This window comes from Gambusia affinis, linkage group LG14 (assembly GCF_019740435.1).
Source record: "Gambusia affinis linkage group LG14, SWU_Gaff_1.0, whole genome shotgun sequence".
In the NCBI taxonomy this organism is placed as follows: domain Eukaryota; kingdom Metazoa; phylum Chordata; class Actinopteri; order Cyprinodontiformes; family Poeciliidae; genus Gambusia; species Gambusia affinis.
Window position 1 is genome coordinate 4,024,340 of NC_057881.1, and position 243,246 is coordinate 4,267,585.

Consider the following 243,246-nt stretch of genomic DNA (forward strand, 5'->3'; position numbering starts at 1 on the left):
TGAGCTTACCACAATGAACATTGGAGTACAGAGCTCAAGTTCTAATGTTTTTCAAAATCAATGTGTGTTATGGTTAAATATTCAGCCTCCGGCTATTTTGAAGAGTTGATTTTATTAAGACTTTATATTTCAGTTGGCCGGTGGGGCGATTGGACCCATTACCTTGGCATTATAATCAACACACTCTGACCAGCAAAGCTAACCATCCACACAGAATGTTGAGTTTTCATCATTGTAAGAAAAACTTACATGATCTTGACAAAAGCAAGGAAATTCTAAAGTTTTTCAAAATAAACATGAATAATAGTTTAATTTAAAGGCTCCTGCTTTTTTGAAGAATTGACTTCATGTTCCCACTGGACAACGTGGGCTTTGAACCCATGACCTTGGCGTTATGAGCACCACGCTCTGACCAACTGAGCTAACCAGCCACACATGATCTAATGTCTTTGTCAATATATGAAAAACGTACTTGATCTTACAACAAAGATTTGAAGAAATGCTGTTATGTTTTTTCAAAATCAACATGCTTAAAGGTGGATTTTCCAGCAATATTTTATTTTGAACAGTTGATTTTAGTTTCCAGCCCTTTTTGTTTTGAAGTATTGATTTTATTTTCCACCCTTTTTTATTTTCAAGTATTGATTTTATTTTGCACCTTTTTATTTTGAAGTATTAGTTTTATTTTTCAACCTTTTTATGTTGAAGTGTTGATTTTGTTTTTCACCCTTTTTAGTTTTGAAGTATTGTTTGTCTGAGAGACTTTAGATTTCCATTGACCATTATGGGGATTGAACCGCTTACCTCAGGGTTATTAGCACCACACCTTGTCCAGCTGAGCTAACGTCAGCTGGACAGAGTTTGCCTAAATACATGGCAACTCATAATGTTGAGTTTCCATGGATTTAAGAAAACATACATGATCCCACCACAATGAAGTTTTGAGTAAAGAGCTCATATTCTATTGTTTTTCTAAATCAATGTGCATAATGGTTTAATATACAGCCTCCTACTATCATGAAGAGTTGTTTTCCTGAAGATTTCATATATCAGTTGGCCAGTGGGGGAGATTAAACCCATGACCTTGGCATTATAAGTACCCTACTCTGACCAGTTGTGATAAACACCCACACAGAATGTTGAGTGTTCATCAGTGTAAGAAAAACTTACATGGTCTTGACAAAAGCTGTGAAATTCAAAAGTTTTTTCAAAACAAACATTAATAACAGTGTAATTTAAAGTAACCTGCTATTTTGAAGAGTTAACCTTATGAAAAATTTTGTATTGCAACTGGCCAGAGTGGGAATTGAACCCACCACCTTCGCATTCACAGGAAAGGAACTGACCAGTTGAGCTAACCTGCCACATGTGGTGGTGACTTGTCTTTGATAGATGAGCTTACCACAATGAACATTTGAGTACAGAGCTCATGTTCTAAAGTTTTTCAAAATCAATGTGCATTATGGTTAAATATACAGCCTCCGGCTATTTTGAAGAGTTGATTTTTTTAAGACTTTATATTTCAGTTGGCCGGTTGATTTTGCAAAACAATAGAATATGAGCTCTCTACTCATATCTTGTTTGTGGTAAGATCATGTAAGTTTTCTTATATCCATGTTAGCATGCTGAGGTCATGAGACATCCTGGGGGTAGGGGGCATCATGTGACCGGATTGAGGGAGTGGGTTATTCATGTGACAGGAAATTCAAAGCAATTAATTAGGGTCATTAATCATTCATCAATCATAAATTTTGACAGAAGGTTGCCTATGTAGTTTTTTCTTCTATATTATTCAGTGTAGTTATTATTTCCAAGTAATGAAATGAACTGGTGTCTTGGTAATTTTCCAAATCCAACAGAAAAAAAAAAAAAAACGTTTTGCAAAGCCAGCAGTGTTAAACATTTGCAGTCAGAAGACCTTCAAAGATACATGAACACGAAAGTTACTCTTCACCCACCTGCAGGTTCAGTAAATAGAAAAATAACCCAATGCTCTCAGAATATCCTGCTTCAGTTTATTCTCACTTTTTTCTACATTCACACATGTATTCCTACTACCACTGCCACTCTCCACCTACATGCTCAAGTGTGCAAGCCAGCAAGGCATGAGAGATCCCAGTGGTGGAACAACATGATCTAACTAACTCTAACCTTTGTTCCCCTGTTAACACGTTCTGTTTGTGTCTAAAACCTGCTGCATATGATTTACACTAAGGCAGGGGTGCCCAAAGTTGCTCATCGAGGGCCGGCCTCCTGCATGTTTTAATTCTCTCCCTGGTAGTACTAACAACCTTTTCAGCCTGTCAGTGTTCTTCTTAGGCCTTCTAATGAGCCATAATTTGATCCTGGTCTGTTAAACCAGGGAGAGAACTAAAACATGCAGAATGCCGGCCCTCGAGGACCGACTTTGGACACCCCTGCACAAAGGCATCGGGTAAACAAAGGTGCCATTGTGTCGGTTGTTGTTCTGTGCTTTCAGTTTCTATCTTCTGTCTTTGCAGTCCTCTGATTCTTTTAATAATCTTGTACAATATTGTATTACTGCTACTCTTTCTGTTATGTAATTTTCATTCCATTGATTTTACTCCTGGCTCAAAGTGTTTTTGTCCTAAACCTAAATGAAGCCTCAAAAAAAGCTGCTGCTATTGTTAGCTCTTTAATGTCTTTAACATAGAAAGTATCACTGGAATATTTCTTCTTTTAAAGCGGAGTTCTCCTTTTCACTGTTATCACATACATCACATATGTCAGAGTCAAGGCCCGCGGGCCACATCCGGCCCGCGAGAAGATTTTTTACGGCCCCTGGGATGATCTTGATTTATTATTAGAACCGGCCCGCAGACCGCAGCAAGCCGGCACCCCGTCTGAAAAAAAATATCTTCCTTATTTGAACTGTAAGTAGTTCTTTAAATGTTCTGTGAGATGATGTACTTACCCATGTATCCATAACAACCGGAACTTTCAATATCCACCAAGTTATTGCCGAAATATACCGTCTATTAAACGAGTGCCCCCCGGATTAATTACACTCTCTGCAGCTCAGCTGCGAAGTTACCGTATTAACCCGATACTTGCTGGAAAGTGCAACGTCTCCCCTTTCAGAAACCGTTGGAACTTTTCCACTTAGCGCTACGTGTGGCGGAATTACGGTACTGCAAATTTAGATGTGTCGCCGGCGACACGTCCGGTCTAGAAGGGTTATTAGCACAGCAGTCATCAGCATAACTGTAAAATTTACTTTCAGATACCCATCAAAAATGGCAAAAAGGAAGGTGGACACTGAGAACCGGGGGTTTCAAACAAGGTTTAGAGTTTATATTTAGAGGTTTTACTCAGTTCAAGTTTAAAAGTTAAAGTTTAATATTTGTTTTCACTGCATATTACTTCTCCTTGATGAAAGTGTTGTTTTTGATTAATAGAGTTTTGCACTTTATTTTATTGTATTTCAATCCAATTATATTTTAAAAATATTTCAGTTGTGTCTGTTGAAAATTAAAGATTACTGACAGAGCCATAAGAAAATATTGCTTTATTTATCTGATCATATTGGAATATATTTGTTAGGTTTTCAGTAGGTTCAATTAGGTTCACTAGACTATATGCGTCATTTAAAAAAATTTCAATGAACATTCGATCAGTCCGGCCCTCGGCTTGTAGCTAAATTTTTTATTTGGCCCTCCGTCTATTTGACTTTGACACCCCTGACATACATGCTCAGTATCAGAGTGAGCGGCAAGGTACACCCAGTACCAGGAAGCACAGACACACACTCACTTAAAGTGATACTTGTTGCTGTGAAAGGAATCAGAAGTACCCAGAAACAACTCAGGCATGTACAGGCAGGAACTTAATTCATGAACAAAAATAATTTCAGCTGTAAAACCTGACTTTAATATGTGAATTATGATTTCAGATGTCATTAGATGCCAAAACTGGAAAACCTTCTGTATTTTAATAAATACACTGCAAATTTCAAAATCACCATAGAAAAAAAAAGATTATCTCAACGAACAAGATATTTAAAATTTTTTAACAAATTATTTATCCCATGCTTTTTCTAGCCTCTCTGCTCCATGCATAGCACATTGTTTCTTCAACAGTTCTTTGTTGTTGTGTGCACTAATTAGTCCTAACAGTGTTCCAGACATGAGCAAATCACTTAAGTGGGACTTTCCACTGCAAATCTTGTACCCGGGCACAATGCTGGAAGTAAGTGAGCTTACTTAATACAGCAACAGACTGAACATAGTTAATAGGTCATGCTATTTGTCATCAATTAGACTTTAGATAGCTGAGAGATTGGAATGATCTCTACAAGGGCGTGGTACGTGGATTTAAGGATATGATTATGTTTTATTAAAGGTAGAGATGGTGTATTATAAATAGCTAACAAAAAATTACCTGAATTCATTCCATGCCTTGCCTTTGTAGGTGCAAGGTTTCTCAGCCTTTGCAGCTTTGATGATATACATAGTTTTATCTCAACTGTAATTCAAAATGCCAATGTACCCAGCTCTGCCCAGACTCCCTCACTCCCATCAACTACACTGTAAAAAGTAATAAGTTCACTTTACTTAAAAAAAGTTAGGAAACCGATTGCCTCAAAATCTTCAAGTAAAGTAGCTAAAAATAACTATGTTTAGACCACTCAGATAAAGGCAGTAAACCTGAGTACCGTTAACTCAAAATCATTAATTGGGTTAACTGTAAAATATTCATTCAGACAACTCATGCAATGGCAGTAAACTTGAGTGCCGTTAACTCAAAATCATTAGTAAAGTTGACTATAAAATGTCAATTATGACTACTTCAAATTGTGAGTTATGTCAATTAAGCAGTACTCATAAAAATAAGTTATGCTTACATTTTTAAGAGTTCACATTACTTGCAAAATATCAGGAAACCGATTGCCTTGATATGTTCAAGTAAGATGAACCAAAAGTGTTAAGTTATTGGAACGAAGAGCCAACAGACAACAGTTTGAATGGAAAAAAATGTTTAATAATTAAACAAGTTTACCTTAAATACAAGGTTCTCAAGTGTGGTTACATACACACTAACCTGGAAACAAAGTTTTCCATAGACTTTTTTAGGGAAAAAAATGACAACTTTTTTTCTAGGGTAGCCTTCAATCTAATATTGAATCCTTCAAATGGCCCTCAGTCTTTAAAACTTTGAGAATCCCTGCTTAAATGTCTTTGTTGACTGGTGTGAAACAAAAACTCAATTCTCAATACTAGAGCCCAACATTTATCATAACATTGATAAAGTAAATAGTGAAGTAGTGAAGTGAAGTAATGTTTCTCCTCATTAACATAAAACCATTTAGTAGTCTGCAAGTGCAATGATGCTCTCTCCAACAAAAAATAATCAAACAAGAAATAAAAATCACTTTTCCAATATGGGTAAAGGTATCAACGTTGATCCATAATGTCACATCACATTCACTCATTGCATCAGAAGATTTTTGAGTGACTGTATTTTTGGTTTTAGGGATTTATGTCCAAGTGAGAAGCACCCTTTGGATGAAGTCAAAGGTGTACTTCAGTTGTTGAGGGTACTCCAAATTCAGAGAATAAATAAGTCCAAAGAGCAAGCACATGGCATGTGGAAGATTCCCAAGATCATTCATGACAAGACTTCCTTCCAAAATGATGGCAGTACTTGAAGACTGGAGGTGCAGTGAGTCAGTGGAGGCCTGCCTGTCCTCAGGAATGATGGTCAGGATCCCAATGGGGGTGTGAGACACCTCTGGGTCTTCGCAGTCCTAACAACAATAGAAGCAACACCACAATTACATATCAACATAACACTTCTTTAGGGTGACCAGACGTCCTCTTTTTCCCGGACATGTCCTACTTTTCAGACTTAAAAAAATGTCCGGGGGGAATTTAAAAATCGTCCGGGATTTTGGTCAACTGCCTCAAAACACATTACATAGCTTACAGTGCATTGTGATTACATTGCCACTCCGTTCCACTACTCCATTACAGGTTTCTTTGTATGGCAAAGAAATCGGCAGCACATGTACACACATGTGCTACCGATTTCTTGTGCTACCGCTGGTTCTACCCCCCCACCCCCCCCCGTTGGCGCATGTGTGTCCGCCGATTCTACCCCCCCGCCAACAAAAAAAGAAGTGTCCTCCTTTTCAGAAACCCAAATCTGGTGACCCTACACTTCTTCATCACGGCTGCTTCTCCTACAGTTTACAGCTGTCCCACCTATAGCAGTCTACTCATCATAAGCCTTCTATAACAGTACAGCGGCTTTTTAACCCGCCAACATCTTTATCCTTATCCCTTTTCCTTTTTTGTTTTGCGCCCGGAGAGCTTTTTGCTCTGCCGCTCCATCTTGTTGCCACTAAATAAACATGATATTTTTACTAACGTTAGTCCCAGGCATCGCTAAATCATTACACATAAAGTTAACCTCAAAACCTGGACTTACGGATGAATTATATGGCCGAGATAACGAATATAAGTTTGCTAAAAAACAGTGGGACTTACCGTGACCAAACGTAGCTGCAGCAACCGCCGTATTGTTGACAGTTTGGCGTTTCTTTCAAACACGTCGTCACTCGTCAGTGTCCAATGCGCATGTGCGTTCAACGAGAGCTGCCGAATGATGCCGAGTTTTTTGCTGGTTATGCAGATGCGTTTTGCTCACTCATAACTCCAAGTTCGGGTTACTTGCTGCTGATGAGTTTGATTACTTGCCTCAGTAGAAAGTTGTCTTTGCTAAGTTTAAGTTAGTATAGTCAACAGAGTAAGCTGGAATGAGTTCAGGTCACTTTTCTTTTTGAGTACACTTTACTTTTACATTTTACAGTGTAGTTTGACTCTGTGAGATATTCTTTTTTATTATGTGCTGTGCTAATTTTAGATCAGACTGATTGAAAATATGACTGAAACAATTATTTCTGGGTTTATCCAGTGAAATATTTGGTTCAAAAAACAATTACTGCATTATTGGGTGTTGGTCATAATCTCTGGATAATTTGATTTAGCCAAACTTACTATTTCAAATCAGAACATCTGTCTTGAAAAAGTTTTTCTAGACAGATTGTTTGTTTGATAGGACTCCTATCATATCAAACATAATTTGCATAAAGTAAGTGAAACTACACAAACTGACAGCAAAGAAAGCAATGAAAAGGAGCAGACAAAATAAAACAGAAATCAAACACATCACAGTTGTCCAAAACTAACTGAAACAATGGCATAAGTCACCTGCAAATAAACCCAAGTGTGCTTTGATGCATCTTTGCCCAATTACCCAATTTATATAGTCTATTCTATTGTTTTCTATTTTGTTATTTTAACATGGCAATCCAAAATAAATAAATAAAATGCACTGACACACAGATTGTGCAATTTCAAAAAAGAAAAGAGATTTGATGCATCCAGAGATCTTCCGTTGAACACTATTGCTACCCTTCACATAACTGAGAGCTATATCCTCAGGTTACTCTGCATCAATCAAGGAGAGAGAGAGGGAGACCGAGTTAAAATTATCCACCTAAAGCCAATCCTCTTCAAGCTGATCACTGAGCTGAATGGACTAACAGGCTCAGGGGACTTCAAAATTACAGGCAGGTAAGAAAACTTTGTTTCTTTCTTGAAGAACAGTTGCTGTTTTATGCACAAAAAAATGCTTGATTGAATCAAAATATTACCCAGCGCGAAAGGTTGTCATCCCAAAGAAAAAATTTGGAAATAATGCTGCCACACTCTGAGATCATTTCCATTTGTTTAGATTATCTGAAGTTTAAAGGAAAAAAATATAGTTTTAAGAGTTTTCTTGTGATTTAATGGTTTACAAAGAATCCTAGGTCAGGATAACTAGACTTGATCCTCAAGTTCATAGTTTGCAAGTGTTGAACTTTGTAGGACTGCCAATCCCAGTTTTTTGAAGGAAAAAGGGAATCCAGGAAGGAACAAATGGCATATTTTTTTTCTGTTAGAGTCTTGCAATCTAAACACTATATGTATTATTTTGAGCATGTTAGAAAACTAGGAGATCTAAGCTATAAATGTGTATATATATAAAGTGATGATTAGTAAAAGTAACTGTCTAGTTTTCACTTTAAATGAGTTAAAAAAAGAATTTACAACAACGACAATATACAACAATATTTAGTAGTTTGGTCATTGTGAATTTTTTAAAAATCATTTCTTATAAATTTTTTGACCAACAACTGCTGATATGCTAATAAATTATAGGAAATTGATAATAAACAACATTTTGGTATGTTATTAAATTCCATGATTTTCTTGAAAGAATACCTCCATCCTTCGCTTTGTAATAGTTTGTTTAGTTTGAGGTCATGTGCTGCAAATTGCACATGACCTCAAATAACTGGATAAATATAGAATTATACAAACTTGCGATTTTTTGTTTATTGCCTTAAATCTCCCAATATACATTTAATAAACTGGCAATTGTAAATTTTATTTGGTACTGGATTTTTTTCATACAAATTAAAAAAACCTTTGTACCTGCAATCATTTGTTTGCTAGCTTATTTTTCTTATGTTAAATGGATTTGCTTATTTAAAAAATAAAAAAAATATGCACATAAAAGTTAAGATAATCAAGATTTTAATGTATTTGTTATTCTTAGAGAATATGACTGTGATTTTAATTGATGTATTTGATTTGTGATGTTAAACTTGAGTGTTTGATATTCCTATTGTTGTGTTGGGTTACTCAAAAAAAGTGTTGTTTTTGCTAGTTTTAAATAAGCAATGACAAGATATACTTCAAACATACTTCACAAGTCTTGTATAGAAAGCACAATGCCAAAAAGGACACTTGGTGTAACATTGCAGTAAAAAGACATCAAAATAATTTTATTTTTATCATTTATTTATTTGAAATATCTATACATAAAGCAAAGCCAAAGAGAATTTTTTTAAAAGTTTGAACTATTTTGAGTCCTTGAGTTCTTGGGTCAGTGCATCGATGATGAGGATGAAGCCACGTGCAGCACTGGGACTTTAGCTGGACTCTTCTTCACGGGCTGGAGACAGATTAAAAAAGCCAAGCAAATTGTAAGGATGATCCAGTACCTTTTCAGGTGTGAAGTGCACATGTTGACTCGCGTGAGAGGCCATTTCTCGTAAAATCAACTAGACAAATAGCAGAGAAAACATCATCAATTGAATTGACTTATTTTTCCTCAACACTTAATCACTGTTAACCATTTTTCATGTCATTTGCCTTAAATGCAAGATTGTTCACAAACTAACAAAATCAAAAATCAGAGCACAGTTCACAGTGATGTCAAATGTGACAACAATTAATATATAAATATAGTTTTGCAAAAAATGGAAATTTCTGATTTGTTGGAACTGATGTTGAAACACAAAATACCTTTATTACAAACTTAATTATTAATGGCTCTTTAGATTCTTTAGCCTGCTTTTTTCAGACTTCTGAAAAAAGCCTGAAAGAGAAATGTTTTTACTCTGTTGCTAGAAAACTTGAATACCATTTTCTATTGAGTGGGCCCAAGCCCTGTCATGGTTTAGTATTTGAAGATTTGTGGATTATTTCATGGAGTACATTGAAAATTCTCAAAACAAATGGAAGCGTGGGAAGCTAAAATACTTAGACACAATCCTACTTCACACACAATTGGCTGGCATTTTTGTGTCACATCCAATACAGCTTCCTTGTCGCTGATTGGTGGTAGCCCCAACCACAGATGTAAAAGCGTCTCAGAGGGAGTTTCAAGTATTTGAGCATTTTAGCAATTCACATGCTCATGAATACTGGGAGTCCACTGTTTTGGTGATCTGATACATTTTTCACAAAGTATTTCAATCCACTCAAAGATTATTCAAAAAAGTGTTGTTTTTACCAGCTTTCACTTCTCCCACCAAGTCAGACCTAGTTTTTGAAGGTCAACCCTGCCTAAATGTTAACTCTACTAATCTCATAACCTCTGATTCCTTCAGTATAGTACAAAGATTGTCTTGTCTATAGATAAAACTGTCAGCCTTTGTGAAAGCTTACCTAAATGCCCTGTTCTACTTTCATAACTTTACTGGGCAAATAGTCACAGAAAAACGACTCAAAAATGCTGATCATGCAGTCACGACTCAAGTTACAGTTTATTGGATTTACGGAAATATATGGAACTTGGTTCTCTTTGGGCACATGGAAACACACATTGTGCAAAGATTACCATACTATGTTGTTGAGGCTTCAAAAATTTGGATGTTGTAAAATTTGCATTGCTAGAATATTATATGAAACAACATTTCATTGCCATATTAATTAGCTTTCAAGTTATTCTAAATTGAAATAGAATCTTTTACTAATGTAATGGCAAAAAAATGTCAGTAGTTATTTTTATTTAGGTAGAAAATTTGAAAAATGTTTAAAGTGAAATAGCTAATTTCAGAAAAAGGAAATTTACAAATAAAGTTGAAAGAACATAAAAAAATATTGAGCACCAGCAGTAGTGGTTATATTTGTTGTTGCCTGTCAAGATGAAGTATAACTTATGTTCTTGTTAAAATTAACCATGCAGCCAGAGAATCTAATGGGGAGGGTTGTATCGTGCAACGCACGAGGTCGAAGCCTGCACAGGAAGAGGCAGGGCATCTTCAAGCCTCAGACACGTACACTTATAAAGCAGCTGGGTAGTCTAGCGCTGTCTTAAAAAGCTAAACTGGCACACAGAATGACACAGTATGTCCACAACTTCTAAGAAATCTGTCCTAAAGCTGTGTAAATAACTTTCTTTAATTTAACAATAAAATGCACATTTCAATCTATTCATAAGTTCTAAACATGTTTCATGCATACAAGTGTGATAATGAAATAACTCTTTCAAATTTGACCATCATTTGAAAATCTCAAAAGAAACAAAAGAAAAATAAACGTTAGGCGCTTTGTGATCATTTATGAAGAGCATGCAGAAAAGATATTCCTAGTGTTCACAAACAGGACACTAGTCTGTTTGTTTTTTTATGTGTCTTTTTGGGTATTATCACAAAAACGGACAGTTGGGCCTGGGAGGCAATCTATTGTTTTCTTCAAGTTGTTATTGAATGAAATGTGGGTTACATTCAAATCACCAGATATTCAAAACATGACTTTTGTGAAACCAAACAGTGTTCTAGCTTTTCATATTATTATTGATAATTTTACATATTTTACATATTTGCCACTGAAAGGGTATTTGTCTTGAAATTTGATGAGTTTGTTTTTTTTATTTGCTTTTGTAAATAAAAACAATACTGAAAAAGTATTGGGAAGAAAAAGAAACCGATCTTTGCTTGCAGGGCATCCATGTGCTGCCACGTGTCGTTGAGAAGTATCATGTCTTTAAAGCTCCGCTAATGTTGTCTTTAAGTATGGCTTGTTGTCAGGTTAAGTCTCTCATGTTGTTGCAAAATCTTCTTATCACTCACTCAAAGGTAGCCAATCTACTGTCTGAAGAGAGGGAAAAAAAAAAAAAAAAAACAGATGTCATACTTTTCTGGGTCAAACAAGAATTTGCTTTTTGTGATTTCATATGCAGCAAAAAACATGAAAGCAGCAGGAGTTCCCTGAGAAATCCATGTGACTCTTTGGACTGCAATTTCCCTCACCAGTTTGCGTATCCATGGTAACCTACTGCAATATTGTCTGGTGTTGCTATTGCTGTCTCAGACTTTGGTTGTTATATTTCAGAGTTGCACCTCAAATTCAGGACAGACAGCCCAGGCACCAGGTCTACCATTTTGTTGCTTCTTTGAAAGGATGTTGGCTGCTAGTTCCACTGTAACATCTTTCCAGATATTGCTATGGAGCCAGTCGAAATGGAAGATCTCTTACTTAGGGATGCACATGACGCATGTATACTTTCAGAGACAAATGATCTACCCTGTTATCCAAAGGATGATCAATAAAAAGCCATGTTGTAATAATTTTCTGCAGGTCAGTTCTAAGCACTGCATGACTAACAGCTTTGTTTAAAACTTGAGCTTTAGCTGAAGCAATAGTGGCCCCAGCTTTTCTTGAGTGTTATTTTATTGAAAGTTTATCCATTTATTTTTGAGCATTTTGATGACTATTTAATGTGACAGAAAGATATTTTTTTACTGCTTAAATGCTACTACCAAAACTTTAAGCCAACATCTGTTCAAACATAAATTAACACAGTAGCGTGGTAAAAACCTGGAATTAGTTAGTTTGTTTTTATTTCAAAGCCTTTTTTTTCAAAGTCACAGAAAGGGCACTACATCAGACTCAAATGTCCATGGTCTCAGTGGGTGTTTAAACTGGTGATTGGCTATAAAGATAAGGAGCTTAAACGGAACAACAGCTTATGTGTTCTGAAACCTTTTTTCTTGGCTTTGCATCACACTCTTTGGCAAGCATTCACAAACATCCTTAAGTTGTTTTAGGAATGAAAACATTCACTTTTGTTCCACTTCTGTAAATTTAGCAGAACTCACTCAAATTGTGCTTTTAATCCCTTAAAGTTGTTTTCTTCTTAAATTAGGCATACGATAGTCCCATTTGCAAAAATGCTTAAGAAATTGAAATATTTTAATTTTGGTGTTTGTCACTTAAGGTATTCTTTCCCCTCTAAGTTAAGTAAAATATATATTTCAAAAACACTATTAGTGGAAGATAGGTAAGTCTCAAGGTCTAAAAGAAATCTATTAGTCAAAAATTTATATTTGTATGGAGCTCAATCTAGATGTTAACAGAAATTGAATAAAGTACTATAATGTTTTTAAATTTGTACATGACATTTAGAAGAGACAGTAATTCTCAGTGGATATAAATTTGGTTAATACTGTTTCTTTAAGACTCGACAGATGTTAGGATTGTTTAGTGGGATCTCCGTTGGTAATAAGGTAAAGTCATCATTTATGAAATGAAGAACATATTTCAACAAAGGATCTAACAAATTTAAGCAGTTTGCATCAATTAATGATTTTGTTTCAATATGCTTCTATTTGCCCAGACAGTTTTTTTTCTTACCGCATTCTCTGTCTGTGCAACAGGAAATGTTACTCCAGGATCTGATGGCCGTTTAGAAGCTGAAGTTAAATGGATTACACTGAGCTGTCAAGCACAGGAAGTCATTGGAGCCAAGACTGATCACTTGCCTGGCACTGGTTCAACACCACGTCCTCGAGTGGGTGGAAGAACCTTTCACGATACATCAGCCAAGTTCTCGTAGTCTGTTGATTTGCCATGGAGCCAAGAAACTTTGTCTGATTCGAATAGGTTAGCTTAAGGGTGAAAAGATAAACAGTTTGGCAGCGACCTTTGTTCATTTCTGGATTACTCCCTTTCTCTCTTGGCATTTGTGTTATTTATCTTTATTTTTTGTCATCCAAGAGGAAATTATGTCTCAAGTTAATTTGTTGAAGTGATATGCTACAAAACACCTACATCCAACACAAATGACATTCATTCATGGTGTTCTTCAAAGTAAAGTTAATTCTTGGGAAAACGGTCATTTATCAAGGGACTACATTCATTCTAACAAAACATGGCCAGAGACAACAGCCTTCTGAGCCTCATGCCTTCACCTGTGAGGTATAAGCAAAGGTGTGGACCACCTCTGGGTTTAATCCTGCATCTTTCTCCCCTACATTCTCTGATTTTTTATTACTTTTTGTCATGTGCTGCTGCTGCGGGCACCATAGAATATGACTATGGAATTAGCCCCAAATTTGTCTGTACTCCCGTTCCCCCAGAAGCAGATCCCAGCTGTTATTCACCACCTTCTGTGCCCCATGGACCAAGTAGTAGCAGTCATGGGACTGACCACAGCACCGGCAACCATCGGGGCATAATGTCAGATGAGGCAAAAGCCACCATTTTGCACCTTCGTGAGAGCCTTGTAAGGCAGAAGGAAACAATCCTGGACCAGAGGGAGACCATCAGAGAACTGACTGCCAAACTCACATTGTGTGAAGGGTTTGGTGGTCACCACAACATTGGTCATCACGAAAGCCACCATGGTTACCATGACAATCATCATGACACTCATCATAGCAGCCATCAGGACAATCATAACAGCCACCATGGTGAGCACCATGGACATCATGGCAGCCATCATGGGCCGTCCTCACTGCACCATGGGCCCTCAGCACATCATGGCAGTGATCATCACTCCTCCCATGGCAGCCACAGGTCAGACCTCCACCACCAAAAGGGTTCGTCATATGGCAAACACAGCTCTTTTTCGCCAGAACAGACTGGAAAGACGCTACAGATATTGAAAGAGAGGCTGGAGAACTTGCAGGTGAGTGAAGCAAAATGAATTTCCGACATTTTCAATGTTCACATTGACCTTAATTCTAAAGGTCAATATGACCTTTAGAATTAAAGGTCAACTTATTAGCAACCGAAATGTTGCTAATACAAACAACAGAAACATGCACGTTGTTTCTCATCTTGGAGTTCAACACCTGTGTTTTGTTTACATTGGTCCAAATCAATTTATTTGAACTTTCACCTTTTTCTGGTGGTTTGGTTTCTTGAAATCTTGAAAGTTGCAAAGGGATTTGGTATTAGCAGAAAAGACTTGCAGCCTTTGTTTGTTTAACCTACAACATCCAACAAAGCAATGCGTACCTGGATACAGGAAGGCATTTTAATTGAGTTTATAACATGCCTCTGGTACCTGAATTATATTGAGGTTGGATAGCACACTATAAACAAATCTCTCTGGATTTAATTTGCAATCGTACTGAGACTACACCCTCCCAACAGTCTTGGTACATTACGCACCCTAGTGCAATTGCTGTGTTCATATCCAAGTTAGCAAACAAAAGCAAAGGGGGAATGAACCAGAGTTTGTTTTAATGGGGCTCCAACTCCAGTCCTCAGGCTCTAGTGGCCTCCCATTCTTAGATGTCTCTATCCCAACACAACTGATTGAAATGGCTCAGCTGTACCTAAGCATGTCCCAAAGTTGTGCAGAGGCCTGCTAATGAACCATTATTTGATTCATGTGTGTTGAATCAGACAAAAGAACTAAAACATGCAGCATACCCACTCTTGAGGACAAACATTGGACACCACCGTTTTAAATGGACCAAACACTTAAGGTATAAAAACATCAGATGTGTCTATGGAGTGTTTCTTGCTACCTGCATTCCAATCAGAGTAAAGGAAAAAAGACATTTAAAATTTCAACAACCTGTGAAGGACTGGCAGCCTTTCTGGGGTGTCTTGTGACTTTGTGAAAGCTGGGATAGCCTACAGGCAATGATGAAGCAGAACAACATAAATCAGGGACAACAATTGTGGAGATGGAACAATATAACAACTGCACAGATTTTCAGAACAATTTTACAATTTTGCAGTTTTTTAGATGTTATTATCTTCCCAAACCAGAAAATAGGCACAAAAACATTTGCTCCAAGTCAAAGCAGACCTGTCTTTTAGAGACGTGCCACTTGACACAGAAATAGGTCCCAGTTGCAACGATCTACTGGAGTTGTTGGGCAGGACGGCTTATGAAAGTAGAGCATGATGATTTGGGGAACTTTTACCTTTAACTTCATCTTAGTCATTCACACAACTCATCCACATAATTGTGCCTGTATATATGCATGTGAAAAGCCTCATTTAGTGTGCAGGTAGCCCCAGACTATGCTCAGAGAAATCTCACTTCTCATTCAATCTCCTTTAAAAGTGCTAGTCAAAACATAATCACTGCCAGGATTTATCCTGTGTCACTCCCCCCTCTAACAAGATGTCTACACCACTGGCCCTTGGTCATGAACCTAAGGGCGCTTGCCAGCCTCACCTTCAATTACCTTCATCCCTCTTGATAAGGCTACTAACTGTAGCATGTGTTGGCAGGAAACAAAGCCGGATTTGCCGGTGAGGAAGATGAGAACAAGCAAGGGGGAGAGGGAATGAAAGCTAATAAAGGCAGGGGTTGAAAGTGCTTTGAAATTTAAGAAATATCTTGCTAAACGTTATTTTGATTACTCCTCCATTAAGATATTATTACAGTAGAAATAAAAATTCTATTTAAAACTGGACTTTGTTGTTTAGATTAAGATTATTAATATTTGAGGTTATTACATAATATTTAAGCTGCTGAAGCAGTTTATAATAATATTTATATTTTTATCTCCAGGCAAGAAACTCCTCCAGTTCCTACTCAAGCTCCCTGAGAGAACTCCTCCAGCGAAAGATCAATGCTCTAGAAGAACAGTTACACAGTTACTACAGAGATCAACATAATGACCACCATGCTGATCACCATGATGACTTGCATAATGATAACCACAGCAGCAGCCACCATGATGACCACCATTCTACTCACCATGGTGGCCATCTTGACGATAGTCACCATGATAGCCACCATAGCAGTGGTCACCATGAAGACCATCACAGAAGCCACCATGGTAGCCATAGATACAACCATCACAGCAACCAACATAGTCGCCATTATGACCCCCACTATGGCTGGCATCGTGGTCATCACTATGGTCACCATGAAGACCATCACAGCAGCCACCACAATGACCATCATAATGACCACCATGGTGACCATCATGGTGGTCATGATAGCCATCTTGGCCACCATAATTCTCTCCATGGATCTGGACATCATGATGACGATCATGATGATCACCATGGCACTGAAGACCATGAGCACAATCATGAAAGGGAGCACCCACCCAGGCGCCTTCCTTACACTAGCAAGGAAACAAGTCTGCGGGGCTCTGGCCACAGCAAGCTGGAAACAGTTCTCAGCCAACTACATCACAATGACCATGGTAAGCACACACACCCACACATGTTCTGAAATAATCATTTATATAAATCAGTTGCTATTGGTAGTTAGATCTATTAGGTTAGTCATCAAGATTACATCTTCACATAAATACTCAAATATTGTGCTGGTTACCTTTAACTCTTTATTTAACAAATATTGTATAAGACATACTGTTTCCATTTGTTACTGTTCTGCTTCCTGTTTGAGCCACTTATCTGTGTTGAAATGTGGCAGATTAGAACTCCTAATAAAACAAAAAATAACTTTACGAGACCTTTTGGTAATAGGTATTATTCAATGGAGTCTTTGGAATAGTGGAAAAGTATGAAACAGTTGAAATGACCGCCTTCATCTCTAACTTCTGACATGTCTCCCATCCTAAACTGCCCTCTTTCAGAGATAGGCATTCATCAATCCCTGTATATTTACTCCTATGTTTCCTCAGTCATTTGTGGAGTTGTCAGCAAATTATATTAGCTTGTAGGAGTTACACAAGTAAGCACTACGTACTATTAGCCAGTGTTGACAGGTTTCCTAACCATTGTCCCCACAGCACACAATGTCGTATGTTTTAGATGTTTTGCTGCTTCATGACACCTGCTTTTAATTTATGGCTGATTAACAGGCTTTGCTGAACTACAATCATCTGAATCATGTGTGTTAAAGAAAGGAAACACATAAAACATGCTGGAAAAGTGCCTTAAGCACCAGAGTTGAGAAACACTAGTAAAACACCTTAAATTCCGGTTTATGTCTTAAACCTTACACTTTAAGCTAGTAGACCTACTTTGGTCAGTTAGCTCCTGCTACTTTTGTCATTTTATATTGTTGTTTTATTCCTAATTTTATTTGTTTATATTTTATAAACTGTCATCAGTCATGACTTGGATTAAATTATACATAAGTAGAGATAGACATCATCTATTTCTACTTATGACTCTGATTAATGTGCCTCCTAAGTCATCTCAGTTCATTTATAGTGTATAATGTACTAAAACAATTATATATAACCATATATAATTGTGTACTAAATACGTAATTTAGTACACAAACAACAAAAAACAATGTTGTTGTTTTTTGTTAACAGAAATAGTTCTGCAGAAAAGTGCAGAGCTATGTTTGATCTGTAGTTTTATTGGAATTAATCCAGTCTTTTCTCCCAATCTTACCAGGAAACCAAAAGAAGCTTAAGAGTCCAAGTGCTTTCCTGCTTGAGTTTCCCATGAGGACCAACTACATGTATGCCAGAATGAAGCGATCAGTGGTCAATGAGATCTTTGCCCTGACCATCTGTCTGTGGCTGAAGCCAGGGGAAGGTTCTAACCTTGGAACACCCATTTCCTACGCCGTGCCTGGGCAAGCTAATGAGCTGGTGCTAATGGAATGGGGCAGCAACCCAATGGAGCTGCTCATTAATGACAAGGTGTTGTAACATAGTCACATGTACAAAAACATCTACCGTCAGACATGGCAGAAACTGAATGTGGTTTAACTGAAAACTTATATGATGTCATGCTTTTCTAAAGCCTTGTCCATGCATAATTTTTTAAAAAATATAGTAAATGTACAAAAATATATATTTTTACAATATATCTGATTATAAAATAAATTACCAGCTGAAGAAAGTGGGTAACAAGGTCAACTTCTCAAAGAAACATTCCTGTACTACTTTTCCCGACAGTCAAACATGTTTAGTCGATTTACTCAAATGTTTCCCATTCCTCATAGAATGCTTCAATATTGATCTAAACAATAACATCAACTTATTTACTTCAGGTATTCTTTATGTTGCATTTTTAAAAATGCATAGGCTCTTTAGGATTTACCTAGGGAGAGATATTTGTAAATCTAGTTGTGTATATTTTATATCTCCAGGAAATCGGTTGTGGATATTTAGGTTTGCTCGACACTAACCTACATACACATGAAGGACCTACTAAGATTTCATTATACTACTAATCCCCTAATCTTTTTTTCTCTGAAAAGTCTTTACGTTTTTTTTCCCTTTTGAATGGAAAGTATTGGTAGACTATGTCCCTTCCTTGCCCCAGTACTGGGTGATCACAACACACAAATAATTAATCCTGTTATAGTCTTGTACTGACTGACCTAATTGTCTGCAGGAGAGACCGGGAAGATAAAACTATCATGTTTGTTGTCTCAGAGTCACATGTACAGTCTTGACCAAAAATATTAATGACCCACTTAAGTCCATGAATTCAGTTAACAAAGTTTAAAATAATTTCTCGAGTTGAGGTGATCTTTTTCAATGTTCACATGAAAGGCTTACTGTTCAGAATATTAACCATTTTTCCCAGTCTGCTCTTTATAGCTTCTTGTTGAGAGTACAGTAAGCTGACATTGACAGGTTAATTAACCAGGGTATCTGTTTAAATACCCAGTCTATTCTTGACTTCATTACAAATGCTGCTCATAGCTTTCTAAAGGGTGCAATAAAACAAAATTAAAATTATAAGAATAATGAGCAGCGCACCTTTAATTTTGACAATTTTACTTTCAGATATATATTTTCAAACACTTGAAACCTATTTTTTTATGCACATACTGTGTGTGTGATACCCTTTTTCAATTTGTTTATCTTCAGTGCACAATAACTCATGTTGAGGGCCATCGCTTGCTGATCTGTTTCATCTTCATGTTATAGTATTAGTATTATAACCTATTGCTATTTCTGAACAGAAAAGTTTATTTTTACCCTATTGTTTCTAAAAGAGATAGGTGGTGCTCTGGTGAGCCATGGTTTTCTTAAGAGAAAAAGAAAATCCAAATAACCAAATTTCTGTTTTTATTGGCTTGGAAAAATCAGTGAACAAGAGTTATTGGGTAGTTAGAGGTGTGGGGGCTCAGGGGCATGACCTGCTGCTACATACAGCTGGGGAAAACTCTAGTCAGTCCTGCACTCCCTCTGCCCTTTTAATAAAATGGCTTTAAATCACAGGAATTGGCTTAAAATTTTAATCTGCTTTGAAACTACAGTTTTATAAATGTGGCATAACTTGACATCTGTAACCAGCTTGTGCCTAGTGGAAAATCAACATAATAAAATAATTTCTCAAAAACATACATATTGAAACAGTTCACCATGCCCAACAGCTGTATTGTTATTGGGCATGGTGTCATAGTATCCACAAATTGACCTATTTTATTCATTTATTTTATCATGTTGCATTTCAAGATGTCCACCACACTAGGAAGCATGAATGAAACTGGTCAACTGTTTGGGTCAGAGTTATTGATAGGATGTAGCAGGCATTTGTGTAGACAGTAGTTTAAGTAAGATGAAACAAAATCTTCAGTTTTAGTTTAAATAACAGGTTTTTTTTGGGGGGGGGGGGTTACCCCTTCCTTCTTTTCTGGTTTATAGGCGGTGACAGTACCAATAACTTTGACAGATGGAAAGTGGCATCATGTGTGCGTGACATGGTCAACACATGACGGCGTTTGGGAGGCTTACCAGGATGGAGTGAAGAAAGGTTCCGGACAGAACCTGTCAGCCTGGAATCCCATAAAACCAGGAGGGATCTTTATGTTGGGTCAGGAACAGGTGAGCCATTTGTTTTAAGTATTATTGAACTGTTAGTCTGTACCTCCTCTTTGGAGTTTTATTTATTTATGTGCCTTCTCTTCCACACCATAGGACACAATGGGAGGTCGCTTTGACATCACTCAATCTTTCTTGGGAGAGTTGTCAGATCTCCAGTTCTGGTCCAGAGTCTTGACAGCCAATGAGATTCACACCCAGGCAACATGTGGAAGCCACCTCGTTGGTGACGTCATGTCGTGGTCTGAAGAGCAAGTGGAACTTCATGGAGGGCTGACTGAGCTTCCTTTTGAGCCTTGTCACTAAAGAGAAACATTGAATTCTCACAGGCAAAGCAGTAGGATTATGATTAAATGCATGTGTCAAAAATGGAGGGGGTGTGGGGAAATATAATCTTTCTGCCTTCTCCACCTACGCGCTCACTTCATGTTCTCAGCAGGACTGCTTTGAAAGCTCCCAAGAGCGCAGCGCTTTGGATTTACTGCCTGTATGGTCACGACTGCGGCTGCTCTGATGGATTCAACACAGATAATTGGATTTCCTTTCAGCAGAACAGCGATAGAAGTTGCTGGATGCTATTGACGAGCTTGCTGCAATCATCACAAACATAAAAAAGGGTAAAAAAGAGAGTAAAAGGGTCATGAAAAAAGCCTCATCAGCTCCTCAGCAGGATTGATGTTGTCACAGGATGTTTCTTTTACAGGTCAAACCTGGCATTTTTATAGCATTACTCGATAATGTTAACTTGTATGCATTACATTAGTATTTCATATTGAAAATAATGCAGGTTTTTTGAAAAAAAAAAAAAATTAAAAAGAATTAAATGGCTGGGTTGTACCAAATTACGCATGTTGTCAACGTAGAACTGAAAATGCTTTTCAATTGACCGCTGTCAAAGAGTTGTTGCGTAACAGTGAGATGGTTCAATGTCAGGTGTGACATGCTATGGCTTCAAGCCACCTAACAGCATCAAAATAGGTAAACCGGCCTACAACGTGTCAGCGCTGTGAAGCCAACGTCTCCTGATCAACTGGTGGCTTATGTTAGGATTTACCTGTGAGCATCTGACCTGATCCTGCCTATTTCCAACCAGCTCAAACCTTAAGGCAAAGGCAGACATGCCAACACATATGCAGTTGCACATGCTCAGAAAAGCTAAAGAAGTGAAAGAGTATTGCTGATCCCATGGTAGCAGCTTGTACCTTCATTTTTTTTTTCCTTTTTGTACATGTACATAGTATTATATGGTCTCTTTCCATTGATCAAAATACTTTATGACTGTATTTGTTACATTGTAAACAAGTAAAAAAACAAAATCATAGTACTTTCCTAATATTTTCTTATCTTTTTGCTTTTGGAGCATTTCCTCAATAACAAATTGTTGAAATCAGCTTTAAGTCAGGCTTTCTTGCTTTGACTGGTCTTTGTGTTAAAAAGGGATACTAATTACAGGATTTAAAAAAAAAATAGCTTTAAACATCTGCTAAATCTTTTTTGTATGCCAAAGTATGAAGCACTTTGAAATGTTTTTTCTGTGTTTTCTGTGATAAATAGTGGGCCAAATGTGTGTTACACCTCTTTCAAACCTTTCCTTTGTTTTTGTCATTTAGACGACATATATGTACTGCAGAGAAATGTTTGCAAGCTCTTAACTCAATATCTATAACAATGGTAGCATTATCATCATTAAGACAAGATCTGCTTATTTTCACCTTTGCTGTATATTCCACCATTTTGATAGCATTTGTTTTGTTTAGCAGTACGATATATGGCAGTATATAACATGTTATAGTTGAAAACAGTCCCTCCCTTAAGTGTAAGCCAAAAATACATACAGATTTGTAAAACTTGAAGGAGGGAGATTATGAATAATAAATGCTGGAAAATGTTTGTAAATATATACCAATTTTGAATAAAACAATTTAAAATAACATTTCTATAACGTGTACCCAGGCAGTTATGTTATGTTAGCCTCTTTTACAAAAGTACAAAAAGTTTTTTGGTGTTTGAAGAGTTAGTTTAGACTGAAGTGAGCTTCTGCGATGTTACTATCTATGATAATTTGCTTGCTAAATAAAATTGTGGGATAATGGAAGTTGGCTACTAGTCAGACATGCTGTCTGTTTTAGCTGGCTTCAGCAGATTAAACTATTAAAACCAACAATAATGGTCATATGCATTGGCCACAACACTTTGCAGACATTGACAGTGTACAATTTCACAATAGATCAGTATTATGTCTGGTGTAGCTGAAGTTAGATTAATTGCCCAGAAATTTTTGTAAGTAGTTATGTTGGCAGAAATTTTATGCATTTAGGCATCAAGATACAGCAAACACAACTGGCTGAATTAAAGCTGAACCCTGAAAAGGGTAAGGCTTCGAACATAGTCCCTTTTATGTTGGTTTGATTATTTTAAAGAGTGCTGACAGCTTTTTAGTTATTACACACAACAATTCCTGTGATTTATTGAGAATTGCTTAATATAGATCAAATACCCAGTGAGTTGCAATTGTGTGAAGAATGTTAAGGGAGAATGGACAGATTGGTTTGAGATGATAGAAAGACAGCAACCTTTCAGATTTTGAAGTAGATGGCCTGCAGTAGTTGAAGACTAGATTCCATTCCTACCTCCTAAGAACAGGTCAGTGAAGCTATAATTTGCAAAGGCTCACCAAAATTGGACAGTAAAAGATAGGAGGGAATTAATGCCTAGTCTGATGAGCTTTGATTTCAGCTGTGGCACTCAGGTGGTATGGTCAAAAATTGATACAAACCACATGAACATTTTGGTTATATCATGGGTAGCACTAATAGGTTAAAGTTTAAGATGAAAATGAGTAATTTTCCTATCACATAGACAGTGTGTGCTCACCATATTGAAGGCTAAATTCAAAAACAGAAAACAGAAAAAGGTGTACATGTTTTAAAGTCATAGTATGTGGTGAAATGAGCTGTTATTTAAACTATTTCTCAGCCACCAAAAGAACAAAAAAATATACTTTGCATCAATTCTGAATGAAAATGACAAGTTTAGTCTTGAAAAGAAATAAAACACTTTCCACAAAGCATTTCTACATCTCACCCTAATGGATTGGAGTTTAAATCCATTACTTGGATGCATCTATCCTATTAATTTTCTGTGCTTGGTTTAAGGGGGACTGGCGCAAATCTTCAACAATCAATGATAAATTGACATTTTTCACCCTGTAGAGGTCACAAGCCAACCACAGGGCAACACATAGACATATAGGTAAAACACCAGTGCATACACACTATTAAAAAATGCAATTTAGAGAAACCAACTTCACTTAACATCAATGTTTGGGATGGTGGGAGGAAGCTGGAGTACCCAGGAAAACATGCATGCAGAGGGAGAACGTTCAAGGTCCGCGTGTTCTTGCTATGAAGCAACAGTATAAACAACTGTGCACTGTTCTTTAATGCAGCAACTCCAACACGAGCACCAGTAAGAGCATATCAGCCCACAATAACACAAGTACAGGAACAATCAAGCAACAAAACACGAGTTAGTTAATGCATGCAGATTATTGAAACATTTAGGCAATAAAATGACAGAAAATCAAAGGCAACACTAACATGTTGATCAGTGTTAGATCTATGTTTCTATTAAGGCCATGTTTGTTGCCAATTTAAGGGGTGTTCTGGAGACACATGAAGAAAATGTTAATAAATTAAACAAAGTATTTTTAACAAAAAATTTCTTAGTATCGTTAAATATCCATTTTCAATTCCTATCACAGCCACTAGAGGCTGCACATTCCTTGATATTCTCTGAAGGAAGGGGAAAATGGTGGCTTCAGTCCTGCCAGACTTATTTGACTATCACACTCACGTCTACTTTACATACAGTTGGAGAGACATTAATTTGGTATTCATACATAACACTGCGTCAAACTCTTGATCATCTCTTTTGTGCTTGTTGGTAGTATGAGCTTTTGAGCTTTAACAAGCTTTGAAAACCTAGCTAAAATAGAAAAGTTATGTTTTAATGGAGCAAAAGAGTGAAATCTAATGTGCATATGCTGAGATCATGATGGGAGTAAGCAATGGATTAACTTTGCTGGAAGGAGAAACGGCTAAAGCCGCCCAAGGAAAAAGTAATTCAGTCTTTTTTCTTTGTCTAACTGGTGTGATTGCATGATAGCCGTTTTATAGTTTGTTTGTTTTTTCCCAAAACACTAACGACTTTTCACATTCAAAACAGATCAAGTGCTGTGCTTCAAGTGGATTGTTCATGTACTTGAAAAATCAGTTATTTTGCATCAGAATGTATTAACTGTGTCAAGTGGTTTTTAAAACCTCACTGTGAACTCATTGTTCATTTAGTTATTTTTTCTAATAATTTAATTTATGAGCTTTTTCTGCTTTGAAGTTAAGGGTTGTTTTAAGCTGTATTTTTTTAGGAAATTATATGGAAGAAAAACATTAGTGTGCAGCCATGCTACTAGTTTCAGTTTAAGTACACATTTTTAAATTATTTTCTTTTCAAAGTTAAAGTGAGCAGGTCTATGTTGATATTTCTTAGAGATACAATGACATGTTCTTATTGTAGTCTGTATCTTGTTCTATGTGTATCTTGATCTCCATTTCACGTCAATATTTCTCAAAATTCAAGTTAAAACTATGGGTATAGCTTGATTATAGGCTAAAAATATATGTTTCTGCACTGCTGAGCTAACGCTGGGGATTTTGCTCATACATTTTTCGGGCTTTTGTCTTTTAGCTTCATTCAGTGACCACAGACAGTTGGCCTATTACTTATCTCTGCTCTGCTTCCTGCTCACCGTTGTGGTTCTGTTGCAGACTCTCTGCTGTGAGTATGACATCTTACTGCAACAGTGACTATAATATAGAAATACAAACAGAAGACCATATGAGATCTTGAAAGCTAATCATGTAAGTCTCTAAAACCCCTCTTGAGTACAATATTAATGAAAGCATTACTCTGGAAGACAAGTTTCGTTTTCGTGTTCAACTGATGTGGTTGAAAAGCATGTTGAGAGACTGTTCTGATGTTCAGCTAAGTGTGACAGCTATGCCATTTTATTTACATCAGCTTTCTAATAGTCAAAGACTACTGTGACCCCATGACCCCTTATTCAGTATATTAATTTGTTAGGATTTTACATATTAGAAAAATGGAAGGTAATGTAAAGTAGAAATAGGGATCCACTGTTCTCAAAATGTTTTATAAATAAAAGTTTCAAATGGCTTTCAAGATGCTTAAATTTTAAGTTAAACAGATGTTAATAAAATGTGCAAGAAACCATTAACAGTGCACTGGAGTATAAAATTGAGAACTGAAGGACATGTTGTGACGAAACATTAAAAGAAATGTAATCTTTTTGTCACATAAATGTATTCCTTCTAACAATCTACTAACAACAATGTAAATTCAGAAAAATCGCTGTATAAAAAAAAAATGAAAAAAATTGTGTGTGATCCCACAGTGGTTCAGATTATATTGACTTCTCAGTCTCAGTCATCTCTACAAGAAAACAAACTGCAAGAACTGACAAAGAGGCTGGAGACGCTGAACCAGTCCCATCGCCTCCTGTTTGCCCAGTATCCTGCTCTGAACCAGTACTGTCCCATCAACAACTCTTCCACTGGTGGTGAGTTTGTGTTCAAGCTTCAAAATTCTTGAATATACACTTTGTTGAAAAAAGAAAACTGCTGATAATGAATGAGAGGTGATTTTAAGCTGAAGTTCAGAATTAAGAATTAACTTAATTTGGATAGAAGGCAACACATACCAATGAGGGCCTAACAGACTGTGTTAGGCTAAATTAATAAAACTGCCAAACGGTAAAGTTGGACAGTGTGTTTTTTTAGATGTCCTTGCAAATTCTTCAAGCTCTTTTATGATTTCCATTTTTAAAAAAAATCAGGTATTGGGAGTTAAAACAAATGGTAACAATGGCTGATGTTGACATCACAAACCTCAAGTGTAATTTTCATATTTTGGTAAAGCATATTACTCCTTATTCCGCTGCAGATTAACCAACCCAGATTATGCTTTTGAACAAACTGTTTTATCAAGTCATGTATAATTATATTTGAAAGAGTATTACTTTCAGTCAAAAGATACATGTTAGTAAATTTTAAAGATTACTTTACTCATTATTCACATTCATTTATTAGAAATATAAATAATTCCAGATTTACTTGTGCGCAATATAGATTGCATTTGAACAGACTACAGATGTAACACTGTAAATTACTTATTCGTCCATTAATAATAAAAATTTTATTGATTTTCTTTCAAGAGTTTTTCACATTTTGAAGAATTAATCATTTAAAAAATATATTTCAGCGAGAAACTGAAAGGCGTGTCTATCTAACTTTGATGTGAACTTTAACTCTTTATAAAATACCAAATATAAGCCTAAATAGTCAATACTGTAATTATGTCAAAGATAAAATAGTGCAATGCTTTGTTTTGAAAAGGGGAATTTAAAGGACATTCTAGATGGAGCAGGGGTCAAAATGAGATGATTTCACAACGGCAATATTAGAAATCCATGGAAATCTTCTGACAAAAATGTTTATAACTACTTCTAAAGCTTTTTTTCTCTATGGGATTTTATCCTTTCAAACAGAGAGAAAGTGCAGACCATGTTTGATTGACTGGACACTTCAAGGAGAGAAATGTTTCTACTTCAGTGAGGATAGAGCTGACTGGATCAGTAGTCAGTACCTCTGCATGTCACTGGGAGGCGCTGTGGCTACAATCAAGACAGAGGAGGAGCAGGTGATCATAAACATCTCTGTTTCCATCCATCCATCCATTGTCTGTACACCCTTCTTCCCTAATGGGGTCGGGAGGGTTGCTGGTGCCAATCTCCAGCTGCGTTCCGGGCGAGAGGCGGGGTACACCCTGGACAGCACGCCAGTCTGTCGCAGCATCTCTGTTTCTCTCTCTCAAAAAAAGATTTAGTTGCATTCAGTCACAAATTCAGTGAAAACCACATTGGGTCTCACAGCTTAAACATCTTTTCTTTAAAAGTGGATTATTGGAGCTCTGTTGGCATTTTATGCATCTTCTGCACATATTTGGGGTTACTGTGCAATAAAATGTTCCAGAGTTTATATATGCACAGGTTCCGCATGTGTATATATAGCCGTGCACATATACATGCATAGCAGCAGCAGTGAGTTTGGTTAAGAATAGCTTTACAACATCTAAAAGGAGCGGCGGAAGCTTAAGGTCATTGGAGGTTTAGTCTTTCATTGAATTTACAGCTCATGTAACACAGATTACATCCGGAATTTATTATCATAAGCCAAGTTAAAGCAGAACTACTGAAGAAAATTAAGTGGACCCTGATGTTATCAACTTTTGTCTCAGGAGTTTCTATTTAAAATGGCCCAGAGCAGGAGCCAGGGAGACTCATACTGGCTCGGTCTGAGGAGCAGCGCTGTGGACGGGAGCTGGCAGTGGAGTGATGGCAGCCCGCTGGAGAACGGACCACAGTGAGTGTAAAGACAGGGCTTAAGCGGCGGAGGAATGGAAGAAGGGCATAAGAGGTTAGAAGGCAGCAGTTCATTTTAAGCTTATAACAGTTAGATCACATGTTTAAGGACAACCTGTCAGATTACACAACTATAGAGAGAAAGGAAGGTAGTTTAGTTTATTATTTAATTTAAAAAGACATTGTTTCTTCCAAGCAAACAGTTGAAAGTTCTAGGTTTCATCAGATTCTAGATATTTTGCTATCATTCAGAATATTCACTACAGGCACATAATCTGAACAAAATTCCATTAAAGCACAACACTTAAAATGTATGAAAACTAAACTGAACAGAGGATAGCAGAGAGAAAAGAAATGGTGTACAAACAAAGACAATTCAGCAGGCATTGCAGATTGCAACTGGATTGTTGCATTGAATTATTAAACAGAAATTTTTACCCTTGCTTGTCGACATCCTGACAACAAGACTATAAACCTTTACAGTAAAGAAGTCTTATGGTTTGGATATGTTGCATATGCTGGCTATTCTACATTTCATGCTGCAACACTAAGAACTGATTCTGAAGTAGATGTGAACAATCTCTGACTCTTTTAACCACATGCAACAAGTAGTTCGAGCCCCTGAAGTCCTTAATAGAAGGAGGAGGAGTCTCTGTCTCTTCTGTCCTCACCACTTTCTCGGGAGCCGTCCAGTCTACAGCTGTGCCGCTGACAGACCATACAGAAATCCACCTGTCAATATGCTCTTTATGGGGTATCGATAGAATGCGCTGAGGATGTTGGTTGGCAGGTGAATCATCTTGATTCATTGCAGGAAGTGAAGACTCTGTTGAGCTCCTTTTATCAGAGATGTAATGTTCTGCAGTCCAGGATAGATTATTTATTTGACCTCCCAGGAAAATCAGAAGAATTGAGGGGGCACTTTTTTTTGTACATCATTGAAGTAAATATTATATGACTACCTGCAGCATATTCTTTTTAATTGATTGTTACAGCCCATAGACTTAAAAATATTAAGTATTCATAACCATAATCTGCATATTTAACATGAAAGAAATTCAAAGATCTGTTTCATCCAGGAAATGTCTAATTATACTTTCATCTCAGTAAACATAACTAACATCTTGGGTGATAGAAGATACTAGCAAACTACCTTAGCAACAATATGAGTCAGACATGTTGTAGTAGAGGTGGATAATGGTATATAAGGACTTATTTTATTTTTATCTTGTCTCTGCAGGTTTTGGGAACATGAGCCAGACGTCACAGGAGAGAGGAAGGAGCTCTGCGGTCGACTCACACCAGGAGACAACTACAGGAAGAGCTGGTTCACCTCCAGCTGTTCTGGTCAACTGAGGAGAATCTGTGAGCGCAGACAAGCTTCTCTGCAATGACCAGAGTCAACGGCTTTCTTTTATTATTATTATTATTGTTATTATTATTATTATTATTATTATTATTATTATTATTATTATTATTATTATTATTATTATTATTATTATTATTATTATTATTATTATTATTATTATTATTATTATTATTATTATTATTATTATTATTTATTTTTATTTTTTAACTTACCTCATAAATCTTCTCTCTTGTATATTAAGGTGGTTTAACATAGAAAAGAATATGTTCGGGATCAGTCGTATTGTCCCACATTTTCTGCCACTATAAAGATGTAGAAAATCCCTAGAAGCTAGATGCAAATATTAGGATCATGTTAACAGGACTAGTTAGAGAACTGTGACTTTTTTTCAAATATGTTTTTTGTTACTCACTCATTTTGAGCACTTGTTTAAACCTAACTATGCTTTCTACTTGTTTCTTTTTTTAATGGTGGATTTTATTTGTAATTTGTCCTCAAAGTTTTATCTTTTTTTTCTTTATGATTTTCATAGTTTAGTTATTTCATTCTTCATTTTGTATCTCTGAATTGTATCTTTTGCCTGGGAAAAAAAATTACAAATAAAATATTCCAAATATTACTGCCATAAAATATCAAAGGCTCTTTTTAATTTAAATTGACATTAACTACATTGTAATCTAAACAAATAAAATGGATTCTTTTTAATTTGTTGTTTGAAATTATGTCATGTTTGTGGAACTATTAGTTTCTATCTGATTAAAATAACTGTTAATAAATTGGTACATTAAATTTTTCAAACTTAAACTGGCTGTCTTCAATAGCACTCAGTCAAACATTTTATTTTATTTGTATAGTCTATGTGTGCATTTTCTGTTTGTCCAGTAGATGGCAGTGCTGCACAGAAGTACTTCTTACAGACTCCGTTTCCCAGCATGCTTTATGAGTGATTTCGGTTGCTGAGCAGAAAGAACAAGCGCGGATTAGAGCTGAGATTATTTGAGAAGGTATTGTAAATATATTTTTTCTAAAGAAAAACAATTTAGAATTAACTTTGTTATTTAGAAATACCGCCGTCGAATGAATTTAACTATATAAGAATGTGTTATTCGTGTAAATGCTATTAAGAACGTGAAATAGCAGAATGTACTTGTTTGAAGAGATTAGAGACCGCTGGTGACCAGGTTTAACAATAATTTGCTAAATTTATCGCGTAGACCAAAAGTAATGGACAGGTTTAGAATCCGGTGGACTGTCTTTAGCAATTTTGGTCCACTGTTTTTTTTTTTGTTTGTTTGTTTGTTTTGTTTTGTTTTTGTTTTTTGGGTTGTTTTTTTTTTAATGTCTCTTAAATAGTAGCACAACTTTTTATGAAATACAAAATATATAATTTTCTCTGCAGAGAACGGTGATAAATACAATAACTGTATTCTTTGCAGGGGGCAATATAAATCTCATTTTCTTGTACGTAAAGCATTTTAAAATCAGATTATGCAATTTATAACACTATCAAATGCATACAATACAATTTTAAACATATCTAAATCTGTATTTTTTTATTATTATTTCTACGTCAGTTATTATTATTTCTAAACATTGAAAAACTGAGAACTGTGGAAAACCCATTTTTTAAAATGTTGACACATTTTAAAATGAATTCACAATAAAAGTATTTTATACACTCCGTTACTCAGAACTTTAACCTCGAATGTTGATTTTATTCTTCCATTCGAGCTATGGAAGATTATTTCTGAAAATCATTGTCTTCTGTGCTATCCTGTATCCTCCAAAGTAGAGTGCACGTTGACCAATAGTGTGATGCCATTCGGTCAAATACTGTAAACTAGTTTATAGTGGAATTAAGATGCATTAATAATCTGGTAAATAAATTCATAGGTAGAAAACTGTATGAATAAATTCATGATACGAATGGTTAAAAAAATGTGGCATTTGAAATTTGAACAGAGTGGAACATCAGTATTACAAACTATCTTTGTCATTTTTGCAGATACATGACCGAGTGAGCGCTCTTAGCAACCAACTGAATTTCTCCTGTAACCTTGCCAACAAGAATTTAGGCGGTTAAGAGAAAGTAAACGGCCGTGAACACCCAGAGTGCGCTTTACACGCTTTGAACATTAGAAAACTTTCGGTTTTGTAAGTATTTATGTGTTTGAAAGACAGGTGGGCTTGTAATGTTTTTTGTTTGGTTGATAAAATATAGAACAGTGTACATAATTTTTGAGTTTAGTGATGCGATATGTATACTTGCTAGTATGCATAGCAAGAATACATATCGTAATGTAGTTTTTCTGTTGTATTTTAGTTAAAAAACAGTCTGAGTGTATCATTAAAATGACTGTATTAGCTAATAATGTATTTTTTATTTATGTTATTTTACAGTTACAAAAACGTTTTGAATGTAGCATTACGATCTGTGTTAGCTTCTAATGTAGCTAAATCCATTTATCCATAAAAATCTTAACTGACAGATTTTCAGTTAAGAAAAGCGTGGTAGTTGTTCCCTGACGAAGTCATGTGTTGCGAAGACAGCACAAATACACCCAAGTGAATTTCATTCATTAATTTATTCATTTTAGGTCAAAATTGATTTGATTTGATTTCAATCTGAAAAATAAAGATAGGTTTATGCAATTATTGTTTGACATTAAGAGCTTACCCCATATGCCAGAAATTCTCTTCCTAATTTGCATTGATTGCATTTTGACTGTCATGTAATCCAAATAAATTATTGTTCATATTATCATGCTGTTTAACTTGTGTTGGTATCCAGAGGCTGAAAATGTCTGTCAATTTTGAAGAGAAGATTAAGAAGTACAAGACAGCTCCTTTTGATGCTAGGTTCCCCAACACCAACCAGACCCGGAACTGCTACCAGAACTACTTAGGTAAACAAGACACTGTGCTTTGTTTTATTAGATCCGTTTAGGATCACTAGCATGTTTTCTCAGGTAATTTCTGTTTTTATTTTGTTATAGGATTACATTTTTAAAAAAAGAATGAAAAAATTTGATATTTTTATGTCCCTTCCTGGTTACACTTGGAATTTACACTGTTGGGTAACAGTATATTAAACTTGATATCCCAGCTGTAAGCAGCCACTATTTGTATTGTAATTTAGTAATTTTAGCGCATACAAAGTATTTGATAAAAAAAAAAAAAAAAAACAAGATAAAAATTTTACTCTTTGATGTTAAAAAAAAATGTGTCACTTTTTCTTTCGTCTTATAATTTTGGAGGGAAATCCTGCCTCAAGTCAAGATACAGCTCACAGAAATGAAGGTTACATAATCTGTTATATTTCTGGGGCAGAGATGCTCTACAAAGGAGAAGAGAGATGGAGCTGTTGGCGCGTGAATAAAATGCTGGCTCCATTTGAGACTGATAGTAAAGCTTCTTCAATGAAACCTTTGAAAGCAGCTAAATGTTTCCTGATAAGGCCTGGTGCTGTTTTACTGTCACTTTCAACACATGTATGACCTGTAGTTTGCATTCTGGACTTTCAGTCACAGAAAATTTTACCAGTGATACTTTTTTTTTTTTTTTTTTACAAATAAAGCACTAATACAACTTTGGCATTTCTGTTTAATAACTACCCATAACAGAACTGATAAGAAATAAATAATCTTCTCTCTGCAGAACAAAAGGCATACTACAATTTCATACATTTTTTCTGAAATTTTTAAAAGTTTTTTTGGGTTTTGTGACATCTTTTGTGCAAAATTGTAAATATATTCCTACAACATCATTTGTGCATCCATGCTAAAGTAGTTTTTTTCGGATCAAAAATGTTTCCGATTGTTCAAAATTTATTGAGTCATATTCATATATTTTAGTTTTAGCATAGGATAAATATGCACTGTAATTAAAACTAGGGTAAGATTAAAGTTTCAGAGGTACTCAATCACGCAAATTATTACTTACTATTACTGTTTACCTTCTGCTTCTTAACTAAAAGTTAGTTGTTTTTTTTTTACTGCTTTCATATTCCCTCAACAGATTACCACAGATGTAACAAAGTTCTGTCTGCTAAAAATCAGAAGACGACTCCTTGCGAGTGGTACCGCAGGGTATACAAGAGTCTCTGCCCTATTGCATGGGTATGTGTGCCATAATATGGATTAACAAAAGAAAATACAAATAGTTGTCAGTGTTAAACATTTGCAGCAACCAACTTAGAGTTATGTTACTAATCCAACAGGAATCACAGGATTTCATTTCATCTTCATAAAATTAACTTCCTGAATGTTTTTTATTACAAGAGACATCTTTTACAGAGTTGTGTATCCCAGGCACTTTGTTCCCTTTTACCATTTGAACCTACCAAGTCAAAACAATCTGGTATATGATGTAGATGTACTTTAAATAAAATTAATTAATCCAAATTTATCATTTCAAAAGTAAATATTTTTGGATTTCTTTTCTCCTTTCAGTGTGCTATTTTTATGTTTGTATTTTGATTGCCTCATCAGGTTTCCTTTACTTGTTTTACAGGTTCAGAAATGGGATGAGCAGAGACAATCAGGGACTTTTGCTGGAAGAATCTGAAGGCAAATCATTCATTGTTTCTTTTCTCATCCTATAAGCTTAATATGAAGCATTCCAGTATTTTTGAATGCAAAGCAGCTAAATAAAATACTGTTACTGAGAATATGTGTTTTCTTTCTTTGTGTATTTATTTTTTTACCAGCAGGTGCTGAGATCTGCTTTATATTCAGGTTGGAAAACTATTAGGACAATTGATTTTTTTACCCATTTTTTATTCCTTTTTATTTCAAGTTTGTGCTTTTATTTGCAGCAAAATAAGTGGAGAAGGAAAACTAATCATTTGTAGTCAACATATGTGAGGGTGCAGAAAAGTAAGTTATTTAAAAAAATCAGTTAACAGGTACTGGAGTGAACTCAAAAAAGTTCAATTTGTGACATGAAAAGGCTCTGAAAGCTTTAGAGTTAAGCAAGTTTCCGAAATGTTTTACGTTTCCAAAATGAGAAAAAGTTTAACTCAAACTGGAAATAAAATTCTGGTTATGGTACTACAACATACATAATCTTTGTTTGCAAGGCAGTGTAGATCCACTGCCTTGCAAAGGAATTTGTACCTCTTGATTCATATATATTTTTTCACATTAAAACCACAACCTTAAATTTATTGGGATTTTATGTGGTACAATACTAAGGAGCACATAAATCTGAAATGAAAACATGCTTTAAAGAAAGGAAATTGGAGGGAGTTATTTAACAGTAACGGGAAGCGTGGGCACAGTTGATCTGAAGAAAAACTGACTTAAAAGCAGCCTAGTCCTATAAGATAGTTTCTGCAACAGACTGGAAAGTAGGAAGGAAATTTATCTTCCAGCAGAATAACAACCCTAAATATGCAGTCAGACCTACAATGGAGTGGTTCTAGTTAATAAGCATTACCATGCCTCGTAAAAGCAAACTTGAAAGCAAAATATTTTGTCCAACTGAAAATCTATGGACAGACCTAAAAATACATAAATGTTTCAACCCAACTGACTGAGCTTATGTAATATTACTAATGGATCAAAACTGGTCTCAAGTGTGAAAAGTTGGGCTTTTATTTCAGAAGACTGGAAGCTGCAAATCAATATTTTGTGCAAAATATTGATTTAGGGGGACTGAATGCAAATGTTTTCCTTTGTTTATTTTAATTATTAAAATATATATATATTTTGGTTTAATTTTCCTTTGAAACAAGCAGTAGAAGAATAAAAATATGAGGCAGGAAATAAGTAGCCCACATTTTTAACTGATTATAGCATATTTTGTTAGAAATGCTAAGATGATGACTTACTTTTTCTAAAGGGAGAATGTTTATAAATTTTGACTAAAAATGCCAAATCAATGGGTCAGGATATGTTTTACAACCCTAATTTGTTACTTTAGTAACAAAATTTCTATATCAATTTTAAAAAAAAATTATAGCTATAAACCAAAATAGAATCATTTTATAGCTGGAGTATCCTCTAAGCTGCGTCACATGACAAGATGTCCCATAAACAGGCGAGTTGCATCAGCAGCAGCGCCAAGGTCAACTTCTGGAAGCGTCATGGAGGACGCCGGAGAGAGAGTGTGTGTGAGAGAGAGAGAGACAGAGAAACGCAGAGAGAGTGGGGGTAAATAAATACATCCTCACGACCCACTGTGACACACCCCATCCCCCCACTGGATGCGCATGCGCCTGTTGTGACCAACTAACCGAGTAAGGGCTTCAGCCATGATTGGACGCGGAGGACTCAGGATGCAGTGATGCTGCGCTGGAGTCATGATTTTTTTCTCGCAAAAAAGAGGGGCGGGACTACATCACGACACGCTGGCGTCGTCGACTCTCATAGGCCGAGCTGAAACGGGAGAAATCATAGCGTGTGGTTACGTGCCTTGTTCCTCGCAGCCCCCTGCAAGGGAAGAATTGTGTGAGGCAGTGCTACCTAAGAGCCCTGCTGCAGGCCGTAGAGGGTTTCCAGCAGTCACGACAGGTGAGTCTGCTCTGAATGAGCAGTCTGGGATAATATTTGGGATCTTGGAAAGCCTCAGCTGGGGAAATCTCTGTTGCTTTGCCTCTATTTGATTGCAGTAGTAAACGTTAACATCAACCATATGTTTCTTAACCTAAAACCTACCGTTCTTTGAAGATTTTACCAGGATTTATTACGGGTTTTTTTTTTTAAGGGAGAAGAAGGCGGAGATGTTTTTGATGCCAAGATTGGTACCACGGACAGCGACTAACGAGGGTTTTTTTATGTTTTGCAGCTGGCGGTAAGGCAGAAGCACCACCTGACTCTCCCTCCCTCTCTTCCTCCTCCTCCTCTCTGCATCCTGCAGATTCTGAATCTTAGAAATCACCCTTGACAACGTGAGAGCATCTATAACATCTTTGGGAAGATGGAAGGCCAGGCAAGTGATTTTTTAAAAACTTATTATGTGATCCTTATTTAAATGAAGAATATCAGGCCTTTGATTAGTATAATGTAAAATAAAACTGAGTTAAACTCAAGGAGCTTGTTGATGTCATATCTTAGTAATAAGCGTCTTTCTAAATAAGTTCAGTCTCTAAGCAGATTTGTGTGGGTGGTAATGTATGGCATAATGCTTCCATGAGTCACTCATTACTGCACATGTTGTGGATGTTGTGCGAGTGGTATATCGGGTATGTTTCCATGAAATAATAGTTTCTGAGTGAATATCCAATAATGTGTAAGCCTGATTTTGCTGATGAATTTAGTGATGATTTCTGTTAAATATTCTTGATTCTATAAGTTGTCATACAATGAATAAAACAGATAGAGGTTTGAGATATAATTCACTGCTAAAATACCACATCCACTTTATCTTTGAAATATTTAACTTCTTCTTTAATCACATAACTACAGGATCTTTTTTTCTCTCACTTTTGACTTTGTGCGTGTGTTTCTGCATGCACATGTGAATTCAGCATCAGCATGACTTAATCAGATCTATCCTTTGGGATTTTTGGAAAGGACACATGGGAAATAGAGAAAGCCAGATTCAGTAGTTCAAATATGCAATACAAGCTAGAAAAACAGATTACAGTGTTCTCTATGAATAAAGGTCCAAAATTACTTGAAATAAATGACAGAAACAAACAAACTACATGCAAACTATGGTTGATATAAATAGTATACTGTAACACATACATAATAAAAGTGAAGTGTGGCATGCAGTGACCCAGAAGGAATATTTTGTAGAAGTACCTTTTTTACTACTTTACAGCTGGATGCCCATTCTGCACCTTTCTTCTTTACCATCTAAATCACAGAGGAATTTGTCTATACCTAAACACAATTTTTAAAATTTTGCAACAGATCAATTCACAGTATCCTATCATAGGTCTGGACTTTGACTTGACCGTTCCTCAGACATAGAATCCAACCTCTAGCAGGTTATTTTCCAGGACTGTAATATGTTTCTGTATTTCAATCCATCCATCTTCTCTATAATTCTTATGAGCTTCCCTTGCCCTGCTGAGGCCCACAGCATGATGCAGCCATGTTTCACAGAGGGGAAGGGTGTGTTTCAGATTATGTGTAGTTTTACATGTAGGTCAAGATATTCAGCTTTGGATTCATCTGATATCTCAATGTTCCACATGTTTTCTAACCAGCATTCCACCATATAGTTGCATTGAATTTTATTGTAGGGGTATCAAAAACATTTTTTATAAGTTATTTTTGAAACAAATGCTGTTTTTTTCTTTTTTTGCTTTATGGTTTTGCACTGTTTTTGATCAACTAATTGTAATGTTAGAAAATATGAAGAAGCTTAGTTTATTTAGCTGCTAAGGAGTTGAAATAAAAGGATAATTTTTTCATCTTGCTTTTTTGCAGCATCCATGTTGTCCTTGATCTGCTTCTGATTACAAAATTCTATATTTCATGTCCTATTTATTTAGTTGTCTAATGCTAGTTTCATAACCCTCATATACACTCATATACACTAGCATTGTGGTCCAATTGGTGATTTCATGTTGATGCATTATCTCATGTAAAGCTGTTTGCTTTTGTGATTTTAACAGTATTGCATGCAGCTTGCCTGTCCTTGAGAAAATGTGTCAATGCATTGACATGTTGGTCAATATCTGGCATTACAAAGCAAATGTTACCAGAAGGTGTGTGTCAGAGAATAGGGTTGGGAGGGGCATGGGGCTGCCTTCGGGGAGATATGACTAATGGACATTATAAATAAGCTGGAACAAACATTTAAGCTTGTTAATGTTTAAGGCACACACAGATTATCAAAACTTTAGAAACTGAATATAGGAAATCACTGTTTTATTACCAAAAGTAATAAAGAAAACATTGCTGATGTAAATTGATATCTGGCTGATTAATAGTATGTGTGTTCTTATTTGAAACACATTTTGTAGTTTTGTGCCTTTTTTCTTTCTTGAATAAACAAGACTTAAAGGGAGGCACTGCCTGCAGCACTTTCATTAAGTGAAACAGACAGCTGTAAATTTTTAGATGTGCTTGTGTTTTATTGGTGTGGCAATAAGATCCTCAGCTTCAGCCTATTTTTTTACTTCTTTATGACTTTCTTAATGTGAGTAAGGTCCCTGATTTCTGGATTTAATGCATCTCACTTTATTCATTTTGTGTGTGTACATGTTCTGCACCAAAGCCGTCACATAACGTCCTGCTCTGTTGTTTCAGGAGTCTTACATGGTTTTATTTTATGAGACCTGTGTGCATATTGCCCAGTTGCAGCTAGCCATCAATTATCCTGCGTCAATAAAGCGTTAGTTTCCAGCTTTGGGCAAGAATGTGTTAGGGGGAAGGTTGGGAAACTAATGACAAATAAACACAAATTTAATTTATTAAAGGGCACTTAGCTGGTTTAAATAGTTTTTAATGTATGGGTTTCAGGGCAACCAGTGTCATTTTAATCTATTGTAGTTAAATCTGGATAAATTTAGATGACTCATTGATCTGTATGTTAGGACTGCAAGACAAGATGTGTGATAACATGGTTTCCTTAGTAACGCAATGTCTGTTCAGCTAATCTCCCTGCTGCAACAGGGTGCTGCAGCTGAAAGTTACTGAATATAAAAGAAGCACTAAAGATTCTCAAATTTGTATTTATTTTTTCTTTTGGCAATTTGAACCTAGTGGGAATATATTCTCATATCCAGTGAGTACAAAATGATTGAATTTCAACTGAGTTTTACAGATAGAAAAGAAACTATCCAAACCCTGAAATTTGTGTGAAACATTTTAGATTAAAATTAGCAAAGGAGCAGTAATTTGGACATTTGACCTACAGATTTCCTATTGATTTTTGGTAGATATTTGAGTGTGGTCATGTGACTTGTAAATATTACTGAGTCACTGTTACATGACAAAAAAAAAAAAAAAAACTGAGATAAATGCAGTGAATCAAGAAGGAATAGAGAGAATAAAGGCCGAGATCCTCCTCATTCTGAGTGGGTTGAGTCTTCACTGGATTAAGTTTTATGTGTGTTTTACTGTGCTAACGGCTGTCTCCTCATGCAGCTGTTCATTAAATATACAGTGATGTTGAGGGGTTTAGACAGATGATGAATGATTGGTTCCTTTGCCAAAGGGTGGCTTAATAATGTGAAAAATGCATTTATGGCCAAAAACAAAGTCCATGCAGTTGTATTTATTGACAGCTTATATGAAGATATGCAGCAACAATTATTAGACTGTTTTTATTTATGGTGCAGAACTTATTTATTTTTATCCAGTCTTTCATTTATGTGCTTATTGAGTGAATTAAAATCTCCCCTGTTAGGAAATAATTATTTTCAACAAAAATAGAAGTTTTGCAAACTCTTTCAAACAGCCACTAACTAACCACTAATGGTGGTTTTGATACCAAAAAAGTAATTATTTCCAGAATTGTGGCTAACTGTATATTTTTAGGTAACTCTGCATATGCACTTTGTGTTTCAGATGCCACTAATTAGAAACAATTGGAATCAACAAATGTGTCATTTTTATATTATGGTCAACTTTTCACAACACACAAGCATGAGTTGCATAGGATGTATTTGTCATACTAAGCTTACTTATTTTTAGTGAAAAATGGTTAAAGTGACCTTTAAGGTCAAATTAATTGAAACAGTAATAGCCATTCAGATGTTAGAATTTTCTCACTGCAAATGTGCAAATTCTTACTGATTGAAATATATAATTCAATCAAACAAGAGAATAACTGAATAAAAGTCTTCTTACTTAGACTCTGCAGATAGATGGCAATGAGCCCTGCAGTGGTTGCAACACATTCTCACACCCGACTCGTCATATATTGACGAGTTGGGACGCCGTCTGACCACACTGTAAAATGTAAAAGTAAAGTGTACTCAAAAAGAAAAGTGACCTGAACTCATTCCAGCTTACTCTGTTGACTATACTAACTTAAACTTAGCAAAGACAACTTTCTACTGAGGCAAGTAATCAAACTCATCAGCAGCAAGTAACCCGAACTTGGAGTTATGAGTGAGCAAAACGCATCTGCATAACCAGCAAAAAACTCGGCATCATTCGGCAGCTCTCGTTGAACGCACATGCGCATTGGACACTGACGAGTGACGACGTGTTTGAAAGAAACGCCAAACTGTCAACAATACGGCGGTTGCTGCAGCTACGTTTGGTCACGGTAAGTCCCACTGTTTTTTAGCAAACTTATATTCGTTATCTCGGCCATATAATTCATCCGTAAGTCCAGGTTTTGAGGTTAACTTTATGTGTAATGATTTAGCGATGCCTGGGACTAACGTTAGTCGAAAATATCATGTTTATTTAGTAGCAACAAGATGGAGCGGCAGAGCAAAAAAGCTCTCCGGGGCGCAAAACAAAAAAAGGAAAAGGGATAAGGATAAAGATGTTGACGGGTTAAAAAAGCCGCTGTACTGTTATAGAAGGCTTATGATGAGTAGACTGCTATAGGTGGGACAGCTGTAAACTGTAGGAGAAGCAGCCGTGATGAAGAAGTGTAGGGCCACCCGATTGGGGTTTCTTAAAAGGCGGCAACTTCTTTTTTTTGTTGGCGGGGGGGGGGGGTAGAATCGGCGGACACACATGCGCCAACGGGGGGTTGGGGGGGTAGAACCAGCGGTAGCACAAGAAATCGGTAGCACATGTGTGTACATGTGCTGCCGATTTCTTTGCCATACAAAGAAACCTGTAATGGAGTAGTGGAACGGAGTGGCAATGTAATCACAATGCACTGTAAGCTATGTAATGTGTTTTGAGGCAGTTGACCAAAATCCCGGACGATTTTTAAATTCCCCCCGGACATTTTTTTAAGTCTGAAAAGTAGGACATGTCCGGGAAAAAGAGGACGTCTGGTCACCCTAAAGAAGTGTTATGTTGATATGTAATTGTGGTGTTGCTTCTATTGTTGTTAGGACTGCGAAGACCCAGAGGTGTCTCACACCCCCATTGGGATCCTGACCATCATTCCTGAGGACAGGCAGGCCTCCACTGACTCACTGCACCTCCAGTCTTCAAGTACTGCCATCATTTTGGAAGGAAGTCTTGTCATGAATGATCTTGGGAATCTTCCACATGCCATGTGCTTGCTCTTTGGACTTATTTATTCTCTGAATTTGGAGTACCCTCAACAACTGAAGTACACCTTTGACTTCATCCAAAGGGTGCTTCTCTCACTTGGACATAAATCCCTAAAACCAAAAATACAGTCACTCAAAAATCTTCTGATGCAATGAGTGAATGTGATGTGACATTATGGATCAACGTTGATACCTTTACCCATATTGGAAAAGTGATTTTTATTTCTTGTTTGATTATTTTTTGTTGGAGAGAGCATCATTGCACTTGCAGACTACTAAATGGTTTTATGTTAATGAGGAGAAACATTACTTCACTTCACTACTTCACTATTTACTTTATCAATGTTATGATAAATGTTGGGCTCTAGTATTGAGAATTGAGTTTTTGTTTCACACCAGTCAACAAAGACATTTAAGCAGGGATTCTCAAAGTTTTAAAGACTGAGGGCCATTTGAAGGATTCAATATTAGATTGAAGGCTACCCTAGAAAAAAAGTTGTCATTTTTTTCCCTAAAAAAGTCTATGGAAAACTTTGTTTCCAGGTTAGTGTGTATGTAACCACACTTGAGAACCTTGTATTTAAGGTAAACTTGTTTAATTATTAAACATTTTTTTTCCATTCAAACTGTTGTCTGTTGGCTCTTCGTTCCAATAACTTAACACTTTTGGTTCATCTTACTTGAACATATCAAGGCAATCGGTTTCCTGATATTTTGCAAGTAATGTGAACTCTTAAAAATGTAAGCATAACTTATTTTTATGAGTACTGCTTAATTGACATAACTCACAATTTGAAGTAGTCATAATTGACATTTTATAGTCAACTTTACTAATGATTTTGAGTTAACGGCACTCAAGTTTACTGCCATTGCATGAGTTGTCTAAATGAATATTTTACAGTTAACCCAATTAATGATTTTGAGTTAACGGTACTCAGGTTTACTGCCTTTATCTGAGTGGTCTAAACATAGTTATTTTTAGCTACTTTACTTGAAGATTTTGAGGCAATCGGTTTCCTAACTTTTTTTAAGTAAAGTGAACTTATTACTTTTTACAGTGCATGCGTCACATATTGACGCGAAGGGTATACCCTTCGCGTCAATATGTGACGACTTGGGCAGGTTCCTTCACCGTAAAATTTTGACGATTTTGACGATTTTGGAAGGTCGCATGTTTTACATGGATTATTTACGCGAATGGTCCTCGCAAACACTGCCGACACTTCAAAACCCAAAAATTGGTTAGGTTTAGGGCAAAAATTACGGTAAGGCATCAGGTAAAACCCTTCGCGTCACATATTGACGCGAAAGGGGTACCCCTCGCGTCAATATGTGACGAGGACGGAAGTCCCATGCGTCAATATATGACGAGTTGGGAGTGAGAGTGGGTTGGCAGTGGACACACCCAAAGCTTTCGGGGTGAGGACAGAAGTACTGATCACTTTCAAATGTGTCCTAATTCCCCGGGGAACTTTCTAGCAAACAAATAAACAAACAAGAAGAGGAAAGAGTTGAAAAATATTAAATGTTAAAAGACAAAAAAATATTTTATTTAACTTGGGATCAAAAAAGAATCTGGAAAATATTCTTCCTGAAAAGGACAAATGCTGGGAAACTTGATTTCCAGGAGAAAACATAAAAAGATATTTATGAGGAGATCAGAATTATTGATGATCCTTACCTAAAAAGAAAACTGGAGTCTGTCTTTTTTATCACATGACCCATGTGCCTTGAATCAATAAATGCTGAGGGACTGTAATCAAAATATCATCAATCTTTTTTTCTACAGAAGAGAAAAATTCACTTCATTTTTAGACTATCTTGCAGTAGGATTTCTATTTCCCACGACATCCAAAACTCTAGTGTTGTGGGCTTATTCCAGATAACAAATCATAGTTGCTTCAATCCTGTTAAATAAACATGCTAAGTAAGAAAAATCTATTTGTCAACAGAACAAATTTAACAACACAGACAGAAAAACCTATTATCATAAAAAATTAGGAAATCACTGTTATTGGCAAAAAGTTTGTATGTCACTTTCAATGCAGACAAACCAACCAAGACAATAATTGCATACACTATTCTTTTGAATTCATGGATATGTGATTATACCTGAGCAAAATGGAGTGTATTGAAACAAAAAATTCTGCTGCATAGCTCACAAGTTTGACTGCCAGACAACCTCCTGTGAGCCGTGCTAAGCAACTGGCTTTTAAAGATGGATAGTTGAGATTTGTTCTTGTCAGATAACTTTAAATAAAGGCAGCTAAATCTACAAAACGTTTTTAATTACTGTATTTTTTCATTGCTTTGTGGGGTTTTTTTCCATTTTCCACTGTTTGAGAAGTATCTTAGGGGTGATAGAGACCCTTGCTACAGGGGTACAGCATTTTGCATGTATAATTACTGTATGAAAGTCTCCCACTACATCCATGTTTCTATTCACACAAACATTCAATCACTGTCAATAATTAATCAATGGCTTACTGCAACTGTATGAATAAATAAAATGACATTATACTGCTCATAAAGTTAATTAATGTCTCTTTTCTAAAAATTAGACCCACAATGTTGAGAAATCTGCTCAAATGTTTTTGGAGGAAAAAAATTATCTAAAGGACCAGTAATAATGATCTTACATTTTATGTTAGTAATTGAAATGAATTAAATTGTCTTTTTTAAAACGTTTTGAACAACTAATATTGAATATCAAGTCAGCAGGTTGTTTTAAAATTATGGTACATATTGTGATGTGTATGGTAGATATGAAAATGAAAGCAATGTTTTCAGCAAAAGGGAAATAAAATACAGTAAAACAAAAATGTATTTAAACACATAAATAAATAAAAGCTTCACCCATCATTAAAAGTAATTTAGGGAAAACAATTTTGTTTTTCAGTAAATAAAGGAATTCTTTCAGCCTATAAGTTTGCACAGAATTTCCACTGCGTATGTTTTATGAAAGTATTGACTATTATACTTTCATCTCAGGGTATTGTTCATTCACATCAAACTGCAATCTCAGCCTCACTATTAAGGTCAGAGGTCAGACTCTCTGATCTTAAGAGAGTCTGATATTAAAGATGCTAAGTGCATTTTTAATATCCACATGCCTTCAAGTCTGGGGTTCGCAGCTCTCAGCCAGACAATCTTCCTTGTCTTCAGCAGTCTTTTTCTTCTGCTGCAGCTTCAGTTTGAAATGTATTGTTTTTTCTGCCTTCAAGCAACCTCAAAGGAGGAAGAGAGCTTTTATGTTCCAATTGAACTGATACAACCCCCCTACCCCCTGAAGTTATGAAAATTCAGGGGCCTCCAAGAGCCCCAAGTTCAATATCTCACATGGCTGTCACGCATTTATTGCTTCAAATTATGAAATTGCTAACGGTTCTACTAGCTAGAACCACATCATCATATCCGATGTCCAACCAATCTACTAGTGTTTTTTGTTTAGCTGCTACCTGATTAGTTTAGATCGGACCTAAAAATTCCAACCTGACTGATTTTATATTGAGGTTTTCATTAACTTCTCTGTTCTTTCCTCCCCAAACTGATTCAGTTTGGCCAATACCTTTTATCTAAAACAACTGCAATGTATTCACTCTGCTAATATTGTTTGACCTTATTCTGATATTGCTAAAGCAGAGGCAGAGGATCACCTGAGGTCGACGAACATCTCTGTCGTCTCATATTGCAGCAGCCAGTTCTGCCCTGTCATCATTCTCTGTCTCTCAGCTACAGACTTTTTGCTGAAATGTTGTTCAGTCTGGCCCAGCCACTAAATCACATGAGGTCCATTATTTATTAATGCTATAGATTAAGAGTTGTTTAACAAACCTTTCATGATCTGGGCTGGATAATAGAATGGCTTTTGCTTTTGTCAGAAATGTGTACTTGACCCCAAGAAGGGTGTTTTTCCATGTACGTTTTCAGCCTCATGATGTAATGTGATTCCTTTTAAAGTTAATTAAAATAACAAAATTTAAGTCTTACCAACTGTCCAGCAATTTGATTTTAAATAAAATGTTCCCTGTGGATTTAACTGAATATTAGTTTTAATGTTTGTTTTTTTCTTTTGCGTTGTTTATTGAGGTCTAATCATGAATTAATTGTTCAAAATTGTAGATGTGGAAATAATAAATTTTCTATTTTGTTATGCAGAGAATAAATTACCTGTAAGATTAGCTACATCCTAAATGTCACAAAACTTACAAGCTTTTCAGTTTTAACTAAAAATTTAATAACTTAATCAAACTTCAGTTGCACAGGAATGCATTCCATCTTTTTATTATTTCTAGCTTTTGAAAATGTTCATGATTTTATTATGAACATTAGGCACCACTGTATTTATCTTGAATACAGTGGTGCCTATTTATTTATTGATATGAAAGTATTATTTGTGTTAATGTATTATTGTATTTTCTTCATATATTAAATGTTCTAACAGGCAGAGGTAAAAATGAAAAGAAGAAGCATAATAGAATGGAATAAATTCTTTAGAACTCTCCCAAAGCCCAATAAGCATTCAAACATCTTGTTGTTGTGAAGGTTGATGTGATTTTCTTTAATTACGCAGATAAATCAATAATATTAAAGGGGCCAGACTGTGCCACAATTGCAGGCAAATGGCCGTGGAAACAAATTTTACCTGAATTTATCCAATTATGTTCAGGAAAAAGACAAATTGAGTCATGAATGCTGTGGATCACAGAGACACTGAATTAGCTTGATCATCTTCATCATTTTTTGCAAGGCTGTAGAAGAAAAATTAAACATTTGTTTTTGTGATTTACCTTATTTCAGATATTACTTGTATTTTGTGAAAGATCTTGTATGTATTAGCAAGTAGATGTGGGGATGCCAAGCTGTAGAGTGTGAGTTCAATGCTATACTGCTGAATCACTGACCTGTTTGCCGCCAGCATCCCAGTTTATTGCATCCAAATTTCCTCTGTATTTGACAATGCCATTAATATCTCATATTTCATATTTATTTATTTATTTTGTATCAACCCTATCAAGCTCAATTATCCTTCTTGTTCCCGTTCTTTCCATCACTCTGCCCCTCAGGGAAAGCAAGTAACGGGTTATCTCTTGTTCTCGCTGGGCACGGCTGTCATCGGCTCTCTGCAGTTTGGTTACAACACAGGAGTCATCAATGCTCCGGAAGAGGTTGGGGAAGTTTACTACCAATATACTAATAGAAATCTTGTTGTTTTGCATATTCAGATAAAAAAGAAAGCAAATCAGGCAAAACATTTTCTCACTGCCAAAAGAAAAAAAAAAAAAACATTATGTAAATATTCTCAGTATAATGATTATTTTAAAAATCTTTATAGAAAGATAGGAACACTTTGCCCTTTAATTTACTGTAATTATCTTTCTACTACTTCACAAATGCTAAAAGCATTTGGTACTGCCTCATGAATCTAAACATTTAGATCTTCAGGCCAGTTAGATGCTAACTAACAGTGTTGCTACTGCCTGTTCTGCTCTGCAGTAATAAAAGACGTAAGTATGTAGGTCTCATTCTGAGATCATGTTTACCAGAACATAAAACAAGAAAAGGTCTCAACCTAAAGGCTGTTTATCAAAACGTATTAACTGACTGATCTAGTCGGTGTTTTTGTAGAGGAAGCAAACACCAGTGATTAATAGTCCATGTAATAGATGGAGAAAGGCAGAATAGAACAAGAGTCATAATTCTCAGGTCTTGTGCTTTTATTTTGCAGGAAATAAATCAGTATGAAGTGCATTTAAACTGCATTTATAATATTAACACTTTCTGGCTTAGTCTTTACAAATTCTTCTTATATGACGTGCAAGACAAAATAGATTCCGTAAAGTTTATATATTTAAGTCCTAAAGTTTCTCTCTTAAAATGTCCAGCTGAAAATGTTGTAATTTCGAAATATTCATGCTGTAAACACATCTAATCTGGCAATGGAGGCTGAAACAGTTTTTCTCTTTTATAATTAGCCCAAACATAATCATATTTTAAGAGTACTATTAAACTTAAATTAGCCAATAGTTCTTTTTAAGAAACAAAATTAAAAATATGTTTTTTATGTTTAATTGAAACTGATATGTTCAAAACCAATTAGTTTTGGTTGTGGAACCACTAAATCAAGAAGGAGAGAAATATTCATCTTAAACCATAAATCTACTTTTTATTCAGAAACTACGGTCGTTCTTCAATCAAACCTGGTTTCAGCGTTACAACGAGCCCATCAGTTCAGGGGTTTGTACCATCGTCTGGAGCGTTGCTGTTGCCATCTTCAGTGTGGGCGGCATGGTGGGCTCCTTTAGTGTGGGCGTCATGGCCAATAGATTTGGCAGGTAGGGGGTAAAATTTTATGTTGGCATTTAAAGATTTGAGAGTCCTCTGCCAGAAATTATTTTCTGTAACACTAGTTCATCTTTTTGTCCATTTAATGTTTTGTTACTCTTCCTCTCCTCAGACGGCGCTCCATGTTCCTGGTGAACATCCTGGCTGTGATCGGAGGCCTCCTCATGGGGTTCTCCACCATCTGCTACTCCTACGAGATGGTGATTGCGGGTCGTCTGGTCATTGGCCTGTTCTGCGGTCTGTTCACCGGGCTGACTCCCATGTACGTGGGGGAGGTGTCACCAACACCTCTTCGTGGAGCATTTGGTACTCTGCATCAGCTCGGAGTGGTAGTGGGCATCCTGATTGCTCAGGTTCGAAACTTTACTCACTTCCAAATACTCAAGTTCTTATAATTAATGACCTTCCTCTATTTATTTTTTAAAATAATTAGATTAGAGTCCAATAAATACCATCAATTATACAAGGCAGCAACAAATATCAAAAGCAATAATAAAATGAACCAGAGCAGATACAAAATGAAATGTATTTTAAATTTACTTCAAAAACAGATCAATAATGGCTTTTGTTAGGTTATTTAACAATTTAGTGACATTAATAAATAATCTTTCAAGAAAATACACAGCAATGAATCATATGAATTGAGTTGCATTCAGCTTAACCACATAGAATCAAATTAGTTCTGCCGGTGTGTCTTTTCCTTTTAGATCTTTGGTCTGGAGGTTCTGTTGGGTTCTGACAAGCTGTGGCCCCTGTTGCTGGCCCTCACTGTGGCCCCTGCTGTGCTGCAGTGCATCTTGCTGCCCTTTTGTCCTGAGAGTCCCCGCTTCCTTCTGATCAACCTTAAGCAAGAGGAACAAGCACGCAAAGGTAGATGCTAGTAGATTACTGCTTTTTACTGTTTCTTCCTGCAGTACTAATGGAGGATGGGCCATTATTAAACAAGAGGAAAGTCATTAAGAAAGGCAGAGGGGCAAACTCACAAAGCTGTAAGTTTGCCCCTCACAGATGTTTGCGTGCAGATCTGAAATTGCAGTTTCATCTTACTCTAAATCTGCAAATAATGGAAAATCTTCTACAATTATGTATTTAACAAAATAAATAGCATCACATGTATTTAACTAAATAGCATCACTTTACATTGTTGGAGAGCCACTGTTCACATTTACAGTTGTTCTGCAACTTCTTGTTAAATATAGGTAGATTTTATCTGCAGTGCCATCTACTGTTTGAAATAAGAACTGTGGATCATCAAATTGCCTTTTTTTTCTTTAAATACATCTGCTGGATGAAGGTTTAACCACAGCTTCAAATACAGTGATTTTCTGCCACTGGTGTGCTTGTGGCTGAAGAGAGAATAACTGGGACTTGATGAATGAAGAGTCATTTGAGAGCTGTGAGAGCTCTTCTGAGGGAACCAAACCAAAAGTAGTAAATCTTAGAAAAAACTGGATCTCTCACTATTATTGCAGATTGCTTGCACAAACTGGACTTGATGTTTAGGTCTACTTGTATTTGGAGCAACCTATTTCAAGAATCTGGAGCAGAATTTAAATGGATAGCGTACAAAAAGTGATCCATAAATGGAGTAAGTAGTGGAGCTTTGTGAATCTGTTCAAAACAGAAACAATTGGAGGTTGGAAGGAGACTTAGCGAATGCTGCTAGAAAGACAGGAGGTTAGATAAGTCAGGAAGCTGTTTCCCCCCCAATCAAATCAAATCAAATTTTATTTGCGTAGCACATTTCAGCAGCAAGGCATTTCAAAGTGCTTTACATCATATCAAACACAAAAACACAATGCAACATAGAATCAACAATCAAAACATGACATTAAGTCAAGTTCCATCGTTAAATTTGTAATTGATTACATTTCAAATACAATCTTAAACAGGTGGGTTTTTAGTCGAGCTTTAAAGGAAGTCAGTGTTTCAGCTGTTTTACAATTTTCTGGACGTTTGTTCCAAATTTGTGGTGCATAGATGCTGAATGCTGCTTCTCCTCGTTTGGTTCTGATTCTGGGGATGCAGAGCAGACCAGAACCAGAAGACCTAAGAGGTCTGGAAGGTTGATACAAAAGCAGCAGATCTTTAATGTATTGTTGTGCTAAACTGTTCAGTGATTTATAAACTAACAGCAGTATTTTAAAGTCTATTCTTTGAGCTACAGGGAGCCAGTGCAGGAACTTTAAAACTGGTGTTATGTGCTCTGTCTTCCTGGTTTTAGTGAGAACTCCAGCAGCAGCATTCTGGATCAGCTGCAGCTGTTTGATTGATTTGTTGGACAGACCTGTGAAGACGCTGTTACAATAATCAATACGACTGAAGATAAACGCATGGATGAGTTTCTCTAGATCTGGCTGAGACATTAGTCCTTTAAACCTGGAAATGTTCTCCAGGTGATAGAAGGCCGACTTTGTAACTGTCTTTATGTAGCTCTGGAGGTTCAGGTCAGAGCCCATCACTACTCCCAGGTTTCGGGCCTGATCGTGGTTTTTAGTTGTAATAACTAAAGCTGTGCTTTGACTCCAGTTAAGCACTGGACCGGAGAGTCCGACCCAACTCTCCAGTCGATTCAGTAATATGTCATGGTCAACAGTGTCAAAAGCTGCACTGAGGTCCAACAGAACCAGCACTGTGGTTCTTTCACAGTCCGTATTTATATGGATGTCATTGAACACTTTTACGAGGGCAGTTTCTGTGCTGTGGTGAGACCGGAAACCAGACTGGAAGGAGTCAAAGCAGTTGGTTATCGTTAGGAAGCTATTTAACTGTTTACACACAACTTTTTCAATAACTTTGCTGATGAATGGGAGGTTGGAGATCGGCCTGTAATTCTGCAGTAGTGATTTGTCTAGATTGTTCTTTTTTATCAGTGGTTTGATTACTGCCGTTTTCAAAGCCTGAGGGAAAATGCCTGATGAGAGCGATGAGTTTACTATTTGGATCAGATCAGTAGCAACAACAGGCTTGACTTCCTTAAAGAAATGTGTGGGTAGGACATCCAGACAGCAAGAACTGGAGCTGAGTTGACTTATAATTTCCTGTAGGGTTTTATAATTAAGTTGTTGAAATTGAGTCATTTTTCCTGTATTTGTTTTGTTTTGGCACAGCATCGGTACTGACTTTATAGTGGATGTGCAGATTAATCCTCTGATTTTTTTTTTTTTTTTTTTTTTTCTGAAAAGAAGCTGGAAAACTGGTTACATTAGATTGAAATTCAAGTGGTAACATCATCGGAGGGTTGAGGAAGAAGAGTAGATTTGATTAAATATTTCTGCTGTGTTTTCTGTGAGAGAACGTTTTGTGATGGTTGCTGTTGCTGTTTGTCCAAGTGGGTTAAAGGATAAAGAACTTTCAAAGATAATAGTGAAGTGATCCGACAGGGCGACATCAGTTACAGAGACATTGGAAATATTCACACCCTTACTGACAACCAGGTCCAGGGTGTGTCCTTAAGTGTGTGTTGCTTGTTTGATATGTTGTCTTAGACCAAATTCTCTAAAAGTGTCCCCATCATTTTAAAACACACTTTGCTACTCAGAAGTTCACTTCTCCTTCTATTTCTGTCAAAACTTGTTTTATATAACTCTGTCTTTCAAAATCAGTCCATTGCCATCAGAAGTGACTCATCCTGCTATATAATTCTGTTGACAGCTCTGGTTCGTCTACGTGGCACGGAGGATGTAATCAAAGAACTCCAGGAAATGAAGGAGGAGAGCGCTAAGATGGCAATCGAGAAGAAGGTGACCATCGCTGAGCTGTTTCGCTCCGCGGCCTACAGGCAGCCCCTCCTCATCGCCGTCATGCTGCAGCTCTCCCAGCAGCTATCAGGAATCAATGCTGTGAGTGCAGAGAAACATTCTCGCATGCTCAAACGTTGTAAACACACAGCTCTGTACTTGATATTCAACTATTGACATTATAACCAAATAATATTACAGTTACCGTTTTTTTAAGCGTAAATACAGGAAGTACAGACGTGACATTACATCATAGGACAACATGAGAAAATCAAGACTAAATCAGAATAGGAAAACAGGAATATCTGATCAATATCAATATTTATATGAAGATTATTTTTTATTTTATTATTTATATTAATTATTTTTATTTTAGTTTTCTGGCAGAGATTATGGTTTATGAATAAAAAACAACTACATTAAAAGCCTGTTTCTAAAATTTATAAGTTCCATTTTAACCACAATTTTCTTTTCTTTTTTCTTTCCTGTACGTATCTCTCAGGTGTTTTACTACTCCACAGGGATCTTTAGATCAGCTGGAGTGAAACAACCCATCTACGCCACAATAGGAGCCGGAATTGTCAATACTATCTTCACCGTTGTTTCTGTAAGTGACTCAGCAAACACTTTATTTCCTGCCTCCATTTAGATCCATTCTACAAAGCATCACAGTCTCCTTCTCTGTCCTTCAGCTCTTTCTGGTGGAAAAGGCTGGACGAAGGACTCTACATCTCCTAGGATTGGGAGGAATGGCCGTCAGTGCCTTGGTCATGACAGTTTCCCTCCTGTTGGTGGGTGGATGCACAGATATTATCAAACATTTATATACATAATATACAGACTGCCTATATACAGTAAAAATACAAAATTTTACTAAGAAGCTTGTTTTAAGTAAGTAATTCCTTACTGCTGATAAAAAAGCATTTGTTCCACTGGCAAATTATTTTACTTATAATAAGACATTTTTTCCGTGTGAAATAATATGCCAGTGGAACTAGTACTCTTTATTGATATTCAAGAATTAGTGACTTAAAACAAGCTAGTGTGTCTTGCTGAAAAGTTACTTGTGAATTAGTTTTGTCTTGCTTCAAGTGTAATAAGATATTTGCACTAGAAACTAAAAATTACTTTTGTGATTTTGTGTTTTTACAGTGTAGATAATTCGAATGGACAGTTTCAGCTCATAAAATAATGAACGTCTGCCATAGTTTAATGTCTTTTTGTCATAATGTTTGGTTTAGATTGACAGAACACTAAACATGATCTTGACATGAGAAATAACAGTTACAAAGAGTCATGAGAGACAATTAGAGTTGTGTATTCTGCAGCAGATGCTCTCATTATCATTAGCTTTTAATCAACTTTTCTGCCAGTGAATCTCTCATGTGTGTTTTTGTCTGATCATTTCCTCTTTCTTTCCACTTTCTGAGCAGACGCACATTGCAGCTATGAGCTACGTGGCAATCCTGGCTGTCATGCTTTTTGTGGCTATGTTCGAGCTGGGTCCCGGTCCCATTCCATGGTTCATTGTGGCTGAGCTTTTCTCCCAGGGGCCCCGTCCTGCGGCCATGGCTGTAGCAGGATGCTGCAACTGGACAGCCAATTTCCTTGTAGGAGTGAGCTTTCCGAAACTAGTGGTAAGTAAAGTGAATGCTGCCCTGATTGGTTACATTTAGTCTACACTTCTAGTGTTTCCATTTTTCTGTTTCAGATTTGATTTTGAACACTAAAATCTTTATTTCTTTATATGCAAGAATATATGAGTTTTGTTTTGTTTACACTGGGGGTGGAGGAATAATCGCAATGCAAAGCCACAAAATCTTAGTATTTTTTGTCTAGTTTCTAATGCAAATTTCTTAGTTCACTTGAATTTAAAACTAAGCTAACTTACAAGTTAGGTTGGATGTTTGAAGAAGATATAGGAGCTTGTTAAATAATTCCTTAATATCGATTTTAAAAAAATGATTTTTTTCACTTATAACAAGACATTTTTCCCAGTGAAAGTAACACTTTTCATCCATATTTAGGAATTATTTATTGAAAACAAGCTACTATATCTTGCTGAAAAGTTATTTGTAGGTTAGTTTTGTATAATTTCATGTGTACAAAGACATTTGCACTAGAAGCTAGTGAAAATTACTTGGTAAGATTTTGCTGTTGTTCTGATTTCCCTCCTGTTTCTCCACAGGAGTGGTGTGGACCCTGGGTGTTCCTCATCTTCGCTGCCTTCCTCATCATGTTTTTCATCTTCACATTTATCAAAGTCCCAGAGACAAAGGGAAAGACATTTGATGAGATCGCCCGTGAATTTGGCGGCACTCTGCCTCCTGCCACCTCTTCCACTGAGGATCCTGGTGCCACTTCCAGCACTGCCATAACTCTTCAAGCCTCTTCTCCTGAGAAAGAGAAGGTCCCGCTGGTGGAGGCGCCGGCAGCTGCTGCTGCAGCCACTCCTGCAGCCGCTACTCCGGCAACCGAAACCACACCCCTTAAAGATAAATCCGGCGCACAAGGGGAGCAGGTGTAGACAGGTTTTAAATTGGGGAGAGAAATTACAAGTAATGGAAGAATCACAGAATACAAACATACTGAAACAGAGGAATCAGTTTCAATGTTTCTCTCCAACTTCATGGTACATTCCTGAAATCAGCTGCATCCATTTAAAGGGTGAGTCAAGATCAGTGTGTCTCAAGTCACGATGACACTCAGATCTGGTAACTTGAAACTAAAATATGGGTCAAAAATGTGAAGCTAATTTGTTCATTAATGCAGTTTATAAGCAGGGTGACATAAGATGAGTTGAGTAGATTTAAACATAAAAAGCAGAGGTCGGTTCCATGTCATATGAATTAGTTGACATGATAAACAAAGATCCACATTTAAACAAAATTATTTGTGTATTTTTTTAAGTGTCAGATGACTTAATGCGTATTTTCCCCTGGTTTAACTCCTTACAGTAGGTTGTTTGGCCAGTTACTTGTTCCCCACTCAGACTGCAGGTCTAATAGATCTAACTTGTGTGCTTCACCTTTCACTTGTTTGCATTACCAAAGTGAATAACCACTTGATGAACACATCTAACCTCATAATGTAGTCTGCAGCAGCTAAAGGTACTAAAATGCATCATTGTTGTTCAAATTTTAACATATGCAATCATTCATTATTTAGTAGGGGTTTAATTACTGACTCACATGGTTGTGCGTTGATATGTTGTCAGCCTATTTAAGTTCTGAATGCTGCCAAAATGTAACCATAACCAAGAAATTGAGAAAATAGACATAACAGTTTCCTCAAAGAACTTTCACATAGTCATATACATGTGTACAAACACAAATACAGCTTTATTAAGATTCATATATGTGGCCTAGAAAAATAAAAATATACAACACCCTTCACAGTTATGGGCACACATTTGCTTTAATTAAGATTATATAAATTAGTCATTAAAACTTCCTACAGGCAGTCTGATTTTGTTACATAGGGATTGTTTTGTGTGTCAGTTATTGTGGGACTAGAGATTTTACTGATGTTAAACCCTGTTATTTTTCTAATGTTGGATATTTTTCTCCATTTATTTAAGGAGCTTTGATTAAAGGATAGATTTTTATCATTTCAGTGTGAGATTACCATGTTACAAGAAAAACCTTATTTATTTTTAGGCATTTCATACATTTTTACAATAGGTGACAGTAAAGGTGGTGGGTGCTGTATGTGCAACCATAAATAATCAGTTAGTCATTTGTCAGCTGTTCTTCTAGAATCTAATTATTGCAACAGAGAAATTTTATGACAAATAGTTGTAATGTAACAATAGGGCAACAGACAAAAATATATTTATTTGCTGAAAGAAAGATTATTTATAGGACTGTGTAAGATCTAATTTTTTTATTAATTATTTTAGATCATATAAAGAAATGTAAGTGCTTTTCTGGCTTCAAGAGATGAAAAGCGAGTTTTGGACTTTTGCTTTCAGTTGAGAAGTAATTGAATTACTTAAGGGGAAATTTTAGATTAGTGCAGGAGTGAGCACTCTTGGTCCTCGAGGGCCGGTGACTTGCAACTCTTAGATGTCTCCCTGGTCCAACACACCTGAATCCAACAGCTGAATCACCTCCCAAGTGCAGTCAGGTTCTCCAGAGTCCTGCTAATGACCTCTTTATTTGACTCAGGTGTGTGGAAGTAGAGATGCGTCTAAAAGTTGTAGTCAGACAAGCTTTAGAGTTACTATTCATACTATAAGCAGTAGAAGTAATAAGCACCACCATTCTTTCCATCAAACTAACACAGTGCTAATGATCTGCATTTACATTAATAATAATAACCATATATCTAAGTAAGCTGTTAGTAGAACAGATAAAGACTGTATGAAGTGTGCAATCACTATTGAAAAATAACTTACAGCAGAGAGAGGCAACTTATTGGGAAGTGCTAATACTCTATTAATCCTGACATTAAAGCTTTCAGTGAAATATCCAACTAATGTTAGTGTTTTAATAGATAATTATGTCTGATATTACCTTATTGTTTTGCAAAGCAGGAGACTAATTCTTAAAATGAAAGGAAACAGATCTATGAGGATTATTTTGTGTATTAACCAAAGTAAAAGAATGTTAATTTAAAATTACACATACCGCATTTTTAATCATTAGAGCACTTTTTAGAATTAAAATAGTATATTTTTTTAAAGGTGGAGTTTTAGTCAGATTATATAAATTTGAATTTAACAATCAGAAAAGGTCTTACAGGAGAGTTTTCAAGCAATTAGTTTATTTTTGTTTGAAAAGCTTTATTACAGTCTAAAGGTTGTGGGGTCGGTTGTAGGAATTATGATTAGCTATTTTATTTTTCTAGACTGCGTCTGTTAACACATTTAAAAAATATAGCAGATTTCTAACATGACCTACTAATAGGATCCAAAAATACAAAATCTTCAAAAGTCTACAAGCTGAGAATGTAAGGCTCTGAAGTCATTTTTTCTCAGATCAGTAATAATTTTGTTGTTTCACAAGAATTTTAGCTTATGTCTTCTCATCATAACCTGCATATTTCAGGCAAACAATGCTTGTTTTTTATACATTTCACACAATTTAATTATCTCAACCAAAAATCTGCACTGTTGTATGAAACCTAATCTAACTTTTTGTCAAGTAATTGTTAATATAAATGTAGTGACAACAACAACCATACCCTACTATTACAGCCAAAAAACGAGACTTTATATCTCTACACAAAAAAACAACATAGAGTAATCTTAAACTTTGGCCTAATTACATCTGTGCCCGTTAGTTTTATTTTTGAAAGCACAAATGCACTTAACACAGTTTTAAACATGTGTTACAAAGTTTCTGGATAGCCAGCAAATACTTAAGTCATTATCTTGGACCAGCTGCTTCTCACCAATGAAATCCAAATCTCTGCTAAGAAATTAACAGCAGCTTTCAGAGACTATTATATTTCAAATATATTTAAATTACTATGAAGAGTAGAAGGATTTATTGTAAGTCAAAATGTATTTTAAGCTTTGTGTGTGGTCCTAATCCTGTCTGCGCTGTGACACTTTGCGTTGTTTAGTCTCAACAGATTTATGAAATGTATATCTAATACCGTATGATATGTGACATGTGTATGTGAGTAACACAAAGTATATTTTATTTACTCTGTTATTGTGTGGATTGCTGTTGCTACTTGAACTCTATTCTCACCCTTGCAGACCATTTATTTATTTATTTCTGTATATTATGATGGAATTTACACTTAAAGAGGTGTACCTTGATAAAGTATCAATAAAGAGATAAAGTATTTATAGAGATATTTAAGGTTTAAGCCACTTGTATAATTTTAGGACATAACTTTGTAACATTGCTGATATTTAATTTCGATTGGATGTCAGGAGGCTTATTAAGTGGATTATTTTTTTCACTGGAAATAGAGAATATAAATCCATGATAATGGTGTATTTTCCTGTAATTGTGGATGGTGATATTGTGTTTGCACTGAGGGAGGATTGTTGTGCACTCGTGTCTAGTCAAGATTAATGTTATAGTCAGTGTTTCCTGTTGAGGTGCTGCTTCTGTCTTTGGATATTCGCACACTATTCCTTTTTTACCCTAACAAGGATTTCACTTCTAAATTCAAAATGCTTGTTGTTCCACGTGTTGCTATTGCCTTTTGTGATGTCACAAACTCAGAAAATTCTAAGCAAGCAAGTGGAGGAATATGTTTATAATAAGGGAATATGGACACATTATTAAAATATTTCATTTATATTATTATTTTTATTTTTATTTTTTACCAAATTTTCAAAAGCAAAGTTGTGTTACTGTTTCAAACTTGGCAGCATATGACTCATGGATGGAGCTGTTTTTATTATGGTGGCTATTGATTGAATTGGCAATACTAAAACATAAACTTCTGCAATAACGAATTGGCTACTAATACAGTAACTACAAGTTTTATCTGCCTAGAGACAACACACCAAACTATTCACATTAAACTCATAACTTTTTAAGCTGCTCTTGTTTTTCTACTACCTTTGCCTATTATTCCGTGAAGCTGCTGTTTTATTTAGTCACTATAATGGTACCCGTGGAACCAGCAGCCTCTGTTTTCCCACTTGTGTCTCCCACATTGTTGCTTCTCATGTCTTAAGGCTGAAATTTAAGTATCAGACTTTCAAGTAAAGAAAAAAGTGGGGGAAATTATTTATCCCAACCCAGCTTCTGATTTTGAAAGATTCATCATAATCCAATACTAAGCCATACTGTTTGGTACAGTTGCACTTATAACAATTATTTTTTTAAGATATTAAAGTTATTAAAAATAATTTTCAATCATTTCCTAAAGTAAAACAATCTGTAATAGAAACTGATAAAAAAAAATGCATATATATTGTTGCCAACAATCCGATTTTATTGTGGAAATTCATGAATTTAAGGATTACATGAAAAATACAGAGATACAGCTACTGTGATTCCTGTATGTTTTCTGTAGACTGGGACAGTTGTCTTAAAGTTCGATCTATTTTATCCATTACTCACTATTGTCTTTATCTTGTGTATAATTTATGGTGAAGATATGCTACTGCTAAAGAAATTTGCAAACCACTGCCATGGTGTGTGACTGCGGTGTTGCAATAAAGTATTTGAATGGATTTAATAAAGAAATAAAAGAAAGGATCAAAGTGCAGACTATTGATAATTATACCAAGCAACTGGATGTACAAACTCAAACCCTTTCACACTGTACAGAGAAAAAATATAAGCTTTCATTATTTTGTAAATCTGTATATTTTAAAGAACATTGATGCATCTGTTGCATTGTTCCTTTTTGTTTTAGAGTGCACATTGTCTAGATTTCATACACTGCTCTTCACTTTGGTTAAATACGTTTCTATGTGCAGATTTAAAACTCTATTTTTAAAGGTCTGATAGACAACTGCTGCTGGTCATCATCTTATTTTCGTCTTGTCTTTGTTTCATTACTTGGTTGCAGCCATGCCTCATCAGATAACATTCTTAGTTTGGGCTGCTGTGTGTTTGCACCACGACTCTTTACCATGTTGGCAAAAAGAGCAGCATAGTGGCAAACACATTAACTCTCCAATAACTGTGGCTGCTGCATATTATTTATGCATTTGTTCTTCACTGTGATGTTGCGCTGTAAGTGATTGAGTTTTTTCATCTACATTTTGTGATTTCTTACCTCACCTTTGCATTGTGTTTTTCTGAGAAAACTCACATTTGCTTATGTTTTGAATCATTCTTTCATTCTTGATGATGCAGAATTTTTGTCCCCACATTAAAGGGGTTTGAGAACAGCCAACTACATTCATTTTGGGCTTTAGTGCTGTGATTGGAGAAATATTTGATGTGGGACAGCCCATGTGTGTTACTTTTGTGTTTTAGTGGCTACTGGATGATTACATGATGTGAAGCTTTCTATCTTTTCTGTGTGCAACAGCAGTAATGCACCCTTGACTGTTTCATTTGCCCTGCACATACCACAAATGTTGTTGTTAAATAAAGTTGCCATCTTGTATTGAGGAATATTGTTAAATTATTATTATTTTTTTTATTCATACGGCTTTGGGGTTAATTTGTTGGCATATGTGGAAAAAAATATAAACAGCTAAATTTTCATATTTTCATTTTTATCTTGCAAAAATGTGGAATCACAGAGTTTCACAGTCAGCGTTCACACTCTTTAACATTGTGTGTGTGTTTGTGTGTATCTGTGACTCATACTACAGTCTTTGTTAAAGCTTCTTCTTCATTCAGTGCTCTTACTCATCGTTGGTGGAGTGTTCTGAAATTTTACTCAAGTAAGAAGAGTAGTAATATTTAATAATATTACTAAAGTAAAAGTAAAAAGTGCAGTTGTGTAACTGCACTTCTTCTTCAGTTTCTCGCTATATACAAAATAAAGTAATACAAATTCTGACAACCATTAAATAAACCTATGCTGTTAACCCCAAGTAGGTTAAGAAATACAGAAAAAAATATTGCAATAATGACTGAAAAATACACCATTTTGCATATCTGCGACACCAAACTAAAATTTTTAACTTGCACTTTAATTTATGTTTGTTGTCTTTACCCCAAATAACAAGCAAATGTTATAGTAAGTAATACAATGAAAATGTCCAATTGTTTTTTCCTCCTTTATTTATTTAAATACAATTATTAAAAAGATCAAAGTTGATGCCAAGTAGACCTGTGTCTAAGGTGTTCCCTCATTAATCTCCGTCATCCTGTCGCGCCGGAAAAGGCAGAGCATCGGGAAAAAAGGAGGCGTTTCCATCTAAACAACACTGCACAATCAGCTGCAAATTTATGCAGAGCAGTGAAATCTGTGCTGCTGCTCCTGCTACTGCTGTTGTCCTGCAAAAGAAGAGCAAGGGGAAAAAAGAGGCAGCACCACCGGGCACAGCGCATACCAACCGTCCGGGAGTCCGCTGAGTCCGCTGCGGGGAGCCGGAGCAGGAGCGAGGAACCCGGAGCAGTGACGGTAAGGACGGACCGAGCTGCCCCGTTAACGAGCCAGACAGCAGCGGCGGCTAGCGGGATACTAGCAGGAGTAGCCTCCAGCGGATCTGGTATCAACTGGTCTGAAGCATGGAGGGCAGCTAGCAAGCGTTAGCTCTGTGTTTGCTTCCCAGCTGATTGCTGCAGCTAAAGGAGGCTTTATGGGGTTGTGGAGGCTGCAGACAGAGCTGGCTGCTGGGACTGAATGGTGTGCGGAAGGAATATTTAGAGGATGTGGAAGAGTGATTACGATCATGCAATAAGAAAATAGGTTGGGGACACCTGATTTAAATGGGTCCTACAGAACACCCAGCTCACCTGCAAGGTGATGCATGGTTAAAAGAAAAAGAAAAAAAAAAAAGAGATAAAATGCATGTTTTTAAATCAGGTTTAGTCAAAATTTGAAAGCTTTGTGTTTGTAGGTCAGTGCATCAGTGTAGCTTATGTTTTGAAACTGCAAAATTCAACACAGCAACAGCATTGCAACTGTAAGTTGGTATAATTTTTTACATCTGCTACTGAGATGCTGAGAGGCACCAAACAGATTTTCACCTGCTGATATTATTTGTTCATCTTTTAGGTCTGAACTCCCAGATTTTTTAAGATTCAGCTTTTCACTCCAAGAACTACAGTACATATAAACTCATTAGTGTAAACTTTGTATTCTTTACCATTTAAATGTTGTTAAACATTGGCCATATCAAAAAGAAGAGCAGTGAAGACTCCTTTGGGAGGTAATCCAACAAAAAATTAAGAGATTACAAAACTCATTATATCTGGTTTGCTTTATAAATCAACAAGTTGTGTTAGTTTACAGCTTTGATGCATTTAATGCACAGAAAAAACAACAGATTTTCAGAATTTGAACTTTTGGTCACTGATAAGGGCTGATCAATGAAAAATTGGCTGATTTTGTTAATTGATTAGTGGATTTCTCAGAAATTGAACCTATAAAAATCATCCTTGCAAGAACGGATTGAAATAAGATATTTGTTTCCGGTCAGAAATTCCTGTTTTGCATTCCAATAATATGTTTAATCTGCTGGATGGAGTCTCATTGCAGTAGTTTCGCCCACCGGACACAGATGACAGTACCCAGAGGTCAAAGGTCACTGAGAGAGTTGAAGCATCATGATGACAAATGAACAGAAAATCAGTGAGAAAATATTAACCAATCACAACTGACAAAATCATTGCAGTATTTTACATTATTTTGCCATTGTTTGATTTTTTTAATATCCCCTAAAAATTAACAGCACATTAAAAGACTTATCAATCAATTATTTCTGCAAAACCAGAATGATATGTTTTTGTTAACAGAGCACAGTCAGTAATATTTAATAGCCGACAGTATGATGACACAGAGGGATGATATTTGTTCTGAGGTGAGACAGGGTTTTAGTCTTATAGTGAGGAAATTCAGTTTTATTTTGTTTTTCTTCTTCTGTATTTTACTAAAGGTTGTCCAGTAGTATCCTGTGCTCATCTGCAGCCATGGAGGCGGATGGAGAGCAGAAGCAGCAGGGAGCCTCGACCAATGGGAGTGCAGCGTCTGGGGCAAGCTCCCGCCCCTCGCCAATGAATTCCATGTCTGCGTATGAAAGGCAGGCGGTTCAGGTAGGTCTCAGTTTGTGTGAGTAATACGCCATCGGCTTGTAGCAATTTAAGGCCACAAAGTCGACTTCAAAGAGGTAATGTTGCCACAATCATTTAGAAACAGTCTGATGTGGAAGGTTAGTCACGAAGCCAAACTAAAGAACTGAATTCAAATTAAGGTTCTGTTTGTTTATAGAGTTTAGCACCTTCCTGTATTATGGCTTTAGGTTTTATATTTAATGGTGAAAGATTTTTGCCTTTTGATTGTCAGAATTGTGAATGAGGCAGTTGGATCCGTTTTACAAAGGCAGGGAACAACCACTTCTGTTGCCATGAAAAAGAGCAGACATTTTTCCTCTTGGAGTGTTTCATGTCCCACGATTTTTTATGCATGTAAAGTTTCACCTATGTGACCAAGGTAGGATGATCAGGCTCACTTTGGACAAAAACAACTCTGCATGCCTGAATTTTAAAATACATTATCTTGACTCCAGAAACCTGTTAGATAATGTAATAAACCTAAAATAACTCAAAGTAACAGGTTTTTTGTTGTTGTTTTGTTGGTGGCAAAAGATACTTTTTTTTCATTGTTAATATGCAGATTAAATAAGTACAGAATCTGATTTTTTGGTGTTTTTCCAAATCCACATATGTAGGGGGAAAAAAGAAAGACAAGTATGAACTTTTTATGTATTTCCAGACTTTATCCTGTTTTAATTTTTTATTGTCTTACTTATTTTTTTTAACCATTTTTATTTCTTTAAAAATTTCCCATTCTTGCTTTTTTCTGTTTTTCCGTCTGCCATTCCTTCCTTTCTTCTTTACATCTTTTTTCTTTCTCCTTTCTTGACATATTTCTTGTCTTACTTTCCTGTTTCTTCCTCCTGTCTTTCTTTTCTTCCTTTTATCTTCCTTTCTGACCTGATTTCATAATGTGTTTTGCTGCCTTTTTGTTAAGAGCCTTTTAAAGAACTTTTATATTCATGATTATAAAATTAGCCATAATTTTACAGAAAAGTGAGTCTGGAAAAGTATGAAATGTGAAATTGAAACTGTGGAGGAACTCTGGTTATTTAACTATTAAAAGAGGACTATGAATGTTCTTTGAAAAAGAAAAAAAGGTAATTGTATGCATTTGTTTTCCCAAATAGCGAATTTGGGTAGTAATCTTTCTAATTTATGTCTTACACTGATAATTAGTGAGAGACTGGGGTAGGAAAGGAAAGAGGGTGAGACTTGGAGGAGGCTGGATGTTATTTTCTCAGGCCTTTGTCACCCTCCACCGCCATCTGTCTTTGTCACCCTGCACATACTAATCCAAGCCACTGCGCTCGCATTCATCCTCTCAACTTATTACTGTATGAGGCTCAGCTCATACATCAGGCAGCTGGCAGGAAGCTGCAGCAGCATCTCTCCCACCTGTTCTTGTTGATTTCACTTTGTAGTTTTCTTCTCTCATCTAACCTCTTTCTTCCTTTCCTTGTATAGCCTCATTTTAGATTAGTTTCCTTTTAACAGACCTCCACCTAAATCACTTCAGTTACTTCTTGTCTTTTCTCCGTTATATCTGCTGCTCTCTGTTCTCTCCCTGAAAGGGCTTGTCATAATTCTCAATTTTAATATTTTTGTCATTACCTCTAGGCCCTGCAGGCATTGCAGAGACAGCCTAATGCAGCTCAGTACTTTCAGCAATTGATGCTGCAGCAACAAATCAACAGTGCCCAGTTGCAGAATTTGGCTGCTGTGCAACAAGTCAAGGTAAATATGATGAAGCTCATTACAAAATCCACTCTGTTTATGGCAAAGACTTGTTTTAAATTGATCAAATAATGCATGTCTAAAGAATGGATTGCAAAATAAGCCAGACCACAGTAATAAAATCCAGTGACAGAAGTTTAAAATGCAGGCAGTGTCCTGGACAGCTGTTGTGTTATATTGGCAGACATATGACCAGAAACGCTGAGCCACGTCCGCCGTCAACCACACGACAGCCTCTGTAACCACGTTTGTTTGGATTCAGGTGAAGCCTCAAACATTTCCTCTTCTTCTGTATTTTTTCTCTTTGTCTCGTCTCTTACAGGCAACTCTGGCTGCCAGTCGTCAGTCAAGTCCGTCCAGCAGCTCTTCTCAGACCACCAGCACTACAGTAGTATGCTTTGTTTTTGTTGCTAGCTTAAAGCAAAAAAAAAAAAAGGAATAATATCAAGAAACCTTTTAATGACAAAGCCTTAGTTTTATGGACATTAATTAGCTAAAGATATACTGATCTCAGCTTTTTTGGGCCGATTCCAAGTCCATTTTTTTTTTTTTTTTTTTTGACTGTTTGTAAAAGTCTTTGATATTTCTCTGAAAACTGAACTAGGTTAGAATTTTCTCTTCAAAAAGAGCTGTGAACTTATTTGATAAAACTATTTTATGAAAAAACATAAAAACCTCACAGTAGGTTATGAGTAGATGATAAAACTTCCAGTCATCCGTTGTCAAAGCAGGTGTAACTGGACGCAAGCTTGATTAAAAATGTCTCCACTTTCTTCTTAGTTGAAAAAAAGTCACATGCAAAACAACCAAAGCTGCATTCAAATAAATTGAAGCAAGGGCGAAATAAATGAGGTAAATAAAAAACATTAATCCGGAAAACTCCTATGAATGTCACCATGACTCTCACAGGCTCCCATAAGAATAAAGCAGGTGTTCATGAGGTCTACCAAAAACTGAGCGGAATAGTGGTTTACAGATATCCAGATTTCTGATATTTATTTATGTCCGTCTTGTTTCTTAAATAAGTTTAAGCAAGGCGTGGAATAATTTAAAAACCTAGATTTCTAGTCTGATTCAACAGCTTAATCTATTGAATTTAAGTGGAAAATCCAGAGTACAATTTCTGATTAGATAATAACCCCCAGCACAGATAAATTAAGTGTAATTTATCCCACTTTGATTATTAATTCCTCTAGCTAGATTACATTTAAAATAAACTGTCCTAAATCAGATCCAGTTCAGTTCTTAATTCAGTCAAGCTCATGCGGCTTGATTCTAGCCAGAGCCATTAAGCACTCTCTAAACAGAGAATGCACTTTAAGAAAATTCATTAGGAAAAGAAAGAGTTCTACACATTAAGGTCTCACACTGTTGCTCTTCAGGCCAGTGTAACATCTGGAGCAGGTTCCACAACCAGCAGCCGTCCTTTAGGTGCCTCAGCGACGTCCACCATCAGTCAGTCCGTGCTGCTCAGCGGCGCAACAGGCGGTCAGGGACAAATGTACCTGAGGGTGAGTCTCCCTCACACAGCCGTATTCTCTGATCATATCAGTGTCAGCCATGACTTGCCATTTGTCCTGCAGGTCAACCGCTCCCTGAGACCGCCCATGTCCCCCCAGCTCATATTCATGCCTGGCAGCACAACGACCGCTGCTGTGGCGACCGTCGCCCAGCAGTCTCAGAGTCAACAGCAACAGGAAGTCACTCTAGCCTCCTCCTCCTCCAGCAGCCAGTCGGATAATGACCAGGTTTGCAGACTATCTGAGCCGATTATTTTAAGTTGCGTTTTTGTCAGGCTGTGTGGCAGAAGTGCTAATGTCAGTGAAACATTTCTTGTGTCTCTTTAGGCGCAGAACCTTGCCATCAGAGGTGTGTCGAGTCCCAAAGGTGTGGGTGTTAAAACCGAAGCCCCAGACAGGACTGATTCAGGTGGGGAGAAGAAAATGGTTTTGACTCACCTCATTTACTAGTTTTCCCTTGTGATTATTTTACAGCAGATCCTTTTACAGTAATTAAAAAATGTAGGACTTCTGTCTAGAGTTGACAGGTTTGATTTAGAAAGGTTTTCATTTTGATGTCCATTATAATTGTTTCATATTTTGTCTTATTTGTCTCTGCAAAGTGATTTATTTAGTTATTTAGTTCCATGTTAACAATGAAAATAACCTTCGTTTAACTATTTGAACTAACTTGTATTTTCTAGCTGTGGAAAAAGTTAAAACACCCTATCCATCACAGCTAGTCTTCTCACCTGGTGGAAATAAGTTCAGTAAGAGGCGTTTTTACCAGCCTCTAACATCGGTCTGAGGAAAAACTGCCTCATTCCTCCCTTTCAGCTGTGATATATTAGAGATATTTCTTGCATGTACAGCCCATCTACATTATCTGAAAAGGCTAAAGTTCTGGGCTTTATTGTGTCCAGGGCCTTTTATTTCAACCAGTCCTTAGTGGAATTACTGCTGTATTTATGATCTTAGTCATGTGGCAGGGTCTAATTTGGTTTCAGCTTTTATTTTGACTGATGGTTTTATTTTTTCCTTCCAGCCTCCTCTAATAGACTGTAGCTGTTCTGTTTGATTGTGACCCGTATTTATATATTTTTTCTTTGTTCAGCTTCCTACTCGCTGGTCCAGCCGTCCCACCCATCAACCCCCCAGTCCCCAACTAAACCCAACCCACAGCCACCTCACATCAAGATCCCTACCTACCCCCAGCCTACGAACCTTAAAGCACACCCCGTCTCTTCGTCCGGTGCCTCCTCCTCTTCCTCATCCTCCACCTCCTCCATCCCTCTCTCCCAGCTCCTGCTTCATGGAACTCGAACACTAACAACAGGGACCACAGGGACCACAGCGGCACACGCACTGGTCCTGACATCCAATGCCACATCACAGGCCCATGGCTACCCAGTTGGCACGGCGACCATCAAACCTGCAGTCAACGCTCAGACTCTGGTAGTGCAACCTTTGCAGAAAACGTCACTCGGCACGGAGAAATCGGGGCACTCTAACGGGCCCATTCCCATCCAACCGAAGACTTTTCAGGGTCTCCGCGTTCCCCTTCAGCTTCCCTCCAGAAACCCCCCTCCCATCTTGCCTGCCCCCCCACCTGCTAGCAGTTCCAACCATTCGTCCCAGCCTCCTCACATCCCGGTCCAAATCGTGGGGGCGAGGCAGAGCACGCTGGGGGGAACCCAGGCTCTCGCTCTGGCCCGTGGCAGCTGCAGCCAGGAAGGAGCGGCTGTGCTCAGCAGCTCGTCCAGCCTGCTCACCATGGTGGCCTCCATCGCCTCTAGGGAAGGTGGGGTTATGGGCAGAGGGGTGGGGCTAAAGACTCTCCTGACTCCCCAGGAGTCAGCTCCACCAGCCCAGGCTCCTCAAGTTCATCCCCAGACCAATCAAAGCTCTGCACAGAATCAGAATGGACCTGCATCTCAGAGCTCCGCCTCCTCTCAGTCACCAAGCATTACAGCTCCTCCATCGCAGTCTCGCTCCACGCACTCCCTCCCACAGGTGACTGAAGAGCAGAGAAGAGCTGGGGTAACAACCAATGGAGACTCATCAGGCGGCCAGACTCCACAGGTCAGATGATTACTGTCTGTTGCCAGTTATATCAGAATTAAGATACCTGACAGATGATGGTGCTCAACACCATGCTATGACCTATACAATGTTTACAGCTGTTATAGTTCATCCCCCATCTCTTCAAAATGACATATTGTACATTATGTTTCTTAGACATTACTCTTTGCCTCTTTTGTTTGTAGTATGTTGCTACTTAGTAGTTTGCATCTTGCATCGTTCCGGTTCATGAAGTCTTTTTCAGATTGTGGTGCCTTTTTTGTTTCCAGTTGAATTGATTCCTCACAGTTTAAAAAATCTGAAATCTGTTCCCAGCTTCATCTTTTCACTCTGCTTGTTTTGTTTTAAGGGAAAGCAGGTGAATGCCTCCCTAAAAAGAAAATCAGACTCTGGTTCAGCAAATGATGAAGGCGGTCCGTCTCCTCCACGACTCCAGCCAGTCAGAGAACACACCTCTGCAGCCCCAGGCAACCCTATCAGTGCAGGTAACTTCACAGTAAACAAGGAGAGCATGACATTTTTTATTGCTAAGACAATAAAACTTATTATCAACTAGGCTGTTGTAGCACACTGGTTGCATGACGTTGTGTGATGCTACTGGGTCAAATATTCTGACCTATTTAAGCCCAAAATTATTAATGCTCCTGTCAGATTTATGTCTCACTGTAGTTTTTTCATTCTGTTGACAAGTTTCCTCAATTTGCATCTTATAGAGGATCTCAAAACCTCACAAACTTAGACCAAATCACCAACAGTAAATTATCCATAAAATAACAAAATACCAGTGGAAATATGCAATAAACTGGTTAGCAATTACAAGAAGGGTTTTAAGGCTTTTTTAGTACCAGTAAAGATTTTTCCACTGATTTAGAAGACTAATTACTAAATATCTTTAGACTTGCCATTTCTTTAATTAAAATAAAAACAGCTAAATATTTCTTTTAATTTATACACTTTTTACTTTCCTTACTGTCTTGAGAAATTTCCTATCTCTAACAGACTTCTTGATTAAGTGAAATAAATTTTTTTAATCAAAATTTTATTTTAAATCTACAAGAAGGATGTAGTTATCGTTGCTCTCAAATGGCAAATAAGTATTTCAAACAGCAAAAGTTACAATTCCAACCATATTCGGATTTCCGGGTTGCAAACAGTAACAAAGTAAATCACAATTTGTTCGGTGACTGTTTTTCTTTTTTTTGCTATAATGATAAATATTAGTCCACACCTCATTCACAAAGACATGCTTCTTTACATCATCTTGAACAGGTAATAGAAAAATCTTTATTCTTTTTCTACCTCTGCAGGTTCTGCTTCTCCTCCTCCTGTCTCCTCCTCTCCCACCCCGATCCTGTCTGTGTCTCGGGGGGCTTGCAGTCAGGTGGAGCGGGTGTCCCCACCTCAGGCTGTAGTTAAGCCACAAGTTCTCACTCACCTAATCGAAGGCTTCGTTATCCAGGAGGGAGCAGAACCGTTCCCAGTGTGTACAATACATTTTTTGATTCATTAATTCCTTCCCATGAACGCAGCCCTGTGTTATTATCGATTTTTAATTTTCTTCTTCACCAATAGATTTGTGGTCCAGCAAAGGACTCGGCTGGAGAGGATCTAACAGATGATAGTCCAGACACTAACCAATCAGAAACGGTCACTACGGCAACAGGTATCACCTGAGCTGACTTGAAATCACTACTTCCTTATAACAGCATTCAATTTGTGTATTCCTCAAGAAAGTAGATCCTTAACTTGGCTGAGAGGCGTCTGAATTTAGCCTGTTGAAAGACTGAATTTGAAACCTCAGAAAGGTAAAGCAGAGCAACTTTACTCAGCTCAGCAGATGTTTCAACATGTAGTTGAAAATAATTTCCCTTTGCAACTTAGAGCTTCCCCTTAATTTTTTCTTTTTCAAATATCACTGATGATTGCATAGTTACTTTGAAAAAGTAACTTTAATCGGATTACTGATTAATCCTTGAAAAAGTAACTTGGATTACTGATTATTTGATTTGGAAAGTAAGTAAGTTACATTAAAGGTAACTGTTTTAGTTACTTCCAGCAGCTGCTAACAACAACGCTCTGCCACCTGTGAAAATTACATTGATCTTTGCCGATACTTAATTGCAAGTTATTTTATAATGGTAACATCAACAAAGTGTCTCTACTCATATGGTTGAACTGAATGGGAAATTGTTTAATGGTACAAAAAACTTTAGTAATTTGTTTGTTCCAGTATTGTCTGGAAAACTATAAATATTAACAGTAACATCACTGCCCATGACCTCAGCGTTATTAGCATCACACTCTGAGCAGCTGAGCTAACCTACCGTACATAATGAGTTTTCATCGATTTTAAGAAAAATTTACATGATCTTGACAAAAGTGGACATATTCTAATGTTTTTCAAAATCAATATCCTTAACGGTTTAATTTAAAACCTTCTACTATTTGGAAGTGTTGATTTTTTGAAAGTCTTTGTTTCAATTGGCCAGTATGGGGATTGAACCTATACTGAAGATATCCAACTCAGTCGTTTTTACTCAGCATCATTGCCCAGACTGATTGTTGTTGTTATCATGACTTTGGGGTGCTTACCTTATTTTTCGGACTATAAGCCGCTACTTTTCCCCGCACGCTTTGAATCATGTGGCTTATAACCCTTGCATATTCTATGTAGTTTCTTTTGCTGGTGGGACATTTTTGTCCCAATGCTAACCAGCTGTCAACAAACCCTTACTAGCTTGCTGCTTTTGTGTTTACAACCAGAGTCACCAGAAATGAAGCTGATAATTGGCCTGTTCTGCTCTCAGACTTTTAGTCTGTCTTACATTGTTCAACAGTTTGGACCCTGTTTGACTTTGTGACTTTGTTATAACAGCACAGCTTTAATTACAGCTTCCAAACTGGGAATTTCCACTTCTGAGTTTAATTGTAAGAAAGCTGAGAATGAAAATAAATAAAAAATCTCAGCAAAGTATAACCCTTCTCTCAACCCTGTGATTATGTACATTAGGAACAAAACCTTGAAAGAATTAGTCTCTTTAATCCATATTGTGACATATTTATGAAAGTTTGGTAGCTATATTAAGTAACTTCTGTCTTCTCTTTTGAAACCTCAGTGCTGAAGTGTGAGTACTGCAAAAACTTTGCTCCTGCCAGCCAGTTCAGAGGCACCAAAAGGTTCTGCTCCATGTCTTGCGCCAAGAGGTACTTTACATGCATGGAACATATGACACAATATATACAGTAGATATAAGATGATACACATCATCTTATAAAATCACTTCATTCCAAGCTGCTGTAGCCACTCATAGTTCATGGTTCTCTGAATCCTTTCAGCTGTTTTTCCCATTGATATATCAATGTCTGTAGAATTTAAGCAAATCTAATTTAAATTGCTGCAAATAAATCAATTTTTATTTTATTCACACATTCCATTTTAAAAGTCTTTATCCCCTTGAACTTTTGCACTCAAGTTACAACCACAAACATTAATGTGTTCTGTTGAGGTTTTATCCTATTGACCAGGGCAACTCAATTGCATGTTAAGATGGGTCAGATTTTCTAATATAGGAATTGGCCAGACTTTGCCTTTGGCCTGTCAATAGCAGATAAAGCACATTCAAAACACAGCACCACACACTCATTGCAAATTATACAATGCAGCTGGGCATTTGGATGTGAAGGCAAAATAATATTTGTCACTTTAACACTTTTGGGTCCCAGTCTTCATAAAGAGATGTTGTTTGAATCAAACTAATTACTCTTAAAGACACAAGCAATGGACTGCGTTGAGGGTTTATGATGGCACTGAATTTTGTGGCATCATAAACCCATTACGTTCATGCTCCTTACTATTGTAGGAATTTTACTTACTATTGTACGAACTTTCATTTTTATAACATATTTTAAAATTAGCAAAATTTATGGATTTTTCTTTTGTTTTTCTAGCAAAACCACAATCTGGGCCATTTTGAAACTTGTTCTGAGCCTCATGTGGGCCGCAAGCAATCAAAAATCTTGGCAAACTCAAGAATCTATTTTCAGATCTAAATATAGTCCTCTGAGGTTTGTCAGTGAACATTATTACAGAACAAACATCATAAAGACCAAGGGACACAGAGAAACAAAAGTGACAAGGAGGAACCTCTTGTTCATTAAAGACAAGGGGAATCTGGTTTGCAGTCTGGCAGCAGGCCATGCAGGTAACACGATAAATACATTCTGGTCTGGTGATGCCAAAATGAAACATTTTGGCCTACTATCAAAATACTCTGCTGAAACTGGCACCTCAACACGCTATACCTACCCAGAAACGTGGTGGCAGCATCAAGAATGATGAACTTGATAGCAGAGGATATAATGATTGGTTGAGCTAAATACATGTTCATTCTGATAAAAAAAAGAAAGCCTGTTGGAGGCTGCAATGGAGTTGAGGCCAAGATGTAGATTTAATTTTTTAGCAGGATAAAAAACCTGCACATGCAACCAGAGCTACAATAGGCTGGTTTAGAGTGAGAATATTCATGTTTTAGATTGGCCTAGTCAATCTCCAGCCCTAGATCCTTTCAATAATCTGAGGCAAGACTTCAAGCCTCATTTTGATGCGTGCTGTCCATTAGATCTAACTCATTACTCCATAGAAAATGACCAAAAAAGTTCTACAAGTTACTGACTAAGACAAACACATACTACATTTTTCAGAATTTTATTTAAAAACATTGTTGAAAACCATGTATGTAACTTCCCTTTCAACGGACATATTAGGCACTTGTTTGTGTTGCTGTATCACATAAAAGCCTGGTAAAAAATCTGCAAAAATGTAAGTTAAAAAATGTGGAAAAATTCAAGGGGTGTACATTTTTTAGCAACACGCCTTACATAACATCATAATCAGCATGAATCCATGGAGGACTTTGATTGTCCTGTGAATTATCATGTGGCTTCAGCTGTATGTTCAGAGCATGTGTGTTTTCTGTGCTTCTTAAATTTGTTTTTTATGTTTAAATATTGCTACAGCCAAACTTCACTCATGTTGCAATTCCTATCTTGCTTGGAAATGTTTGTCTTCTGGATTTTCTATTAAACTGGCATCATTTTGTGATTTTTATATTGTATTTATTACATTATGTTTCACAATATAAACAATGCACATTTTGCATTGTTTGGAACAGTATTTTGTCTGCATATGAGTTTGAAATTATTTTGCTTCTGCTTTGCATTTGTCTCCTTGCCCGATGCGTGTTTATAACTTCTATACCACGCATGGTCCAAAGAGACAAAAACTGTGTGTTGCTCGTCCCGGCTTCAGTACCGTATATGTCACTCTTTGTCTACGATACAGTATGTATTGGTTCCCCAGGTACAACGTCAGCTTCAGGCAGAACTTTGGGATGCGACACAGTCACAGCCAGCGTCAGGATCATGACTCTTTGGACCAGGACCAGGACCAGGGCCAGGGTCACTTCTCTAACTCGGATGAGGAAGGAGGGATTGCAAGGCGGAGGGTTCCTCGTAGGACTAGCTCAGAAATAGCCAGTGCAAAGATTGCAGGAAGACCAGTACCTGCAAAGGTGAGACAAAAGTTCTGTCTAAAACCTTATTAAATAATTAAAAATAGGTATTGTTAGTTCTTTCTGTGCAAAATGCAATAACAAATGGTTTTAAGGGTAAATTTAATCAAAGTGGTTTCTGTGGTTTCATTTAGAGAAATGAACCATCAAACTCAATTTGGCACCATCTGACTCATAACACTGGAAGAACTTAGGGTTTGAGTTGGTTGAGGTTTGGTGCCATCTAGTGGCCACAACAAAACCACCAAATTGCAATTCTTGTAATCCTTTACTTTTATTGACATTAGATCTTCTTTAAAGTGTATTATAGATATCTCTTTTCTTAAATTGTGCCACCTTAATCTCTATTTGTGCAACATTTTCTGGTAGATAGGCTGCTTAGAACTGGTTAGAATGGTTTTATAGCTTTACTGCTATTTGCTCCAGATTGTGATTGGTGATCTGCTGTTGTGGACTTGTTACATACAGTTACAGGACAAAGAAAGTTTAAATAATAAAGCAGTCAAAAAGTGAGGTGAATGTATGCAAATTCTGATTAGATCTGTGAGCAAGATGCTGTTATTCAAATGTTTTAGGATAATCATTACAGGTGTGACAACCTCTATAAAAGCAGCAGCTTTGTTAGTTTGCTGCTGTAGAATGTGCAGGTTTGTGTTGAGGCTATGCCAGGATGGGAAGGCATCAGCAGTGATAATTAATTGTTGCTGTGTTTTCCTCTGCAGCAGGGATCAGCGACCTTTTCCATTCAACAAAATAAGACTGCTTTCTAAAGTTGTACCATACAAAATGTTTTAGTACGAAAGCTAACAAAGTTAAACCAAAATGTATTTCTATTTTCAGATTTTACAACAAAATTATCCCTCTGTTACAGGAGGGATTATTTTAGAATGAAGGGAACTTTTTGTATAAATATGAAAAATGAAGAAAGATAAGCAGCACAGTCTGAAGTTAGATACTTTTATAAGCCTTCGCTAGGTATTAAAAGTGAATTTTGCATAAGAATAAATGGAAAAACAAACACAAAACATTTCTTTCTTTATTCATAGTAAAAGAAATGCCACAGTGAAGTTGCAGTTTTCAGTTATTCACTGATTGGTGCCAGAAAGGATTAATTTGTGAAAATTACTACTTAAGATTTTGCTACCAGCTGTGTTTAAAGTTGATAAATGATTGCAGCATACTTGATATTACATGCAGAACTTTTCCAGCTTCAGCTTCATTTAAAAAAAAAAAATAACTACAGTTTTTGAATCTGTATGTTTTTGTATTCTTTAGATCACATTAAAAAATTTTGAGTATAAGATTCTGATATGTTAAACACTGACATTGAAATAGTTTGCTGTTTTTAAATTCATTAGAATAAAAAAGAATCAGGGTTATTTTAGGTCAAATTTGGCTCTGTAATAAAGCATGAGGCTTTCAAACATGTTTACACCAAACATTTTTAGCTGAATGTGGCACCGATTGTTGTCGGATCTCATTTAAGATTTTGTTCTGTAATTCTACAGTTTCTACATTATGAACTGTCCAGTAACCCTCACCGCCCGCCTCTTCCACCCACAGTGCCGCTCAGAGTCCAGCCATTCAGACGAGGAGTCCAGTGGACAGGAGGATGAAGAAGACGCCATGTCTCTGTCACCTGCTTCTTCGGCTTCCTGCCATCAGCCGCCTCCGCCAGCTGCAAACGAGACCTCAGCACCCAACTGCCTGCCTACTAGCCCCGCCCAGTGGACAGTGGAGGAAGTGTCGCAGTTCATTTCTTCGCTACAAGGTTGGAAGATCCAACTTCGGTCCTCCACCTTTTTGCTTTCTCTTTACTCATCCACTTCACTTAAATTGAATCAACTTTGTTATTTGAGTTAATAGATACATACTTTTAAAATTTATATCAGTTGCTTCTAAATTTGGAGTTAGCTCATTAACTAACTCACCAGGATGGTAATTGTCATGATGTGAGGGAATAAACGAGAGGTAGTTGTCAGTGGAAAACTGTACTTTTTAAATTAGGTACAGCATAAGCTGGTTCTTATTCAAACTCATTTTTATGTATAGTTTTCCAGTGCTCCCCCAGAGGTCATGAAACCAAAGTACTGTGACTCCAGATACACAATAGAAACTAACCTCACAACAGTAATTAAGCTGTTTGCGTTTTTGTGTTTGTGTTTCTACAGTTTGAATGAGTTCTGTTAAATCACTGTTTTCCATCTTTTCTTCCTACTTTGCTTGTGTTGCTGTTGCTCTCAGGCTGCGAGGAGCTCGCTTCCCAGTTCTTGTCACAGGAAATTGACGGACAGGCTTTGCTCCTGCTGAAGGAGGAGCATCTCATGTCCACCATGAACATCAAATTGGGCCCAGCCCTGAAGATCTGTGCTCACATCAACAATCTGAGGGATTAACGGTCGAGATCCTGGACCAGGATCAGACATGGAGCTGTTGAAAGGGGGAATGGAGGACCTCCAGGTGAATGTAAACGAGGTTCATTAAGATTTCAAAACAGACTCTCCACTTGAACTGAGTGCTTCAGAATTGAAGCTTGTTGTCGGATTTCTCTCATATTTGCAAAGATTGAAAGGAATTTCTGCTTGGTAATTTATCTAAAAACTGTGTTGGATGAAGATTTTTGGTGAAGGTAATGATTGCTGCCCAAAATCGCTCCATGCAACACATAAATGAAGATATTATTTTCTTATTGTTTTGCACTTCAAAAACAAATGGCTGAAACATTTTTTTTCCAACATGTAGGAAAATAACTCCTCTTTTTGAAAGGTGGGGCTGTCATATTTCATGTATTTGTGAAATTGAGTTTTTCTAGATCATGTTGATTTATTTGTCAAATTAAAAATGGTTGCAGAGACAGCTATTGTTAATTTGGAAGGAAGCTCTGAACTCTAAAATAGCTCCTTGTGGGTTTTTGTGTGGAAAAATGTTTATTTGGAACAATGTCTTTTGAGGAAAAATTATCAAGCTGAAAAGTGTTTATATACTGAGCTGTTACTCAGTAGGAATAACCATCATCATGTATAAATGCTGGCCTTTTTTTAATTGGTTCCCTCTAGATAACAGGGTACAGAGAGAGAACAGGGTACGAAATGCTGACATGCCAGACAAGACTCCAAATGAAACCCAAAATGCTCACAGTCCTGGGAGTATATGACATGTAGAGAAGACTTGAACATCCCAGTGGTTTATTTTACATTTCTATTTAAATAAAAATATTTTTAATCTTAGAATTTCAACACCTTAAAGTGATTTTTTTTTTTTCCTTTTTGACAAACTTAGGTTTTGGTTTAGAGTTACTAGCTGACATAACACACTAATTCAAAAGGGTCATTTCTATTATTATTTGTTGCATCTGGACCCTGTGGACCTGTGCGTTGTTAACACAGAGTCTTGTTAAACAGAACAATGAAACTTCTCATAGAACAGACGTTTCAACTTTACAAACTCTACTTTTGCAGAAGGATGAACCAGTACAGATTTACCAAAACAAAGTGTTAAAAATGTCAGAGTTGATTTAACTTGCCAAAAATTAAAAAATATATATATATGAATGATTGTTCTTTGCCACAACTCTAGATCAGAAACCAACCTTAGCATAATCTTGATACATGATTTTTTTTTTTTTTTTAAATACAGAAAATAAAACCCAACTTGTTATTTTTTTAAAACTCAAAAGTCCAGGAAAATTCCTAAGATTTGAGTTTGGAAAAGCATTGAAGTCTGAAATGAAAAACGTGCAAAAAAAGCTGAATTTTTCACTTCGTCTCATTAAGCTTTATTTAGAGAGACCTACTGTTTTTTGATCATTATTATTTAAACTGTGTAAACAGAAGCTCGTAGGAAATTCTGTCTGAAATGTGAAATAAAAGTGAGCAGCAAACAATGCTAAATGCCAGCTAGTAAGTTATCTTTAAGCTGAGTTGTTGTGAACCATCTTGAGGAAATGGGAAATGTGGACCTACATTTGTCACGGACTAGCAAACCATTACATCAGACTGAATGACTGTGTGAATAAGAAAACCTTAAGCTATACTGTAGTAAGTGTAAAAAATTGCCTTTATATTTAATTGCACATTTGTTTGCTCGACTTTTTAGTTTGAGCCTTTTTTTATGTCTAAGTTTTCTCATGTTCTATTGTGGCCTTTCTTACTAGTCTCTACACTAGATTTAGACGGGATTTTTCATATCATTCCTTCTTTTCTACAAACACCCTTAATTTTTAAAAGCTTCTTTTTTCAAGCAATGACATCCATTGCTTTTTCCCAAAGCGTGACTGAAATAGTAGCTACCTTCATCAAGGAAACTTCTTTGTCTTCCTCATACCTTTGTCATATATTGTGTACTTACCACCAATATTTACCTTTGTAGCTAGCTATTTTTGGCTTCATTGTGACTGGTTGTGGCTGCTTTCTTTCAAGAAGGGATAATCCTTGATGTGTGTTTTTTCAGTTTTCCCAGGATTCTGAAGTATTTAAATTTGCAGGTCCTTCCACGTGTAAAGTTGGATTAAAAGGACTCATTGAATGTGTTGTGAGCCTGTTAGTTCCTGTGTAATGTTTTTATTAGGTAGATCCATGCAGATTTGTTCATTTGATCTACATTTGCCCAAACAAGCAGCACCTTTCATCCCTAAATTACTAAAGATTCTGCAAATCTTTCATTTGCAATAATCAGAAAAACTGCAAAATCTTGAAGGAGTGTGTTTGACGAGGAATGGTTGATACTATAATGCAAATAAATAATCAACAAACTGTTGTAGAACTTTGTTTCTGGAGTCTTAATTTCTATCCAGACAGTTGTTTTATAATATAGCTCCACCTCTCCATCCACTGGCTTAGAGTTCATAATTCCATATTGGACTGCACTCTGATCTTCCAGCAACCTGACCAGATCTAAACCCTACATCACTCTTTGCTCAATCACTAGCACTTTTTTAAAAAATTTAATTACTCAAAAATGTCACTTTTTGAAATGCAGCTGCAAATATCCATGCAGCAAGTATACCAGTAACCAAGAAAGATGGCTGTGCTTTTGTTTTTGACTCTTTTTATAGAAACTTCTGTAGTTCTAGCTAGATTTTTTATTTTTTTTTGCAAGCTTGCAGCTAATAGTTGAACTGATGATGAATTTGCTGTGAGATATTCTAATGTTGTGGTAAATCTCTGATTCATAACCAGATGCTTTAAAACAAAGACAGACTGTAAAATGATCATAAGTTAAATATGTTTTAAGTGTTTTGTTAAGTCCAAGACAACCAAGGTATAATTTACCAAAATATACACACATTTACAAAAGAATAAGTTACCTAAGACATACTATAGGGTAATGCTTCATATTTTGTATTCCAAAACTACTAATAAATATAAAAAAAGTTTTCTAAACAAGCAATATAATTGGCATATTTAATTCCCCTCGCTTTTTGTGCTCCTGCAGCAGTACTTGGTACTTTAAGGAATTTGTTTCGCTGGACTGTGAATAATGGCTCCAACAGAGTCCTTTGTCACAGCAGTTCCAGCCAATCAGAACACGGCGTAGTTGAACGCCTCTCCATATCCTGCCTCCCTCATGTATCTTTCCACGTTCAGTGGCTCAGGCACCCTTAGAGCTGTGCTCCCATTTGCTGATTGCTCTCCTTCATGAAGCATCCTAATCAGTCTGGCGACCGAGGGACGCCCTTGGGGGCTCCAGCTGCAGCATGATTTCATCATGGAGTACCTAAAAACACAGTTAGAGAGTGAAAAATACAAACGTATGTTTGCAATTTACTTAAGCAGCTGCAGAAAAACATGAGTGTGTCCTCAGAGTTTTGAATGAAACAGAAGGGACAACCTACATGTTGTATGGGAGCAGGATACTGTAAATATGTTACTAATAAAATGTTTGGTAATTAATATGAATTACGTTAAATTAATTTCTGTATGCTTATTTGTATGGACAAATATTTTCCACATATGATCTGTTTTTCAGTTTGGTATCTGGCAATGTAATGAAGTCTTTGGCTATTTTGACATAAAACTGATATGATCAAGATTCTGTAATTTTATTTTTTTTCCTGTAAATCAGGCAATAAAGTACCCTTTTCATAGGCTAAAATTTACTAATATACTCCAAATGTTTTCAGAAGCTGAATAACCACAGCTTGCAAAAAATGTCAGACAATTAAGAAATACAGTTTTAAATTTAAACTGAAATAGTTCACTCATTTTTCTCTATCAACATAAGTTTATTAAAAGATTTTCTGACCAGTTTCTGCCCTTTTTACCCTTCATGTGTAGATATGGGATCATGGTAATGTGTTTCTGCATAAAGACTGTTTTCTGCAGCCGTTCTTACAGTGTGTTGGAGCAGTTGGTTGGCCGTTTCACAGTTTTTCTTCTTTGGAGATACTGCAGAAGTTCAGTCGACATGATGTGAGCAAAAGGCGGGTCACCTAAAAGCAGAGAAGTTTTCATTACTTTATTATTTTATAACTTCCTGGCTATCTTATCTGTAATAGTTTACTGAAAGCATTTGCATGACTGATGTTAAAATATTACTACCGTAAATTTGTGAACTTGCTAAGGAGATTAATATTTTTTATCTATGTTAGATATTTTTACTGCTCTTTCTTTAAAGAAAGAATCATGTAGTAGGTGCAATTTTCTTATAATTTGTATATGGAAGATATGTGCTGGAATGTGTATCATTCACAATAAGATTGAAAAATTTATATAGTTTTTATAAGGAAATTGTGTACAATCCAGAAGTGAAATCTAATACTTCTACCATTCTAAAATATTTGAAAGCAGGATATATATACTCCAAGTTTACAATACTTTCTTCAAGATACTGTATTGAGTGATTTTTATTTTTCTTATTTTTTTCAAAAGCATGGAAAAAAAGGGAGACTTATAGAAATGCAAATGATGTCAAACAATCTCATTACACTCCTCTTCATACTCCCATTATTTTTGGAAGACTCCTAACAGTACAGGCTGATGCACAGCTGAATCAGGGACAGAACATTTACAGTCTACATCCCCAGAGTTTTTCTTTCCGGTTAGTGTAAATTAGTAAATTAGTGTAAATTAGTCATTTTGAACACAGTCTTTCACAACAATTTTAATCAGGTTTTAGCTAAAAGTAATGGACATCTGAGGCATATCTTTGAGTTTTACTTTTTTTAGATTTGCCCCTTCTCTTTTCCCTGTGCAGTTTCCTCTGTTTTGTTGTTCAAATCTAAACTTTATATAGATATGTTACTTAAGAAAGTGGAAGAGATGACAAGTTGACACAAAATCCATAATATAAAAAAAATGAATCTAAAACCAGTAAGACTTGAGGATATTTGGACAATTTTTCTCAATAGAGCTTGTAGAATACTCACCTAATGTGACCATTTCATAAAGGAGGATACCAAAGGACCATCTGTGTAAATATTTGAAAGATAACTTTAGGTCACTTAAGCTTTTACCAGGTTAAACTGCAGCATTTGCAAAGTCCAGATGTGCAACAAAAATGTCTTAATGCATCAGATTAACAGTGAAGTGAATCATTCTAGCATATTTCATAATGCCAAATCCTGACATACAACATCCAGATCCAGTCTCTCCAGTCACTAACATGTTACTATTGTTATGTTTCTTATAGGGAACTTAAACACTTACACGTCGCTGCTGTTACTGGCCGTTCTCCTGGCCAGAACTTCAGGTGCCTGCCATTTCTTCAGCTCCATTTCCTGCACCAGCCCAGCAGTGTCGACCTGTGTCCTGTGATAAGCTGAGCCCAATCCCCACAGTTTGGCCGTCATGTCACCACCAACCAGAACACTACGGGCTCCGATGTTCCCGTGGATAGATCCCTTACTGTGCAGGTAATCCTAGGATGAGAAAGACAACGTAGGTTGGAATATAAGTAAAAAAAATGTGGGTATAATTAGAATGACAGCAGTTCAACTAACCAGGGCAGAGGCCACTTGTCCTGCCATGGTGAAGATCCTCTTTTCTGTCATTTCATGACTTGTGTTATCCTTTAGTGAGAGAAAAGTGAGGGAAGTTGGGGGCTTACATGTCCTCAATCTAAGAAAACTGAAAGTTTCCAGAGGACCCTGAATACATTTAGTATGGTGCAACATTAGGGCCAAAATTAAGATTATTGGGCACTCTGTGGTGGTTACGTAAGGGCATGTTGACCAACTCAAGAATTACAAAATACTAAGAAAAGCTTTCATAGTTCAAAAGTTATGTTAACACAGTCATAATTTAAATATAATTTCAATTAACCTCTGCTATATCCCTTTTAAAGAAATAGTTCAGACACGAACACAGATAAACAAATAAACTCAGAGCTTAACACAGTGAAAAGACTAAAACTGGAAAAATGTCTGTTTTGTTTTAATAAGTGTAAAACATAATTTTTAAATAATTAAAATAAATCTTGACCAAAACAGAAAAAAAACAACATTTTATCGATTATGTTTTATAGCTGATGGCTGATTTAGTTACAGATATTATTACACCTTCTCAAACCAATCACAAGTGATGCCATTTTTATTTAAACATGAATCTAAACCCACATGTGACAATATTATCAATCTTCCTGAGAAGAACGATGGTACTCTACCTCTCTGCACTTCCACAGGAACCCCAGTAGGTCTCTGTGCCTCAGCTCCTCCAGCACTATCACTAACGGTGACCGTACAGAAACCACACCCAGTACAGCAGGAATAAAAGGGTGAGGGCCCAGTCCTCCCAGGAAGGATGCAAACCCCAGAAAGTGCTGTTTCTCACGGGTAGTCGCATTTTCTGAAGAAAAATGCAGATAAGAGAAAATATATATATATATATATATATATATATATATATATATATATATATATATATATATATATATATCTATATATATATATCTTAATCTGAAAGTTTTTAGCAGCAAGTGCTAAAAACTTGCAGCTTTGGAGCTTTCATTTTCTAAGAAATTTTTAATTAATCTTTGATTTTAAAACTTTTTTTGTCAGTACTTGGACAAAAAAAAAAACTATGTTCACCTTTTAGTGCTCTCAATATGACATCTTTGTGGTCCATGCGAGCTCTGTAGAGGCTTACTGTGTCACTTGGTTTGATATAGAAAGATGGCGTCAATGCAGTGACATGACTAAACTTTCCAAGAAGCCTCCTTGTGTCTGTCTGTGGTTCTGCATCCATATGTCTCTCTGGAGATCGATGTCTTGTTGCATGTCTCTCTGGAGAGTGATGTCTCGTTGCATGTCTCTCTGGAGAGTGATGTCTCGTTGTATGTCTTTCTGGAGAGTGATGTCTTGTTGTATGTCTTTCTGGAGAGTGATGTCTTGTTGCATGTCTCTCTGGAGAGTGATGTCTTGTTGCAGTTGCATGTCTGTCTCTAGTTCTATGTGGTGCTGCAGTCCCATGCCTCTCTGGGGATTCGTGTTGTGGCTTCGCATTGTGATGTGTGTTTTGAACTCTCATTGGCACTTCTTCATGTTCAAGAGGGTCAATTCCTGGGGGCGCTTTTTGAGAAAAAAAAAAGTACAGAATAAATCATCTGTTTGATTAGTCGGAAAGAAGAATTTCACAAAAAGAGTGGACCAAAATGAGCGTACCATCTATTCCCTGTAGGTGATTTCTGTGGTGGGGGTGACGGTTGTTGTTGTTGTGGTGGTGGTGGTGGTTTTGCTGTGTGTGTCTCTGGTTTGTGGTGTGCTGGTGAGTGTGGTATCGAATAGGAGTTCTGACTCGTGTCCGCTTACTCTGATTACAGCACTGTAATATAAAAATTATGAATAATGTGATCACGGTGAGCGAGACCAACAGCGCAGGAACGACAATCACTCCAAGCTGAAATTCTCGTGTTACTGTGAGAAGAAAGACAAAGGAACAGGTATTAGTATGATGTCAAAGAAAATGCAAAGCTTTTAAAATTTTTAGTCCTATTGTTCTATTCTGTTCTGTTGTGTTTTCTCATGCTGACGGGAATTTCCGTTTTGACGTTATCTTATTTTCCCACCAAAAATGATACTGTTCACACTTTGTGTAGCTATACATGGCAGTAGTCTGTGGTTTAAAACATGTAGTCCTACTGTAAAGTCTAATTTATGTAATCAACTATAAATATTATTTTAAATACTAAGGGATCCTTATTGTTTTTATTTTAATTGCATATTTCCTTTAACAGTCATTGTGCAGTGAATCTAAATGTCATTTGTTGAAAGACCCGCCATGGTGATCAGGACTACTGGAGAAGGTATTGAACAGAACTTAGAGCATCATACATGTCTGTTTACATATGTATAAATACAAAATACAAATCAAGATTTGATCAGTTGTTAAGAATATTACTAAAATTTTTTTACAACATTCTCCCAATTTTTTTTTATTATTTACCAACAAAATAAGCAAATAATCTTATCCAAATTAGTATTAGGATTTAATTTATAAATTCTAATTGTGTGTCTCTCCTCTTGAGGCTCTTGAGGCTTTATTAAGCCTCAAGAGTTAAGCTTCAAACTCTTAATATCTTTGAAAGACTGATTAAAAATATATTTAAGTGAGATATTTAATTCTGACAGAAAATTAAATGGTAATCACTTAAAATATATACAAAAGCTGTAGATTTTATAGATTTTACAGCAGACTTCATAACAGCCCTGGCCGTCTTTAGATGTGTATCTTTTTTAATTCCTTATTGATGATTTTTTTGCCCCTGTTTCTGTCCCTTCAGTTGCTCCCTGACCTCCATATTGATTCCTTTCTCCACCCTTTAACCATTTAGTGTTTATTCAAACGTCATTCTATATCAATTCTAGTATTGTCTCTCAAATCCATGGATTTACACACCCTCTGCTGTTTAACACAAAGGTCATCTGCTTTCTTGATATTAAAGAATGCAAAGCTACTATTGAAGTTAAACAACTCCCATTCTGGTTCTGACACATTTTAAGGAGTGGTGTGAACTTTCATTCTCATTAAAGGCTTGGCTTGAACTTTTCAAGAACACAGCTTCGATCACCAAGGATTTCCAGCATTCTCCTTCTGCTCATCTTGAATCCACTAATATTTTTTCTTAAATTAATGTTTTATAGGACAAAGAGGTAAAACCAGTTGCTAACTAACTAGAATTACATGGAAAGGCAAATCTGAGACTTTCATACAACATACATTTAATCTGTGGATGCTTTCTAGATGTAGACATGGAGAAGGAAATGTGTTGCTTCCTCATTCCAGTTCATCCCTCCTTCACTGTTTTATGGTTTGTAGCAAAATTTATTTAATATCACAATAACGTATCTAATTTTTCTTTATCTAAACTTACTGTGGTTAATTAGTCTCCACCTGTCTCTTGCTGCACTAATCACCTTTAATTATTATTATGAATCATTCTCTTTAAGTTTTTTTGCCGGTTTATCTGCTCTACTCCATTGTCTGCTCTCTGTGAATTTTCATGTTTCATTTCCTGCACTTTGTTTGGGATTTTTAGAATTTGAGACTTTAGACTTTTTTCTTATAAGTTTTAATATAATGTATTAAACATTTTTTTCCATTCTTCTCTGTCTCACTTGATGCTTATATTTGGGACCCACAGTCATTACTTATACAAACTTTAGCTGTTATTGTTCGTTCAAACATGTAGGCTTAAAAAAAAAGCAAAATAAAATGAATGTACTTGGGTTTTCAGGCAGTCGCTGTATTGACAGCCTTTGAAGATTCTGATATATTTTTGTCATTTTTCCATAGTTGTGAATAGTTTTAATCTATTTTCATCTCAGAAATTATCTAGTCAAAATTTACATAATTCACATTTGGAAGTCAGTAATCAAAGAAAACATATAAAAGCATAATAATGTCACTTGCAATGCAAGTACTTGATTTACAGCCAAATTGAGCTTATGTTTTATTTAGCAGTTTAAGTTAGCTTCAGGATAATGTGCAACAATCGCATAACCAGAATGAAAATCTTAAATGAAGCTTAAAAAAATATTATATTTTGGCATTTTTTCAGCCTCATACAGGAAGATAAGTTCAGATGTTAAACAATCAGAGTGGAAATTGCATATATGAGATAAAGCTTTAAGAAAATGTCAAGTATTTAACATTAGTAGTTTTTATTACTTACTGCAGAGCCTGTCAGCTGGATCACAGGGACTAATGTCCGTGTAGTTGGTCGTCATCCTGTGGAAAACAGGAAGATTATAAAACAGACATTTCAGCATTGCTAGAGATCAGGCAGAAACATTTCCAGTGTCCAGCAGCAAAACACCAATGCTGTTATATGTCAGCCTAATGATGTAGTTTGTTACATAATGCAACACACACTTGCACATGTCTAAAATCGATTGATAAACCTTTAAATAGTTATTTTTTGTATATCTAAAGTCTCATGAGAATATAGAAATTATTGCATTCAGAAACATGAACACATGACACACTCCTTTAATATCAGAAATAATATGTTAATATAACAATGTCTTTAGCCTAACAGTTGGCAGAGATGTGTTTTGCAAACAAGACGACCTCCACCACTTTATGTCGCAACCTTTCAAATTTCTGTAAAACATTTCCATCTTTCACTTTAGTAACAGTACAGATCAAGAGAACATTTAGTGATGACATCCTTAAAACAAATGGGGCTTTCAATAATATTCAAATTTATTGAATGTGTCTGTACAAGACCCATCCCATATTATCTATTTAAACACAAAATAATGTTATTTATTTATTCATTTATTATTTTTTTAATACATAATAAAGACTCAAGTAGATAACCATCATCTAGTGGATTATAATCTTTAACGCGTTGAATGTTTGGTTTTTTGAAAACTGAGATTATTTTCAGACATTTATAAGATAAATTTTAAATTTCTCTTTCAAATTGAATAAATGTTCTTCAGATTTTCTTGTTTCTTTCCTTCAAAGGCCAGTTTTACCAAACACATTTAACTGGAACAAAAGACATCACTGTGATAGAGCATTATTAAGGCATCTTCACCAAGACCAGTAAATATCCAGCAATGCTGGATTATCCAAGTCCTTTATGGTTTATAACTTATAAATCTACTATGGAATAGTTGCATGAGTTAAAAATCATGTGGGATAAATAAATAAATTGTACGAAAACAAAACACAAAGTCACACAGACGTTGTTTGCCTTCTCACTTAGATATATGTCACTAAACCAGTTTGACAGCATTGTTTGATGACAATCATATCTTGTAGCGACTGCGATGAGCTCTTACTGTACTATCAGAGTGAAAATGCCATTTCACAGTTGGAAATTAAAATAAAAGTAGTATTGTAAAAACATTCAGTCACATGGAATTGTTGCAGATTTGTGGGCAAAGACAAAGTCACTCTGAACATGACAGAGTGCACTCGATAGTGTCAAGATTGTAAAGTGATGCTATCTGCTTACGGGAGCAGAATGTGGGTTAGATTTTAATCAACTAAAAGATGCATTGCTGTATAAAATGGAAAAGCAGAACAAAGAAAAGTATTCTCAAAGCCACTGTATTTACATCTTACCTGGCCACCTATGTGAGTCCGTTGACGTGTCAAACTCTGTGTTGTAGGAACTACAAATGTATAATTTCTTTAGCTTTCCGTATTTGTTTAGAGCTGTAGAGTAAATTCCAGTCCTTCCTCTCAGACGTCATTGTTCTCAGCAGGTAAAACAACAAGCAGACACATTTCCATTGCAGGTAGAAGGTTTTTAAAGTGTAGTTTCTGTTGTGTTGACACCCGCATAGTGCTATTCTCTCACTTGTCCTCCCACTTCAGTTTCTCTCTCAGGTTTTCCACACCCACATCCCGCCCAGCACCCTCACCGCCTGCATGCAGTGTGTCATTAGGCTGTGTTGTATTATCTGTATGTCATCCATTGCATGAGTGCGCTAGGACAAATTCAAATCAAGAGTATTAAAGGTTGAAATCAGCATTTTGAATACATTACTACATTACATTAATCTGTTGTAAATTAAAACCTGAATTATAGGCATTAGTAGAATGTTAAAATATTTAGAATGAAGCTCATTCATCTAGCTTTTTGACTTTTCTCCAAACTGAAATGTATTTTGAAATCTCATTTACTAATCCAAAACAAAGTTGTTTATAATTTTGATCCCTAGTTAGTGATTTAAAATGTGTGTGTAGAGTCAGACACAGTATAAATGCAGCTAAACACAAAGTAAATAATTATTTCCACCTAATGACAACTATGGGTTTGTGTTGGCCTCTCACATAAAAGAACAATGACATAATCTGACTTGTTTTAATTTAACAAGATGTGAAAAATATTAAGAAGAGACGAACCATTTAGGGGACTCAACTCTTCCTTGCTTAAACCAGAAAGTGTCTGAAAGTTTTAATTTATTAACCTGGGTATAGACCCTCATTTCATTCTGCACTTCAAAAATAGATAGTATTGCCAACATATCTTTACATTTGTCATTGTGATATACAGGAGCATTATTTATAATTTATACACCAAAATACTTTGATAATATTACAATATTATTAAAATTAGTTGTCATCCAGAATCTTTAATTTGGATTTACCAAGCAGAAATAAAAAATTGACAGAAATTAATTAATTTTGTTAAAGCTGAAGGCGTGACCACAGCTAAATGAACTTTTCACTTACTTGTTGAGTCACTTCCACTTCTTTGTTCCAAAATCAAGTCTGTACACTCACACACCCTCAAGCAAAAATAGCATTTTGCTCACCTGTCATGTTCCTGCCATGGTTGCATCAGTCATGAGAAATGATTACATGATAAATAATGTTTGCTAGAAAAAACAGCTTACTGTAGTTCTTTTTTTTAATTTTCTTTTTGTTATATATATTTATAAAAACACTTCAGTCAAAAGCTGAGTTTTATCAGTTAATGATAGAACAAAACTTTAATGGAAGGAAAATGTGGTCAGGTTGCAACTGCAAACATATTTTGCTTGATGTAATGAAAAAATCTTGATTCATGCTGTTTTCCATGGCTTTCAAAGAGCGGTTAGTAATGCGGAAAAAACTCAATGTAGTTATGATTCAAGAGGTTGTACAACCAACCATTGGTTGCAACGAGATCCTTGTGGGGGGACTTTTTTTTTCTTGGCTCAAGTTCAATAAAGTTGCAGGTTTTTGCTCATAGACAAGTCAAGTCATGTCAAGTTTATTTGCCTAGCAAATTTCAGCAACAAGACAGTGCAAAGTGCTTTACACGATAAAAACACATTACCATAATAAGCAATTATGAAACAAGCAATAAGCGCTACATATATGTCAAATGGTTCAGATCATTCTAGTGGTGGTCAGGTTTTGTCTGTCACACTTGACTCTAGAATACTTTGGTTAATGGAAAGGTTTATGGTCGTCTCATTATTAGTGAAATGCCAAGTCAGAAACGAGCCTATATCATGATCCTTCCACCTTTGTTTGTGACAGCGGGTGTGGTGTTTTTGTGCTCATGCTTCATTATGATGCTGTGTTGTTTCTAATGACCAGCAATTTACTAAACTCCTAAATACACACGGTTTTTTGCTTTATTTAAATTTCTGTAAGGCTGAAACAATGATTCTAAGCAAATAGATTAATAAAAAGGACACATGTAATTGATCTGGGAATTCTAAGAATAGATAATAAGGTAAACATTTGTGTTTTTCATGAAAAACAAATCAGAAGCATATTTAACTGTGAACCAAAACCCATCTAGGAATGCTGTTGGGCGATTACTACCATGGTATGCTTTTTAATTTGAACTCAGGAATCCTGACAAGCAACACAATCACCATGACGAAGCCTTTCACACTGATTTCCAGTATCTATGGCTGGTACAGGAAAAACACTGAGTACTTTCAGTGTGACTGACTTCAATTCGTACTGTCTGTTTCTGTAATGGCACAAATTCACAAAATGGCAGCCACAATCCGAATCTTATTTAAATAAAAAGATAAATGTTTAAAAACAATGATTTTTTTTATTTCTTAGTTATTACTAAGTAGTTATACATTTGGCTACCAAAGTGGAGAGTTTTCTTTTGCTCTGTTTTAAAGGAGCTTAGATGAAAGATGAAAGCAATGTCCACTGGTTGATGAGGTTAAACAAAATACTCTGGTAATTATCAGGGAAATATTTGAACTGAGACATTCTGCACCCCCAGTCCCTCCTTCTACCACTGGCTATTCCATATCGTTGTGGAAAGCCAATGCTACTGTAACCGCAGCCGGAGATAATTTACACCATGTCCGAATGCGAGCTCGTAACAGAGTGTGTGTGTGTGTTGGTGCACATGCTGATGAGAGGATGTGTGCATGTGTGCGAGGGAACGTCCAGAGCACTCCTGGTAATGCTGAGACTCCCCGTGAGCGGCTGGGTTTATTTTTGGGTCAGTGACAGTGTATCAATGGCTGCAGATGCGTCGGACAGGAAGGCTCTGAGGTACAAGCAAACGCTGGTCAGTGTCCTCCTCTTTATTTCCTCTTTCCTGTCACTTTTCCTCACTCTCGTAGTCCATTTGTATCTGTCAAACATCGTTAAATCACGTTTTGGTTCATTTGAAACGCGTCAAGGGCCTTTTCTTGAATTGCTCCCTACTCATGACGCACCTGTACGGGCAAATCAAAGTTGTGTGGATGGGGGTCTCCTCATTTGAAGTGTCAAGACATCAAAAGAGGCTTTCAGCTTCTGTGGAGAGCATTTACCTAAAACAGGGTTCGACACATGGTAGAATATAAGGTGCTGAGACACTGTGCACCTCTTGATCTTGGCATGTGCGTACATACTTGTGCACATAACACGTTCTGTCCATCTTGCTGCTTCCCACTGTTGATTCCTCCACCTGCTTTCTAGCCTCTCTGTACCTCATTTCTTAAGCCCTGCCTGGACTTAACACATGTCAGAACAACTCCTGTGCTTGATCCGTGAGTCTATTTTGCACACAGTTACCATCCATGTAAATCTATGTAGCAGTGTGTGGGTGTTCATGTTTCTGTGCTGCTGTTTTTATATGTGTGTTTGCGCATGTGTCCTTGATATGTTTTCCAATGAGGAGAAACTTGATCTTGGAGTAGAGTCTGACCCCATTCATGTAGGTGTGAGGAATGCAGCGTGAAGGGTGAACATCTGGAGAAGGAGATTTCATACCAGATAACTTTCAGGCTGTATTGGTGCATGGTAATATTTTGCAGTAATGACACTGAAAAACATTGAAATTGTGGAAAACCCTAAATTTGAACAGTTTTGAATAAACGGTGAAGTTGGATATTTAGAAACTGAAAGAAGCAAATACTGGAATGTAAATTGCTTTCATTCCAAAATGGTGACTTCTATTTGATTTTTGACAGCTAAACAAAATGCTCTGGGAGCAAAACTGGAATTCTTCTCAACCTGCAGGGAACAAATTCACATTAAATTGAACAGAATTTCTACTAAATGACACTTAACAACAATCATCATGATCCTGTGCCATCACTGACATTCACTAGTACATTTTGTGAAGATGAATCCTGTTGAAAATGCTCAGCAGTGGAAGCAACTTCTTTCATTTGAAGTTTCACAAAGATTTTTAAAAAATTGCTCAAGCACATAAATATTCAAAATATATATACATATATTTCTTGTAAAAATATATTATTGAATATTATATTATTATTAAAAAGCACAGTATTGTTCTGATCCATATTGTCATTTTTTCAGGAACCTGCTTCTATTTGGAGCTTTTCATGTACTCCTTGAAATATGAGGCACAATATTATACATCCTTCTTGGTAAATAAAATAAAATGAGAACACACAATTTCCTTCAGATTTTTTTTTCTTTTAGGTAAACCATTTCTTGCTTTTTATGTCTATCAATCTGCCAATCTGTAAACATTCCAAGTTTGTTTCTACGTAATGAAATTTAGATGCTCAAAATATTTTAAGTTGCTTTGCTACAGTCTTCAGTCAATATACACAGGCTTACAAACAGCAAAGGACTATTTAAATATTACATTTAATATCAAACCACTAAGCACATCCTACTAAGTCAAGACAACTGTGCATGCTATTGTTTGAGTCTGGCATTTAGTCACAGTTAATTGTGTGTTGCCCTCCTCAAGTTTCAGTGTGCATCGACTGGCCTTTCTGCTTACACGCACGGTATCTCCAGTGCTTTATGTACATGTGCATCTAAATCCATCTTTTACCAACCTGTCCATGAACCCGTTAAATTAGAAGCTGTTGAAAGGTTGCTACATGGAAGTCCTAAATATCAGCAGCACACCAAACCTACCAGCTTGTCACTTACATTCCTGAAGAGCTATTGTCTACATCTGTTGGAGGACCTACAACACAAATTTGCCTATAGCTCTCTATGCTGTACAGGTACTGTTGCTTGATTATTTGTTGATAATGGTAATCTATTAAGATCTTGTGCATCCAATTATAGCCAATAAATCCATACTCAAAGAGTTATGCAAAATAAAAACTTGGTAATTGTGATATACAGTTATTTTCAGCCTTTTACTTTGATAACCTTAAATAAAATCTTGCATAAATAACAATCGTCAGAAGTCACCTAATAATAAGCCCACCAATTTGTAATTTAAGCACAGGATAAAAATAGCTTCAGAAATTTGTTTGAGAACATTACTGGTAGTTAAAAAAACAGCATCATGACAACCAAACAATACAACAGACATGCAGGTCAGGGATGAAGTCCTGTGAAATCTAAAGCAGAGTTAGGTAACAGTAAACAGACCATCCTGGTCAATGAGAGTGGTTATCAGAGTAGCTGCCAAAATGTGCATGGTAACACTGAGAAGCTGCAGAGATCCTCAGTTTAGGTGTAAAGTAATGTTGACAGGACAATGGTTAGTTGAGAACTCTAGAAATCAGCCAATTAAAGTCCATGCATTATTTGTCTTCCACTCTGAAATTTTGGAAAACTTAGTACTGCTCTATTATGCAAACAACCAATAAAATACATGAAAGTTTCTGGCTGTAATGTGACAAGATGTAGAAAAGTGCTAAGGTTATTGGTATTCACTTGAGTCTCTTAACAAGGAGTGCTGACAAGTCTTGAAAGTCTTTTAACCTCACAAACCTCACAAAAAGCTTCTCATTGGTAAATATTGAGTGTAGCAGGTTGTACTTTGCCAGTACAAAAATTATGTGCTGACCAGCACTCATTGGATGGACCAAAAATAACAATGGAAAAATTAAAAGGGCTAAAAAAAGTTCTAAGAAGGAGAGCTGCATGATTTCTTTTAAAATATTGCTAAATATTTCAAAATTAACAGCTTAGTAATATATATAATTACAAAATGTCTGGTTTTCATCACAAGATCTGGAAGACAATCCAACCATCCCCTCCAAATGATAAAAAATGTATTATGATCTTGGAACAACCCAGGAACCAACCAATCTGCCAAGAAAGTATGGCATATAAAAAGTTCCACAGAAATTGCAACAATAAATAACAGTTCCTCCCATACACTTTAGAAAGTGTATGGGAGGAACATTTTCTGCTTGATCTGCCAATTTAGACAATCACAGTTTCCCCTCTCTGATCTGTATGCAATCATTAAAACAGCAACAAGTAGAAGGTCACAGGAACGAAGACAAATATTATACACGTTAGATATAAAAACCCATACAATGTCATTATTGTAATGTACTCAAAATATGAATGTCAGACAAAGATCACCAAATTTCCATTTGAACCACTTTGTCAAAGTCTCAAACATGCTAGTAGAGGGCAATGAATGAATTTACAGGAACAGGAGGATTTTTGTCAGCGAACAAAGAGCAGCTTTACCATCTGGGAAAGTAAAAGTGCAGCATGTGCAATTATCAAAAAGACTTCAAGCATCCATTGATAATAAAAAGGCAATGCAAACTTTTGGACCAATTTTTTGTGGTCATATAATTTTAAAATTCAAACGGTTGTTTGATAAATGTTTCAGTGAAACCACTAGCCATGAGTGAAAGAAATGCTTTCTTGTCATCATTCATACTCTGAGAAATTGTCAAGATATCAGAAATTCTGCCACTGTATGTAAACTAACGAGCACAACTGTATTACCTGCTGTATTAAAAAGTCAACTATGTCTGCTTTCATTGATGTAAAATTTAGAGAAGAGGAAGACTGTGCTAAGTGATATGCTAAGGTTGGACACATGACAGACAAGATGAGGGCACCTTTCAGTTATAGACATGTTTACTTGCGATCCAGAGAATTAATCTCTTCCCCAGATGTCCTGGGTAGTTTTTATGGAGCCTGTCCAGAGGTGATAAATCTAGATGCCGAGCCCATGTTTCCGCTTCCATTAGAGCCTTTGAGGGTCAACACATGGTTCTGTCTATTTTTAAAATGGACCCCTCTTAGCCAGAGTACTATTACGCTCCACATTCTACCGGTGCATGATGATGGGTTTCAATGATGAATGTCGTTCTGACGTGATGTTCTCTGCTTTGTCCTAATGGAATGGTCTCCCGACACTACAGCTCTATGGAGAGTACCAGGAGAACCAGGGTGGCTCGGGCAGACGGGAGGCCACACGCCTGCTGACGGAGAGGCAGATCAAGAAACATGGAAATCATCATCATCATCATGGCCATGAGAGGACACAACACGGACATGGTCGCCATAGTCACGGCTACCAACATGGCAATCACAGCAGGCAAAAGACAAGGTTTCAGCCCAACGTGGAAAGTGAGGCTACAGATGAGCAAATGGCTGATAACGAATTTACCTCCATGAGGAAAATGCGATCCTTCTCTAAATGCAGAGGTTAGCATCATCAAATAAAAATATTCAAGATGTGGCCCATTTTCTAATCTTCTGCTGCCTTGTTTTCACAGACTGCATAGCACAGGTGCAGCGGTTTCTTGTGACGAGGCTGGGAGAAGACTGGATCTTCCTGGTTCTACTGGGAATCACAATGGCTCTGGTCAGCTGGACCATGGACTATGCTAGTGCAAAAAGCCTGCAAGGTACAATTAAACACAGAGGGACACATTGGCAGTCAAGATTGCATGGTTAAGTGGTTACACAAAATGGAATCTCTCCCTACATGTTTTTCCCTTTGTTTCCCATTACACTTTAAGTCCTTTGTTTCCATTTTCTAGCATAATAGTTTCATCACATTTTTGGTCACCATTTTTGTCTTTACTCCGTACAGTTTCCACTGTTTCACAGTTTTTCCTCCTTGTCCAAATTTCTCTTTCTTTAGCGTATAAATGGATTTATAAGGAACTGAAGGGAAACATCCCCCTGCAGTACCTGGCCTGGGTTTCCTATCCCCTGATATTTATCCTCTTCTCCTCCCTTTTCTGTCACCTGGTTTCTCCTCAAGCTATTGGTCTGTACCAACTCCACCCTCATGTTTACCTTCACGGTTCACTGTGAAAACCTGCATGTGCAGGAGAATATTTGTTTGCTCTTACTTAAAGTTATACTGGCTAAACCAATATCCATGATGTTTAGTTTAACTATGTTAATTTGCTCTGCATCAAGTTTGGTTGTTTAAGCTGATTTTTTGAAAATGAAGTTGAAATTCCCATATTTCTAAGTATTGTCCTCTGTCTTATACCTCAAAACAATATTTTGTTACTTTCCCAACTTTTAAAATATATGAAGAGGTATACAGATTTCAGTAAATGGTTCTCCAACATTGCCTTCCATAATGTGATGAAAATCTGAGCCAAACTGGCAAAGATTGTACTAAGACTAAAAGTACAAATTTTCATTTCATGGTAAGAATATCACAACTTAGAGATACCAATCAAGAAACAAAAATAACTAATAACCTATGTTGACCTTTTTCTGAATAACTTTATCCAAACATTTTTCCACTACAGTGTGAGCTTAAAGATGAAAAACAAATTATTTTACTTACAGAGAAAACTGTGCTCCTACAAACTCAGTCTTGCCTTTTATCGTAAGGTTCTGGCATCCCTGAGTTGAAGACCATTCTGAGAGGGGTTGTTCTTAAGGAATATTTGACTCTGAAGGCTTTTATTGCAAAGGTCATCGGCCTGACTGCAGCTCTGGGCAGTGGGATGCCTGTAGGAAAAGAGGTAGGCAAAGAAATAACCCCAACCCCTTTGCTTTGTGTGTGTGTGTGTGTGTGTGTGATGGTCAGTTTTTACTATTTGATGTAAATGTTCCTGTTCTCCTTCACCCAGGGTCCTTTTGTACACATCGCAAGCATCTGTGCAGCTGTTCTCAGCCGCTTCATGTCCTTCTTTTCAGGCGTGTATCAGGTAGGCTAAAGTTGGGAAACGCAACTTCCATGTAGATTGTTCCTGTAACTATAAATAATGTATATGATGGAAATATCTTGCAGTTTTTCCTTATTTCAATGACCTCTCCTTGCTCTTTGGATCAGTAGAATCCCTACTGCTATACAGACATCCTGACAGTGGGCTGTGCTGTTGGGGTGGGCTGCTGCTTTGGTACTCCACTTGGAGGTAGTCAACCATTTCCATTTTATCTGGATTTTTTTATTTGTTTCCTTGTTTATAGCCAACTTTACTTGCAATAAAACAGTCTTATACAGTAATGATGCATAGAAAAGTATTTATTCAAGATAGTTCAGAATCTGACTGAAAAATCTGCAAAACATTTTTTAATGACAAATGATTAATTTAGTCTGAAATATATATTTGACATTTTTAAATGTTGAAAGATAATCATTTGATATTTTCTGCATGTTTGTGCCGTTGTTCTTTTTCTCCAACAGGTGTGCTCTTTAGCATTGAGGTAACATCCACATACTTTGCTGTGAGAAACTACTGGAGAGGATACTTTGCTGCTACATTTAGTGCCTTCATCTTTAGAGTGCTATCTGTGTTTAACAAAGATGCAGGTATGGATTGGAGAGAAAGATTTGCATGTGCCGTATGAATAGGAGCATTTATGTCTCTTCCACAAGGGGGAGCCATTTTTCTACTTTCCGTTATTAAACAAATTCGACTCTGTTTATGGGCTAAAACGCACTTCAGATCCAAACGTTCACTGATCTACTTTTATTATTGGACTGAGTTGCAAAAGGATTCATTAATTTATTCCTCTTTTTCTCTAGATTTTTAAAGGTTGAGTCTTTTTTGTTGTTTTCTAGTGACCATCACTGCTCTGTTCAGGACAAACTTCCGTATGGATTTCCCCTTTGATCTTCAGGAACTTCCTGCATTCGCAATCATTGGGTGAGTGATTGAAAAATATAGAAACACACGTGGGGCCCCATTTTGATTGTATCCACATTTCAACCAAAATGTATTATTTCAAATAAATGTTGGTTGCCTCAGATGTTTTTATTTTTAGAAATTAACAAAACGTCTGAGGATATAAAGTAAACTCACTAATGTAATTTTTATGCCCCCATTTGTTCAGCAGTAAAAATCAAGAGGTTTATTCTCAGAAAATAAACTTGTGTAGAATGACTATTACAGACTTTTGAGCATTTACTTATTAGCTTACCAATATTCCAGCTATTTTAGTATGAAGGAATATATTTTTAGTAAGCCGTTTCGCTTTAATAGTGAATGCTGTAACTTTACGTTCCTCTCTGTCTTTGCAGAATTGCCTGTGGATTTTTTGGGGCGTTTTTTGTGTATCTGAACAGACAGGTGGTTCTGTTCATGAGACGACCAAATGCAATGACCCGCTTCCTGATTAAACAGTGAGTCTTTGTATGTTACAGTGTGAAGAATTTGTTTGTTGTATATGCTTAACTGAACACAAATTTATGAATTTTGTTTGCAGGTCATAACATTCTTCACAGACATATTCAAATAGTTACTTGTGTTTTTATGTAATTAATAGCTATTTTTCTTCTCTTCCTCTGTTTCTTTCTTTGTGTGTGCGTGTGCGTGTGTGTGCGTGTGTGTGTGTGTTTTAACACTTCAAGTCGACTCATCTTTCCTGCTACTGTTACACTGGTCATTGCCACCTTGACCTTCCCACCAGGGTTTGGACAGTTTATGGCTGGAGAGGTCAGAGCGCAAATTTGATCATTTTAGCCTGTCTTAAAGCAAAACATAACAGAACAAAAACAATTCTGTTTTGTTTTGTTCCATAGCTACAACAACCAGTAGTTTCTATAAATAGGTACGATGACAACTATGTGTGTGCTTTCTACTCATAGCTGTTTTAACATTACATGGTTTTTCCTGAAGTTCAAACGTAGATTTTTATTTTATTTTAAAAATTATTTTTTATTAAAATTTTGTGAAACAGGGAACAAGAGAAAAATAATTAACAGTGGTGGCACAGAATACAGCAATGCAATAAGTTAATTATTTGAACAAACTATTTCAAATAATATAATGCATTGATGCAAAAAGAAAAGATAACTTGAGGATTTCCACCTTCAACAGTTGCAAAATGAAGACTCCTGCTAAGGTATTCACACCCCTAAACTATTCTACATTTTGTCACATTGGAACCACACAGTCAGTAAATAGAGCTGTTCACAAATAAATCCCGGGCAAAGAAAGAATGATTCAGAAAAGCAGCAATTTGCCACAAGCAAACATGTGGAAGAAGGTGCTCAAGTCAGATGAGACAAAAGCTCAACCTTTTGCAACTATGTGCAAAATGCTTTGACAACCAAAGTTGCAATGAAATCGTTTTGATTGTTGTCCACACAGAAACACATTTAGCTTTAGCTATCTTGCAAATATAAATGAGTAAACATTTCAGTCAGCTTTCAAAGTTCAAATCTTTAAGAGACATCTTTTAAAACTTTCTGCTGCAGTTGCAGTGAAAGGTAGTTATGTAAAAAGCTGACACACAGGGGCTGAATATACTGTAGATGCACACCTTTCAGATTTATTTTCTAAAAATATATAAAATCTTGTGTTGTGTACTCATTAAATTACCAATCAAATGTTAAATTGGAAAGCTCTGAGAAGCATGTCTGGGCACCTAAAAATGTAAAATAAACCATAAATTCAACAATTGTGAAGCTAAATGTATTAGCAGCTTTGAGCCAGAATTAAGCCTCATCATGTGGTTCACAGATGCTCAGAATAGATCACTTAGTGAGACCAGGTGTGTTCGCATCCATCTCTGTTTATGTCACTGAGTAACCACTCACATTTAGCAGTGTCAATTAACAAGAAAGTGATACCTGAAATTAAGTTAAAATATAGCTGCAGAATGGATCATCTAACCTTTTACTTTTACTTATCTACTGCTACATTTCTTGTTTTTGTGAATAAAATTCTTACTGTCCAATGAGAGTAGTGTAAAGTTACAAAAGCAACAACAAGAGGAAAGTGAATGCTAAGAAAGATTTAAAGTAGGATTAGACCCAAAATGTCAAAACATTAAATTAAAGACTCTTGCATTCAGACTTTTCTGTTGACGTTCCAGATTCATCTTACATCTTCGATGGTGGGCCTCAATTTAACCCCGACACAAGTAGGAAGTGCAAGAGTGGAAAATCAAAATGACACTGGCATTGCTTCTTTCCCTGCAGAGGCATTATGCAGATGCAGCACTATGGTTTTCTGGCTCTTAGCTTAGACATCTATGCAAATGTGGAGCAAAATGGTTGAAGTGAATTAGTCATTCATGAGTCATCCAAAGGGAATGACTCATTTGGACACGGCCACCCATACCAGTCTACGTCCCGCTTGCTGAATGACTTCCTGCATGTTTATTATATCTGACTTCTTTTCACTTTTATCTAATCTAAAATCTTTTATTTCTCATCCTCCTTTTGTTAATCTTCACTCTGCCTCAAACTGTTTTGATTTTTCTTTCTCTCATTGAATCCAAAGAGTATTTCTTCTTTTTATCTTAATATCTTCTTCTGTCTCTTTCCTCTGCTTCATTCTTCTTAATGATTTTCCTGTATTTTCCACACTTTAATTTGTTGCCTCTTTGTGCATTCATTTTTGCATAATCTTACCTCCCGTCTGTTTCCTCCTTTTTGCCTCATTTGACCATTTTTTTATTCCATTTTTCCCACTGACTGATGTATTTCTGTAATCAACCCTCTTCCGTCCCCTTTCCATCATTCTGCTTTTTGTTTCTTCCCCTTCTTCCCACGTCTCCAGCTCATGCCCAGGGAGTGCATCAACTCTTTGTTTGATAACTTTACATGGACGAAGATTTCGGGATCTCCCTCTCCAGCTGGTCTGGGCCGGTCTGCTGCATGGCTACACCCTGACGTTAGCGTCTTTATCATCCTGCTGCTCTTCTTCATCATGAAGGTACGTGCCTGCCTCCTAGGAAAGTGTGTGAGTGTTTGAGTTTGGTATTTGCTGTGTTAGATATTTTGGTCTTTTATTGTTTGGTGTCTGGACACAAATTTCTACCTGTGTTGCATCTACCTCCTTGGATTTGACTGAGATTGTTTGTGTATGGTGCTGGTGCCACTTGACGTCAGCATTTTCATCATCCTCCTCTTCGTCGAGGACAATTGTTGCAGGTCACTTGTGTCTGTGATTGGGACATCTGTGTAGGGGTGTTCTAGAATGTGTTCATCTTCCACATTTTATTCTGGTCCAAGGTCAGAAATGCTGGCAAGCTTCCAGCACCTCTTGCTGTTTTATGACTTCTTAGAAGCTTGTTCACACACACATTCACACACTTCCTGTGTGATGACGATTCTAATAAGCAAAGAGATTTACTCTTTGTAACCTGAACAAGGTGCATAGATAGCAGTGAGCCATGAAGGACAGAATTTATTTTCCCTGAGGTGTATCCTGGGTCTTCCCAAAAAGTGTTTCAGGGATGTGATCCCAACCTGGAAGGAGCAATCCACTTTTTTTCTTTTTGGTTAAGAGCCTTTGCCTCATATTTAAGTCATTACCTGACATATTGTTTTATTTTAACTGTCGACTTGATCCCGTAGGTTGAAATTTTTCTTAGTAGAATGTGCGTAAAGGTACCCAACAGATGACTCAGATTCAGATTTAACATCTTTCTTTCCTTCCCTCTATTTGTGTTTGGTTTATAATACCAAAGTCTGAGCAGAAATCTCCAGATGTCTCCAGCCTTAGGTACCTCTAAGACATTTCTCAGCCTACTGTTAGACTTGATATTTCTACACAGAGGTTTCCTTAATCATTAACATGTCTGAAACAAGTCTGAAAAGCATCCCTGCCAAATCTTAATTGTATCCAATGAATCTGATCTTCCTTCAAAGTTGTTTCTTAAAACTGATTCAATTGGAGTGTCTATCTGACTGGGGTTAGTGGACTATTGACAGCATTTTTAAAAATCACCACTTCAAAAACCACAAATTATCTTGAGAGAATCATTTGCAAGTGCAATGGGATACTAGGACAACTTGGTGCCATGTAAGTACCAAAAAACTTCTTTTGTTTTACATTTAGAGTGCAGCAAACTAATGCTCTTCATTTCATAGTGTATTACATTGTTCACAATGGCAATCTGTGTGCTACAGTTTCCACTTTAGTTTCTAAAAATATGTCTTATTATCTCTGACATAAAGTGCTTAGCTAATGCTAAAACTAGAATGTATGATCTCTGTATTTAAATGGCTCATTGATAATTCTGCTCATAATTTCATTGCGGTGAACTTGTGCAGATACACAGCAGCAGCAGCCAATCAGATCTAAATTGTGCAGCAAATTTCAGTGTAAAGAATGAAAAATACTTTGATCAGTTTAGTTAGATCAACAGTATAGTTGTACAGCCTATATGTTTATATAATGATGCCAACGAAATCAGGACATCTCTGGTTTAAACCTCCACAGCATCTTCCTTTGTTGGTGACCTATATTTTATTTTACTTTGAAACACACTTGGACTTCTGCACTAACTTCATAGCATGTTGCTAGTACCATCTGTCAAAGGATTTGTGACACCAACGAAAGAGTGTGTGCTGACTGACATGTCTTTTTGTGTGTGAAACTGCTTTTGTGAGTTATGTGTCTTTCTGCCTGATTGATTTTGGCTGTTGAGATTAAAAGAGAAGAAAAAAACTGAACACATTCTTCTCTGTCATCAGCATAAGAGCTGCCCTGTGAGAGACGTGCTAATGGGATTTTATCTTCTTCCATAGTAATTTAGTTCTCAAACACTGATGAGAGATGACACATAGAATAATATTCTGGACTGGTGAAAGGGTAATGTTATGTTTCCAAAAACTCTTTTTAAATGAGCAGGTGCTTTGGAGGTGTTCTGGTAAACCACAAATGTTTTCACCTAAATGCCAAAAAAAAAAAAAAATCCACCTCTAAGGTTGTTATTATCTCTGACGGGGATGAGAACAAAGCATATTATTATAAAAGCAGATTTGATATTACATTCAAATTAAGAGATTATTGTTTTGTAAACAATGCAATGGACATTTGAAAGCACAAGTCCAGAGGAGTTTGTTCATTCTTCATTTCTCTTTTCACCCTTTCACTGGTAAGCAGTCCACATTAAGCTGGCATGGCTGCAGCACCAGCATCTGTAGCTTCTCTGGGGCAGATGTTCATTAAGTGCCATGCTCAAGCATACCGAGGGATGATTGAATCTCCTCCCTCCCCGACCTTACATACAAAACACCACTGCAAAATCCCCATCACTGGAACTCATCAAGCTGTGGCTGAATAGGAAGGTTTTTTCCTCAACTCAAATGGGAAAAAAAAGTTAATAAGAAGCTCAAATTGTATGGTACTATACACTCTTGTTGCTATGCAATGTGACACCTTGGCTGCAGTCTGAATGTAAGGTGGGTAACATAATGAGAGTAAAAGAGCAGTTATTAAAAGAAAATATAATGCATTTTTCTTGTGTCTCATAACCTCTCAAAATTAGCTATTCAGCTTGCCAAAACCGTGCTGCACCACATATACAAACAATTTATTCAAAACGGTTGTCAAATTTGTATTCAGTCATTTTAAGATGTGCTTCAAACTTTTTCGTTGGCAGATTATCAGTATTGTATCCCTTTCTTACATGCAGTTTTGGATGTCTGCAGTGGCCACCACCATGCCCATTCCATCTGGGGCCTTCATGCCTGTCTTCATACTCGGTGAGAAAGAAACAAGTGATTATTATTGAGTGGAAATTCTTTTTTCATTCCTCAACCATCAATCCTTTATATCTTCAGCTGCCAATAGGGGAGAGGCTGGGTCAACTCTGGTCTGGTTACCAGCTCATGAAAGGGGAACAGAGAGATAGTCATAGCAAATAACTGTTCATAAAGACCCACCTGTTAAGAATTTAAGATCATATCACATTGTTTTCTATTTTTGATGCCATCAGCTGTAGGAGTATCGTATTTTGCGGACTATAAACTGCTACTTTTTTCCTACGCTTTGAACCATGCGGTTTATATTCCGGTGCGGCTTTTCTGTGGATTTTTCTTCAACCGCCAGGGGGCTCTTTAGCAGGATCATTGGAAGTCAAAATTGGGAACCAAAGAAGAAAGTGCTAATTTTCATTTAGAACAAGCACATGCTAGCAGCAGGCACGACGGATAAATTTCTTCAAACTCATATGATGCAGCTTTTAAGTTGAGGGCTATCAATCTGGCAGTGATTATAATGGTTGATAAAACTTTTGTGCTTTTGCTAGGCAAACTAAATAATCCGCTCGCCTACAATACAGTTTTACAAGTCACGCACATGAAAACAGGCCATGTGCTTTTTGTGTACCGGTAATTGAAACCTGCTACCAATGTTAATAAATGTGGTTGTAAATGTGTTAGACGTTATTAGTTATTTACTACATTAAACTAATACATCTTTATCCCACTGTGTTCTAAAATATTAATAGTTCTTAATTTTTACTAATTAAAAGCACATTTGAAATTTCAAAAGGTGAATTCTCTATTGTACTGACTTCAACATCATATTCACCAAATTCCTACAATTGAAAAGATAGTTCAGTGTAAGCTAAGCAACTAAAGGTAAGTTAAGCAAAAAAACTTCATGTTCTTCCTTGTTGTTTTATGCATCCTTAAATCTAGCTCAGTACCTCTTTAAAACATGCAGATGCATACCCTATTTGCTCCCTTCACATTAAAATTAGACATAAACTTCAAATAGATCAAAAGTTGTTTTCAAAGATAGCCCCTGGGCAGAAATACATTATTTGGTCAGAGAGCCTCAAGTGAAGAACTTTGAAGTGGTAGCCTAATTTCTAAGCGCTGCCTCTACATTAAACTTACTGCACTGTCTCGCTGTATTACTGGAACTTGATGTGGCTGCGTGACCTAGTTGAAGAAATTGTATTTGTCCTCTCTCATGCCTCCTCTACCAACTGTATATATATATATTTCATCTAATTACTCTTCAGTGTGCGTAACGGAAAAGTTTTGTGTCTGTGTTGTGTAATGGACTGGTACCCTCTCCTGGGTTTACCCTGGCTTTCACCCATTGACCACTGGAGATGAGCCTCAGCCTCCTAATTCAACAACACTGAACAGAATTAAGTGCACATAAGAAGTAGATGAATGTTTAATTCATAGACATACTGTAGAAAAGCTCTAGATGTTTGAGTGTCTACTGTTGAATATGTATTCATTTTCACCATGTGCTCCTTTTTTAGGAGCTGCATTTGGTAGGCTGGTCGGTGAAGTCATGGCAACCCTGTTTCCTCATGGGATTGTGTTTGATGGCATTCTGTACCGCATCATTCCAGGGGGTTACGCAGTCATCGGTTAGTATGTAGTTTCTTTACTCATCTCTTCTTGCTCTGTTTTGTGTTATTGCTTTTGTCACGCTTGCTGATATTTCAAAAACATCACTATCTGCAGCGGTTATTGATTTTGCATCATTAAAATCCATATTCATTAAGTTCTGCTACCAAACTGTCCATTTCTGATGGACGTCGTGCAGACGTCTCTTTATGGATTTCTTTTTCACTGCATCCTGCCAACTTCATGCGTACAATGATTTAAAAAAGTGCCAAGTATATCTTTCTTGTCAACTTCTCTTCCACTTCTTGTCAAACTTGCTGGTCCTCCAGTCGTCACTTGCTGTCAACTCATCTTCCTGCCCTCCTGCCCACCTAATCCTCCTCACCTCCCCCAACTTTCACCGTTTGTTGTCTCTCCCCCTCCTGCTCCCCTCATCCTTTCTTTTAGAACCTCTTGTTGCTTTGCTTTGACAGTTAAATGTCACAGTAGGTTTGCTCTGCAGTGCTCACCTCAGCAGCTGACTCAGAAATGTGACCTCCCTTCAGTCTCTATCCTGCTGCATGGAAAGGCCATCTCTCCTCTTTGTTCATTGATCTCTCTAACCAGTTTTCTTCTGATCTCTTTTTTTCCATTTCCATGAAATCATTTTCACAAATACTGTTTGTGAGAATCTGTATTTTTATACAGTCACCACTACCTTAATATCTTTATTGGTCTGTGTCCTGACTTGTTTAAGTCCCTTAATTTACTTTTAGTTATATCTTCAGTCTTTATGTTATGTTGCATTACTGTTCCTTTGCTCTGTGTCCCATACGTCTGTTCTTTGTCCACCCTATGTCTCTGACAGGTGCAGCAGCATTGACCGGAGCTGTGACTCATACTGTGTCTACGGCCGTTATCTGCTTTGAGCTGACAGGACAGATTTCCCACATACTCCCCATGATGGTGGCTGTAATCCTAGCCAACATGGTGGCCCAGGGCCTGCAACCTTCCCTGTATGACTCTATCATCCAGGTCAAGAAGCTACCATACCTGCCAGAGCTTGGCTTTGGACACATGAGGTTTGTGTTATTTGCATAGAGATTTAATTAAAACTTCTATCATGGTTTTATGTATTCTCAAAGATGTGTTGGAAAGACTAGAAAATGTTTTTGGTAAATTATAAATCTGAGAAAATGAGCACCACATTTGGGGATCCCCAAAGGTCTGTTCTTGGGACAGTTTTATTTTATCTTTATGTTCTCTTGTGGAGTTACACAACACTTTTTACTTGTATGCTGATTACAAGTAGTTTTAAAATGCAAGACAACAGTCAATAAGTAAGTTTGTTCATAACATTAACAACTACACAATTTTAAAAATCTTGTTAATGGTCATTGAGACTTTTGAAGGTATTGGGCTTTCATACATTTCAGGATTGTTTGCCAGGTGAGAACTATCTTCATAAGATCCCAGGACCAAACCTCGACAAGGGGTTAGTTAATTTGCTTCATAAATGTGGAACTAACACCCTGAAAATCTGAGATGTGCAAAAACTATTAGACCAAAAATTTACATCATAGCATACTGCTACTTCTTCATAATGGCAGACAATTATTAACAGTTAACTTTCATCATGTCTTGGCAATATGTGTTTTAAATTTCTGTTTTTTTAAATTTATTTCCATGTAGTGCTTACATTATCATTTTAAAAATATTTTTTATCTTGAATATATTTTCTCTTTACCCCTGCAGCCAATACAACATCTTTGTAGAGGACATTATGGTTAGAAAGGTGAAGTTTATATCCTCCCAGTCTACATACAGAGAAGTCAAACATCTGTTGGACTCTTTCTCACTGAAAACTATCCCTTTGGTTGACTCTAAAGGTATGCTTATTATGTATTTTATCTGGCCGTCTTAAATTGAACTGAACCATAACATAAAAGTGAGATACAGTTGAATTAAATGCTAATGCAGATGAGGAAAACCTTCTAATGTATTATAAATGAGTTTGTGTAAGATTACATTTGCAGCCCCAAATTCCTGAGGCAGTTAAGTTACATTGCATTATTTGTTGAAGTCCAAGTAATTATTATTTTTTGTTTATTTAGATTCTATGATCCTGTTGGGCAGCATTGACCGTGTGGAGCTTCTAGCGCTCTGTGATTGGTGGTTGTCCCCAGAAAGAAGACTTCTGATGGAGGTAAATTAGATGTAACCGGATCATTTATTTTGATTACTTAGAATATTTTTCATTGTTGTTGCATTAATGTGTAAGATTGCAAGTTTTACTGTTCACAACTTTGGATAATGGACCACATAAACTGGGAAAATCCCAACATGCTTTTCATGTTTGCACTCTGATGTTTCACAAAGCCCATCATTACGTGTGCAGTCTAAAGTGCCCTTCAGGTTACATTAAATTGGGTGGGAAATGTTTGCTCCATAAAACGGATATGTAATAGTTTGCATAAAACATGTGCTGAAGCATAATTGCAAATGCAGTAATTGGCCTAATGATTGGTCTAAATTTCAGAAGAGGTTATATTTAATTTAAATCATGACTGTCAGTGATTGAAACTATTTATTTGTTTCATGTACTTAGTTGAGGCTGTTTTTGTAAGGTAGAGTTAATTTTATTATCAGTTTGTGTCTATCCATTGAGTGACCCAAAAAAGCAATTGTTAAAATAAAACAGAAGTAGATGGTTGGAAAATGTTTATGTTTCGGTTATATTTGCTTTGTTTTTATCTCTAATATTTTTGAATAGGTGTTCAGAATATTACTTCAGAAACTTGATGCATAATTATTGTCATTTTGAAATATTTTTGTGTATTGTGCAGTAGATTAATTTGATTAAGATCAAAATTGTTCACACGTCTCCCAGATTTAGATGCAAATTATTCTCATTTTAGCAAGAAGTTTGTTTCTGAATGAAATTGGACAGACATCTCTCCAAAGATAATAATTTTTCGTATAAAAATGTTTTTTATAGCAGTTATAACTTTACCTGTGCATGTTTTGCTACCAGACTTTGCCTTCCACTTTTGTATTAATGTGCTTAGACATAGACTATGTTAGAGGCCAGTTTCTTTAGTAATTTACTTTTGTGGCTTACCCCTCTTGTTTAGGGTCTCATTGACTGTCTCCTGGGCAAATTTAAGTCAGCAGTCTTCCTATGTATAACACTGAATTAAAAGAAGATTTCAGGGATGCCCAAGTCCAGTTCTGGAAAGCTTCTATTCGTCAGCTTTTACATGCATTCCTTCTCCAAGACACCTGAATCAAATAATTGGCTCCCTACCAGGACTCTGCATAGCTGGATGATATTCTGATAAGAGAATTCATCTGTGTGATTCAGGTTTGTAGGAGAAGGAATGTGATTAAAATTTGTGGGATAGTTGCTCTTGAGGACTTTAGTATTTCTTAATGATCTGACCATCACATTCTGTCTATCTGTGTGGATTATATACCATGTCAAATGCAAATATATAGATGTTTATTTATTCATACAAAATATCCATTTGCTTTAAAATGTCTCTCTGATTGTGATCTTAGGGTCCGAGCCTACAGGAGCAGAATCCATGTCCAAAAAGCAGTTGGGAGTCATTCGCCTTTGTAGATGAGGAAGAAGATGAAGAAAGAAACAAGGTGAGCCAACAGTTTGCTTTATTTTTTTTTTCCTGATTACATCTGTTTATTAAAACAATGTATCATTATGTTTCAAACCATAATAGTTTCTTGTGTTTCAACAATTTTACCTGCACAGTTTAGACCAAACCCTAAAAGTAGAATATAATTCTATTCCCTAAGAGCATAATTAGCTAAATAGAGCATCCCCTTAACTGACAATTAAAGCTAACAGTGGTATAGCGTTGCAAATAAAAGAGAACAATCCAGTTATAATAACCACTATGAATGATAAAGTACGTTTGCTGTCCGATTTGGAGCATCAGGTTAGACTTCCAGAGCTGTGTCTTGTTGTTTTCAGGGCAGCCCTGTTCAGGAGGAAAGAAACGGTCCTGTACCCCCTCCCAAACCTCAGGACCCTTCCTCCATCCACACTGCACCTGCAACTGGTGAGTACAAAGGTCAACACATTTTTGCATCATTTATTCACCTCTGAAAACATATGAAACATAATTTCACTCCAGTTGAAGAAAAAGACCTTGTAGCCCAAAGACAAAGATTCTATTGAAGTTAATTACTACATAAATAACCAGTTTTCAGAGGACATGAAGTCAATGTACCATATTCCACTACATTCTGAGAGCCTTTCAGAGAAACATTGATCCCTTTATACAAGTTCAATCACTAGACTGATGTAAATTAATATCTGCTTGGTGTGACTATACTTCCTTCCTTTCCTGAAATGAAAAGCTGATATAAATATCCAAGCAAACTGGTTTTTAAAAACAGAAAATTGAGTAATCTTTTTCTTCCCATTCACAGTTATGCATTATTTTTATTGATCTATCAAACAAAATTCCAATTAAAAAAAAAACAAAAAAAAGCAACATGCAAGAACCATGCATCACCTAGATCTTGCAGCTTCACAAAAGCCCAATGTGCCAAACTTGGTAAGATTAATTTAATTAATGTCAGCTTTTCATTAAACAGATTCAAACATGTTTGTTCGTCTGCACTCAGTAGATGTCAAACAACCAGACAGTGTAGCTTTGTGTTGCTGACAGCAATGACTTGGCTGGATGTTTGCAGGGAGGAGGCAGATGGTGTGTGTGGATGTGTGTGTGAGTTGTTGCACAGTAGCTTATCAAACTCAACAATTTGCAGCCTCCAAGTAAAGAGGTATCTAGGCAACCACAATATAAAGGTTTCTTTGGTTCCTGCAGAATCTTGACATTCCATTTGCAGTTGGGTTACTTTCTTTAAAGGTGTGTTTGTATAATTCATCGATTCTTGTCCTGTTTCCGCCACTCCTCTTTCAGAAAAAGGTCCCCTGCAGTCGGTGAGAAGAACGCTCAGAAATCTCTTCACCTCTAAAAGCAGACAATCAGAGAAGGAACTGCAGGTGTGTCTGTGAATGCAGCTTTTATTGAGCATCACTCAATTTCTGAATGTGCTCCATTAACAATACAGTTCCTCAGTTTATTGCTGCTCTGCAGGTTATTTTCTGGGTGGTAATTTGTTCCTTTTTCCTTCAATCAGCTATTTAAATGTGACTCAGTAATGAAATGTTATGAACTATTGAAATACTAATAGCTCTTCATCCCTTAGACATAGCCTAACGCCACAACCACATTCATGCGCGGGTACTGCTAGGTGAACTTGTTAGCATTTGACCTCTGTTCATTGATCGACAGAGATTTTAGAATAACAACCTGCTTCAGAAAAACCTCTCCAAGATCACGCATTTCTTTTCAATCTTTTCTCATCTGGGAAGTTCTTATATTCAGTTCTGCAGTCAGTCTGACTCACAGAGGGAAACAAAGCTCGTCACCTGCAGGTTGGAAAATCACACTGTACAGAAGTGTGTGGTTGCAAGCTGGAGGGTTCAGAATGTGATTTCTGTTCTCCCCACAACTGAGATTTTTGTATTGTTAAGCTGATTATCAATTCCCTCCAAGGGGAATGTTTTCACATCAAACAAAAATCTACTACTCAGAATATCAAAGAAACATGCAAGGGGAAATTTTCCACCAGCATACTTCCAAAATGTTTTTGGAGGTAGTAATTTGCTGTTAGACCACTAATCTTACCCACAATCTAAGCCATTTTGCAAGCAATATAAAAGCTTTAGTGATATTGGCTGAAAGTATAAAACACTCCCCTTGTTTCCTTCTTATTTAAATAAACAGAAACAGGATTTCATTGGAGTAAGATTATATTATTTCTGACACTTGGAGGACAAAACTTAGCAAGGCAAGAAGTCAATGCATGCAGGACAGGCCCCACTTCTACAAAATAAGTCATACCAGGTGTTGCCCTGAATTTCAACGCCTGCGTCTATTCAGGCCTCTTCTGCTGGATGTGCTGTGCAAATTGCAGAGAGACTACAGGCCAAAAATAAAATAATCCATATAAAATACAGCCTCTTCAAACAGAAATTCCAGCTTTTAGATGTAATTTTTAGAGCCAAGGCAAATGCTTACCATTACTGTTAAAGTAACGTTTTCATTTCACTTGCAGTCACCCCAAATAAGATTGCTTTATTAACTTATTAGACAAACTTCAGATTCAGAAACTAATCTCTATTTTTTTGTCTTTTATTGTTTTATCTCAAGGAACCCTGTCCTCCTCCTCTGTCAGACACGATGACTTCAGATGAGGTAGGTCAATGACAAATGAGGAATAAAAGATTTTCTAGATTGTTTTCAGTTTTTTTTGTATTTCTTTTATAAACACTGTTGTTAATTTACCACCGTCTTAAATCTATTTATTTTCACAATAAAGTATCACTGTGGTTTTGAGTCCTTGATTTTTTTAAAGCCATCAATTTCCATTCTATTCTGCTAATTGTTGATTAGAGAATCCCACCGAAACAAATACTATTTTCATCTGAACAAAGTTGGTCATCTGCACATTGATGAACAACAAACAACAAAATCTGCTGCAATTTGACCACAGAAAAGCTGAACTTGTGCACTGTGATGACCTTGAAGTAATTTTAAAACAAGAAAACGTTTCTGTGTCCTTCCAAAATATTGTTACTGTAGGCAACATGTAATAATTTTTCTCCAATGTTCTCAAAGAGACATATTCAAGGAGTCCACATTCGGACACACAACGTTGTTTAAAACTTGTTTAATCATGGAAATATCACCAATGAAATGTGACTTAATAGTGTTGCAAATTTGCTACATTGGAGATTCAAAGCATGGAAGTTTTTCTGTGCTAATGCACCAAAACACCATTGTTCCCTCTGGTGTTTTTCTATCTGCCAACCTGCTTCTACTCTTCCTGTTGCCTTCCCAAAATTCTCCACAACACCATCCTGTAAAAAAGCGCTGGGTCTGTCACAAGAGGCCGAGACTCATCGGTAAAATCCAAAAAGAGGCTAAAAGGTGTCACACCCTCTAAATCTCAGGGTAAAAGCGGGACATGCTAGGACAAGACACAAGGTTTCAAGGTTTTTCAGTGCCCTTCTTATCTCTAAAGAAAACCATTCTCCTCTCTGTAGCTAAAAATACTGTTTACAGACATAAATATTTTTTACCCATACTGACATCTCAGTGTTTATAAATTATATAACGGCTATTTTTATTGCCTGACAGATTTGTTCATATGTTTTATGACTCCTCAGAAAAACAAATCTCGATGCTTCCCTCTGGCTAAAGTCATAATTCTGAATAAAATAACTTTGTTTCCCCCGGTCTGAATTTCAGTCGGCTGATTCATCCCTGTGACCTTGGTGTTTATTTGCTGCTGCAGATCAAAGCGTGGGAAGAGGCAGAGATGGACAAGCCGATGGAAATCGATGAGATACGAATTGACCCTTCACCTTTCCAGCTGGTGGAGAGAACTTCATTGCACAAGGTTGGTGGAGGAAGACTTCCCACTGAATCCTTGTAAAACAGCTGTTCTGCTCTAATTTCATTTCCCCGAAAGCAGTATGTCGAATCTTAACATTCTGGACATCGTTCAGAAATGTTGTGCATAATTGGAAATGTATAATCTAATCTAAATAACCCATCTGTTGCATTTCTAATCTTATTTCAGTTGGTGTTATCTGACCTGGTTGTCCACATACGAAGCATATTTCTCTCCTCTCTTAAATAACAAATGTTCATGCATTAATCATTGCCTTATATTCAAACCATGATTTCTCACATCTGTACCTGCAAACAGAGCTGCCGGCATGTTGATGGTGGAACGGGAATAAAAATAAAACGCTGATTTTCATATTTACGCTGCTAATGAATGATAAAATATGCACAAAAAAATCAAATGCATTGGCGTTCACGTTTAGAAAGGCAGTTATTACATAGCAATAAGGGCTAAGTTTGAATCTAAGTTTCAGTTTGAAGTTTCCATGTCCTCTTATACATTCATGAGTATTACTTGGATACGCCAGACTGTACATGCAAGTATTTAATAAAATAAAGTTGATAATCCAAAGCATTTTTGCATTGTTAGTGTTTGCACAATTATTGTTTAATTGCTGCTTGCTGGTAGTTTTGTTTTTCTACCAGCAAGCAGCTAATTTAGACAAAAACAGCCGTCCCCTGTTGCAGAAAACCTCGACGTGTAGAATTTCCCAGGCTTGCTGACTCTTTGCTAATTGATCAATTTTGAGACTTCTCTTAGAACTTCAAACACAGCTTTTTGTTAAATTGTTTCATTTTTTTTTATTTGTTAGTTATTATAATTTAAAACAAATTATTGTACTACTTCATTGCTTAAGATGACTATCATTCTTTTAAGTTTGCATTTAAATAGCAGTGTGAAAGAAGATATAAACATTCCAGAAATCTCTTTTAGTTGCAAATTTTCTAACATTATGTAAATCTGCTTTCTGGTAATGCTTCCACACACTCATTAGACTTCCGCTTTTTTCATGTATTCAGCAGTTGGTACCACAAGATTGAATTCCCATTGTTATAAATCTTAGTGGATCCAGGATTTACTGTCATTTTCAGGAGGTAGAAGCGAATAAACACCATCTAAGCCTTATTATTCTTTTTTGTGATTTCATTTCCATGGTAATACACAGAATACCGTGCTCATTCATGTGCAAAAGAGTCCTTGTGATTGAGATGTACTGATGCATACAAAGAGCTCCCCACAGTGGGACCTCAGCTGCTGTATGAAAAATATAGTTTGTGTATTCAAAATATGCTCAAGGACTTTACCTTTGTGTTGAGTCTGAAGCCACTTTGTTCTCTTTGTGTCTAGACAGAGCAGACAAAGAAGCACTGGGCTTGTAAATCGTCTGAAGTCACAGACAGATAAAAATAAATGTCCTTTTAAAGGAGTATTTTCTGACAGTTGCCTGAGTTACCTTTTCACCTTTTCTCTGCAGACTCACACATTATTCTCCCTGCTTGGACTAAGTCATGCTTATGTGACCAGCATTGGAAAACTTGTGGGGGTGGTGGCTTTAAAAGAGGTAAGAAACTTAAGTTAGAAAAGTTACTTTTTCCCCTACCTAACTAGAAAAGTCACTGTTTCTGCTTCTCTTTCCTATCATTACACTACGTATGACAAAAAATCTCAGCATTTTGTTCATATAACCAAATACTGACACCTAACTCTTCTTCTTTGATAAATAAGAAAAACAACGAGTATATAAGAAGGTACACACATTTGTGGTCAATTTCCATTTTGGCCAATCATTTTGATACCAACTCTATTCTATTGTAATTTGTAAAAGCATAAAAGCATCTTTCCTAGCATTTCTGTCATGGTAAGTAATTATTATTAGAAGCAGGGAAAAGTGTTACTGAGAGATATGGGTGGCAGTGGAGATGGTCAGAAAATAAGAAACTCATTGATTGTCTAGTGACAGTTTTTTGGCCTGTGATTTAAATTTATATTTTGATTAAATCAATATATGTATATCATTTGCATGTGAATCTGGACTGTGTATGAAGCCTGCACTTTTTCATGTATTCTACAATATTTATACTTTTGCTCTATGTGTTGAAATGTTCACACAGGGTTCAAGCTGGTACTTTTAGTCTAGCTTCAAGTAGTTCTGTTGCATCTCTTTGACAATGAAGCCAAAATGCAAATGGTTATTCCAGTTGTTTTAGATTTAAAAGTCTCTGAAACTATTTAAAATTATTGGCTTTAATAGTATTGTGTTTGTTAATGACTGGCTTTGATTTCCATCATTTTCTAAGAGTCTGAGAGACTTGTACTGAAATGTCATCTTTTCTTCTGTATCATCTTATAAATCCCATTTTCTTAATTCTTTGACCTAATTCTTTTTCTTTATTTCCAATTCTGTTTCCCTTTCTTTGCTTCCTCAGCTCCAGAAGGCCATCGAAGGCTCCACACGCTCCGGCGTCCGGCTCCGGCCCCCTTTGGCCAGCTTTCGTGACATCAGCAAACATAAATCTGTCCCTAAACCTCCACCCTCGTCTTCCAGTGCTCCTTCATCTCCTATTTCAACCTCTCCACCTTTGTCTCAAATTATCCCAGAGCCTCCCCTCTCTTTAACCCCTGACCACAACCAACACCATAATAATCATCATCATAATCACCACGAGCAAGAAACAGAGGTATGGATTGAGGGTGTACCGAAGGAAGTAGAAGGGTGTAGCAATAGCATCCGCCGCAGCAGCACTTCAACAAGTGGCTCAGGAAGTAGAAGTTGCAGCTACAACAGCAACCTCACCCTCCATCCACCTTCCAGTCCTCCTCCTGCCCCTCCCTCCACAACCCCTCCTCCATCTCCATCTTCCTCCATCCCTCTCTCCACCCTGAGGCCTTCACAAAGACTCCTTCAGGTGGTAGAAGACAGTGATGATGAGCCAATGGTTTAGCTTACAAGCAAATAATATTTTTTATACTGGAAATTTGTATTTAAAGATTTTTTTTTTCCATTCTTAACTTATCGTTCTGGTATTTGGGCACTTTATGTACCTCTCTCTATCACACCGCTACAAATTCTTTGTGATTTAGAGATTTTATTCTCGTTAGGCATCTAATTCTCCAGCAAAACCTTTGCTATCACCTCTAAATACGATGCAGTGGTGTTGTACCTCAGGGATCAATCCTTTCCCCTTTAACTTTCAATTTACATACCTCCTTTACACCAGCTTAACCAGGACTTATAGCATATTGCATTGGTTGAAAATAGGAAATGACACTTAAAATTTTGTTTATGATTGTTTTAGAGCCAAAGCAGCATAGATAATTTTGACATAACATTCACAATAATCTGCTTGTTGGAAATATTTTGCTTTTCATTAAGAATTCCATAGAAAACAAGAAACAATAAGTAAATGCACCCCATGCTGCTTTCCGACTTTTATTAGTTAATTTGATTTTTTCTGTTTAATAACAGTTTCCCAACCAAAATGAAGCTACATTTTTATTTATTTTTAGCAACTCTGTTGAAATTTAAGCAAAATATCTGTCGTGGCTCCAGAGAAAGGTTCCTGTAGTGCCATATAACCTGATTGTTCTTGTCTTACTTTTTAAAATGACATCAGAAAAGGTTAAGTTAATTTGGCGCAACCCTTTTGCATAGTAGCACAGTAATGAAGCTGCTCAGTCCACCATGGAAGACTGTCCAAAGCCCCACAACGACCTCTGTGCTGACCTTGTGGAAGCAGCCTCAGAGCTCATTTCTCCATGGCTAAGTTGACAAATGAAGCAGCTAAAGGCGACTGACAATACCAAACCCTCTCTAACAAAGATTCCTTTTTTTTTTTTTTTTTTTGCAAAGCCACGTCCCAGAAGGACTCATAGCTTCTTTGAATAATTTACAGGAGAATATTTATGAGAATCAAATCGGACAGAAGAAATATCAATCTACGGCATCCGCAGCAAAGTGATGGTCAGTGTCTATGACGGCAAATGACAGCTGACAGTTTGTTGTATAGCATCTACACATGATAGAGATTCAGACAAATGCTGACAGATGGGAATCTTATAAATTAGTATTTAAATTTAATTTAAATATTTAAAGGAGGAACAGTCAGGATGAATTAATTCAGGGGCTGGAAGTTAAGGGTCGCACAGAAATGTGTCTTGCATCAGGAGTAGAAGGTTTTATTGCATGTCTCCCCTCAAATGCTGATTTGTATTTGAAATCTGCAGTTTTCTGTTACTGAAAGACTGTTCATCTGGAAATTAGAAGCTGGGTGCATGTTCTAACTCAGGTTAGCAGCTTAGAGGACTCCTTAATAGAATAAAGCCATTTCATTCACAGATAATGTCATAAAAGGCATGTGAAAAGAAAACTTACACATCAAACCACACTCCAGCTACCAGCAAGGTTATAAATGTTATTTTCTGCTTACTAATGCAATTTTTACTGAAATACATGCATTTCAGTACAGAAATGCATCTGTCCTTATGATGCACCATTTCCAGATTTCATCTTATATGCTTGCACTATTAAGTTCTCTTAACCCAAAGTTAGTCCTCAGGTGCTGTTTTAAGTCTTTAATTTTTTTTTTTTTTTTTTTTAAACAGCTTTTATGTTCAAATAAAACATATATCTGTATCTTAAACAGGTGTTCAGTTTTTGTAAGTCTTGTATCATCTGTTTATCTGGGGTAATAATATTTATTTATTAACTTATTTATCTTTTGGTGTTTCTGTAGATTCAAATGTTTTCCAGATGTTCATATAACTGTCAAGTAGTAGAATAATAAAGCTTTATTTGATTGTAGATTTTGGATATATTTTTGCCTTCACTGAATGTTAACTTTTAAGTGCCTGCACCTAAGTTCTTGTATGTAAAAAATATTCTGACTAAAACATTTTTTTCTTGTTCTTGCCACCTATTTATAACAGAAAATGAGTGCTATTTGCAGCTGTTTAAAGTGATGTTTGGGTAATAACAGATAATAACTGATTTAGTATCTTAATTTTGTATGATTTGAGATTAATTAACTCCCATATGCTAAAGCTAACAACTAACCAAAGTGGGACCAAGTCAGGTTTTGATGTCCTCAAACAACTCCAGTCTCAAAACTGTAAAAGTGAACACAAATGTTATGATACAAACTACCATCACAATTGTATTTAATTTTTAATACTGTAGCTGAGCATATCTTGTCATAGAAACTCTGTAAACACTTTTTACCTTACAAAACCTTTCCACATATTTGTTTCTTACATAAGACTATCAACTCCATGCTATCCCTGACTCCAGTGTAAAGAACTACATACTTCAACAAAAACAAACTTTTAGAGTTGAAGTTGTGCAACTTCACTGTTGGAATCAATTTGAACAAAAATAAATACAAAATAGTGTTGAAGGATGTATGTTGAAAATAAGTTGCCTTTAGTATCCTTTATAAATACAATTTGCTTTGTAGCAATCTGCAGGTGAATGTTCAAGTTCAAAATGTTTATTGCAGAAAAACAAAAATAAATGTTAAGACAAGTTACTGCATCACAGTAATCCCACAAAGTCTAAAGTAAAATTATAAATGCACAATGTGAATTAATGGATTTCCTCCCATATTCATTAAGTGGCCTTTTTTAATGACATTTTAAAATATTTCTTACTTTCTGTGAATTCTTCTAATGGTTGTCTAGGCTCTTCAATTTATAACTGAGCTACTATGAGTTCCACATAACAGATCTCTCCTTATCACAAGTCTTTTTATTTTTCACTTTATTGGAAATGAGTTGGTGAACTTCACCATTTTATATTCCCTATTTCCGTGTCATTATCTAAGTGTCACTTCTGTAGTTGAGCTATAGAGCAGCTCACAGGATAAGATCTCGGAGCAACATGAGGGCAAAAAGAGGGTGGATGATTATAAGAGCAATTAGGGGCTTCAGGGTCTTGATCGCTGGAGTAAGAATGAAATGAAAGCCACCGTTGCTCTGGCTTTTTCTTCACTACATGTTAACTTTCATGGATCCATACTTTTAAAGTAAATTCTGTCATATGTAAAGAAATCCAGGAACCATTTTTGAGTAAATATTTTAGCCTGAACCTATATGGATTTTGCAAAGCTAAAGCATTCAAAATTATCAACCAGACTTTACTGCGTTCACAAAGCATGAAAATATTTAGGTTAATAAATGAGGCAAATGTGCTGAGTGGAACAGTTTTAGATTTTTTTCCCGTGGTGCTAATAAAGATCTGCTTTATTATTAATTTTACTCCTCAGAAATTAACCAAAAAGCAGACAAAATCAAAAAATGTAGATTTTGCATTTTGCATTATCTCTACAAACAGACAATTGGTGAAGATGGTAAAATGTGTAATTGGTCAGAAAATAAATGATCCTTTTGTTTACAGTATCACAACTGAATACTAAAAGGTTTGATAGATTTTAGAGTTGCACAGTTTATCATATAGCAGTTATCTTTGCAATGTGTCATGTGACATGTGTCCACTTTTAGTAGCCAAGATGCTATGACCCACAAGGAATGGTGAAGATGTCATAATGAAAGTAACCAGCCCAGAGAAAGGTTGTGATCAATATTTCCATCTTAATAATCAGCACTAGCATCACTATTAAAATTTTGTCACTTTTCAGTGTGCGATTATTTTATAGTAAAAGTAGTTGGCTGTTAAAAAATATTTTACTGACACAAACAAATCCTTAATGTTTTTCCTTAGTCTGATATGAAGCTGTAATTACAGCTTTACTCTGAAGCTTCGATGCCATATAACCTAACTGAAATATTAGATTACATAAACCTAAAATACACTGAAATACTAACCTGAATGTTTTTTTCATTGTGCAGAACATGCTTAAAATAACCAGCGCCGATATGAGTTTGTTTCCCAGAATATATATTTTACACACAAAGCAGCTACATTCATACACACATACATACAGTCTTACATTCATACAGATACATATCAGTTTATTGTTTTTTTTTCCTTTTATTGTAAAAAACAATTTGTTATATTATTACTTTTATACTGCGTTATACTATTAGGGCTAGGTCACTGTTAAAAAGCATGCGTTTTTTGGTTGTGGTCAGATGGTGTGTTTGCAAGTAACTCAAAGTGCACGCCCCAGGTTGCTCTGAGGTTTGAGTCTCCACGTCGCATTAAGCAGGAATGCAGTCCAACCAAAATGCATCAATTAGCAAACCAAACAGCTCTCCAGCAGTCTCTCTCAGACTTCTGTTGCTCCAAGGAACAGGAACCAAGAACTCTGAATTATTTAACAACCCATTTTCGTATCCATAATTATTGTATTGCACAGATGTTTTCTTTATTTTTATTTGCCCTTTTATTCATCTCTCAGTTTTGTCTCTTTGTTTTGGGGAGTTTTGTCCTTTCATCCCCTATTTGGTTTCCAGTCCTGGTTCGTCAGTCCGGTTGGTCCAAACATTAGTAATCCATTATATTTTCAGTTTCTGTATTCCAGCAGTATAAGACTTCTTGTCCCTCCCAGCCTTTAATAATACTTGTTCATAGTCTTGTTAAGGTCCACTTTTTTGATGCTAAACTGGGAGGCTGGGAGGTGATGGCATCTAGTTTGTGTACATTACATCCAACATTTCCAGCTGAAGTAGCGTTTACTCAGGTTTAGAAAGGTAAATATTTGGGAGAAGGAAGGAAGGGATGGAGTAGTAGCTTGATTAATTATTGAAGTCTTAGTCTTTTTGTGGCCATGTGACTCAGTTTGTTGCAACAACTACAATGGATCCCTCCTCCGCCTCCTCGTCTTTCTCTTCGAGCGATTGGACGACACAAGGGGTGACATCGAAAGGTATCCTCTCTAGAATGGGTTCTGCAGGCTGCGCTGGTGTTCCTGGGCTTGAACCTCTTGTCGTTGGGGCTTCCTCCCTCAGCGGGGATGGTGTTAAAGAGCATGGCTCTGGCTCTAAGGTCAGTGTTATCTCCTCTACCTGTAAAATGTAATCAAGGTAATTTACAATGCCATGTAATCAAATTTATTAACATTTTAGCTGCTCTTGTGATATTAAAACTTTTGACTAAATGTTTTAAGGAAAGAAAAAGTTTCAACGAACCCTTGTCAGTTCTTCTTCCTCTTCGTGTTGCTCCAGGATCCCGTCGGATTCAGGTTCCGGTTCCTCCCCCACCGTCTCTACAACGCCTCCAACCATGTCAAGCATCTGTGCACTCAGCTGACCAACGATTTCCACCTGAAACCAGATGAGATTACTGATTCCATTGAATTTAAACTTTTGTTTCAAAGTGGTAGCAATTTAGTTGTCATATTTAACATGTATGTATATACTTCATTTTAAAACCCCAAAGAAAGGCAAGAATATGCAACAGAATAAGTAGGGAAGAGGGGCAAGCAGTTTCCTGTCGCTACCCAGCTTGGATTTCCTATGCAGGGCATCAGGGATAAACAAGACTTTAATGGATGCAAGAGGTGCAGATGCTGAATCCAAATGCCTCAAGTCGTAACCTTGCAGACTTTTAGACATGCCATCATGGAGGCCAGGATGATTTACCCAGGACTGTCCCACAAAATTCATCAAATCCACTTCAAGTTGCCATGCAGACCTTTGGGAGTTTGCCATGCAGACCTTCATCCTGTCTCCTACCTGGAAGACATCTCTGGCAGTTCATCACTCACTGCACTACAGTTGTGTGCTAAATAGGCCTGCTGATATAAAAAACCCAAACCAATAAGACAAAAAAAAATTAGTATATACATACTCTCTTTACCTTTGATGCAGTGTGTCCTTGTTCTCTGTCAACCCTGTTCTGTCAATCCTTATTAAACCATCACCTATTTTGCAAATATAATCTGTTCATTTTGAGTCAGCAGACAAACACATATCTGATGGGCCTCTACCTGCGCAGCCCCCCACAGGTCCGCTAGCCGGGGGTGAGTGGGAGGACAGAGGCTGTGGATGGTGCTGTTAGGAGTGGCTTGGAGGGAAGGGGAGCCACTGTGTAGCCTGTGCTCCAAAGGCTGGAGAAACGAACGAAAGGCAAAGGGACAAGCAGAAGACAGCCCAAGTTAAGTTAACTTTATTTCTATAGCACATTTCCACAATAAGGCAGTTCAAAGCGCTTTACCTCATAAAAACATAATAGAGGGACCAGTTATGAAACAATCTCTAGACATTCATCAAAATCATCCCGCAAATATATAACAAGTTTATTATCACTGTTCCAGTTATTATTATGCTGAATTCTGCTTCTCCATGTTTGGTTCTGGTTCTTGAGATGCAGAACAGACTACAACTAAAAAAATAATCAGGATAATACTTGCTGTTTCTGTTAGAAATAAAAGCAATAAAATTATGCTATGAAGTTTTGTTTGAATTGATTAGGATTTTCTTATGTCTACAAATTTGCTTTTGTGATTTTAAAGAAATGTTAGTCATCTTATTAAAGTGTGCACTGCATACCGGTTGTTGGTACTGCAGAAACTGTTGCTGCTGGTATTGATGAAGCTGTTGTAGATGCTGGAGTTGACTTTGTTGCTGCAGTGTAAGTTGAGCCTGGTGCTGCTGAAGGTAACTGCCAACCGTGCCCTCATACCCATCTCCAGGGGTACCTCCTGCTCCACTACCACCACCTGCAACACCCACAAGATGCCTAATATCTTGTGCTCACACAACCATACATGTGCTTGGAGACTAATTTAGTACAAAAGGTTTTAAGAGGGTAATTAATCCTTACCGGCAGCCATGATGTAGGAGCCTGCGGCAGGTGAAACCACGCCCGAGGGCTGGCTGGTGATTGGGTCCCAAGCATCAGAGGAAGACAGGCAGTACAGGCCCTGTGAGACGTAGGTGTGAGGCCAGACATCTGCAGAGGAGTGATGGAGTACCTGGTCTGTTCAAAGATGCACAGAAACATGGAGAGGTGAGGTATAAACAAAAAGACTGTTCAGAAGGGGCGAAGCAATTTCATTTATTGACGAGATTTACTCCCATTGACTTTAATAGGAGTGTTATTGACCTATAAACATGTTTGTTATACATCAAACACGTGGACGTTGTGGAAAACCGTCTCCTCTGTCCAATAAAGTTGTAATTGTTGCTGTGTTTATGTGCCGTACACATGTGTGTAGTTGTTTTATGCTAAATGAAGCCTCACAGAGCCCCATATGGTGGCGTTAATGAAAGCAAAGCTGCAGCGCTAAGTCCTTGTGCTAACCTACAAGGTCCCGCAGGGCTTAGACAAAGTTCTACACTGCTAAACACCAGTGAGAAAAGAAATGTATTCCTTTCACAGTGGCAGTTGGCATAAAAGTCCTGGTTAGAGTTGCAAATTCATCACAGATTATTTTGGAGTAGCTAGAACCATCTGTAGTTATCATAGAACTCCTTTATTGCAATTATGTAATGGTAGTTTCTTTGATATTAAGTAGGGTTTTCTAAACCATCTACTTTTTTCTGCTTTATTAACGCCTTAGGATAGAGCTAAATCACAGCAGTGCCTTTTAACTTGAGCCCATCAGTTTTTAGCATAAAGAATGCTCTTCAATTATTTGTGTTATTCTCATTGTCCTTTATATTTCTAAGTCAGTTCTCTCACACAGCACATGTTAAACCCCATCTGATGTTTCAGAAATGACAGGCTGTCATCCGGATTTGTCATTTGGAAGTTCCTGACTAAGTGCCCTGCAGGAGTCAAAACCAGAAATGTGCAGCAATGTGGCTGACCTCCAAAAATACTTGACTTTTGGCTAAAAGTGTGACTGATGGGGCAGCTTTTTAGTTTTTAACACTCGCATTCAGAAATTTAATGTGACACCAAAGACATATGACTAAATAAGAGATATTTAAAACTATGTTGTTTTCCTCACTGTAGGAGCATAAAATCTGTTATGTTGGTGCTTAAATTCTAGCAGCCTTAAATATAAAGACTTGCAGGGATTTCCTAAATGTAGCCTTTAATTGAGAAATTTGGCATAATTCCATCTAAATATGCAAATAGTAGAAATGAAGAAAGATGGACCCAATCAAACCTTTTTGTTGGCATTTTTTGACAGCAACAAAGTACATAGTTCTTACTTACTCACTTATAACAGTATCACACAGATTTCAAGCATTAATATCAGCAAAACGTCAAGCTAGTAGCAATAATGTCACAAAGACATATGGCATCTGGGGGAGTACAGGCTTGATGTTCAACAGTAATAATAGTATTAGGACAATTAAATGTATTTGCTTATCAGGAAAGGACCCAACTTACAAAGTACCTGTTTCTAATTCCAAAGATGCTGTTCACTGGAATAAGCAAATTGTGCTGAATCAATAACTCTTTACAAAATCTTACATATCATATATAACCTTATCAAGTTTGTCTGTTAACTTAAATAAATTCATACTGTGAAGGTGCCTTAACCTTAATCTTGATCTGTTAAACTGCCAAGATGAAAATTCGACACCGGCATGCCTATGGTTAATTCCCTCCAACACAGCGGGTATGGCTCGCCTCTGGCTTAAATGCCAAAGATTTAAACTGACTGTGAACTTCATCTGAAATGTTCCTGTGGCCAAGAGCTCCAATGCAGTCAGCAGCTGTGTGGGTAGAGGCAGCAAATGACTCTTCATCATGTTATACTCTAAAACCAGCTGCATTTGAACACAGTTCCAAAGTGACTGCCTTTGGAAACTAAAAGCAACTGATGAGCCTGTTGTCATTTTAGACCAAGAATCCTCTTGGTAACTAAATACACTCTCTCTTCACACGATAGTTTTTATTAAGGCTAAAACTACTGATGTTAAAGATATTTTCTGATTATCATATTTAAAGTTGTGCATGAAGAAACAATTCGTCAACATTACACTCGCATGTGAAAATGACTATAAACAGATGAGCAATTATACAACTATACATCTTTGAAAAGCTAAGTGGAGCCTCTTGCACAACCAAGAAGAATGCAGCAAGTGATTTCTGGATGATTAGCTAACAACAAAACACTTATCTTTTCCAGCAGCCACTGTATAGCGCATACAGTGGGGAAACCAGCAGACCAAACCTGGAGGTCTGCTAGGGTTGCTAGGTGATGGGCTGGGCTTTGCTCCGGTTGCTAAGTGAGGGACTTTGCTGCATTACATTCAAAAGGTTTTTGAAACGACTCATTTTGCAAACATCAAACATCATGAACCTATTGCCAAAAAAATCAATTTTTTGACACTACTTCTACCTAAGTAGAAGTAGTAGACACTACACCTACCTAAGCTTTAAAGCCCATTTACCTCTGCTGGTAATACTCTCCTGGTTGACCTCGCTCAGGTGAGCGACGCTGCCCTGGTTTGAGCCAGCTCCCATGCTGTCTCCATCCATCGAGTTCCAGCCAAACAGAGTTGCCTCAGAGATTGCAAACTGCTGCATAATACCTGTGGAGGGTACAGAAAGCCATCGGTACAAGCTGAGAGGCAGTAGGATTGATGTTAAATAGTGTAACATGCAACAGTATGATGCCTTATCTTACTAATTAGAGCAGGAGTGCGTAATAAGAATCTCAGACCCTGTATTGCTAGTGCATACAGGTGTTAATTTGTAATTAAAGCAACAGAGGTAACAACAGTCATTAACATGGAGAACCAGGCAGCTTTGAGAGGCGTGAAGGAGAATATAGAGGGGAGTGTTTACTCCAAATGGGAAATCAAGATTTGTTGAAAACAAGTAAATGTAAGGCTAATCAACCAGAATAACTTATTTCACTAGTATATTTGTGAACCATATAAACAGCTGGTCTTGAATATAGTCAATATAATACAATCACCTGTTTCTAGACATTGTATACTGTATGAATAAAAGTCAAGGTGTTTACCTGCTGCAAAGCGAGCCTCCTTCTCGCCATCACTGAGGTCGCTGTAAGCATCGTTTTCCATCCTCCTCTCCTTTTCCCGCTGCAGGTTGGCACGCCCTGTGGTCCCTAACGGCCCTTCTGACGGTGTGCCCCAGCTCTGCCACTCGATCATGTGGGCAACCCGACCCTGGGCCATGGCAGTGGGCTTGGTCACCTTGTCCTTCATTGACCGTGTCACACCTACAGCAAGTTTGAGGGTCGCAGGAGTCGCAGGCCAGCAACAGACACACATAGACAGAGACACACACACACACCAGACACACACACACATACACAAACTGTCAAAACATCTTCTGGCCCTCTGAAAAAAAGAAAAAAACTACACCTCCAACTGAGGCACGCGGAGGAGGTAGAATGAGGATGAGAAACTGTAATGTAGTGGATATTTTTAATCCTAGAGACTATGACAGAAGATGTCAGTGAGGCATTAAATGTACTGTAATGCATGAACTCAAGTGACAAGGTGTGAGATGATCAGTAAAACTCAGCACCTACTTTGCAAAGAGTAAAAGTGTGCTCACTCTGCACCAGTAAGTCACCTCGTTTTTAAAAAAAGTAGATTAGCTTAATTCACTTCTTTTTTATGCCAACAAAAGTTAAAGCAGTTCAGTAAAAGGCAGGAGCAGCTGTGACTTGAATGGCCTGTTCAAATGCACTGCCACTGCGACCGTCACATGAAGAATTACTTGAGTAATACTGCAACTTAACCAACAACATCCTAGCAAACTCAGTTCTGTCAATGCATATGGTCACTTAGAAAAGCCTGGATGTGGTGGAGGCTTCTCCTTTTTTAAAGAGAGCCATTCCTGTCCTCTGCCACCTTGTGCTTTCTCAGAATGAAATGGATACACATTATCTAAGATTCTTTTTATGGGATTTTTTAATTTTTTTATGAATCTCCTTTTTTAAAAAGAAAAAAAAATGATTTAAATGTTAATAAAGTTTGAAGTTTCAACGTAGACTTGTTTGAGTCAGTCAAACTGAATTAAACTAAATTAATTTAGTTAAATCTAGACAAATTTTAACAAAAATAAATTTAACTGAGTTAAACTTGTTTAAAATCCGTTTTTCTGCATTAAGATGAACAACAATTATATTTGATGAATTCATATGCTTTCTTTTGTCAGTGGAAACCCAAAAATTACTAACATTTTACTGTGTGAATAGACTTTCAGTTCCTTAAAAATGGTGCACCGTTCACTGATTGGCGTAAAATATAACCATGTATTGATTGCCTGAATAGAAACTATCCTTAATGTAACTTGACCTAAGGAGAAGCCTATTTGATAATGCTGGTGCAGCTCCAACATTTCCGAATGTAGTGATAAATTCATCATTCCAACAAACCCCCAGAAAATATTGTATCAAATTTTAGGTTCATATTTTGCTTTCTTAAGGAGAAAAAATGGTTCCCTCTTAAATTTTTGTCCAATTAAGATGCAAGTACTGGATTCAAACTAGGGGCATGTCCTTTAAGTCAAATGGGTACAGAGTGGATGATTGATAGAAAAAAGTAATTAAAATCAAGCAGGCATGAATAAACAGAAACAGAGCTTTGGAAATGACTCCCCAGGTCCATGGGGCAGGTTTCAGGCTGAGCTATAAATAGACACAATTGTCCCCAAAGACAAAAAAAAGCCAATCTCATTTGAAAATCAAACTCTTACTGCGGAGCCTAATTGGGGGGTGGAAATAGAAATGGAGTAAATGGGGATGAAGAATGAAGGAGAGTGTTGGGGTCTTGGCAATTGAAATGATTCTAGGCACTGTTACGCAAATCCATTACATTTCTTTTAAATACACTAGACATTTTCTTTTGTTACAAACACTTTAAGATGCTACACAATGCCAAACACAGAGCGCTACAGTCGGAAGCAAAGAGCACAAGAGACGTCACAGAAGAAGAACCAACCACTGGTAGTCACAACACTGCAGCGACTTCACAAATATTTAACACCAGCACCAGCACTGCCACATTACAGTACACTACATTCCCCAACACACCTGTGGTGATGCTTCATAGGCAGTTAAAGTAAGTTATATCACTTACTTTAGTTTCTTTGAAATCAAAGACCTGATTGGATTTCCATCAATGACTCTGACATGTGTCATTGACGTCAGCTGTTGATATCAATGAGAGAGAGGAGAAAAGTAGGAAGTGATATAGGAAGGGGCACCCACAGGGGCGGTCATGTTGGTTCAAAGCTCCTTTTCCTCCTCCTGGTCAAGAATGAAGTCGTCTGTTGAAGCAAGGCTGGATTTACAAAATCTGACATTTGTTGCTAAGGTTAAGAGATCATTTATGTGCTTTCTTAGTGTGTGACAGGTGGTTATTTGCTCTATCAAGCACTCTAAAAAAATACTTTGAGATTAAGGTTGATTTTGTGAATCAGTATGATAAACCTATATGAACTTATCACAGCTTATATGTGTCCTCTATATGTTTTTCTTTTGTAAAACACTTTGTTTTAGTTCAGTAAAACATAAAATGTCTCAAACCCTTCAAGATATTACTTAAGAAATTTAAAATTGAGCAGACTTGTTGAAACTGTTTTCTTGATACGTCCCATTAAGAAGCAAAGTTTTAGCTCTAGGTTCCCACAGAGTTCTTTCAAATAAACATAACACAATGAGAACAATGTAAAATAGCGACTGTGAATTCCCAAAGCATAAAATAATAACTTAATTCAAAACCAATTCATTATTACTGTCAAAAACAGAAACATGAAGAAAAGCAAGTACTTTCTGTGAAATTATGTTTTGCATTATTGCATTAACTCTTACAGTATTGTGTTGGAAATGGTGCACAGTCTTATAGCTAAAAAGACACAACCTATGTTCAGTGGTCCTGGTGCTGTTTTTGGTATAAAGAAGGGAAAGTAGTCACATCAAGTCACATGAAGATGCAGCACTGCAAATGTTTCCAAAAACATGTTCATGGAACTGGCTTGATTATTACCGTAATTTCCGGACTATAAGCCGCGACTTTTGTCTCACTCTGTCGACCCTGCGGCTTATACAACGATGCGGCTTATTTATGAATTTTTTTCTAACGGCCAATAGGGGCGCTGGAGCAGAAAAGGTAAGCGTGAGACAGCTGGAATATATTTGTAGAGGAAGACTAATGTAACGTTGTGCTTTGTGCATGAATAAAATTAGCTTGAACAGACCCTCATCATGGAGAATGCAAGAAGAAATGCATATGATGCAGCTTTCAAGTTAAAAGCAGTCGAGCTGGCCGATAAAGAAGGAAACAGACACTGAGGAAGAAGACTTCCATGGTTTCAGTGCACAGAAGGAAGAGGATGATGGCTCTCCGTGACTTTTAACCGTATGTTATTTAAACCAGCCCTGTTAGTGTTGTTTTGCTATATTGCTGCTGTTCAGAAAGAAAAGCTACTTCATATTACTAAAACTTTAAAAACACTTTCTGTGTACCGTCTTTCTTTGTAAATATCTCATGTTTCAATGTAGGCACATGCGGCTTATACACCGGTGCGGCTTATGTATGTACAAAATGTGTTTCCTTTAAAAATGTAGGGGGGTGCGGCTTATAATCAGGTGCTCTCTATAGTCCGGAAATTACAGTACATTTTTAACAACATTTTAAGCATACTTAGATCTTCATCAAGTCAAGAATCGAAAAATTTTGATGAAGCCATAAGAAACAAATTGCTGAATTTAATTGTTGAAAGATAATTATGGTTTAAATTTACAGCTAAATTTCCATATCCTCTGTGCTTTGTCTTTTTCTCTTTTTGTTGCTTTTCTTATTCTCCTTCTTTTGTGATGGAATAAATTTATCTCTTTAGCAAAAAGTAACTTTATTAACTAACCAAGACAATGCATCAATCAGCATTTAACACATGTGTAACTGCAAACAAATAATTGAAATTAAATTGAGATTAGATGAGGTTTGTTTGTTTGGAATAAATTTACTGACATTTAATTACAGTTTGTTACAGTCTAACTACAACACAGATTTGTTGTAAGATTGTGCTAAATAAACATTAAATAATTTGAATAATGCATATACATACATATAACTAGTAGCACAGTGATGTTGACAGATGATTACAGTTAAATCTGATCGTAAGGCGATTATTTAACCGTAGAAACCAATAACCATTTGAGTAACACACCAAGAAACAAGAATAATCTTTTACACAAATGAAAGCTCAGACCTTTTCAGTCAACAACAACTTCACCCTTAACCCACTGTGGAGCATGTGAAGGCAACATGGGGGCTGTTTTACCACCTACTAGCACAGACACACACCTGACACACCTGTCAGAGAGGACTTAGCCAGGGCACCAATCCCATAGGCGTTGGCGGACTTCCTCTTGAGTCGAGGCAGAATAGAAGTAGTATCCTCCATAGACAACTAAAGAAAGAAGGGAGGAGTAAAGTATGGTTGAATTCAAATGTTAGTGAGCAAAGATGTGAAAATGGGGGATAAAGTATGAGGAGTAGTGAAAGATGTCGGTGATAAGATAAGGAGATGGAAAATCAATGTGACATGGAAAATGACAGAATAAGAATAGACAGGAAAGATGAATAAGAGAGAGGATTTAAAAAGAAATTGGGGTGAAAAGACCAGGTGATTGAAGATTCAGAGAACAGTTTGAAGGAGATGAAATAACAGTGGAGAGAGGTTACTGGAAGAAGAATAAGAAAGGAAGGTTAATTATTTTAGCACATTGTAAAATGAATACTATCATCTTTGATTTAAGAAGAAAATCATATGACAGCTAAAGGAGCACTGACGAAGTAAAAGATACAGCAAAGATTTGAGTGAACACACTTTGTATTTAAAATACATCAACCCCAATTGAAGAAGGCTTCTCTGCATAGAATATTATTAAAGAGGTGGTGCAAGTAGTAGTTGTTAAAAGATGCTAAATAGAGAAATAACAGTGTAGCAGGAAATGTTTGGACAATACGGAGAAATTCACAGCAACATTGACTGTGAATTGACTGGTGATTGGATCCAGCCAGTTTTTAGCCTGAATGTTTGGAAACTCAAAAATCTAGTTTTTTTTATTATTATTTATTATTATTAAATACACCGTACCACCATGCATAAGCATCATCAAGTATAGTGAGGTATTTAAAAATAAAGTCAGCAAATGTACAGAGAAGTAAGAAGATTTTTAAAAGAAAAAAATCTATTCTCTACAGCGGCGGTTTTCAAAGTGTGAGGCGCGCCTCCCCTGGGGGGCGCCAGAGCACTTTAGGGGAGGCGCGGTGCGAGGGAAAAAATAAACCGGAAAAGCTATCTGCTTGCTGTCTACTGATGTGAGAGAAACGTCTTTTACGCACACGATCAACTCTGTGGATTTAGGAAAAAGTTGGTACTGTGGGTGGCGTGTGGAGCGGGGATCAGTGGAAATGTTTCCCCCCTTAGAGGATGTTTTGGCCAGTGACGTCAGTAACGTTACTGACGTCGGACCACTTTTTTCAGTAACCAGTAATCTAACGCATTGCTATTTCAAATCCAGTAGTCAGACTACAGTTACTTATCAAAATCATTTTTGCGTTACTGCGTTACTATCTTCTTTAGTTATTTAATCGTATTTCCTCTACTCGTCTTGTCGAGTGACCGACGTCTCTATGCGACAGAAATGTAAACAATGGAGGGAGATGCGCATTTTGTTGGTGGAAAAACTGGAACTATTTTGAGTTTCTGTCGCCAAGTCCGATTATTATAAGCGGCTTTGGGCTTGTTTATTTTTCTTAAGTCGCTTGCAAATTTAACGAGTTGCTGGTTGCGCCTTTTGGGCTCGTTTTTGAACGTGAAGTTACTCATTTGGGCTTGGAAATAATCAGAGACTCATAATAAATCCCAGAATTTGTCCGTCATTAAGGTAGTTTTAGTCAGTCTCTCTCTGTCCATCATTTCCCGGTTGATCGGTCCCGCTGTGTCTTTGTTGATGTCAAGTTAATATATTACCTCTGAATGACGTCGAGTTTCGCGTTGCGCTCCAGAAAACTGCAAACATCGAGACCAATATGAACAGCGCAATAAACGTGAAAACAGCCACGAATGAACGTGTCCGTAGTTGGCAATAGTTATAATGGCAACTTAACATCATTATAATTATTAATATTAAGATAAGTGTCACAAATCTGTGCAGCCATCTGAGCTGTGGAGCTGCAGGAGGAGCTCTGTGCTGTGACACCAAATGCAGGGCCGTAACACAGAACCTGGAGGCTGGGGGGAGGGGGGGCTTTAAAATCCTTAGAGTTTTCCAGACAACAGTGGACCACACAAATTACTCACGTTTTTTATTTTTTGTACTGTTTTTTTGTACAATCTCCTCTTCAGTTCAACCTTACCAGTGGAGACACATTGTTGATGTTACCATTATAAAATAGCTTACAATTAAGTATTAGCAAAGATCAATGTGATTTTCACAGGAGGCGGAGCGTTGTTGTTAGCAGCTGCTGAAAGTAAATAAACAGTTACTTTTAATGTAACTTAGTTACTTTCCAAGTCAGTATTCAGTAATATAACTAAGTTACTTTTTCAAGGAGTAATCAGTAGTCCGATTAAAGTTACTTTTTCAAAGTAACTATGCCATCACTGGTTTTGGCCAGAGCGGGGCTGAAGGTGGAGTTTTTACAACGCCCCCCACCCACCACCTTCGGGGGGGGGGGGAGGCGCAGCAGGCATTGTGCTCCTTGGAGGGGGGCTCACCCTTTCATACTTTGAAAACCCCTGCTCTACAGCTTATCAAGAACTTTCTCTATTTCAATCAGTTTGTCAGACAGGAAAAGAGAGCAGGATGTAAACCAGATAACAGAAAGGACAAAGTTTTTCTATTTTACCCTTTGAGTTTTCAAGCCTTCTCTTTCATGACACATACTAGATTTGGAAATGTTTTCAAAATTCTCCAGGTAAACTAACGACATACAAAACTAGATCAGAATTAACCACGAAATTCTGATCATTACATCTTTACTTATAATAAAATCTTGTATAATTAGATCTTGTTTTTCCATGGATCTTCTTCAGGGTAGAACCAGATATTGTAACCAACTGCATCATCATAGCTAAAAGTTAATTTCGGAGTAAAACTAAACCTGTTAAGTTGCCTATGAAACTGAATGTTACTTAACTCAAATAAAAATTTTGGTTTGGAAAAAAAATATGGAGATTGTTGATAAAATATTAGTCACATTGAGAAAGTCAATGTGACTAATAAAACATGACACATTCCAGCTGTTAATCGTAACTAATCTTACTAAAAAACAGAAATTAGAGCAGTAAACAATTACAATTTTGACTATGATAGATTGATTAATCTCGTTCATGCTTTCTGAACAGTGACATTTTTTTTCTTTAGACATTTCTATAAAAACACATATTTTGGTACTTTACTACACCTGAGGATGAACATACTAACAAAAAGTCAATACTGATTTCTGCAAAGAATCTGCTACAGTTTATCATACCAGACAGGGTTTTTGGTTCGTTGATTGTTTTGCAGTAATAAAGCCAGTGTTTCCAGAAGAAAAAAAAAATCCCAATAAGTGTTTTGCTTACATAAATTAAAAAGGAAATACTTGTATTATTGTCATAACATTAAAAGATAATGACTATGAAAGAAATTGCCAACTTTTGCTTATCTGTAAATATCACAAGAAGAAAGTCTCTTATTTACCATAAACATATTCAATCGTTAATGACTGTAAAAAACAACTGATGATTGGGTTTGTTTGTAACCCTGTGGTCTTTAAATCTAGTATTGACATATATGTTTACTACTATATTCTTCAATCACATGTTTTACATCACCTGACTGACTAACTTAGTCTGAGATCCAGCTTTGCATCTGGACAGTGAGACAGCCTCACTGTGCAGCCTCACATGATCTTTCACAACACAGCAGCAAATCTACAGCAGGATGACTGAATTAAAGAAGAATCAGACAACGACACAAAGCATACCACTAAATTAGTTACAAACTGGAGTGGTCATCCACAACAAAGCTCTGATCTCAGTCCAATTGAAAGCTTTAAGATGACCCAAAACATTTGACCCAAGTCATACGAATCAAAAGGTAAAGCTATAAAATATTAAGTGGATATAAGCAAACTCCTGAATTTGAAAAATAACTTTTTTGGGGGAAATTTAATATCAGACATTTGGAAGAAAAAAATCCTTTGATAAAGCATATCTACTGTAAATATCTGGTGCATATTGTTATGTATGCAGCATCTCATTTGACCATCTCTTTACTACATGGATAATCGGACATTCAGCTCAAAACATTTGGCATTGACTAGACAGAGTTACTGTTGTGGTGACATTTCTTTTTATAAATATATTATAAAATAATTTATAAGTATTAATATTTCATGTTTTGTTGCTCCCTCTCTTCACTTTGCCAAGCAGCTGATATTTAGAATTCACTTGTAAAACATTTTTTGTAAAAATCTTAAGTTCTCTATCTTAACATATTGCACCAAATGGTTTAAACATTCCAAACAAATTCTGGTTTCTCTATCCTCCTTAACTTTACAGTCAAATTATTCCTCTCCTTGTAATATAAATGTTATTCTTCTTAATATCTGTGGAGGTTTATGTTTGTCAAATATGTTTTCTATTTTTCATGTTTTCAAGAATAACATGACAAGGTTTGGTTACATCACTGAAATATAATTTGCTTCCATGTAGCTTTGAGACAAAACAAATTAGAGGTGGACATAAATTCTGCTGAAGATACATAAACAATTGCTTAAAGGTGCACTTTATCCTGCTCTGCTTTCAGTGCAACTGGGACTCAGCTGTGGATGAGATAAGCCTATTACAGCCTCTTATCTGTGATTCTGTACATATGGGAAGTATATATTGCTTGCAGTATAGTAGATTAGTAGAGGACTAAAAAGGAGCTGAGAATTTACAGGTGGAAAACGAAAGAAACAGGGATAAGAGAGGGGTGGTGGCAAAGGGAGATAAGACGGAGAGGAAGAGTGGCAAGAAGGAGTGGACGGATAAATAAGTAGGCTGTCGACTTATATTCGTACAGCTCAAATTCAGGTAGTTGGTGAGAGGTGGAGGGCAAAATAACAGGAGGTTTAAAAAAAAGGGGGGGGAACATTTATACTAGGAGACTTACATTGATTCCTTCCCAGGAAAACTCGGTATGGCCATGCTAGGAAAGAGGGGATGAAGGACAGGAAGGAGAAAAGTACAAGGAGAACGTAAGTGCAATGAGCAAAGGAGGGAAGACAAAGATTTTAAAAGAGGGAAAGTGAATTTTACTAATTCCTTTTGTCTGGAATTACAGCAGTCTGAATAGAATATGAAGGTATTTTTAAAATATTAAATTGGCATTTTATTATTGTGCTTTGCAACAAATGCATTGATGTAAATAACCTATTTTTCACATACTAAGCTTGAATAATGCTTGAAGAACCTTGAATATGGAATGTTTTTAAATTATGCCAGGGTTTTAAATTATAAAGCAATATGCAGATTAATTTTATGACATCTCACCACATGCACCACATTATGAATTGTTTCTTCTGTCGCTTCTCAATGCACTTCTTATGCACTTCTTGTTACTGTGCACTATTTTATTTTTATATTTGTATCATGTTCGAATAAATTTCATTTCATTTCATTTCATTTCAATCAGTATTAGCAGAAACCTTTTCATCAATTAAAGTAAAAGTATTTTGTCTGTTGGATCCAAACACACAGGCCAGCCTTCAATTGTCATGTGTATCTTTGGTTCAATTATTGTCAAGGATTTAAAAAACTAATCACCCCCTTTGTTAGTCCATGAATAAACTGGTTTAGCAAACTTGTTTAACAAGTTATGCCACTTGTTGAACAAGCCTGAATACCGCCAGGCATAAAGAATTAAAAAATCATCTAAACAGAATCTGCATGAAGTCATTTAATGGAGCTCAATAAGCATGCTCATGCTGAGGATAAAAATGTAAAAAATGATTAAAAGTTAAGTCATCAACATCCATTAGCCTAGAATGGTTTTCAAATGTATTGAAACTCCATTATCAGCAAATGGAAAAAATATGGAACAGTGTAACAAAATTACTCCAAGAGTGGATCAGTGCCTCTTCCACGAGACCGTAAAAGAACCAAAAACAGCATCTGAATCAACAAAGAGCTCACTTCAACTAATGTTCATTATTCAGCAATAAGAAACCCACTGGACAAAAATTACATCAATGGAAGAGTTCCAAGGCAAAAACCTCCTCTCATCAAAAACATAAAAAGCCCTGTTTAACATCAACCAAAAAATAACAAACATTTTTGGGCACCACAAAGACTTTAGAGAAAGTATCCTGTAGATTGACAAAACAAACTATTTACCTTTTTGGAAAATATGAGTCCAGTTTCTTAAAACTAACAGAATTTCAATAAAAAAGGAAAATATATCAGCAGTAAACTATAATAGTGATAGTGATAGCCAATGCCTGTTTTGCTGCTTCAGGGCTTAGTTGATGGAATTATGAATTCTGCTGTCAATCCGAAAATCCTGGAGGAGCATGGCTTGTAATTGGCTTGTGATCTTAAGCTCAAGTTTATTTAGGTTATGCAGCAATGGTGCACCACTGAATAGTTGCAAAAGAATAAGAACAAAATGAAGACTGGACCTTAATCCAATTGAAATGTTGTGGTATGGCCTACAAAAGGCTAGGAATAGGTGTGGTCACAATAACTTTTCACTCAGGGAAAGATTGGATTGGATAGCTTTTCCCGGTTATAAATTATATCATTCTCTGAAAATTGCATTTTGTATTAATTTAGATTTTTTGTCACATCAAAATCTAATGAGCTCTCCTTTATTAGAGTAACAAAAGGCAAGAACAGAAGCAATGCTTTGTCACAGCCCAATAGTTGGAAAAGCATCTTTCAGAATAGCAGGAGTGACAGAAAAATGTGTAATGAATGAGCCTTGAAGAGACAGAGCTTCCATGTTGCTCTGTCTCTCTTTTTCTCCACACCGGCCACAATGTTTAGGTAACCAATGGAGACCACTGATTGGTAACTGCATCACCAGGGGCAACAGCAAACGTGATGTGTGGCCCAACATGGAAACCATTTGTTTTCTGTCCACATTTACACACAAGTACATGTAAAGTAAGAACACACACACACACACACACACACAGAGAGAAATTAACGAGCTGTCCTGCACATTCATCACTTTATAGCACTTTGCATTCAGCACAAGCACAGAGGACTAACACCTTAACCTGTGAATGTTGAAAACTAGAGGATTTCAGCAGATGCAGCAAAAAGTGAAGTGTTTTTATACTCGTAGTCTTAATCTTCTGATCCTTTTATTTTACACTCAGGAGCTTCTCCAATGGCACAGCCGGTTCACTAACAGATTTTGTCCATTCAGAGCTGCTAATTATCAACTACATGACAAGTAGAATGTAAAATATCCTTAACTTTATGTCAAACTATTTATGGCTTCAGGTCAAAGGTGCTGACACAGCTTTTTAATGTTGTGTTTTGATTGGTGATTCTTTGTACATTGTGTTTTTGTGTCTAATATGTTGTAACGCACTTTGAAATGCCTTGCTGCTGAAATGTGCTATACAAATAAAATTTGATTGATTGATTGATTGATTGATTGATTGATTTTTACCACATTGATATGAAAATTTCAATTTTAGTCAATTTTGTTTTCCAAAGCAATCCCTTCACCCGCAACTAAAGTCAAAGTTTTGGATTAGACCCCTTTCTCTGAAGATCACTTTGTCTTGTAGTGATTAAACTCCATTGATAAACTCATTTTTGTTTCTGTAAATCTGAAGATTTTCCTCAGCAGCTGCTTGGCAAAGACACTCTAGCCCCTCATATCCATCATGAATAATTGTCAAACTGGGTTCAACTTGTTTAAAGGCAATACTCCCCTGATTAACATTTTTATCTGTGCTCATAGTCCAGGCATGTCTGGCAAATATTAATCCAAGGACAAGTGAAATGAGGAACCCAGAATTAATTGTCTTTCTGCAGGCTCCCTTTGCTTTCTGGGAAGCTTCAATGTAAAATTCATGTCAGAGATGTTTGTTTTTCATAGTGAGTCAATGAGGAAAAAGAATTAATCCATCTCTAACAAAAAGCATCCCCTGAGATGGAAGGAGATTTAACAAAGCCTAATAGCTGCCATAAGTCACCTCTGTGGGGGTTTGTTCCTCGCATTCACATGTGTACTAATGGGATCTCGGAAAGATGTGGGGAATAGTTTATAGTAGTGCAGTAAACATTAATGTAATTTTTTATGATGGTTGTGTGGCATTAAAATAATAATACACTGTTAAAAACTGGTTGATTTAATAATTAAGAAAAGGTTTTTATGCTTCTTCCAAAGGATCATTCATCTGTTAGACAAACCAGGCAGAAATTCATCAATTATCAATTCTGTTACCCTCTTAAAAAATCAAAACTGTCAGTGCAGTTCATTGTCTGAGATCCATAAATGTCAGAAGTACATTTCGTGGCAATCCATCTGTCTGAACTAGAGTCATCACATCCCCACTAGAAGTCTGCTTTATATTAGACTTTAATATTAAAAATCCCGCAGGCAGCAGGATGAGCCTTGAATTCCTAAAATCTCTGCTGCTGGTCTAGTAGTCAACGTGTCCTTGGTAGTAATCAATTACTCTGTTAACGTCTGACGATAAATTATTGCCTTTCCATGCTATGGAGCAGAAAACTGCAGCCATAAGCCTTGAAATCATTCTGATAATTCAAATCCAACACAGTTCAAGGTCAGTGTGCTGTTTTTGTGGTTGAAGAAATTAACAAGTGAGAGAGAGGGAGGGGTTTCAACCACAATTTCTAATCATAAGGAGATATCTGAACTCAATAGTCTTTAGCCACAACAAGGACATCTGACTCAACACAGTGTTCAGCTATTAGAGTAAGTCATGACTGCTTTGTAAATGTGTGTAAGTACATTCTTCACACAGACTCCCTCAAGTAAATAACAGTCAAACTCCACCTTGCAGCAATGCTAACAGTGTATTTTCTTAAGTCAATGAGGGAAAAAGAAGTCTCTGTGGGTAAAACTTGCTTTCATTCAAATTCAACAACATTGCCAGTCTCCCAGTAAATTATTTTTTCAGCTCGCCATGAACAATCACAACTTTACACTGTTCATTTGGGACTCCGGTTAACCACAGTAAGAGCACTGCAGGACTCACTTGTCCCTGTGTCCATCATTCAACCTTAAAAATAAGACTGGACAAAAACTGCTGACCAAAAAGATAACCAGAATACCGTACCTATAAAAAACATTTTCTGTAGACTGATGGAACAACAAATCAACCTTTTTGAAAGAAGTGAGGCTGTTTTGCAGTTAAAAGACCTGGACAACTTTCTATCAGTGGTGGAGGCTGAATTCTGTTTTCTATCAGAAAATCTGAGAGGAGACTGTCCAGCCTTCAGTCTGTGACCTTGTGCCCACACTTGGGTTATGCAAGCAAGACAAAACACACCAGCCTGTACATCTCTGAATGGCATGCTTAAATTCAGTGTGGACAGCACAAGACATCTAAAAAAAGAAAAGTTAAGCTCAGGCTCTTGCACAGGTGATGTAGATATATGAAGCTTTTGCGAGCAAATCTCATTATTGTGATATACAGATTTTTAATAGTATCTGATGCAAATATCTTGGACATCCAGACCAGACATATGTGTGAAAATGTTTATTCTAATGGAAAATAGCTATGGTTGCAAAACCATAATGAAATATTTAAGACATGTATGTAATATTTGATCCAGATTTATATTTTAAAATATGTATTTTATTATTCTAATGGATAAAACTCAAGTTACAAGTCATCGTCAATATAGGATTATGTAAAATATGATCCACTTCAAGGTAAAAGAGAAAAGGAAGTGGTTAATCCTTTTATTTTACTAACAAAGCACACACAAAACCACAGTGGTGGCAGTAAGGATGGCGATCTTGAATTGTTGTTTTTTATGTTTCCAATTTGTATCATGTTGCTATTTTTCACATAATAATGTCTTTGAGCCTGTTTGCACTAAATCTATGTTATCAGTCAGTCTCTAGTGTTTGTTTGCCCACAAGTGATCCTCAGCTTTGTCAGGGTCTGAGTTATGTCTCTGATCGCCTGCATTTCACTCTGTCAAATCCCCACAACACCTGCTGGCCTTTTTCTCTCTGCAGTTCTATAAATTACACACAGGAGAAATGTTTGTGGAAGTAAATGACTTGAAGGCTGCTTTCAGATCAGTCCTAGGGACAAATGGCACTCGATCAAATGGTTTATTTTCCTGCTTCTGAAGAAACTAGAATGCCAACGGTGAAGCAACAATTTAAACATGTATAGTGTTTCAGTGGTTCTCTTATTTCAGGAGGTTTAAATGGAAGGAAGGAGACAGAAACAACTATTCAGTCATTGATCAAAGGTAATTTCAGAAGTTTAAAAATATTAGTCACACAGTGCCTTGTAAACATATTTGTACCTTTTTATTTTCTTTCACATTTTGTCATCTTACAACCAGTACTATATTTTTATACAATATTGTATATTTTCACAATCAAAATGATTATGGAAAATAAAAATAAAATACTTTTTTTCATGTATATATTTAAAACTGTGTCATGTATATCAATTTCAATACGATACCCCTAAATAAAATCCAGTGCAAAGTGCCCTTCATGCAAAACATGAAGTGTGGAGGAAAATGTAAACTACACATCGTGAACACAACATGTAAAAATGAGTAGTAGCCCAGTTAAAATCCTAAATCTTGTTGAGAGCCCAACTGAGCTTGAGCCATTCTGCAAAGAAGAATCACAAGACTTACTGTCTTTATGTACAAAGAGGATGGCGAAAAAATCTGAAAGACTTGCAGCTGTAAAAATAAGTGTATTTTTCTCCTTTTACTTTACAATTATGCATTACTTTGTGCTGGTCTACCTAAAACGCCCCCCAAAATTAAGTAAGGTTTGTGGTTGTAAGGTAACAAAAGTTGTAAAAGTCTAAATACCTTGTAAGGCTCTGAATGCATTTTAGAATGGAATCGCTTACTCTGAAGCCAATTTGTCAGAAATGGCAGCAGTCATTCATGAAAACACTGATATAAATGTTTCTGTTTGCTCCCCTCCCAGTGTCTTACTCTTCCTAGTCCTCCATCTCCCTCCAGAGTGCACCGCTGAGAAGTGATACATGGCCCAGTAATAGTCTGGGCCCAAGGGAGAGCAGCTCTGTGGCTTTGGTAAGAGGCTATCAACAAAGACACACCTTCTCAACGAGTCATGCCCAGTCAGTTACGAGGACGCAGTCATGCACTCAGGAGAGCACGCAGGTTTGATTAATACGGGTGTCTGCAGGGTGAGGCAAGTGCTATCAACCCTTACTCTTCTCCTTTTTTCACATTTCCTCACTCAGACACATTCAGTGACTCAGCAGTGTAAGGATAAGTCCCAATACTGCTCTAAAGCTTTAATTTAATATTTAAGAAAGTGTAAACACTGCAAATATTTAGGCCCTTTAACAACTAATCTTATAAAATAAAAAATAAATAAAACATTGACATAAAATCTTTGATTTTGTCATTTTATCTTTTTGATAGGGAGCTGTTTAGTTGTAACAGTGTTTCATCAGGACAGTTATATCACTGTTGCAATCAATGTCTGTACTACATTACATTATGAAGCCTGTTTCATTTCAATGAGGCACCAGAGGAAAACAACAAGATTAAATAAGAGAAATATGTCATATCAAATAAATGTTTGAATCTATTTCAATTCACTGAGAAGCCAAAATATTCTGCAAAGTTTTAGTTGAAGCATAGAAGTTGCTCATCACAAAAAAGAAATCTGTCATTCAGGATATCAGTGCAAATCACAATTAGATCTCTCACAATAAAAAAAAACTTTGCTAAACAATATATTGTCCATGTACTTATTGAGATAAATGATATTGTTGTTTTGAGACAATTTTCAAATAGTATATTAATAATGGCATAACAATGCAAAGTTACCCTCTCAAAGACCAATAAACTTTAATTTTGTAAAAACAAAACTTAATATATACAGCACAACTTAAAACAATAAATAAAATGGAAATAAAACCACACAAAATCGAAACAATGGAATATAATGTCTCAAAATTGCCCTTCAAAAAATATTAATCATCAGAATGAAAGTTTTTGACATAATTGATCATGTGATTAATTGATTTATTAATTTATTGCTTATTGGGATAGGCTTAATCACAATATATATATAAAAATTTTCAAATCCTAAATATTTTATTTTAAATGTCAATTTTAATTTATGATTTGGACTGTCTGTGTATCAAATGTTTTTCTTTCTTTTGTCAAAGACAATGGCAGCCACCCAGACAAATCGAAGCAGCTACCTCATAAACAGCACTGACTCAGTGGCTCAGTGGTGGGTAAAGTAAAGTAAGGCAGTGAAAAAAAAACATGGATGATGCTCAAGAGTGACGTCCAAAAAGAGTATAAATTGGAAATAAGCTTTAGAAAAACATGAACGTTCATCCTAGACCTCAGAGAACTGTCCTTTGTTGCCTGATATAAATTACTACAAAGATTGACAGCTGTCTTAAATACGCTACCTTTCCCGAATTGCTTCTCTGAGGGCATTGCTGAAAACTTTCCTCCTTGCTATTGTGGTAACATACACCTCCAGTCTAGACTGACAAACTACTAACACTCTTACTTTCATAAAGGTCATAGCACTTACTGATGATCATGTATGGTAATCACATACTCTGATTAGCAGCCTCTTGCTGCCACGTTTCCTCTTAAATCCTGTAGAAATAGCGATGGTGTCCTTAATTTTTCACACTCAAGTTTCCCATTTAAACTTTATTGTTACAAAAATAATCAAACTGTGAAATTTGTTGTGTCTTTGAACATTTGGAGGTAGAATGAAAAGAAGTTAAAGCATGGTTAAAACCAGATGATTATTATTATCCCCTCACTAATAAAACTCTTTGAGGGGGTGAAATCTAATTTTACCATCACATTATCTTTATTTTCAAATAATTGATGGGCTGATCAACATAATACTCAGTTCAATTCAAAAACACTTCATTTATCCCAAAGGGATGTTTAATGTTGTTGTCACTCATTTCACCAAGGACCTTCAAAGAGTGATTGGGATGCTGATGATTTTTTTTACAGAAGATGTCCTAGATGACACCATCTTTGTTGGCAAGCACTGCTAATTTATCCTAGTTTGCTTTTAGTGCTTATTTTGAAATTTTTCTCTGGCCAAATGGTTAGAAGGCTTGCCATTGAAATGTTGGAGTTGGGAATTTAATGATTCTAACTTCTTCCTTTTCAAATCTGGTATTTTTGTTAGTACAGGTATTATTGGAGCTATTAAAATGAAAAAACAAAACAAAAAAACACTTAGCTGGAATGGCTACTTTCACAGCTGCCCAAAAGTGAAAAAAAAAATGCCTCCAACCTCACAGCATCCAAAACAGGAGGAAAAATGATGAAAAAATTAGAACTAAAGCATCGGTTTCTTCTAGATGCTTCCACCATGAGCAACACAGTCCTAGAAGAAGTCAAAATAATGGCTCAGAAACAACATATCTTTGCAGAGCAAGACAATTTTGTATTTCAGCAAAATTTGTATGTTGGAACTGTTACATTGATCTTTGGTCCATAGTCTTCATAACAAATATTTACTTTCTGCATTTTCCAGAGGCATTCTGAGCTTTTCCTTGCTCACATCAAGTGAGAGTTACAAGACAAGTTGCCAGTTCCTCACGTTGCTCATATGTGCAGTCGGACAAGCATTCACACCTCTACCAATTAGGAGTCATTAATTCATCCTGGTGGCACACTTTGGGGAGAAAGTCGATAACATGCAAACTCTAGCCAAAAAAAGGCTCTGAGTCAGCAGCTGTCGTCAGTAGAAGGATTCAAGCTAAAAAAAAGAAAAAGAGAAAAGCTTTCTGGAGAAAATCCATCCATCCATTTTCTGTACACCCTTGTCCCTTAGAGGGGTCCGGAGGGGTGCTGGTGCCTATCTCCGGAGAAAATCATAGGTAATAAATATCATTATCTTCAGAATTTCTCCTATTTCATCATATTTTGGAGTTTCCTTTCCTAGGAAGTCAACAATATGAAGACTGATATTGAAATAAGGGACATCTCATGCAACAGACTGAAATGGGGCCACTGTGGCATTACTGCATGTGCCTTTAACCTGTTGTATGCCATGACATCCCAATATATTTAATGTTTTAGGGACTTTCTGAAGTCTGCTGTGCCTTACAGACATCCCTAGTGACAGCGCCAGATTCACACAGCAGACACACTTCCAGGCCGCTCTGCCTTCAGCCTATTCATCACTAGTAATATGAATAATCATTTGAATTGAGGTCAGGAAACTGGCTCAGCCTGCTGAGAACATTTCACTGATAGGGCAAAAAACATGTTGGCTGCTTGTAAGTTAGACTCATGTTTGTGTGCACTGACCTAAAACTGGATGACTATGTATTAGATAATGCAGAATATCATCATTTCCAATGTGTTAACTCTAAGTTTGTGCTGTTGGAGAGGGTTAATAGGTTGCCTGTTCAGAGCTGGAGGAATTTTTCCTTCAGAATTGTCCATAGTGTAAAACTGAACAAAGTTAACAGGGTAGAAAAGGGTAATTGACAAAGGGTAGGGGGCAAAAGCAGCTCAGGAGGGATTCACCCTGTAACTGGTGGGCTGTCAGTTCAAATCCCACTCTGGTTTTTTTTTAATACTTATTAGCAAAGTGGAACAGAATGCGACAATGAGTCAATTCATCCATTGATTAGAGAGTTTTATTTCTTGTTGGCAATAGATGACTTAAAGTGATTTTCAAAATTTAACCCATAATCTAAGGAAAATAAGGAAATGTGGTCACTTTGGTGACTAACAAGGCATATCCATCAGAAGGAGATCAGTCATAGTGATTCTCTGACCACAGATCATAATCTGTTATATTTTACAATAATCAGAAACAAACAAACAAAAACAAACCAGAAGGAAGGAACAATAAGAAAATCTTCAGAAAATAATTTACAATTACATAACTTTTTATGATTATCTATCTCTACAATCAAAATACTTAACCATCAAGTAATATACACAGATTTGTGAGGAGAGAGTATAAAATGGCTTGCTATGGTTACAAAATATACATAAGTTGGAGTGAGATGGATGAGCACAAAAAGGTGTAGAAATTGGCATTACTCATTTTTTCTGTCTAAGTAGATCTTTAGTCACCAAAACAGTTAAGCAGAAGTGGATGATTTTGTTCTGTGAGCTGTATTCATGTAAAATATCAGATATAAAAGAAGGTTGGGCAGACAATGAATGTGTCAGGTGAGTTTTGTGTTTTTATCACTGGAGGCTTGTTGTAAGCTTTGTCCTCAACCCTCTGGTGCACAAAAGATTCAGGGATGACACATACTGACATAGAAAATAAACACACTCTTCACTCTATGAAGGTCTTTCTTTCTTGCTGGTATTGTTGCTGTTTTCAAAGCTTAAATACAGGGAACCATTTCAAGGCAGGAACCTTAAATTTAACATTATGATACAGTTGTGGGTGGATAAAAATTCTTCTCTTTCACCCCTCGCAGAAAATAAACAACTTTCCCACAGATGAATACACCAACAACCATTTCTTTTGTATTTTGTCAAAGCTGCTTTGAAAAAAAAAAAATTAATGAAGATTTATTTATGCAGAATGGAGGCATGAAAGTAAAGGTAGAAGCATTTTACCTGATCCCCATCTTTCCGTACCGGCACCGCGTCTGCTGCTGGAGAGACAAAAAGAGAAAGAAACAGAAAAAATAAATTGAATGGAATAATTTGTTATCAGGAGCATTACTGGTGTCAGGTCCTGAGTAGAAAACACAGATGCAAGAAAACAGACAAGATAAGCCCAGAATTACTTTGTGTAAGTTGGACACGATAGCGACGGATGAGGAAGGGAAAGGCAGAAATAACGACAGCAAGGAAGATAACAGTGTGTTGAACCAATGTACCCTCTGGCATCATCACTAGGGAAAGTGTCAACATTGTCCAGTATTTCTCTCTTAGGCACACACACACACACACAAAACTGGGCTAAAATTAGATTAATTATCCATGCTGAGCTTTAGCTCACAGAGGACACAACCAGTGCGAATCATGAAGGTCAGAGTTGATCGAGAAATATATGAGGATGATGAGCTATTCCCAAGGATCTCACAAAAAGTAATGAAAAACCACTTTAATAATTTAGGAGTCCTCTTATAAAAGCATTAACTGCTGTATTATGGCAGAGCCCAAAGATTGCCATGAGATTATATTCAACATGTTACCCACATTACACCGTGAAGATGAGAATGAGAAGTTAGCCATAAAAACATAAAACTGTCTCATGTATACACAGCAAACCAAATCCATTCATTAGTTGTCTACAGCAGCTCGTCCTAGCAGGGTTGCAGGAGGGGCTGTCTCCAGGAGTTGTTATAGGGAGAAAGGCAGGATACACTCAGAAAAGACTGACTATCCATCATCCAGTAAAACACAGACAGACAGGAAAACAGCTATGCATGCACACACTCATAAATACAGGCGTATTATAGTGACCAGCTAACTTAACAGTAAATCACGAGTACGTGGAGAGAGAACCAACAAAGCTACAACCATGCTGTTGATAAATAGACAGACAGACATCTTGGATTTACCAGAAAATAAGAGAAATGTATTAGTTTCTTTGTGTTCTATGTGGAGGAAGGTACTGTATTTACATAACGTAAATTTAACAATTACTAAAATTAATTGTCTTGAAAGAAAATTTTCTTGAACAAACTGTAACCCGTGTCATATTATTAATAAAAAAACATTATTGAATCTCAAAACAACAATAAAAAAAATCTTATATTTTATGATATAGAAATAGTATTTTATCATCTTCTAAGTTCTTATTTGTGTTAAGACTCATCAACCTTGTGATTTATTATGACATGGTAGAACTTTGGTGTCGGTATCTAAAACTGAGGACATTTTGGACACATGCATGTCCAGGTTTTATATGTGACTCACCTACTGAATATATATATATATATATATATATATATATATATATATATATATATATATATATATATATATATATATATTTTATTTTTTTTTTCCCCCACCAGGGGGTCTTTTTGTGGGCTCTAGTGTCCCTTATACAACAGTGGGCTGACAGGAAAGGGGGAAGAAGAGGGGGGAAGACATGCGGCAAATGTCGTCGGGTCCGGGAATCGAACCCGCGACGGCCGCGTCAAGGACTGGGGGCCTCCAAGCGTGGGGCGCGCTACCCTCTACGCCGCCGGAGCACGCCCCCTACTGAATATATTTTGTTTGGTAGCTCATCGTCTCTATCTCTGACAGTATATTACAGCTGAAGTGTTTACATGAATGCATCAAATCCTGGATGAACACCAAAACAGGCTGTAATTCATAGGTACAAAGGTGAATTACATGTAAATTTACCCAGAGTTCTTTGGATCATGCAAATCAGTCAACTCAGTATTATGTTTTTCTTGGAAGTGCTGTCTTTTATTGCAGCATTAAGATGAGTGAAAATGAAATATCTGTCCACTTGGAGCCAGCTCTAAAATTAGATTAATTATCCATGCCATGCCTTGGCATAGGCGGTCTCAACCTGCATGAGTCACTGATGCCCGTGATGGTGAAGGATATTAGACTTAAGTGGCAATGAAAGGAGAGGCTTCCCCCTTGTTAACACAAATTATAACCTGCACCTATAATATCTAGTGGTGGAAGGAGCTGAGAAAGAAATTGCTCCAATAGTGATAACTGGGTCCCTGCTGCAGAACTGAATTTCATTTGCTACAAAATTAAGTTCTGCCTGATAAAAACAGATGAGGTCACTTGTAGGGTGTTTAAGTACAAAATAGCTTAAGTTGTTTAATATAAATCTCAGACAGTTTCAAATTAGAGTAACCCTGAGCTCCAGGCTCCTGTCATTAAAACACTTAATTGACACAAATTTAAGAATAATCTTTGAACTTCTTGCCTCTACCATTTGATTAAATCCTTAGGGAAGTGGATTTAAGAGCCAAAATCTATACTACAGCTTGGACTCAGATACCAGTCTACCTTGCGCAAAGGTCCAATAAATCATAGGTATAGTATCCCTAACAAATGGCTGAACATCTACATCGATGCAGTCTATATTGATTTGACGCTTTCTGCCAGGACCCACCCCACTGAAAGGGAGTGTATTCAGTTGATGGCGCCTAAAAATACTTGAGGGTTTATACCTCCTGCACTGGAGGACAAACATTTTAATCCAAATAGGTATCAGGAGAATGACTAATGGTGAAGACTGTAGGCGGTGGGAGATGGGCAGTCATGAATTAATCCTGGACAATATCTGAATGTTAAGATGAGAGTCTCCAAAGCACAGGAATGCCTTCAGTATTCAGCAACTTATGACAGAGTCATATGACGATTGTAAAATTCTACCATCTTCTTGTTGATAATTGACATTGCATTGAAAGCAGGATGACACATAATACTTCCTGTCAACTAAGACAGATCTCTGGTTTGGTTCCCAACCAACTTTCTTTAACTAACTTTAAAACCAGATTTACAAACTCCTATTAAGCATCCTACCAGCACAATGGCCAGCAATAACTCTAAATTACAAAAATGCTCTAATTCAAACAGGCGATCAAATAGCCTAGCAAAATAGCAACAATGGCAGCAGCGTCTTCTGACATGTAACCACATTAATCCAGGCATCAATTCGGCCTCTTCTTGTCTCAGTGGATGGACAGTGGGATGAAGTTAGCTCTTTTCATGGCCAACTTCGGGCAGCAGAAATCCTGGCTTGCAGAAACTTTCAATAAATTTGTGAAGCTGAAGCTGCTATCAAAACTCAGATGGAAGGCAGCAGCTGTTCCGCTCTGATATGCAGTTATCTTAATGGGTGTAGACAGACTGAGGATTTTATAACCTTAAAATGCTTTCTACAAGAGAAAACATCAGGTTTGTTGCTGGCACACTTTTCGGTGAATCTGAAAAAGAAATTGCAGGACACAAAGTGGTATTATTCAAAGTCCAAATGAGTTGCAGGGCAAAGGTGTCTAGTAATACAGAAATCCAAACAGCTGTTTAAAACAGAGCAGAACAGATGCTGAATTGGAAGCAATGAAAAGGGACAAGCAATAAACACAGACTTTCACAGACTTCAGTTTATGGGAAGTGCCTGAAGAACTTAAAAAATATAGCAAAATTTAAGGATATCATTTCTGTCACAACAATAAGTTAGGTTGACTTCTTCAACTTTGCAAGCTCCTCTCGCAGCATCTTTCCCTGTCTCCGTCTCTCTCTGTGTTAATGAAAGGCATGCAGTCTTAGTCATGACTCTGCTCTCTGTGAGCACATTTGATATCTAACCCAGGGGATCCCTGAAGCCATTTACTTCACACAACATACCCTCATGCACTCAGCCACTTTCAAACACACACAAACACACACATACTGTAACTCCACCATGCATGCACCTCTGGACCTCTTGAGATGATAGAGCTTCCTCCCAAAGCCACAGGAGAGATGAGAGGGAAAGAGCAGGTGGGGTGGATAAAATGGGAGTCTTCAAACAACAGACAGAGAACAGGGAATAGTGAGGAAGCAACCTGGGGTAGAAATGCTGACCCAGACTCATGGTAGGGCAAAAGGTATATTTCTGCCAGGGATACTGACAGGGCAAGCAGAACTCACTGAAGCAGATAAGTTAGAGGCAAAACAAGTGCAGAAAGTTTTATTATTATTTAATAATAATAATAATAATAATAATAATAATAATAATATAAGTTGCTTTCCTCTATCTTTACAGAAATTGCAAGTTGGGTCATTCCACTGTAGCATTCTTGCACAAAATAAAGGATATTTGCTCAACATTATGAGAAAGGAAAGACACAAGGAAGGAATAATGTAACAGTGAGAAAGTAAGGAAAAAAGTAAGAAAATTTTCATTTTCTAGACATTGGGCCAGGCCATAGTGTGAAAATATTAGTATTTTCTTAATATATATAACATTATATTCTAACTCCAGGGGTCCATACAGTTAAAATGTATACAAGAGAGGTGTTGTATTTTGTAGTGTTAGAATAATTTCTGCGTTACTGATGCAAATTCTTTTTTATTGACTTACCAAAAACCTGGTAATTAATCACAGTCTGATTGTGATTAGAGTTTTTTTTCTGAGACTGCAGAGTAATTTTTGCTTGTTAGTGTGTAAACATGCAGCTTGGAGGTTCTGAGGTTTGGTACACTATGTGTGAAGCTTTTAACCTTTGAGGGAAAGGTCAGCAGTGTTTGTGCACAAATCCAGACTCTGCAGTAGAGCTGCACCAAAACAAAAGCCCAGCTGATATGAAAAGGAGTGCCTTCTGTATGACCTCAGATCTAATTTATGGACATGTATGAAAACGAGTTTCCACTGATAAATCCTCCAGACAATTTTCCTTTCATATCAAAAAGTTAATGGTTTTTGTTTCTGTGATTGTTCTTTTGTTGTTAATTACTTATCAGCTGCGATAAACTGGTGGTCCCCCACCACTGGTGGTCAAGAACTCCCTTGCCTTGGCACATTCACACAGATACATCTGAATGTATGTTTTTTTACATTTCATCTAACACTTAATTTACAATTTTTTTTTTTTCAAATGTACAAGTTTACTTTGGTAAAGTCACACAATATTCAACATATAAAAAATGTTGAATTATCTCTGTTCAACAATGAGTCAAAAAATAAAATCAAAACCAACACAGGTGACAAGTGAAATATACATTTCCTTTTTTTTTAAATAATTTTTATGAACTCAGTGCACAGAGGATGGAACAATAAAATAATGACAATGTTGTGTTAAAACTTGTAACATTTAATGTGCAGCTCATTTTAGTCACTCTCTGAGGAGCTATACAGCTAAATGTCTAGACCACAGGAACAGTGGGAGAGGGAAGGAAAAGCAAGATGAAAAAGAATTTAGGTGGTGAATTAATGAATGAGAGAATATAGGAGATTTGGGAGGGAAAGGAATTAATAGCTTAGGAAAAATTATCAAAAGAATGTTGACTGATGAGTTTTCATGGAGGTAATGCAGAGCGTGCAGAGAAAGCAGTGTGTGGCCCATGATGCATGCACCTGTACATGTAGCCTGATGTATACACACAGGGAACAGCTGAGTGCATGTCTGAGGAAGGGTGGAATTGTGGGATGCAGCAACAATAGGTCCTGACAGCTCGCTGTGGCACACCCTCGCCTGTCGGCTGCCATCCCTGTGGGAGCTTGGTGTGTGTTTCTGTCTGTGCACATGTGCTCCTGTGTGTGTGAAGCGACACACACAGCTTGTGACAATGATCCAAAGCGAAGGGAAGTCTGACTCACCTCCGCTTCAGTGGCGGACGCTCTGACCGACAAACACTGGGGGAGTCCTGTTCACTACGCCTCAATGGGGCAATACCTTCATCCAGCCATTCCTTTCCTGTTCAGTGCATCTCTCTATGTCTGTGAGTTGTATTCTAAATTAACCAAGACAACCTTACCTTACCTTCTTCAATTTTTAAAGAAAACTTTGCCAAGTTAAATTTTGCTAAAAAAAAGTTACAAATTTGATTTTGTCTTGTTTCTAGCCAACATGTCAGTGTTGCTGAAAGTAAACGGTGAACAGATTTTAGACATAGATGTTTGTTGTTATCTGAATCTGACCAAGAGGTAATTTAAATAGAATCAGATGGGTAAATCAAGCCATATTTTCTTTGTTTGGCATATGTTCTAAATTTGAACAGCAGTTAGCTACACTCAAAAATGTACATGTACATTTTTGTAATAGGGACAATTACTGAAAATGAATGCCCCTGATCTACTTAAAAAAAACCTTAAGATTACATTAAAAATATATATCATTGAAATATTATTATGGACTTGGCAATTATATATATATATAAACTAAATATGAATGTATTTTAAGATATTTAAACATGTTTAATAGGATTGTATTCAGAGAATTTTAATTAAATCTATTAACAGTGATTCCCACTAAGCAGTTGCCACAGGATTAATGATATTATAGATGTCAATTCTGATGACACTGTCTGAGAAAAATATCATTTTTCACCGACCTGCATGAATCACTCCTACACACTGTGAAATTAGAGCTTGTTCAAGACTTCATCCTTCCATCACTTTCTGACAATGCATATTATTCAATTGGTGTAGTAAGTGTATGATGACTAAAGAAGTGAACTGTGTCTATTGTTGAAGCCATCAGAGCCACAGTCTAAAATACTGAGATGTTCACATCCACCGATTAGAAACACAGCTAAACGTTTTGCTGACCAGAGATCAAAGAGTGTTCCTGGGATTTTGTATTTGCATCCTCCAATCTAACCTCCTCTATAAGATGGTGTGAGGCTATAGTACCCTGTCATTACTCCAAAAACAATGGATATTCTCAGTCTTGGTATAACATGCTGTCTTTGAACTCTTTCTAAGTAGGTTTTTGTGTTTAAATACCTGATAAGCTCAGCATTAGCCATCAATTTAGAATGACACAGCTGCATGTATTTACATGAGCCATATGGTTAAGATGTGAAAATAAACTCTCTTCACTGCTTGTGTTAAGCAGGGCACATTAAACACCAGATGATACATTTAAGTGGTGTGTCAGACTGACTCTGTTAGGAGCCCTTATCTTTAAGCCAGACAGATAATATTAAACATTCACATAAACAACAACAGCAGAGCAAGTGAAATGAAGTCGCAGGTTCCACACAAAAACAAATTTCCAGGATTAGACAAAATGTTTGTAAAGATTGTTCTCAGCACTAACTACAGTATATATAAATTATATTTTTGTGTTTCAATCTTGAGAGAAAATATTCTGTTTTGAGTAAATAAAGTAAAGAAATGCTCAAGCATTTTACACATCTTTTCTTTATCATATGTAGTATAATCTACAACTCAGCCAGGCTGATTGTGGTCATCATGGAGAGAAAATGATAAAAACAATACTCAGACAAAGACACAGGATAAAATGGTCATTCATTTTTTTAGCTGAAATGTGCAGGTTTCAGACAGCATCTTTAATAAGTACCATTAACTATCCTTGTCCTTCATTATACAGATTCTTTGTCTGTGCTGATGAAAATCTACTTGCCTCTCCATGCCTTAGTCTTGAAGTGGCTCCAACAGCAGGACAATCTGATCCCTTTTCAGATTACGTCTATTAAAAAATGATTGTGTTAATTTGAGACACTGAAGATAACTTTCAATTTGAGATTGTCAGGAGATCCTAAGGTATGATGTAGCAGTGTACTGCACAAAAATATACAGTACACAACACAAAAAGATGATTTCACAAAATGTGCTTTTCTTTAAGTTTAAGCCAATATAAATACATTTTAAACACCCCACCACACACAGTAGAGGAAAACAGTGTGACATGAGTTCAGAAAAATGTCTCTAACATACATTTAGCTAGTGAACATCAGGGCTGACCTTGGGGATTTCAGCTACCAACCTGGTTAATTAAAAAGCTGTCAAGATTTTTTTTTTTTATTAATCATTGTTTTCAAAACCTTTCAATTAAGAAACGTTGATCACTGAGCATTCTTCTTTGCATCACCTACCAAAGGCACCAAAGTATTTAAGTTTGGCTTGGAGACATGACGGCTTCCCTGGGAGAGCTGATGCCACACCTGACTGGGCAAACCTAAAACAGATGTTAAACAGCTTCTGCTCTTTAATAGCAGCTGAGATCAGTGCAATTTCATGCAGATATGCAAATTATCACCTATTTTGCCTTCATATTCATGCTCTGATTAGTTCATTATGATTTTGTTGTGCAAAATGTGATGAGGATACCTCCAGAATATGTTAGATTTTACACTCCCTCAAAAAATGAAGTGAAAATGTTACCTTGAAGCAATGGATGCATGTCAAGTGCTGTGATGTTCAAATCAGCCAGTGAACTGTCAGTTCTTGTAGTCACCATTGTTGATAGAGGGGGAATGGACAGATGTAAAAAAGTGAATGACTTATGGCATTCCATCTTGGTTACATTGTTCAGAAATAGAAATAGTTGTGGGGTAAAGTGACCAGATGTCAGAAATGAAAACAGCAAACTATTCTTTAAAACATCTTATATTTTTGGATGAAAGAAAATGTGAATATGGTACTAACAAAGGGCTCAGTTCTTGTAGGTTTGTTATGGCTAATGTCTAAATATATGTTAGCTTATAACACTGTCTTTTTAAGCATGAATTATGACAATAATGAGGTTGATTTTTAATAGCATGAATGTCTACCACACACAAATATAATGCTTAATAAAGACAAGCAGAAGAAAGGATTTTACAGGCTGCACTTTGGCACGGTTGGTAGCACTGTCACCTTGTAGCAAGAAGGTCAAGTCAGTAGTGTTTCTACATGGAGTTTGCATATGCGGGTTCTTTTTTGATGCTACGGCTTCCTCCCACAGACCAGACTATTAAGTTAATTGCTCTCTCTAAATTGTCCTTAGGTGTGTGTGTGTGGTTGGAGTGTTGTGTGTCTCTGTGTATCCCTGTGATGGATTGACATCGTGTCCAGGGTCTACCCTGCCTCTCACCCAATGACTAGAATTAGATAATGGATGTGCATGTGGTGCTGTTTATCATGCATCACATGCTGTCCAGGATGATATTTAGAATTAGCAATAAGATGGACAATCCAATAAGTGAATGGACAAATGATAGTATTAAGCAAACAGCCAAGAGTAGAAGGATCTTAGCTTTTGGTGTCAACTCTGAGCAGCAGCTACTGAAACACAGGCTGAGTAAAAATCAAGACTTTGACACAGAAAAATATATTTAGTGGGACTAAAACTGAACAAACTGCTTATAGCTCTTGAAACCAGCAAAGTCACAGTTCACTAAGTTCACACTAAAAAGGCTTTGTGAACAGTGAGCTACTGTAAAGTAAGCAATTCTCAGTATTGTGGGAATATTTGGTCATTGATCAATTTAGCCCTTGATGAGCACACATTGGTTACTTGCACTTTAAAAAAATTTTTATGAAATGTATCAAAACTAAATACTTTTGCTTTACACAGTTTGGGAATACATGTACAAATTGCATGTATTCATTTTTTGAATAAACTGAGGATACATTCGTTTTTTGAAAATCTCACCATTAATAAATGACAACAGGAAAAAACAATAAATCAGAATTTCCAAAGCAGAATATCATCAAAAAGCTATATATTTTAAACACCTACAAAAGAAAAACGCTTCATAATCAAATTGTTTTATGTTTTATTATTATTATTATTTATTGCTTTTGGTTGTTGTGTTTTATTTTGTATATTTAAAATATCTTTCAGTTAAGTGTTCTTCACAAAATTAAAGTTCATTGGTCTTTGAGAGGATGAGCTTACATTATTATCAGCTATTTATCACAATAATTTCTGGGACAATTTATCATCCAGTAAGATGTGTTATTGTTACAGGCCTAGAGACCCATATAACAAACAACCATCCAGACATTCACACATACGGACAATGTAGAGCAGTAAAGTTAGACAATGCTGAGGTTGATGTGACTGTGGGAGGAACCCTAAGTACCTGATAAAAACCCATACATGCAGAAAGACTCCAGGCTGGGATTTGAACCCAAGACTTGCTTGCTGCAAGGCAGTGCGACTGCTCCACCATTCATTTCTAAAATTACCAGAAGAAAAATGATCCGCTTAGAGGAGACAGAAATTGGCAATGATCCAAAGCAAAGCTTCATTAAGGTGCCATGGCCCCTGAGGCAAACAATGTTGCCCCTTCAAATTGTGTCTCATCCAACCTATACAAAGGCTGCACAAAGGCCAGCTTCACACTGGCAGAATGTCATGTTTTGTGCTTCAGAGCATGCTACATGTGGTCCTTCCACAGCTGTGTTTGCTTATTAAATCAATAGGAACCTCGCAGAATTCTTCATTGTCAGTTCAAAACAACGCTGAACCGAGTTAATGAGTGATAAACCCACCAGACAGTATAACAATGCTAGACAGCCCTCACTATCAAAATATGTTGAGAGCCAATAGATAAGCTTTAGCATTTGCTTTGATGGCTGCCTTTATGAGAGGAGAGTGTGTGCTGAGACAGACTCCAGCCTCTCTGCAACCTTGGAGAGTGGAAGTGGGTGGAAACAGTAAATTAAAGCATGCCCAAGGACAGTTTGGCTGCTGAAGCTTGAACAGAGTCCTGTTTTTCATGCGTAACATATCTATTGTTTCTATTTAGAAATGCTACATATTTCTGTTGCAAGTTAAAATGACTTCATTGAGCAACTCTAAAGATTTTTGTGATCATTACCTGACTTCTCATGTTAAATCATAGGATTTAAATCCAAGATCTAATCTTCCATTGGCTCTTACAAGATTCAGAATTTCTCATTTTAGTCTAGTTTCAAACTGCTTTGCATCTTAAAATTAATCAGGCGACTTCAGGTTTCCCTGCTGAGAACCTGGAGCCCCAGCAGTAAAAGTTCAGAGGAGAAAATAGGAAAGGAGAGTCTCAGAATAAAAGGAGAGCCCGAAGGAGGCGTCACCTTCGCTTTCCATTACTGACCTGAATCAATACAGCTAAAAATAAAACCAGCAGGACCCTGATCCTGTTGCATTTGCAGATGACCGCACAGGCCGAGTGTCACATCAGATGCGACTTGAATTATCCAACCTCTGTTTATTTATGTGGAACTCAAGCTGCTGCCTGCCAAACAGTGAGTGCTTACGTTTTTTTTTTGTTTTTTTTCACTCGGTCAAAGCATTTCTGTCGCTTTCTTTATGCTGCCAGCTAGATCTACACTATACAGAGCAAATGCATGCATCATGTATAGATGTTTTCATAGAACACCTTGCAAAAGTATTCATATTTAACTGTTAAATTTTTTCATATTACAATCACAAACCTCAGTGAATTTATTTACATTTTTACGGAATAGATAGTGAAGGACAATGACACATGTTCCAGAGTATTTGGGATTTGTTGCAGGTATTTGATAAAGTCATCAAAGCGTTTTACTTACTCGGGGTGTAAGGATGAAAAAAAAAAAAAAATTAATATTATGCACCTAAATATTTTGAGATTTTTGGGACATTGGGAATGTCTGATCTGGTCACACCTTTTAATGTAGAGAAAACAAGATGTTAAAAGAGGTTTATTTTTGCACTTCAAATTTGGGAAATTTTGGTCTGGTGTCTGCTGGGATGCTGTTATAGTTCAGAGTCTTTCAGCATATCAAGAGCTTTTATCCCCCTCTTTTGTGTGATGCTTTCTATTAGCGCCTGTTAGACCACAACTTGAAGGTGCCGAGACAGAAATGTGACTCTCTGCCTGACAGCCTTTCTGAGTAAAAGTCTTGCTGTCTGACTGATGACTGCTAGACATCAGCCTTACTGTAACTGGAAGATAATCGAGTGTAATAAGAGGCAGTGATAGTTCAGTTAAATGGCACTCTGCAGGAAACACAGCTGAGGGAAACAATAGAGTACCAAAATACCAAACCACAATGATATTGCAGCATTGACGAGATAATGGAAAGACCTAGAACAGGAAAGACTGCGATAAAGCACAATTGGCTTTGCTTTTCTAATGGCTTGTATTCTTCTCTGTAGAGTACCAGGAGAAAGAGACGCATGACAAAGCGAGCCTGGGAAGTGAAAGTGACACAAATAATGTCGGGTCAACTGTTGACCAGTATTTACTGTAACGTTTCTCCCTCTGTCTCTCAGTGACCTCCCTCTTTTACCCCTGATCTATTTTTAGCAGCAGACGCTCGCTCTCAGGGATAATATTAGAATAGATGTGGCTCAGAAGAAACACAGCAGGAGCTATTCTGCAGGCAGTAAGCTGGAGGAAAGGGGTGGTGTCTAGTCACTTGGACTGTTTTAACAAGCTTTGTCATGCTGGTTACCTCTGAGGCTTGCAACATTTCTTCTTCTATTCAGTAGTACTTTTATGCTAGCTGCGGCTTTTACCATATTGTGGTGTTTGAACATAAGAAGGTAACTGAAGACTGAAGACCCGTCTTCAGTTTTGTTGAGGGTGTCGGTGCTCAATTACAAATTCTGAGTCTCCATTCTTCAAAATGGCTGCTGCCGTGTTTTGAGTATCAAAACAACAGCTTTTCATTATAGTTTTAATAATCATCTCTAAATATGTTATGCATTACAATTCTTTTCAGAATACCTCAGTTGAACAACAGATGATAAAGAAAATTATTTGAAATGAATCAGATGTTTGCAACAAAAAATACAGATGAAGAAAAAAGGTTTAATTACACTAAACTGATATGTTCTGAAGTTGCTGGCACAAAGTAGAAAAACTTTCCAGTAGACTTTTATTTTTCCCCAGTAGAACCTTCTTGCACATTAATATATCATTCAAACAAGAAGAGTAGGATGCCTTACGTCATTTCTTGAAATTTGGTATCTGTACAACCGTGTGTTCACTTTTGAATTTTGAAGTCTGACATTTTATGTTCCATATTTTAAAAATCAACTGGAATGTCATGTAAGAACAGAAATCTGACTTTAAAAAAAAAAAAAAGAAAAAAAGTGGTTTCTCATCTTCACCTGAATCCAATATAGATAATATGCACATAAAAGAACTGAGACAACGCAGACATTTACCGTTCATTTAAAAATTTGTGATCTGTGTAAAAAGCTTATGTTTCCATCAGACACACACAATGGTAGGCAATACCAATGTTTACCAGCTACAAATTTTTACAAACCAGTTCACACTTTGACAATCATGAGAACTCTGGATCAGTAAAAATTAGCATCTTTTGGCAGAAAACTATCTGGATATAAAGCGATCAAAGTAAGAAAAGTACAAAATAGCAAAACATCAAAATGACCTCCAGCAGCTCTCTGTTACATTTTTCTTTTAGATAACTTCTTATGTTATGTTTAAGCTAACCTTTTCTACTCAATTTCCAAACAGTTTGAAAGCAGAATCAAATGCTTTACCTAATAACTTTTGTAATTAACTCATTGCTTACATATCTGGTGATGAATTCAATCAGTAAAGAGTTAAAACATTTCTTTCAATGTACAGTTAAAATAGGTTCTGTACCTTCAGTGCAGGAAAGTAACAAATCCTTGCATTTTACACACAGGAACAAAAATTTGGATGAAAAACTAAATGCTTTCAGTTAGATCTCTGGGCAGGTATATAATGTATACATTCAATCTATGAAGTTACCCTGTAAGCGAGTTCTCTTTGCTCATTCAGTTTAATTTTTAAACATGAAAAAAAGAAGACACTGAGCACATTGTTCATACAGTATGATTTTATCTACTCATAACACTGCAAATAGGGAGATGAGAGCAGGGGAGAGACAGAGAGAGAGCCAGAGGAGACGAGGAAACCCACTTATGAAACTAGAAAGTAAAAAAGGAAAGAAAAAACACCAGCATGTATTTGGCTCTTCACACCTCAACCCTCTATCCCCAAAAAGCCCTCTGTGTCATTCCACAGCAGTCACCACTGATACACCTCCCCCATCCTCAACATCCCCCATCCAGCCAGCTCAATGACAACCAAAGGTCACATTGTCCTTCCTTTTATTTATTGAAATACACCAGCTGCCTCCATTTGTTATCATAGAGGAACTGATGAGGCTTTGATGGTGCATTAACAGGCAGGCTTTGGGTGGGGGTTGATCGTCCACTGCTACAATGTGTGTGTCTGAAAATATGAGCATGTGAAGACAGGACACTCCAGCTGCATGCTCCACATAATGGAAACTGACAATGCACACATTTGAAGGGAAGACCACACTTTACTTTGACAGCAGTTTGAAGTCAGTTTGTTGGATCTTAGTGTTTGTTGTGAAAAGGTCTCTAAATCATAAGTTTATATATTGTGAGGACAAATTTTACAATTGAAATATGTGAACACTTTCATTTTTCTGCAGTTCTTAAGATTTTTTGATGTTCAAGCTCTGTCCTTGCAAGGACACTCAGACAACTAAGGTTTTTAGATAATCCATAAAACGTTTTAGATGTTTTCACTAGTATTTTTGAAAACTGATCTTTTAAAATGAGCTCTAAGTCTTTGAGATCAGAAGACCTCCTTCCCATAACTTTATCTTTAGCTCTCTCCACAGATTTTAGCCCCTAAACTGTCAGGAGCAGTTTGTGTTCCATTGCAAACTGTACTTAGTGACATACAAAGTCAGTAGCACAAACTTCTATATGGATAGGGTCAGAAGAACTGACTGACATCTTCTTGGTTCAAAACCGCACCATAGACTTCAAATGGATATGATTCTAAATATATATATATATATATATATATAATTTATTTATTTATTTATTTATTTATTTATTTATTTATTTATTTATTTATTTATTTATTTATTTATTTATTTATTTATAATAGGTATACTCAATAAGTGTTTTAAAGCTTTTCATTTCCTTGAGATTGCAGATGCTGCTGAATAGTGAAGCTATTATACAGTTTGGCTATGACAGTATGCTTTTCAGCCAGATTTATTCATAATGACACACATTATTACAACATTCAAAATGTTATGTTGGGAGGCCTAAAAATTGTCTATGCAGAAGTAGATGTGTGGCAAAGAACCTTGAAAACACACTGTTGTCCCAAGGTTTCCTGATCTGGCTTTTAAAATATCAGATGGTGAAAACAGCGCATAACTGAGAGAACAATAAATCATTTATTTACTTTTTCCAACATTAACATTTACCACAAATGTACCTTCCGAACAGCAACACTTTATATGGCACATGGCTTAAAGCCTGACAGGAGAAATTCTCTCAAAACTATGATCTTGAGGAGTGTGCAAGACTCCAGCAGCTTAGCAGAGCAAATATGAAAGTAGGGAAAGTCTGCAGGATACAGTCTACAAAGCCTGGAGATTTTATATCTGCAAAACATCCAGAGTCTTGCATGGTGAAGACTGTCTCCTCCCAAAGCTTGCATGAAGTTTCTGATCATGTACCATTTTAATAGTGAGCATTTAAGTGCATGAAGAGGTAACATGGTCTACTTTATTTAATAGCAAACGTCAACTTCTTTGGCCTCAAGAGAGAGAAAAAGTGAGAAGATCACAAACACTACTATGTTTGCTTTGTGTGTGTTTGGGTCAGTGCTGTTACAAAAGTCGCAAGAAATAAGGTGTTCAGTTGGCATTGGTCAACTTTATTACAAACAAACCATAAAGTATTTGTGTTGCATTGAAGCTTAAATAGTAGCACTGGATGAGGACTGAACCTGCACTACTTTTCCTTAACCTGCACCGTTTCTCTTTCTACCTGCCAGGTGATGTTTTCCGTCTGGTGATATAATGGAACAATAGGATGAACTATAGGTGCATTTAAGGTGGTTTAAACTGTTGGGTTAAAACAGTTAAACAGTTAAAACTGTTTTAATTCTCCCAGTTTTAAACAACGGGTTCCATTCAAGTTTATCATTTGGATGGAAGCAGTGGGTGGGTAGTTAGCAATAGCATAGGAGGAAGTAAATGAAGACACTCAGTCCGCATTGGACAAACTTCCAAATATTCAGCAATTGATAAGAATATTATAGAAGTTTTATTGTTGGCAAAGATGTGACAAATAGGCCTACTCCCCACAGGGTTTGGCAAAGGTCCAATTTCCGGTAAACATTATAGTGTAGCTTCCTTCACAATCCTTCACATTGTGACTTGTGTTAGCAATTGATTAAAACTTCAACAGTATCCAGTAAGCAATCATTTTTGAACAGTTGAGCATCCAGACCTTCTGTACAAAGCCAATATTGAACAGGGACTGGTTTTCACCAGGCTAACGAGGAATGTGACAGAAAACATTCAAATGTAAAAGTACTTTAATCAGGTACCTCATGTGATGTCACCAGAGTGATGTGCACATGGAAGCTTGCTTTAGAAGGGTATCAAATAATCATTTACAAGAAAATGGAACCACTGACCGGGAAACTGTGCTATAGGCAGCAATCTATATGTAAAGTGAGTTGAATTGCTTTTATAGAAAGTTTCAGGTGCAAGTAATCTATGCTAAATCTAAGCCTCATCAGCTGTGTGCAGCTGAAACCACCAGTGACTCAAAAGACTCAAGAATTCAACCTAAAGACACACAACCAAGACAAAAAAAAAACATACAGTTTGCTATGTTTCCCAGCAAAGATGAACTGATAGATGCCGGTTAAATAAAGTTAATGCATAAAGCTAGGATCTCCAATCAGTAGCAGAAAATAATGTGTGAGCAGTTTCCACCTTTGACTTTGCAGAATTGACCTACATGCGCAGAGAGTTTAAGGCTCACACCTGAGTTTACCCAGCCAGGTTCTGAGTCATCCTGTTAGTCAATCACCAGCCTCCCTCTTATAACCCGGAGTGTCTGTGTGTGTGTGTGTCTGTGGGGAGCGTGCACCCTGTATCTTAGATATATTACGTCGCTGCATGACGCACAGTAGAGAGAAAGGAGAGTAGGGAGGAAGGACTGGAAGGAAAGAAGGGGTGAGAAGGAGTGGAAGATGGAAGGAGGAGACAGGAGGGGGAGGAAGGAGGGGGAATTTTCTCAGACACCCAGCATGGAATGACCTTAACGGCGTGTCAAGACGGAGGTCTCTCTCCATCCCTCCCTCTTTCTCCTTGTCTGTCACAGAGAAGCGCGCGCGTTGGCCGCATGTCCGGTGTCATCCATGTGGAGAGGAAAAACGTCAAGCGGTATCTTATTCCGCTCACATCCCTGCCGCCTGTCTGTCCAGCCTTTCCCCTCCTCACAAAACACACACATGCACACTGAGGTGCTACAGTAATTCCTACAGTAAACTATAAATCCACTGCACCCCAAAGAACACAGAAAAAAACCTCTTCTGTAGCAACAACTCACTGCAAACCAACTCTCGGGATACAATAAACGTGTATTTCACTTCTTTAACAATGAATTCCTCTGCCTTTTCATTCTCTAAGCGCACCCATCCATCCATCCATCCATCCACATGGCAGAACAAAAAGCAGCGTGTCCTTACTGATCGTCCGGGATCCAATGCAGCCCATGTTGTCTTACAAAGGCTCGTACAGCTCAGGGAGAATAAAATCCATCCGTCCAGCGGGCATTTCTCCGCTGATCTCTCCGTGCGCTTTCCCCTCTGCTCCGCGTCTCTCCACTCTTGTCTCCCTCTCTGTCCTTCTCTCCTCCGTATGTGAGAAACAGGGAGAGTGTGTGCGTGTCATCCGCGTCGCTCCTTCTCTCCCCTTCTCTTCTTCCCCGTATACCGTCGTCTCACACACACACACACACGCACGCACCTACACACACACACGCACACCCCGGTCTACTGTCTCCTGCCGTGGCACGTTTGCACAAACACATTTTATGTACATGAACACATTGTCAAAAATTCAAGTAACTTCAGCAAAAAAAAAAAAAAAAAAAAAACATGGGTCCATTGTTCTAAAATCCAGATGTAACTCAAGTTCCACCTTGATTTATGCGAAAGCAATACAAGAGTCCCATGAGAGCAGGGAAAACCCAAGTTTACCTGTACTGACCCCTAAAGACTCCTCCTCACACATCCATTGTCAGCTGTCCCAAAGTTGTGAACAATTATTCGCCCCTTATTAAATATTTATGGTTTATATTTTTTTTGTCATACATGTTTCAGATCAAACTATCAAATTAGTTTGATCAAATTTGACAACTTTCTCTCTAATGAGAAGAGAGATGCATAATTGGGCAAAAGCTGTCAAACACATTCATGCCCCATGTGAAAATATTTGCCCCCCAAACCTAATAACTGATTTTATCACCAACTGTCATCAGGCAACTGTGAGAAATGACAGACTCTTTTAAATCGATGTGAAGGAGTTTTCAAGTATGAACTACCTGTTTATGAGCAAACCAGAGTATCTCAATTTAATTTTATACTTTGTTTTGACAGGACCTTAAAATCATAATTTTGTTTCTTGAGTCATGAGGAGGAGGAATTATTGATGTGCTTTTGCTCATTATCTTACTCCATAACATAATGTGTGCTAAGATCACCACCTGATTTTCACACATGATCCTTCAAATTTTTCTGGTGGAAAACAGAAATGATGCTCCTTTCTGGTCCAGTTAACTAATATACTTAGAACAAAAAAAAAAAACTAATTCGTCCATCTCAAATGATGATATTGTAATTAAACGTAGTGTGTAGCATGCAGCTTAAGTTGTGTCTTAAACCTCATCTGAGATGAAAGTTTCAGGGTTTCGTTTTAATGCACTCCCTCCTACAAATAGTTTTCTCGTTGTTGCAGCTCATAGTAGGATTGAATTGAGCCACTGCTTTCACAGAAGACATAAGGTTCAAGAATGCAAATTGCTTTTTTCAATGTGATAAAAAAAAATTTAAGCAGGGATAGCAGAAGAAATATGGTGTGCATTCAGTTGAGATGTTTTATTCTGGAAAGACCAGAGTCTTTGTTGTGATGACCTGGACCTCTGCTTCCATGATACGTCAAAAACGTTGACTGTCAAAGAGGTCTATGAGCTAGCCTCATCTTGTGCTACTGTCCAGCAGCCTTGACTATTTGTTGTCAAGGCAACCTGCATGGTGCCTGGTTGAATAGGCTTTCTCTCTATGCCCAGGATGGAAAAACAAAGGAAACATGGACTAGTTTGTTTGTGTTTTTTAAAGCCAGCACCAGTATGATTAAAGCTACAAGCCACAGATTTCCGTAAAATAACTCAAATTCACTTTAAAATATAGTTTGACACCTTTTCAACATGCCAAGGGTAGATTTTATATTGTTGTGGTGTTTTGTCATTGTTAATAAATACAAAAATTGAAGCTCCAAAAAAAAAGTTTACATGCACAGATCACAGAAAGCATCAAACATCAGAGATGTTTTGAGAAAGTCCAATTTACCCCTTTATTTGCATGTTTTTGTCAAAAAGTGACAGGAATGGGAGGAAAAGGGTGTTTACTTTTCCTATATGCAGCTGTAGTAAAACAATTTACCTATATGTTAGGACACTGCATGGATTTCAGATCCAAACACCAATAATAAAACTCAGGGAAAGGTTAGTGAAGACATCCAGAGCAGCCAGAATAGCTAGATATATTACTAACAAACGTTTTGAGCCAAGTTGTTTTGAAAACAATCAAACTTTGCTTTTAGTGTTAGGGCTGAACTTCTTGCAACCCAAATTATTCAGAATCTGTTTAAATCTGTTAAAATGTTCTAACCTGAAATAGCTTCAGAATTCCAGAGGATATGTGTAATTCTTCCACCTATTAAACCTATTGTAAACCTAAATAAATTAGAACTAGTAGTTTTCTTTAGTGCACATGTGGCAGTGGATACAATCACCACTCCTATGTGTTTTATATCAACTGAATAAACCCAATGAACTCTGGCTTAGAGTGAGCAAGAAGTGTGCAGGCACTTGTAACAGATCACAGGCAGCATTAAAGATGGATTTTCTTCAACAATGTTGCAATCATTACACTAAAATCTGCAGCACTTCCCAAATTAAGCTTACATTAGGAGAAAATTAACCTTTTTTAAACTTTGCTAACACCCAGGCTCATTTGCATTAATTAATCTCTCTTTCTTTTTATTTTTTTCCCCTTCCTCTTCTCGAGCTGCACAACACACATAAATGCAGCTGGCTGGTCAACTCAGATAAAGAATAGTAGAAGACAGTTCATGTTTTACTGCAGACTCAGTTCCACTAAACTCCTTGAGCTGTATGGTTTCTATGGATTCATCTGCTGATTTAAATCCACTCATGCTTGGTTCCAACATTTACTCTCCGGATTTATATTTATCATTCCTGGGGGATCTGGAAGTTTTATTCCACTCGAGTAACAGTGAGCAAGTGTTGATATGAGCAATATCTGATGCATGTAATATGTATGATGCTGCAGTCTGTTCAAATCTGCAGCTGAGCTTTCCACTTATTCCTTTCTCTATTTCTCTAACAAGCTGTTCCCCTCCTTCAAACATCCCTGCTTTCTCCTCCTTTCTGCCTCCCCAGTTTCCCCTCTTCATCTAACACAAAATGAAAACACACTGATTCAGCTGCCGGGATCCGGCGAGGAGAGACGTCTGCTGCTCCCGATTCTATTAACTCGGATCTCCATTTCAGACGGGGAGCAGAAGCACACCTCTTGACTTCACACTCAATAAATTCACACAAATGAGCTGCAGCCGTATTGCACAAGCTCTTAGAATGAATTTTCATCCAGGAACAAAATGCTTAAAATTTAATTTTCTTCTGTTTTCCACCCTTAAAACATCACATGTATCTTGAATAACAAAACTGCTTTGGTCTAAATTAGATGGTAGGGGTTTTTTTTCAAGTCATGAAGTTGATTCAATGTTGTTAAGAATTATTAATATCTTTAATTTAAAAAATAAGACATCTTAATCAAGCAATCGCCAAATGAGAAAATATAATTCAAGCACAATTAAATAGATTCATATTAAGAAATAATTGTTTGCACTTATTGCCTCCCCCTGGTGTTAATAACTTGCATAACCTTCTTTTAACAGGGCAACAATTTGTCTTCAGCTATAATAATTCACAAGGTTGGAACATACAGAGATGTTTAGAATGTTATTTTGTTGATTTAGTTCTATAGTTTGAAAGTTCTAATGACAAATAATTGTCAGCTTTCTGGGAGAGACCCCAGGATATAATGAAATGTTAAGGTTCCCAGAGCCTTTGGAAGGAAAAGCAGGCCAACAGCATCATTCTCCATCAACATACTTTCTTTTCTTACACCACCACTAATCAAACGGCTGGAGATGGAGATTTATTTACATCCTCTACTATCCAGTTCACTGCATGTGGTGGGAAGATAACAACAAGTTCTCTTCCAATCTTAGTTGTCACAGTTCAAGCTATCTTAAAATGTATAGTTATTGCTTTGACTACAGATATGGACAGGCTTAGGTGAGCATCTCTAAACAGATTTCCCGAACCGAATACCAGGTCTTCTTGTCTTAGAGAAATAAACCTTTGTGTCAAATCTTTTTTGTACTCTACAGGTTTACCCTACTGCACTGAAAGACACACCTTTATACAAGGGATGCTAATAAGTTACAATAGCACTGCACTGAATTAGCTGGGAAGAATTGGTTAGAAAGCAGAAAATTTGTATTAATTACTAATATTTCCTATATTATAAGACTGTAGTAGAAAAAGCATGGTTGAAAAAGAAATCTTTGTGACTATTTTTCCCCCTTTTCTCTGTGGCTTACCAACCAGACCTGCCATTATGATTCTCACAGTCCAGCAATGTGTCATCCTTCCTCTGTTGTCAGACTCGTACCAGCGCTGTGAGGTGCTTGACAGATTTTCTGTCCTTGACGTCAGAGAATGGAGACAAAAAAAATATCCAGCAGCTACTAATTAAATTACAGACCTCAACATTCGCAGGTCAGAGTTTCAACTGCGTAGGTTCAGGGGAACTTTCTGTTACACTAGGAATCATGTTCATCAGCTTTACTCCAGTTTGTTAATGTCTCATTGTACTGTTATAGTTAATAAAGAAGCGGCGAAGGCTTTGTGAAATGTCAGCCATATGGTGCTTTAGTTTTCCTTTCCAGATCATCCTGATGGATTAGTTGCTTTCATTTAACAGTAAATTACCCATGAATCCAAACAATGTGACTGCATGAAACATTGCTTTTCAAAGAACTCAAGAAATGTATTATTTACAATGAATATTAATAATCAGATAAATAATCAGGAACATGCCTTTATAAGAAAAATAACACCTATAAAAATAGAAGATTACTTCAGTCTATTTGTTCCAATCAACCAACAAGAAGGAATACATTAGCAATGATTTTGCAGAAATTTCTTCAAGAGCCTCAAAAACAATAATCTGCAACCATTTATATTATAGAATTAGGATCAGGAGTAACTCCTGCCTTATCTGGATCAAAGTCTTTTCAAATCATGCCTGACAGTGGAAAAAAAAAAGAAGAAGAAGAAAAAAATACTTTGAAACTGTAAAAACCATGGCCAGATCATCCTCCAGGCTAAAGAGCACTGAGCCTTCCCAGGTAATTATGGGAACACTGTTCGAAAGCTAGCTTTTGATCGGGTATGAGGGTGCATTAGTGCGCATCGTGGGCTACTCACATTCATGTGAAGCCTATTATTGCGAGTGTGCATTACAGAGTAGAGTGCACAGTCAGAGGCAGACACAACAAAGGCTTTTTGACAATTATTTTTTGCAATCAAACATCAATAAACTCTAATTCTGCAGGATCCATTTGAAAAATGAATTGCAAAATAATTTATGTAATCGCTAGCCTTTTAGAAGACTAACAAGATACAGTAATACAAAAAAAGAAATCAACATCACAAAAGTAAAGTGGATCTTTATATCATAGTGACTGCAACCTCATAACTTACCAGCCCTTCTGGTAAAGATGAAAAGCCTTAAAATAAAATTGTCTTTTACTATAGAGGCATAATTGCACACCAATCAATTTAGAAAACAATAAAACTTTAATTTATGTTCATTTACTCAGGAGTGGGGAATACTAGGAAATTGCAGTTCCACAATTACATACTCCTTCTTTGTTAGTATTTTGTACACCCATTAGCAGTTGGACAGCACTTTGCCTATGATTCTTGGCTGTTAAGCCAAAAATAGGAATTGTTGGCTGTTTCCACTGTAGATGGGTATGCATGACATGACACGATATGCCCATGGAAATGTGCTGCTTGACCAAACAACACTGTTCCACTTAATGTCCTGGTAACGTTTAGTGAATACCATGTATACGTTTGTGATTTTCTAAAGAAAATGTTTTTCTTGTTGTTATTTCCAAACAGAAGCTTAGAGAACTGATAGGAACTCCTGGTTGTTATGGGAACTTTGGGACCTCATGATGTTTGCTGCAGGTCTTTAAGAATGGACTTTGGAAATTTTTCTTATCTTTATTTTTATTTATTATTTATTTTTATATATTTACTTATTTTTTTTTATTTTTCTTATTTTACTTATCTTAGCATCCCTAATGTGAGATTTAATTTTTCTCAACTTTCTGAGACATGCGTCTGCAGTAAAACATGATTTTTTTAGGTCCCTTTTAACACATCTATTTCAGAAAATTACCTCTGACTTAAAGGTCATTAATACCCAGAAGTTCTATTTAAATATTTCTGCATTACTAATCGATATTCAGTGGCAGTACAATCCATGAGACCTACATGCTAAATGTGTGTAGGATCTTATTAGAACCAAAAATTGTACACTCTTACCTCTTGAGTGCATTTATGCTTTCTGTACCTGTTTAAGAGAGCAGGTAACAACCAGACAATGGACTAAAAATGCCCAAGACAGAATGAGTCACTATGCTTTTAGCCCCAGGCTTTGGAGCTAATATAAAACCTACGAGGTCTTGATGCAAGATGAACTCCTTTACTCATCTGACATGACCTTAAATAATATGAAGACACTAAAGATGCATCTGAAATTCAACATTGCAGTTAAACTTACTTTAGTTTGACATTTAAAGAAATATCACCATGACGACGTACTGCAGGTGCTGAGGGGCAATGAAAGATTTTATATTTGCATATCCAGTCCATTACTAGGCTCAGAGCAAAACTGTTGACTCAGATTTAACAATTTAAAGTAGTTGGAAAGGGGGAGAAAAACACATGGGAGGTTTTCAGTGATGACGACATAAAAAAAGAATAGAGGGGCCTAAAGAAGAAGAAGGAAAAGAGGAAGAAGCAGAAAGAGCAAGAAAGAGGTAAAATCCAAGCAGACGCCCAGAAGAGAGTGCAGAGATGTAGGGATGAGGGAGAGGAGGGGGTAAAGTCTATGAGTCATGCCTGAAGATGAGGAGCAAGAATTCAAGCAGAGAAAATTTATGGGGAACATGAGCTGTTGTAGGAGTAAAAAAAATGGAGATGGACAGAAAGAGATGCGAAAGAGGAGGAGAGAGGGTTATTTGTATTCCGACTGAGAGAGAAGAAGTCAGGTTGAGAAGGAGCTGGAGGAGAGGAGAAAATAAACTGGGGAGGTAAAAGTGAGACAGAAGCTGCAAAATAATAGGAGCTGACTGCAAGAAATATCTTATGAAGACAAGCACAGTGATAACTATTTATAGCAGCAATTGTGTGTCTGCACGATGCTACAATGTGTGTGAATATATGAATATTTGTACAGATGGTTGTTTGTGTTTGTGTGTGTTGGGAACTATCAGGACAAAAGGTGACACTAGGATCTTCAATAGACAACAGCTACTAAACTATTGTATTAGTTGCAAAGCAAAAAGTAATTTAACTTACCGGTATGTGGATGCAGTGTTCATATTTTCATTCTGCAAAGCAAACCACAGATCCTCAGAGAGATAGAACAATAAAGAATTTGTTTCAGTATCCAGCTCTGCAAGTAAGGATATTTTTTTCTATGCTTCACTAAACCAACCACTATTGTTAAATCCAAGCTTCCTCATATCTGACTTGTGAGTGGTTTACATAAAAATTAAGCTAAAATTGTTGACTCCAATTTAGCTTTAGTGTGTTAAAAACTGAGGTAGAGATATTAAAAGTAACCCCACACACTGAAAAAAATGAACTTAGGGGGTTGTCACATTAACAAAAGAATATCATGTACTTTTAACTAAATAATTTTATGTTTCAAACAAAAACGTGATAAAATCATGTTGGATAAGCAAGAAATTCAACAACTTCACGCTTATGAAATGTAATCATTTTGAGATAACATGATTCATTATAGTCAGACTGATCTTATGCTGAAGACGAGTGAGATCATGGGATATCACGAGATATCACACAAGACCACGCGAGACAATCGTTTTTTTTTGTCTGAACTTGAATTAAATGTATTCAAGTTGAGATAACATGATTCAATTTAGTCAGATTCATTTCCCTCCGAAGAGAGTCTCAGGGGATCACGAGAGATTATGGAAGATCACGCGACATAACTGTTTTGCGCCTGGGACGACTTCATACACATTAAACTATAGATATTTGTTTTTCTCTGCAGGGCACTATTGGCATTTAAGAACTGCACTGTAACAGAAAAAATTGTTAACATAAATTGAGCCAACACAATTGCTTTACATTGGAATAACCTTAATAAATTAAGTTGACCTAACACATTTGCTTTAAATAGGAGTAACAGAATTACATTGTGCTGAAATAAAGCAAAGTAATCAGGTGGAAATCCTTTCAATGATTTTTTTATGTTCATCCAAAGAGTTATTTTTTCAGTGCAGGACAGAGAAAAGAGGTCCATGTAATTTTGTACTTGGATGCACTTAAAATAGTTTGGAAATAGGGCATCTCTTATTTGTGTGACACAACATATTTCTTTAAGGTCATTGCTAATGTTTTTCCAACTTGGCATTTTTAGAAAATTTTGGTTTGCAAGGCGATTGTAGTATACTGCCGCATCTGCCAGTTATTTTCTCTCTCAGATTCTACGAAAGTTGCAAGGCTATACTCAATTTTCATTGACATAAAGTTTGGCTTTAATTATTTAATAATCATTTTTTTAAATAAGGTATTAATAGATGTTGTAGTTTCTTTTTTCTCTATATGCACATCCAAAGATGTTTTAGCAAAAAGCTTTGCCTTCTGAATGTCTTTTTTTGTTTGTTTTATTCATTTTGGGATTTTAAGTTGGTTTTTTTATCTTCAACTTATTGGTTATTTAATTGTTTTCCAGTATCACGAGTCACTGATTGGCAATTACAAACCAGTCCAGGCTAATATTTTATTTGAATATGTTGACACATAATAGTTTATGTTAACATCAGGCACACGTCCTGGAGTGTTGTACTGCAATACCATAGTGTCTGATTACCATAGAGATATCTTATGTGACCTTTAAATCTTGAACATGTAAGCTGCTGATGCCAGGTTAATGACACCAGGTAGTTTCTGCATGCAGATAAGATCATAATCAAGTTCAGTCATGAAGTGCTGGAGGAAGGAAGAAGCATGACAATTATTTGAACTGTAATTAAATGCATGTACATTTCTTGTTACCCAAAATAAATCTGAAAAACTGCCAGGTGAATCTTAATCTTTCTTTGAATTGTATTTATTTGCTACAGGTACCAGAGAGAGTTTCTGTTCTGAGAAGCTTTGTATTTGGAGTTCCTGCTAGGTCAGTGCTGGTGAGGAAAATCCAGTGAAGATTGTGTTCAGAAGGGCAGTTTGTGGGTGACTGGGCAGGTCATGATGAGGTGAAGGCGGCAGGGTGGGATCTGCTGGGTAATCCTGTTCCTGCCAAACAGTGAGATGGTCTGCCCTGCCAAACGTTTTAAAGAATTAGAAATATTGACTTGCCTCTTTGAAGTAGACATAATTCAAATGTTCTTAAATATATCATAAGGACATATAGCAACTATTTTAGAATTCTGGACTGAAAAATTATGTTGCATCTTGTTTTTAAAGTATTTTTGCTTAAATCTAATCATGTGAATCACAAGATTGAAATATAAACAGTTTTTACTTTTTAAAACATTGCAATATTTATGCATGGATAATTATTCCCATCTCAGTGTTTCAACTAAGAAGTTGGAATTATCTTCAGACAAACCCAGCATTAAAGCACAAATACAATTGTAGCAAGTTATTCTTAATTGCCCTTATGTTTGAGTTCATAGATGCTTGTTTCTGAGTTACAATGTGTTGAACTGGCGATTTGTCCAGGGTGTATTCCATCTCATACTCAGAGATGGCGATTGATGGCTCCCTCCCCATGACCCTCAAGGACAAGTGAGTATAGACAATGGATGGATTATCTAGTAACAGCTGTGTATCTTTACCTTTCTTCTTTTTTGAAACCTAATTGCTTCATTTTGATTTCCAGCTGGTCTCTAGCTTTTCGGAGCTTTAGGCAAGTGGAGTAATATTTCTTTTTTAGACTTTTTCTAGTCAAAACAACATCTGCTACATGCTATAAAGACAAACAAAAGTATCATACTTTGTCATTTTCTGTGTTTTGACAATAACAAATATTTCGCCATTAAAAGTTACATATTGTATCTTCCATAATTAATTTGCACCCAGAAGGCTGATGCATCTGGTTATCCTTCCAACAAACAGTCCCATCAATGCTATTATCTCAGTGCTGCTACATGACATGAATAATTTCAGATTTCAGACACACAGAAACCTAAAGCCAAAGTCCAGGTTTCACGGAGCTCCCAGTAAATGTCATAATGATTGATCCCACTACTGAGTCCAGCAGAATCAATACTGTTTGTTTTCCGCTCACAACGTTGTCCTGCTGTTTGTCTCCTCGCAGGCCTCTGCAGATGCATTTAGGCTGCCAGTCAGGCGTCTGAAAGCAAAACAAACCGGTTCCTTGGGGAGGACTTTACCAGAACCGAGCAGAGCTGGAGGCAATGCTGTGAAACAGAAAGGCAGCGAGGAGTATTCAGCTGGTATTCACAAAAAACATTTCATACACATCATGGTGCTTTTTAACCCCAAAAAAAACAGGTAACAGGTAAACGTTCTTCAGATACAGACAACTTTATTGTTTAAGAAGTAGGTTGGATTTTACAAGCTATTTTCACTGTTAATTAATTTTCTTCCTCTGTATTAAGTTCATCTGATTTCCATGTATCAGTTGAAGAAAAGTAACCCCACAGTATGATCTGCCACTTCTAAAAATGGTGAGTTCTGAGTGATATAGCTATTCCACACTGTTTAAGTTTAGTATTATCTGATATCACATTCTTCTACAGGTTTACAGTGTATAACAGCAAACAGGATTGCTTTTGATTTTATTGAGGGGAATCAGATTGACGGGGGTAGACTACAAATGCAATGCTACTTTATACAAATTAATCAGTAAAACAAAAGAAAGTGGTATGTATGACCCTATCCATTGACATTTGGGATGTGATGAAGCATGGACAATGTCAGTTTTGTCTTAATTTAACACACATAACTGGGATGACCTGTAAGAGGTCTCGCTTATGAAATGGACATTTCCAAAATGCAAATAAGACAAAACTGCATAGGAAGGCAAGCTAGCAGAAGAACACAATTATACTAAAGTAATTAGGCAATATTACCCAAACTGTTTTCCACAGAAAGATCCTTCATACGTTCTATTTCTGGCTCTGCACTCTCAAAGGCTAAATAAGCAGATCTCAGACCAGCTGTAGACGTGATGAGTTTCTGGAAATATGTGCCTCTGTCCTCAGTGTCATTCAATTGATTTACCTCCTTGTCTGTGCAGACTCCTGTTCCAAGAAATACAGCCCACCATAAAACTGAAATGAGGTGCGATATTCTTCCTAATAGCCCATGTGGTCATCTATCATCACATTTAGCTGTTGAGTAAGTTTTTGAGGAGGGGTTGGGGGGAGACAGCAGGTGCAGATGAGTTTGCAGGACTACAAGCCACCCTTTTAAGCATTAGAATATAGAAAGCGGCTTTTGCTTCTAATTTTGACTTTAACACATTAACTCATTAAATTCAGTTTAGTTTTCAATCATCATATCCTTAACAATCATGAGGAGCCAATGAATAGCAACATACATTAACTTTATTTCTTTCTCTTTATTAACTTTAATTAAATATTAGCAGACAAATGCAAGTACTAATTGTTATTATTTAAAGGAAACAAAAACTGAATCTGTGCCTTGGCAGCCCAGTTTTCTGAAAAACAACAACATATATTCTGTTTCTATTATTATATACAGCCAGCTCATAATGTGTTTAGTCATAGGCTCTAGCTGCTGCTTGGGCTCACAGACAGAGTTAATGAACAAATTGTTGCATGAGTTATATAAATATAAGGTGATCTAGACAATAGTTAATGCAAAGAGTGTTTGTTGAAGAATTTACCTCTTTAACCTTCAGAAATTTCACACTACATCCAGAAACTTAATTTTTTTTAAACAAGCATTGTATGCGATAGAGGAAAATGTAATATGGTTTTATAAATTTTGTATGATTAACATGGGTGAATGTTGGGCCCTTTTTTTATTTGACAAAAGAAAATCTAGTGCAAACATCTATCTTCAGAAGTCCTCTACAAGTAAAGGTCATGAAGAGCAAAGGAGGAACCCAAGAGCATATAGGTAGGAGAATTTAGCCTAATTATTATTGAATTATCATTCATTAGCTCAATAGATCTGGTTTTCATATAAGAAAAGAATGAAGCTGTTGTTTTAAGTGAAATATAATAAGTTCTTTTTGTAGTCTACCATTAGATAAACACTGGCTACAGAACATGTGAAAGAAGGTGCTCATTTATGTACTATTTGCTGTCATGCAAAAATAATAGTAAGAGTTATCATTCTTATCGAGTTTGGCACAAAGACAACACTGTATATGACCATTATTCCCACAGTAAAACACTCTGGTGGCAGCATCACACTGGGGATGGAGCCAAACACAATCTTATAAGAAAACCTACCAAAGGCTCCAGAAAGATGTGACTGTGCAAATCTGGTACAGATCTATCCCTGGAAACTTGTAGTTGAAATAAAGCAAAAGGTTGTTCTACCCCATATTTTAGATTTTTCACCCTTACACTGCCAAAAAACCATGCACAATTTTCTTTTCACATCGCCATTAGGAGTTACTTTGTGTTGGTGAGAGGATGTAGCATTGCAAGAAACTGTTTGACCAATCAAACTGTACTGATGATTTTTCTCTGCTATTCTTCAGCTTATTTATCTGGGAAGTCTTTTCTTTAAATGTCATTCTCTAACTTTGTAAATGTCACACTGACTGCTGCGTATACTGGGTAGGCTAACAAACTAGCTGACTGAATGAATTATGAACGTAAAATCCCACATGGTCCTGCCCCAGCCTTCAATAGCAACATCTCATTTACCTCCTCTCACCTGGTTTCCTGCCAGTTTTCCCCACATCCTCTCTGCAGAGCTGATTAGAGACTCCTTCCTGTAACAGAGGACGAGACAAGGTCGACACGTTCTCCGCCTGCCAGGAGAGCTCTTAGATTTAGTCGCTCCAGCCAAGACAGAGGCAGACACAGAGGTAGAGGCTACAGCTCGATGAAGAATGATGGCCTAATCCTACAGGGGGAAAGGTGGGTTAAAACTGAGGTTTGCAGGAGGGGGACTGCTGTCAAGCAGGGCTTTATTTAATGAGATAATCACAAAACTGATCTAGCCTCTTGTTTAGCCCAGCTGGGCAGACTATTAATTTATTTTTACTTACATTTGTGCCTACATAAAGCATGTTTGGCCCCCAGAGCTTTTGAGAAATTACACTGAGACTTCATTACTGCTAAAGTGACACCTAAAGATGAATGCTCCACACCAAACTGTTTATTAGCAAGGTTCAGACAAATTTTTGTGTGAGTGCTCATGGATTTGCATATTTTGAGAGTCAATCAAATTTTTCTGCTGGGTTGGATTAGCATTGTAATATGTAGAAACCATTTTATTCTGCTCGTGTATTTCTGGTCCAAGAACTACATAAAGAAATAAAGTTTAAAGTAAAATCAACATGAGTCCTGGGGACAAAATCTGAAACTGTGTGCTTATGCAAGAAACAACATGCAGTTCAGCAAAGTTTATTTATATAGTGCCACTTCATAACAAATGATTTATCCAATTCATATACATTTACATATACATATATTGTGCTAATGCCTTAGGAGAAGAAGCAGCACAAAGGATGGTTGGAAATCAAGGTATTTACAAAACAATCTGAAAATTTAAGCCACAGAAGGTGATAGAAATACATTTACCTTTTGGTTTTTGCTGCCCTCTAAAGGTCAGCAGAGGACATAAAAAACGAACATATTTCCTAAATATAGGCTTAAAAATGTTTTAAAAAATAGAAATAGTCAGCATCACAGTTCAAACTACTGCAAGAGGAAGTATTAGCTCATAAAATCTGAGAGTACAAATTGCATCAAAGTATCTTTAGTTTCCTCAAAAGATTTATAAAGAAATCTCAAATCAGCTTGTTTACTTTAAGCTCTATTAACATTTTTGATTAATTTTTATTTCAGTGATTCATAATTAACAAGACACTGAACAAATAAATAAAAAACGTCCAGCACATTCTTAATATCTGATTTCTTTACATATAGAAAAAAGAAAGCAAAGACAAGTGCACTCTAAAAGTTCTCAAAAACTTACAAAGAAAAATTATTGGAGTTAATTTTATTATGAAGTGCTCAGCAGGTTATTTACTTACTCAATAGAGGGCACCATATGGAAGTCAAAAGAATGCTTCACATGTTTTAACTTCAATCTGTTGCATGAATGTTTTATTATTTTGTAAATAATGGTAAGAAGAATTGAACTAAGCTCAGAACATGATATATTTTCCTTTTTTGCTTTAATTGCAAAGAGGCAGTATTGTGAAATGATGCAGTCTGACTTATGTTCATAGAAGACAGCAAAAGTCATTTTAAATCCATCAGTTTGGTTATGTTACCAACTGTGTTAAAGTGTCATTTTGAAGCAGATGTTCTCCATTTCTATCACATGAGTTATGCATGTAATTTAGGACAAAGGGGAAATAAAAAGACCAATTATAGATGTAGACCTGAGTAGATTATAACTGCTTTAAAAAAAATTAAAAACAGTCCAAAACACTAAGCACTTGTTTTATAGACGAAACAATGCAAAAATGTTAACCTTTTATCTGAATTTGACCTAAAAAAGACACATTTTTATTTTCTTTTAGCTATTCTTTGGACAGATTAAAACCACATCTGAACTGGTATTTTTGCACATATCTATTGATAGCATCAGCTCAGCTTTTAATAGTGATTTTAAATCATGGTCACTTTGTACAGGTTGCTTTATTGGTATCAATAAAATTTTACTGGAAACTAATCAGCAATCTTCTATTCATAAAGACTTACAAAATTTGCTTTGCATAAGTTCCCCGCTCCAGGTTCTGAACAGCATTTACAAATTAAATCAGCATATTTCACTTTAAAGAATATGTGCATTTCACTATCAGCATTTGTACCCTTTGAGTTATTTAGAGTTCTTTTAAGTGTCAATTAAGTAAAAAGCATTATGAACAAATTGTTGTGTTTTTTTAGTCATTTAATGCTATAATATTATGCCAGAAAACCTACCATTTTAAAAATGAATTATATTTTATAAAGCAATTAAGCATCTAACTGTTTTTGTGTTAAGGATGTGCAGGAAAAGGGTCTAACACTGCTGAGTTTTGGTCCTGGTGGCTCAACAGGTTCCTGCTGCCCTTCCGTCATTTAAGTTTAAATCTGCTATTGACCTTTGCAACATGTCTCTCTGTTTCTGTCTCCCACCCCCACTGTCAAATTCATTCTTTCATAAACAAAAATACAACAAATGTCCTAAATATCATCAGCTTAGTAATTTAGAAAAGGTCACCCGCAAAGACAATTGGAGCCTCCTGCTGCGATTCAGATTTAATCACCTCATCATAAAAATGAAACGTGTTTTTGTGTTTATAATCACAAATTATGTTCATGATGGTGTTCATTTTGTTACTAGATTAAGATTTGTTCTTCAAGGTGAAAGTGAAAATTATATTCTGATTGTAGAAAATAAAACAGAATCTAATTTTCTTCTGCAAACAAACAGGGAAGGAGAACAATAAAGGATTTGCATTACATTACATTATTTACTTTCCGTAAAAGTTTTACCAAATAAGTATTCATACTTATATTCTAGTTTAAACACCTTTTCAGCTGGATTGTATGTTGAGAGTGAAGTTAGACATCATTCACTTAAACGAGAGTTGTCCTTTTTGTCCACACACCACAGCAGCTTATCCACTCCACAGTTGCATGCACACAGATTTGGCAGATATTTCAGCCAGATGTCCTTTCTGATGCATTCCTCATAATTATTTTTGAATTTCCTGGGGAAACTCCCAATTATCCATTGGAAGGAACAGGGTTCAAATCAGGAAGCTCTGGAACTGGAGCCACCTGCTCTATATCACCATAGCCGCTGCTGCTCCCACTCAAATGAGACTAGAAAAGTAAATAATTTTAAATCTGCTATAAAGTTATTGGAGAATACAAAAAAATAAAATAAAATAAAAAATATTTTGGGATATAGCAAAGAATGTGCCTTTGGTCTTTCAAAGTCTTTAAACATTTGTATATCATAGAAGAATAGAATTATCCTTTATTGGTTCTTGGAAGGGAAATTTGGGTGTATCAGCAGCAAAGTGACTGGCAAAAGGAAGACAGATACATATAAAAATAAGCAACAATAATAAAAGAAAATGTGGACTGCTTAATGTCAAATAAACAGTTGTAAAAAATTAATTATGAGAAACATGCAAAGAAACATGCAAGTGAATAAAAATATCTACAAACTTTACAAACTGTTATTTTATCTATTTGTACGCAGTCAGTTAGAAGAATATAAAAACATTTGCAAATGTCAGGAATGAAAACAGTTCCTTGCTGTTATTTGCACAGGATTTCATTAGACAATCTTACAAACGAGTTACAGTATACCCTGTGAAACTTGCTGCAACACAGCAGGTGATAGAATATATTACAAAATATCATTAAAACCAATAAATTCATCTTTAGCCCAGTGGAAAGCAAATGTGAAAACAGGGGAGAGATGAAGATGAAGAGCAGTCTCATGTTGGAGTTCTTCTGGTCAAGCTGTGAGACCATGGCTGAATTTTATAACCATGTTTATACAGTCTTAGCTGGAGAAAGACAAATATCAGACTGGATGGAGCGAGACTTGAATTATTAACCAGCCGTCTCACCTCCGGGGTTGTCATGGCAACCAGGTTCCCCTTTTGTTGAAAAGAGCATGGTTGAGGTAAATCATGGGAGACATCAAGATTAGACACAGACCTCTGACCAAAGACAATAACCTTATCAATCTGGAGTTTAGGAAACCTCCAATGTGCACACACTTACACCATAGCATGGAGTAACAGAGCACACATGTACGCTTTTGTTGAGGCTTTCTAAGTTATCAAAACAAAATGTGATGGCATCTCCCCGTGTTTAGTTCTGGTTTTGGATACACTGAATGAACAGATCTTATAAATAGTTCAAACCTCACCAGGCCCAGAAGATCCACTTTTCAGACTATTACACAAAAAATGTATAGTTTTAAACTCAGCCAGTACACCGCAGTGGAAGAATATAATTAACTGATCAGATGTTTGTAAGTACTGTGGCAAAAGCATCTTGCATAAGCTTGCAGGTGTCCAAATAATTTTTTTTATATACTGACCTGTATGGACATCATTACAACAAACTAACCTAACTAGCTAGATAATTAATTAGCAAGATAGTTAATTAACTAACTAGCAAGATAATTAGTTAACTAACTAACTAACTATACAAATAAATAAGTTCTTGTAGCTGAAGCTGAGCTATCTACTACAGCTGTGGGACGAACTGAAGTCCAATAGAAGTGAAGGCAAGCAAAAGCAGGTAACCTGTTAAATAGCCCATAAAAGTTTCTGAATTTTTATTTGAGTGCATTTACCCCCAAAAACTTTAGCAGTAATTTGATTATTAAAAAAATTTGAAAGAACTTCAGCATTTTGAAGTTGCCACCTGGTGAAACTATACATTACATGGGCATTCATTCACTTCTTTAAAAAGTGATATAATTTTAGTTCAAACTGACATTAGTGTCTTTTATATCACCCTATAGTACAGAACACGTTCTTACATTTTAGGTTTGGAAATATGCTGAGAGCAAACTCTGGTTCAGTAGTCTAGGTAGATATCGACGCCATCCTTCGGGGGCGTGGTCATTGCAGCTGTTATAAATACCAGTGACCCTGCGATCGTGGGGTCATTTACTAACGGTTCAGGTACCTGCACTCTCGTTTTTCATATCAAGCATTTTTTTCGCTGTTTGCAAAGAGCGCCTTATCGACGTTGCTCCTTGGAGGAACAGGTGAGTCAAGTTGTTCCCTGTGAGATTCTCTAGAAGGAACTGTAAAGCACGCGAGAAACTGAAAGTCCATCTGTGTTTTAATGTTTGAGTTAACGCAAACTTTACTGATCATGTGTTGCGTTATTAATTACATGTTAAACTTTTCACCCGTTTAGAAACAGCAAGACCACACCAGAAAAAAATGGTGAAGATTGGGATCAACGGGTAAGCTCGTCTGGCTTTGCTCTCTTTACAGAAAAGATTTTATTTAGTCATGAATACGGACATAGGAAGGTTTGGAAGAAGCTATCAAAGTTACACGAACTTTTGTGCAGAAACCTTCTAGTCTGGACGATTGGTATAAAAATACGATGATGGTACAAGCATGAAATTTCTCATAAATGTTCTCCATCAGATTTCTATTCATCCCAGAGGTGGAGCCGTTTAAAAGTAACTGCCTTAGCAACAGTTGCTAAGTAACCTGTTTAGCATAATAACCGACCGTTGAAAATATCTTCAGTAACTATTTTTAGAAAAATGAAGTTTGCTACAAGAAATGCAGAGGGACGTGAGTGCTGACGTCACGCTGCGTCAGCACTCACTGCTAACCGCATCTCGCCAATTTTTTTTTTCAACGAAAGAATCTTAATATTACTTTAACAGATAATGATGTTTTGTTTAGGATGGAGAAATGTGAACTTGTCAAAACAGAATTTTTATATGTTAGCTTTTTTATTATCTATGTTAAATGTCATATTCACACTTCCAGATATCTACAACAAAAACCTAATTTCCAGACTTTTTTTTACCTTCTATTAATATCTATGTAGTCTATATTTCAAAGTATATTATATTCCATAGGATCCTTGAAACTAAGTTCAAATGATAAAGCCATTCAAATCAGACCCTTAAAGAACTGCAACCTTTGCCCACCGATTAGATTTTGACATTGTAAACTAATTGTTGTATGTTCTGTAAAGCCCGTGGATGTTGTCTCTGTGTTTGTAATTACTGGCGTTCTATGTCGTTCTTATGTGTTCCTTGTTTGCAATAAATTAATAAATAAAAATAACCGCATGACGCCTGCAGAAAGAACCGTTGTAACCCGTAATGTATTGATGCACTGTGGGTTGACAAAAATAAAACGCGCAAGTTTTACAGAATTCCATCACCACTCATAACTTTTAAGGCAAAGAGACTTATTTGTTTGCAAGCCATCAGAAGAAGCAATTGAGACAAGCTGACAACATTTGAGTTGCTCCGTTAAGCTGTGCTAGTCACTTCAATATTTTTAATGGAAATTCATACAACTTTGCTGTCTATTTTGACATCTGGCTAGGGTTCTTTTTTTAAGACTATAAACTAAGCTTTGAACTCTTCAGAAAAAACAGTGTTGGGTTTTGAAATCATAAATTATATAGAAAACAAACGCATATAACATTTTATTGTTATATGAGTTACAATAATATGAGTTATTGTTGTAACTCATTCATTCAAATTCATCAGTGATATATATTCAGAAGATGGCAGTATATCTGGACTTGTGTATGCTTCAGTTGTTCTAAGTTTCAAACTTTTTTTCTTTTTTTTTTTTGATTTCGTGTTCTGTATTGCTAACTAGCTTATATTAAGCTGTGCTTTCAATACTTTAAACCAGTGTCCAGGGTAATAAAAATTTATTCTACTACAAAATAAGTGTAAATGTTTAATCACTGGGGCTGCACAGTGGTGCAGTTGGTAGAGCTGTTGCCTTGCAGCAAGAAGGTCCTGGGTTCGATTCCCGGCCCAGGGTCTTTCTGCATGGAGTTTGCATGTTCTCTCTGTGCATGCGTGGGTTCTCTGCGGGTTCTCCGGCTTCCTCCCACAGTCCAAAAATATGACTGTCAGGTTAATTGGTCTCTAAATTCTCCCTAGGTGTGAGTGTATGTGTGAATGGTTGTGTGTCCTGTATATGCCCTGCGGCAGACTGTCCAGGGTGAACCCCACCTCTTGCCCGGAACGTAGCTGGAGATTGGCACCAGCAACCCTCCTGACCCCATTAGGGACAAGGGTGAACAGAAAATGGATGGATGTTTAATCACTGTATTTGTTTCATAGCTTTTTATGTAATTTATAATTTTCTTTGGTTCTACCCCTGAAGTATTAGGTACCCTCACCTCTGGATAAGATTTATGCACAGTTTCAGTCATCATCTTTCAAGCTACTCTAGACATATTTTACACCAATTGCCAGATTGTATGTAAAAATGAAGACTAGTTCACCTTAAAATAGATTGAGCTCAACTGATTTTGGTAGTGATTGGTAAATGAGGCGTCATGAAGCGTTTTGACCCATAGCAAAACTGTATTGATACTGTGTCGATACTGTGTCACTGAATACTGACACCTGCTGGACATTAAAAATTCAAGAATCGTTTTGGCAAATGCATCCTGTTGACACGTTCGCTTCCTTATAAACACAGTTTGGCGCGCCAGTGTCACTTTGAAACAGTTCCTGTATCGGTCATGTGACTTGCTGAAAGCAATACGCGCACCGACACGGTGCCAACGCATCGGTGTTGCTGGACCCATCACCAGATTTTGGAACGCTTTTGACTTTCCCTCGCCAGCCTGTAGGTCAGGGGTGTCAAACTCCAGTCCTCGAGGGCCGCAGTCCTGCAGTTTTTAGATGTGCCACAGGTTCAAAACACTGGAATGAAATGGCTTAATTACCTCCACCTTGAGTAGATCAGTTCTCCAGAGCCTTAATTATTCTATTCAGCTGTGCTGCAGCACAGGCACATCTAAAAGTTGCAGGACTGCGGCCCTCGAGGACTGGAGTTTGACACCCCTGCTGTAGGTTTTCCCTTCAGAATCGCAAAAGTGTTCAGTAGATTCAAGGTACAAATTTTCTACAGGATGTTTTTTTTTATGGTTACGTGTAAATATGAATTGGCATTACAGCAGTAGCAATTGCCAAAACATAATATTTTGAGTTGGAATCGTTATCTCCTGGTTGTAATAGGTTAGTCTATTCTCTTTCTATTTATAGTTCGCTGGTAGCTCCATGCTCGGTGTCCCTCCAGGCCCCTCCACTGACTCCATCACTGTTTCCCCTCAGCTGTCACATTCCTTTGATTTTCCCCACTTGTCTAAATTTAACTTCAACATCTTCGAGGTCCTGAGATCATCCTTGTTGCAGCATATAGATGCTGCCAAGACTTGGAGATTGTTGAAACGGGTTCAGTCTTCTGTGAAGCATCAGTTGCTGCTCAGAGATTTAGCTTGTTGATGCTGGAAGGGTGCCAAAGCCCAGCTTCAGACACAAAGGATGGGCGACGGTCCAGTTTGGCCTTCTGACTCTCTACTTGCTTCCCAGAATGCTAAAGAACTGCTTCTAATTCAGATCTTATGGATAAGATTCAGCCGAAAGCTGAATATTTAAAATTCTTGCTCCCTTCGATTTGTTTTTAAATCGCCGAAATTAAATTAAAAGCCTGCTTTTCCTAAGGATGTTCCCATCGGTACCTGGAGAAATCTGAAATCCTGGTTATCAGTGTTGCAAATACAAATTTTAAAATTGATTGAGAGATCAGCAGGTGACTAGAATTAGATTTGTCTGCTCGATACATTTTTTTTTCCCCTCTATTCTCTAAATTTTGACTCATGATCTTTCAGGAAAAGGCATATTTGAAAATTGTTTTACTGAACCATTTTCTTCTTCTGACATGATATCCAATTGCATCTCTTGTTTCTTGACAGTTTGAAGTAGATGATGCAATCCTATCACTGCTTCCTCCTCACTCCGGTTCAAGTCTCACTCTTAAGATTCCCATATTAGGAGTAAACTCCCTTTTGATTTCCTGTGTGAACTCTGTGTCTTTAAAATGGGCTGACCTTGTATGGTCTGTCTGCAGTTTTTTTGTTTTCAGTCATTGCCACCTGCTGGTCAAGAGGAATACCTGAAGACTATAGCTAACTTGCTAAAGTTGCTCTATAGTCTGTGTTTGGATTTTGAACCTAAACTTTATTCTTTCTGTTGGAAGTATAATTGGTCAGTGTGAGGGCTCTGACTGTGTGAGGGCTTCTTTCCACTCCAATCAAAATTTAAGACCTAATTTTAAATTTCTATTTTCTCGAAACCACTTGGTGTTGCAGTTATTCCTTTGGTATTTAAAGAGGCAATTTTCTTTTTGCAGTCTATATGCTGTCCGTTATATTTCTTGTCTTTTAATGTATTTCAGATTTGGACGAATCGGTCGTCTGGTGACCCGAGCTGCAGCCATGGGTGGGAAGGTTGAGGTTGTTGCCATCAATGACCCTTTTATTGACCTCGACTACATGGTGCGCAACTTTTAAAAATGAATAAATGAATGTCTCACAATTTTCTGGTACAAGCATGGTATTTAAGAATGTCCAAATAATCTCTGTGCAGTCTTAAACTTGTAAGTTGTCTTGCAGGTCTACATGTTCAAGTACGACTCCACTCATGGTGTCTGGAAGCATGGAGAGGTGAAGGCAGAGGGTGGCAAGCTGCTTATTGGCAAGATGCAGATCATGGTCTTCCATGAGTATGTAGTATTTAACAGACTTCATATTCTTCCTGATGGATAGACATTATGCATAACCTTGGTGTAAAAATGTACAGGAAGGACCCTGCCAACATCAAATGGGGTAGCGCTGCCGTAGACTATGTTGTGGAGTCCACCGGTGTTTTCACCACCATTGACAAAGCTTCTGTAAGTTCCCAAAAGTCACTTTGCTGATAAAGAGGTATAAATGTTGATGGACAACATAATTTGAAAACATTTGGATTGTACAATTAAATAAAGTGTGGGGTGGTGTTAAATTTTTCTGAAGGGGATGCAAGAATATGTAGTTGTCTTAATTTAGTGTAGTAATATTAATGCAAGTTGTATCAAGCCACATAGGATTTTATTATCTTCCAGATTCACTTGAAAGGCGGTGCAAAGAGGGTAGTGATCTCGGCTCCAAGCGCTGATGCTCCCATGTTTGTCATGGGCGTCAACCAGGACAAGTACGACAAGTCCATGAAGGTCGTCAGGTGAGTCTCAACAGGATCCATTTTTTTCATTTAATGTGTCACAAATCTGTTTTGATGTAAAGAATCGAAACTATGCAGCTTCAGAACAACCAATAACCTTTTCTTTTTTTATTTACTTTTTAAGCAACGCTTCCTGCACAACCAACTGCCTGGCTCCCCTTGCCAAGGTCATCAATGACAACTATGGGATCATTGAAGGTCTCATGGTAAAAGGGAATATTTAGCAAAATCTAAACCCTCTGTTGTACTCTCTGTTATGTGGACAGTCTGTTGAAGATCATTTAAAAAGGCTCCCTTTGGGATGCAGTATTTAAAATAGCTAGTTGTTTGAAATTGGAATGAAATTAAGTCAATATTGGCAGGTTTACTCCCTAATCTGTATCTCTACACTAAAACCAGAGTCTGGTTTAAATGCATTAGCAAAATGTGTCACTGGCTCCATCTGTCGTCTCATCCAGAGCACAGTCCATGCTACCACTGCCACACAGAAGACTGTTGATGGGCCTTCAGGTAAAATGTGGAGAGATGGGCGAGGTGCCGCACAGAACATCATCCCCGCCTCGACTGGAGCTGCCAAAGCAGTCGGCAAAGTGATCCCTGAGCTGAACGGGTACGGAAATCATTTTAGCCAATTTATTTTTAGTAAATGTAAAATGGATTTATAATAAAGGTGCCTTGAGGGTCACTCATGTTGTAAATCTATAACAGAAAGCTGACTGGTATGGCTTTCCGTGTCCCCACCCCTAATGTATCTGTTGTTGACCTGACGGTCCGTCTGGAGAAGCCAGTAAGTATTAGAAAGATAATCTGAACAGTTTGTCTCCAAGTGATGGTCTTACTTTAGAACAGAATTGAATTCTATATTTTTCTTTTTCATTTTTAAACTTGAATTTTGTACCATCTTTGGAGATTTGGGTTGAAAGTTTGCAATTTAACCCTTTTTTTTTTTTCCACCATTCAGGCAAAGTATGATGACATCAAAAAGGTTGTTAAGGCTGCAGCAGATGGGCCATTAAAGGGAATTCTGGGATACACAGAAGACCAGGTACGATAAATAAATACTGTTGCATCTCTGGGGACATTTATCTGCTCAGGAGCCAGCAGATGGCAGCACATTACGAAACATTAGTCAGTTATTCATCTCTAGCTCCTAACCTGGGGTCATGTCTCCTAACTGTACATGACTCTTGGCTCAGGTTGTGTCTACAGACTTCAACGGTGACTCTCGCTCCTCAATCTTTGATGCTGGAGCTGGCATCGCATTGAACGATCACTTTGTGAAACTGGTTTCATGGTGAGTTTTTGTAATATCCCACAATCCATTATGCCACTCTCTAAAAACATCTGTAATTACCATAAAAATGCAAGTTTTTACAAAGCAGACAATCATTAAGGATCTGTTTTGGGAAATTGAACTCTTTTCCTGAGTGTGATTACTTAGTGGCTCACACGTTTGTCAATCTTGTTTATTTGCAGGTATGACAACGAGTTTGGCTACAGCAACCGTGTGTGTGACCTGATCCAGCACATGTTCTCCAAGGAGTAAAGCTGATGCCTGTACCCTATGGAAACTGTTTGGGACCTTTGCCCTTGGTTCAACCTACCTTCCTGATAAACACTGTACTATAATCACCTGTTTGGTATAGCAACCTTATATTTCTGTGATTTTTTTCACCTGACTTAATAAAGTCCTTTCAATTAGATGTCTACTTTGTAAAAGGTGGAGTTCAACTTCCCACTGACCATTTTTTGATGAGATTAGAAAAAGGAACAACAAATCAAATTTATCATGCAATTTTAAACTTTCCTTTCTTTGTTCTTGCATTTATTTCAATACGCATAGTGGCATGTTTGAAATATCCAAATGGACTCTGACTATCTCTGGCTTTGTCTAAATCTACTTATTTATTGGTGCATAATTGAGCAAAGCTTTAAGCATATAACTAATTAGAACATTTGGAACCATCTAGTGTACAAACCTAATGTAGTGAATTTGAATTTTACTTTGAAATTTTATTTGGCAATTTAAAATAATCTTAAATTTCTGCAAAATGCTGATTATACGTGTGATCTCTTGAAATGCTTTTTATTTCACAAAATCTCAGTTTTTAAACAGAAGTGTGTAGATTCTTGTGTTCCACTCAAAGTGTTTGTTTGTTTTAAGTGCAATGAATCACCCAATTCAACTTTGGTATTTTAAGAAACATTATATAAGAGGAATCTGTGTGGCTGAGCTGAAGAGACATTAAAAGTCAGAACAGGAAAATTCATCTTTGCTTAGTTCAGCTTGTTGAAAATGTCAACTGGGGTCACATCAAGTTTTACCAGTAAAGTTTAAAAAAAAGTCTGTTTACAGAAGCAAAATGCACACAAATAACTTTGTATGTGATTTACGGTAGCTTCAGCTGCTTAGTAACCTTTTACAGTTATTACGGTAAAGCACCGCCGCAGTCATGAGCTGATGTTTATTCCTGACTGGGCTTCGCTGCACAGCCGCTCTGGACTGATTTCACCTCCTTAACTGGAGTCTGAAATAACCGTCCGCTCCTTCCAGGTATGCAAGGATGAATCTTTATTAGAGATCGGAAAATGCTTTGTTTAGCTTTATTGAAAGGCGTAAATATTCACTTTGCTTGTGCGCATCGCTGCTGCGTTTGTCCCTCTGACGCTGCGTAAAAGTAAACTGAATTTGGCAGCAAGATGCAGATGGATGCCTGGTATTAGAAGCGCCTACATATATCTGCTCCTAAAAAAATGCGTCAGAAGATTGGTGTGTTTACTGGTATTCTGTTATGTGGTTTTGTCTGCCATATGAGGTCATGTCATCTTTCTAATATGCATAACTGGTTTACTTCACAGCTCCACTTCCTGAATGAAATCTTGCCAAGTCAGGAAAGAAAATAGTGAATAAAGGGGCCTCCAAGTTAGGATTCTGGTTCGGATCAAGGATTTTTAATCAATTACCTGGCGTGTTGAATCCACAGAAGTCTGGGTTCATGCCGGATTTTGAGCATTTCAGATTTTCCTACTCAAGAATGAATCCTGTCCTGAGGGAGAGCGGCTTCCTGGCTCCGCAGCAGCATCACCACATTATGGGCCAGGCGGATGCAGCCATCCCGGAGCCAGGCTACATCCTGGGGGACAGCGGTGGATTCGGGCCGGATGGCTTGTCAGGGTTGGACCTAGGTGTCCTGCCGCCGTCGTCGGGTCTGGCCTACCTGCACCGGGCGCCCCCTGCGGCCACGGCCCTGCGCAATGACCTGGGATCCAATATAAGCGTGCTAAAGACCCTGAACCTGCGATTCCGCTGTTTTTTAGCCAAAGTCCACGAACTGGAGCGCAGGAATAAAGTGTTGGAGAAGCAACTGCAGCAGGCCGTGGAGAACAGCAGCGGCGGAGAAGGGCTTCATAAGCCCCTGACCAAAGACACGGGGGTCCAGACTGGATTTATCGGACCAATTCCATCCAGACCGAACTACATCCCGCTCCATAATGTCAGTAATTCGGCCTACCTACCAGGCGGTCTCCTCTCTCCCACCCTGAACCCCCCTCCGCTCCTTTCAAACCACCTGAACACAGATTCAAACTCCAACCTCACCTCAACGGGTTTCCCGCTCGGTGCCGCTCTGAGTCCGAACGATTCGACCAAAACCTTGAGCAACATTAACGAAAAGCACGCCGCCAGCAGCAGTCTGCCTCCACCGCCGCGCTTCCTCCCCGGAACCATCTGGTCCTTCAACCACACCCGCCGCTTCGGCATCGGCAGGGAGTCGGGGCCCGGGGTCTCCTGGGCGCACCCTGACGGCATCGGGGTCCAGATCGACACCATCACACCTGAGATCAGAGCTCTGTACAACGTGCTGGCCAAGGTGAAGAGGGAACGGGACGAGTACAAGAGGAGGTAGGGACTAAACCTTGTTGTTGAACTAGAGTGAATTTATTTATGTCTTAAAGTAATGTGTTAACACCAAGTTCTTTGAATAAATGGTGTAGCGCACTATAAAAGTAATTTAGTAAGGTATTAAAATCTACCCGTTATGAATCAAAACTTAATAAACATACAGTTTTACTTTAAAAATGTAATTTCAGTGAGCTTTTTGTTGAATTGCAATGCTTTAAGTACATTTTACATTTAGGTTTCAAATAGATATTTGTTCAAATGCATTCATCATGTGTGGCATATGTTTAAATACAGTTTATTAAAAGTTAAAGTTTATCATAAATCTTGTGATTGAGAACGTTTAGCGACACGTTTGTATACAGCTTTTACAGCACTAATTAACGCTAAAGTCAAAGATTTTAGGAAACTGAGCTTCTTAACCCTGAGGAAATCATTTCCAGTAAAGGAGACAGCTTAGCTGTGGTGGGCAGGGAAAAGGTTTATCTTGGATTGAAAAGTTTTATGGGTCCTTTCAAAATTTGGCAAAAAAAATAAAATAAAAATCTTCCATTCTCATCTCTAATTTTATGATTTTCTGTCATGTGTTGTAAATCGTATTGGAAAACATTGTAATAATAACCTATCAAATTACTTGATTTTTCCAGCCAAAACCTCAAAGATGCACTTTAATTTAGATTTGTTTTTTTTGTGCTCCATGCTTGGTGTCTCATTAACATTTTATGTCATTACCATAACCAATTATTGTTTTGTTTCTTTGTAACAGGAGAAATTAACAAAATTATCTTAATTATAATTGGACTTTCACAGTTACTTTTGCTTTTTTGCTGGACGTAAATATAAGTATATTTAAGCTATTATTTAAACTAAATTATGAAAAATTCTTATGTGAATGATATGATTGCGATTACTCCAATTTTGGTAGTTTAATTAAATTAAAGTTAAGTTTGCTTATCCAGTGTAGATTTTTCTCATTTGCCCTAAATAGCTGACGCATATAATAATGTACAGACAGCTAAACTGGTTGAAACTATTTACAAACCACAATTATTGCTCCAAAATGGAAACTTTCTCAGCTAGAGGTCTTTTGACTGTTAACTTTTACTAAACTGACCTCGTCATAATTCAGCCAGTGTTCTCTTCACACTGCAACAAGACCACAAGTTGACTAAACCAACATGCAATTAAACATTTAATGGATTCATTAACAAAAGGAAGTTCCTAATTTTAGTCATAAAATTTAACATTACATGGAAAGTGTAATGTTAAACTACAGGGTATATTATACCCTATATTTGAGGGTATAAATATTTTTATATATTTTTTTTTATGATCATTTGTGTAAAAGTTGAAAGTGAAAGCAACATCCTTCTCATTGTAAATTATTTTATAAGGTGTTCTGGGAGAGGTTTCCCTGAAAATCTTAATTATTTTGTGATTTTTAAGCTTTATGTTGTCATTGATGTTTAACTTCCAGAGAGGGATATATTGCTGTTGTAACTAAATGTAAAGACAGATTTGACTGAGTAAATGAAAGCAAAGTAGCTCCTAGCTCAAAGTGTGTATTTTCACTAAAGCTTTTATCGATTGACATGTCAGTAGATGTGATGAGAGGTATTTGTCCCATAAAATGATAGTTCCCTTTGTTTTTCAAGTCTAAGAAGCTTTCTGGCTGTCAGTGTCTGGGATTGTTACAGATCCTGTTGGTTAGAGAAATAATGTTACAATAAATACATTAAAGTTAGTAATAACCTAGAGAATGCAAGGCAGGTGTACTTATATAGCATAACTTGTACACCAGACAACCCAAAGCACATTAACAAGACATCAAATGAAAGGGGGGGAAAAGAAAATGCCAAAGCATGAACATACAAGTACATAGTGGAAGAATATGTTAAAATACAGATACTATGAACAGCTCATTAGTCATATTCTTTGATTTTAAAAATCTGTAAACAAAACTGTTTGCTGGTTTGATGGAATCAACAGTTTCTTCACACGTCCGGTTTTTAGGGAGTTAGTTCCATAAAACTAAATGGTGCCTCACTTTTAGTTCTGGCTGTAGGAATGCTGAGTGAGCAGGTCTCTAATGACCTGAGGGGTCGACATGATTCATACTTGGTAAGCAACTCTTTATTTTAGGCAGAGTTTTTCTACTCTGCCTTGGAATGTTTGGAGACGTATTTGTCCCTTACTAAGGGACAAATACCTTAAGCTTCAGTTTAAAAATATTTTTATTTCCATATTTAATTTCTCACTTTATTTCTTTCTGTAAAATATAAGATCAGCTAAAACAACCAAATAAGTTTATTATAAAATGGTTAGATGATGTCCTTCATTTCCTGCATTTCTATCCTCCTCAAACATTTCCTCCTCCTCTTCCTCTCTGCTGACTTCTGTTTTGCTACCTGCAATGCAGCAGCGGCCCAGTGATGTAACCAGCCTTCCATTTTCCTCTATGTATTTTCTCCATGTCTTATCTGTGTTTTCCTTTCTGCCTCCTTCCTCTGTGTGTTCATCTGTCAACATTTCTCCATTCCCAGCTTTGCTGTGCTCTTCATCTCTTCCCAGAATAGCTCCGTGGCTCTTTCTTTCCATCTTTTAAATTACTTCCTGCTGTCCTTGTCGACTCCTCCTTTGTTTAATACATGGGTAAAAACAGTAAAAGTTGCTGCTACTGTTGCTGTTATCTACTGCTTTTAGTGCTGTCTGTACTAATAGAGACAGCGATGATGTCAGCTTGCCTTCACTAATTGATGCTCTAAGGGGTTACAGTGACTCATACATCATTTTGCTGAAGCAGAAAACCAATATCTGGACATGTTCAGTTAGCAACAGTTTATTTCAGTTATGCTTATTTCAATTCTAATACTAATGCGCAGCAAAACTGATCTCAGGCAGTTAAAAGAAATTAAGAATTTTGATTTGGATCATTTTATTACAGATTGTACAGCTCAAGTTAGTCCAAATTTACCAGACAACTATATTTCAGTTAACCCCATTTTAATTCAAACCAGGTCAATGCAATGGAATGAAGCAGATTGCTAATCTCATTAGTAAACTGCAGCAGATCTCCGATTTCATTCTTAAAACCTCTCAGCTCCTCTGCAGCTGTGGACGTCAGAGCCAGGTCAGACATTAGGCAGCAGTTTGACATCATCACAAATTATCCCACTGGTCCGGAATAAAATGTGATTCTGTAGGGTAATCAATCAGAAATGTCCCCGCAGAGCAACGTGTGGAGACTTTAAAACATAAGCCACAAGGACATCGGTGCTCCTTCTTTGCCACCTCTGCCTGCTGCTTTCCAGCAACAATATCTGTGTGTCTCTTCATTTCAGTGAACTGAAAAATATGAGTTCTGAGTCGCTAATATTCAAAACTAGTGAGATAAACAAAGTGACATTTTCTTCTTTGGTGAACATCAATAAAAAAAAAAATCCATTTTACACAAGAAAAATATCATTAGTCTAATGTAGTTTTTTTTAGCTGTTCTTGCTTTGTTTTTATATAGGCAGCTGATTCTCATCAAATCAGGTCAAAGCCAGACCCAATGTATTTATTTTCCCCTATTTCCATATGATTTATAGCATCCAAACTGCCAAAGGCTTTTTGAAACTGTTTTATTGTCAAACGTTTTATTGATAAATTCTTCAATTATTTTCTTTTTTTATAGACAAAATGAGATCAAGAGCACATTTCTAGCATTTTCGGCACAATGTACCTAATGCATATGAAAATAAGGTTCACCTTAAATTTAAATGTCAAGATATGCAAAGTTTATGACTAATGGTTATAAAAAGATTGCAAGATATAGAAAAAGATCACTATTTTATTGAATTGGCATTACTGTAGACTAAATGCTGTAAAATGTGGAAATAGCATCAGATCAGATGGATTTAATTTTATATTTTTTTTACATGACTTACAGAATGATTGTAAATCTGTTGGATTTGGTCAAGAGGAAGTATTATTTGCACACACATTTTAAATGGTCAGTCCATTTAAATATCCAAATGTAACCCTGTTAATGTGGCAACGTAATGTCTATCCTGTGATATTTCTCTGTCTTCCTGCAGAGGGAAAATACAGCAGAAATCCTCTGAGCATGTGGTCCCACAGTAACTTCTGCCTGTTTATTTCTGTCTTCTCTCCATGAAGACTTAGTGTTGGAGCATCCACACTGAATACTTCCTGCTTATGTAACACTTGCTGAATAGGAATAGATTTTGTCTCAAAGCTTTGGAGGAAACTTCATCTGGTATCTCAGCTGAAAATTAGATTGAATTCAGGAAGCATTCTGTAGCTGAAACCATGCAACAAAAAGATGAATATTCCAGTTAAAAGTAGGGGTAATAAGTAATAAGTATTACATTTTTGTGTGTGTGTGTTTTCTTTAATTTTCATATTGAGTGGCAAATGTGTTCCAGTTAATAAACGGTTTATTGTCTTGAAAATGTGTCAAAGTGTTAATGTCACAAAGAGCTGGTTTATGTCTATCATTTCCTGTTGAGAATTGTGACTATGTGTTAACAGATGGGAGGAAGAGTATGACGCCAGAATGGATCTGCAGGAAAGGGTGGCTGAACTTGAGGAGGTATGTAATCATCACAATTTGATTATAGTTATTATGCTCTGGTATCAATTATGGTACCTTAAACTCAGTTGGTTTGGATATAACATTTGGATATATAATTTTTTCTTTTATGAAATGAAACGACATCAGACTTGTATAGCGCTTTATTAGGACACTTGTATGAAATCAGCCATTTCCATTCATGCACACATTCACACACTGATGATGGCTAGCTGCTGGATTCTAGTCACAGCTGCAGTATGTAGCTGCAGCATGATTTCAAAACCTGTTTTTTTGTGTTCACTCTGGTTATCTTTGATATTAGAAATTGATGGCTAATTTGAGACAAAGTGTAACAAAGCAAAACTAACAAACAAAATGAGTACGTTTTCATAGCACCAGGATCCTATTATGTCTTAGGTTTTTTTTTTTAAACTCAGTTTATTTTGAATGATGGCTTTATTTTATTCTGACAAGACCCTTTGGCGTTCCATTAAACATTGAAACTGGATAAACTGAGCTTTGCACTTCTTTGGAATTTAGAAGAAAGTAAAAAGTGAGAAAATACTGTATGTGAGTTGTCCCAGCTTTTCTTTAAATGCCCCAAATAATTTGGAAAATGCTTAATTCACTTAATAAACACCAGAATAGATAATTAGTTGGTGAGGACCTTAAGAATTACTGAATTATAGTTAGCCTGTATCATCTTTTGTAGTCATACAATATAATCAAATATTTAAAACGCTGCATGGCACATTCACTCATCCATCTCCAGAACTGCTTGCATTGTTTTTTTTTGTTTGTTTGTTTTTTTTAGGATCTGCAGGAGAGTGAAGTGTACCAGGATGAACTGGCTCTCAGGGTGAAGCAGCTCAAGGCAGAGCTTGTTCTTTTCAAAGGACTTGTTAGCAATGTAAGTCTAAAACATTTTTGATAAGAGTACACGCACTAAAATAAACTTCTAGAGAGAAGTAAAAGTGGAAGAAGAAAATGGACACATCAGTTTATCAAGATTTTCTTAGAAATTCATTCATTTTCTTCCCTTTTAGAAGTGTGGCACTATTGAGCTGTGTCAACAGAATTTTCTTTTGACCTGTTTTCTTAAGGACCTGTCTGATCTGGAGTGCAAAATTCAAGAAAAGGCCATGAAGGTGGACATGGACATCTGCCGGCGCATCGACATCACAGCTCGCCTGTGTGACGTCGCCCAGCAGAGGAACTGTGAAGACGTCATCCCCATCTTCCAGGTACGTCTGCAGCAATAAAAAAAAATCTCCAACAAAAACCTTCACCTCTGAGCTAAATCTGCAGGCCTCCACCCATCAGGTACCCACTCCTCCATCCGCTTCTGGCCGCCGCACTAGGAAGCCGAGTGGGCAGTCACAAAAGAGCGGCGACGGAGATGAACTGAGCGTGTCAGAGAGTGAGGGGGGAGGGGCCAAAGACGAGGAGTCCAGCAGCACGTCGGCCAGTCTGATAAACGAGCAGATGCAGAAAATGCTGAATCACCTGTAGGTATCATTTCGCTGAACATAGCAACAGTAAATCACCATGTAGCTGACATGATTGCATCTGTACTGGAGGAGGGAGTGTGAGTTTGAAGATGACTGCGACAGTCTGGCCTGGGAGGAGACGGATGAGACGCTTCTGCTGTGGGAAGATTTTTCTGGATATACACTGGGAGTTGAAACACAGGGAGAGGTACACACATGTTACATTTCTTAAATTTCTTACTTGTCTGTTAAACATTTAGACTACAATATTCTCAAATAAATCAGAAGTTAGAAATATGTGAAGCTTCTGCATAACTCTAAAAATGTTCGATACAGAAAATAAATGAATACAAAACAATTAGATGTAATTCTGTCTTGTAGAATAAGTCAACTTTTATCTTCAAGCCTTATTGTATTTCACGTTGAGCCTGCATATGTCTTACTCTACAATAAGGGTTTCAAACTCATATCCATGTCAAGTCGCATGACATGTGACCTGACATGGGTCACATGTGAAAGGGCCGGTTGTGGCAGAATATATTGATAAAATTACCCATTAAATTGTTAAAATATTAGGGGGGGTGGGGGGGCTTTTGCATTCAATTAGTACTTCTTAAAATGTAGCAATTTTTCACAATGATGAAAACTGATTAAATCATATTTAAGTACACAACTGCTACCCCAAAGTTATGTGGTCCTGTAGATCCTAGAGGGCCACACAGCAACTTTAAATCACCGTTGTGGAGAAACACAGTTTTGGTGGGCTGGATTTGGCCCGCGGACCCTGAAGGTCTGGGGAACTGTGGTTTACAACCATTTTTAGGATTGAGAATAGGCCTCAGTCCTTTTAAATCAAATAAAAAATAAAGTTTCACTTTATTTGGTGAAACTTGTTAATGATTAGAAAATGGTTTCTGGTCTTCACGGTCATCACCTGCTTCAGTTTCTGTAGTCTTTCCAGATGTTTTGTCTCCATGTTCAGAGATCGGATTTCCTCCTGTAGGCATTTTTACCTCGTCTCACTTTGATGTTCTGTTTCCACAAGCTATTTTCAGGTAGATGTCTTGATTTAACTTCAGTCTGGTGACGTCGGTGACATATCTTTGTAGGTGACCAGTAATCTGTTAATTGAGATTAGCCTCTGGAAGTAGCCATTGACCTGTTTAATGAAATGCCAGAAAGGAAACTTCAAGAGATTACTGACAGGTGTTTAAAGCACTCTGTCTCTACAGTTCACCTCCACAAGCTTGCATAGTGTCTTTTATTATTATATGATTATAAATTTCATTACATGACATACAGTACATCAGAACTTGCACTTGTTTGGTTTTGATTTTAGAGATTATCATTGGTTGAGGTGTGTGATATTTATGGAGAATCTATGGTGTGATCAATCAATGGCTTTACACAGATTTTTGTAAAATACTAATTTTAATAAAAAAATAATCTCCCCAGCTCTGTCAAATTATTTATTTTGTCACTGTTCTTAATCACAATGACAAAATACTTTGATCATTTTATAAGGCTTTATGGCACATTTGTTTGTTTTTCCAGCAGGACGAGTCGATTGAGAAAGTGATTAAAGACACAGAGTCCATGTTCAAATCTAGAGACAAAGAATATCAGGACACAATTGACCAAATAGAGGTGAGACGTCTTGGCGCTTCTACTTCTGTGGTCTATAAAGCTTCTGTTCATGAGAATAGACCCAGTCTGTGATTTTTAACATGTTTGCGGTCCTTTGCAGCTGGAACTGGCCACAGCTAAGAGCGACATGAACCGACACCTGCATGAGTACATGGAGATGTGCTCCATGAAGAGAGGGCTGGACGTCCAGATGGAGACCTGCAGGAGACTCATCACACAGAGCGGAGACAGGTAGACCACAGGACATTAGCCTCACTTGTTGGGACGTAACAAAATGGCTATTCATTTGATAATATTGCTTTCATTTGAGTCTATTTTTATATTGTGTGCTGTAAAAGTCTGAATTTCCTGAGAATGGGGCTAAATTAGTAGAGTTCAGCACATTAGCATTGGCCCCGCCAATCAATTTGAAGGGCAAGTTTGACAGATGAAATCATTTCAAATACAAACTTAAAATAAAACTGAATTCAAATTAAATGCTTGTGGAAAAAAAGCATAAATGATGATTGAAAGAGGTACTGCAAACTAAAACGCTGTCACCTCGGATCTGACGTCCGGGGTAACTGAGCACTAGTTGTATCTACATGCTGCAGTGGTCTCCATCATGTTTTACATAAAACTTGTCCCTTTGTGTTTTATCTTAGAAAATCCTCCCCGCTCATCATACCAACAGCTGATGACTCTGAAAAGGAGGAGAAGAAGAAGAATCCGACTCTACCTGCTAACTCTGAGAGCAGCAATCCCTTTTGCAACATAAATGCTGGTATCCCACCTATGAACTGGAGAAAACCCTGACCCTCAATCCCATTCTGCTATTTCTTCCTCTAGTGTTTTAGGATAACTGAAATAAAGAAAACACACACTTTCCCCACATTCTAGGATTTTTGTGGATATTTCTAAAATTTTAAAAGTAACACAATATATTTGGGATTTCCTAAAACAGCCTACTAACACTGGGTTCCTTTAATCTCGTAGGCAGAAAAAACAGCCAAAGGAAGACAAAAGCAGACAGTTCTGTTTTCTGTCTAAAGCAAAAAGAAAATTTCCTCCACCGTCTTTCAGAAGCAACTTTGAATCATGTTCAGTGTCATAGGAAGAGAAAATAATTCACCACTGATTTGTAAACTTCTGCCCTCATGTGGTGACTTTCTGTAATTACATTTAAAAACTGCTGCACCTCAAAGTGACAAATGAAGGTGAATCTGTAAGATGTAAGGAATGCGCATTATTTTGCACAATAAACTGATTATTTAGTGTGGGAGCCTGTTATTTGCACAGTCTGTAAAAAAAGCTTCTTAGTACCAATAAGCCACAGAAGAATGTAGTATGCACATGTCACTTAAATATGAAAAACAAAAATCCTATTTATATTTATTTTAGGTGAAAGTTGTTTATTATTTCAGCCCAGATCCCTCTTGAGATTGAAATATGGATCTCAATAGGGTTTTACGTGGTTAAATAAAGACTTTTTTAAAATTTATTTATTTAAAATAATATACCTCTCCATGTCGGATTTCTGGAAATTTTCATAAAGCAGTAAATACAGTTAAAAACACAAATTGCAATTTGTTCAGCATCATTGAAAGATTATGGTAACTATTAATAGAGACATTAAGATGTAGTGAATTAAAAGCTTGAGGGTTAGTTATATATGTAAAGCCTTGGTAAAAACTAAATATCTGGGTGGTTTTTAACCAAACTTTGCTTTGAGGCTGAACTGACTCTGAGCAAATAGAATTAACTGTGGTTCTGGGATTATAAAGGAATATTTATGTTGTGCTGTCCCAAACCACTCATTGGAGGTTTGACTCTTAGCATTTTTTTTGCAGGGTTGTTATATAAATGTAGCCAAATTGTGTTGGCTAAACCTATACATCTTAAGAAATCCTTAATTTCTTTAATGAAATTAAAGAAAAAAAAAAATCCAATTACAAAAACAAAACAAAAAAAAATCACTTTTCATGTTAATAAAACAAAAATCTTTTAAAATTAGATATCATTTGCTATTTAGTCAAACATTTCTTTCAAATAATTAGACCGTGTTCTGCAGTGACATTATTTTATTAAGTTTCTATTTTTAATTTGATATATTTTTATTCAGTTATTTAACCCCAAGTTTTTATACTTGAAAAGCATTTACCTATAACTCGATGGTTTGTAATGCTAATTTGTTACATTGAGTTCATTTTAAAAAAGTCACCTTTGGAAAATTTGCTTTTAAAAAGCAGGTTTTTGTGCTAGACGTGAGGTGATGGTTTAAGCTGGAAACAGCTTGCCTCCTTATTCAGAGCTTCAACCAAGTTTAGGATTGAATACATCATCTGTTGATTTCAAATACCAGATCACTTACTTTGCTTTGAGGTATGTGTCTGACCTCTAATTGCCCATTTTTGTGAAGAGCTGTAATATTGTAACTGATCAGTGTGTGTGATGCTGACCTATTAATGCTGCAAGCTTTGTGTCCTATGATGTAAATGTTGGTGATTTTCAATGCAGATTTACTTTTTTGTGTATTGCCAGAAACAATGTTTTGAGTTATTCGGATCCCAACAGCAACTCTGGGATCAATACGATGTACAAATAGGTTATTTTAGTGTAAGTAGATTTTAGAAGCATAGGTTTTTGCTTTACTGTGCTGAAATGGTGCACTGAATGACAGTTTGTTTGTTTTTTATAATTATATACCCATAATCCTCAGATGTTTTTTTTTTTTTTTGTGTGTGTGTTTTTTTTCAAAGGGTCACATGTATGTGTACTAAACACACCTGCAACAACTTGGTAGCTTCTGTCATTCTATTTCTTCCTTTTTAAAATTTCTTTTAACACATTATTCTTTTTCAGTCAAAGAAATGTACAAAAATATCCTAATTAGGTTCTTTGTTCTTGAAACTAAAACAAAGTAGCTGCAAGTTATAGAAAACAAACCATTAGCAAGAAAAATGTTAAAAAAAGACAGTCTCAGGTTAAAAACTGGTTACCTGAATGAGATCATCTGCTGTTTGATTCTCAACATAGAACTCAATGTGTGTGAGTAAATTGTTGAGAAATGAAATGTTTGAATTATTATTATTATTATTATTTTTTTTTTTTTGTCATGGGCTATGTTGTGATTTGCAGAGCTGTGTTTGATCAAAATAAGATGACAAACAGAATAAATTGCATTAGAAAGATGTATCCTTGTCCACATGGTGGTGATAATGTGATGGTCTGTGGTTGTAGTTGCAAGAAAACTTCCTATAACTGGATGAATTATGAATTCTCTTTACCAGAGAATTTTCAGCCTTTATGATCTTAAGCTCAAGCACTCTTGGGGTAAGCAGCAGGACAATTGCCTAATAAACTAGAAAGGGGCTTTTATTTTCTAGCTGCAGTGGTTTGGTTTCTGATCAGTCTTTCTGCTCCTGTAATGATTTAACTGTAATTGGTTCCTGTTAACACAGTTTACTTGGCTGAGCAAAAGGCCGAGGGTCAAGAGCTGCAAACCAACAACTTCATTCAGATCAATAAAGAGGAGCAAACACAGAAACAGCCAGGAGAGGAATAGCTGCCATGGAGGAAACAGCTGTGCTGTGTCAGCACATTACAGATCCTGGGTTTAGTGTAAAACAATGTTTACCTCAGCCAACACCATGCAGTGCTTTTACCTGGCATCATGCATTTTATTTTTAAGCTTACTGTTCAGGACATTGATGATTAAATTGTAAATTGTGCAGAGCACACATAATTTACCCAAATTTAACCATTCCTTTACAATATTTTGTTTTTCTTTGAAATGTTCACATAGAACTCTGACCTTTCTCAAATCCTTGGCATTGTCGTCCTCAAAAAATGTTTTCTTCAAATACTAGTCCTCCTTAAACCTTATTTTGATGCTTGATAAATTCAGCAAGCTTCATAGAAAATAGCTGACATTTTTAATACTAATTACTGATGATCAAACATCGAATGTAATTATAACTGGAATGATTTTATGTCTGTCATGTTGAGGTTATATCTGAAGTTATAGAATATTTACATTTGCTTTAAGTCTAAATAGCATGATTTAGAAAAATGTAATATTATACTTTTTTGTCATTGAAGTGGAGTAACTCTCACTTTAATCCAAGACTGGCTCCAATTGGTTGATCATTCCCTCCTGACTTCTCTGTCCCTGAAAGTGCAAGCTCTGAAAAATAAAGTATTTTAATAAGTAGCAGTTTATTATTTTAGAACACTGGCGTCAAACTCCAGTCCTCATGAGCCAGTGTCCTGCAACTTTTAGATGTGCCTCTGCTGCACCACACCTGAATAGAATAATTAGCAAGGCTCTGGAGAACTGATCTACACCAGAAGGAGGTGATTAAGCCGTTTTATTCCAGTGTTTTGTACCTGTGGCACATCTAAAAACTGCAGGACAGTGGCCCTGGAGGACCAGAGTTTGACACCCCTGTTTTAGAACTAAATGCATTAGTCTGTCATAGCCACAGATTTTAGGAAATTGTTAAAAACAAAATCCATCCATGCATTGTCAATTCTGTCCTACCCAACCAAGGTTGGAGGTAAAAACAAAATATTTTTGGTAAATAGTCAAGTGAATTAGTCATTTAGTTATTTATGGCTAAATAACTAAATTATTTAGTTTAACCCATTGAATTGTCATCCAAAATTATGCTTAGGTTACATAATATTTCAAGTTATGGTTAGTTAACTGTCAGTGTTTGGGATAAATGGTTTAAACGGTATTTGCATTCTAAAATTTACTTTTTTTACATATTCATATTATTTTGTCACAATTTAACTACTTAGTAGTTTTGTCAATAAAGAAAATTCCCACAGTCAATGATTTGATTTCTAGTTAAAGGGGAAAAAAATGACTGAAACCAATCAAATGAAAAATTATATATTAAGCAGTTAAGTTAAAACATATTAACTTAATTGCTGTTATGACCTGGTGTATAGTCTACATTCATGCGCAATAAAAGGCCACAAACTGTATTTAGTTTTACTTTCTGGTATTATAGCCTCTGACGGAGACACTGTGCGTGTATTCGGGTGCGTGTCGCGCGCTTTAGGGGCGGGGCTTTTAGATGACGGACATATTTTGGTTTCTTTCATCTGCGCAATAGTGTTTTTCTTTCTTCAATCCGGGTAAAAAGAAAAGGTGAATTAAGACCTCAACAAGAAAGGAAACCAGAAGTCATCCTCCTTTTTACATCTAAACAGCAGGGCTGTGCTCTCATCACCCTCACTCACTCTTCCTCACCCTGTCTCAGATAATCCTCATCGTCCTGCCGCTGAGATGTGAGTAACTACTCTGTTTTATTTTTCGGTTTATTTTAAACTTGTCATATATAACTATCCAGGTTCTGCTTTCGGAACTGAATTTAATGTAAATTAATTTAGTGTGTAATTAGTACATAATCTGAAAAAGAAAACCGTTTTACTCTTTATAAAGTTAGTTTGGTGGTTTTATTTATTTTCTCCGAAACTAAGTTTGAAAGCATCTGGAAATTTCTGGGGTGCAGCTCTTGGACCCTGCAGGAGTCTGACCGTGACTCACCGGCTGACTCACCTAAAAAAACTATTCATCAGCTGTGATCGGGAAAAGCTCAAGTGTGCTGGTACACTTTGCACCAGCTGCTTTCTAACAAAACAAATTAAACTGTGCTGTTCAAAGAGTCAGATAAAACTCACTGAGTCTTCAGGCTAAAATAATGGATTATAAACGACATGAGACTTCTGTTCAGTAGAAAAACATTCAGTAAAATATGTTGTTTTTTTCTCTGGGGAGGGGAGGCTGATTTTTAATTCCTGCATGTTGATCTCCATCAGTCAGGCAGGCAGGCTGCTGCACTAATCTTTCTCCATTTTGCTTCTGGAAAACAAGCCTGACTGTTAGAGCAGCAACTCTGGTTGGTGTGATTCTGCTCAGTATGTCTGACTGAAACTTAAAAAACCCCACCAAGTCAAAAACTTTTTGACATGAATTGAAACTACTGCTTTTTGACAACCTCGTATATGTTGATTATATAGTTAAAGTTAAAGTTGGACGAGTTATACTTCCATAAAACTTAATTTTTGTTTTTTGTCCATATTTATTTAAAGGCAGTGAAAAAAAACTGATTTGATATAATATGAATCTACTTCAAAGAAGCATGTAAGCTTTTTGCTTGAAAAATCTGATCAAAATAAAATCAAATAAAATCAGGGTTCCATGGTGGAGAGTTTCAAAAAACAAATTTTGACATGCAACTTTTTGTTGTTAATGGGTGCCATAAACTCTAATTGTGATTTGTGTTGTGTTTGTGAATAATCTCATTGTTGGGGCCATCTGATTATTTTGTGCTTATATGATTTATATGATTCTGTACTTTGTATTTCACTGCTGGTGATGGGCTACATCAGGTAGCATGTGGGTTGTGTTGTTTAGTGATGCAGCATGTGTAACTACGCTTGGGAGGTGGGTGAGCACACTTGTCATACAATGATTATACATTTTTGCATTTAATAATATTTTTGGACATGAAATTAATCACTATTCCGTTTTATATAAACAATCAATTAAAACTGTAACCAGAGGTGTAAATAAATAGGAACCTAGAAAAGAAAAAGGAAGTTGGACACTAAAGTATTTTATCACCTTCACCCAGCTGAGTGACGTCAAAGGAAAAAAAATCACTTTAGTCCCTGAGTTGACATCATATATTTTTATAATTGCATTAGTATTTTGGAATGCAATGCTTTTAAATGTTTGAAATATTAACTTCTCTTTTTTTTAATGAAATAAAATCTTTAATAAGTGGTGCAATATAAATAATCTTATCATGTTTTGTGTTCACCAAACTTACTTTCCATTGAGGGAAAAAGGGTCTATATTGTGCCAACACCTGACTTACATAATTAATGCTTGTTTTCTTCCCATAGTCTTCTTCGTGTGGCTCATTTAATCTGCACCAAACTAAAGTTATAGTTTATCTGCTTGTTCATGGTGATCTACTTTTGATTTTTAAGGAAACAGATTTAATGAATTTGTTAGCTGTAATGTTCGATAAAACTGTACCCTGATTATTTTCTTCTGTGGGTCATAATTTGATTATTTTTAATTCATTAAGAGTCATACTCTTCATTTAATGCACACTTTAATAGTTGAGGTGTATGCAAGCAGCTCTGCTGGCGGCTTTTATGATATGCATGCATTCAAATTTGTACAAGGTTGAGACCAGCTAAATCCTTACTCATTTTGGGATGTTTTTACCACAGACATCTCTGCTTCTGAAAAGATTGTTTAAGAAAACTCATCTCTGATCATCATCATTTTCACTGCAGGTCGACTCCAGATGCAGCAGGCACTCCTGGAGCTCCCGGGGGTCCGGAAGGTGAGGGAGGCCCTCCGGCTCCGGCCCCAAACCTGACCAGCAACAGACGGCTTCAGCAGACGCAGGCACAGGTGGACGAGGTGAGCAAACACACACATTTAAAGAATGTTAATGTATTGTTTTTCTCATTACAAGAATCAATCAATCAATCAAACTTTATTTGTATAGCACATTTCAGCAGCAAGGCATTTCAAAGTGCTTAGAACCCAAATATAGCATTAGCAGCCTATAGTTACAGCTTAATTTCTAAAAAGTATAATGAAAATTGCAACTGTATGATAAAATTTTAAAACTGGTATTTAAAATCTTGTATCTGTTTTCTGATGTATTTGAGCTCAGTTTTTACAACTGAGACAGACTCTGACAGGTGTGTTTGTCCCTCAGGTGGTGGACATCATGCGTGTGAATGTGGACAAAGTCCTGGAGAGAGACCAGAAGCTGTCAGAACTCGACGACCGGGCCGACGCCTTGCAGGCCGGAGCCTCACAGTTCGAGAGCAGCGCCGCCAAGCTCAAGAACAAGTACTGGTGGAAAAACTGCAAGGTACCTCCCACACAAAATACCACGCTGGTCGTTTGGACTGTGAAGTTACAACTTGTGTTTCTATAGGCACCAGAGAACAAGAGATATCAAGTTAAATTACTTAATATTGAAGTTTGAGGATAAGGAAATTTTGACCTACTCTAGTTAACTGGGGTGGTAGCAAAAGGTGCATAGAGGTCATTTCATAAAATTAAAGGAGAAAAGCAATAAAAAAGAGGAAGACAAATCATGTTTAGATTAAAACAACTGTAGTATTTTTTTCACCAGTCAGGTATTTATTATAACATTTTAAAATAACTGTTCATTATAACAGCATGATATCACAAAAAACATATTTTAAATAGCCGTATTTTATTGTTACAATCTGAATATGTCTATAATACCAGTGTAACAGTAATATGTCATAGGTTAAAACAAAAATAATTATTTTGACATAAATGCTGAATCAGACAAAGTTTGCTTAACAGACGATGTGATTAAAATAAAATAAATAAAAAATCTCAGTACTTTTTCTGATTCAGAAGAATGAGATTTCAGGTAATTTTGTTATTACTTTCCTATGTCCAGTCTCAACACCCTCACAATGTCTCTATATTTGTGGTGATTCTAGACAAAGTAAACCAAGTTACTTATCAAAAACAAATTAGTTGCGCAAATCATGCCACAATTTTAAAATCCTTATAAAAACATCTTCTTCAGATGGTGTAAAAACATCGCTGAAGCTTGAAATATCACCCTGAATAAAATTAGAAATGCTTCCCAGCTGCCATTTCTGCTCGTCCATCACCATCCGTCCACACCGTTCATCCATCCACTCTTATTTTGGACCTGGTTTCCGGCCGCTGCCTCCTCCTCATTCTGTGCGGTTCATTTGGCCCAATCCGTGGCAGAGTGAAGGCAGATTATTTTCGTGGGGTGGGAGGAGAGTCTGTTTGATTGATGGGGAATCCAGAAAGAGAGGAAGGAAAATCTCAATCTGGATTACAATGACGGCCTGGGATTAGAGCGCCAGCTGTGATCTGTGATGTAACTCCTCCTCTGCAACATTCGGACTCGGCTTTGATCACGAGAACCTCCACTGATGTAATATATGTCTCAGTAAATGCAACATGTCAGGTTATAACAGCATGAAGGTTTTCATTCAGCTGTGGATTTCACTACTTTCAAAACAGATTGTGTTATTTTTTAAACATATTTACACACGTTGCAAGCCCTACTATCACGTCGACGCCAATCTCTCTTTCCATGCTCTTGTATCTATTAATCTCCTTCAGCCCCTCCCCCTCTCAGAAGGGATGTTATTTCCTGTCAATGTTTTTGTTTCATGTATTGAGCAACATTTATAATTATAAAATTGTGGGAAAAAAGTGTAGAAATGTTTGTGATCACTGAGATATTTAGATTAGATTCTGCATCAGCTGGAATCCTGTGTATGCACCTTCAGGGACCAATGGAAAAACAAAGAACAAATCAATCAAATACAAACTTCCTAACGTCTTGTGTCAAGTCTGTTTATATTTTTGGAATTCTCAATTTTCATTTTTTATTACTTCCTGTATGACCAAAACAAAATTAAAGTCCTGTTTGGCCTAAAAAGTGTTACTGTTGTTTTTGTTGCCAGATGATGATCATGATGGCAGTTATAGGAGTTATATGTGTCGGCGTCGTCTTCTGTAAGTATAACACAATGAAAAAAAATCACTTCAACTCAATTATTGTATTATAACGCACATCACTGTACAAGGTAAACCAAAAAATTAAAACAGTGAGGTTTAATTAATGTTGAACACAAATGAGCCATCAGATGGCCAAACGATTTTATTTTTGTTCATAAAATAAAAAGGTAAAAGTTTTAATGAAAAACATTTTACAACTTTAATCTTCAGTGTACTTTATTTGGATTTCCAAAGAAATTTTTGTATAATTTAGAAAAGGAAAAATATGGCTTTAAAGATTTTTGAATAAATAAATATGGAGTGTATTTGTATTCCCCTTTACTCTGATACACTTAAATGAAAATGACTTGTACAGAATTATCTTTTTTCTTCTACTTCAGAAATGCACCGTTTTGTGTTTCTTTATCTCATAAAATCTCAGACATACTTTAAAATTTGGTTGTGAGAAAATTTTATAGGTTCAAAGGTTATGAAAACATTTGCAAGGCACCATAAAAATAATATTTACACATTGCATTTCTTTGTCCTTATCAGAGCACTTTGTCACTTTTGCTTCCAGAGCATGAGGAATATTTTTTGCATTTCTTTGAAAATGAGTTAGTTTTCTTTATAAAAATATACGAATTCTGCTCTAAATTGGAAATCTTTTACCAATGTAAGTGTTTCTTTTCTGTTCACTATATTTAGTATATTTCTTCCACTGAGCCACTTTTCAAGAATGGAGATGCAAGTCCCAGGACGGGTCTGCACCAGCGAATGCTACTGCACCAAACCGAGTCTTTCCTCAGCCCTCCTCCTCTTCCTCAGCGAGGTCTTCCTCAGTAACCTCTATGCATGGGTCTTCCTGTCCTCTTTGCATTGAGCAGGTTTATAGATTAAAACAAAGGGTCACTATAATCACTTGGTTTTGTTTGGGTGAGTTGTAGTTTATGGATTAAGATTTATGACAGAAAAATTAGCCAACTTGACATAACCGCTGTTTTATCTAAATCTACTTCCTGAAGATGGCAGGAAGTGATGTTTTAGATTCAGTCAAGAATCAGTTGAGTTCCTTCTGTCTCTTTCAAGAGTATTAAGAGCTGTAACCTTTATTTCACAGAAACCATTGTCACACAATAACTAATTAGTAGTTTCATAAATAATAATAAATTGACATGGTCAAAATCATGTCAATCTTTACTTGATTTTTGAATTCTGAAGCAGCTTTGAGCATTGAGTTGTAACAGAATCACAGCATGTCATTGACCGATAAACCAGTTGTGTTTCCTACAAGATAATGTCCTTCCAGTCCTTGCTTATGTGAAAATGTCATGTTTTGTGTTGAGCCAAAGATAACCACAGATTAGAATTTTGCTCTTAATACAAAGAAATGAAGTTGTGCACCTGGTAAAACTAACATCTATATACATGATATGGTTTACTTTTGAGCAACACTAAAAAAACAGCCATACCTAAAATATATTGCTGCATACGATGTTAAAACATGGCTGAAACTCCTAACCCTTGCTGCATGTCATTGTCACTCTGTTGGTGCTGCCACTGATTTTAAACACAACCTAACTTCTGTTTGAACCGTTTCTTGTTTGCTTTCACCCATCCTGTGTTTAAATTCTGTGTTGTGAGTCGACTTGTCGTTTCCATGCTTTGGATGTCCAACACATTAGTTCCCAGAACTTTTGTGATGAATTTTCCTAGATGAAAACACTAATTTATGCTATGTACCATTGAAATGAATACATTTAATTCCAGACTGAATGGTTGACAAAATTCTAATAAATTAATATTTGCTTTCAATTGTCTTTTTTCTCTACTGGGATGTTTTGTACCAGCTTTGAGTTTTATCTTGTAAAGTTAAGGTTATTTCTTTTAATACTGGTCTTGATCAAATCGGATTACAAAAATTTTATATTTTTGCTAAATTCCTTAATAGTAAGCAAAGTGATATTTTAAAGCTAAGTACCATTTCTTTTTCTTTTTTTATTTCAGCCATCAAAACCAACCAAGCAAAAAGCTTCATTACATTTTTTTATTTAGGTCCCAAAAAAACCATCATAATAACATTATATCAATAATATTAATAAAGAAATAGGAAAAAAAAAAATGGGGAGAAAATATTTAAAAAAAAAATAAAACTTCTGTCCACAGCCTCATTTTTGGGACAGGGAGGAGATCTGATCTTCCAGAGAAACTCTGTAAAGTCCATTTTGGGGGTGAAAAGTGAACAGGACGTGGCTTCAAGCTCGGAGCACGCCGACTCGTTCTGCTGTGCACCAATCAGGAATGTTGACGTGAGGCAGGGCGTGGTTCTTGAGGTTAGAGACAATTTTCAGTCTACTGCTGCGGCATCTGCTGCAAAATGCATCACAAAACAGACGAAGCTTCATTTCAGCTAATTCAGCGTATGTAGCAAACAAAACTAAATTAAACTTCTATCCCGCTACCTGCTGCGTCTGCGTCTGTGTTTCTGGTCCTCGGCTCGCTAGGCGGCTCAGGATGTTTCTCTCAGACATCTGGAGTCGGACAGCAACCGGCGGTATCCGGGCGATGGTTGCTGGGAGGCGGGTCACATCCGCCTTCATGTCACTCAGCAGTTCTTCCAACTGCTTTAGCACTGAAACACAGAATGATCATGATGGCAGTTATAGGAGTTACATGTGTCTGCGTCGACACATTAATATTTATAAAATATAAATCACTTATAAAGCCATAAAAATAAAAAAACTGGTGCCATTTAGTCCTAACTTTGTGGAGAATCGGTTGTACCTTTGTGCAGGACGGCGTTGGCCGGTTTGTTCCCGGACATGGACTCCTTGCTTAGGTGCTGGTGGGACTCGGCCAAACACTCCACCTCGCTGAAGCGGGTGTTCAGGGCCATGGAGGGGTGGGAGGGATCTTCTGACATGTTGAGGTAGGCGGCGCGACGTAGCTGCTCCTCGATCACCAGCGCCTGCTCCAACAGCTGGAAACGAGACGGAAAGTTGCATCTTTTAAAATATTTACAATGTTCCTGTTCTTTGTGATTGATTAAATAACAAAAATACAGATCAATAATGTGATTAAAAAAAGATCAATAGATAGACAAAAGAAGGGGATATATAGAAAGAAAGAGGAGAAGAAAAACAAAAGAATGAATGAAATAAATAGTGAAAAATCAGAAAGAGGGAGGGATCAAAATAAAAGGAAAGAAAGCAAAAGAGTCAAAGAAAATAGCAAACAGAAAAGAGTGAAAGAGCAGAAAAGAGAGTGAAGGAAAGACTACAAAGAAAAGAAAAAACATGAAAGCGCAAAAGAAAGAAAGGGCAAAAAAAATAAGAAGCGAGAAAGACCAAAAGGAAAAGAAGTTACAACTGGATGAAAAATTGATGAATGGAAAAAATGGCGAATGGATGTATGGACAGAATGTACAGATAGAGAAAAAAAAACAGACAGTTGGAAAGATAATGAACCAACATTATGAAACCCAACACTTCGATGGATGGAATTATGAATGACTGATAGAAATTTATAACCCTACATATTTTTTTAGGTATTACATGTGTAAAATATTTGGTACCTTGAACCTTCGGGCTAGGAACTTGTTCTTGATTTCCAGGAAGTTGCCTCTGTTCATCTCCCCTTTGAACGGCTCGTTGAGGATGGCAAACCTCACGTCGTTCTGGATGTCCTGCCAGCGAGCGTAGCCGTGTCTGGAGGGATCAGCGGTCAGGGGAACAAACATCCAACCAGGGCGGCCTCTGATAAAACTACATCAACATAACAGAGTCCAGGATCGTTCCAGTCGGAAAAGGATACTGTATGATTCCGGCCAGCAGCCAGTAATCATGGCGACGGTGCCAGATCTCATTGGTTTTCTTGGTAACCGTGGCGGCGCGCTCCTCGTTCTGCCATAAAGAGTGGAGCTCTAAAGGAAAAGGAGTCATTAGTGATTTGGAACAGACTCCTGAAACTGACCTGACTTCCTGTCTGTGTTCGTACCTGTGAATCCTCCATCTGCGATGTTGAACATGAATCTGGATTTGGCTTTCTTCTTCTCCTCGCTCACGCCGCTGGCGGTGGAAGCTGCTGCCGCCGCCGTAGCCGCACCCTCTTTGCTGCCGTCTCCGTTCTGCAGTTTGGCCGCCTCCTCTGACTTTGGTGCTTCTTTCTCCTCCTTCACATCTTCAAAAGAAAAAAACAAAAAAACAGAAGAGTCACTACCGGACTTCAGATTACAGTTGGCATTTAACAGGTTAAATCTACAAAAGTTACCTTTCTTTTCTTCTGCAGGAGGAGTGGTGTCCATCTTTTCAGTCTTCTCTTCCTTCTTTTCCTCTCCTGTAGGATGAAAACATTAATTAGAACAAACTTTATTAAGATTGCAGCAGAGCTAGCACAAGCAAACAGCTTTCAGAAATATTGCACAAATAAAAGAAAAACATTCTTTGCAAATTTAAGGACAAAAAAAGCCTTGAAAATCTCACCTTTGACTTCAGGTTCCTCAGGTTTGACTTCTGACGGCTCCGTCTTTTCATCTACAGCTGGTTTGTCTTCCTCTACTCCCTCTACGCTCTTTTTCTCTCCCTCTCCCCCATCTTCTTCCTTTTCCTTTGCGCTCTCAGCTTCTCCGTTGCTCGGTTTGTCCGTCTCCATCGGCTCCTCGCCGTTTTTCTTCTCCTGCTTCTCTATAGAGACCTTCTCATCGTCATCCGGGATGGCAATAACCTGTCGGCATCATGGAAAAATCAGTTTCAAGTCACATTTTTCAAACCCCACCTTCTTTTTATTGAATTCTTTACCTTGCTGTTGGCTTTAGCTGGCTCTTTGCCGTTTTTATCTGCCTCGCCCTCTTTCTTTGCGTCTTTCTCTCCTTCCTTTGATGCCTCGTCATTCTTCACCGAGTCATCAGCTAGAAACAGACACTCACGTTACATTCAATTTGTGTTTCTCCACACCCTAAACAGAAACATTTTCACCTCGGAGGCTAATGTGGTACCTGGAGCAGGAGTGTTGGGCTGTGTGTCAGCGGGGGTCCCGGTGGACGGGGTTTTCCCTGGAGAGTCCGGCTGAGCCGCGGCCCTCTTGTTCTCTTCCAGGTCGGCCATCCAGGGCATGGACCACTGACCGTTGACGTGCTCAAACTCCTGGACCTGGAAAGGTAACGAGACGGCACACGGTCAGAGCTTTGCTTGCAATTTACAGGATGGATTTTTCAGTTATTTAATAGGGGAAAAATCCACATAAAGAAATGAAAATACGCAGAGGTGCTGAATGCTCTTTTACTCAAATAGTTAGATTGCTCTGAGCAAACACTGAAGGTTGGATTGGCATGAAATAACATGTCCACTATTAATTTGGTACCACAGACAGTCTGTGGTCACTGCGGGTCACTACTGTAGCTGATGGTGTCAGGGGGTTGTGTTAGGACTCCAGTTTTTCATTTACTTCAACAATAACGTCGTTTCAGATTTTCATTTTTATGCTGATGATCAGCAACCTCATCTGCCACCAATTTCTACTTTTCAAGGTTTACAGACTAAATGAATCTCAACAACATAAAAAATATATATATATCGTGGAAAAAAAAAATTTGCAAACTTTATCACTGTATTGGACTGCAGTGGAAAATACACACATTTTTGTTAGCGCTTAGATGCTTTGAATATTTGTCATGGAGTTTGATCAAAATTAATGTTGTAACTCATATTATTCAAGGTTCTTCATTGAGTTGTTGAAGAAGATGGTTTGCTTAATGGTCTCACCTTAAAAAAAGATTATGTCAATGCACATGCGTTTATTTTTTGGTTTGTTTTGTCTTAGGTTGTGCAGCTGCTTGGACCGTGCTGTAATAAAAATATTATTCTTAATTTGGTCAACTAAAACCAGCTGCTGCGTTGTTGGGGTGAAATATCATGTTAATTACTCCATCAATAATCAAACATCTACAGTTTGTCATAATTTTATAAACAAACAAAAAACACACTTTTTTGCGTATAAGTGACATGACGCCGATGCGTGTGAGGACATGTTGCCGGGACAACCCTTCTCTAGGGACGCCATCTGCGAAAGTCTCAGCTCCGTCTGCTCCGGGTTCACACAGGTGGCGCATGAACAGAGAGACATAAGCCCTGCAGAGGGAGAAAGAACTAAATCTGAGAAAATATCCTTCGATCTTCATGTTCAACAGAAAAAAATGTTACTTACTTGAATTCTTTCTCAGATTTCCCCCGCAGGTCTCGGACCAGCCACTGGGTGGTGAAGGCGTCCTGCGGAGGCATCCCATAACGCATCACTGCGTTCAGGAAGGCCTTCCTCTGCCGAGAATTGAAACCCAACACCTGGAAAGCAGCAGGAGGCTCAGACTTCACTCAGTTGCATTTCATTAGATTTCTAAAACCAGCAGCTGTGTTGCTTTTTAAAATGTTTGTAGGATTCAAACACACCCCGCATGAACACAGCCTAAAGAAGAGAAGCTCACCTCAATGTTGCCTCCAACCCTGGCCAGCAGGGGGGGCAGTGGTTTGTCTTTGTCATTCCTCAGGCCCTTCCTGTTGGGCCTGCGAGAGTTGGCTGCAGAAAAGAAACCAGAGATACTGAAGACTCCACAACCAATCAGCTGAATAATACATCATATTTTCATTTCCTGTAAGTTAGCTTGTTAAGAGATGTGCCTGGAAGAACCTGCATTACAAGTTTTTAACATTTGTGCTAATGGTATCCAAGACATAAAACACATTTATGATTCCTACCCTCTGATCTCTCATCAAAGTCTTCATCCCCTTCCTCAGACGCCACGGAGTAATCCGACTGTCCATCAGACTGGTCGTCCTGCCAATCAGCTTTAAGATAAAAATGACAAAATCATATTTTCAATAAACGAGAGGTCCGTTGAAATGTAACTCAAGCTCAGAGAATTAAATGAAAAAATGTCTACCTCTGTCTTCCTGTGAGCCGTCGTTGTAGTTGACCTGCTTGCGGATGCGTTTGCCTTTGCCCAGGTTGCGGGCCAGATCCTCCTGCTGCTGCTCATAGTGGTGTCGCAGCAGTTTCTCCCAGTAGTCTGGGTCGACGCTCTCCTCCTGCTTGATGATTTCTCGCTGCACTTCCTCCTCCTGAGCACCGCAAAAGTAGGGTAGTAATAAGAAAGTCGGGTTGGACTGAGAAGGTTTCCATGCCGATCCCACAGACTCACCTCTTCCTCCTCGTCTTTGACCACATATTGAGCCACTTTAAAGGAGCTCAGGTATTCATTCATGCTCTGTAACTCCGTGTCATCGGTGGCGTCTTGATTACGGTCGAGAAGTCGCTCGATGGCTTTGTCGTCATAATGGATGATGCTGCTGTCTTCCTCCTTGTTCTCACCTGAGGATAAATGTGTCAACACTGATTGCTCAAGTCAGGATTCCTAAACATGTTTCAAGTCAAAACTCCATGCTTTTCCAAACTCCAGATTGCTCCAGCAGTTAAAAGTTTAAGCTTTAAATATGGAAATGTTACATGATAAAATTCATAGCCAGATACTTGATAAGGTAAATTGCTAGAAAGACTAAGACAGATGAGTGGCTGAAAGAAGTTTCATTCATCCGTCCATAATTACATGTGCAACATCAGAAAACTTTTTTTTAAAAATGCCAGAAAAAGGACACCGACTGGAAGTTTTTTTTTTTTGTTTTTTTTTTTTACAAATCTAAACATGAATTATGTAAGTTTGTGAACAAATTTGGGAATTACAAAAGTTTTCTATGATTTATTTTCCCCAAATCTGGGGAAATCAGATAATTTCCCAGACTTTTTAAAGCTGTCTGCCTGTGACACATCTTTACCTTCTCCGTCGTCCTTGAACAGCTCTTCTGTTCCAAACTTGAGAATGTCGTCCAGCTCCTGTTTAGACATGGAGCCCGTCTTGGATCCCAGACCGGGTCGGACCACCAGGTGAGTCAACATCATCTTCTTCTTGGCCACCTGAAACAAGAAATCCAAAGATGAAGATGTGAAGTTTTTGTAGTTTTACGACTGTAAAGGCTGAAACATTACCTGGCAACTAAAAGATATTAAAATGTGCCAATTACCTGAGTAATCCTCTCCTCCACAGAGGCCTTAGTGACAAATCTGTAGATCATGACCTTTCTGTTCTGACCGATACGATGAGCTCTGCTGAAGGCCTAGGAGCCGACAAAGAGGCTGACATGATTAACCTGATAACCCACGTATTTAGTAAGGAAAGAAGTGACGAGGCTTTACCTGGATGTCATTGTGAGGATTCCAGTCCGAGTCGTAAATGATGACTGTGTCGGCTGTGGCCAGATTGATTCCCAGACCTCCGGCCCTTGTGGACAACAAGAAGGCAAACTGCTGAGCACCGGGAGCTGAGGGACGAAGGAGGAAACAGTAAATACTTGTTCTGTATTTTTTACAATCTGCCTGTGATAAAGAAGCAACAATAACGATTTTTGTAAAGTTTTGATGCAGATTTTAATTTCCCTTTAGGAGCTATGATATAAAACAATAGAAAAATAGTTCAATATTCAATGTGTTCCCATTTATTTTTTCTAGAAAGCTACAAAATAAATCTGACCGTTAAAACGATCGATGGCTTCCTGTCTCATCCCGCCAGTGATTCCTCCGTCAATCCGCTCATATTTGTACCCTTCATTTTCCAAGAAGTCCTCCAACAGGTCCAACATCTTGGTCATCTACAGAAGAACAAGCAACAAATTGTTAAATAGAAAGGACAATTAAACAAACTCAACCTGCAACACTGTCTTTTCTAAAGCTGCTGACCTGCGAGAAAATGAGGACTCTGTGTCCTCCTTCCTTCAGCTTCCTCATCATCTTCTGCAGCAGCATTAGTTTTCCAGATGACTTTGTGAGAGCACTCCCATCATACATCCCGTTGGGCATCTTTGGCGCTTCCTGTTTGGTGTGAGAAATTAAACACAAGATTTTAAAACAAGAAATAATTTAGCTGTGCAACTGAAAACAACAATAAATTCTCATCTAAACTTCATTCAGAGGATCAATTTTCTGCCTCATTCAGTTTTCTTAAATAAATAAGAGTGTTCTGTGGCAAAGATTTGTGAATTTTTTTTAAAAGGAGAGATGATGGTTTCTCCAGCCCATACCATAGCTGCTGCAGGAAAGAGGTAGGGGTGGTTGCAGCACTTTTTCAGGTCCATGACGACGTTCAGCAGAGAAACCTGGTTTCCTCCACCTTTTGTGTTGAGGGCCTCAAAGTTTTTTGTCAAGATAAATTTGTAGTATTTTCTGCAAAAGGGCAAAGAAAAAGTAGACGTCAGGATTCAAGCCCAACTGGACTAGATCATTGTGATTGTAGATTATTACTCCAGACTAACTTCTGCATGGGACTGAGCTCCACCCGGACGATGAGCTCGGTCTTAGAGGGCATGTGCTTGAAGACGTCGGCCTTCAGCCTCCTGAGCATGTGTGGACCCAGCATGTCATGAAGCTTCTTGATCTGATCCTCCTTAGCAATGTCAGCAAACTCTTCCAGAAAGACTTCCAGGTTGCTGCAGATGGAAAAAACATGGATTAAGTTTGTATTTTTTTGTCTTTTCTGGTATTTTTACAGTCTATAAAAAAATATTGGTTTATTTTTTTACATAAAAAACCTTGAGCAGATATTTGTTGATTACTTCATAGATTTATTTTGTAGCCCAGAGTTTGAGTACAAACTCTGCAAGTTTCACCAACCCAAATTTAAGACTTTCAAAGACCATTATGAATGTAATTTAAGACCTATAACACCAGAGAAATGTACAACATTTGTCCAGCTAACTGGCAATACATTTGCACTTACCAGTGATGGTTGTACAAAAGATGGTTAGCTAGCAAGGGAATGTTAGCAGCGAGTCACAGAACACGGTGAAAGTGTCTGCGTGTAACTCAAGACTTTTGTCTGACAGTAAAGTCTTGTGAGAAAAAAAATACATATAATATGAGATTAAGTTGTCTAGCCAATATTTAAGACCTGTGTTTAATGGCCAACTTACTTTTTAAATTTAAGACATTTTAAGGCTTTAATTTACGGTAGATACATTTTTATGCTAGTCAGGCTCTGGAACAAATAACATGGGCATACATGACTAATCTTTTTCGTAAGAATTTTTGTAGATTTTGTTATTTTTGCCAATATTTTTCCCAGGCACATCTGATTCCACTCATTTAGTTACAACTTCAACAGATGTCAGCAATCAGCTTCTTAAATTAAAAAAGTGGCTCAACTTACTTGAACCTCTCAGGTGTGAGGAAGTTAAGAAGATGGAAAAGCTCCTCCAGGTTGTTCTGCAGTGGAGTTCCCGTCAGCAGCAGCTTGTGTTGCAGCGGATAGTTGTTCAAGACCCGGAAAAACTGCAGCAGAGGAAACATGTTTACTACTTACTTAAGATAAAGGTTACAACAAACAATGAAGGACAAAGTGAGCAAGGAATTCCTTGCCCACTATACTATAGTTAGCGCACCTTGGACTGATTGTTTTTCAGTCTGTGTGCCTCGTCTACCACCAGGCAGGCCCAGTCTATAGAGCCTAAGATGGCCATGTCGATGGTGATCAACTCATAGGAAGTCAGCAGGACGTGGAACTTGATGGATGAATCTTTCTGTTGGACCAAACAGGAAACACTTTCATCTTCAACTCAACTTTTAAAGCATCATTTTCATCTTACTCTTCATTTCTGCCCGTTTCCTCTCACCTTCATCCTCGACGCCTTCTTCCCTCCGCGGATGGCATTGTCCTCGAAAGAGAACTCGTTCTCCCTGATGACGGCTCTGCTATCTTTGTCTCCGACGTACGTCACAACGTACATGTCAGGCGCCCACATCTCAAACTCTCTCTCCCAGTTTATGATGGTGGAGAGAGGAGCACTGACCAGGAACGGCCCCTTGGAGTGACCCTGGAAGTAGAGACGACGTTAGCATAACACTTAAGAGTTTTCATTTCAAAACAATCTAGTCTAGCAAAACTTTGATTTAAATGTCACATTAAAAAGTGTTGAAAAAGATAGGTTTGTAATACCACTGCCAAATAAGTCTATTATTCTACAATAACAATACTCAAAAGTGGAAAACATTTAAGACAATCTTGCAGGAGTGAAAGTCAAAGCAAATTCACTGCAGACTGTATTTTCAAAGCAAAATCACTGAATATCCTGCTGAAAATAGTGACTTGTAAAATCTCCATAGACAAAAAAATTAAATGACCTTTTTTAACACAATAAACTCAGTTCAGTGTTTATCACCAGTAAATACATCTCTATAAGCATTTGAATATTTACATACATATTTGCATAATTATGGGTAAAAATGTGAGAGATCGGAGTTTTGCATTAAAGTGGATCTGCCATGCCACAGTTCAACCCTTCAGTGGCTATTATTTTTAAACTCTCAGTCAAAGTCTAAATCCTCCTATTAATGCAGAAAAACAAGTTCATCAGACTTTTTAAACGAATCACATTCAACTGCAGAATGCCTTGTGGCTTCCTTAAAAAGTGCAATCTGACCTCCCAACATTAGGTGGCAGCAGCCACACATGAGAAGCATCTGTTTACTGTTTCAGATTCAAGCGAGTGTCATCAGACTTCACCTGACAAAATGGCCGAAGAGCTCCTGACCAATCAGATTACAGTACTGCCAAACTGGCATTCTGTCAGCAATAACTAATATTGGGGCATTTTCAACTAAATAACTCATACCTTCCATAGAAATCTTGACAAAACCAAAATGTATGACTGTTTTGTCTTCACAAGATTGATAAAAATTTGTTATTTTTTCAACAAATAATTAAAAAAAAAACACATACAGATTAATTTGACATGTAAATCTACATTACTCAGGTTCTCACCTCCTTATAGAGCGAGTAGAGGAAGACTGCGGTTTGGACCGTCTTGCCCAGACCCATCTCATCAGCCAGAATGGTGTCTGTGCCCTGAGCCCAGGAGAACCGCAGCCAGTTGAGACCCTCCAGCTGGTAAGGGTGCAACGTCCCACCAGTGGTGTCCAGGTAATCCGGCTGCCGCTCAAACTTTATGGTCGGCTGCAGACAGAAGCAAGAAATATTTTCAAAAAAAGGAAGGTAAAATGTCTCAAAACATTCAAAAGGATTTATTTAAAAATGTTTCAGTCGCTAACTAGCATACATACATCTATCACCGGGTTCTCGGGGGGTCTCTCTGGCCGCTTCACTCTTCCTTTCACCTTGATCTTCTTCCCTGGTCTTCCATCGTCTCCCATCATCAGTTCTCTGAAATAAAAAGATGTTTACTCGGTTAGAAAGGCCCTTTTTAAGGCTGGTTTAAGTATCAAACGTGACATGAAATGATAATATATTACCTGTGGTTCCAATACTGAACCTTATAGGTGTCAAACTCGGGTACGTCCATGTCCTCGGACTCCCAGGTGGCCTGGTCGTACGCCAGCTCGCGCCATTTGATCAGGTAGTGGACGTTGTTCTTCCTGTCCACACTGGAGAAGAAAATTTGAAGGCTATAATACATAGTTTGGTTGAGGTATTAAACAAAAAATAAAAAAAATTACCTTTATCTATTAAATAAAGCACATTGTGATGGTTGATAAAATACACAAAAACAGAAAAAGTTCTTAGTTTTGATGCATTGATTTGATTACGTAATAAATTCTTTGCTTTCTTTTCTTTAATATTTGACTTATTGATCACCAATTAGAGATAATTAGGGGTTAATTGACTAACTCTGATCTTTGGGTGATTTTTTTGGCACATCCCTACATTAAACTGTGTTGCTCTGACATGCAAGTCCATGTCTTTAATGTTTAGACTGCCAAACCTCAAAAAGCAACTCCAACACTTGAGAGCAACAAGATTAAACCAAGCCTGTGTTTTCACACCAATAACGAAAAGAGAATGAGGGAAATGTGAGTCAATCCCAACTGATGTCATTGTAATATTTAAGAAGATCAGAATTGCATATTTTTAATCTATAAATAAAGTGATCAATAAGCCCAGAACAATTATGCAATAAAAGGATGAGTCAATATCAACAACTCATCTCCTGTTTTGCTTTACTTCAAGGTCTAGTCAGATCACACAAACAGTATTAGTAAAACATAAAAACAGTTAAATGTTATTATTCACGCAGGACAAGGCAGTCTGCATCTGTGTTAAAAGGCAACATTAACTGAGTGCAAGTCAATGCAGTAATTCAATAAGTTTCCCAATGCGAGGCAACCTTTCTACAGCAAGTGATGGTCAGACATTGATCCTAAAGGTCTGAAAGTTTAAACTAAAGATTAGTATTTTTAAAATCCACTGAGGATATGAAGAGCCTCACTCATGAGGACATAAACAAGTCCTATTAAACATTGTCTATTATTTAGATCATTAGAAATAATAATAAAAAAAACATTTCCAATAAAAAATACTCTCAGAATATAGTTGTGTCTGTATTGACTAGTCCTGCTTGTGACATTTAGAGGAAAAAAATTAAACTTGCGATTTACAGAGAAATTGGCTGGAATTCTACACTTGATTGGCTCTGATTGGTTGATGTGTCATAAAATGTCTGTTTATTCAATCTCTCATAAATACATGGGCCAGTTATGTCTAAAAGTTCTCATCACAAGAAAAAATCTAAATTAAAGGACTAAATTAAGATAAAATAATACACAACAGCATTTTGAGTGAGTGAAGCCAATAATTATACATTATTATATCGCCAGTCAAAAGTCACTTAACTTGAATTAGGAGCATTTTAGAATAATGTTCCTTCTTCAGATTAAGAAGCTCAGACATTGTGTGAACTCTGACCTGTGGTTCAGGATGCGGTGGATCATCAGCCACTCAAACTTGATCCCGTAGCGAAGGTATTTCTCCTCCAGGTGAGTGTACATGGGATCCTTGTGCTTCCTCTTCAGGCATTTGTCCTCCTCTCCTTCGCCGAAGTCGATGGGCGGCGGCTCGTCCATGTCGTTTTTTCTCTGGTAGTTCCTGAACATCACTTGGCAGTGCATTTCCAACTGATATGGAACATAAACGGTCACCAAAGACGTTCAGAGATGAAAAATGCATCCTCATCTTGTACACACCTGGAGCTCCGTGACCCAAGAGCAATGCCAGTAAGACATGTTGGACCATTTGGCGAAAAACTCCCGCTCGGACCGCCCGGCCAGAGGGGCGGGGTCTGGGGCTTCGGCCGGGAGATCTGGAGGGCGTGGCACAGGCGTAGGAGGAGGCGGATCTCCCCACCGCCATGTTAGGATCTTCTGAACCTTCCCCTTCAAGGGCGGACACTGAGAATGACAAAAAATGTGAAAGTTATCATGAAGATTTTAGCAATGTCCAAAAAACCAACATACTGACCTCTACATGAATCTATATGCATTTTGCATTTAAAAAAAAAAATAAATCTTTCTTTGTAAAATTTGTTCTACCAAGAATTCATTAAGAATCTTGTAAAAAGATCTATTTTTGCTGTCCAGTTATTAATAGGTTAATCCAAAAAACAAACAAATGTGAAGTCGAGCAGAGAGGCCTGAGTATTTTGTTAACTGCAGATGTATCCTTTGCTACAAATGAGCAAGAGTTCCTTAAAGGAATGCTATGCTGTTGTATTTTAGGCAAAAAAATAATAATTTTCTCACTTAAAAAAAAGGAATTGGATTGTTTATTTTTATTTTTAATTCATCTCTCATATATAAAAAACAGCTTATGTGGTTAAATGAAAAAATCTGCACAATGTACCAATTCTTTCATCCGATTATTCAATCAATTGTAAGAACAACGTCCCACTCACTGTGCACCGGGGGCAGATCCACTCCCCATTGGGAATCTCGGGCAGCGGCGGGTTCAGGCAGTGGATGTGGTACGACGACGGACACGAGTCGCAGCAGAGGAGCTCGCCTCCGTCTTTGCAAACCCGGCAGAACTCCATGTGATGGTCGTCCTCCTCCATCTCACCCGTCTCGCCGTTGTCCTCCTCTCCCTCTGAGGCTTCCTCTCTGGCTTCCCACTGGATGCCCTCCTTCTCCTATCGTTCAGAACAAAAAAATCTGAATGAGTTCTGTCCAAATGCATTAAATTGTTTTAGCAGCAGATGAGCTTACGCAGTGCGGGCAGCTCCAGGTGCCCTCAGGGGCCTTCTCCATGTCAGGGTCCAGACACACCATGTGGTATGCTCTGGGGCAAGTGTCACACAGGATGATCTCCCCTCCCTGCTGGCAAACCTCACAGTAGTCCTGATGGTCCGTCTCGTATCCATCGCCATCTTCCGTTTCTGATGGTGGGAAAAACATTTTATACTGTGCTGTAATCCAGTCATGTCTGCATTTTGTCACATCACAACCACAAACATCAGTTTATATTATAGACCAACTTTAGTGGTCTATGTGTGCAGACTCCTTTACTCTAATACCCTTAAATAAAGCCAGAAAAACAAGTAAGTAAATATATTATTTGGCCAGATGGGAGCAAAATGTTACTTTCTGGTGGAAAATGCCAACTGTGAGCCATAGCGTTGGCAGCATTATGCTGATAGATGGAGATGCAGAGTAATTCTGGGGGAAAAAAAATCCTGCAGAAGATTTGGGACTGAAGCAGAGTGTCAGTCTCAGCTGGACGATTCATGAAGTCTTTTAGATAAAGCTAATTCAAGTGTTAGAAAGGTCCCAGTCAATAACTATGTACAAGACTTGAAGTTTGATGTTTACATACTTTTCATCTAATCTGACCAAGCACAAGCAATTCACCAACAGTGGAATAAAAGTGTTTATCTCCACCAACTTCTGGAGCTAAAAAATATGGTTAAACAAACTATTGTATCATGAGGTCTGGATACAAAAGCATGCCACACTTTACAATATTTTTTTTGGTTGCAAGATATATTTGAAAACCCTCCATGCTATTCCTTCCGCATCACAATAATGCAGAAATTTGTGTTGGTCACAAAATCACACTAAAACAGACTGAGGTCCTGGTTCCAATGCTCTACTTCTAATTTTTGTTGTCAAAAGAAAACCAAAGAAATGAGTAACTTCTTCCTCCATACTCAACGACTGACAAGGAAAGTTATCATCAACAAAACACAAATCTATTTCCATGTAATTCCTTAACCAGAATCTTCATTGAAAACTTCTTTCAGGTATACTCCAAACACAAGTAGCTTTAATTACAAACACTTTGAATCTAGTTCTGTGGAATCAAAATCTCAGCTGAAGTGAGAAGGGTTTCCACCCTGAAGCCACTATGTCACAGTTCGGAGTCTGACCTCGATGTGAATACACCCGTAACGTCTTTCGATTGCTGCTTCGATCTTGTGACAGCAGCAACAGAAGAGGCCTCGGCGGGCGACAACCCAGAAGATGTTGTACTTCTAAATATACCCGTACTCCACTGACTCAGCCACGATGACTAATGTGTTCATCTGCACAGCTCGTTTTTCTCAGCTCCGCACTCGCTCTCAAAGCTTTCCCTGAACCACTTATCATCTCCCTCTGCAAAGGAGCCATTAACCAGCTGGTTTAGATACAGTTAATAATCCACTTTTTAAAAACATATACAGTAGAGCTGGGCGATAAATCAATTTTAATTTTTGTTTTTTGATTATTTAATTTTTGGAAAATCTGTTTTTCCCCCACCAATGCAGTCCTTGGGTTTCCGTAGTTCTGAGTGATGTCAGCACGCCCAGGGCGGCCATCTCATTTGACATGCTTTTTTTTTTTGCAGCTACTATTTATTCAGACTTTGAAGTCAAGTCAACTGTATGACAAAATATAAAGCTTTTTATGAGAATAAAGTCTTTATGTTAAGAATAAAGTCATAGCATTAGGAGAGACATACATCACAAAACAGTCAAAATGAGAATAATGTCCTAATTTAACCAGAGTAAGGTCGTAATATTAGGAAATTGAAGTAGTAATTTTAGAAGAATTTCAATACGAAAAACAATTATCCAAGCTTTTTTCTCATAATATTTAGTTGTTCTGGTACAACTGCATCTTTATTCTGATAATGTTATGACTACTCCCTTGTAATTAAACAAATTCTTGTGGTGCAGCTTTAGCACTCTGTTGTACAACTCATAATACTTATTATTGAAAAAAAGTTACTTTTTGAAAATATGTTGTCATTTTTATTTTAGAAATGAAAACAAGAAAAAACAAAATAAAAAAATCGGATGTGTTAAATTTTTTTTGATTTTATTTATGTTTGAAACCATATCGCCCAGCTCTAATATGCAGAAATGATTGACAAAGATGGGGGGAAAATCTCAGAAATACCCTTCTTCCTCTTGGGTTTGTTCTTGGAGAGCTTCTTCTTGCTGCGGCTGCTGCGGCTGTTTGAACCCTCTGAGATGGAGACGCTGTTGATGCTGCCATTCTCAAAGTCGCTCTCGACATCAGGCTCGTCCTCCTCACTCTGCGCACACCAGAAACAAACGTTAAACACTCAGCTTCATTAGGAGACTGTCCATACAAGCACCGCATGAGCAGAGCATCAGGAAAGACGTACCGACGAGCGCTTCCTCTTGCTGTTGAAGCCTCCCAGCTTGATTTTCAAAGGAGCGACCTTCTTCGTCTTGGCATTGTTATTCTTCTTCTCTTGTGGCTTTGGTGCTGGTTTGGATTTCTTGCGGGCGTTGGGACCTGCAAAGCCAACAAACAGACAAATCCGTCACCCAGAGTAATGAGACAGCCGTTTCCCTCGCCGCTGTCCAGGCAGCACTACCTTTGCCCTCCTTGGTTTTGGCTTTGCGGAGAGGCGGTGCCGGCGTCTGCAGAGGCTCGGCCGGGGCCGCCGGGGGCTCGGCTGCAGGTGTGACCTCTGCCACCATGGTCTCTACAGCAGCTGGTATGTTAGCGGTAGCCAGCGCAGCATTCGCAGCTGCTGCTCCTCTCAGAGGGTTGTTTGTGCTGAATTCTCGCCACTTTGCCCCCAAAACCATCATCATCTTGGACACGGCAATCTTGGGATTCTTGGCTGCAATGAGTGGCCTGTAGAGGAGGAAAACTGAGTCTTAGCACCAAAAGTGTGCAAAAAAAGAACAGTCACAGAGGAAACATGGGATGTTTCTGTGAAAAAACATTTCCAAATAATTCATGCACATGTGAGGTCTTCCAGAGCAACTGGTTCAGTATTATGGGCAAACTAAGGCCGGAACAGACCTGACAAACTGGCTGAAGGCCTTGTAGTTGGTCAGGGATCTGTAATCTTCCTCGGTGAACACATGGTCAATGTCCTCCATTCCCCAGTCATCCAGCAGCTGAGATGATGACTTTGGCTCCTGCAGTAAATAATAAACAATAATTAAAAAACAAGTCTGATGCACAAGTGAAAAATGTTGAATTCAGCAAAATTATTTAATTTATTTTGACTAAAAGTTGTAATGCAGTTATATTTTTACTAAAAATTTATGTCCAATATGAAAAGTTATAAAACTGCTGTACAAGCAATCTTGCTGTACTTAGAAGACGACAGATCTGATGAAAACTTTAAAAACCAAAGTATTTGTGCACCACAAAATCCAGCTTTTACATCTTCATTTTCTATCACCAGGAGTCTCTTCCTGCAAAGTTTGAGACCTTATTTTACCTCAAGTGGTATAAAAATATTATGCTTCATATGGCTTGTGTTGCATGTAAAATAATAGGGCCTTTTTGCAACGACCAAATCTGCTCCACCGGAGCCAATTTGCATGCAAGAGAGTTACAAGTGGCGAAGTGAAGAGCCTCTAAAATTAGCATCCAGCAAGCAAGCAAACACTTTAATAATTGACACAGAACGCCATGTTTTTCAGCCCAATTGCACTAAATTGCTTAGCAATATATGCACCATTTTAGAAACTAATGATTTGGTGGTAATCTGGAACACTCTGTTTTTCACTGTCTGTTTAAAAAATGCATGTGCATGCATATAGTGCATATTAGGTGCAGATATAGATGCACCAATCAATCAACCAGAGATCATCGGCCAATTTTCTATGATGGGTTCTGATGAGTAAGCCGCAGAACAAATATTGATCTCTGCGGCCCCCTCATTCAATAAATGTTTAAAAACCATGAGCTCCCACCATTTTCAATCTAACTGGGATAAAGGGCTCTGAAAATAAAATCCAAATCAGAAGATCAGATGGAAGGAAAGAAAAGTTTGATAATTTCTAGTCCAAATCAAACTAAAATTCTTGACAAACTAGAATACATGAGGAAGTAACAGAAAGTTGAACTACAACACAAAGTAAATAATACTTGTATCAGTTATACAGACAAGTAGAAAACTGCTATATCTTGAACACAAGTTAAAATGAATGCCTGCAAATGAAGTGAAAACAGAAAAACAAAAATACAATATTAAGTCCTTTTCTCCACTAAACATTCCACCACATCGCATCCTTCACAAATATCACAAATTGCCTTGATGGAACCTGAACAGTTCTTTTTAATGTTGATAAATAGACTTTTTTTTTTTTTTTTTTCGCTCATTGGAGTCTCCCTGAAATTTAATGGATGAAGAACAAAGAGATTCATCTCAGGCAGCACAAGTAGCAGATAAAGATTAAGATAATGCACTGCACGTTCCACCCCCAGCTGCCTTTGATCAAGGCTGCCTGTGCAGCCCTCAGTCTTGTACGGCGGGGCTGCGGCGCGGAACGAGGGCGGCTCTACTACGCAATCAAAATGTGTTCATCTAACCAAAAAAAAAAAAAAGGGTCAAGAATGTATGGTAGTGCTAAAGCTAGGGTTGCCATGGTAACAGCACATTATATCATATGTATATCTCACAGAGCAACACTAGACGTACACAGACACACACACACTTACACCCCCCTCCCCACCATTTCCACCTCCTCCTTTTGCATAACTGTCATTAACAAGAAGGCCCCCTATTGGCCGCCAGGTTCTAAATCCACCAGACTGTTCTTTGTTCAAGCGTCGCTCATTTTCACGTGTGTTTGTCACACCGCAGGACTCCATTACAGGTACGCAGGCAGAAGGTGCTCATCATGGAACCCGCAGAGGGCAGGTAGAACAACTATTCACCAACAGAAGACCACCTCTTAGAAACACAGATGCATGACACTTCTAGTTCTTACAAAGAAAATACATCAATTAAGAAAAACAAAACAAAACAAAAAAAAACAACAATCTACTACAGACATAGATAAATGATTAGGTTCACCTCGACTTATATCAGTGCATACTGTGAAAGAAGTGTGCCAGTAGCTGGGGCATGTTTTAAATGATCACAGCTTTGATGGAAACTCGTTTAAAGAAAATGTCTGTAATTTATCACCATGTGGTAAATTTTCCTTTGCCCAGGACTGGATAAAGAACAACTGATTATGACGCAAATAAGCTTAAGAAGGGATCAGAAACACTGTGCCATGAGAAAGTGTTTCCCCTCTTCCAGATTTCTTCCTTTTTTGCCTTTTGTCACACTTAGATATTTCATAAAATCAAAAATCTATTTAATATCAGCCATAGATGAGTAAATACAAAACAGCACAAAAACAGAACCGACCATATTTTGCATAACAACATAACTCCTCCCTCTCTAAATCATGAATTAATCTTCATTATTCACACTTTTTCCTTCACAAGCCACACCCAATGCTGATAACTGCCTAACTGGTAGAATCATGAAATTCCATAAAGAGAATTTCATCTGACATTTATAGGACATTACAGGGTCCCTACCACTCCCTCTAGGCTTTGGTATAACAGGCATTACAATTATTAAATTAGATTTGGGCATCAAGGGCAGGAATCAACATAATTAACCTAATATATTCTTGATAGGAAGAGTGTGAATACCTAACACGAATACCTAACACTTGAAATATAGTAGTCTTTTGGATTTGCGATGATGACTGAGATTAAACTAGAAACAGTTTCAAAGATATTTCCAAGGCTTTGTGAGACCAGCAAACTACATTCTCCAAATAGGAAAAAAAAGTAAAGGAACAGCAGTGAACCTTCCCAGGAGCGGCCAGCCTACAAAATCAGTCCAGGAGTGAATCAAAACAAAAAAAAATTACAACATCTGAAGCACTGCATACCACGTTTTCTTTAGTCAAGGTCAGTGGTCATGATTATACAAAAAGAAAGGCTGTGCAGACATTGCAACTTCATGTTACTGTTGGTCAAAAAGATCCCAGAAACCTGTTTTACACTCACCAAAAAAATCTTTATCATTCCTGAGACTTTTGGAAAAATATCCTGAGACAACTGAAGTGTCCAGCGGTATCTGGCGTAAAACTAACAGCATTTCAGAAAACTGACAGCTTTCCAGCAGTTAAACATGGCGGTGATAATTTGATGGTTCTGAAGTAGCAGGGCACTTCAGGACATAAATTTCTCTACTCTACCAGAAAAGCAGAGGTTACACTGAAGGACAACAATACTTAGGCTATGTTTTATGTGATATTAAAATTTATTTAATGAGTTGAAACAGTTAAGTGTTACACTTTTTCTCAGCAATGTGCTTCCTGGTCATTCTTGAAACATGCATTTGTTTTTAAATCTACTTGAAATACCAAAGTTGTTCCTTACCGAGTCATCATCGTCATCGTCGTCATCCTCCTCTGGCTCTGGTTCTTTCCTTTTGGAACTCCTTTCGGGCACACTGTTCCTCTTCTTCTCTTTGCCACTGCTGGCTTTCTTCTTCTTCTTGCGTCCTGGAGTGTAGTCGCTGCCCTCGCTCTCGGAGCGCTGGGCCGAGCCCGTATCCTCTACGTCTTCCACTCCACCCATGTCCATGGGCTCTGGGGAGCTGATCGTCAACTCCTGGGACAAGAAGGAAACAAACAGGGCTCAGCAAATCCAAGAAAATACATGGCGTCAACAACCTCACAGTAAAATGTAACTGCGTTTCTGTGGCTGCTTACCTCTCTGCGCGACCGCCTCTTGCTGCCCTTGCCCTCCCGGCTCTTCTTGGCCTTTTTCTTCTTCTTCTTCACCTTCGGAGACTCATTCTCCGAAATCTCCTCTTCCTCATCATCTGCAAATCAGGCCAGCGGACACACGCCACCGTTAGGATGCATGCCCACAAACAGCGTGTCAGCACATTCAGGCTCTGTGATCGTTATTTAACAGTTGGCTCTGAAGATAGAATGCATATCTGTGAACCATCTGATGAAAACCGTGCACAAGTTAGATGTAACTGCTTACTGAAATAACCAGTATGGTGGTAAATGGCAGTTTTTATTTTGTGGAGAGAAAATACAAGTAGGTGTAAAAGGTAAACTGTTACATGTAAGCAATTAACTGCATTTGAATGAACCTTATTGGGGAAAAAATTTCTAATCTTCTAATGGCTGTAATTAGCTGCTTTGGAGAAAGTTTCCACTCAGGAAATTCCAGTTTATCTATTTAACCACGAAAGCAAATTACCGTAGTATGAACAAATGAATTTACAGCAGGTAATTCAGAAGATAAACTAGCACTCTAAGTCAATGTCCTCTTTTCAAAGTCCTTAAAGAGTGGAAAAAAAGCAAAACACTAATCCACATTAAATTAACCATTATGATGCATTTACAGGTCGAACAACATATGATCTTAATGATGCAAAGAGCTTATTAATGTAATTTGCAGTCATTTTAAAATAAAAGAAAAGCTGCTGTTATTTTTTGGATCAATGGAATTCAAGGCCTGATATATGACTCCTGATATTTGCTCAACAACATCTGGCTGCAAATAGACTAATGCATAAAGTTTAAAAGATACATACTTTAAAAAAAAACACTTTTTGAATGTCTTCTATTTTAGGAAAATTCAAGCACTTTAGATGTTTAAGTATTACCCAACATTCAGTAACCTAAACAATTGACCCCAAAACTGATTACAAAAGTTACATATTAACTCACCAACCCGTTTTCTATATTTACTTAATCCTACAGAGGATCGTAGGGGTGCAGAAATTTACACCTCAGTGCAATTTACAATCACAGATTTACTAAGCATGACTTTAGCTGGTGGAAGGACACCACACTGCCTAGAGAAAACAATGCATGGGAAGAACATAAGAGGCAACAGAGATTTAGAAGAAGTGTGTTACAACAACTTAAAGAATTTGAGTTTTAAAATATTGACTGCTATCGTAGAGTACTGTTGACTTATTATTTCTGTGAATAATATCTACCAGGGGAAGGCTGATAACCTATGATATTTCCAAAAAATTTGAAAATGAACCAGTCCAGACTGGAATCAGAGCCTCCATAACTGGAGATAAGATATTTCTAAAATACTTCCAAAATATTTCTAGAAATACTATACAAATAATTAAATTTGTGAGATTCTACCATGGTGTGACCTCAGGTTGGAACAAGAAATTTTTCATTATTGTCACAACTTTATAACTGCATCAAAACTATAAACTAACTATTTTGGGATCAGTTTGATGGCATTTTATTAGAAACATTAGTTTTAATGCCTGTATGTGGATAAAACTAGTTGTCCGAGTACACATCCATCCTTCTTATACAGCATAGCATTAAAATAACAAAATTGATTAAAACCAAAATCTACAAGTCAGACTCCAAGGAAAAAATGGAAATCGGTACAGGTAGGGAAAAGTCTAATCGGTGCGTCCCTACCTGCCAGAGACCAATCAGATGCCTTGAATTTCTCTACTACTACTACAGAACTCTTTCTTACAAGCAAGAATATAAACACACATGATTTATTTCCGCATTAATTTTAGTTTCATAATCCACTATCAAATGATTTCATAATAAAACCGCTGAATGGAGAACAATCGTGTTGTTTACTTCACCAGTTGAAGCTAATCTAAGAGACTATTTGTTCTCCAAGGTTCCGCTGTGTATGCTGCTGGCTGCTCGCTGAAATCCAGTCGTAAACAACACTCGGCACAATTTAAATAAGCAAAGTATAAGATAGATCGAGTAATTTGTGTTTAATATATGGAAAAAGTGGATTTATGTCTGTTATTATTCGTACTTTTCCTTCCACAGTCAAACTGAAGGCGCCGGCTTCGAGGAGGGGAGCGATACCGAACGTCATCCACCAGCTTCCAAGCTAACTGGCTGCCTCCATCTTGTCATCGACACGTAAAAAATACCGGTAGCTGGCTAATGTTAGGCCCCGGGAACATGCCGGTTTTTCAGCGTGACAGCATAACAGTGCATCTATCAGCTTTACAACCTCCGACTGCGGTTGGGGTAAAACAATTTGAGTTCTTTAAAACATGTTTGTCTCCGTTTACTAATGGAAGCTACGCAGTAATTAGCCGAATGAACGAGCTAGCGCTAAGCTAACGCAGCATGATTGATGCGAACGTCAAAAACACACAAGCAGCGTGAACATTAGCGGCTAACAAATGAGCCTCATCTTACCTTGCATTAGGCGGTCGTCGGCGGCTCCATAATCGTCTCTGTCATCTTCACTTCCAGACATAGCGGAGAGCAGGAAACTTTCTTCTATTGAGTTAGCCAATAGTTTAGCTAACTAAATGAAAGTTATTGTTGGTGGATAATCCAGAGTTCGGACCCAGTGTGAAGTATGTCCAAATCGTAACCGGGCCAGGTTTAACAGGGCAGAAAATAAGAGCATAAAAGAAAGCGGAAGTAAAATATCAGGACCAACAAGCACCCGGTAAAACATAGAAGGACATCAACACTCAGCACATGGGACAATAAACCCAACTTTATCAGCCTGCGAAGTTCACATATTTCTATCTCCTCCTTTCACTCCATCTCTGCGTTCAGTTTACACTGTGGTTACTATCCGTCCCATTAGCATGCGTGCTAGCCGGAGCTGAACTGGTTGGTCAGATTTAAGACTCGAAACAGAACCGATCCGCTTCGCATACTGATATTTATCCAGAAAATTCCCTTGTGTGACAACCTAAGCCTACTTCACCCTCAATCAAGTCAATTCATAGACCCAGAAACTGACATACTCACAACTTCAAGCTTCCAATAAACAGTAACTCCACGCTCAGTTTGCAACTGATTGACCACTTGGATGCTTTTTTTATTCCAGATGGTAGCGGTGTATATATAATTTAAATATATTTCCGTATTTTTGGTGGCAGCGTGTGCGCACGACGCTGTCTCCTCTTTCTCTTCCTCGCGCGCACACACACAAAGAGATCAGGGGGCAGGCATCCCATAATATTCCCCGCACACACATGCACACTCATACATATACGCGCACATTTCACTCACCCCTCCCCCACTCTGCATAGTTACCTTGCAACGTACAGACCATAATAGTCAACTCACCCCCTCCCTCTTCTACAGTCTCTTCCCCATTCCTCTATGCACATCACCCCCCCCACACACGCACACCTCCACCCCTCTTAGCAACCACGATCACTATGGAAACGCTCATCCCCCGCCCTCTCCTGTGTGGCATCCCATAATAGTAATGAGCGCAGTCACTGACATCCCACAATAAGCATAACTCCAAAAAGAGAGAGATAGGAGAAAGGAGGGGGGGGAAGGAAAATGCGCTCACATGGCAACTGTGTGTGCCACATGACTGCTCAACTTGAGAGTGCATGTTTGCATGTATGCGCAGACTTATGGGTATGAGCGTGGCTCCTAAAGATTACACACTGGGTGCAAAAGCGATGCAAACCTGGTACCCACCATTAGAAAACTTGGGGGGGCCACAAAATGTGGGGGTGACCCCAAAGTAACCCCAAAACTAGGCCTTATGAGCTCAAGCATGCGTTACTCAGCATGACTGCAACTGTATGGCTAAGTCTGCACACAAATGCCGGGAAACTTGGCAGTAAAAACTTTGCGAGTAGGTTGGTGAGAAATTAAAACGCTGGCCTCGTCCCTCCAGTTGAGGCAACAGTTGGAGGTCACAGGGGTGAAACTGCAGTCAAAACCTTTATGTCTGCAGCTGGAAGTATCCCTCAATACTCTTTGGAGAAAGCCTAGAAGTGCAAGCGCCAAGTCAACAGCTGAGTTAAGCTGTCTGCACGCATACACATGCTGGCTTGCTCCACAGGCTGCAATGAAATGCATTGCAGTCAATGGTGGGAAAAACGTCTGGGTCCTAGACAGCTTTTTTCCCACCATTGACTGAGTGCAATACATTTAGACTGAGGGGCAAAATGCAGAATTCCCTGTGCTAAGCGTGGCAAAAGATGCTTCAGAATGATGGCTCGACACATGGGGAATTAGTTGTGTATATGACTGCTAATGGGAAGCTGCCTTTGGGCCCTGGGGAGAATCAGAATTAGTTATGCGCTGTTATTGTTGGACTCTGGGACAAGTTTGCTCTGCAGATGGTGTTCAATTATCTAAAAGATAACAGAACAAACATGAAGGGTATTGTTTGCAACCATGTGCAGGAATCCTATAGACACTAGTGTAGCCTACTGAACAGTTCTCCTAGGTTTCAGAGCCTTATGGAAACTGAAAGGATGTACAATGTTTGAAATGTTTTCTCTTGGAGTTTTTGCAGCATAGTTGAAAATGATGAGTTGATCATCGATATATAGTGCTAATGGTACCATATCAATGGAGATGACAACTTTTTTGATGATAGACAGTGCAAAATTACTCTCAAAATCTTCTAATTGATATTGTCTGCAAAATGTTAGCTTATTTAGTGTTTTCTTCAGTTTGGAAATTTTAAGAACTATTCCCTTTATGCTTTAACGCTTTAACAGTTCAACCAAGTTTGAAAGTTTTGGTGATGTCCAACTCTTGTGTGTCCATCTATCCATGGTTATACACACATGCACCCCCCACCCCCCCACCCTTCTCCCCCCGCACACACACATTCTATTATTTTTGGGTAAATTTTTTGATTTGGAACATTTGGGGTATGATCTTTGCTTGGTTGTGGATATAGCTCTGTAGGCATTTTTATACCATGATCTTAAGTGCACACTGCAATGGTTAGCAGCCAAGTGTGAAGTATACAGGACAGTAGTTGGCTAGTCTGCTAAGGCTCCATTTATAGCCCCCGTTTTGACGGTATGATGGAGCGGGTGGAAAAGACAGATTGGGCCTTGTCTGCCATAATGTGATCATTACTGTGGTCTGATAGCTGAAAGTCGTAAATTACTGTTCCTTTTGCCTTCCGACATTTGTGTATGGTCATAAGATATGGATTATGCCCAAAAGAATGAGATCTCATTCTTTCATTTCTGGTATCCATTGACCTTTAACCCTCACCAAGCTATCTGCCCTGGCTGTTGTTGCAGGTCTTCCACTATCTTTTTTGCTCATCCTCAGCATCCTGACTCAGCAAACCTTCATCTGGAGTTTGTCGTTTCCTTTGTCCTCAGCCTTATTTTCTTTCACCTAAACACAAAGGACAGAAAAATATTTCAAAATAACTTTTCACCTTTTCTTTTCTTTGACCAACTGTTTTTTTGTAACCCTTGCTTATCAGCCTACCTCCTCCCCCACATGTCTCATTTTCTTGACTATAGACAAAGTGTTCATGGTTGAATTTGGAAAGAAATGGGGGTAGGGTGGGTGGGGCTGGGTGCTGGTGGGGTGGAGGGTAACATCCCATAATCACCAATCAGAAGAATACCAGGGGTAGTTGTCATAGAAACCTTGCACATACCTCTTGATATCCCTTCCCTCCCCCCGCCTCTTTGCTTGCAGAATTGCATATCTCATAATGATAATAATATCGTTTCTGAGGCAAAAAGAGAAAAAAGGAGGAGGTGGAGGGGTGGGGGGATAGACTACAGACCATAATAGTGCTCCTGTGCTTCTAGTTGCCATAGAGATAAGCATAGGGGTGGCAGCAGCGGCAGAGGGAGGAGAGTCACAGACAGGGTCAGATTACCATGTAACTCAAAATGCATGCCATTATATTTCTTGACTGCCCCACCAGCCTGACCCTCGCTGTGGCTCTGCTCCACCTATCCTCCCCTGCAGCCCACAGTCTGAAGCCACAAAAAAGTGCAAATAGATTTGATAAGCCCCAACATGTCTGGCGTATCAGATAGCATGCTTCACTAGGAGAAAGACAGACCGAGAAAACAGAAACAAATAATAAAATGGGTACATTGGGATTGTCTGGATGTGCCAAAAGACTCAGCACTGCCGCCATGCCGTATGACCTGTGGCTGTTTCATCTTGCTGCCTTTCTGTTTCTCCAGTCATCCCTTGGTTCCAGGTGTAGTAAGTTGGATGATTGACAGAAAAATAATGATTATATTTTAACATGATGTTGCTGGAGTGTCATTAGGGATGGTTATTGCTTTAGTCACAACTACTCTAAACTTATAATTATTGAATCTTCTAGGAGTCACAAAGTAAATTTTTTAAATTTAATTGCAAAAATCAAATTTTGGTGCAAATTTGTTTCTCCAACTTTGCACCATCAATAACCATCAAGCATATTGAAACAACCTTTAGAAAACAATTTAGTCCTCCTGAGTAAATAGTTTACAGAATTAAAGCTGCGGGTGTTTTGAGATATGCTGCTACCAACCCTGCACGTTTCTTCATTCATTCTCAAGCTCAGTCAGATTGATAAAAGTTCTGTGAAGAGCAATTTTCACAACTTTGACTAGGACATTCTACCAAAAAGTATATGTTAGGTTTAAGTTTTAGGTTCAATCACATTCACATTATGCTGACTAAGTCACATCTTGACACAACATTTCTTTCTGCTATATTCAAAAAGGAGCATAGGCACTTCTATAAATAGAAGTATAACCTCATATATTCCAACCTCATTACAACTTCAGTAAGATAACTACTATTTAACCACTTATGCAGTTTAGTTTTTAATTGGCAAATATAGAAAAAAAGGGTATATGGCAAAATAGCAAAAAGAAAAAAACAGTAATGTAATTGTAGCATTCTTCACAATTCCATTGCATGTTGGCTGCAACCTCTAACAGATTTTCTAGTGGCTTTCCCCAGTATTTACTGTAGCTCCATCCATTTGGACAGCAACTCTAACCTGATTCTTACTCTCACTTTCGGAAGCGTGTGTTTAGAGTGATTCGCAAATGTTAGCTTTCTGTGACACACATTTTGTAAATAGACTAAAAAGTTCAGCTTTGGAGTTGTGTCATACTCTCTTCCATTTGCAGGTGAGGAATTGAACATTGCTCTGTAAGATATTCAAAGCTTTTTTTAACCCATCCTCTGCTTTGACTTCACAGCTTTCTCCCAGATCTGAAGGAGAGTTCTGGGTCTTTATGATACTATTGGTTTTCTAAAATTCTCTGAGGACAGATTTTGAATGTTGCAATTCTATGAATTGCAACATTTATACTGACAGAAAATCACTCATGGACCTTATTTACTAATTAAGTGACTTTTGAAGGCAATTGGCTGTGTGGATTGTTAGGAGTATCAGAGCAGGGCTGAATACAAATGCACATCAGAAGATTTTCAGTTGTGAAAATTCTTGAAAGTTAGGAATCATTATCCTTTTCTTTGAGAGACTTTTCGCAGTTTCATATAAAATGCCTTCAAGTAATGTGTTTGTAATATGACAAAATCTGAACTGTTTCAAATGGTATTAAGGTACTCTACCAACTAACAATACTACCTGCTGTTAAATGAACCTGTTTGTCAGCTAAAGTTAAATTAGCGAATTTGAAGTGGAAAGTCTGCAGAAGCTGGGATTTTAACAAGGCCAATCTCTGCATATTAAGATGTATTGCTCCATCTCTGCCTCAGTCATTTACATTACAGAGAACAGGGGATATATTGTACTCGCTGTGCTGCTGAGATAGTTTGCGAGAGAAGTTTTTTGATTAATTCTCGCCGCCAATCTGCCTTTGTGCTGCTTTCTCTCTCAGCTACACTACCTTGTTGTATTTGCAGATAGATATTACTTCTCCCGACATACACAGTCTGTGCACGTCTGGCTGCGATGTTGACGCACATGTGGAGGGGTGTGGAGGGAGCCACCGCACACAAAAACAGGCCTAGGCCAGACCATAACGCCCCCTCCCCCAGCCGACAACATAGACATCCCATAATATGCTTTTTGCCTGCCCCCCATCACCACTTCCTCCTCCTCCTCCTCTTTTCTTCATCGCTTGGCCTGTAGCTCCATAATAATCACTAATTCCCCTCCTCGTTCCATCTCGGCCCACCCCCCCTCCTTCCTCTGCCATCGTCACCATCATCACTTCCTGTCTCATAGCTTCTTCATGTGCAGAGTACAGTATCTCTCCCCAAGCAGCAGCCACTTACAGGGGGTCAAAATACCCAGGTTTACAATCTCTGACGTCTTCTTTGCATGGCATCAGGACAGGGTTTTCTCTCACACTGCTCCCTCCCACAGCCAAACAATACAACAAACCGTCACAGAAACAAAATGCACCAGATACCACTTACCAATTTGGTCCAAAAGGGAACAGGACAAAAAGTGATGAAGCTGGTCTCCCATTGTTAAAAGCTGCCACACTGAAAGACAAACCTGCTACTATGGAGGGTCTACATTAGCATGTGTTACGCATGTGGTTCCCAAAATAATACAGAGCATGTTATTTTCTCTCTTTATTATGGCATAAGTGAATTAAACCAGGAATGATTACTTTGAGACATTGCTTTTATGAGTAAAAATGTTTTCTATATGAGAAATGTTGGAGGCCTGTCATGGAAGGGCACTTCAGAATCAGTCTTAATGGCCAAGATTATGTGCACAATTTGACTTCACAATGTACAGACAAAGTATAAATGGATAAATATTAGAATAAACACTTTTTGCCTTTATTTGCAGTATGTACATGTATGTGTGTATGTAGCCAAGAAATGTAAAAGAAAGGCCTGTTGTGGTGGTACAAATATGTTTATTTTGTTTCTCAGTGGCTACTCAGGCTATAAGTTGTTCATTCATCATCAGATGGAAAAATAAACTGTCTCTGCAACGTGTGATTTTTGTAAATAGGGCTCTGTAGCGAAAACCTGGAGGTGAAAGTCTAATCAGCTTGTGTCCAGGGTGTGCAGGTTCAGCAGAGATGTTAGCTACCCTTTTCCTGACCTCTACAAGTCCTGGATGTTTGGAAGATCATCTCAGATAATTCTCTCTGCAGACTTAATAGTTTGTTGTAGTGTGGAACAATCCTATGACCACAAGATAAAGTAAGTAATAGCAGTAGCTCATGTGACATGTTGTACTTGTTAAGTTGCTGCACCTCTTTTGGGCCTTCTTACCAACACTGTACAAGTGTCAAGTCCCAAGAAAAGATGATTCCTAGAAATGCCCTCATCTTCAATGAGGATGGTGAAGGGAGCCAGTCAGTTCACTATCTGTAGGCAGAATTGTTGTTGTGCTTGATCAGACCAGTTAGAGTTTTGGAGATGATCTGACCAAGTTGTCTTGTCATTACCATTTGACTTTTGCTAAACTCCGACAAATCCTTGCTCTTACTCATTTTCAGTAGTTCCAACACATCAACTTTGAGGAAAAAAAGTTCATTTGCTGCTTAATACATGCAACCTACTCACAGTTGCCAGTTGAGGATATCAGTGTTATTCACTGCCACTCTCAATGGTCATAATACTTTGCCTGGTATACATCACAAAGACAAAAAAGGTTTTTATTTCCTTGCCCAGTAAGCATATAGTAAATTAAGAGCTGCACATTTTTGACACAGGCCACAGTGAAGCACTGAGTCTTATTGAAAACTCCCAGGTCCCAAAGAAAGGCACTATAGCAGAATTAAATGACCACAGATTTGTGGCTGACTGATTTTAAAGCGTGTGAAGGATGTAGTGAGTACCCATCTGAACCCTCTGCAGTTTGCTTACAGATCAATAGGTTGGCAAATGATGGAGTCAATAGGGACTACACGTCATCATGCACCACCTTCACTACTCAGAAAAGTAACCCAGGATCCTGTTTGTGGAGTTCAGCTCAGCTTTCAACATCAATCCAAAGAGGCATCACCAGAGGTTCGCCCAGTTCACAGTGCCAACTTCCTCCTGTCAGTAGACCACCAGTTTCTTCTCATACACAAGAATTTCGGGGTGTGTTCTTTTCCCATTTCTCTCCTCTCTGCACACAAATGACAGCATCTCAGTGGGCTTCTGCAGTTTGAGGTTGACACCACTCTCACTGGTTGTGAGGTCTTGATCTGCAGTGAAAGGTATCCGTCAGAAGTAGTCCAAGAAAGGAACAGGGGGAACTTGTGGCATGGTCATAGCTTTCTTAGACTCAGAGAAACACATAGGGAGCGAGGGTTGGCTGATGTGATCCCATCTAACACAAGAACTACTGCAGATGAAATTGCTAAGGAAGTTAAATATGGTCCTTTTTTATGATTGTTCATCACATGAATGACAAGGTGGTTGTATGCTTTGGGCCATGGTGTTGGGAAACCTTAGGCCCTTCCTGCTGAGAAACACACTATTCACCTAAGCTTTGTTGCAAACCTTGTACTCCATGTCATGGAAATGGTACTCCCTACTGGTTTTAGCCTCTTTTAGTTTGATATTGTAGCAAAGTAGAAACAGTTCAGGATTGATTAGAGCATTGTTTTGCTGGTAAAGCTACTGTCATTTTCACTTTTATCTAGCATTACATTATAAAGTCATTTTCAATTGTCTTTCAGTTTCATTAAGGTTTGCAGGAATGTCTTCAAACTTTACTACCACTGCTGCAGCGTAAAAAACTAAATTGTCTTTAAAAATCAGTTTGAAAACCAGCTGCAGTTCATAATGTAACAATAGTCTAATTTGGTCAGATACCATAATCTATGGCAGTTACAGTAGATAAAAGTGACCTATTGAACCTTTCTTTTAATAATGGGATTCATTCCAACCTGAGATTTAATACTTTTATTTTGGGAGGGTACCTCATATGAACCTCATTATATTAAAAAAAATTAGATGAGATTTCTCTTATTATTTTCTGCTTTTTCAGATGTTTTCATGCAAATTGTCCAGTTGTTAGTTCCTGATTCATATTGGTTTTACTGCAATATTTTCAAAAGATAAAATCTTATGTCAAGCTGTGCATGAGATACAAATCATATGAGGCTAAATGTTGTGTTTTGAGCAAAAAGTAAAAGTCATGGATCAAGGTCATACAGAGCTGCACATACTGATTGGTGAGCAGTTCAATTTCTGAGTGGCTGTATGGGGGATTACACAGACTTAGAGGAGGTACAACACCTGAAAAGCAGATCAGTGTTAAAGATATTGTTATGTGATATAGACAGGCTTCCTCAGTCCAGTTCAGGTATATCATTCATTAAAATTAGAGTTTTAGTCATATCTGTGCACAACGCAGGCAAGGTTGGACAATACGAGTAAAATTCTTTTTTCAAATCCAAGAATTGCGGATCTTTGGGAAGCCCTGAAGTGCTATTTCAAAATCATCTGGTACATGGTTTAAGAAAGAAATCCCTTTAACCAGCTGGCTTTAAAGACACCATATAAAATGTTTATTGCTTCTTCTGCTTCCTCACTGTTAAGGCAGGAGAAACAGTGGTAAACAGCAAAGCCTAATGAAAACAGAATTCCTTTATGTACATCTCAAATAGTTAGACTGTCAAAATAATAAGATCTTAGCATTTACAATTCTTGAAACTTTTTGTACAATCATGTGTGAAATGACAGCCCTTATTTTTACATTTTTGAAAAAAATGCACATTTAAAAAAGTTTGTCTTTAAGAGTTATGTTAATAATTCCTCCAAGTAATACTTCAATTTCAACAAATATTTTTTTTCCTATTTTAGTTTAACAGATTTTATAAAACAAAGAGCATTTTATGTGTAATTTAGCATGGTAAAGCAATAATAGAAATGATCTCAATCTTACTTCCATGTCAAACTCTGTGGCTTTGTCAGTGTAATAAAATAATAAAAGTAAAAATAATCCAAATACAGAGGCATAATTTTTCACTGAAAATGTTCCAAAAACTATAATTTAATATCACAAAAAATATCCCAGAAGTACAAATGTGAAGCAACACAGAAAATCATTTCCTCTTGGTGTCTTGGCATTGGTGTAGCTTACAGACTGGATGTTCACACATGGAATGGTTACAAGGAAACAGACATAGCCTGAACCTTGTTCATATCTACAACCAAAAGAATATTTAAAAGTTTGAAACAACTAAAACTGTAACAAAGCTTATCTTGCAACTATGCTTAGGAAAGTGGTGATAAAAATGCAGGAATTTACAACTTTAAACAACTTGTTCCACAGCCAACAGATATGTCAGTAATGTAATATGGGGTTAACAAGTAATCCAATATTCAAGGCTCACAAGAAATAAACATTTGTGTTTGGTTGCTTTTCTTTTTCACTTTTTTCCCCACTTCTAAATTGGCCTTGACAGACAGGGAAATTGTGTGAGAGATCTTTAACTGGGTGGGATATTTAAAGGCTTTAGCTTTAAGTATCAAGTATGTTGAAACCACAAAGGAATGAGTCACAACTGTCTTTACAAACTAAAACAAAAGGCCTGTTTCATAGTGGCAGGACATACAGGGGAAAACTGAGGCAGAATAGAGAGGAAACAATAAATCCACTTTAATGCTTCTCAGCTGACAAACCTGCAAACTTCTGTTGTTCAGAGGACCTTGATAAAATAGCTAAGTGTTTCTGTCTTTCAGTTAGAAGTTCATATCTTTGAAAGTTTTTGCCATTTTTGTTGGTGCAATGCCTTCTGATTAAAAACAGAAGAGTTAAAATGACAAAATCAGCTAATCAAGTTGCACTGATCTCAGTTATGGGAGTCTAGACTGATTGAAGTGGTGAATAAAGAGGTTAATTCGAACTAAACTAAACAGTCCACCTTTAAAGGCCTGCTTGCGTGCACACCCGAGCCACCATTTTATCTCACCTCCTTAAAAAACTTGCACTCTCTCGTGCACACATTATATACTTGCACGTCCGTACACGCCCCTCCCCCACCCGGTCCTGAGCTCAAAACGCATGCAAACACGCACTCTTTCCCCATTATACCCTTCCAACACACACACAAACACACACATTACACCCATATCTCCCCCTCACACACATATGAACCCCCAATTTGTGTACACACTGTGCTCAGACACACACACACACAACACGCACACACAACAGGCACACACGCCCTGCTCCCCTCCCCCTCCCAGTCCATACCAGGGCACGTCATGACAAAACAAAGAACACCCCATAATAGTCACAGTTACACTGTATGCATGGTAACCAGTTATGTCAGAGATGAAGGCACTATGTGTGTTTTACTGTATACTGTATGAGCACAAACATACAGTCGAACAAAATTACAGGCAAACCATAAATCAACACACAAGAGTGCACCCAACCACATGTGCACACCCACACACAAAAGTTCTCCATAAGTAGCCATATAGATATTTAATAAAACTCAGTCAAAGCATGTTCCTATTGCACAAAATACCTCATGCAATGACATGAAATTTTAAAAAGATACAAAAAATATATAGAGACAGATATTCATATATAAAAAATCTATGAGAAAATATTAAAACTACATATAAAAGTAAAAAATGAACAAGAACACAATAAATTTTAGGAGCAGTGCTATGCAAATCTCCAAAGAAAACAACATCTTGTTAAAATGGCAGAGTTTTGATGTAAAATATGTGAAATAATTTATTTCTACATCCTGTATTCAGTCATTCAGGCTCATACTAAAAAAAAAAACTAAAAAATCTGATAGAAGGAGAAGATACAAAACAAAGAAAGCTGTAAGTTGTAAATAAGTGTACACTCTTGACTCATTTAGCATTCAGCCTTCTTCTATCAGGTAGGCACAGAAATGAATGATCATTGGTTTTATTTATCACAATATTATATTTCCCTATTATTAGTGATACAATTAAACTGTTTGTGATTACAATGAATTTTGAACTGAGCTTCTCGGCTGTTTAGTTAAACAAGGATCTTTTAACCATAGAACAGCACAAAAGGCTAAATGTGGTGATAATTTGAACTTTCTCACTGCACAAGAAAGATATTTTAATATTGTTTCTCTATTCACTGCCTGCAAAAGAAAAAAAAAAAAACCCTAAACATCAATAATCCTCTGATTGGTGTGGATCATTTTTAGCACATTTCCCTTTCTACCTTTCAAAATTTAAAAGTAAAAAATTATCAATTTGTGAAGACGTCTCTTACCCAAGACCCTATTCGAGAAATTTAACTCTAGATGTTTGCTGGGCCGCCTGAAAACGTTATCTTTTGTCGAAGCCATGTTGTTGTTATTGATTTTGGTGCACTGCTGCACTAAAAATAAAATGGTAAACGGACTGAATTTATAAAGAGCTTTTCCAGTCATTCTGACCACTCAAAGCACTTCTCACTACTGCCACAGTCACACTCACTGATACATAAAGATTCATGCACAGATCAGTACGCAATTTGTGGTTAAGTGCCTTGTACAGCGGCACACCAACATGGAACAAGGGGGCAGCTGGAATCAAACCTACAACCCTCCAGATGGAAGTAACTATTCTACCCGCTGATCACAACCAGAAGCTGTTGGAAAGTTTCCTTTGATGTGTGACTGTTGTCTCAACCTTTTGACACATTTAGAGAAACATCCAGGTTTTTTAATGCCGTTATTGCTACATTTTTGATAAGTACTTTAGACTATCTTCATTGTGCCAAGGTCTAGATACAATGCTGTCTTTCTGCACTTGGCAAATGTCAAGAAAATCCTACTAAGAAAACTGAACTTTTTAAAGGTCAATCTGATTTACGATAATTGATGACTGGCATAAAATTAAAATGACAAACTTCTGAAAATGAATCAAAAAGTGCTTAATTAAAGCAAAACAGTATACCTTCTTATGCAGTTAAGATTATTAAAACATATTTTTATCCATGTTTCTATTTAAGGTGAATCGTGCTGAACATGGTTGTTTTGCTCCTTTATTCTGCTTTCAGTGACTCATGAAATGGACGTTTCTTGTTTCTTTTATGCCACATGTTTTTCCGCAACATACTTTTTTCTTTGTATAGTTTGTGTTTGTGACAGTAGAGTCCAGTGTGTGGAAAATTTTAGCATATTGATATTTTCTTTCCTCTTTTCATTTGAGTACAATCAAGAACCTGAGACACAATAACCAGGTTTGACACACTGCTTCTTGTCTACTCTAATGCATCTGTGTTTAGACAAAGTGTGTGTGTATGGTTGTATTTGTGCACGTGGGCGTCCTCCAAGTAAAAAAAAGATGAAAAAAAAGGGAGAGGTCAGGTTTCTTTCCCATAATGCAACACTCCCTACCAACCCTCACCCCCCTCCCTCTTCTTTGCCGTCTTCATGTTGGTCGCCCATGGCAACACACTTACAATGAGGTCAGGTGGACATCCAATAATATTCAACTGCCAAACCAACAAACAGCAACAGGCGAGGTGCTTCAGGACAGATGGCAACACAATAATTTAGCAATGACTCATTACAGAACAGACAAATTAAACTGAAACTGACCTGGAAACATTTTTAAGTTCAAGTCACACTTTCTTGCCCCTTGTAATTAAGTAATTTTGTAGACACAAACACGTTTGAGTTGAAAGAAAAATATAAAAAAAAGTCACAAAATGACAGGTCAGCAAAGAACAAGAGTAGAAACCTCTAAGTTTGAGGTAATTAAAGGCAACCTGGAGCTGAAAAACTGACAAAACTCAAAGTTGTACACAGAAATAACTTTACTGCATAAGTTCCAAGTATCAAAAACTGTCTTTAATTACAACAGACAATGAAAGGCCAAGTTGAGGTTGCAGAAGTGGCTTCTACTTTACCACACAACAAACATTCTTATTTCTTGGGAAAAGTAACAAGCATGACAATTAGAAATCAAGTCCCATTAGACTCTGAAGGCCAGATGGTCAATGGAGGCAAACGGGCTGGTGTGAGTATTTCAGAAACTGCTAATCTACTGTGTCTTCATGCAAAACTATCTCTGGCTAGCAGAGAAATTTCCAAAAGAAGGGAAATTTTTCAGTGAACATCAGCTGTGTTGATGTCAGAGGTCACAAGGGAATGGACAGACTGGTCTGACAACATAAAAAGGCCATACCAGCTAAACTAACCCCTGGCTACAAACAAATGATAGGGAAAAGCAGAAGACTGCAGCGAGTTTGACTCCTGGTAGCCAGACTCCAATAATCTGGTTATCAGATCTCAATCCAGTAGAACCCCTTTGAACAAGAGATTCACACTATTGATGAGCAACAAAAAAAAAAAAAAAAAAAAAAAAAAAAAAAGTGTGATGCTTTCATGTCCAAATGGATTTAAGGAAGGTTTCCTTTTTCTTCTTGTTTACATAGTGTGAATAACCAAAGCAGTTCTGGGTCCAATACTTCATGC

General features: G+C 37.2%; 12 protein-coding genes across 28 annotated transcripts; 9 read left to right on the top strand and 3 right to left on the bottom strand.

Moving 5' to 3' along the window:
• Positions 1-7,574: 7,574 nt before the first annotated feature.
• On the top strand, positions 7,575-21,057 carry LOC122843352 (GATA zinc finger domain-containing protein 14-like). Its single transcript, XM_044138021.1, has 6 exons — positions 7,575-7,598; positions 13,016-14,268; positions 16,120-16,765; positions 17,937-18,187; positions 20,150-20,329; positions 20,423-21,057. Exons 2-6 carry the CDS (start codon positions 13,510-13,512, stop codon positions 20,630-20,632), a joined length of 2,046 nt encoding a protein of 681 aa, XP_043993956.1. The 5' UTR covers positions 7,575-7,598; positions 13,016-13,509; the 3' UTR covers positions 20,633-21,057.
• Positions 21,058-24,972: 3,915 nt separating this feature from the next.
• Positions 24,973-29,224, top strand: LOC122844039 (C-type lectin domain family 1 member A-like). The gene is made up of 6 exons (XM_044139241.1): positions 24,973-24,976; positions 25,073-25,162; positions 25,800-25,964; positions 26,952-27,103; positions 27,701-27,825; positions 29,065-29,224. The coding sequence occupies exons 1-6, from the start codon at positions 24,973-24,975 to the stop codon at positions 29,216-29,218; spliced, it is 690 nt and encodes a 229-aa protein (XP_043995176.1). The 3' UTR covers positions 29,219-29,224.
• Positions 29,225-31,211: 1,987 nt separating this feature from the next.
• Positions 31,212-33,862, top strand: LOC122843318 (cytochrome c oxidase subunit 6B1-like). The gene is made up of 4 exons (XM_044137981.1): positions 31,212-31,347; positions 31,985-32,099; positions 33,211-33,311; positions 33,706-33,862. Exons 2-4 carry the CDS (start codon positions 31,994-31,996, stop codon positions 33,757-33,759), a joined length of 261 nt encoding a protein of 86 aa, XP_043993916.1. The 5' UTR covers positions 31,212-31,347; positions 31,985-31,993; the 3' UTR covers positions 33,760-33,862.
• Positions 33,863-35,478: 1,616 nt separating this feature from the next.
• LOC122843458 (solute carrier family 2, facilitated glucose transporter member 1-like) lies at positions 35,479-59,414 on the top strand. Its single transcript, XM_044138220.1, has 11 exons — positions 35,479-35,708; positions 35,983-36,126; positions 46,354-46,455; positions 47,462-47,622; positions 47,745-47,985; positions 48,340-48,502; positions 51,287-51,474; positions 51,875-51,979; positions 52,065-52,163; positions 52,806-53,009; positions 53,561-59,414. Exons 2-11 carry the CDS (start codon positions 36,115-36,117, stop codon positions 53,897-53,899), a joined length of 1,614 nt encoding a protein of 537 aa, XP_043994155.1. The 5' UTR covers positions 35,479-35,708; positions 35,983-36,114; the 3' UTR covers positions 53,900-59,414.
• A 711-nt stretch (positions 59,415-60,125) lies between these two features.
• On the top strand, positions 60,126-77,661 carry LOC122843457 (polyhomeotic-like protein 1). 2 transcript variants are annotated; one of them, XM_044138217.1, is made up of 15 exons: positions 60,126-60,378; positions 61,856-62,012; positions 63,633-63,749; positions 64,072-64,140; positions 65,132-65,260; positions 65,333-65,497; positions 65,597-65,678; positions 66,363-67,330; positions 67,680-67,815; positions 68,638-68,810; positions 68,903-68,993; positions 70,447-70,534; positions 72,672-72,900; positions 74,464-74,671; positions 75,145-77,661. In XM_044138217.1, the coding sequence occupies exons 2-15, from the start codon at positions 61,890-61,892 to the stop codon at positions 75,294-75,296; spliced, it is 2,730 nt and encodes a 909-aa protein (XP_043994152.1). In that variant the 5' UTR covers positions 60,126-60,378; positions 61,856-61,889; the 3' UTR covers positions 75,297-77,661. The 2 variants fall into 2 exon arrangements, with proteins under 2 accessions (XP_043994152.1, XP_043994153.1); XM_044138218.1 differs by having other exon boundaries at positions 60,127-60,378; positions 72,690-72,900.
• Positions 77,662-78,109: 448 nt separating this feature from the next.
• LOC122843459 (tyrosine-protein kinase STYK1-like) lies at positions 78,110-86,636 on the bottom strand. Of its 2 annotated transcripts, XM_044138222.1 has the most exons (11): positions 86,415-86,614; positions 85,009-85,064; positions 82,499-82,750; positions 82,223-82,405; positions 81,926-82,162; positions 81,502-81,683; positions 80,840-80,908; positions 80,547-80,758; positions 80,267-80,307; positions 79,234-79,330; positions 78,110-78,615 (listed from the first exon to the last, which is right to left on the bottom strand). In XM_044138222.1, the coding sequence occupies exons 2-11, from the start codon at positions 85,061-85,063 to the stop codon at positions 78,420-78,422; spliced, it is 1,524 nt and encodes a 507-aa protein (XP_043994157.1). In that variant the 5' UTR covers position 85,064; positions 86,415-86,614; the 3' UTR covers positions 78,110-78,419. The 2 variants fall into 2 exon arrangements, with proteins under 2 accessions (XP_043994157.1, XP_043994156.1); XM_044138221.1 differs by having other exon boundaries at positions 81,926-82,405; positions 86,415-86,636.
• A 2,613-nt stretch (positions 86,637-89,249) lies between these two features.
• On the top strand, positions 89,250-115,771 carry LOC122843128 (chloride channel protein 1-like). 2 transcript variants are annotated; one of them, XM_044137648.1, is made up of 24 exons: positions 89,250-89,334; positions 93,368-93,653; positions 93,725-93,856; positions 94,096-94,224; positions 94,809-94,942; positions 95,051-95,128; positions 95,257-95,335; positions 95,608-95,733; positions 95,986-96,070; positions 96,445-96,546; positions 96,775-96,859; positions 98,933-99,088; positions 101,799-101,868; positions 103,389-103,499; positions 104,327-104,540; positions 105,214-105,347; positions 105,573-105,664; positions 107,020-107,112; positions 107,453-107,540; positions 108,411-108,493; positions 109,707-109,751; positions 110,854-110,958; positions 112,445-112,531; positions 113,397-115,771. In XM_044137648.1, exons 1-24 carry the CDS (start codon positions 89,284-89,286, stop codon positions 113,910-113,912), a joined length of 3,081 nt encoding a protein of 1,026 aa, XP_043993583.1. In that variant the 5' UTR covers positions 89,250-89,283; the 3' UTR covers positions 113,913-115,771. The 2 variants fall into 2 exon arrangements, with proteins under 2 accessions (XP_043993583.1, XP_043993585.1); XM_044137650.1 differs by having other exon boundaries at positions 89,296-89,318.
• A 125-nt stretch (positions 115,772-115,896) lies between these two features.
• Positions 115,897-168,862, bottom strand: LOC122843130. Of its 9 annotated transcripts, none has more exons than XM_044137654.1 (11): positions 160,940-168,862; positions 143,615-143,649; positions 132,966-133,001; positions 128,119-128,224; positions 123,801-124,019; positions 123,223-123,363; positions 120,692-120,847; positions 120,418-120,587; positions 119,856-119,975; positions 119,056-119,190; positions 115,897-118,932 (listed from the first exon to the last, which is right to left on the bottom strand). In XM_044137654.1, exons 1-11 carry the CDS (start codon positions 160,965-160,967, stop codon positions 118,702-118,704), a joined length of 1,377 nt encoding a protein of 458 aa, XP_043993589.1. In that variant the 5' UTR covers positions 160,968-168,862; the 3' UTR covers positions 115,897-118,701. The 9 variants fall into 9 exon arrangements, with proteins under 9 accessions (XP_043993589.1, XP_043993590.1, XP_043993588.1 ...); XM_044137655.1 differs by having other exon boundaries at positions 128,128-128,224; positions 143,615-143,652; XM_044137653.1 differs by having other exon boundaries at positions 143,615-143,652.
• A 2,373-nt stretch (positions 168,863-171,235) lies between these two features.
• On the top strand, positions 171,236-185,537 carry LOC122843132 (glyceraldehyde-3-phosphate dehydrogenase-like). Of its 3 annotated transcripts, none has more exons than XM_044137665.1 (12): positions 171,236-171,590; positions 178,968-179,016; positions 183,014-183,113; positions 183,231-183,340; positions 183,418-183,508; positions 183,719-183,834; positions 183,959-184,040; positions 184,293-184,444; positions 184,543-184,621; positions 184,796-184,879; positions 185,031-185,128; positions 185,311-185,537. In XM_044137665.1, exons 2-12 carry the CDS (start codon positions 178,994-178,996, stop codon positions 185,378-185,380), a joined length of 1,005 nt encoding a protein of 334 aa, XP_043993600.1. In that variant the 5' UTR covers positions 171,236-171,590; positions 178,968-178,993; the 3' UTR covers positions 185,381-185,537. The 3 variants fall into 3 exon arrangements, with proteins under 3 accessions (XP_043993600.1, XP_043993599.1, XP_043993597.1); XM_044137664.1 differs by lacking the exon at positions 171,236-171,590 and adding an exon at positions 173,630-173,987; XM_044137662.1 differs by lacking the exon at positions 171,236-171,590 and adding an exon at positions 178,568-178,812.
• Positions 185,538-185,683: 146 nt separating this feature from the next.
• Positions 185,684-198,620, top strand: LOC122843129 (non-homologous end joining factor IFFO1-like). Of its 2 annotated transcripts, XM_044137651.1 has the most exons (10): positions 185,684-186,388; positions 186,694-187,735; positions 192,269-192,329; positions 193,126-193,221; positions 193,415-193,555; positions 193,635-193,819; positions 193,892-194,009; positions 195,356-195,448; positions 195,549-195,679; positions 196,093-198,620. In XM_044137651.1, exons 2-10 carry the CDS (start codon positions 186,831-186,833, stop codon positions 196,241-196,243), a joined length of 1,881 nt encoding a protein of 626 aa, XP_043993586.1. In that variant the 5' UTR covers positions 185,684-186,388; positions 186,694-186,830; the 3' UTR covers positions 196,244-198,620. The 2 variants fall into 2 exon arrangements, with proteins under 2 accessions (XP_043993586.1, XP_043993587.1); XM_044137652.1 differs by having other exon boundaries at positions 185,684-187,735; positions 195,359-195,448.
• A 1,878-nt stretch (positions 198,621-200,498) lies between these two features.
• LOC122843456 (vesicle-associated membrane protein 2-like) lies at positions 200,499-206,816 on the top strand. The gene is made up of 5 exons (XM_044138216.1): positions 200,499-200,728; positions 202,754-202,883; positions 203,188-203,346; positions 204,968-205,019; positions 205,710-206,816. Coding segments are annotated over exons 1-5 (360 nt in total). The 5' UTR covers positions 200,499-200,726; the 3' UTR covers positions 205,727-206,816.
• Positions 206,817-207,034: 218 nt separating this feature from the next.
• Positions 207,035-230,111, bottom strand: chd4a (chromodomain helicase DNA binding protein 4a). 3 transcript variants are annotated; one of them, XM_044138214.1, is made up of 41 exons: positions 229,901-230,111; positions 229,331-229,438; positions 226,865-226,977; positions 226,530-226,763; positions 223,146-223,264; positions 222,709-222,974; positions 222,493-222,626; positions 222,261-222,399; positions 220,089-220,258; positions 219,779-220,012; positions 219,072-219,275; positions 218,794-219,002; positions 217,344-217,475; positions 217,155-217,254; positions 216,856-217,047; positions 215,708-215,908; positions 215,477-215,614; positions 215,245-215,366; positions 214,352-214,525; positions 214,121-214,262; positions 213,780-213,911; positions 213,574-213,691; positions 213,240-213,364; positions 213,068-213,160; positions 212,822-212,960; positions 212,191-212,360; positions 211,933-212,110; positions 211,748-211,837; positions 211,477-211,568; positions 211,203-211,336; positions 210,982-211,126; positions 209,995-210,148; positions 209,798-209,907; positions 209,483-209,723; positions 209,271-209,336; positions 208,998-209,180; positions 208,815-208,923; positions 208,576-208,708; positions 207,786-207,981; positions 207,464-207,633; positions 207,035-207,371 (listed from the first exon to the last, which is right to left on the bottom strand). In XM_044138214.1, exons 2-41 carry the CDS (start codon positions 229,389-229,391, stop codon positions 207,354-207,356), a joined length of 5,880 nt encoding a protein of 1,959 aa, XP_043994149.1. In that variant the 5' UTR covers positions 229,392-229,438; positions 229,901-230,111; the 3' UTR covers positions 207,035-207,353. The 3 variants fall into 3 exon arrangements, with proteins under 3 accessions (XP_043994149.1, XP_043994150.1, XP_043994148.1); XM_044138215.1 differs by having other exon boundaries at positions 207,035-207,368; positions 229,331-229,442; XM_044138213.1 differs by having other exon boundaries at positions 229,331-229,442.
• Positions 230,112-243,246: the final 13,135 nt, after the last annotated feature.

Excerpts from the sequence above, each read along its gene's own strand:
- LOC122843457 (XM_044138217.1), top strand. The coding sequence starts at position 61,890 with ATGGAGGCGGATGGAGAGCAGAAGCAGCAGGGAGCCTCGACCAATGGG. Across the intron at positions 63,750-64,071 it reads CTGCTGTGCAACAAGTCAAG|GCAACTCTGGCTGCCAGTCG; the intron begins GTAAATATGATG and ends CGTCTCTTACAG. Across the intron at positions 74,672-75,144 it reads GTTCATTTCTTCGCTACAAG|GCTGCGAGGAGCTCGCTTCC; the intron begins GTTGGAAGATCC and ends TGTTGCTCTCAG.
- LOC122844039 (XM_044139241.1), top strand. Across the intron at positions 25,965-26,951 it reads CAACAACTCTTCCACTGGTG|AGAGAAAGTGCAGACCATGT; the intron begins GTGAGTTTGTGT and ends CCTTTCAAACAG. Across the intron at positions 27,104-27,700 it reads TCAAGACAGAGGAGGAGCAG|GAGTTTCTATTTAAAATGGC; the intron begins GTGATCATAAAC and ends CTTTTGTCTCAG.
- LOC122843128 (XM_044137648.1), top strand. The coding sequence starts at position 89,284 with ATGGCTGCAGATGCGTCGGACAGGAAGGCTCTGAGGTACAAGCAAACG. Across the intron at positions 103,500-104,326 it reads AGGGGGTTACGCAGTCATCG|GTGCAGCAGCATTGACCGGA; the intron begins GTTAGTATGTAG and ends TGTCTCTGACAG. Across the intron at positions 107,541-108,410 it reads CCACACTGCACCTGCAACTG|AAAAAGGTCCCCTGCAGTCG; the intron begins GTGAGTACAAAG and ends CTCCTCTTTCAG.
- LOC122843456 (XM_044138216.1), top strand. Across the intron at positions 202,884-203,187 it reads CGCAGGCACAGGTGGACGAG|GTGGTGGACATCATGCGTGT; the intron begins GTGAGCAAACAC and ends TTTGTCCCTCAG. Across the intron at positions 203,347-204,967 it reads ACTGGTGGAAAAACTGCAAG|ATGATGATCATGATGGCAGT; the intron begins GTACCTCCCACA and ends TTTTGTTGCCAG.
- LOC122843132 (XM_044137665.1), top strand. The coding sequence starts at position 178,994 with ATGGTGAAGATTGGGATCAACGG. Across the intron at positions 184,445-184,542 it reads GTGATCCCTGAGCTGAACGG|AAAGCTGACTGGTATGGCTT; the intron begins GTACGGAAATCA and ends AATCTATAACAG. Across the intron at positions 184,622-184,795 it reads CGGTCCGTCTGGAGAAGCCA|GCAAAGTATGATGACATCAA; the intron begins GTAAGTATTAGA and ends TCCACCATTCAG.
- LOC122843458 (XM_044138220.1), top strand. Across the intron at positions 47,623-47,744 it reads ATGGCCAATAGATTTGGCAG|ACGGCGCTCCATGTTCCTGG; the intron begins GTAGGGGGTAAA and ends TCCTCTCCTCAG. Across the intron at positions 51,980-52,064 it reads CTATCTTCACCGTTGTTTCT|CTCTTTCTGGTGGAAAAGGC; the intron begins GTAAGTGACTCA and ends TCTGTCCTTCAG.
- LOC122843129 (XM_044137651.1), top strand. The coding sequence starts at position 186,831 with ATGCCGGATTTTGAGCATTTCAGATTTTCCTACTCAAGAATGAATCCT. Across the intron at positions 193,222-193,414 it reads TCAAAGGACTTGTTAGCAAT|GACCTGTCTGATCTGGAGTG; the intron begins GTAAGTCTAAAA and ends TGTTTTCTTAAG. Across the intron at positions 195,449-195,548 it reads ACACAATTGACCAAATAGAG|CTGGAACTGGCCACAGCTAA; the intron begins GTGAGACGTCTT and ends GGTCCTTTGCAG.
- chd4a (XM_044138214.1), bottom strand. The coding sequence starts at position 229,391 with ATGTCTGGAAGTGAAGATGACAGAGACGATTATGGAGCCGCCGACGAC. Across the intron at positions 212,361-212,821 it reads GTTCAAGGACGACGGAGAAG|GTGAGAACAAGGAGGAAGAC; the intron begins GTAAAGATGTGT and ends ATTTATCCTCAG. Across the intron at positions 209,337-209,482 it reads TGAGGAACCTGAAGTCAAAG|GAGAGGAAAAGAAGGAAGAG; the intron begins GTGAGATTTTCA and ends TTCATCCTACAG.
- LOC122843459 (XM_044138221.1), bottom strand. The coding sequence starts at position 85,063 with ATGACGACCAACTACACGGACATTAGTCCCTGTGATCCAGCTGACAGG. Across the intron at positions 80,308-80,546 it reads GCCAGTAACAGCAGCGACGT|ATGGTCCTTTGGTATCCTCC; the intron begins GTAAGTGTTTAA and ends ATATTTACACAG. Across the intron at positions 78,616-79,233 it reads ACCAACTGCTCCAACACACT|GTACTCCATGATGAAATCAT; the intron begins GTAAGAACGGCT and ends CTGTGTTTTTAG.
- LOC122843352 (XM_044138021.1), top strand. The coding sequence starts at position 13,510 with ATGGCCAGAGACAACAGCCTTCTGAGCCTCATGCCTTCACCTGTGAGG. Across the intron at positions 14,269-16,119 it reads AGAGGCTGGAGAACTTGCAG|GCAAGAAACTCCTCCAGTTC; the intron begins GTGAGTGAAGCA and ends TTTTATCTCCAG. Across the intron at positions 20,330-20,422 it reads TTATGTTGGGTCAGGAACAG|GACACAATGGGAGGTCGCTT; the intron begins GTGAGCCATTTG and ends TCCACACCATAG.
- LOC122843318 (XM_044137981.1), top strand. The coding sequence starts at position 31,994 with ATGTCTGTCAATTTTGAAGAGAAGATTAAGAAGTACAAGACAGCTCCT. Across the intron at positions 32,100-33,210 it reads CTGCTACCAGAACTACTTAG|ATTACCACAGATGTAACAAA; the intron begins GTAAACAAGACA and ends TTCCCTCAACAG. Across the intron at positions 33,312-33,705 it reads GTCTCTGCCCTATTGCATGG|GTTCAGAAATGGGATGAGCA; the intron begins GTATGTGTGCCA and ends CTTGTTTTACAG.
- LOC122843130 (XM_044137653.1), bottom strand. The coding sequence starts at position 160,967 with ATGGGCTGCATTGGATCCCGGACGATCA. Across the intron at positions 143,653-160,939 it reads CATTGGATCCCGGACGATCA|CAGCAGACGCGGTGCCGGTA; the intron begins GTAAGGACACGC and ends TTGTCTCTCCAG. Across the intron at positions 133,002-143,614 it reads TACGGAAAGATGGGGATCAG|CATGGCCATACCGAGTTTTC; the intron begins GTAAAATGCTTC and ends CCTCTTTCCTAG.